At 40.7% G+C, this 288,358-nt stretch overlaps 1 protein-coding gene across 3 annotated transcripts; it reads right to left on the minus strand.

The window, feature by feature from the left end:
- Positions 1–33,887: 33,887 nt before the first annotated feature.
- On the minus strand, positions 33,888–178,622 carry LOC121524856 (netrin-G2). 3 transcript variants are annotated; one of them, XM_041810388.1, is made up of 8 exons: positions 178,363–178,622; positions 176,454–177,195; positions 148,441–149,084; positions 96,607–96,779; positions 88,787–88,816; positions 48,859–49,026; positions 40,701–40,835; positions 33,888–35,318 (listed from the first exon to the last, which is right to left on the minus strand). In XM_041810388.1, exons 2-8 carry the CDS (start codon positions 176,670–176,672, stop codon positions 35,095–35,097), a joined length of 1,593 nt encoding a protein of 530 aa, XP_041666322.1. In that variant the 5' UTR covers positions 176,673–177,195; positions 178,363–178,622; the 3' UTR covers positions 33,888–35,094. The 3 variants fall into 3 exon arrangements, with proteins under 3 accessions (XP_041666322.1, XP_041666321.1, XP_041666323.1); XM_041810387.1 differs by lacking the exon at positions 178,363–178,622 and adding an exon at positions 178,245–178,349; XM_041810389.1 differs by lacking the exons at positions 88,787–88,816; positions 178,363–178,622 and adding an exon at positions 178,245–178,349.
- Between the last annotated feature and the right edge of the window lie 109,736 nt (positions 178,623–288,358).

Genomic DNA, 288,358 nt, shown 5'->3' on the forward strand with positions numbered 1-288,358 from the left:
TTGAGCCCATCCTGTAGTAGGCGGCTGTGTCTCAGTTTGATCTGTCAGTTTCTTTGAAAAGGACGCCGAGACTGAGCCGTGCCGCCTTCTGAGCAAAAATTCAACATCTTCAGGTGACTTAAACTCCAGATATGTCACTGCTGGAGACGGTGTTTACACTGCGGAGTCATACATTTCTAAAACATCTCTGCTTCTTTGTTGATGAACCTCGCTTCCTTCCCTGGTGTCACTCGTATTCTTTTGTGTCTGATTAAAATAAAAAAGAAAAAAAAAAGATTATTTCCTGCTCCAATTTCTCTTGACCTCCATACTGCTGAGTGGTGCTTTTTCCCTCTGATCTCATTTTTAATCAGCGCAGTTGGACAGGCTGGAATCAGAGCAGTGGGTTTCTGAATTCCCTCCCGCTGCTTGAATTGAATAACTGTCATTGTGTTTACCAAACTCCTGTTTTCTCCCATGTATTTTGGCATACAAAGGACTGAATATTTGCTTCTACAGTAAAAAAAAAGACAACATCAGATGCTTCTTGTCCTCTTCTTCAAAGCAGTGTCTCTTCTTTCAGTCTGTCTTTGTGGCAGGTTATACTTCACACACACATTTGTTTTCAGACAAAGCCATCTGGAGGTGTGTGGACTCTGCTGTTTGCTATGACTGTGAGGAATGACGGTCAGCTCCCTGGTGTCCTTGATAGCCCAAAGTTTCTCTGTATGAATAAAAGTGTCCAACCTGCAGAAAGATGGGCCGGCGTCACCTGTGGTTTTGGCATATCATTGCCAAACACACACCAGGTGTATCATTGAGATTATGCAAAAATATGCACCCTTAACTCTCTACAAGAGGATGAAGATTTTTACATGTCATTTAGTGGATTTGCCTTGTTGTCACACTGTTGGTACAACAGCAAATCATATCTTACAGTACGGCTTAATGTCTAATTTTACACAAGCCTACCTCAGTGGAGGGTATGCAGCAGACCATGCCCCTTCAGTCAGACGTACAGGCAATATGGCTACCTGCAACACACAGAGCAATTGAAAAACGTGACTAAAAAAGGCAAATATCTGCATACATAAACAACTTAACTAAAGACACAACTGGACTGTGGATATTGTTGATTTAAAATCCACAGAGCAGAGGCTAAAGGTACTCATGAGCCCAGTTTGATCTGAATAAAATACATTTTTGAGTTATCACAAAGCTTTAGATCAGTTATTTCTCTGTATTTCACTAATCCGTTTCCTTCTCTTCATTTAGCTTTAAGTCTGCAAAAAGATCGATCTGTTTGTTAAATATGTAAACAAACTTCTTTTGCAAAAAAAAACCCTCTTTAATGTTAAAGTGAAAACTGATTTCTACAAAGTAATATCAATTAAATAAAAATATGTAATGCAAAATAAGTGACCGCATAAATACTCCACCCCATTCCAGCCAGCTGGTGCTAGTAGTCTCACAACTCGTGAAATGGAGATCACCTCAGTGCACTGAATGTGTCTCAAGTTATTGTAATATAAAGTCACCTGTGTCTGGAAAGTCCAGTCACTGGTTAATCAGTATTCATGGCTACCATTACACCATGAAGACAAAAGAGCACTCCAAGCAACTCAGAGAAAATGTTACTGCGAAGTATAAGTCAGGAGACTCTGCATGTCAGTGTTAATTTTGGCAGCTATTTTTAATTTAAGTCATCATCTTTTGATTAAATGTCTTTTAGTTTTAGTCGACGAAAACTCAAAAACATTTTAGTCCAGTTTCAGTCCATAAAAAGTCCTCTCATTTTAGTCTTTAGTTTTAGTCCAAGCATTTGTTTTCTTGCCTAAATCGGGTACCAAGTCATGGTAGTGTGTTCTCTGCACCCTAACAAACCTGGGGTCCCTGCTTTCTACTGCTTGGAGGCAGAAGAGCTAGAGATGGTTTACCCACAGTGGAGAAATAACACAGATTTTTAATGTCCGACGAAAACTAAATGACGCTTTCATCTAGTTTTAGTCATCTTGACGAAAACTTAGCTTACTTTTTGTCAGTTTTAGTCCTCACAGATCTATTTTTGGTTAGTTTTAGTCTAATTTTTGTCACAGAAGAAAAGACTGTTGACGAATCGTTTTAGTCATAGTTTTAGTCGATGAAATTAACACTGCTGCAGACAACAACTGCTGGCCGGGTTCTTCATCAGTCAAAGCTTTATAGGAGGGTGGCAAAGAGAAAGACACTGTTAAAGAAACAGATTCAATCTAGACTAGAGTTTACCAAAAGGCATGTGGGAGACTCCATTGTCAAGCGGAAGAAAGTTCTTTGGTCTCTGTGGCACGGCGGTGGCAGCATCATGCCGTTGGGATGCTTCTCGACAGCTGCCCTGAAAAGATTGTAAAGGTAGAGGGTAAAATGAATGCAGCAAATTATAAGATAATTCTGAAGGACCACTTTATTCAGTCTGTAAGAGAAATACGGCTTGGGCGAGTTATTTTCCAGCAAGACAATGACCTGAAGCACAGAAATGGTTTAAAGACAACAAGGTGAATGTTCTGGAGTGGCCGAGTCAAAGCCCAGACCTGCTTTAGCAGTTTTGCAAAGAAGAATGGAGTAAAATTGCAGAGTCCAGATGTGTAAGCCTGATAGAGACCTATCCACACAGAGTCAGAGCTGTGATTGCAGCCAAAGGTGACTCTACTAAATACTGACTTGAAGGTTTGCTTTTATGCTAAATTATATTGATAATGATTGATTTAAAAAATCAACAGCAGTATAAAATATCCAAGTATGCAGTCCCTTTTTTAATAGGTACTGCAAAATGTCCTTGAAGAACATGATGACGAATCAATTGCTGAAAAGCAAGTACTTTTACATCTGAATTCAAGCTGCTTACAGTGTGGGCTTTCTGCCACACTGTGGTTAAAATTGCAGAGACTCCACCTACTGTGATGTCACATGCACTACCTCTACACATACATTTAAATTATTCTGGTTAAAAAGAAATGTCCCAAACACTACGGCTGCTTTAAGGCAATTGAAAAACAGCCCTCCTGCTATTTCTTCTTCTATTACGGTAACATTTACAGAGTATATTATTTCCATGCATTTTACACATGCAAAAGTAATGCTTCATTATAACTAACACTTCATGAAAAATGCTTTATTATTTAATCTTGCAGTGAGGCTTTAAAAGCAGAATGAAATCTACAGGAGAGGATTATCTGCAGAGTACCTGCTCGCCCTAAGCCACTTGTTACTGAGAGGTGAACTATTTGATGTTTCAGCCCTGGAGGTGAATGAAGAGGGGCTTTGACAATATCTTAACTAGGAGTCTGAGCCCCCAGTCACCGAGGGCCCTCTGGCACAATAGAGCTGAAAATGTGCAGAGCAAGGTTCGGTTCACACAAACACACAGCAGGAAAGATGTACACACATCCACAAACAGAAGAGGAATGAAGGGGGGAGCTTAATCATATCTCATGACAAAAACAGCAGAAGTTAAATAAGTAGGTGGTCTGCTACTATCATCTTATTGTTTTATCAGGTATGTCATTTTCATTTCAATGTTCATTACATTTAAAGATGCATATTCCAATCTAAACTAACCATGTGTGTAAAATTTAAAGGTGCCTGTGTAGCTAAATATTTAGGACTTAAATACATTAAGGTCCTTAAATATTAAGTGGAGAAAAATATAAGAGGGAATCAGAACTAAAGAACTAAATTATAACTAAGTACTTCAGTAAAATATTTAGCTATTATACATGAGAAAACTTTGACTTTTAGATTTAGGTTGCCATAACCTACAGTTATTTTTTCATTATAAAACATGATTCACTCACCTGTCTTTAATATTCCTGCTGTAACACACCTGTTCTGGAAACAAGCAACAATTGTGTTTTTTTAAATTTTCTAACTTTGCATTGATAGCCTGCAGAGAGGAAAGCTATTCAAATCTTGCACGTTTTGTTACTTCACATGTGCTCTTCTTCACCGGTTTTAGAGAGTATGTAGAAACGAGTGAAACAGCGCCACTCTTGATTGTAATGGCCTCTTAATACCTCCCATTCTCAGTGGTCAAAAACGGTATTGCACCCTTACCACGTTGAGGCCGTGTTTTGGAGTTAACTGAGAACAACCGAGAGCAAATAATTAAAGTTTTATCACTAAAACTTCAAATTTAAAACAAACATACCAGGATGTGCTCCCAAAAGTCTAACTGTGTGATCCAGGTTCCCCAAAACCCTGAAAAAAATCGTTTAAAGTTAAATATTTTAAGGAAACATACCAGAGCTGGCCTGCTGAAGCTCCCATCAGCCCATCAGCGACAAAAGGAGGAGAGCATTTTTCATGACAGCTGGTGTTTGGGACGTTTTACAGTATGGATATGGAGGAAAGAAAGAAATGTCAACTTCAACTTCAGTTCAGGTAAGTCAGATACACTCTCTCTGTCTCTACCTGCTCTGAGATGATAATACGGCTGTTTAATGGTGTTCTTTTATAGAAAGGACATACGAACTGCTGTACCTTTATAAGCTTACTCAAAGAAGTCTCTGAATGTCCCTATATGAGATGTTTATGAACACATTTGACTGATGCTGAATGGGATTAATATTATTATCCTACCCTTTATATGTTTTATTCTTTTATTTTATTTCCCTAATATCCTCGGGTTCTTGTGTTGCTATGTTCTTGGATTTCTTTAGGTTCATGTGTTGATGTGTTCTTGCTCTTTTTTAGGTTCTTGTGTTGCTGTGTTCTTGGATTTCTTTGGGTTCTTGTGTTGCCATGTTCTTGCTCTTTTTTAGGTTCTTGTGTTGCTGTGTTCTTGCATTTCTTTGGGTTCTTGTGTTGATGTGTTCTTGCATTTCTTTGGGTTCATGTGTTGATGTGTTCTTGGATTTCTTTGGGTTCTTGTGTTGATGTGTTCTTGCTCTTTTTTAGGTTCTTGTGTTGCTGTGTTCTTGCTCTTTCTTAGGTTCTCGTGTTGCTGTGTTCTTGCTCTTTCTTAGGTTCTTGTGTTGCTGTGTTCTTGCTCTTTCTTAGGTTCTTGTGTTGCTGTGTTCTTGCATTTCTTTGGGTTCTTGTGTTGCTGTGTTCTTGCATTTCTTTAGGTTCTTGTGTTGCTGTGTTCTTGCATTTCTTTAGGTTCTTGTGTTGCTGTGTTCTTGCATTTCTTTGGGTTCTTGTGTTGCTGTGTTCTTGTTTTTTTAGGTTCTTTTGTTGCTGTGTTCTTGCATTTCTTTGGGTTCTTGTGTTGCTGTGTTCTTGCATTTCTTTAGGTTCTTGTGTTGCTGTGTTCTTGCATTTCTTTGGGTTCTTGTCTTGCTGTGTTCTTGTTTTTTTAGGTTCTTTTGTTGCTGTGTTCTTGCATTTCTTTAGGTTCATGTGTTGATGTGTTCTTGGATTTCTTTGGGTTCTTGTGTTGATGTGTTCTTGGATTTCTTTAGGTTCTTGTGTTGATGTGTTCTTGCTCTTTTTTAGGTTCTTGTGTTGCTGTGTTCTTGCTCTTTCTTAGGTTCTTGTGTTGCTGTGTTCTTGCTCTTTCTTAGGTTCTTGTGTTGCTGTGTTCTTGCTCTTTCTTAGGTTCTTGTGTTGCTGTGTTCTTGCTCTTTCTTAGGTTCTTGTGTTGCTGTGTTCTTGCTCTTTCTTAGGTTCTTGTGTTGCTGTGTTCTTGCATTTCTTTGGGTTCTTGTGTTGCTGTGTTCTTGCATTTCTTTAGGTTCTTGTGTTGCTGTGTTCTTGCATTTCTTTGGGTTCTTGTGTTGCTGTGTTCTTGCATTTCTTTGGGTTCTTGTGTTGCTGTGTTCTTGTTTTTTTAGGTTCTTGTGTTGCTGTGTTCTTGCATTTCTTTGGGTTCTTGTGTTGCTGTGTTCTTGCATTTATTTAGGTTCTTGTGTTGCTGTGTTCTTGCATTTCTTTGTGTTCTTGTGTTGCTGTGTTCTTGCATTTCTTTAGGTTCTTGTGTTGCTGTGTTCTTGCATTTCTTTGGGTTCTTGTGTTGCTGTGTTCTTGTTTTTTTAGGTTCTTGTGTTGCTGTGTTCTTGCATTTCTTTGGGTTCTTGTGTTGCTGTGTTCTTGCATTTCTTTAGGTTCATGTGTTGCTGTGTTCTTGTTTTTTTAGGTTCTTTTGTTACTGTGTTTTTGCATTTTCCTTAGGTTCTTGTGTTGCTGTGTTCTTGGATTTCTCTGGGTTCATGTGTTGCCATGTTCTTGCTCTTTTTAGGTTCTTGTGCTGCTGTGTTCTTGCATTTCTTTGGGTTCTTGTGTTGCTGTGTTCTTTTATTTAGGTTCTTGTGTTGCTGTGTTCTTGCTCTTTCTTAGGTTCTTGTGTTGCTGTGTTCTTGTTTTTTTAGGTTCTTGTGCTGCTGTGTTCTTGCATTTCTTTGGGTTCTTGTGATGCTGTGTTCTTGCTTTTTTAGTTTTTTTTTTGTTGCTGTGTTCTTGCATTTCTTTAGGTTCTTGTGTTGCTGTGTTGTTGCATTTCTTTGGGTTCTTGTGTTGCTGTGTTCTTGCATTTCTTTAGGTTCTGGTGTTGCTGTGTTGTTGCATTTCTTTGGGTTCTTGTGTTGCTGTGTTCTTGTTTTTTTAGGTTCTTTTGATACTGTGTTCTTGCATTTTCCTTAGGTTCATGTGTTGCCGAGTTCTTGTTTTTTTAGGTTCTTTTGTTACTGTGTTCTTGCATTTCTTTAGGTTCTGGTGTTGCTGTGTTCTTGTTTTTTTAGGTTCTTGTGTTGCTGTGTTCTTGGATTTCTCTGGGTTCATGTGTTGCCATGTTCTTGTTCTTTTTAGGTTCTTTTATTGCTGTGTTCTTGCATTTCTTTGGGTTCTTGTGTTGCTGTGTTCTTGTTTTTTTAGGTTCTTGTGTTGCTGTGTTCTTGCTCTTTCTTAGGTTCTTGTGTTGCTGTGTTCTTGTTTTTTAGGTTCTTGTGTTGCTGTGTTCTTGCATTTCTTTGGGTTCTTGTGATGCTGTGTTCTTGCTTTTTTAGTTTTTTTTTGTTGCTGTGTTCTTGCATTTCTTTAGGTTCTTGTGTTGCTGTGTTCTTGCATTTCCTTGGGTTCTTGTGTTGCTGTGTTCTTGCATTTCTTTAGGTTCATGTGTTGCTGTGTTCTTGTTTTTTTAGGCTCTTGTGTTACTGTGTTCTTGCATTTTCCTTAGGTTCTTGTGTTGCTGTGTCTTTGCATTTCTTTGGGTTCTTGTGCTGCTGTGTTCTTGCATGTCTTTGGGTTCTTGTGCTGCTAGGTCCCTGTTTGCTTTAGGTTCTTGTGTTGATTGTTTCTTTGGGTTCATGTGTTGCCATGTTCTTCTATTTTTGGGTTCCTGTGTTTCTTCTTGGCTGCTTCTCTTTAGGTTCTTGTGTTGCTGTGTTCTTGTTTTTTTAGGTTCTTGTGTTGCTGTGTTCTTGCTCTTTCTTAGGTTCTTGTGTTGCTGTGTTCTTGTTTTTTAGGTTCTTGTGTTGCTGTGTTCTTGCATTTCTTTGGGTTCTTGTGTTGCTGTGTTCTTGCATTTCTTTAGGTTCTTGTGTTGCTGTGTTCTTGCATTTCCTTGGGTTCTTGTGTTGCTGTGTTCTTGCATTTCTTTAGGTTCTTGTGTTGCTGTGTTCTTGTTTTTTTAGGCTCTTGTGTTACTGTGTTCTTGCATGTCTTTGGGTTCTTGTGCTGCTAGGTCCCTGTTTGCTTTAGGTTCTTGTGTTGATTGTTTCTTTGGGTTCATGTGTTGCCATGTTCTTCTATTTTTGGGTTCCTGTGTTTCTTCTTGGCTGCTTCTCTTTAGGTTCTTGTGTTGCTGTGTTCTTGTTTTTTTAGGTTCTTGTATTGCTGTGTTCTTGCTCTTTCTTAGGTTCTTGTGTTGCTGTGTTCTTGTTTTTTAGGTTCTTGTGTTACTGTGTTCTTGCATTTCTTTGGGTTCTTGTGTTGCTGTGTTCTTGCATTTCTTTGGGTTCTTGTGTTGCTGTGTTCTTGTTTTTTTAGGTTCTTTTGTTACTGTGTTCTTGCATTTCTTTGGGTTCTTGTGTTGCTGTGTTCTTGCATTTCTTTAGGTTCTTGTGTTGCTGTGTTCTTGCATTTCCTTGGGTTCTTGTGTTGCTGTGTTCTTGCATTTCTTTGGGTTCTTGTGCTGCTGTGTTCTTGCATTTTCCTTAGGTTCTTGTGTTGCTGTGTTCTTGCATTTCTTTGGGTTCTTGTGCTGCTGTGTTCTTGCATGTCTTTGGGTTCTTGTGCTGCTAGGTCCCTGTTTGCTTTAGGTTCTTGTGTTGATTGTTTCTTTGGGTTCATGTGTTGCCATGTTCTTCTATTTTTGGGTTCCTGTGTTTCTTCTTGGCTGCTTCTCTTTAGGTTCTTGTGTTGCTTTGTTTCTGCATGGCTTTGTATTCTTATGTTGCTGGGTTCTTCTGGTTTGTCTTTGGTCCTTGTGTTGCTTTGTTCATATGTTGCTCGGTTTCTCAGTGTCTGGGCTGATTCTGAGGGTCTGGGTTTTGTAGGGATATTTCTACTTCCACGCTTTGTCATCGTTGTTTTTTGGGTTCTTGCTGTTGTTGAGTTGTGAACTTTTGTTTTTTTTTTCTTAAAACTTATCAAACCTAACACCTGTGAAGCACAAGTATCTCAGAGTACTTGATGAAGTCCTTTCTAAGACTAAATCACTGGGTATGTCCGCTGTTGACATATTCTGTTGGCTCAGATCACTGAGGCTTGAATAATAACGTACATATTTTTGCAGATTGATAGCTTGTGGCTTGTATTTAGGAGATTATATGGTTGTTTGAGATCATTCCCCCTCCATGTTTGGTTTTGAAAATGTGCTAATGTGGTACACAAAGGCAAACACTATAAGCTCTGAGATATTAAAAGGCTCTGCAGTATGCTGTAGATATATTAAAGATGCCTTATATATGAAGAAACCCTTTAAATATGTGCATGCTTGGTGTTTGTAGTTTTATATCCAGCATCAGGGTGTCTAAAACATTATAGAAGAATGTACTCAAGACATCTGTTGAAGAATTAGATAAGCTCAGTAAACGACACATCATCCCACTAAGAATATGTAAGAGAAGAACAGCTGTTCCTAATCTGACATTTTCCATCTAAAAGCACTGAACCAGCCAATGGCTGTCGTTCTCTTTACTGCTACACTAATTGTCCTCTGCTGTCTTTTATCATCGTATGTGTCAGTTGGTGGTCTCTTATTTATCCCGACCCGAACCCAGAAGAGGCCATTAGACTCCTCTGGTGCTGCTCTGCTAATATAAGGCAGCGTTTAGACTGACTTCAGCCCCCTCATTCATTTGAAGGCCAGTACAGCATCACAGCAGGGGAGCCAACGCAGAGGAGTCTGGCAAAAAGAACTGGGTCATCCAGCAAAAAGTGTAAATCTGGCTTAACTTTGACTCAACTTTTTGCCAGACTCCAACATCATCTGGCAAAACTGTGCAGAATTTTGGCAAATCAAACAAGAGAAAGTACACATTTCTGGTTTTAGTTAGGTGTGGTTTACTGTTAGCCTTGTGGTTTATGCATGAAAAGACAAAAGAATAATAGACATGATAACTTGCATGAGCTGGAAGACTCATGCATATAACAGCTGCACATTAAACTGGACTTTTTTTTGTTTCATGATTTTAACCAGATGCAGCAAGCCCCATCCAAGGCAGTCTCCTTGTGCTGTATTACAGCATAACTTTCTACTTAAGGACCATCCAAAAGCTTCCATCTCTGCTTACAGAGTGGAAGTTTTAACTCCTCTGTGCCACAAAATGCAATAGCTGGAGGCGTCATGCTACTGTACTTAAGTTGCATCCTTGTGAAGGTAATATCTCAGAAAGGCTTGGAGATTTTCTACACAATCTCCACCGTGACTCCAGGACAAACTGGTCTGAGTTCTGTGGAAGTCACAGTAACCTCACATCTGTCCTCTTCTTTCATAAAGGCTAGAAGGAGTGTCTATCAGTCGCCTGTTTGTTCTGCTTTGAGGAGGATTTAACTGATCATTGCAGGCTCCTCAGAGAAACTCAGGGAAACTACACTATATTGCCAAAAGTATTCACTCACCCATCCAAATTATTGAAATCAGGTGTTCCAATCACTTCCATGTCCACAGGTGTATAAAATCAAGCACCTAGGCATGCAGACTGTTTCTAGAAACATTTGTGAAAGAATGGGTCGCTCTCAGGGGCTCAGTGAATTCCAGCGTGGTACTGTGATAGGATGCCACCTGTGCAACAAGTCCAGTGGTGAAATTTCCTGGCTCCTAAATATTCCACAGTCAACTGTCAGTGGTATTATAACAAAGTGGAAGCGACTGGGAACGACAGCAACTCAGCCACGAAGTGGTAGGCCACGTAAAATGACAGAGCGGGATCAGAGGATGCTGAGGGGCATAGCGCACAGAGGTCACCAACTTTGTGCAGAGTCAATGGCTACAGACCTCCAAACTTCATGTGGCCTTCAGATTAGCTCAAGAACAGTGGTAGAGAGCTTCATGGAATTGGTTTCCGTGGCCGAGCAGCTGCATCCAAGCCATACATCACCAAGTGCAATGCAAAGTGTTGGATGGAGTGGTGTAAACAAGCGGCAACCTCCAGTCCTGAAAAATGAAGCCAATGTGGAAGTGCTAAAAATTGCAATACCGCGAGTGTCCACTTGAGGCTGGCTGCAGGAACACTGGAAGTCTCGTCTGCACACATGTTAAACACTAGAAACACTAGAAATAAACTGGTTTACAGCCTGGTTCAAAAAGCCAAACATGTCTCATTAGCTAGTGTCTTATTATGCTCTCACTGTACGGGGGGAGGATTTTTTTGTACCACGATCGTTTGGATGATATTTAGGATAAACCTCACTTCATGCTGATTGGCATGTCTCATTTGAATGACACATAGCTCGGCAGGCAGAGGCTCCGTTTCTGTCAACTGGAATGCTAGCTAGCTAGCTGACAGGAAGTTGGGCTTGGTGGGCGGGCCGTTAGGTTGATCCAAAGTTGGATTGAGATCACGATTTCAATATGGACGCCTCTGCGGATTGGCTTCAAGAGCTGTTTGAGTCCGCCTATTGCAAGCAGACGAATGACGTAACATCGGGTTTGCCCAATTCTTTTTACAGTCTATGGGTGTAAAGCACGCCGCCACTGGACTCTAGAGCAGTGGTGACGCGTTCTCTGCAGTGACAAACCATGCTTCTCCATCTGGCAATCTGATGGACGAGTATGAGTTTGGCGGTTGCCAGGAGAACGGTACTTAACTGACTGCATTGTGGCAAGTGTAAAGTTTGGTGGAGGGGGGGATTATAGTGTGGGGTTGTTTTTCAGGAGCTGGGCTTGGCCCCTTAGTTCCAGTGAAAGGAACTCTGAATGCTTCAGCATACCAAGAGATTTTGGACAATTCCATGCTCCCAACTTTGTGAGAACAGTTTGGGGATGGCCCCTTCCTGTTCCAACATGACTGTACACCAGCGCACAAAGCAAGGTCCATAAAGACATGGATGAGAGAGTTTGGTGTGGATGAACTTGACTGGCCTGCACAGAGTCCTGACCTCAACCCCATAGAACACCTTTGGGATGAATTAGAGTGGAGACTGAGAGCCAGGCCTTCTCGTCCAACATCAGTGTGTGACCTTACAAATGCACTTGTAGAAGAATGGTGAAAAATTCCCACAAACGCACTCCTAAACCTTGTGGAAAGCCTTCCCAGAAGATTTGAAGCTGTTATAGCTGCAAAGGGTGGTCCGACGTCATATTAAACCCTATGGATTAAGAATGGGATGTCACTTAAGTTCATATGTGAGTCAAGGCAGGTGAGCGAATACTTTGGCAATATAGTGTATATCTGATACTGGTATTGGAACAAATCTAGTGCAGATGCATGTGGGCTTGGAAATGGCCTAAGTTACACAGAGCTGGTCCTAGGTGGGTGGATGCCCGTTATAAGCAGCACCTGGTCCCGGTGCTCATGAATGAACGGTCCGTGAACATCACTGACGTGGTGATTGTTTATTTTACAGTGTTACTGTCACAGCAGCTCAACATGATCGGGCATTATGTATCGCAGAAAGAAAAACTACTGCAGTGCCAGTTTTTTCTGGTGGATGCAGCAAATTTTTGAAGCCCAGATATAAATCAGTATCTAGTCTTTCCAGTGAGGCATTCTTAGGGTTGCATGCGTTGAAAACTGTTGTGTTCAGAGGGAAATAATAGGGCTTGAGAGGGAAGTTCAGACTGGACCAATTCCTGGAGACGTTAGTTATTCATGTTTGAGTCTCAAATTCAGAATTAAACTGAAAGGACAGTTGGATCCAGGCCCCCCAAGTCTAACGTCGAGAAGTTGCAGTGGTTCCGGAGCTTTTAGACGATTTGACAAGCACTAGATTGAAAGCACTGACGTCTATGCTCACATCTCCTTTCTGTAATTCTGACTCTCCTCTCATTCAATAAAAATTTAACCAGGCCAACTGTCTCCTCACTTCTGTCAAATCACTGACTTCCTGTCAAATGCCTGGAAGATTTACTTCGGTGTGTACTCTGCTGTAAACACCTAAGCCCAATCATTTCTGGAGTATGACAGGGATATTATCTTAATATTTGCTTATCACGTCTAGTAAGCTTTGTTTGCTCATATTTTCAAAACAGCTTCAGTGGCTGAGATCCAAAACAAGCTAAATTTGCCACCTGAAAGCATGCTGACATCTCTAAATGCAAAGCAGAATGAACCAAAACATCCAGATTTGTTTCTCACAGCACATAAACTCCATCTGTGACAGCAGTGTTCAAAAATTTCAAAAAATACATCTGCGATGTTATCAAAGAGTATCACAGAGAGAAACACATGATAATGGCTGCAGATGTTCCTGTAACCAGTCAGATTCAGGAGTCTGAAGCCACGGGCGCCTGGTCTCACATCTCCTTGCTGTCTGCAGGAGTGGCATAGAGGGCACACGTCCCGCCCGTCCCACATCTCCAGCTCTCACGGCTCTGAAGGCAGCCCCACCACCACGCTGAGCCTGACAGCTGAGCGGATCGACAAAGATTTCAATATTTTGCCTGAAGCACAGGCGTTTTGTGGGTTACAAGCTGCACAGCAGCAACCATTTTTCACAAATGTGTCAACATGTTTGAAAACGGCACAGTGATACCTCAGAGGTAAACGTGTTGGTAAAAAGACGATTTGAGAGACAGTGGGAAGACTGCCAAACTGAGGCCTATTGTGAGCACTCCAGAAGCTTTTTTTCACAGACAAACCGCCTCAAAACTTTGCAGAAACATCACTGTCACCTTCAAAGCCTCCAGTAACAAAGCAAAACTAGTCTTTTGGAGTAAGACATTTTGAAATTTATAACCAAAAGTCACTTTTTTAGATCTTCTTTAACCTCCTAAGACCCTGCATGCACAAATGAGGACATTACATTCTGTCTGTGCCACAACACTCCACAGTAATACTTTCTACTGTTAGAATTTCTGAAAAATTGTCTTGACTGTCCATTGAAGTATTAGTAATTCACTTATGGGTAGAATTTGCAATGATAATTTCAATGACTTCCATGGATAGATTTGGGATTATTTTGTGGAAATCTGTGTAGAATTTTTTTGTATGTTTTTTATATTATTTTGTATATTTCTGAGGGTTTGATTGGAAGTTTTATTGCAGTAAAAGTTTTGAAAATTTGCATGAAAATTTTGGATTTTTCGGGGGGGTTCATTTTTGTGTTGATTTGAGAAATATATTTGCATTTTGGGGAATAGTATTGTATTGTATTGTATTGAATAGTATTATTCGCTCACCTGCCTTGACTCACATATGAACTTAAGTGACATCCCATTCTTAATCCATAGGGTTTAATATGACGTCGGTCCACCCTTTGCAGCTATAACAGCTTCAAATCTTCTGGGAAGGCTTTCCACAAGGTTTAGGAGTGTGTTTATGGGAATTTTTGACCATTCTTCCAGAAGGACATTTGTGAGGTCACACACTGATGTTGGACGAGAAGGCCTGGCTCTCAGTCTCCACTCTAATTCATCCCAAAGGTGTTCTTTTGGGTTGAGGTCAGGACTCTGTGAAGGCCAGTCAAGTTCATCCACACCAAACTCTCTCATCCATGTCTTTATGGACCTTGCTTTGTGCACTGGTGCACAGTCATGTTGGAACAGGAAGGGGCCATCCCCAAACTGTTCCCACAAAGTTGGGAGCATGGAATTGTCCAAAATCTCTTGGTATGCTGAAGCATTCAGAGTTCCTTTCACTGGAACTAAGGGGCCAAGCCCAGCTCCCGAAAAACAACCCCACACTATAATCCCCCCTCCACCAAACTTTACACTTGGCACAATGCAGTCGGTTAAGTACCGTTCTCCTGGCAACCGCCAAACCCAGACTCGTCCATCAGATTGCCAGATGGAGAAGTGTGGTTTGTCACTGCAGAGAACGCATCTCCACTGCTCTAGAGTCCAGTGGTGGTGTGCTTTACACCACTGCATCCGACGCTTTGCATTGCACTTGGTGATGTATGGCTTGGATGCAGCTGCTCGGCCATGGAAACCCATTCCATGAAGCTCTCTACCACTGTTCTTGAGCTAATCTGAAGGCCACATGAAGTTTGGAGGTCTGTAGTAATTGACTCTGCACAAAGTTGGTGACCTCTGCTCACTATTCCCCTCAGCATCCTCTGACCCCGCTCCAACATTTTACATGGCCTACCACTTTGTGGCTGAGTTGCTGTCGTTCCCAGTCGCTTCCCCTTTGTTATAATACCACTGACAGTTGACTGTGGAATATTTAGGAGCCAGGAAATTTCACCACTGGACTTGTTGCACAGGTGGCATCCTATCACAGTACCACGCTGGAATTCACTGAGCTCCTGAGAGCGACCCATTCTTTACAAATGTTTGTAGAAACAGTCTGCATGCCTAGGTGCTTGATTTTATAAACCTGTGGACATGGAAGTGATTTGAATACCTGATTTCAATAATTTGGATGGGTGAGTGAATACTTTTGGCAATAAAGTGCAGGTATCCTTTGATATTTCTAGAATGTAATGGATTTTTGGAATTTGTTGGCATGTTTAGGGGAATTTTCCATCATTTTCATGAAACCTTGGGAATATATATTTTTTTTTTGGGGGGGGGGGGGGGGGGTTGGGTTTGGATTTTGGGTTTTTTTTTGTTTTTTTTTTTCAGGAATTATAAATGGAATTTTCTAATAAAAATTTAGGCTTTATAATAAAGTTTAGTTGAAACATTTGAGGAATACTTGAAGAAATTTGGGGTACTTTTTATGGCAAATTTTAAAAATATGATTAATAATTTTTCACACAAAGGTTGGTCATTTCTTTGGAGTTTTACTGAATTGTGTTGATATTGTTTTTGTCAAAAGTATTTACTGTTTAAGGACAAGGCTGTGCTTTCCAAACTTATCAGGTCTAAATCATCCCAAGTAAGGGGAAGAAACTAAAAATGCATTCCAGAAAAAAGCTCACTGTGTTGAGCTGCCCGTCCTCACTCAACACTTCACTATGTGTGCTTCAGGTGTTGGCACTAAAGGTGATAATAATCTGCACATCTGCTCTGTAAGCTCTTCTTAGTTCTGGCTACAGCATCAATAAGCATTTTAAATTTTGTGACTGAACTTCTGCCTCAAGCATCATGTTGGTGCATCTGTGATGCAGCAGCCTGAATGTTTTCATATTAAGAGGACACACAGAGTCTGCATGCAGAGGGATCAGCTCTCTGACTACTGGTGGTGACAGACTGACTTTGAGTGTAGTGGAAACTGCTCAGGAGAGCCACATCCATTTCCAGGAGGCGTGGTCACGGGTGGAGTCAGACAGCTCATTAACATTTAAAGACACAGGAACAGCTCAGTCTGAGCAGGGCTGAAACTGAGGGGTTTTTAGTCATGCAAAAAATCCAATACTGGAGTGTTTTTTTCAGCAACAAACCTCACAGGCGTATTTTGTGGACCTCTGAGACCAAAATAAACTTGTCTTAAAGGGTAAATTATGTCCCCTTTAAATATTTACTAATAATGGCTGACAAGTAAGTTTCTGTAAAAAACAGATCAAATGTTAATTCATTCTTAAACTATTTCAATTTTAATTGTTTTGGGTGGATTTAATGGATGCCAAAAGATCCTTTTAAAACCACAACATCTTCTTTTCCTCCTTTTCTGAATGTAATGCTCTGCTGGGGGCCGGACAGGAACCTTGGGGGGGCCTGATGGGGCCAGTTGATGATCAGTGACTTACACCAATGTGATATTTCAGTTTTTTATTTTTAATGAATCTGCAAAAATTTCTAAAATTCTGTTCTCACTTTGTCATGATGGGCTTCTGAGTGTAGATTAATGAGAATAAAAGTAATTTTTTTCTACTGTAGCAACAGGATGCAACAGAGGAAAAACAAAAAAAGTGAAGCGGGTCTGAATACTTTCCGAATGCTTTGTACTTGTTGGTTTGAAACACTATCTGAGGGTCCAAATCCATCATGCACAAATAATTTTTTATCCCTGATCTGCAGTGAGACCCCCTCTTTGAAGAACAGGCTGCAAATGTGGCCGACAAACGGCCCCAGCTGCAGCATCAGTGTTATCAGTAACACCAGAATACAATCAAAAATGAGCTGCAACATAATAAAAATTGTCTGAGGAGCAAATAGAAGTCCAGCCCAAAAAACAAATTGCTTATTTGCCTCTGACGCTAATTTATAGAAAAAGAACACAGACACCCAAAATTAATTCTTTCTAAGTTATTCAATGTTTGTTTGCACAATTTCATCAAAAATAATCGGCATTTAATAGAATAAACTGTCACACAAGTGACTGACTTTTCCCAATGTGATTAAAGCAAACATAATAACTGTTCTCCTAGATACACTCTATTCTTTTATAATAAATCAGTGCTAGTAGAACTGTGGCGGTAAAACAGGCCTTTATAAGACCGAGTGCTTAATAGAGGGAGCCTGACGGCGGTCCTGGTGGAGCCAAGGTCTTTAAAGGTCTTCATGTGCTCCTAAACAGAATCTGATAAAGAAATACTGACAAATAAAGAAGATGGATGGATGTTGGAGGAAAAAAACAGACAGACAGTGGCTTTTCAGTTTAATTTTCTAAACTTGCAGAGTACATTAGTTTTAAAACAGCTGCTTCTCAACGTCTGGTAGATATTCAGAATAACCAACCAAATCACACATTGAAGGAAAAATGCTTTCTGTCCCTAAAGAAGGCCCTTTCTTTGCCTCTATATTTATTTGAAGGCGGGTGTAATTTAATGGCGTAAAATTCAACAAAGGAGGCTTTAAATCAAGAAAATATCATTCAGCAAACAGACGAATCTTCCTCTAATTTTGCCAGACTGCATAACATCAAAAGCAAACCCACAATCATGATGGGTTAATTTGGCATATTTATTGTTTAACTTCACAATCAGAGTAAAAATTGAATCAGTTAAAATTGTGTTCTAGGGTTGGGTTAGAATAGCAGAGTTTGTGATCATTAGCAGGGGTTGGAGACTAGAGCCCGACCGATATGGGATTTTTGGGGCCGATGCCGATAATGGGGGCTAAAAAAAGCCGATTTCTGATATATCGGCCGATATATGAAATAAGAACATTGATATACACAGGATGTATACTGTACATGAACACAAATTCTCATATTTATATATTCTTTGTTTATTTCACAAAAATGCAACTTAGACGACATTAAAACGCTGTATAATAGTCTTATATTAGATAATGGTGGACATGTGAATGAACAGTTGCATTTATTATTGTTTATTCTTGACTCCTGTCTCTACTCCTCTAGGCAGTAGAGACACAACTGGTCAACTACAACTCCCACAATGCTTTGCATGTCAAACAAATATGGCCGCCCACTGAAGAAAGTCAAAGTACATGATCGAAAAAGGATTAAAAATGGATTAAAAGGTGCTTATTATCGGATGTAACGCTGTGGATTTAATCTCCGAAGACCCCGAAAAGTCACCCAAGTTCCGGGCTCGCTACAACGGTGTCCTTTAGAGCTAGGGAGACATCGATGGTGGCAAACGAACGGCAAAATGGTCAGGTTTCAGAGGAGAATAGAGTAAGTTTCTATGACTTACAGTTCAAAAGTTATCAGTGTTTTTATAAACTGTGTCACGTCTTTTTGTATCGGACAACACTGTCCTCAGAGACTCTGGAAAGTCAGCCAAGGTCTGGGCTCACTAGAAAATGTTCTGTAAGAGCTACAAATGCTTGGTAGACATGATTAGAAAGGCACAGCGGATCCGTGTCACGTGAGCTCTAAGGGTTAATATATCGGCTGCATATTGGCCGATGTTGATTAATCTGTGATACGCTATAATCGGCCTGATTAATCAGCCCACCGATCAATTGGTCGGGTTCTAGTGGCGACATTTCTTTTTCCTTTTAAAAATCAAAATAATTAAATATCATCATGATGCAGGAGAAAATGGGGGAACTCAAAGCTTCTGAGGAAAGTTATTGCCCTTTTCTCCTCCTATCGTGATGCTATCACATGGTATGAAATAAAACAACAATGACAGAAACATAGAATCTGTTAACCAGAGTTAACCAGAGAATGTATTTTTAGCTCGGAGATTTTTAATGTACAAATTAAAGACATGATCAGTGGTCAGGATTAAAAAAAAAAGGCATCTTCTGTGAAGACTACAAATCTCCAGAGCTCCCCAGGTAATAATAATTACACGTGAGCACATTTTGGAAGTGATCTGGATCATTTATTAGATTTTTTTATTTTAAAGTATTTTATTTTAATTCATTATCGTTTTTAACAAGGAGCTGCCTTGGTGCTGTGCCGATTCATTTCTTTTGAAAAGGGAACATTGCCTAAAAGCATTTAGCTGGCTAAAGGCAAATGACTTTTATTTTGAAGGAACACGACAGGAAAGAGTTTATCATAGTCTCCTTACCGCTCATCAGCTGTTTACAGCGCAAAAAAGCAGACAGTTTCGGTATTTTTTTAAGTGATAAAGACGGAACTGTGATGTTGATTCTTAAATTTGTGGGAGATTTTTGGAGTTACTGTTAAAACTGAGCCCGGGATGTGTCTCTTACAACGGGAACCGTCCCTCGGAGTTGGAGACATCTGGTCATCCTACTGTAAGCCAGTAGCTTTTAGCTCAGATGTAGCTGTAGGAAAACGGCAGTTTAATCAGACTTTGACCGCATTTCTTCATTAAAAGAAGAGCGAAGAGCCACTGTGAAAGCTTCTCTTAGCAAAAAAGATGCTTTTGCACGTCTCCTGATAGCCTTGGACATGGATTTTAGCCGCAAATAAGCTCTACTGTCTGATTGGCACACCATACATTTTACAGAACGTTCGTCCAATCACCAAGTCTGGCCTTTCCTAAACACTTTCTCTGGGCGGTTTACCAGATGAATGTGAAATATCTCCATGCAGTAGATACATAACAGTCTATCTGGAGTGTCGGTTTAACATTTAAGGAGAAAAAGAGGAAATCTGAGCATGAAAAGGCAGCTTTAATGGAAAGTTTAAAGAGAAATGGGAGCCCAGAGTCAATGAGTCACACTCCCAAAATGCTTAAACGCTCTCCTGAGTTTTGCAACAATAATGACTCCGTACTTAACCTGACCCGTTTTGCTCTTTTGTTTAGGGTCTGCCACCATGAATCAGCTCCTCTGCATCGTATGCTGCTGAGGCAGAGAGAACAAAGACAGAGAAATCACGAGTGGGCAGTAAAGAGAGCGGGAGCATGGACGGTAACTAAAATGTATTCCGAGTGATTCAGGATAATTCACTTGTTTATCAGCGGTGTACTGAACTACAAAGTCTCACAGCTCCAGCTGACATGCTCAATAAAACAGGCAATAATGTGAGTGAAACAGATGCCATAAAAACAGAATATTAGGATTTTATGGCTTCTGGCAGAACAGCTAGGGGGCAGATTTTGTCTGATAGAGAAGACCGGCCTGTTTGTGTTATATTTAGACATCATTGATCCGACATGCTAAGAGTCTGGACTGTAGATTCAGAGAGAAATCCACTTATATATTTATGGAGTCATTTAAGTTGGCGTTTATTAGTATTGCTTTTTTTCCCAGCTGACTGAGATTTCCTGCCGACCTAAGCTGAACTTATTTGTATTCACAACAAAGAAGATGTCTTACATTTTCCATGGATTTAAACTCGTTCTTCAGGGACGTTTGTGCTCAGGGCTTGTGTCCCAGCACTATTTTTTATGTCTGGCAACGCCTCTGGGTGTCTTTACAGATTTCTTTTGCTCAGCCTCGGGCTACACGCCTCAGGTAGACACCTCATCAGGATGAGTGACAGGAAGTTGACCAACTAACGGGGAGCAGAGCGGGACTGCACTCTGCTGACTCAAAGATGAATAATGTATATTTAATTTAATCACAATATGGATTCAATTTCCATTTGCAAATCACATTATTGTTAGTGTAAGTCCTTGGGAGGAGCACCTGCATCACATCTGTGCCTCTTCATGTGTAAAGAGAAAATGCAATGTGTGCACCGTGATGTCAAGCCTCCAAAGCCAACTGGTGCGTCAGGATGCTAGGTGGTGGCCTGATGATACTTAAATTATTCATGCATATTAATGCCGTTTTATGCAGTGATTTTCACAGGTACAGTCGTGCTGTGGCGACACTTTGGTGGTAACAGGTGGACTTTAAAATCTACTTTCAGCCACTGCGGTTGCACCAGCTTCACTTCTCTATTTCTCTGGATTTTTAAAAATTTTGGGCTGAAAATCAAACGAGCAGGAACGTAAAAGTGCATTTATTATGACTGTTTGGTATTTGTCCATCTGTTAGCTCTTCTGTCTGTCTCATTCCTGTGATCCTGTTACTTGAGTCTGGCACAAATATGTATATGAGTTCAAGCTAAGGTTAACAAATCAGCAATTCTTTGCATGAAAACTATATAAATATCATTATTTTACTGATCAGTAGTATTGAAAAAAGAAGCAAAGTAAACAAATAAACATTTCTATCTGTACAGGAGAGAATAAATCCATGAAAACTTGCATACAAAAACCCACACTGTCTACTAAACCATAGCCATATTTGTCCAGTTTAGACACAGTACAGATGATTGCTTGAATTTCAATAAGCTACTAGTAAAAATCAGAAGACTTCTATAAATATTTGAATACCACAGTAAAAAATCAGGAAATATTCAGACCCCCTTCACTTTTTTTCTTTTCTCCAATGTTTCATCCTGATCCTACAGTCAAAAAAATCCATTTTAATTCTCTTTAATCTACACTTAGCACTCCATCATGACAAAGTGAAAACAGTATTTTAAAAATTTTTGCAAATTTATAAAAAATAAAAAAATGAGATATCACATTGACATAAGTACTCAGATCCTGTGCAAAAACACTTTGCACCAATTATCTGGATCTTTGGAGTCCATCTGTGGTAAATTAAGCTGATTGGACAGGATTTAGAAACACACTTTTCTATAGAAGGCCTCATAGCTGACAGTGCAGATCAGAGCAAAAACCTAGACATGAGGTCAAAAGATCTGCCTGCAGGGATCAGAGACAGGAGGCACGGATTCTGGGAAGTCTACAAAAACATTTCTGCTGCTCTTAAGGTTCCCAAGAGCACAGTGGCCTCCAGAATTCTTACACGGAAGATGTTTGGCACGACCAGGACTCTTTCAAGAGCCAAACTGAGCAATTGGAGGAGAAGGGCCTTAACTCCAATTTCCACATACAGCGTCACCGCCGCGATCTGCCGGCGAATCATACTGTCAGAGCATTTCCACAGCCTGTGCTTCCGTCTGGCAGAGCACCACTCTGCTCTGCTTGGTTCGAGTTACGCCGCAAACCTGCGGTGCTTCTGTGCACGGTGTAGTCGTCGTATGTGGAAATTACAGGTTAGTAAGAGAGGGGAACAAGAACCTGATGGTCGCTCCGACTGAGCTCCAGAGATCCTGTGTGGAGATGGGACAAAGTTCTAGAGGGACAAGCATCACTGCAGCCCTCCACTGATCAGGGCTTTATGACAGGGCGGCTAGATGGAAGCCTCTCTTTGGTCCAAAACACGGGTATCAACCATGGCGAGGCGCCTCAGTCTATGTAATTAATCGTAAATGCTGTGAAGTATTCACTTATTTTATGAGACATCACTGCAAAAATGGGATATGACACTCATTTAAAAGACTTTTCTAAGACACGAAATAAAGATTAAATTTACATTTTTATGCTGGAGGAAATCTGCAGATCTCATACCAGTGGACCAGTTGTAATAAAAGTATGGTATCATCTTTCAGGCTGTTTGTAACTGTACCACAGGCCAGATGTGGCCCCTTAGGCCTTGAGTTTGTCACCTCTGGAATAAAAGGATTGGTCCTCTCTTTTGGTCTTAAGTGAGACTTTAAAGGTCACATATTTTACCCTTTTAAGATGCATTTGTATTGGTCTCAGAGGTCCCCAAAACATGCCTGTGAAGTTTTTTGCTGAAAAAACACTCCAGTATTGGATTATTGCATGTCTAAAAACTCGTCTGTTTCAGCCCTGCTCAGAATGAGCTGCTTCTGTGTCTGCACCTTTAAATGTTAATGAGCTGTCTGACTCCGCCCCTTTCAGGAAATGGACTCAGTGGATGTGGCTCTCCTGATTTAGCCAAGTGGAGGGTAAGGAGAGGAGGGCAGGACTTTCTTCCAAGAGGGGAGGGCCAACCGAGCCTTGGGGCGGGGTAAACTCCCCACATGACATCATGGGGGGAAAATCTGAGAGCAGCCTGTTTCAGCACACATTTTCTAAAAGGTGGAGAAATAGAGAGGAGGGAATAGATTTTTCTGATTCGGGGGGGGGGGTTGTGGATAAGCTACAGGCACATATTTTTGTTATAAAAGCCTGAAAAAGTATATTTTGCATAATATGTGACCTTTAAAGTGCAGTTTTCATGGGCCATGTGTGCCGTATCATGTCGTGACATGAAGTTCCCTGTTAGTCAATCATCAGCGCGATTAAAAAAGTTCATTTGAGCTCATTAAAACAAGCTGCTGGATGGCTTTGTCACTCATGCATTAGCTTAGGCTTGTTTTAAAATGCTTTTGTGGTTCTTGTTGCGAGGCCGCTCTCAGCAGTACCTGAAGGTGAGTCTGCCCTTAGGCACAGAAAGCATTTTAATGGTGCCATCACATTAACAGTCTGCTACAATATGATTAAAACATACAGGTCTAAAAAGAATCATGGGGCCTGCTTACTTGAAGAAGAACCGTGTGTAGTTACACAGTTTTAGATTCAGACACAAATGCACCACAGTTGTATGGACTGAATGAACCACGGAGTGGGGATTAAACAGCGTGACTCACACTCAATAAGCAGCTACCTGAGGCCTCATCAGCTATTCTTTATAAGCACAAGTCTTAAATAAAGTATGAAAGAGCTGCTTGTGAACTTATTGACTTTACAGCATCATTCAGAGTTTAGATCTTGTAAAGAGCCTGATTCATGTCCATCTCCCTACTGTCTGGAGTCTGCGTGTTCTCTTTCCAGGTACTCCGGCTTCCTCCCACCACCAAAGACATGCTTGGTATGTTAATTGGTGACCCTAATTGTCCGTATGTGTGAGTGTGTGTGCGCCTGGTTGTCAGCCCTGTGACGACCAGTCCAGGGTGTACCCTGCCTCTTGCCCTATGACAGCTGGGATAGTCTCCAATCCCCTAAACGGGATAAGCAGTGTAGAAGATGGATGGATGTATCTGTGCATATGCAGATCATTAAAAAGTTCATTTTCCCTGCGTGGTGGCTCTTGATCCACTGACCCCAGTCTCAGTCTACTCCTTGTGAAGCTCCTGTAAGTTCTTGAAGCTTTGTTTGAAACTCCTCTGAAGGCTGAGCTCATCTCTGTTGCTTGTGCTCCTTTTCCATGAGTCTGCTTTGACACAACGCAGACAAAGCCCCCACCCCCTAAAAACAACAAAAAATCAGTACAACCCTTAGTCTTAAATAGTCCTAAAGTTTAAACGCTCTGCAGATCTTCAGTTCTTATTGACCCAAAGCTGCTGGGAGTGAAAAGGAGAGAGCAGTAGTGGGCTGTTCATATTTCAAGGTTGGCAATAGCGTCGTTTTTAAGTCCTTTTGGTGTCTCATAAAGATGCAGTTCAGTTTATGTCTCTTACAGACAGACAGGCAGCGGAGGAGAGGAGGTGACTCTGTCTAGATTCATGAATACCAAAACGTTTCCAGGGTAATTGTGCAGCTTTGACATGCTGCAGAGGTCTGCCTGAAATTTTTGGTGATTAGAAACAAGAAATTCCCCAATATTGAGTTTCTAGGACTTCTATTTGTGTTGCCTCAGTGCAGGAGCAGGTATTAGAAAAGTGTGTTTTTAGTAGTATTGTATCAAAGACTAAGGTTCTGGTGTCCTGGCAGCCCTAAACTAGGTTGTGATTGATGCATGGATATTATTTTACAAACAGAGCATGATTTCAAAACCGAGATGTACAAGCTTTTTTCATCCAGATCCCCCAAAACACGATTTGCTCTGTCAGTCCTCCTCCCTGAGGGCTTCATCCAGCAGAGGTCTGCTGTACCTCTAACCCGTGTTTTTTTTTCTAAGGGATGATGAAACATGAGACGAGCCCCAGTGAAACAGCAGAGAAACTCATAACCCTTCATGTACAAGGAGTGGTTTGGCTGTACAAAGTGTGGCTGGCAGAAACTCTCTGGCACACATGGGGCTCGGCTCGCGTTTCCTTAAAACAAAGTAAGATTTCAAGGCAGTTAAGACGTGGAAGCCTCGAGGACCCGTGTGGAATCCACAGCAGAAAGTAATCCAAACAGGATGCAGTGGTACAGCTGGGAAAACAGCACCGAGATGACACGGACAAATAGAGACATTTTTTTCACCAAACTGTGAGTCACATCGAGGAGAAGACAAACTTGTTCAGCCGCTCCTCTCCCACGTCTGTGATCTCTTACACAGACACACAGAAGCGTTGGCAGGTGCTACTGTCTACCTTCAGAAGGCGCCGTATAAGATCCGTTTTTAAGTGTTACGTTCCTTGTGCATGGCTGCGGCAGTACTTTGTCCTGCTCTCCATTTTTAATGCTAATGTTCAGGTTGTCTCACGGCGAGCTCCAAAGACACCCACTCTATCCCTGTGCAGACATAGAAAAGATAAAACAGAAATTGAAAGTTGATTTAGCATCTTTTGCACTCATTATACCGGCTTCTCAGAGGTGGAATAAAACCAGAAGCTTTGTGTTGTTCAGAGTTTACTCTCATTCATTTTTCATGCGTCTCCGGGTTCATCTCACAGCAGCAAAGCACAGCGTTGCTCCATTTTAATTTAATTAGGTAGGCCAAGCTGAATATTCATTTATTATTGTAATAAACCCTAATGATAGAATTAGTCACAGTTTTGTCTTGGATGGAGACGTCATTTGGCAGTTCCAGTCTAATTAGTCAGGGTTGAAATCGGTAAAAAATGAACATGAGAGCGATTATTTCACTAAATGGATCAAGGACACTTTGTTGAATAGTAATAGACCTGAAGAGGGTTTCCACTGATAACCCAGCTGTACTCTAAAATATGAAGATAGTCAGAACTCTTCCTCACATTTATGGTTCACTGGTAACCCGTAGTAGCTTGGACTGAACTAGGGATGGGACTGTTGTATTCTATGACATTGGCGTCGTTATTTATACCCCTTATGATCACAGTAGCCATCAGTAACACTTTTCATACTTTTTATTCTTTTGTGAAAAGACGAGATAATAATATATACTGATGAAATAAATGACTGTTATAATCTAATTATTTACCGTAGAAAGTCTTGGCACCAGTTGTTTCAGTGATATATCAGAATTAAATCACAGCTTGTGTTAGAAAGTCTTATTTTCATCCTTAGTATCTATTTAATATTCTGGAAAAACAAACACATTTCTCTGCCAAAATTATATTATTGAAGTTTCTCAACAACATAAATCTTTTCTTCTTTACAAGTGTTTGGGTACATCCTGACCACGTTTTAATCTTTGCCTGATTTTCAATCAATCAGTTAGTCAATTAATCAATTAATCTTTGTATGTATGAATGGTGGCAATTGATAACCACAGCTATTTAAAACACTGCAAAGAGAGTGTCTAGAACATAAAAATAATAATCAAAAAATAAAAATGGAAATAATAATTAAAAAAAAATTATAATGAACATAAAAGATAATAATAATAATATTAAAATAATAATAACATGATGATATTAGTAATTACAGTAATAGTTTTAATTATAATGAACAAAATAGATTATTATTAAATGAAAATAAAAAAAATAATAATGATACTAAAATAAGAATAACACTTACGGTAGTAATGATCAAAATAATGACATTTACAGAAATAATAATAAAATAATGAACATAAAGAATTAAAATGAAAATAAAAAAATGGTATTAAAGTAATTATAACACCCATTAAAATAAATAGATAAATAAATAATAATGATAATAACATTTACAGTACTATTAATAATATAATAGACAAAAAAATAAAATGAAAATTTGTAAAAAAAAAAATTGTATCAAAGTAATTATAACACCTATAATAATGAAAGTAATAATAATGATGATGATGATGATGATGATAATGATAATGATAATAATAATAATAATAATAATAATAATAATAATAAAGTCCACCACTCCTCTTTAATGTCTCAGTTCACTTTAAAATCTCACAGCCAGCTCAGAGGACAAGTCAAAGTTCATCTGCTCCTTGTGATTTCAAACATTTACCTTTATTCTGAGCAGGTATGCATCTAAATCTTTAGTTTAACTAAAAACAGTAGAAATATCAAAAATGACATTAAACTGTTTAAAATGCAAAATAGTGGAATTTTAGACTGTGATCAAATTTAATGGCATTAACTACAGAAATCTGAAAATGTATTGTGATTAAATTAAAAATTGTAATTTTTGGACAGCCCTATTATAACTGTCATAACTGATAGTAATAGAAATAAAAATCCTGACCCCTGATGTTGAATTCATCATAACATTATTGTATGTTACCTTGTGTATGGAAGTAGCTTTTATTATTCTTATTTCAACTCTGATGCAAACATTTTATTTTTTGTTTATTTATTTTGAATAACTGGATTTGGAAGCTCTTACCGTGGCTGCTCTGAGGAGGAGGACGACTGTCCTGAAAAAGAGAGTCCATCCAGTCTAAAGACAATCCAGGGTTCTTCCTTTTGGTTCAGTCCCATGCTCGGTGTTGTTGTGCTTGGCTATAGCGCTGATGTTCCACCTCTTTACTGGGACACAGTTTTTTAACCAGTTTGATTTTTTAATGACATGACTCTGACATTATGGGACCCATGAAACCTAGCGCCTAAAATAAAAATAGGATGTTTGGAAAAGCTGTTAAAAACCTCCTTGCTCTGTTTGTCAGAGCTTGGGTAGTATCTTTGCCTACTGGCTAAAGTGCTATAGCAGTCCTATGGGCAATAAAAGCTAACCTACAGCTCTGTAGGTGTCAGTGTAGATGCACCTCAGCAGAACTGCAGGGTTTAGTTAACCTTTCAAGAAAGTGAAGTTTATATCGAAAAGTCTTCTTCTCAACACTTTGGTTACCAATAAAAACACAAAATGAAACAAAAACACAGCTTTATTTTTTCTTTTCTCTACTTTTAATGTTGTGTAGCTTTTCCAGCAACAGACGAGATAACTTCTCTTCAGGGATCCTTGTCCTGACCGGTGAATTAGCATGCTAACTGTAAGAATGCTTTAAAACAGTGTTACTCCACTCTGCTCAACCAAAGAGCCAAATTGTTGAAAAATACCTTTGCAAGAGCCACAATCTAAGTGGTGAAAAGTGGCAAAACGGCTTGAATAAGCAATAAAAATAAGTTAAAGTTGGCAAAAAATGGTCCAGAAGTGGCAAAAACGTGGCAAAAATCAGAGAAAAGTGACTAAAATGGGCATAAAGAAGTCAACAGTGGCAAAAAAAGGGCAAGACAAGGAAATAAGTGGCATTTAATGGCAAAGGGTAGCTTAAACAGGCAAAAAAAATGGTGACAAAGAAGCAAAAATTGGATGAAAGTGGTGAAAAGAATTGGCAAAAATGGGCAAAAAAATTGGAAATAAGCGGTATTTAATGGCATACGGTAGGTTAAATGGGCAAAAATGGTGTAAAAGTGGCAAAAAAATGGTGAAAAAGAAGCAAATAGAAGTTGCAAGTAGGGGAAAAGAATGGGGAACAAATGGTACTTCATGGCAAAAGGTAGCTTTAATGGGCAAAAAATGGGAAAAAAGAAGCAAAAGAAGTTGCAAAAATGGGCAAAAAAATAGGAAACAAGTGGTATTTAATGGCAAAAGGTAGCTTAAATGGCAAAAATGGGATGAAAGTGGCAAAAAATGGGGAAAAAGAAGCAAAAACTGATTAAAAGTGGCAAAAAGAATTGGCAAAAATGGGCAAAAAAATTGGAAATAAGTTGTATTTAATGGCAAAAGGTAGCTTAAATGGGCACAAATTGGATAAAAGTGGCAAAAAATGGGGAAAAAGAAGAAAAAGAAGTTGCAAAAATGGGCAAAAAATATGAACAAGTAATATTTAATAGCAAAAGATAGCTTAGATGGGCGAGAAGTGGCCAAAAATTGTGAAAAGGCAAAATGGGCTAAAAAAAAATTGGAAACAGGTGGTATTAAATGGCAAAAGGTAACATAAATGGGCAAAAATGAGATAAAAGTGGCAAAAATGTTGAAAAAGAAGCAAAAATTGGATAAAAGTGGCAAAAAGAATTGGCAAAAATGGGCTAAAAAAAATAGGAAACAAGTGGTATTTAATGTCAAAAGGTAGCTTAAATGGGTGGAAAGTGGCAGAAATTGGTGAAAAAGGGCAAAAATTGGATAAATGTATCAAAAATGGGATAAATGGGACAATTAAGTTTGATTAATTTCTGAGGTCAAAGTCTCTTTTTAAGGTTTTCTGGGGGAATAATATTTCAAATTAAGACATAAAAGAGCCTCAAATCATCACAAAAGAGCCACATGTGGCTCCAGAGCCACACGTTGAGTATCACTGCTTTAAGAAGGAATGCAGATCTGTAGGAACCACCTGGTTGGTCGAACGATGGGTCCAAAACTACTCCACTGACAACCATTAATAAGCTGTTAAAGTATAAGTTTGGTATCTAGTCCCATAATCGTAATTTTAGCTGGATTCTCCAGTATTTATTCTTGCAGACCAAACCTACTGCTGACTGGATCTTACTATTCTCTAAAAACACCAGAGACCGGCATCTTCTCTTCTAGCTTGTGGCAAAACCAGAACAAGCTCTCTCACTCAGCGTCATTATTTAAATCTCTCCATTTGTAGAAATGCTTCCTTTGCAAGAATCCATCAGCCCATCCATGTTCCTCTCTAGTATTTCATGCTAAGATCATGTTTCCAAACATCCCTGGTGTCATGTTAGTGCTGTATCTAGACACCACACATCTGTCACTCATTACTGTATACTGCAATGCATCCTCCTCTGGCTGCAAGCTCTACCTGCTCTTTGATCTACAGTCAAATGTGTTTCTTTACATCATTCCTCTCTTTTCTACATTCATAAATATTCCCTTCCTACTCTGTGTTCTTGACACCGTTCAGGCTCAGAGGGGATGAGCCCTACAGACAGAATCACTAATACAACCACCAACAGCTAAGAAATAGAGGAGTAATACCACAATCCCTGTCTTGTCATTCCTTAGTCTTACTTTTGTCTTTGATGTCTCCAGTTGTAATGCTCATGTCTCTTTATCCACTGTGTACCTGGGCTGACTCAGCGATGGAACATTTCTCCGTGAAATGATGTTTGGAGTTCTGCTGAGCAAAAATGAAACCTGAAGGGCAAGAGGCCTTTCAAAGACACGGGTGACTTCAAGGAGAGTCAAAGATTGCAAATATTGCCTCAGGGAGCCTTTCTCTTCAAGGTCATGGATTCTTTTTTGTTAGGGCTGAGAGATATCACAACAAATATGATCACAACGTTTTCTTCTCTTAGATAATCAATACTTGTTTGTCCTTGTCAGTGGTTTCTGCCTCTGTGCTTGGATGTTGACTGGTCTGATTTTATAGTTTTTTTATTTATGAAGTATTGCTAATGCAGCTAAATGCGTGAAGCACAGGAGTAATAAAAACTTTTCCTGCAGGGTCTGAGGTTATTCTCATGCATCTTCTTCTGTCTATCCTGGGTGGCAGCAGGCGAGACTTTTTTGTTTTAATCTTGATGATTACGGTTTACAGTTCACAAAAATCCACCTTCTCAAAATATTAGATCAGTCCAGAAATGTTGACCTTCTGGATAATTCTGCTCATTTATGCATTCAATAGGTTGGAGCTCCTTTGCACAAATTCCTGCATCTCTGCTGGTGTCATGAGGCGATCAGTCCGTGGCCCTGCTAGGCTGTTAGGAAGCCCAGTCTGGATTGTTGAGTCTGGTGTGTCTCATCTGCATCTTGACATTTCCCCAGAGATCCTCTATGACAAGGGTTCTCAACCTTTTCAGCCCGCAACCCCAAAAATAAAGGTGCCAGAGACCAGGTACCCCCACTATACCTGAGGTTGAACATCGACATACACTTTCAAGAATTTAACCTGAATAATAACCACTCTCATCAAAGGAACAAATATCTTTTTATTCATTTGTGTAGTGAAGAGTCCTCTTAAAAATATAAATCCCTTTTCTTAAAAACAGAATTGAAATGGGTTAATTATAGCAAAAAAGTGGCAAAAATTGGCATATAAAGTGGTTAAAGGGGATAAAAAGTGCCTGAAATGGCTTTAAAGTGGCAAAAACAAGCATATGAAGTGGTTAAAGGGTATAAAAAGTGGCTGAAATGGCTTTAAAGTGGCAAAAATAAGCATATGAAGTGGTTAAAGGGGATAAAAAGTGGCTGAAATGGCTTTAAAGTGGCAAAAACAAGCATATGAAGTGGTTAAAGGGGATAAAAAGTGGCTGAAATGGCTTTAAAGTGGCAAAAATAAGCATATGAAGTGGTTAAAGGGTATAAAAAGTGGCTGAAATGGCTTTAAAGTGGCAAAAACAGGCATATAAAGTGGTTAAAGGGGATAAAAAGTGGCTGAAATGGCTTTAAAGTGGCAAAAACAGGCATATAAAGTGGTTAAAGGGATAAAAAAGTGGCTGAAATGCTTTAAAGTGGCAAAAAAGATGGAAATTTTGTGAAATCGGATGACAAATCGATACAAACTGCCAAAAAAAGGGGCTGAAATCAGCTGAAATGGATTAAACTTACATATGGGCGTATCAAAAAGTGACATGTGGCATAAAAATGTGGTAAAGAGGGGTTAAAAGTGGCAATAATGGGTCAGCAGAGCCAACAACAGGTGGAAAGTGGCAAGATTCAGTTTAGTAGTGGCAAAACAGGAAGAAAAAAGTGGTGGAAAGGGTTTGAAATGGACCACAAAAATGGGTTTTGGATGGCAAAAATGTACTAAAATTGGCAGGAAAAGTGATTAAAAATTGGTTAAAATTAGCCAAAATTGGTGTAAAGTGACAACTGTAATTTGTGCACGTTTTTTTAAGGCATCTGGAGCCCCACTCTCAGTGTTTTGCGATCCATCTCCTTACGCCGTTTCTTTTTCCACACAAACAATGAACCAACGCCAATTTTAATCGGATCAGAGTCTGCTTGTTTGGTCTGCGAACCAGACTATCGGGGACATGACTAATCTGATGACTTCTGTGGTTCAAGAGCGGCTCGACACCAGGAACACAAGACTTGTAGTCCATTTCCTGGACCTGTCTGTGTGGGGGCTCTTGATCCACTGACTCCAGCTCCGCCCACACCTTGTGAAGCTCCTGTAAATTCTTGAATCTGCTTTGTTTGACAATCCTCTGAAGGCTGAGCTCATCTGCTTTTGCACCTTTCTTCAGTTCCTTCAGTAATCTTTCACTGAATCTGGTTTGATACAGCCCCTGAGAACAGCCTGGTCTTTCAGCAGTGACCTTCTGTGGCTTACCCTTCTTGTGAAAGGTGTCAGTTGTCCTCGGGACAAGTCAGGTCAGCAGTCTTCCCCATGATTGTGGTTGTGTGGACTGAACCAGAGTGAGAATTAAATATCAGGAAATCTTTGCAAATTGGACTTTTCCTTGATTTTCATCAGCTGCAAACTATAATCATCAAAAAAAAAGTCTTGAAATGTTTCACTTTGTATCAGGTGAATTGAGAATATTTGTAAAGGTTAATGCCTGACGAGGTGTCCAATTATCAGGGATTAATGGACATGGAGGCCTGAACTGTCCGACGGCTGCCTCTGCGAAGCCCATTAACCCCTGATAATTGGACACCTTGTCGGGCATTAACCCGCTTATACCATGGTCACTTGCCAACAAAAATAATCAATAAAACTGCTAATTTATAATTTCATATGTTTTGTGATTAAAAATAATAAGTTTTACTAAAACAACAACTTCTTTCCCCAAGCAACGCCTGAGGTCTTGACTAATTACTGGAATAGCCATTCCAATCCCATACTGTTCTTAGGGAATGTAAATGTTATTCAGTACTCCAGTAAATAGGACGGGCCACAGATACGAAGTCACAATGGAACAAAGAAATAATAATGAGTTTTTTTCTTTTGTTTATGTTATTTGAATCTTCTGACAATAGTTTATAGCAGTTAGAACAGGAGGGAAGTGAGTTTTAGCGACACTCACCTCTCGGAGTTAAGGTGAGCCTGGTAACAAGACGTACATCAGATATAGGAGATGAGACCGTCTTACGTTGCTGGTCTAAAACCTGGAGTCTGTCATTTGTTTATGTCAGTTAAGTGACAGCTGATGCCGGCCTGCAGTCTCCTTAAGAGGGTTACACACCGCCGCGCGGTAGCTACCCTGAAAACCACCCCCCTGCTGGAGGAGTCCCCTGAAATGCCAAGCGATTTTTAAAGTGCTGCTGCCGCCGCGGTACAAGGCGGCAGTGACGTACAGGTGCTTCGGTGAACGTCACAGCAGAGCCTGCCCGTAAGTCCATCACAACCCCCCCTCCCCAACAACACGTAGAGTACCTCACAGTCTCTGTATATTAACATGTATAACGTACTATTAAACAATGGGAAAAATACGGTTCCATCATCAAAATCATTCCCCCTAGAAAATACGTTTCAGTGGTTGGTTCCACAAATTTTCTTCTGGTTGTCTTTGTACGACGGTAGAGCTGTGTTGGAGAGCTCTCCTCTATTGTTTGCTTTGACCCATGAAGCCTGCCATTTCCGGGTTCTCTCCCTCCTTGGATGTGATTGGCTGCTGCCAGGAGGCTGCCGCCAGAAAGTTCAACACGCTGAACTCCGAGCGGCAGGACAAAATCTGTGCGCGTTCACGTGGGCGGCAACCGCTTCTGGGTCCTACCGTCGCGGTTAAAACCGCTTCCTGTCTGCGGCCCTTCCCTCACTAAAATGACTGGCGGTAGCGAGTTGCAGCGCGGCGGTGTGAAAAGGGCTTTAGGCTGGCAGGGCTGTACTCCCTGCTCCGAAAATATGACTGTCTCAGGTTGCTTTAGTTACTCCTAGTGGAGTAACGGCTAACAGCTTCTGTGCATTAATTTGGAACAGTGTAATGATTTTTTTGACTGGAACTACTTGTGAAGTTCGGTTTCCATATATCTAAAGTTAATGGACACCAATGGAATTTTCAGAGCCAATCAGGATCGAGTATTCACCAAGACCATGGTATAAGGAAAATTAACTTTCTGTAGTAAGTCAAAGGAAAAAAAAATGAACTTGTACATTCAGATTTTTGGAGTTGCATGTCTTATTGGGAGTGCAAAGTAAAATGTGTTTTTTAAATCCCAGTGATTCTGCAAGTGACATTCCCAGATATAAAAACCCTTTGCAACTTTAATCAGAATAAAATAATTTTATATTCTCTTGACATGAAAGCAGTGCTTTGTGATTGTCAGACAGACTGTAGAGATCAAACCGGAATCGTCCAAAACAAGGGCATAGATGGAATGAAGGACTTGGACTTTTCTCGCCTCGGCTTACTCTTTCTTTTCTCCAGCCCGCTGTAGAAAGAAGACTCGAACAGCATGAACATTTCAATGAAAAAAAGTACAAGCAAGAAGGCAAATAACAGTCATATTTACTGCAAGGTTTACACTCAGTGTAATAAAATGCTCATTTGGAATAGTTGTAAATGTCATTTTTTTTATAATTTATTGTAACTCCAAACAAAAATAATTTCTACAAAAAATATTCAAATAATGTCATATAATATTGATACGTGGATGATATCTTTTCTCTCTCTTTTAGACTTCTGATAAGTTAAATTCTGATAAATTCTGCTTCCTGAATACTGTGTGAAGATTAAATCTCGCTAAGTGTGGCAACAATCACTCATTCCTATTACAACCATAATAGTGACTAATTTTTTATAATCTGCAAACCCCCTGGATATTATAGAATAAGTATAATCTCTGCGACTGTTAGTGGGCACATTAGATACAATGACTGAAGATAGAATTAAAAAAAATGCAGCAGAAATAGAATAAATGTAAAATCAAGTCTCATCTTTGAGAGGAAATGAAACCTGGTTATTATACTATGTAGGCCTCAGCAGCAGGATCAGAAAGCTCGCCTCCCGACCCGTCCCCCGCGTCTTTAACCGTCCATACACGTGTCTGTTTTCAAAGGAGGCGAGATCCGTAACTTAACCAAGAAAAAGAAACGAAAAGAATAAAGGTCCTCGTGGTTAACAACAGCCATTCCCTTTGAAGTGAAACAGTGGTGATTTAAGTGTTTTCTTTATGCTTTTTGGTTTGATGCACATTGCTCCAGCTCAGGAATAAAGGGAACAGTGGTTGGTATGATTTTTTCCCTTTCACCTGCTTCTCTTTTTTCTCTGAGGTCGCTCCTTTTTTTGTTCAGTTTGTCCTTCTTGCACCTGAGCACACACTTGGTTTTGTAACAGTCCTGTGAGGTGTGTGTTTGTGTGTTTGGGGCTAGTTAGTGTGAGTGCATTTGCTTCTTCTTCTTTTTTTTGTTGTTAGCGTAGCGTGTGCTGCAGTGTCTGTTCGTCGGGTCCATGACTTGGGGCGGGTGACCCCATCCCGCTCACGTACACATACATAAACGCACGCTCCCTTGTCTGAGGGGGATTTGATTTTAGATTTTTTTGTGGCTCAGTGGGGCGTTAACGTGGCCAGCAGGTGGGCTAGCAGAGTGCAGAGCAGCAGGGTGGCCGTGGTAGGGTGCAGGGAAGAGGCGGCGTTGCAGTCCTTGCCCGCCTCGCAGCGGGGCTGTTGGCACAGTACCCCCTTGAACTCTGGAGGACAGATGCACTTCTGGTTCTGGTTGCACGTTCCTCCATTCTGGCACAGGAGCATCTCCTCATCGCAGACGTTAGCTGTGAGCGGAAAGAAGAGAAAAAACACGGCGTGAAGGAATCGCAGAGGTAAGGCGAACACGAGAGAGGAGTTGGGAATAAAGAGGGCACAGCAAAGCGACGGAGTGACAGGTGGTAAAAGGAGAGTGGGGGAGTAAAGTGCACAAAGACGACAGAAAAATGTTAGGAAAAAAGGAAGGCAGGTAGGGGGAGACAAGGAGGGGCAATGTAAGAGGCATGATGGGAGACAGGGATACACGGGGAGGGGAGGAATTCAGGGCAAAAAGAACAAAGTGAGAAAGAAATGCAGGAGGAAGGAAAGAGGCAAGATAAATTCTTCAGTCTTTGCCTCAGGGACAACAACAGGTAACACCTGCCTTTTTTGTTTTTTCAGCCCTTTTTTCACTGTTTTATAGAGGCTGCACTTTCTCAGGATCAAGTCAGAACAATCCTCTCAGACGCAGCACTAAATACGCTCTCTGTCATATTTGCTAAGTCATAATTAGAGGAGCAGATAACATAATTACTCTGCTGTTAAAGTCATTATAGAGCAAGTTACAATGCACGAGATACTTGACCTAAAAATCTACAAGGAGGCAAAAAAGGCAGCAGCCGTCTATGACAAGAAATAATTACACAAGCTAACATTTCATCACACTGAGGATAATTGCCTTTGCTGTATTTGGAGTAAGATGTCAAATTTTAAACAGACTGCGCTGCGATGTACGTAGTCCCATGTTGTGATAAATAAACCCCCTGGTTAAAAAGCAGGCACGCCTGAGGAGGCTGAGTGTGTGCGTGGGTATGGAGGGTCCATGTGAGGCTCCTGACTAGATGCTAGATGGTGGAGGAAGACTATTCCCTGTAATGGGGTTAAGCAGTGACAGGGTCATCAATTAAAAAGGCAGCAGTTGCTGCTAATGAGCTACATGATCTATCCCCATCAGGGTGAGGCACAAGCTAAGTGGCACAGGACACTTGCAAAGGTTCTAGTGGACTACAACATGTTGATTTTTGTTCTTTTTCGATAAAGTTACTAAAAAGACATCTATTTCACACAAAAAAATCAACATGTTTCAACATACAGTGCTTAACAAATTTATTAGACCACCCTAACCCTAACCAAAGTAAGGTTTATGCCACAGCTGCCCTAAATTAACAGCATTGGTAATTACCAAAATCATTTTTTATGTTTCTGCAATGGTTAATAAACCAATATGTAGAAGCTCTTTAACCCAAATGATATTTTTAATGCTAAAATGTAATTATTATTGTTATCCATGAATTTTCAAATGTATTGATTTACAAAAAAACTGAAAAAAATAGTAAAGCACATTAATATTTCTTGATTAATATGTCAAATTATAGTTATTTACTTGCATTCCTGAACAGAAAAATGAGTTTTAGTGCTTGAATGTTATGCTTGATTCATTTCTGACTTCTCAGAGAAGCCCAGTGAGCCAGCTCAAATTTGGGTGAATTCAGTTTGAAATCCCTCATTCCTTTTCAAAATGGTAAAACGTGGAGAGCTGACTGAAAATGAAAGTCCACATTAAAGCACTTCATGATGCTGGACGGTGTCTGAGACAAATATGACAGGTGGTCTAATAAAGTTGTTAAGCACTGTATGTGAGCTGCCTGGCCATTGAAAACATTTTTGTTTGAAATACAAAGTCTATGAAGATTCAGCTTTATGTATTCATTGTTCAATTTACCATGAAACAAATCTGTGTTTGCAAAAAAAAATAAAAATAATGCACACAAAAGCCCTGAAAGGACAGCATCCATTAGGGGTGCACGATAACTATCAGGCCGATAACAGGAAATTACTACGTCATTCCGATAAGTCCGATATCATGACGGCTAGCTCTGATAACATATATGTTTTTGTCAGCATGGCAGTGCTGACGTTTGTTTTCTTTCTCACGAGACTACACATTCCGAAACAGCAGGTGGCGCCGCAGTACACAACCTGCTGTTAAGCACCAGAGAAGAAGAGGAAGTAGCCCCTTTGTTAAAATGCTAACAACAAGGTGGTGTTATTCAGTATTTACGGGGAGGATAACACGACCGTGTGTGTAGAATTTGCCCTGCAAAGGTCGCAAAGAGTAGAAGGAAGTCCTCGACGGATCTTATAAGTCACTTAAGAGTCATCATGCTAATGATGTTAAAACGAAGTGAACTAGCCTCAGGCGCGGGCATTAGGACCGAGTCAACGGCTAATACCAGGCAGAGTGCTGATCCTGAGCAGGCATTGAAAACAGCAGAAAGTTTGCCAGAGCCAAAAGGCACAACATTATTATAACAAAATCAGTCTGACAGTCTCCTGATCCTTAGCTACTTTATAGACGTACACCTGCCTGCTCTGTTTGACGTGGTTTCATTCAGTCTGATCGACGTTAGGAACAGAAGTTTAGCCATAGACCACGGTGGACTTTACATTCTTAACCTATCTCTGATATGACTTATGTCAGTGCATATTGTTAGTCTTTATGTGAAACATCAGCTCACTTTAATTCTGCCTTAAGCAAAAAAAAAAAAAAAAAAAAAAATAGACCCCCCAAAAAATCTCCCATTTGTCAAGTATAACAGCCTGTTATCATTTGGTTTTATGGGGGAAAACCATCTGTCAGTTGTTTGTGTATGTTGTACTTGGTACACAAATGTTTAACTAAAAAAGTTACCTATATTAACAGTTATAAAGTCAGAATAGTTCTTTGTTTTTTTGAAAAACACAAGTGACATTAGTTAAAATTAGTTATGTCTTTGTTCACTACATATTAACCCCTTCTTACCCCCAGATATGCATAAACACATCAAATAAACTTCTTTTGTTAAATCAACAATTGAAAAAAATATATTGTTATTATCGGTTATCGGTATCAGTTCAAAAAAATACTTACCGTGCATCACTAGCATCCATACATTTTATGACTTTTTGATTGCTTTGCCAAACTCTGATTTGTGTATCTTGGAAAATCAAGATAAGTTCAGCTATTTTCTCAAGATCTTGAGAAAATATTTTAATGCCACTGAAACACCAGCTTCATATAACATTATCATGAAGGCCAGATCTTACTAAAACAACCAGAATTTACAAAATTTAAATACAAATATGTAATGAAAAATAAGTAACTGCATAATATATATTGATCTAATTCAACAGAGGCCTAATTGCTGATCATTAAGATTACATGAGTGCAGTGATTGTAGTATAAAGACAACTGTGTCTGGAAGGTCCAGTCACTTGTTAATCAGTATTCATGGCTACCATTACACCATGAAGACATAAGAACATTCCAAACAACTCAGAGAAAAGGTTATTGAAAAGTTTAAGTCAGGGGATGGATACAAAAATATTTCTAAGGCTCTGAACATCCCCCAGAGTTCAGTTAAATCTATCATGTGTAAATCTGTCTAGATCAGGCCGTCTTCAAAAACTGAGTGAGCGTGCAAGAAGGAGACTAGAGAGAGAGGCCACCAAGACACCTATGACTACTCTAAAGGAGTTCCAAGCTTCAGCAGCTGAGATGGGAAGAGACTCTGCAGACAACAACTGTTGGCTGGGTTCTTCACCAGTCAAAGCTCTATGGGGGAGTGGCAAAGAGAAAGACACGGTTGGAGAAAACTCAGATTCAATCTGGGCTAGAGTTCACCAAAAGGCATGTGGGAGACTCCATGGTTAAGTGGAAGAACGTTCTTTGGTCTGATGAGACCAGTGTTGGGGGTAACGCGTTACAAAGTAATCCGTTAGAGTACTAAGATGACTTTTTTGGAGTAACAAGCGATGTAATGTGTTAGTTGTACAATTCAAGTAATCCTGTTATTAGTTACATTTTCATAAAAGTAATCTGTTACTGAAAGAAAAATCCCAAATTTCCTCTCTCTTCCATAGCTTCAAAAAGAGAGAAAGAAAAAAGAAGCGCCTTAAAGAGTCTGCTCTGTTTGTCCTTCTCTCTTCCTGTAGTCATGTTGGCACGTAGTGCCCTACCAGCGGAAGGTAAACATTCTGTGCCATTACATGCACATTGTTAGCTTGTTGAGCCAGCAAGATTACAGACAGGACAGCAGGCCACAGTGGAATTATCCCCATTATGATGGATTTTTGGATGAAAGGGACAAGAACAGCATCATGGTGAAACATAAGTTTAAAAGCTCCATTTGCTTTCATTGAAACAGCTGTTCCAATTATGTGCTGTTATTACGCACAGCATTCAAGTGATTCTGTCTGCCTCTGCTCAGCTTGTTGTCAGATTGTGAGCATGTTAAAGAGCTGTGAAGGTTTTCCTGTCTGTTAGCGTTGTTCTCAGGCTGCAGAGATACAGATTATGGGCAGTAAATTAGGCTGTAAATTGGCATTAGAGTCAATCAAATGCAGACATGTGGTTGTTATCTGTCGTTGTTACAAGCGCCGAGCGGATCGAGTGGCTAAAGGGTTTTAATATTTAGTAACGCAAAAGTACTCTAACACGTTAGTTTTAGAAGTAGGTAACGCAGTAACGTAACAAATTACTTTTCTCAGTATGTAACGCAGTAATCTATCAAGTTAGTTTCAAAAGTAACGCTACCCAACACTGGATGAGACCAAAATGGAGCTTTTTATCACCATCAGATAAGATAAACACACCATCCCCCACTGTGATTCATGGTGGTAGCAGCATCATGCTGTGAGGATGCTTCTCACCAGCCCTAGAGGGCTTGTAAAAGCAGAGGGTAAAATGCGTGTGGCAAAATATAGGAGAATCTTATTCAGTCTGCAAGGGTACTACGCCTTGGGAGAAGATTTATTTTCCAGTAAGACAATGAGCAGAAGCATACAGAGAAAGCTACACAGAGATGGTTTTAAAGACATCAAGGTGAATGTCCTGGAGTGGCCGAGGCAACCCGAGAGTGCTTGAGCAGTTCTGTAAAGAAGAATAGAGGAAAATTGCAGTGTCCAGATGTGCAAAGCTGATTAAGACCTATCTACACAGACTCAGTGCTGTGAAGGTGACTCTACTAAATACTGACTTGAAGGGGGTGAATATTTATGCAGTCACTTATTTTACATTACATATTTTTTATTTAATTGACATTAATTTTTAGAAATCTGTGTTCACTTTGACATTAAAGAGGTTTTTTTGTCAAGAAATTCAAGTTATATTGACCATGATTGATTTATAACATTCCAGCAGGGAAAATCGATATCAGGATTTATTCCCTACATAACGTGGACTGAGCAGATACCAGTAAACAGTGTTTATCTGAGTTTAGTCAGTGTAAAGCTAGCTTTTATTGCACCAAACTGCTGATTCAAACAAGAGTTTTTATCAGGCAGAAGAAGTCTCCTGAATATTCAAGTGTTACTGTTTTAGGAGTTAGTGTGTCTTGTAATCAATGTTTAAAAATCTGTTCTCTACTCACTGTTACAGCCTTGTTTCCAGTGGTATCCTGGCAGACAGTCGTCACATTTGGCCCCTGTGGCGCCCTCTTTACATTGACAGAAGCCCGTGCCGTTACACCGATCGTGGACAGAACCCATCTGGTTGCAGTTGCACTCTGAAAGAAGCAAGAGATGGATGAAATAGGGATGGAGTCATTATGATGTTGAGGTGATTTAAGATAGAGTCAATCCTGTTTATTTGTCGTACTGAAACCACACGTTTGCTCTGGTGCTGAAGCCTCTAAGGACTCCAGGACTGTGCAGGCAGTTTCTTGAAAGGATGGAGATTTTTGGTGTTGCAGGGATGAATTATTGTTCTTTTTTAGGTGACATTTTTATTTTGGGCCTTTTGGCTCTTCATTCCATTCCCCTGACTCTCTTCCTCTCCTTTTTCCCAAATCCACTGTCCTGTCTCTCCAACAAAAACATGCTTTCTGTTCATGGCTCCCAAGGTAATTATTGACTAAAATGCATCAAAGCCTACCGTCAACCCCGCTTCTTCCACCGCTCTGTGAGTGACGTCATTCTGCTCACACGTCTGCACACTTCTTGAAACCTGTACCTAACCCGTTCCTTCATTTTCATCAACCCGAGTTTGTTTTTCCGCTCCAACAGAAACTGACAGGTGTCAGGAAGTATGACATATATTAGATGTTGTTTGGATAACTAAGCCTATCTTTAAAGGACTGAAGGCTGTTTTGATGGCAGTGTTCCTGCTTTCAAAGGCAGGTAGAAAAAGTGAAGGAACATGGTGGCGTCTTTGCAGTCGAGGGAGCCGCAGAAGTGTTTTTGTTGTGCTGCATAATTAAACAAATTGAAATGCGGTCTGTTAAATTCTTATGATTCACTTGGCCTTTGAAACACCACAAACATCCCGTCACAGAAGCCTGCTGCAGGCATGCTCACACAGACATTTGTACCAATAAATGTCTAACTTATTGTGGAGCTAAATGTCAAACAGTTTGAACAGATCATGGGTTCACCTCCGCTACAGAATCATGACACTGACCTTATTGAACCTTGTTATTCTCGCCTTAATGTTTCTCTTTTCTGCCAGCAAACATCACCACAAATATATTTATTTAACCTGATATCTAAATTCACTATATTGCTAAAAGTATTCGCTCACCTGCCTTGACTCGCATATGAACTTAAGTGATATCCCATTCTTAATCCATAGGGCTTAATACGACGTCGGTCCACCCTTTGCAGCTATAACAGCTTCAACTCTTCTGGGAAGGCTTTCCACAAGGTTTAGGAGTGTGTTTATGGGCCTACTTTCCATGCCCAAAACCAAACTCCGAACCTATGGAGACAGAGCCTTCAGTGCTGCAGCTCCCACCCTCTGGAACACTCTTCCTGCAGACATTCGTAGCGCTCCATCTCTGGACATTTTCAAAAAACATCTCAAGCACCACCTGTTCACCACAGCCTACAGTCTTCACTAAACCACCCCTTACACTCATCCTACCCCTCACATAGTTTGTCCATGTCTATGTGTTCCTGTAAAGCGTCCTTGGGTTTCTTGAAAGGCGCTATATAAATTCAAGATATTATTATTATTATTATAATGTTTGACCATTCTTCCAGAAGTGCATTTGTGAGGTCACACACTGATTTTGGACGAGAAGGCCTGGTTCTCTGTCTCTGCTTTAATTCACCTCAAACAGGTCAGGACTCTGTGCAGGCCAGTCAAGTTGATCCACACCAAACTCTCTCATCCATGTCTTTATGGACCTTGCTTTGTGCACTGGTGCACAATCATGTTGGAACAGGAAGGGGCCATCCCCAAACTATTCTCACAAAGTTGGGAGCATGGAATTGTCCAGCCCAGCTCCTGAAAAACAAGCCCACACCATAATCCCCCCTCCACCAAACTTTACACTTGGCACAATGCAGTCAGACAAGTACCGTTCTCCTGGCAGCTGCCAAACCCAGACTCGTCCATCAGATTGCCAGATGGAGAAGCGGGATTCGTCACTCCATAGAAGGCATCTCCACTGCTCTAGAGTCCAGTGGTGGTGTGCTTTACACCACTGCATCCGACGCTTTGCGTTGCACTTGGTGATGTAAGGCCTGGATGCAGCTGCTCGGCCATGGAAACCCTTCCATGAAGCTCTCTACCACTGTTCTTGAGCTAATCTGAAGGCCACATGAAGTTTGGAGTTCTGTAGCCATTGACTCTGCAGACAGTTGGCCACCTCTGCGCACTATGTGCCCCCTCCATCATTTTACGTGGCCTACCACTTGGTGGCTGAGTTGCTGTCGTTCCCAATTGCTTCCACTTTGTTATAATACCACTGAGAGTGACACTGGAATATTTAGGAGTGACGAAATTTCACCACTGGACTTGTTGCACAGGTGGCATCCTATCACAGTACCACACTGGAATTCACTGAGCTCCTGAGAGCGACCCATTCTTTCACAAATGTTTGTAGAAACAGTCTGCCTGCCTAGGTGCTTGATTTTATACACCTGTGGCCATGGAAGTGATTGGAACACCTGATTTCAATTATTTGGATGGGTGAGTGAATACTTTTGGCAATATAGTGTATGTACTAGGTTCCTAGGGATCAGCGCTAATGCTGACAGCTTTTTTATTCTAGTCTCAGTCTTTGAGATGTTTGAATGTGTAAATTTAAGATTTTAATGTTAACTACAGAAAAAAGAAGTTGTTATGGATTGAAAAGGAAATAAGGAGACAGCAGAAAAGGTCAAAGGTGGAGATGACTCCTACTTGTCCTCTGAGCTGTATTGAGTTTTTTACTTTACCCAACTGTGGCTGCAGGGAGACTCTGATGTAGGGCTGGACAATTAATCACAAATTAGATTAAATCGCAGTATGGCCTACTGCAATTTACAAATCACACAAGGTGCAATATTTCTTTAACTTGAAATGTGTCAACATAGAAGTATAATAAATCTAGTTTTTGCAGCGGCAGAGATTTTATGCACATTGTAAAACACTCAAGCGTCATATTTTTTAAAATGGTTTACAAAAATCCTCCTTTTCGTGTTTTATATATGTTTTCCTTTATCAAAATGAGTGACATAAAAATGATAGTGCCCTTCAATAAAGACAATGACATCAAATTTGCAATATGAGCAAGAATATTTATTTCATTCTATCTAAAATTGATGCTTAGTGTTAATTCACAAAATTCATACCCCAGGTTGCGATCAGCTAAGAGCCAGCTTCACCTCCTCCACCCCAGCTGCCTCCTTTACAGCTTAAAGCTTGTTGCACCCTCATGTTCAGATTCATACTACTATGGATTCATTGCCTCTGAATAGTTTTATTGTTTTCAATACACATTGTCATAAATGCATGTATAACTGTGGGGATTTCTGATCCCTGCAAAGTCAAAGCAGCTGCTTGATGAACCCAGGGAGCATCTTTGAGCAGAGCCAAATAAAACTGGAGATCAATTTTGCAATAAAATGGATAAATGTATGATGAGTGTTCCTGACAGAATGTAGGCTGTAATATGGAATGATTTATTGCTTGAATTTGTTGAAAATACATAAGATGAGGAACCTAAGAATAATTGCATATTAAATTGCAATTGCAATATTGGGTAAAAAAAAAAAAAAATCACAATTAGGTTATTTTTGCAAACCTTTCAGCCCTACTCTGATGTGTTAAAAGTGACAATAAATCATGTGATCAAACATGGTTAAAAAAAGAAAAAGTAATAATCGTGCACCTTATCTAATTAGGTGCTTTCTGTGCATCTACAGCAGACTACAACTTTTGTATTCAGAGCAGTGAACTGTCCCTTTAACCCAGGGGTGTCAAACTCAGTCACAGAAGGGGCCGGATTCTGAACTTGTAGCTAACTTGAGGGACTAAAAGGGTCAACATTTAACCATAAAATGTCAACCTTATTTTTACCAGAAATGAATTATGGGGGGAAAAAACTTGGCACTGATGATAAATGATTTTGCGATTACAAGGTGAACACGAAAAGTTAAATACTAAAAATCTGAGATAAAAAGTCAAACTTATACGTTTTAAAGGTAAAAACATGATATTAAAAGTCAAAATAATGTTTTTAAAAGGCCAAATATGAGATAGAACACTGAAACCATGAATTTTAAAGGCAACAACTGACATAAATTTTAAATCTTAATTTTTAACTGTCAAAATATGAGATAAACATTGAAATCATGAGTTTCAAATGTCAAAATGTTAAATAAAATTAAAAAATCCTGCGTTTTTAAGGTTAAAAAATGAGATAAAATTTAAAGTTAGAGGTTGATAAAGGTCGAAATGTGAAATAAAAGTGAAAATCATGATTTTAAAAGGTCAAAAAACTGAGAAAAAATTAAAAATCATGAGTTTTTATTGTAAAAAAAGTGTTAAAATTCAAAATTAGGAGTTTATAAAGATCAAAACGTGAGATAAAAGTGAAAATCATGATTTTAAAAGGTCAAAAAACTGAGATAAAATTAAAAATCGTGAGTTTTTAAGGTAAAAATGATATAAAATATAAAATTAGGGGTTAAAACATCAAAATGTGAGATAAAAGTCAAAACAATGACTTTAAAAGGTCAAAATAGGGTTTAAAATGTAAAATTATTAATTTTAAAGGTTAAAATATGAAACAAACATTAAAAATTATAACTTTAGTCATTATTGTGCGGTGCAAAATTGAAAATATAGAGAAAACATATTTCTTCCCCACTTCCTGACTTTTTATCAAATTATTCTGACTGTTTATTTATTTTACTTTTATGACTCAGCGAGGATGTTATAAATCATCCAGGTTTAGTCTACTTTTTATACAGGAGGAAATCTGCAGACCTCAAACTGGTGGGCCAGTTCTAATAAAACTATCACATGATCTGGTGGGCCGGGTAGAACTGCACTTGGGCCGGATTTGTGAGTTTGACACCGTTGCTTTAACCCAAACCTAATGAGCTCATTTATTTCAGAATTAACTATGAAATACTGATGAAATACAGCAAACAAAGAGGCCAAGATTACACAACCAGAGCAGTGTGGTTGTTATTGTGGGTCATGTGCATTAATTCTGACTCCTGCCTGGGAGCCAATGAGAGCGACGACCTACAGAGGATGTACATTTGTGCAGATGCTGTTTTTGTTGGGAGATGCTGGTGTGAACTGGTTTCTTTTGCAGAGCTCCATGTACCAGTTTGCTGGCAGAGAAGCCTCACTTGTGCTGACTCCAAGGCCTGGCCCTGTGTGCGCCCCAGCCATGGCGAGTTTCTACCCTCCAACCCCCTGCAGTCCGCCTACAGACAGATCCAAATCAACAGAGTGACCTCCTATTCGGATTTGCCCTTAAAAAGATGAAGTTTTAGAGAGTAAAGACTCGACATAAAACGATGTGTGACTTTCCAAAAGAAGCGAGTGTTTACCCACAGTGCATTCAGAAAACATTTCAGCTGCTGAGTGTTTGTTTTTGTTTTGGCTCTGAACTCCAGCACACTGGATTAGAAATGAGGTTTTTAAGTGTTGACTTTCAGCTCTGAGGGTGCTCCAGGGTGTTCCCATCAGTACAAGGCAAGCTGTGCAGGACTTTAAAACCTTTTCATACATAAAGTAGTACCCTCAGATTAAGGACAATGCAGTGGAAAAGCAATTGAATGCTCCTGACTGATCAAGTCAGTCAGCTGAGCATACTGTTGAGCTTGCCTAAGGCCAAAAAGTAGACAAAAGCCCTGGAACAGACGGAGATGAAGATGGCAGAGGTGAAGGCCTGGAGGAGCATCTGAAGAGGATTACCTGCTGATGTCTGAGGATCGTTAAATTTAGCCAGTGGCTGATTTCAAAGGATAAACAAGAATGCTTAATTTAAATAAACTTGTTTACACTAAGTGATTGACAAAATTTCTCACATTTAAACTTGGAACAGTTTTCTTTTTACAGTGGTTTTTATGTGCATCCAGTTGATCTGGAATAGGCTGGACTGAATGTGACAAGTGGGCTTTAAAAGCTGTTTTCAAACAGCTGACAGCTTGTTTGGAAACTTTGCAATTAAAATCAGCAAGAGTGAAAGGAAATAGGAAAAAGTAGTGCCTTTAGGACCAAAACAGTGTGCAGAACATAGGAATTGAGAGGCAAAAGACTGAAAATGCCGTGCTTTTCTTTTGCAGTCGTTTACTGAGTTTGAATCTGCGTTGCATATTAGATTTGCGTGGCTATTTTTTAAGCAGAACTTTGCCTTTTTGCAACACATTCTTGCAGCATTACCCTGATTCTGCCATTCAGTGTTATTTTCGTCGACTAAAACTATGACTAAAACTATTCGTCAACAGCCTTTTTTTCCATGACAAAAACTAGACTACACCTAAAAAAAATAGATGTGTAATGACTAAAACTGACAAAATGACTAAAAATGGACTAAAATATATTTTAGTTTTCATCGAACATTCAAAATCTGTGATATTTCTTCACTGTGGGTAAATATGTCAAAATGCAATGCATCTGTAGCTGTTCTGCCTCTCAGCTGTAGCAATCAGGGCACCCAGGTTTGGCAGAGTGCAGAGAACACATTACCATGTTCTGGTACCAAATTTAGGCAAGAAAATAAATGCTAAAGTAGAGACTAAAATGGACCTTTCATCAACTAAAACTAGACCAAAATGTTTTGAGTTTTCATCGACTAAAACTAGACTAAAACTAAAAGGGTAGAAATGACTAAAATTGGACTAAAACTAAAATGCATTTTATTTAAAGACTAAAACTAAAATTAAAAATAGCTGCCAAAATTAACGCTGGTTTCCAAACAGCTGACAGCTTGTTTGGAAACTTTGCAATTAAAATCAGCAAGAGTGAATGGAAATAGGAAAATATAGTGCCTTTAAAACCAAAACAGTGTGCAGAACATAGAAATTGAGAGGCAAAAGACTGAAAATGCTGTGCTTTTCTCTGGCTGAGTGGTTAGTGCAAAAAGGATCTTGGTTTGAATATAAGACAGAGGGTCGTTTGGTAATTGTTTGCATGTTCTCCCTGTGCATGTCTGGGTTTTCTCTGGGCTTCCTCCCACAGAACACGCTCGTTAGGCTGATTAATTGACTCTAAATTGCTCGCAGGTGTGAGTGTGCCTGCTTGTTTGTCTCCATTTTTGTGAATGACTAGTGATCTGTCTGGGGTGTGTCCACCTCTTGCCCGATGACAGCTCCAGCTTCTGGCAATGTCAAACAGGACTAGCGATATACAGGTGGATTATCGGTAGATGGATGTTTTTTTTATTTTCAGCCTGTTTTATTGAAGGAAATAGTTTGGGGAGTTACAGTTTGATTGCTCAGGTATGCCTTGAGCCTACTACTTGTGTGGTCCACCCAAGTATATTTGCTGACCTTTTTTTTTTTTAAACAACCCAAATACAATCGCCAGAGAGATATGTGCTATTATATCCCTTCTACAATCTCATCAGTTGAGGTGCAGTGTTTCATGTAAAAAACTAAACACCGACATCCGACCAGCCACCCAATCTCCCATCACTTATTATGTCTGTGCTCAGTGATACATGAATTTGATCATAAATCAATTTATTAAAATATATGTCATGTTATCGCTGTGCTTGTTAACCTGAAAACTTGCATATTTTTCATCTACTTGTATTTCCTTATGTGGCCGACCTGCCTGTATTAATATGGCGGCGACACTTCCAGTTTTAGAAGACGAGATATGGTGGTGATTTTCCGACTTCTGGTGTAAATGGAGGTCCTAGGCTCCATCAAGGTACTGTTGGAATTTTGGGGAAAGTTTGGTGAGCTTGGGGCGTATAAAAGCCCCGGAAATTAGTGATTCTTTTGACAGAAAAAAGGCAATTTCCTCTTTAGAGACTGAACTAAGACTGGGTTAAACTGGGTTACTTACACCCTGAAAATTCATGTTATGAAAGTGGTATCATGAATTGTCTCATACATTCCTTCTTAAAAATGTTTTAATGTTGTGTGCATTTGTTTAAAATTTCAGCTCTATACAGTCTGAATCATTCACTTGAAATAAGCCTGGATACTGTAGCAGTTTTAGATTTAAACCAGTGAAACTAAAAGCATCTTTTTCCCTGTTTTCCACCTCAACACAAACTCCACCTCCATCCTCTCACAGACACACCGTCTCCTCCATGCACTCTCTCTGTTTCCACCCTCCCGCAGACTGACCGATGCAGACGCTCTCATCATCCAGCTCGGCAGAGGCGTTGCGGAAGTATCCCAGCCTGCAGTGTTGGCAGTTCTGGCCCCTGGTGTTGTGCTTGCAGCTGACACACGTGACGATGTTCAGGTAGTCGATGTAGCTGCAGCGGTTGGAGTGGCCGTAGCACTCACAGTCTGAAAACAACAAAAAAAAGGACAGATTTAAGATTCTGGGAGAGGATTGTTACGGTTCAGATCGATCCTTAAAAGGAGGGGTAGGATTTGTTTAAGGGTTCTCCCTTGACTCCTCAACGACTGCAGGAAATGATGAACAACCCGGACTAAGAGACGCGTCTGAAAGTTTTAGTTTGGAACGTCAGCGCACAAATGAATGACTCTGATATTATTTTATGACTCGACTTTCTGACTCTATATTGCCTCAATAAAGACAAACCACTCCCTCTCCATTCCTACACTCGCAGGTTTGCTGAGTCTGCTTCGCTGGGCTGCACTGATTACTGATGGGAATTCCACTATCCTGTGTGCGTGCTTATTGGTGTGAATGTGTGCAGGGCGTGAGTACAAGCATGTTAATTGTGTCTGGGAATTTAACTGCATTAGCAGATGAGTAGATTATAAGCTACAGAATCATAACCGAGGGAGTTTGAGGTGAGTGATGCTCTGTAGCGGATGTTTTCAGGCTGCACCTGGTGCTGTGGAGTCACTGTGACCCTGCTTAACCCTCTCTTCTTGCTTATTTGTTCCTCATTTTCCACAGTCTTGTGCTCATAAAAACCTGCACAATCTGAGCTCTTAATTAAATTTTCTCTTTGTAATTCATGACTTATCTGGAAGGATTTGATTGCACGCTCGTACGCTTGACAAATTAAGCCCTCATCTGAATTTCACACATGCTGCAGAGAGCACCTTTCTTTTCTGACTTTCCCACAATGATAGAAATGTTAAAATGCTCCTGTATGATGTGCATTTTGCAGAGGGGTGTTGCTCCACTTTCTTGCGAAGTGTATCTCATCTGTGCCTGGTACCTAATTAAGGTTTTATTAAGCTTCAGAAGTTGGCTGCAGTGGTATGCTGCAAGGCATCACTGTCCTCTAAAGAGGCGTTTACCAGGCATGTTTATGCAAATACACATTTAAATGCACATTAAAAAGTCGGAGTTTAGCTGTTTAATCAGCCGTCACATTATTATTTTATTATTGTTTGGTTGATGATGCCAGCTGAAATATTAATGAGCAGGTTTAAAGGAAGCCAGCGCAAGGAGCACCATAAAGTGCCTCTCTCAGCACTGAGGGAAGTGTGCTAGCAGAGGGGGAAGAAGTGCCTAATTAAATATAAATGGCCAATTACTCCACCGACTAGAGAGGCAATGGGACATTGTTCCACAAATTAACGTTACGAGTCAAGATGCTGCTTTATTGGTGTTTATCAATTGTGAATTGTTAACGGTGAAAGAGAGGAAGTGCTTCAAAGTGTCTGAAGGTTGAAAGAAAAGTGGTGTATTCCGCTAACAAGCCCCCTCTTCGGATATCAGTAAACAACTATGTCAAGGTAGGTAACTGTTTGATGGTTTAATATGAATTTAAAGCAAAAACACTTACCTTGATCATGCACATAAAGAAACAAAACCACCAAGGAGGCACAGATGCATGGGGAAAGAATGAAAAAACATGCAATGAAAGGAATTTTTCCACAGGTTTCCACTCTACAAACAGCATCAGAATGACAAAAAGAGCTCAAAATCCACTGATCTGAAGCACAGAATCCAAGCGGATTTAGTTAAGCTCAAGTCTCCAGCTGGTATCTTCAGACCGCATGCTGCTCATGTTGGTCTCTTACCTTTGAAATCATCGTATATGATCCCAAACAACTGTCTGGCCTGAGGCACTCCTGAGGTCAAGTACTTCAGAAGCCCTTGGGGGATGAAGGAATCCTTGTTTAAGACTCGTCAACCACATCTTACAGTCTTCACAGAGCTATACCATCACACAGGTGGAGTCTATGGGTTACTCTCAGTACTACAGCAGGGTCGTATGAATCAGACAGAGAGGATTCCCGCTGGATTTCTACCTGACAGATGGGGGTTGCTTTGTTCTACAAAGCTGGCATAATCTTCACCTAGTGCAGCGTTTCTTGACTGGTTGGAGGGAATCCAAAAGTCACACTCAAGGTCTTACACAAGAATGTGCAGACTTGGAGTTCTATGCAGATGAGGAGGGAATTATCAGCCCTCCTATGAAAATATCTTTAAAGTATGTGCTGTTAAACAGAGCAAGGAATTTTTAACACAGCTTTTCCAAACATCCTAGTTTTATTTCGGATGCTTACATTATTTTACTCTGCACACAGAATGAGAATCAGCACCTCCAAATCTGAGGCCATGGTCCTCAGTCGGAAAAGAGTGGAATTCCCCTTTTCCAGGTTGGGAATGAGATCCTGTCCCAAACGAAAGAGTTCAAGTATCTTGGGGTTGAGATTGACACGTGGATGGGTGCGGCGTCGGCAGCAATGCGGTCTCTGCATCGGTCTTTCGCCTTTCGACTCAGCTCTTTCTTCACCACGACAGACCGTTGCAGTGATGCGGTCTCTGCATCGGTCTGTCGTGGTGAAGAAAGAGCTGAGTCGAAAGGTGAAGCTCTCCATTAACTGGTTGATCTACGTTCCTACCCTCACCTATGGTCACGAGCTGTGGGTTGTGACCGAAAGAACGAGATCGCGGATACAGGCGGCCAAAATGAGTTTCTTCCGCAGGGTGTCCGGGCTCTCCCTTAGAGATAGGGAGAGAAGCCCAGCCATCCGGGAGGGACTCGGAGTAGAGCCGCTGCGCCTCCGCGTCAAGAGGGCCAGATGAGGTGGCTCGGGCATCTGGTCTGGATGCCTCCTGGACGACCCCCTGGTGAGGTGGTCTGGGCAGGTCCAACCGAGAGGAGGCCCCAGGGAAGACCTAGGACACACTGAAGAGACTATGTCTCTCAGCTGGCCTGGGAATGCCTTGGGATCCCCCGGGAAGAGCTTGATGAAGTGGCTGGGGAGAGGGAAGTCTGGGCTTCCCTGCTTAGGCTGCTGCCGCCGCGTCCTGACTTTGGATAAGCAAAAGAAGATGAATGGATGGATAGATGGATGGATGGCACACAGAAAATTTCACAAAAACTACCAATGATGATCTCCCTGATTCTGATAGTCAGTCGTTTGTTTTAGTTTTAGTCTCAGACTCGTTTCCTGAGGAATCCCAGCCCATTCTTCTTCAGCTAATCCCTCAAGCTCCTCCAGATTTGATGGTCTTCTGGCATGGACCTTGGTCTTCAGTTCACCCCTCAATTTTAAATTCAAGTCAGGGCTTTGTGTGAGCCAGTCAGTAAAGTTCACGCTGGTCTTCTGGAGGTTGTTCTTCACCAGGAGCCATGGATGTTTCGGACAAGTGACGACCCATACTGGTGCTTGAGGTTTTCTTTCAGAATTTTCCCACATCCTTCTCTCTTGATAATTCCTTCCACATGTATGAGATTCCCGGTCCCAGATGCACTGACTCATCCCCACAACATAATACTCCCAATGCCGTTTCATTGTGGGGACGGTTATCTTTTTCTTTTTCTCCAAACATCACCAACGTCTCTATGGCCAAAGAGCTCTTGTTTGGTCTCATCTAAACAAAGGACATGCTTCCAGTATCAGAATCTTTCTCCAGGATGTTCTAAGGAGACATCGGTCTGGCTTGAAGGTGTTTGTTCTGCAGACTTTTTCGTGGTCCGTTCCTGTGCAGGGCTCTAGTGATGGTCTCCTTGAGATTACAGTTCCTGACTTGGCTAAGTCTTGGCAGTTTTTCTGGGGTCTTTAGACACATCTATCACTAGTTTTCTTTCCAGAGTCTTTGAAATCTTTCTCTCCCTACCTCTGCCAGGCTTATTCTGGACTGTGTGGCTCTCTTTGAATTTCTTGATGATCCTTTTCTCTCCAGTTCTTGACTCTTGGACTGTGGGATAATTTTGTAGATCCGTCTCCTGCTTTGTGAACATCAACAGAACAGTCAGTTCTAAAGGGGGCTTATAATTTAGACCCTGGTAGTTTTTGTGAAATAATTTTGTTAACAAAGTAATGTTAGCATTCAAAATAAAACTAGGATGTTTGGAAATGCTGTTGCTCTGTTTAATAGAGCTTGAGCGACACTTAAGAAAGTGCAGTTTTCATAGAGGGGCTAATAACTTCATCCTCATCTGTACATCTTGTTTGCTCAATACAAGATTATCTCTTAATATCTTGAATGGACTGAATAATTGTTTTTAAATACATTGTGGGGTTCAAGTCTGTTCCAGTTGAGAGAGGTGGAAGGTTTCTGATTCCAGCTTCTGTGCTCATGTTTACGTGTTCTTGCTCCCAAATGGCTTTTCCACTGACGTGTAAATGTGGATGCAAACATCAGCCAGTTAAATAATTGTAATAATGTGGAGCAGTTCTGATAAAACAGACACTTTTCTATAACTACATCTGAGCTAATCGCTTCAGCAGTAGCTGCCACTGTTTACACCAGCTTACAGTACAACTCAACCCACCCATAACTATTGCAAACTCGTGTGAAAAGCTTTCAGTGCTGATCTTTTCTTGTTGTTTGATAAAGAAATGTGGTCCAGTTCTCGTAAAACTGTCACTATATGAATTATCCAAACTGTGACACCTGGGGAAGCCATTGCAAACAGCTTCAAGTCCAACTAAACCCGCCCGTAGTGACCGCCTCATTCTCCTCCAGTGATGTCTATCGGTTTGATTAGTTTTTGGTTTGGCACAAACATTGTGGATTGGAGCTTGTTGAGATGGATTTACCTGATGACAGAGATGTAGGCTTGCAAATCCATCTGCTTTGCAAGGTTAAGTGCTTCAAGGACACATCAGTGCAGGATTGTTGTTGGCAGAGTTTGACAAACTTTTCCTGTCTCACAACTCCAGCCTCATCATTCTTCTTTCACTTTGCCATTCGGTGAGTTTGGACTAGAGTGTCTCTGATCTCACTGACCAGCTTTACTGACAGACACAAAACTGACATACCAGACTTCAAATCTTGTGTGAGGTGTCCAAGACGACCTTGATGATCATTTACTAGGACAAACTACATAAAATTGTAGAATTTTGGGGGGCTGATAGGACCTAGAACTTCCAAGAGGATCTGTTGCAGACCTCTACAATGGGGCAACCCCGTAACCTGACACTCCAGATGGATGTGTTTCACACATCCATCTGGTAAACCTTCCATAGCCACGGTTTTGGAAAGGGCAGAGCCTTTGAAAAAAACTTGGAGGATGATTGGATGAACGTTTTGTCTGTCACATCTTTACGGGCCAATCAGAGCAACAAAACACTCGACGTAGCCGCTACCAAGAGGCGCATAACGTAAACCATGGCGACTGTAGACATGTCAGTACACGACTTTTGGAAAGTAAACAACTTACTACTATTCTTTGTTTTCCTTTTAACAAAAATTTTTGTAAAGTTCTGGTGCTTTAGCAGCATCCTTGCTAATGTCTTCCGCCATAATTGCACCGGCCTCTTGTCGCTGCTTGCTTACATCACGACTCCATCATGCCTGGAAGTGAGAAGTGACCACATCACCCAAGCCAGAACAGAATGACATATATGTTTTACTCGCTGTCAGAGGTGACGGTAAGCGGCTATTTTCCACAGCAGCAGAATTTAATGAACAAAAATTGAAAATTACTGTGCGTGACAAATCTAAATTTAACACACCACAAAGAGGGTTATGTTAAGACACCCAAGGCGAAGGGGTAGGGGGATAAAATTGAAAATAACACACCATAAACTAAGGAATAATCCAAAGAGCGTTAGGGTTAGGTACCCTGAACACTTAAAGTTAGGGTTAGGCTAAGTGGAAGTGGGATAAAATTGCAATAACACACCACAACCTCAAAAAAACCCTAACAAGGATTAGTACATCACTTCTTGCCCCACAGTGGAGGTTGTCCCATAGCAGAGGTCTGAAACAGATAAGCCCAAAACGCCCCACCATAGAGGTCTGCAGCCAGATACCTCTCCAAACCCAGCAACGATTGGGCAACAACTGGGCTTAAAATGTGCAGTCTGACCTGGACATTAGCTCGACCAACTGTGTTCTGGGTACCACTGAGTCAAAGGAAATAGCATCAGAGGGGAAGTGGCTTTCATAAATCATGACAATTTACGAAGGGGAGATCAAACACTGAATTGGTTAATTCTACTAAAAACGTCCCTCCGAAAACTGAGAGTGGAAGAGAACTTTTTGTCACTCAGACACTCCAAATGGATTTAAATTACATTAATGGTCCCAATGTGCAACCAGTCAGGAATTACTGCTCTAATAGTACCACATGTTCAGACTCTACCTCTCTTGTTATCATCTTCCTCTTCTTCCTCTTCCTCTTCTTCTTCTTTTTTGTCTTTTATAATTGTCTTATTCACCTCATGGCCTCCGTCCAGGTCGAGCAAATTAACTCTATGATGATGGTGGTGATGATGGTGGAGGTGAACTAGAGAGAGGTAACAACCCACAAATCAGCCTGTATCGATGATTATCTCGGGCTGGTAAGATCTACTAACATGACAACACCTATGATTTAGGAGAATCCCTGCTATCATCAGCCTTGTTCATATGTGCATGTGCATCTTTATGCACAGAAATGCAAGAAAACTTTGTTAAGTTTACCTTGCCAGGCACGTTAAAACATTCTTTTGAAGAAAAAAAACTGTGTTGCTGTTTATCTCAAGAGCATTTTCAATGTCAAATTCATCTTCATGAAAAAAAAAAAAAACTATGGCGCTTTGCCTCAAAGCATATGTTGACTTACAGGCTCTATATTTGTTGTTTCCTTTTACTGTGAGCCAAATAAGAGTTTATCTCCATGTTTACCACCAAACATGTTATCTAACGTTGCTACTGTACATCTAAGAACTACTGCAAACAAACAATGGTACCTCTCTTCTCAGCATCTCCGTGCCCAGATGGGATTCTGTGACCAGGAATCCCAGGTCCATGCGCAAAATGATGATGGGCTGAAACACCACAGTCGTCACTGACATATCTGGTCCAGCAAAAATGAGCTAAATACTGAGAGATTTCCACAACTACATGATAAATACCTTTATGATCAGTTGTCATTTTGATGCCATGGCTCACAAGGATTTCCTTCTCGATATCATCTGAGACTGAAAAACCATCAAGCATCATTGTCATCATGGAGAAACTAAAAGGCCCCTTTCCTTGCTATTTGAACCATGAACATTTGTGTTTTCTATCTTGCCCCCCAAGCCTCTTCTTCCTGCAGCTGTCTCCAAAAGTACGCAGCTAAAGTTGGAACCAAATTAAGATTTTATAGCCCAAGTTTACCCACAGGCTATTGTGTAGCAGAGCAGATACAGAAACATGAATTCAGATACATTTCTCTTGTTTATGTGCCCCATTTTCTAGCTTGGAGTTGGCAGATTTAGCTTCTGAGGAAAGTTTATCTACTACAGCTACATCTGCAAAGGAGATACCTTTTCTCACATGCCCATGCACAGATGAGGTTGGTTTTTTGTGGCCATGAGTTCCAGTTACGTGTCCCTCAGGTGGTTCTGTGACTGAAACTAAAACATCAACGGCGTAAGAAGAAAACATTTAGTTATCATGTTCATGTTTTCAGGAGCGTCTTTTTCCAACTCAGGATGTTGTAAGTAGTAAAACTGGTCTACAGTTACGTGTAAACTGTAAAAAAGTACAATAAACTATAAAAATATCAGCACTTGTACCTAAAATAAGTACCTTTTACTTCAGGTTTGTGTTCTTTACGCTCAGATCTTCTGTGTTCCAGAGAGGTCGTTGTTGTTGTTGTTGTTGTTGTAAGGCTGGGAGTCTGCTGAACGCGTCCCTCAGATGTCATGGAAACTAACACACAATATATTTCATAGTAAGTAAAATGTCACTATTAGTGCCGTAGAAGGATTCGGCTAATTAGAGTATGTTGACTTAATTGACTGTGCTAACGTCACTACGCTAACTTGACTGTGCTAGCCTTGATTTGCTAACGTGTCAGTGCTAACTTGACTGCGCTTACGTGACGGTGCCAATATCACTGCGCTAACTTAACTGTGCTAATGTGTCTGCGCTATATGACTGTGCTAAATTGACCGCACTTATATTAAGGAGCTAAATTGACTGTGCTAACATCACTACGCTAACTTGACTGTGCTAATGTGACTGCACTAACGTAACTGTGCTAACCTGGCTTCGCAAATGTGTCTGTGTCAACTTGACTGTGCTAACATGTGGTAGTAAAGTAATTTTACTAATGCAGCTGTGCTAAATTGACTGTGCTAATGTCACTAGGCTAACTTACCTGACTGTGCTCATGTGACTATGCTAACTTGACTGTGCTAATGTGACAGTGCTAACTTGCTTTTGCTATTGTGACTGTGCTAATTGTGTTACTGTGACTGTGCTTACTTTACTGTGCTAATGTGACTGTGCTAACATAACTGTGCTAATGTGACTGTGCTAACTTGCTTTTGCTATTGTGACTGTGCTAATTGTGTTACTGTGACTGTGCTTACTTTACTGTGCTAATGTGACTGTGCTAACATAACTGTGCTAATGTGACTGTGCTAACTTGCCTATGCTAATGTGACTGCGCTAATGTAACTGTGCTAATGTGACTGTGCTAATGTGACTGTGATAACTTGACAGTGCTAATGTGACTGTGCTAATTGTGCTAATGTGACTGCGCTAACATGACTGTGCTAACTTGACAGTGCTAATGTGACTGGGCTAATGTAACTGTGCTAATGTGGCTGTGCTAATGTGACTGTGATAACTTGACTGCGCTAATGTAACTGTGCTTATGTGACAGTGCTAATGTGACTGTGCTAACTTGCCTATGCTAATGTGACTGCGCTAATGTAACTGGGCTAATGTGGCTGTGCTAATGTGACTGTGCTAATTGTGCTAATGTGACTGTGCTAACATAACTGTGCTAATGTGACTGTGCTAATGTGACTGTGCTAATGTGACTGTGCTAACATAATTGTGCTAATGTGACTGTGCTAATGTAACTGGGCTAATGTGGCTGTGCTAATGTGACTGTGCTAATGTGACTGTGCTAATTGTGCTAATGTGACTGCGCTAATGTAACTGGGCTAATGTGGCTGTGCTAATGTGACTGTGCTAATGTGACTGTGCTAATTGTGCTAATGTGACTGTGCTAACTTGACAGTGCTAATGAGGACACTAACATGAGGACGCTAACATGACTGCGCTAACATGACTTCAGCCTCCAGTGTAAATCATTGGGGTTGATTCGATGCATTGATCTACAGCTGATGTTATTTCTCAAAGTTGCAGCAGTGCCAGTGCAGCAGGAAGTTTATTAGAGTTTCCTGACTGCGAATGTATCACTACTCATCACAAAAAAAACATCAGTCAGCCCCTTATTAATATGGCCGATAGGAAATAACCCCAACTCAATTTATAGTCCAGTCATGAATAAAGAGAAATGAAAAAGTAAAGTCAAACTTCCTCTGGGTTTGTTGTTCTCAGCTCTTATGTCACACTGACAAGGCCAGGTTTACTATGTTTTTATTTAAATATGAACCCACTCCTCTATGACTGTTAGCTACTTTCCACAACATGAGGGAGGAGTGTCAGCGTCTGCCCACTCAGAGACGCTGTATGTTAATGCAGACTGATGTAGTTTCATCAAGAGTACAACTTCAGACTGACGACTGCTTTCATTGGTCAGAAAGAGCCCGATTAAAAATGCCCTTCTATTGTTCTTGCTCCCCGTGCATGTATGATTTTTTTCTGTGGCAATGGGTCTAAAATCTCAGATTTGAGGCTGAAAACTCCAAATTTAGATAAAAAGTAAAATAAAGGTGGATTTCTCTGGTTTTTAGCTGTTTTAGGGTTGCAGTACTGCATGACTACATTTAACAGAAACTACAATAAAAACATCTACCTTCTTCTTTAACTTTTGCCTCCTCCTTCTCTTCCTCTTTTTTCTCTTCCCCTCCTTCCTTCTTCTCCTCTTCCTCTTTCACCTCCCTCCTTTCCTCCTCGACTTTCTTCTCCTCCTTCGTCTCAGATGGAGTCGCTGTTTTGTGGCCAGGAGAGCCGTGCATGCGTCCCTCAGAGTTCTGGGAGACTGTCACCACAATCATCATCATATCAAGGACAGGACGCATTACTCAGGGTTCAATATTTCACAAACTTCTTATACGACTGTGAGAATCTAACTTTTAATCCCCACAGTCACTAGCTTTCATGAACTTTCCCTTTATCCTACCTGAACATCTTTCTCTGTCTGGGAGAAAAATGTGGCACAACTATCTATCTGGGGTGTAATACACCTCAACAGTATTGTATTTCTCGTGTTTCAGAGCAAATCAATCGCCTATTTCTCTCTAGAAAATGACTAAAAGAAAATCTAAGCATCATCATTTCAATCCAAAACTGCCGTGTGAACACAAGGACTCGGGGGAATCAAGATAAACAGCTGGTGGGACTAATTCTCCAGAGAAATGCCATTAAATCATCGCAGAGGAAGAGGGCGACACAAGATGATGTAATTAAATGAGAGCTGGTGAAACCAAAGAGAAAATCTGCATAAAACATGAAGACTTTAATGGAGAGACAAATTTAGACATACTTAAAAGACTGATTTGCAGTTTTAACACAATAAAAGTTGATGAACTACATTTTTACTGCCCCGCACGTCAACTACAATCTACCTCTGACTCTATAAACACATACCTGTCCTCTCTGGTTCCTTTGCTTTCACTTCTGCCTCCTTGTTCTCTCTCTCCGTCCCTGTCCCAGATGGGAAGTGACCACTAATGTCAATTTACATGCAGAATTATGTGGTTTATGATGATCATAGCCACTAAAATACAGAAGAGATACCTTTCGGTTCTTTTTTCTCCTCCTTTCTTTCCTCCCTATTCTCCGCTGAGGTTCTGTGGCCGGGAATCTCACGTACAGGCGGCTCAGACATGTCGGGGACTGACACCACAGTCAGGGTTATAAAGAGTGATACCAGCACGCATTTTAAATAATGAACACAGTTCTGACTCTAAGGTCTGGGATGTCTACGAACAAAGGCTTCTCTACTGAGCGACAGGTGAAAAAGGCCACAGCCGCTACTCTTCTACATGTGAGGATGTACCTTTAGGCTCCTCCTCCTTCTCCCTTTTCTGCACATGCTCAGATGAAGCTGCTGTTTTGTGGCTGTGAGTCACCGGCCCCTCAGAGGTCTGGGGAACTAAAACACCACAACAGTGAACTAAAATTACAGCAGGAAAGAGAATGGCTTAGTTGCCACTGAAAAAACAAACAAACAAACAAACAAACAAAAAAAAAACCCCATCTAGACCAGAGATGGGCAATAAAAGGAGGAATATCTAGCATTTCTAATAATTTATTAAATCAACATTTATGTTTTTAAACTCAACTGTGATGGAAATAGTTTACTGAATGAGAAAACACAGAATTAAATAAATTTCAAGCTCCTTTTTCAATGCAGTGAAGAAATTTCTTGCATATTTTTTTATAAGTGCATTTAGTTTTCATGCAAGATTTTATTACAGAAACAATCTCAGCCACTTAAATACACTGAAAAAAGGAAAAAAAAACAATAATAAAGATTGTTTTTTTTAAATTTGGATAAAAAAATGAAATAATATATTTTAAAGCAATTAAGAATAAATAATTAATTAAATATTTTAATAAAATCAAAACTAAATATTATGATTTCTTTGAAGATTTCTTGATGTTATTGAATAAGAAATATATTAATTATATACTTTTATCTTTATTTAATTTTTTAAAATTTATTTTAATTTAAAATCTATCTGTTTTATTTGATTTAATACATTTTAATTTTTAATTGGATTTGATTATAAATTAATTAGAAAATAAAATAAAAACCATAAAATGAAAAACAGATAAGAAATTCAAAAGTTAATAAATTTTAAATATGTTTAGATTTTAATTTGAATCAAAAACATAAAATAAAGCATATTTCAAACAAATTTAAAAATTAATTTTAATAAAGTAAATACAAATAAAATAAGAAATATATTGATTAAATACTTATTTATTTATCTGTTTTATTTTTATATATTAAATTTTAATTTGATTTGATTCAAAATGGATTTAAAAATAAAATATAAAACAAAATAAAAAAATATAAGAAATTTGGAATTTAATACATTTCAACTTTTTAATAAAATAAAACAACAACAAAATAAAGCATGTTCAAAACAAATTTAAAAATACATTTTAAAAAGTAAATACAAATAAAATGATAAGAAATACATTAATTAATTACTTTTATTTAATTCAATTTTTACATTTTTTATTTTTTTTTAATTTAAAATGTATTTGTTTTCTTTTATTAATTAAATTTTATTTTTAATTGGATTTGATTAAAAATGGATTTAAAATAAAATAAAAACAATGAAATAAAAACATATATATAAGAAATTCAGAAGCTTAATAAATTTTAACTTTTTACTTAACTAAAAAAACAATAAAGCATATAAAAAAAATAGTAATGTAAATACAAATAAAATAATAATAATAAAATAATACAGAATAAAATACATACGTATTTTCTTTGACTGGAATACATTTGAAAATAAAAAGTTTGTATCAGCCATACCAGTAGCTAAAGACCATATGATAAATGTTTCTGTTTTCATGCTTTAATGGCTGATTTTGACTGTTTTTGGAAGGTTTCTGATTTATCGGTATTTGAAATTGACTTCGGGCCACATTAAATGAGGTGGAGGGCCACATGTGGGCCTTGGGCCGCCAGTTGCCCAACCCTGATCTAGAATATGAAATCATCTTTCCATTTTACACAGTGTTCTAACTTTTTTGTAACGTCAGCTTCAGGAAGTAGCCACCAGTGTAGCCAGGGCCTTCAGTAAATCCAGGAGTTTCTCCCTGACTCCCTGTTCTGTGTTTGCAGTCAGGCTAGAAATGAGAATGGGGTTTGAGTTGAGAAACAGTGAATTGAATTTATAAACATCTAAATCTTCCTGGGATGAAAGAAGATGGATTCCTGGATTCCATCATGGCTACTTTGTTTCAGATCCTTTGCTCTTCACACAGTCTGTTTCTCTGAATACAGCCAAAGCCTGTTGAAACACCAGTTGGCAAAACTGCTTGGACAACAAAAGGACACGAGAAAGCTTCAAACGGCAGAAATGATGTCCTTCTCTTTTAGATTCTGTTTTCATACACACAATCTGTAGACAGAGGCTTCAGGAGGGCCAACATTTCACTGCCTGACAGAAAACTCCTACCCTTGTTCCACTCCAGCACAGTAGGTGATACAATAGAAGGCTCCAAAAACAAGAAGAAAAGGCAAAACAGCCTCTCTTTATCAGAGATTATGAAACAGCCAGCATAGTGATGGAGACACGTTTTTCACTCTTAGAATTCCTTTAAAAGGAACGGATCCACAAGATCTCAGTCCACTCCAAGTATAAAAACTATGACAAAGTTTCCACCGTTAAAGTTCACTCACAGAAAAGTTGAAGCATCTCCGTGTAAACTACAGCGTTATTCTACAAACATCTATGACTACGGGAGAAAAAGATACCTTTGATTTCAGCTCTTTCCTCCTCCTCCTCTTTCTTCTTATCTTCTTCTTTTTCCTCCTCCTCCTCCTTCTGCTTCTCTTTCCTCTCATCTTCATCCTCCTCCCTCTCCCCCATCTTGACAGCTTTCTCTTCCACCTTCTTCTCTTTTCCCTCCTCTTCCCTCTCATCCTTTTCCTCTTCCTCCTTCTCTTTCGCTTCCTCCTCCTCCCTCTCCCCCTCCTTGACAGTTTTCTCTTCCTCCTCCTTCTCTTTTCCCTTCTCTTCCCTCTTATCCTTTTCCTCTTCCTCCTTCCCTTTTGCTTCCTCCTCCTCCCTCTCCTCCTTCTTTTCCTCTTCCTCTTCCTTCTTCTCCTCCTTCTTTTCCTCTTCCTCCTCCTCCTCCTTCTCCCTTTCCTTGTCATTTCCCACTTCCTCTTTCTCCCTCTCCTCCTCCTTGTCGTCTCCCCCTATCTCCATCCTCTCCTCCTTTTTTTCTTCCTCCTCCTTTCTCTCATTTTCCTCTTCCTTAACCCTCTCCTCTGTGGCATTTTCCTCTTCCTCCTCCTCTCTTTTCTCCTCCTCCTCCTTCTCGTCATTACCCTCGTTCCCCTCCTTCTTCTCCTCCCTTTCCATCCATAGCTCAGGTAAGGGGTTGATGTCTCGCGTCCCATGCATTTGTCCCTCGAACATTCGGGGAACTGAAACAGGACAATTCTCGTTAATATTAAATGTAAAAATAAGACTCGCTGTAGTATGTATGTCAAGCCTGTAAGTGGCGCTGTAATGCTGACGGGGAAATGCACCAAAAGAGAGAAGATTACAGAGAACTGCCCAAAACTTTCTCCTAGTTGCCCTTCTGGTTGTTCTTTGCGGTGGGTTTAAGAACATCTGGTGTCTGCTGCAGATTTCGCTGTAAAAGTCATAATAAGCTCATTAGCTTCTGCAGCATGAACACAACCCTGTAATCCACCATTGTTGTTTTGGTTTGACACGCACATGCGGCGTAAGTAGGCTACGCTATGTATGACGTAATCATTTTAAGAACGATGCAGTTGGCTGTCCACACTAAGACAAAACGGTAAACGTTACAGATTTGTTCACTCTTGTTTCAAAAAGTTGCGTTTACGGCCTCCGTGTGAATGAAATGCAGATACGACAAAAACTTTAGCTTTTACTCCTGAATTCGTCTCCGTGTGGAAGGGGCCTAAGTGCAACTGTATTCAACGCAGAATCACGTTGTCCAAAACGGCATGGACAGGGCTCACTGCGATGTCACCATCTCTCTTCCCTGTAGCTGGATGTTCATTCTTGGGGCGTCCTAGCTAATTAGTGTGGGAAGAGCCATCAATGAGAGGAGGGCTGTACTGGACTATTCACAGTGGCCACTTTTGTCTTTCTTCCGTACTACTCCCAGTGAACCATAATGGCTGGACTTACTGCTTTAGCGGAGGTTACAGTTAAGATCACCAGTACGAGGACTAATATGGTACAACTGATGGAAAGACTCAATTTTTATATGAAATGCAGATTTTTAATGTGGTGTACAGTTAACAGAGCGCTGGTTAGCTATATGTTTGGATGATTTGTTGGTGTCATCAGTGGAGGCGAGGTATGTGGTAGCAGCTAATGTGCTAACAGGCTAACTCAAAGCTAACTTAAGGTGCTAATGTGAAGCTAAGCACTGCTGTCTATGTGTTAAATGCAGATGTATATTGTTCTATTGACTTCTATGGATAAAGGCTGGTCATGAGTATTGAGTATCTAACAGGCTGTAATAACAGGGTCAAAATAACTCACGTTTACAGTCGGCTCAGTTTCTACTGTCTTGGTCTTGGGTCAGATTCAGGAAGAAAAATGTGTGCCCAGTCCTGTCTGAGTGCAGACTTGCTGCTGTTATATTCCAATTATTGTTCTGAATGGCTGAAATTCTGATGGTCTGAATATTGACCTCTACTGGCTTTAAATATTGGCCTATATCAGTTGTAAATGTCGGCCTATATCGGCTGTAAATATTGTCCTATACTTGCCTATATCTGCCTTTAAATAATGGCCTTTATTTGCTAGGACTATTGGCAGATATGGGCTGTAAAGATTGGCCTATGTTGGCTTTAATATAATAGCCTATGTGGGCTTTAAATATTGGCCTATATTGGCTGTAAATATCAGCCTGTATCAGCTGTAAATATTGTCCTATATTTGCCTATATCTGCCTTTAAATAATGCCCTGTATTTGCTAGAAATATTGGCCAATATGGGCTGTAAATAATGGCCCATGTTGGCTTTAAATATAAGCCTACGTTGGCTGTAAATATTGGCCTATATCGGCCGTAAATATCGGCCTATGTTGGCTGTAAAAATTCTAACAGTCATTTCAGCTGGATATAAAAAAAGTCTATTGGGTCCTCTGGTCTGAATACTCAAGTAAATGTGAAACTTCAGTTTCATATTTTTAATACATTTGCAAAATTTTGTTTTCACTTTGTCATAATGGGGTAATGAGCGTAGATTAATCAGATTAAATTTTTTTTTTTGTTGTTTTTTTGTTTTTTTTTTACTGTCGCATTGGGCTGCAACATAAAATTGAAAAAAGTGAAGGAGGTTTCAATCATTTCTGAATGCACTGATTGGAGACTGAAACACCATTGCCAAAACTAAAACAAACAAAAACATAACTGTAACTGTTGTTTGAATTGTTTACTGCACACAAGGAAACTGTCATCTAGGTTTCTACTACGCTACTAACACTACATCTCTATGTTTAACCTGCTTCCTCCTTTCTTTGTTCCCCTTCCTCTGATGCCGTTGTTGTTCTGTGGCTGCGAGGTTGATCTACATCTCCCTCAGGCTTGTAGGAGACTGTCCATCCAACATTAGTGCACAAAGAAGACGGAAAAAGTTAGAAACAGGTCCCCCTTTACCAGCTTTTTGCCTCTTATGTAAATCTGCTGCTGTATTTCACCAGTACATCTAACCCAGTCAGCTCAGCCACTTCTGAAACTGTCCCGTCAGCCCCCTCTCCACCTCCTCCCTGTTCTCAGATAAGGTTTTGTGGCTGTGACTTTCATGTGGCTGTCCCTCCGACTCGTGGCCGACTGAAACACCACAACTGTCATTGATGTAAAAGCCAAAACATCTGCTGCTCTAAATTATACATGCTTTTTTTCTGTAAGCGCGGCACCCTGAAGAATTAATCCATCTAAAGTGATTTCTTTTTATTTCATGCCCTTCAGCTCCAGTCTCAGAAAGAAAATATGACACTCCTGTTGCTAAAATGATGATGGAGCTGTGTTGTTTGACTGACAGGCTTGTTTTCCTCAGTTTACCTCATTATCTAAGGTTTTTACTGCACTGAGCCCAACAGTATATAAATGTGCAAACAAACATGGCAGGTATTAAAGCAGGGGCTCCTTAACTTTGTCATGCCAAGGCGTCTCGTTGGGACCCCCCTTTTGGAAAATGTGTTAAATTCCGTACCATGTCCTGTCTTTGTGCATCAGCTTTATCGTTTTTGTCTCAGCATTAATCAACCGTAACAGTAAACATGATTTCTCTCTCATTATTCATGCATGACATTCAATAAATCTCTCCTCCATTAACTGTTAGCACAGCTGAGTCATGTTCAGTCCGGTCGTCTTTTCTTTTTAGAGGCTATTCCACTTTAAGAGGAGAAAGGCAGCTAGTTTTTAGTGGAACAACGACTCTCAGAAATGTCAGTGTCACTCTTACAGTAGCAGCTGTTGATTCTAAATAGCTGGAGTGGTAAGTCTTACTTATCTAATGGAAAGACAGTCATAGAAAAAGACAAAAAATGCAGCTGTCACAAGTAATATATTTGGTGATTTTTTTCACTTGTTCCATTTTAACTCCAATTTTCTGAGAACTCCCTGGCACCTTCTGGTGACCCCCAGCTTTTAAAGATAGAAGAGAAATAACCCATCCACCCATCCATCCATCCATGCATCCATCTATCCACCCATCCATCCATCCATGCATCCATCCATCCACCCATCCATCCACCCATCCATCCATCCATCCATCCATCCATGCATCCATCCACCCATCCATCCACCCATCCATCCATCCATCCATCCATCCATCCATCCATCCATCCATCCATCCATCCATCCATCCATCCATCCATCCATCCATCCATCCATCCATCCATCCACCCACCCATCCATCCATCCATCCATCCATCCATCCATCCATCCATGCATCCATCCATCCACCCATCCATCCACCCATCCATCCATCCATCCATCCATCCATCCATCCATGCATCCATGCATCCATCCATCCACCCATCCATCCACCCATCCATCCATCCATCCATGCATCCATGCATCCATCCATCCACCCATCCATCCACCCATCCATCCATCCATCCATCCATCCATCCATCCATCCATCCACCCATCCATCCACCCATCCATCTGACAGAACAATAAAGTACGACATGTAAAATAAAAAAAGTTAACTATTTGTATCAGCCATTGTGAACATTCTGCTGATGTTTACAACCCATATATTGGCTTTAAATACGGGCTAATATCATCTGAACCCATCATGCCAATAAAAACTGTTAATATGAGTGTATACCACCTGTAAATAGCGATCTACACTGGCCTATATCGACTGTAAATATTGGTCTATATAAGCTGTAAACAGCCTACGTCAGGTGAAAATATTGCCCTATATCTGATATGAATATTGCCCTACACTGGTTGTAACTACTGGTCTATATTGGTTGTAAATATTGGTCTATATTAACTGCAAATATTGGTCTATACTAACTGTAAATATGGGTCTATATTAACTGTAAATATTGGTCTATATTGGTTGTAAATATTGGTCTATATTAACTGTAAATATTGGTCTATATTGGATGTAAATATTGGTCTATATTAACTGTAAATATTGGCCTATGTTGGCTTTAAATATAAGCCTATATTAACTGCAAATATTGGTCTATATTGGTTTTATGTATTGGTCTATATTTACTGTAAATATTGGTCTATATTAACTGTAAATACTGGTCTATATTAACTGTAAATATTGGTCTATATTGGTTGTAAATATTGGACTATATTAACTGCAAATATTGGTCTATATTGGTTGTAAATATTGTTCCATATTAGCTGCAAATATTGATCTATATTGGTTGTAAATATTGGACTATATTAACTGTAAATATTTGTCTATATTGGTTGTAAGTATTGGTCTATATTAACTGTTAATATTTGTCTATATTGGTTGTAAGTATTGGTCTATATTAACTGTAAATATTGGTCTATATTGGTTGTAAATATTGGTCTATATTAACTGTAAATATTGGTCTATATTGGATGTAAATATTGGTCTATATTAACTGTAAATATTGGCCTATGTTGGCTTTAAATATAAGCCTATATTAACTGCAAATATTGGTCTATATTGGTTTTATGTATTGGTCTATATTTACTGTAAATATTGGTCTATATTAACTGTAAATACTGGTCTATATTAACTGTAAATATTGGTCTATATTGGTTGTAAATATTGGACTATATTAACTGCAAATATTGGTCTATATTGGTTGTAAATATTGTTCCATATTAGCTGCAAATATTGATCTATATTGGTTGTAAATATTGGACTATATTAACTGTAAATATTTGTCTATATTGGTTGTAAGTATTGGTCTATATTAACTGTTAATATTTGTCTATATTGGTTGTAAGTATTGGTCTATATTGGCTATAATATTGGCCTGAATTAGCAGTAAATTTCTCCCCCTTCAATGAATGTAAAGGGGCCTATATTGGGGAAAATATTGGCCTATATTGGGTTTGACTTTAAATGCTGGCCAGTACTGGTTGTAAATGTTTGTCTGTATTGGCTGTTAATATAGGCCTATATCAGTACAAATATTGGTTGATATTGGGTTTCAATAATGGCCTATATTTGCTAGAAATTTTGGCCAATATGGGCTGTAAATAATAGCCTATGTTGGCTGTAAATATTGGCCTATATCGGCCGTAAATCTCAGCCTATATTGGCCTATACTGATTTTAAATATTGGCCTGTATCTGCTGTAAATATTGGCTAATATTGGCCTATGCTGGGTTGAAATATTGGCCTATATCTGCTATAAATATTGGCCTACAGCCTATACTGGGATTAAATATTGGCCTGTATATGCTATAAATATTGGCTTACATTGGCCTATACTGGGATTAAATATTGGCCTATATTGGCTGTAAATATTGTCCTTTATTTGCCTACATCTGTCTTTAAATATTGGCCTATATTGGCAGTAAGTTTCATCCTATATTGGTTCTAAATATTGGCTTTTAGTGGCTTCAGCCATCACTGTGATGGCTGGAAAAATGGCTGCCTTGTAAATATGATAAATGGTACACCTTCTTTTGAAAATACCTGTTATTTCTGCTATTCTCTCTGTTTCCTCCTCCTCTTCCTCTCTTTCCTCCCAGCGCTGCCGGTTCAAAGTTTTGCCGCCATAATTCTCTGGTACGTATTCCTCGGGATTTTGGAAGACTGAAACACCAAAATCATCATGTGAGGTATCCCCCTTCCTCCCCCTCATCCTCACACACCTAACTAGTAAGAACTTTATAATTAGACTGATCCTGCAGCGGGTAAAGATTACTGATATCATCTGCCCTCGTCTCCCTCCCAGTCTTCCTCTGAGACCTTGTTTTCCTTCTTCTCTTTCTCTCTCCCTGTCAGATAGTGGATTGCCCCTGCAGGAGCCTCAGCCCTGGGCTTGGGAAAAAGCTGTGAAAGTCAGAGAGGCTTGAGAATCTCCTTCATCACTCCACTTTTAGCCTGGGTGTGAAAAAAAAGACATGCACTTCCTTTTATCTGAATGGCATGAAATTTTCTGACTGACACTTGTTCTAACTTGCCTTGTGTGTTTTTTCTTTGTGTAGCAGAAGATTTTTTTCTGCTCCTATTTTTGTTCCTGTATTTACCCAAAATATCCAATGCTATGCATTCTTTAGAATTACAGTAACAACATTTTCAGGGGTGTTTTCTGTATGTTTGGATTAAATCTGCTTTCCTGTGCAACATTTAGCATAGAACAGCTCGAATCAATAAAGGTACCAGAGAAAACTTAGCACACACAACCCCGCTTTCACTGCATTTTTAATTGCCTCTTGCTCAAAATTTCCCTTTATTTCTCTCTTTCTCTCTATGTTCCACTTTCCCAGAGGGCTCTATGCCATTCCCAGCATCCTTTGCTCCATGTTTTTAGGGCTAGAGTGAGCACAAATGAAAGAAGAGAGAGATGTGAAACTAGTTCAGATCATGGATTATCTGCCCTCCTCTTTCTCTTTCTTTTACCTTCCCATTCATCCCTACACAGATGCTATTCAATAAATCGAATCACCAAAGAGATGATGAAGAGTCAAAGCTTCCAATAACCAATCACACGAAGCGACCACAGCATGCACATCATTGAGGGACTAATGATCACCGGGTGTCAGCAGAGTGCAGGGCTGCACGCTTCCATCTGTATGTCCCCTTGAGGTGTTTTTGTGCAGGATGTACATCTCCAGTTGTTCTTTTTTTTCTACAGAGAGGGGCATCCTGCAAGCATCCTGCTCCCCTGTGGAGCGTCCCCCTTCAGGCAACCTCCCTCCCGCCCACTCACTCCCCCTTCATGCCTCCCCTCTCCCTCGGGCCCCGGTGAGACAGGGCGCCAGCAGCTGTTCTCACAGCAACCCGGACCATTTCACACAACTGGCGCCGAGCCATCCTTACAACTCATCAAAGTAACCCCTGTTTACTGAGATACTCATGTCCGACTCACGGCCCCTCTATACCTACTCCTGCACACATCTGTCACAGCTCCAAACACAGAGGATTGAAAAAACAAAAACAAACTCTCTAGTGGGAGTGCAGGAGTCTGAGTCACGCTTGTTTCAAAGGCTGATGTATCACAGCAGTGAGCATAAATGCATTTAATCTCAGTAACCCTTGCTGCCTTGAGGGCGGGAGCGATTTGAACACTTCTTGGTATTAATCTCCATCAGATCAGGTCCACACTGCCCTGACATCAGACACAGCGGCCGGACCAAAGGGGTTCTCGCTTTCTCTGTGCTTACTGGAAGGAGACAGGTCAGTTTTTGAGCCTACGCTGCACTCAGGCAGTCCTTAAACGAGTTTGTTTTTATGTGTGCTGACTTTAGCTACCCTAATATCAGGACTTTAAACCTTGTTAGGTGCCACTGCAATGAAAATACAAGTCCAAGGCACTTGATGTTTGGCACTTTGTTTTTAACCCTTAGAGCTCATGCGCAGGCACACCCCTTTGTAAATTGCTTGGTAACTTTTGAACTGTAGGTCGTAGACACTAACTTGTTATTTCCTGTGAAAGCTCTTTGTTGTGCCTTTCTAAATATGTGCTTTATGCATTTGTAGCTCTTATAGAACATTTTCTAGTGAGCCTGGAACTTGGCTAACTTTCTGGGGCCTCTGAGGACAGCGTTGTCGTATACAACAAGAAATGACACAGTTTAGAAAAACGTTAATAACTAATAACTAGTGCTGTCAAGCGATTAACATTTTTAATCAGATTAATCACAGGGTTGCTGTGGATTAATTTAGATAAATAATGATTAGATATACATTTTTAATCTATGTTAATCGTGTTTCATTTTGCATAAGCAAGCAGACTCAAGAAAGAAGGGAATATACACTGCCTGGCCAAAAAAAAAGTCGCCACCTAAAAAAGGTCACACACTCTAATATTGTGTTGGGCCGCCTTTAGCTTTGATTACAACACGCATTTGGTGTGGCATTGTTTGGATAAGCTTCTGCAATGTCACAAGATTTATTTCCATCCAGTGTTGCAATAATTTTAATGTTGATGATGGGAGAGTCTGACCACTGTGCAAAGCCTTCTCCAGCACATCCCAAAGATTCTCAATGGGGTTAAGGTCTGGCCTCTGTGGTGGCCAATCCATGTGTGAAAATGATGTCTCATGCTCCCTGAACCACTCTTTCACAATTTGAACCCGATGAATCCTGGCATTGTCATCTTGGAATATGCCCGTGCCATTAGGGAAGAAAAAATCCATTGTTTAGGAAATGAGAAGTTACTGATTGCATCAGCTGGGGTTAAATAACTTGTTGCCAGCTGAACGATAATCACCCATGCAGTAATTATCCAACAGGAGGCTCGTACCTATTTGCTTAGTTAAATCAAGGTGGCGACTTTTTTTTTGGCCAGGCTATTAGGGCTATTCAATTACAAATTCAACTGGGCCAAATTTTTAATAATGTAATAACTGACTGCCTGGGCCCACAGTAGGGAGGGGCCCTTGAGAAACCTGCAATTTAAGGTGTGTTTTTCTTTATCTATTTTTCTTAGTTATTAGTGTCATTATTGAATCAAAAGCGACTACATGAATCAGTCAACAGACTGAAATTGTATGAGAAAAATACAGTACTGGGGGGCCCCTGCTCCGCCCTTAAAAATATCCAAATGGTGTAGTACAGGGCTGAAAATGAATGCAAAGTAAAAATATTGCTCATATATGTGGGAATTGTGGTTTAAAAAAAAACATTAAAATTCATAGATATTTGTAAAAAGAGCACATTTGTTGCTTGGCTAGCCGGTTAAGCAGGGACCCTGTGTAATATTCTTTCTGGGGGCCCAAAGCCCCTAGCTACACTCCTGCTCCTGCACACTGTCTAAACTGCACAAATGTAGATAATGCTCCCTTTCTTTCTGCCTTTGCTCTCTTTCTTATTTTGAAAATAATCGAATGCTCTTTGCCTTCCTGCCTCTGACTTCCTGTCTGGGTCCTTTGGCTTGACACTTGCCAGACTCTGGCTTCAGACAAGAGACTCCTTGTGTATTTTTAGTGGTGCAGAGTAGAGGGACACGTCTGAGACACGTCTGAGACCTGCACTGGTGCATCAAGCTGACACACCAACATCGACCCAGGAAGGCGTAGCAGACGATATAGGTGCACACACGCAGTGGCATCAAATGCTGATACCAACAAAGGCCCAGACCACATTCCTCCCCCTGACATCCAGAGGGGAGTCGGGTATGTCAGCCAAAAAAACTCCTGCAGTCTGAGACCGTCCTCAGTATTAATTCTGCGTCTCTCGTTATCGAGTCTTAACGTCACTCTGATCCCGCTGCTGATGCTCCTCAATCCTTTCAGTGCCTTTGAATGATGCAAAGACAATGTCAACTGAACTCAGAGTCTTAAAAACCTTCCCCTGCCGCTCCTTTTTCTCCCCTCTCTTGCTCTCAAAGCTGCCTCTCTCTCACTTACACATTAACTAGATTGCACCGCCGCTACCTAAATCCAATAAGCTTCTATGACATATGATATCATGCTGAACAACATACAATCATGTTAGTGACTTTCACCTCCTGAAAATTGTCCATTTCCACATTGTTCCACAATGTAAAAACATCTAAATTGTTGTAGATGAAAATAATCGACTCGTTATAAATGAGGTTATTCTGTTTCCCTCTACTTTAAATCTGTCTAGAGCTGTGGATGGGCCTTACCTCCTCTCTGTCTTTCCCTGGACTCTGAGTCTTTTCTCTCAGTTTCAGACAGGCCGGTACGGTGCTGGACAGGAATCAGGGGATGGAGGATGGACTCTATTGTGATGGTGTGGGGATGATGATGAACAGAATGATGTGTGGGCTCCTCTGGGACCGGGAGAGACAGATGTGGAGGGTCGGGGATTGTTTCAGAAGGTGTGAACTCCTCTGGTGTCTCCAGCTTCTCTGATGGAAAGAACACTGAAGGGGGAGAACTTGTGCTATAAACAAATCTGATGGGAACCAAAGCCCCCAGTTAACAGGATTTAATGATAAAAATGCTCTCTGGTATCAATAGGTTAGTAGGATGAATCGGTAAACACGAGAAAACTGTTTTTCAGATAGCATAGAACAGACAATTTGATATTTGGTGAAACCAGAGTAGAAATGGCTCATAATAGTTACTTTATCTCCAAATGGATTTATTTTTCACAGCCTAATAAGACCGAGCAATTCATCAAATTTAGAATAAATCACAATATGACCTTAGAAGAGACGTTTCTGTAAACTGGGGTCTGTTTTCAGTTTGGTGCTTCTCTGCTGTTGGGGCCCAGGCCCTCTGGCTTTCACACACTCTTTTAAACAGAGAAAGATAAAACACCAGCAGCAAGGTGACCAGTTTAACACTGCAAGAATAAAAGTTCTTCAATGTCACAGGCTGGTTTAATAAAAAAGTAGAAATAAAATAAATAAAAACCAAATTATATCTCAGGGATGCAGGATATACCTGGCATGGTACTCATATAAGCATATGTTAACTAAACAAGACTAATGACTAATGACTGGTAACAGTAATTATCTTGATAAGATATGAACATAAACAATAGAAACATTCCTGCTGATTTTTACATATATCAGCTGTGAATACTGGCTATACTGGCTGTGAATTCTGGCCTATATCAGCTGTGAATACTGGCTATACTGGCTGTGAATACTGGCCTATATCAGCTGTGAATACTGGCTATACTGGCTGTGAATACTGGCCTATATCAGCTGTGAATACTGGCTATACTGGCTGTGAATACTGGCCTATATCAGCTGTGAATACTGGCTATACTGGCTGTGAATACTGGCCTATATCAGCTATTAATATCAGCATCTATTGGCTGTATATATTGACCCGTATGGGATGTTACCGTTAAACTAAATCAGTTTTGAATATTGGCCTATATCAATTTGAATACCAGCATCTTTTGGCTTTAAATATTTATCAATATAGGCTTTGAATATTGGCCTGTATTGACTGAAAATTTTTCCCCCTATCAGTTAATAAAAAAATGCCTGATACTGGCTTTAAATTTTGTCCTGCAGGCTGTAAATATTGACCTGTAGAGGCTGTGAATATTGACCTATATTGGCTGTAAATATTGGACTATAGAGGCTGTACATACTGGACTATAGAGGCTGTGAATATTGGCCTATAGAGGCTGTAAATATTGGCCTATAGAGGCTGTGAATATTGGCCTATAGAGGCTGTAAATATTGGCCTATAGAGGCTGTGAATATTGGCCTATAGAGGCTGTAAATATTGGCCTATAGAGGCTGTGAATATTGGCCTATAGAGGCTGTGAATATTGGCCTATAGAGGCTGTGAATATTGGCCTATAGAGGCTGTAAATATTGGCCTATAGAGGCTGTGAATATTGGCCTATAGAGGCTGTAAATATTGGCCTGTAGAGGCTGTAAATATTGGCCTATAGAGGCTGTAAATATTGGCCTATAGGGGTTGTAAATATTGGTCTATAGAGGCTGTAAATATTGTTCTATAGAGGCTGTAAATATTGACCTATATTGGCTGTAAATATTGGCCTATAGAGGCTGTGAATATTGGCCTATAGAGGCTGTGAATACTGGCCTATAGAGGCTGTGAATATTGGAGTATAGAGGCTGTAAATACTGGACTATAGAGGCTGTGAATATCAGCCTATAGAGGCTGTAAATATTGGAGTATAGAGGCTGTAAATACTGGACTATAGAGGCTGTGAATATCAGCCTATAGAGGCTGTAAATATTGGAGTATAGAGGCTGTAAATACTGGACTATAGAGGCTGTGAATATCAGCCTATAGAGGCTGTAAATACTGGACTGTATTGGCTGTAAATACTGGACTACATTGGATGTAAATATTGGCTTACATTGACTGTTAATATTAGCCGACTTGGTTGTAAATATTGGCCTATAGAGGCTGTAAATATTGGCCTGTAGAGGCTGTAAATATTGGTCTATAGAGGCTGTAAATATTGGCCTGTAGAGGCTGTGAATATTGGCCTGTAGAGGCTGTGAATATTGGCCTGTAGAGGCTGTAAATATTGGTCTATAGAGGCTGTAAATATTGGCCTGTAGAGGCTGTAAATATTGGCCTGTAGAGGCTGTAAATATTGGCCTATAGAGGCTGTGAATATTGGCCTATAGAGGCTGTAAATATTGGCCTGTAGAGGCTGTGAATATTGGCCTGTAGAGGCTGTAAATATTGGCCTGTAGAGGCTGTAAATATTGGCCTATAGAGGCTGTAAATATTGGCCTGTAGAGGCTGTGAATATTGGCCTATAGAGGCTGTAAATATTGGCCTGTAGAGGCTGTGAATATTGGCCTGTAGAGGCTGCGAATATTGGCCTATAGAGGCTGTAAATATTGGCCTATAGAGGCTGTAAATATTGGCCTGTAGAGGCTGTAAATATTGGTCTATAGAGGCTGTAAATATTGTTCTATAGAGGCTGTGAATATTGACCTATAGAGGCTGTAAATATTGGCCTATAGGGGTTGTAAATATTGGTCTATAGAGGCTGTAAATATTGTTCTATAGAGGCTGTGAATATTGGTCTATAGAGGCTGTAAATATTGGCCTATAGAGGCTGTAAATACTGGACTGTATTGGCTGTAAATACTGGACTACATTGGATGTAAATATTGGCCTATACTGGCTGTAAATATTTGTCTACATTGTAAATATTGGCCTTAATTGGATGTAAATATTGGCCCTCATTGGCTGTGAATATTGGCCTACATTGACTGTTAATATTAGCCGACTTGGTTGTAAATATTGGCCCCATAGAGGCTGTAAATACTGACTGTATTGGATGTAAATACTGGACTACATTGGCTGTAAATACTGGACTACATTGGCTGTAAGTATTGGCCTACATTGACTGTTAATATTAGCCTACTTGGTTGTAAATATTGGCCTGCATTGGCTGTGAATATTGACCTATATTGGCTGCAGATATTGCCCTATATTGTCTGTAAATATTGGCGGACACTGTCTGTAAATATTGGCCTTTATTGTGATGGAATTTTTAGTTGTAATCATCAGCCACACAATTAGTCAGTCTTTCTGATGACAGAGGTGCTTCAATAACCCCTTAACATCAAATTTTAAAGATGAAAACTTGAAAATGAATCTATTATGAATCAAACATATTTCGTAGAGCCCCATAGCACGCCAAACAAAGGGCTGATGGGTAACATATTGTCTGCCTGTGCGATGGAGAGCCTTCTAACTGCTGGGTTCTGCTGGTGGAGCTTCAGCGTCTGTTGCATCAGTAGCATGAGGAAAGGGGATGCAAATGCAGTGAGGAATGAGCGGGCTAAGACATTAGCATAGGAGATGCTGCCTCAGATTGTTTATCTAGAGAAAGCCTAGCTCACACAGACACACACATGAGCACACACAGTGATACACACAGGAGTGAGAACGCACAATGAAAAGTGTGATTTCACACTGCTGAGATCGGCTAAACTCCAAATCTGTTCCACAACCCTTTGAGTGCTGGACGGTTGTGTTTTTGTTTCTTTAAAAGCGAGACTGTTGGAGGTGTGACTATTGTTAATATGGTCCAAATGAAATCACAGGCTCTTTGTCAGAGTGGACGGCCCTGTTTTACACTTGCACTGTTGTGAACGGATGTGTGCATATGTGTTTGCTGACACTCAAATTTTGTCTGCTCAAGATCTGAGACACAAAAGGAAGCAGTGGAAGTCTCATTCACATCAGCACTAATTCAGTTGGACTGTATCTTTACAGCTCATTCAGAAAGTATGCAGACACCCTTCACTTTTTAAAGTTACGATGCCACAAAATAAATTATTATTAATTACACTTTACGCTCAGTTCCCCATCATGACAATGTGGAAACGGAATTCTAGAAATCTTTGCAAATTTATGAAACATAAAAAAACTGAAATATCACACTGGCATAAGTATTCAGAGCTGTTGCAACAAACTTGAGATTCTGCTGGGGTTCCCCCCATGTCTCTATATTGTACAGAATTTACTCCACATGTTGTTGCAAAATATTCACTAGAATTCAGGGAATTCAGTTTTGGATGCTCAAAATTTCCTAAGGGACCCCGAGACACCTCTCTTATTTATAGTACTTGTTATGATTAAGCTCTGTGCTGATGTGAAACACCAGTCCAGAACTCTAAACTCTGGGCTACCAAGTTGGCCATTCAGTCCTGTTATTTCCAGCTAAAATCCCCAGTTTAAAAGCAAGAGTTACACTCAAGCTGTTAAGAGCAAAAAATGCTCCATTGACACCCATTCAAACTTCCATTTAAGCATAAAACATGCATTCTATCATATCTGGGTGTCAGTCTGGGATTTTGCCTTTGAATTGATCATTTTTACTACTCTCCACTAGATGGCATCAGTTTGACCATATTTGGCATATGGAGAAAAAACCTGCTAAACTTGCAAAAATGAATAATGCATAAAAACCAATGTTGCTGCACATCATTGACATTTTCCAGGCCGTAATAATTCAACACAAAAAAAATTTACCTTGCATGTAGTATATTGAAAATAATTATTTTTTCTGTTTTTTTGTTTCAGTGAAAAACCAGGTGGCATCATGGCAAAAAACTGGCACTTAAAGGGTTAAAATCTTTAAAAATTAATAAATAGTTGAAATCAATAATAAGGTCAGTAGTGAGTGAAAAAATAAGCTAAATGAAAGTTGAATTAGATATTAATATATAATATTGTTTGTAATTAATGTCTGAAAAGCACTTTTTTGCACTTAGCAGCTTCAGAGTCGTCTGTGACATTGCCTAAAAATAATAATGCATAAAAATCAATACGGCTGCTAATCATTGACAAATCCCAGACTGTAACAATTCAACATAAGAAAATTAGTTTGTATGCGGTATATTGAAAAAAAATCATTGCTTTGTTTTTTCAGCAAAAAACACAGTGGCATAATGACAAAAACTGGCACTCAAAGGGTTAAAATCTTTAAAAAGTAATCAAGATTTGATATCAATAACAAGGTCAGTTATGGGTGGAGAAATAACCTTAATGAAAGTTGAATTAAATGTTTATGTGTAATATTTTTTACATTTACATATGTGAAGTGCATTTTCTGCTCTTAGCAGCTTCAGAGTCAGTATTTGTCATTGCACAAAAAATAATAATTCTTAAAAATCAATACTGCTGCTAATCATTGACAAATCCCAGTCTGTAATAATTCAACACAAGAAAATGACTTTGCATACTGTGTATTTAAAAAAATTAATTGCTTTGTTTTTTCAGCAAAGAAACACGGTTGCATCATGACAAAAACTGGAACTCAAAGGGTTAAAATCTTTGAAAAATAATCAATATTTGATATCAATAATTAGGTCAGATGTAGCTGAAAAAAACAGCTCAATGAAAGTAGAATAAACTTATTAATGCACATTTTTTTTTTATGGCTACTGAATGGAAAGAACATTTTTTGCTTTTAGCAGTTTGAGTGTGACTAATATTAAAACAATCCTTAAGAGTTAAACTAAAAATGGCTGTAACTACACATGAGCACGGTAGACATTTTCTTAGTGGTTTATATTGCCAAAACAAAGTGTTAGCAAAAGGACAAAAACCGCTAAGAGTTTAAGGAAAAGTACAATTACTATGTTAACTGTTGAAATAATAGTTTAAGGCCAGACAAACTGGTAAAGATATCTTTAATCCTTGATCCACCAGTGATTTCTGCAAACTCTTTAAACTCTTTCTGGCAAACTGCGTGTCATAAAACTCCTTCCACATCCACAGGACTGCATAAAAATGTCACTGAAATCCTCGTGTTCCCTGAAGGACGGTGAGTCGTCCACCTCTGGAGTAAAGTACATACTTTTATGAAAGTAGACAGTTGGAAAGCAGGCGTGGAGAAAGCGTCGGCCCAGCATGGGAAAAGGGGATCTGGCAGGCTTTAATTCTGGGCTAGCGGGGGATTTGGGGTCTGGGTTTTTACTTGTCTCGTAAGCTCTATATTATGTATAAAAGCAGGAAGTTTGCAGAACTTTTAACTATTCATGGCTGTTTTAGCATCATTACACTGCAGCCATGACTACGTTAACCATTCTAGCTAGTGCGTACCTTCATTTAGATCGAAATAAAACGGGTCTAGAGGGCTGAAAAGAGAGTTTCCAGCCTCTGAATCAGGCCTGCTGGAGGCGATGGACTCTGTGTGTGAGAGTGAGAGACAAAAAAAAGGGTGGAGGCAAGGTCTTAGAGTCATTTTCAGGCGCCATCACTTTCACCTACAATACATCAAGCGTCTAATCTGATCCGTTACATAATCTCATGACATGTGCCTGTCAGTGTGTGCAGATGAACGGTCCCAGGACACACACTCCAGCGCGTTTCTAGTGTGAGCCACACGTTTCGAGGTGTTCTTCCATTTGCATATAATGAGATCATTTGTCAGTGGCATTAATACAGCCTGAGAAATGATAACAATAACGTCTAATGCCACCTGTCAGTCTCAGCATTCCCTTCATTTATTACCACACAGTCGGACATTGATTTAGCTCCATTCTAATAAAGGCATTGAGATTCATGACCAGTTAAAATTTTACCAGCACTGCTAATGGTGAAGGCCTGATTTACAGCGTGGATGTTTTTAATATATTTCATGATTTTCCAGACATGATTCAGTCCACTTTGAATGGAAATACAGGGATTTCAATAGACAGAGGCACAGATGTGATTGCAGTTAATCTAATGTAGCACATCTGTGGTGTGTAGCTACCGTCGACTACATGTGTGCCCATATTCAGGGTCTCCTGCAGCTCTGGGACCTGCTTTTTGAACGCTGAGATAGAGTAGTGCCATTAGGGGTCATGGTGGCTGCCTGGTAGATGTATGACTAGGTTTTAGGATTTGGTTCACGCTGACCTCTTTCCTCTCCCCTTCCCCCTTTCTCCGCTTAACTCCCATCTGTCCAGGCGTCCAATCAACTGCAGCCTCGCTGGATCAGACTCTCTTGCCAATAGGTTGCTAATCCTCATCTGAGCATGCTCAGTGGTTTAAATTGGGGCAGAGACATGACAAAAGGGCACTACTGCTATGACAAGCTGTCTGAGCCGTAAGTCGTCCGTAGTGTTTGTGTGGATAAGTGTGCTTTAAATCTTAGCAGGGATCTGAGTGGAGAAATCCCACAATACACCAGGCTTGGATTAGCATTTTTAGATTCCTGGAAAAGTAATAAAGCAGCAAATATGATTTATATAACCCATGTTTCTGTGGGTGAAAAATTGACCAATAAAATCCCAGACTGCTTAAACACTTGTCTACAGAGATCATAGGCCAAGACGGCAATGGCTTTGCACACAATGCTGCACAGTGCAGATAAAAAGTATTCACTCCTTTGGATGTTTTACACTTTTATTGATCTTATAAACCAATCATGGCCATTATAATATAATGTTTTCGACAAAAAATCCCCCAAAAGTCAAGACAGATTTCTACAAAGTAATGCCAATTAAATAAAAATATGAATGTGCCTCAAATGATTGCAGAATAAAGACACCTGTATCTGGTAAATCCAGCCACTAGTTGATCAGTATTCCTGGCTACCATTGCACCATGAAGACAAAAGAACACTCCAAGTAACTCAGAGAAAAGGTTACATCCCCAGAGTTCAAGTCCATCATGTGTAAATTTGCCTAGATCAGGCCGTCCTCACAAACTGAGTGAGCACGCAAGAAGGAGACTAGTGAGAGAGGCCACCAAGACACCTATGACTACTCTGAAGGAGTAGGGAGATGGGAGAGACTCTGCAGACAACAACTGTTGGCCGGGTTCTTCACCAGTCAGAGCTTTATGGGAGAGTGGCAAAGAGAAAGCCACTGTTGGAGAAAACCCATTGAATCTGGAGTAGAGTTCACCAAAAGGCATGTGGGAGACTCCATGGTCAAGAGGACAACACTGCACCATCCCCACTGTGAAGCACGGTGGTGGCAGCATCATGCTGTGGGGATGCTTCTCAGCAGCCGGCCCTGGAAGGCTTGTAAAGGTAGAGGATAAAAATGAATGAAACAGGACATAGGAAAATCCTTGAGGACAATCCGATTCAGTCTGCAAGAGAACTATGACTTGGGAGATTTATTTTCCAGTAATACATTAAGCTGAAGCATACAGAGAAAGCTACACAGAAATGGTTTTAAGACAACAAGGGGAATGTTCTGGAGTGGACGAGTCAAAGCTCAGACCTCAATCCAGTAGAGAATTTGTGGCTGGACTTGAAAAGGGCTGATTCCTGTGCAAGCCTGAGCAGTTTTTGCAAAGAATAATGGAGGAAAAACTTCAGAGTCCAGATTTTTGAGCCTGATTGAGACCCATCCACACAGACTCAGTGTTGCAATTGCAGCCAAAGGTGACTCTACTAAATACTGACTTTAAGGGGGTGAATATTTATGCAGTCACTTATTTTACATTTCATATCCCTATTTAATTGACATTGCTTTGTAGAAATCTGTTTTCAGTTGGTCATCATGTCAAAAAAGCCACAGTTTATAAAATCAATATAAGGGTAAAACATCCAAGGGAGTGAATACGTTTTATCGGCACCATTTGTACCTTTCATTTTTAACGTGTCTTAATCTCATAGCATGTCAAACGTCATCCACATAGAGCAGTAGCACGTTTGCGTCTAGGTAGAGGGTATCAGTGTGAGTGTGTCCAAACAGTAGTAGTGACCGCTGGGTGAGGAGGGAACCTTAGCCCTCATATCCCTGGGAGAGAGAGGAGGAGCATGAAGATGATTTATGGCTTCCACAGAACTGCACCATATGCCCTGCATAACACCGCTCACACAGACGCCGATGCTCACACACACACACACACACACACCCACACACACACACAAGCTTCCACAGACAGAGATAACAAGGGTTTATTCACCTTAGGGTCAGGTAAGAGCCATGTACACTTCCCTAATCCTGAGATAAAAAAGGCAGAATAGGTGTTATCTTTGTCTCAGGTGTCCTGAAGTGCTGCTGTACATTCACATTAAAAGAGGTGAGTTTATGATTTTAATAAAGTTTAGTCTGTTAACTCATGATTTTATGGATTCAAGTGCAACACTAGCAGGGAATGGCAACACAAAGAGACTGGAAATCTTGAGCCTAACCCTTAGAGCTCACGTGGTACGTGAGCCGCAGGCACATCCCTTTGTAAATTGATGGGTAACTTTTGAACCGTAAGTTGTAGACACTAACTTGTTTTTTCCTGTGAAAGCTCTGTGCCGTGCCTTTCTAAATATGTCTTTTATGCATTTGTAGCTCTTAAAGAACATTTTCTAGTGAGCCTGGAGCTTGGCTGACTTCCTGGGGTCTCTGTCATATACAACAAGAAGTGACTCTGTTTAGAAAAATGTTAATAACTTTGAATCATAAGTTATAGTCATCACTTTTATTTTCCTCTGAAAGCTGACCATTTTGCCATTCGTTTGCTACCCTCAATGTCTCTGTAGCTCTTAAGGACGTCATTCTAGCGAGCCCGAAACTTCGATGACTTTCCGGAGTCTTTAAGGATTAAATAAACGGCGTTAATAATAATAAGACGATAAGCATCCTTTTGTCCATTTTTAATCCATTTTCGATCATTTACTTTGACTTTCTTCAGTGGGTAGCACCATATTTGTTTAGGGCAATCTTTACATGCAATGCATTGTGGGAGGGGCTGTCCTCCAATAGCAAGATTAAGATAAACCTCAAAATTAGAACGATGTTTGCCAAGTATAAATTAGTGCATTCTGTCTGAACTAGTTTATCTACACAGAATGAAGCCCATTCTGACCAGTTCCACTGGTTTGCCGGCTAACTTTTTGAAACCTTTTTGTATTTCTACGGCCCCGTCCACGCTGAAACGAATTCAGGAGTATACGCAGAAGTTTTTTGTCGTATCAGCGTTTCATCCACTAGGAAACAGCGTTTTCGGAGGCTGTAAACACTACTACAACAAACAACTGCAGGCTGAGACCCTGCAAAGTAAAATAATGTTAGCATCTAAATTTTCAGACAAAAACACGACAGTTTTTCAGAAATGTTAATCACTTTTTTTTCAGTGTTGAGGTGTGTAAATGAGCAGATTAGACAGGAATGACTGGTAGATGCTCTGGTTGCATGCTAAATCTAGTTTAATAATCTCGTTATGGCCCTGAATGTTGAACCTGGCTCTTCCTGTGATGTCGTGTCCTACACAGCGGACTTCAAACAGCTTACACAGGCCTGTGTTAAAGCTTCTGTCAGCCCCTCCTAAATCACAGCTAATCATTGACTTATTTGAGTTCCCTACTGATGTCAGCCAAACAACAAAAGTGCTGCGCTGTTCAACAAACGCTCTTAATGGATTTCCTTCAGACAAAAAGAAAAGGAAAAAAAGCCCGTCGACTTCACAGCGGAGCCGAAATCCCAGCTCCGCCCACGTCCTAAGTGCTTTTCTGGAGAACCATGAGAGGTCCTTCAAGATGGCAGGTTTAAATATAGCATAAGGGCGAGCCGGGGTTTTCAGGTCCACTTGACTGTACATTCAAGTGGCTGACAGACTCTGTTCAGGTCCGTCCTGGGTTGTTTAAAATCAGTCTGTCAGAACAAATCAAGTCTGGATGTCCATACAGCTTAACGCCATAACACTCAGCGCAGGACAACCCCCGGACGCCATTGACGTCAGAGAGTCGCACCGCCGGGGAAACAGCCAATGTACATCTCCCGTCTTCAGGCTGAATTATGTATGATATATACACAGACGCAAACACGCTGCTTTTCAGCATCCATAAGCATATCAACACGCACAAACACACACTCGCTCTCTCAGTCTCCACTCAGGGCTGGAGTTTATTCAGTTAGCTGTCGCCCTTGTCTGAAGAGGTTGAACAAAAGTTACTACACTACATCAAACAGGAAGACATTTCTCTACTCTAGACTCTGCAGACCGGACCAGTAAATCATAACATTTAGAGCTTTTATATTGTCTAATAAATACGGCTAAACCTGGTGAATGAGATGGACTTTTAATACCCAGTTTTTCATCTAAAAAATGGGATGCGTCCTGCATTCCAATTCAACCAGTATACCAGTATGAAATGCTGAGATATGCACCTATAATGACCCCAAGTTCAACCGCCAGCATCATCCTGTGCACACAACCTGACATGATTGTAAACTGGCTTCCCTTCATTGTGTATTGGAAGCAGCTGCTTCACAGCCCTCAGCGTGCTGAGATTTACCTGAGCGGTGAGGACTGGCGCCACTTTTTACCGCCTTTTCTCCTTTATTAGGTCATAATTAACCTCCTGAGACCTGAGCCTTTTTTGGAGTGCATTTTTTGGAAATTTTCTCTATTTTCCTTTCCAAAACCCCAAAAAATCCACAAATAAATTTTTTTTGAAGCATCTCATGAAAAGTACCCAAATATTTCTTTAGATAGTCCTCAAATCTTTCAGTGAAAATTTCTCATAAAGCCTAAAAATTCCATTAAAAATTTCCCCCAAAATTCCATGCAAATTCCTGAAAATTTTTGAGAAAATTCCCCAAATTTTGAAGTAAATTCCCCCTTAAATTTCTTGGAAAATACTAGAGATTTTCAAAAACATTCTCCAAAGTCCCATGAAAATGATGGAAACATTCCAATCCCCTAAAGTTTTCATAGAAACATCCTGAAAAATTCAAAGCACAATCCTGAACCCCTAATTCCCAATCCAACTTTCCAAAAAATTTCCTAATAATTTCCACATAAATATGCATAAAAATTGAAATAAATTCAAAGAAATAAAATCTTTCAAAATATACAAGTGTATCCTGTTAATTTCCATAAAAAAATCTTGATAACGTCCAAGCAAATTTCCTAAAATATTCAAACACCAAATTGTCCTAGCATTTTTAAGCAAATACCTTAAACTTGAAAGGACATTTTGAACAATTATGACATCAATTCTAATACTAAAAATGATTGCGATAATGTAGGAAAGCCAAAATGTAATGTCCTCATATGTGGATGCAGGATCTTAGGGGGTTAAAGAAAACATAGGCTATACTACATTCATTGCATTCAAAGCAATCAATGTCTTGCAGCTGCTTAGGCTAATCTTATGGGTCCTGCAGTTGTGCTGCATTTTGGTTCAGTTTTCTGACCAATTCTGTCAATTCAGGCTGCTACTGTGAGACGCCGCCTCTGTCAGGACGCAAAAAATTACAAATACAAGCTAAGACTTTAAGAATAACATCAGTTTAAACTTCTGGTTAGGGAAAGGGTTTGATACCTAATGGTCAAAGTTAAAAACCTGACCTGCAAAACCCAATAAAAAAATGTTTTTCTAAAGCCGGATGTAGTATGCTTACAGGAAAGGAACCTTGAAAACGTTCTACTGCAACTCATGTAGCTAAGGCTAAAGCTAATGAAGCTACATAGGTATTATAGCTGAAGCCAGTACACCTTTTTACAGTTTTGCAAATCTCACATTTCTCCATATTTTATTCAAGTAAAAAGCTACGTTGCTAACATTGCCAAAGCTGAAGAAGCAACATTAGCAACATTAGCTTATGCTACATTTGCTAACTTAGTAACATAGCTACATTACCTACATGGTTTTTCATGAAAGTGCACAGCTTTTTTCCCTTGTTAGGCCATAATCCTGCATTTAAAGACAATATTGGCTAAAGTGCATTCAAAACAATGAATGTCCTGCAGTAGCTCAGGATAATCTTATGGGTCCTGCAAAGTTCAGAACAAAATACATGAGAGACAGTACAAAACTGACACATGTCACACTACCTTTTCCCACAATTACTGGTACACTTTTGTCCATTTCCAGAAATTTTGCAAAATTACGTCAAAAGATGACTTCTGAGTTGTGCACTGAGGTTTTTTTAATAGTGAAACGAAACATTAAGGAGCAGCGGTGGACTTCTTTTCTTTCAGTCTTTCAGGAAGACGTGTGGCTTTACTGTAGTGTGTTTAGAGGGACAATAAATCATGCGATTAATCGCAATTCGAAAATATTAGTGCACTAATATTGGACCTTGATAAATTGCAATTATCTAGATCAGTGTTACTCAACGCTGCTCAACCAAAAAGCCAACTTGTTGAAAAATACCTTTGCAAGAGCCACAGTGGTGAAAAGTGTTGATAACAGCTTGAAGTAGCAATGAAAATAAGTTAAAGGTGGCAAAACTGGTCAAAAAGCAGCAAAAATGCATGAAAAGGGGCACAAAAAAGGGGGAGAAGAAGTGAAACTATGGTCAGAAAGTAGCAAAAATGGGTGGAAAGTGACAAAAAAAATTACAGGTGGCAAAATGGTGGCAAAAAAAATGGGTGACGAGTGAAGTAGTGAAGGGTGAAGGTAGTCAAGAGTAGCAAAAATGGGCAAAAAAAAGGAAAACAAGTGGTATGTGATGGCAAAAGGTAGTTTAAATGGGCAAAAAGTGGGAAAAAAAATAGTGAAAAAGAGCCAAAATCGGAAAAAAGTGCCTAAAAGAAGAGGCCAAAATTTTGGAAAAAAGGAAACAAGTAGTATTTAATGGCAAAAGGCAGCTTATTTGGACAAAAAGTGGCAAAAAATGGGGAAAAAGTGGTAAAATGAAGTTGAAAAACTAGGGAAAAAAGTGGTATTTAATGGCAAAAGGTAGCTTAAATGGGTAAAAAGTGGTAAAAAATTGTGAAAAAGGGCAAAATCAGAAAAAAGTGGCTAAAAGAAGAGGCATAAATTAAGGAAAAAATGAACAAGAAGTATTTAATGGCTTATTTGGACAAAAAGCGGCAACAAATGGTAAAAAAGGTGAAATATTGGGAAAAAGTGGCAAAAATGGGGAAAAAGTGGCAAAACTAAATCGGAAAATTAGGGAAAAAAGGGTATTTAATGGCAAAAGGTAGCTTACATGGGTGGAAAGTGACATAAAAGGGTAAAAATTGGATAAAAGTGGAAAAAAGAAGTTGGAAAAATAGGAAAAAAAGTGGTAATTAACGGCAAAAGGTAGCTTAAATGGGTGAAAAATGGCAAAAATGGTGGAAATAGCAAAAAAGGTTTTAAGGTTTTCTGGGGGTATAATATTTGAAATTAAGACATAAAAGAGCCACAAATAATCACAAAAGAGCCACATGTGGTTCACGCTGAGTATCACTGATCTAGATCAATCTTGACAGCACTAATAAAAATCGAACACTTCTGTGCTATTGACTGACAACCATGGCTGCTTTCACACTGCAGGCCAAAATGACCTGAAACTGATTAAAAAAATGAAGATCTGATCTTTTCATGAGTGTTTGAATGGCACAGTTCACACTGAAATCTGATCTGTTCACGGAGATTCACTCTACTGTTGGGCGTGAATCCAGTGAAGTGAATGGCGATGTCTGGTACAGGCTACAGTAACATGAAAAGACAAAAAGCATCAGATCTGAGCATTAAAAGCTTGCAGTGTGATCGCCGCCTCGGTGACGCTCTACCTCTAGCTATGACTAATCTACTTTTTTGTCCCGCACCTTCCTTAGAGGCTCCAAAGGGCTCCTGGGTAAAAGCCAGGAACCATTCAGTGTCTGAGGTGGTTGTGGCGCTCTCTGCTCCACCCTCCCCTTCCTCTTCACCTTCAGTGTCACCCTCTGCTTCACCTTCATCTTCACCCTCTGTGTCATCCTCAGCTTCTGAGACAGGGCATGAAGTACAGGACTTTAGTTCAACATAAACACGGGTAAGAATCACGCTAACATTCAATCCAGAAACCTAAGACTAAAGTGATTATCTGCCCATTTACACGGCTCATTCTTCCCCCCTATTATCTTTCCAAATAAGCTGACAATTGTTTCTAATTGTGAGAGGAGACAGACTTCTGCAGTGCAGTCCAATTGCTCAGTCTCTCCATGCAGCAGCCTTTTTACTGTCCGGCCATGTGGAGAAAAGCCCAGTGCTGTCAGGGTTGATGTTGCCACTTTGCCGATCGTTTCTGTCTAACAGCTCGGAGGCTGAGAGCCTCTCCACAGAGAGAATCCCTAATCAAATTCCCTTTTATTCCTGCCTCCCCGAGCTCCTCACCCAGAATCACACTGCATTACAACGCACTAACATATGCCAACATCCTCCTCTCTCCTCTCCAGCACCCATCCTTCCCAACCCCCTCTTAAACTCTTCAATCCATCACCAGCGCTGTCTTTAGTCTGAATAAGTGAAGCAGCAGAACTGTGGAAGAATTCCTCCTGTGCAGGTTAGTGTGATGTGCTGTGATGAAAGGACATGGCGACAGAGAGGCCTATTAATAATGAAGCACACAGGGCCCAAGCTGCTGCACTGACAGCAGAGATGCAGGCAAAAAGAGAAATGAGTGACTAGAGAGCCAGCGGAACATCACAGGGGAGAGAGAGGGGGGGAGAGTTTAAGAAGACGCACACAAGGGGAGGTGTGGGGTTGAAACTTAAATGTGAAAAACAATGAAACATAAAGAGAGAGACAGAGGGAGAGATGATACAGAAATAGCAGCTCTTCTGCTTTGCTTTGTGTTATTACTTACTGGAACCGGAGGGTGAACCAGCAATCGTACCTGCAAGAGAATAAGGAGAGGAAGAGGAGATGAGAACTTGTTTATTTATGCATACAAATTGCCTAAAGTCTTGACTCTGCCTCATTCATCAGGCTCGTGTGGCGGAGAGATTTTAGGAGCTATCCACCTCTCAGCATGTTAGGCTAATTTCTGGGTCTGCACTGCCTCCCCCGTCCTCTCCCTCTTTACTTTTCCCTGTGATTTCATGTCCCGGCTTTTTCTGACTTCCCCAATTGACTTTAGCAGGAATGATGATCATCAACTGGTGGCCCGGGGGCCATATCAGGCCCCCAGAAGCTTCCAGTCCGGCCCCCAGAAGATCATTAGATTCAGAAAAGGAGGAAAAGATGTTGTGGTTTTAAGAGTATCCTTTGGCTTTAAATGTCTGCAGCTGTTTAATCAATCCAACAAACAATTAATATTGAAATAACTTTAGAATGACTTAACATTTGATCTATTTTTGCTCAAATTTACTGTCATAATCAGTAGATGTTTAAAAAAGGGTTACGGTTGGCAGAAGTACTGCAAAAATGACCAGATAAAGTGGTGAAAAGAGGTTAGAGAGTAGCAAAAATGGCTGATCAGTGGTGAAATGGGTTTTGGAGTGGCAAAAAAAGGGACAAAAATGGGCAGAAAAAGTGTTGAAAAGAGGTTAAAATGTGTCCAAAAAAAGAAAAGAAAAGAAAAAAGGGGCAAAGAGTATCAAAAATTGGTCACAAATGACAAAAAATAGTGCAAAAAAGTAATGAAAAGAGGAGCAAGAAATAGGAGAAAAGTGGCAAAATGGATAAAAGCGTGGCACAAAGGGGATAAAAAGTGGTTTACATGGGTTAAAGAATGGCAAAAATGTGTTATAGAGGCAAAAGCGGCAAAAATTGGTTTTAAAGTTGCAAAAATTGTAACAAAAAGGGTTCAAAAGTGGCAAAATCTATAAAATTGGCAAAAAGGGGATAAAACATGCAAGAGGATTGGTTTTAAAGGGGGTTAAAATCTTGCAAAAAACTTGGTTAAAGAGGCAAAATGGGGTTAAAAGTGTCAAAAATGAGTTAATACTAGTACTGAATCACAAATGTGGAGGACCCATTTTCTGGGGTCCAGCCAGTTCTGTGTCAGGCTCCTCGGGGCCTGCTGCATTACAGATATAACAGGGATAGATCTCACTGGTAATTCCTAAAAATGTCCTGCATTTTGAAAGAAAATACCAATACTACTACAATAATACTTCAATCAAACCCTAAATATTTCCTTAATTTTTGTATATCTTAAAGTCCAGCCCCCGGAGTTTCTGCCGGGACTAAATCTGGCCCTTGTGCGAATGTTCTTGATGACCCTGATGTAAAGTTTATGTGTGTCCAGAATCCTTTTCTACTCGTGGATTGTTTCAGACACAATCATAACTTTTGAACCCTTCTGAGATGACAGTCAGACTCCAGGAGCATCTTGTGAATTTTAATGGACCACAACTGCTCTCTATCTGGCTCCCAGCAGATTCCAGTTAAAAATATGTCTGTAGATCTGTGTTTTAAAACTACGACAGTATCGAGACGTACCAAAATATCCACATTTCTGACAACCTTATCAAGGTTTCATGCAGGCGTTAGCATCCCATGTACAGATTTTAGTATTTAAATAACACAAGACTTTTTAATGTATAAAGCCCTGAAGTATGGAAGAGTGGCAAGCAGTGACTGGAGATGCCATTTTCCTATTGGGAGCTTTCACAATAAAAGCCCTCAAGAATAAGGATAACAGCCACGAGCTTTAATTGTGGAGGAACTGATGAGGAAGTAGCATGGTTGTTGTTAATTAGCATTAGCTTTGACAGCTACAGTGTTTACAGCTGCATGTTTGGCTTTGTTTAATCATGTTGGTAATGTAGCTATGTAGCTAAGTTAGCTTTAGCACCTGTAGGATAAGCTAATGTTGCTAACATAGCTGTGGCAATATGAGCAACGTGGCTATGTCACTTATATAAACATGGAGAAATATGAGATTTGCAAAACTGTAAAAGGTTAGCTTTAGCCTTAGCTACATTAGCTGCAGTAGAGCCAACAAAGACTTACATCAAGAGAGTCATGAGTTATAAGTGGCAGAAATAAGTGGTGAAAAGTGGTTAAATGGTGCACAGCAAATTAAGAAAGGAAAGAAAAAGTGGCAAAAATAGGTGGTAGAAATGGTGAAAGGCAGTTAAAAAGGGGCCAGAATGGGTTAAGGGTGGGCTTGGAGTGCCAAACAATTGATTAAAAGTGGTTAAAATGTGCAGTAAAGGGTGAAAAGAAGCTAAACGGTGGGAAAAATAGGGCATAAGTCAGGAAAAGTGGTTAAAGAGTGGCAAAAATTGGCAGAAAAGTCGTGAAAAGTGGCTGAACATTGGTTAAATTTGGTTAAGAATGGCCAAAAAAAAAAAAAAAAAACAGTTACGCAACAATTATCAGTTAAGAAAGGAAAAAGTGGCAGAAATGGGTGGTAGAAATGGTGAAAGGCAGTTAAAAAGTGGGAAAAAAGAGAGACTAAGTGGCAAAATTAGGTTCAAAGCTGCAGAGAAAGTGGTGAAAAGTGGTTAAAGAGCAGCAAAATTTGGTTAACAGTGGAAAAAAAAACAGATATGCAACAAATATGGGTGGTAGAAAGGAAAAAGTGGCAGAAATGGGTGGTAGCAATGGTGAAAGCCAGTTAAAAAGTGGGAAAAATAGAGTAAAAGTGGAAAAAGAAGGATTCTAAGTGGCAAAGGAAGTGGTGAAAAGTGGTTATAGAGTGGCAAACATTGGTTAAAAGTGGCCAATTAAAGGGATAAGCTGCAAATATGGGTTAAGAAAGAAAAAAAGTGGCCAAAATGGGTGGTAGAAATGGTGAAAGGCAGTTAAAAAGTGGCAAAAATTGGGTTAAGGTTAGGAAAAGTTGGCTTAAAGTGGCAAAATTTGGCTTGGAGTGTCAAACTATTGGCTGAAAGTGGCAAAAATAGGCAGTGTACGGGTGAAAGCAGTTAGAATAGGGTTCATGTGGAAAAGCAGGTTAAAAGTGGTGAAAGATGGTTGAAGATTGGCAAATGTGGCAAAAAAAACAGTCACGCAACAATATGGGTTGAGAAATGTTAAAAAGTGGCAAACATGGGTGGTAGAAATGGTGAAAGGCAGTTAAAAAGTGGCAAAATGGGTTAAGGGTGGGAAGTGTTGGCTTGGAGTGGCAGTTTGTTAAAACTTATGCAAAATAGGTTCAAAATGGTGAAAAGTGGTTAAAGAGAGGTAAAACTTGGTTAAAAGTGGCAAAAAGTGGATATGCAGCAAAAAATGGGTTAAGGGTGGGAAAATTTGGCTAAAAGTGGCAGAACATATTAAATGTAAACAAATGAGGAAAGAAATGTAGCAAATAGGCAGAAAAGGTGATTAAAAGCTGTTAGAAAGTGGCACGAATAAGTAATTTCAACAGATAATCCAACAATAGCCTTACACTTTCCAGCTCTAAAACGACATAACTGTTAGCCAGGATGCTAGCACCAGTGCTGCTGGTCCAGCACTCTTTTGTGTAGCATTTCAAGTGAGCAAGCTGCAAACATTTTAATTTTTAAAGTTCTGCTAATGGGATTCAGGACTTTAAAAGGGTGGTAATGGGCTCTGAAGGTGGTTGTCGCTGCCATTAGAAGTGGCTGGGAAACAAAAGCTTGATAAAAAGGGCTGAGCCATTCTCTGCAGAGCGTGTGCAGGTACAGGTGTGTGTGTTGGTCTCTCTCTGTGTTTGTGTGAAAGCAGAAAAGCAGGGAGGGGCTGCCCTAGATTATTATTTCATCAGAGCTAGCTACTGTAGCCGGCTACACTCTCCAAGAGGATTTCCCCCCCACGCACTCCCACGGTTTTTACAGCGCTCTGATCTGCTCTCTGCACCGAGGTGACGGCAACTCGCATGGCACAGTCTCTCCGTCATTTTCTCTACACTCGGTTCTTTCAACTCGCTCCATTGATCCTGGTTTTCATTGAAGACCTGGGAGCTGTGACAAAAAACCCTCTGCGTTCATCAATCAAGAATGCTGAGGAAAGTGATTTAAAATAACCGCCTACATATTCATTTTCAAAGGAGGGATGTCATAATTCATCATGTTTGATTAGAAACATTCAAATGACTCGGTTTGGGATCATTACAGCAGGCTCAAACAAGACGAGCAGAAAGAGTGTGATTGGCATAGAGGAATCTCTCTGTCTGTGTGGTGACCTTTTGGGTTTTTCTGTAAGGTTTTCCTCCTGATGAGACTTGCAACTGCATTAGCCATGCTAAACTACCAGCAGCCACAGCTTCACACAAGGTCACACAAAGTCAAGGGTGGCTAAAGGGGAGCTTCCTGGGGCCCAGCCAAACTGGGGGGCCAACAGCAGTCAAGAAAATCACGGTCAATTTTAAAGTTACGCTGTGATAACCATAACAACATTACAACATAACAAACTATCAACTTTATTATGTGGCACAGTACAGCCTGATTAAAATATGAACCCTTTTTCTTAAACCAAAATCCCCCTTTTTGTCGCTAAAGTTAACAACATGCATGGGCAAACTGGCTGAAGTATCTGGAGTGTGATGTCAAACTTCAGGGCTAAGCCACATGTCAGGATGACAGAGGATAAAGCAGAGGGAAATGAAATAAGTTTAAGGGAAAAATACTTGAAAAATTGGTAAAAAGGTGCAAAAATGGATAAAGAAAGGCAAAAAGAGGCAAAAACTTGATGGGAAAAAGTGGAAAGTGGTTAAAAACTGACAAAACGGGGTAAAAGTAAGAAAAAATGGGTAAACTAAGGCAAAACCAGGGCAAAAAATGGAAGCATGGTGAAAAGCGGTTAAAATGTGAAAAACATTGGGCAAAAATGTTTAAAAAAAATTGTTTTGGCAAAAGGTGAAAAGCTGGCAGACATTGGTCCAGAAGGGCATAAAGGGGCAAAAATTGGGTGGTAAAATTTGGAAAGTGGTTAAAAGTGGCTATAATGGGATAAAGATAGAAAAATAGGGTCAAGGAAGAAGAAAAAGTGGCAAAAAATCGAGGTGAAAATGGAAGAAAAGCTATTAAAATGTGACAAAAATGGGTCAAGAAACACAAAAAGGGGCAAAAGATGGGAGGGGAAATGGAGAAAGCGGTTAAATGTGACAAAAAATGGGTCAAAAAGCACAAAAAGGGGCAAAAATTGGTTGGGGAAATGTGGAAATCGGTCAGAAGTGGCTATAATGGGATAAAATAGGAACAATGGGTCAAGGAAGAAAAAAGGGGCAAAAAATGGGAGGGCAAATGGTGAAAAAGCAGTTAAAAAGTGGCAGACATTGGTCAAGAAAGGCAAAACAGGGCAAAAATTGGGTGGGGAAATGTGGAAATTGGTCAAAAATGGCTATACTAGGATAAAATAGGAACAATGAGTGAAAGAAGAAGAAAATGAGGCAAAAAATGGGAGGGAAAATGGTGAAAAGCTGTTAAAAAGTGGCAGACATTGGTCAAGAAAGGCAAAACGGGGCAAAAATTGGGTGAGGAAATGTGGAAATTGGTCAAAAATGGCTATACTAGGATAAAATAGGAACAATGAGAGAAAGAAGAAGAAAATGAGGCAAAAAATGGGAGGGAAAATGGTGAAAAGCTGTTAAAAAGTGGCAAAAATAGGTTAGAATAGGGAAAACATCGGCCAAGAAAGGCAAAAAGGGCAAAAAATGGATGGCAAAATCATGAAAAGTGGCCACAGTTGGTTTAAAGTGGAAAAATGTGGAAAAAACGAGCAGAAACAGCGCAGAAAAGAGGTTAAAGAATGGCACAAATAAGTAATTTTAACATCAGATCCAAGTAATAGCTCGACCAACTTTTCAGCTCCAAAAGGAACTAACTGTTAGCCAGGATGCTAGCACCAACTGATCCAACTCACATGCATTGATAAATCAGTAAATCACACTGGGGAGGGCTCGTTCACTGGGCTTGTCAGGGTGGGCAGACAGTTCTGTGGGTGGGCCTGCATAAAGTTAGAGGCCAAGAGACCCACAAGGCCTAGAAGGAAACCAGAACTGTGAGACAACCAGTATGCATACTGTAGTTTAAAGAAAACTCCTCAAAGCATTTCTAAGATATTGTTTCCAGGAATGGCCCTAACAAAGGACGCCTACAGCATGGGTGGTTATTTGGCTGGAAACACAGCTGCACACACTGTTCACTAACGTCCATGTGACTACACTCTTCATCAGTCACAGTTATGGTCCGCTGCTCCAGAAGGCAGATATTTTATTGTCTTCTACTCTAATGTATTATTTTAGACGTAAAATCAGGAGATGTTGCTGTTCATGTTCTTTGTTTAATGTTTAATTCACTACAGGCTGTGCCAACCATCACAGATAGTTCTAAATATCACTAGATAGAACAAACTGTCACGGCTGCCAGCTCTAAATAAATGAGGAAACCTAGAATAACACTTCTGGGACTTTTGGTAGACTTTTAATGCTGAGCCAAATAGTTACCAAAAACTTAAATACAAACTGAACCATGACCTAAAAATATGTAATGCAAAATAAGTGACTGCATACCCTACAGGTCAGTATTTAGTAGAGTCACCTTTGGCTGCAATCACAGCAGAGTGTGGATAGGTCTCAGTCAGGCTCAAACATCTGGACTCTGTAATTTTACTCCATTCTTCTTTGCAAAACTGCTCAAGCTCTGTCAGGTTACTCAGGTGTGACCAGCCCTTTTCAAGTCCAGCCACAAATACTCTACTGGATTGAGGTCTGAGTTTTGATTCGGCCAAACCAGAACATTCACCTTCCCTCCTTAAACAATTTTTGTGTAGCTTTCTTTGTATTCTTCAGCTCACTGCATTGCTGGAAATTCTCCCAAGCCATAGTTCTCTTGAAGACTGAATCAAATTGTCCTCCAGGATTTACCTATATTTTTCAGCTCTCATTTTACCCTACTGAGAAGCATCCCCACAGTATGATGCTGCAACCCCTGTGCTTTACAGTGGTGATATCAGTGTTTGGCATCTTGTCTGATGGCCACAAAGCATCATTTTGGTCTCATCAGACTAAAAAAACCTTTCTTTCACCTGACCATGGAGTCTCCCACATGCCTTTTGGACTTTATCCAAGACTTTATCCAATCAGACCTAATTTCGTCATGTAGAAAGTAGGGGCAAGTTAGGCATATGTCCAATCACAGCTACTTTGGCTGTGTGGAAAGGTGGGATGAGATATGGGGGAGATCCAATCACAACTGCCTTAGCTGAGTGGTGGCGGGGTAAGTTGGGGAGAGAGGCAATCAGTCGACTAAATTTACTGTAAATGTTGGGAAGTTTCGTCAACTAAAACTAGACTAAAACTAAAACAATTGAGACTAAATTAGGACTAAAACTAAAAGGTATTTTTGGCAAAAGACTATAACTGAAACTAAATTAAAAAGTGCTGTCAAAATTAACACTGCTTGGTGGCCTCTCTCACTAGTCTCCTTCTTGCACGCCCACTCACACTCACTTTTCTCTTAATTGCTTGGAGTGTTCTTTTGTCTCATGGTGTAATGGTAGCCAGGAATACTGATTAATCAGTGACTGGATTTTTTTTTGTCAACAAAGCCAAATTGTATAGACCATTTTTGATTGATGAAATTAGTAAAAGGGGAAAACATCCAAGGGGGTGAATACTTTTTATAGGCACTGTTTATTCTTCTGTTATTAATTAAGGGTAAAGTCTGCAGCAATGCTTTTATAAGTTGGCTGAGCTAGCAGCCACCCTACTGATTAACATGAAAGGGCTGAACATTACTGTGTCTGCGTGTCACATGGATGGGTACGTACAGGTGTTGGGGGTTCCGTTGGGTGTGGGCAGGTAGGAACCGGCCTTCCAGGACTTTGCTTTGAAGCCCTTCTTGCAGCGCTGGCAGTCCTGGCCGGTGGTGTTGTGTTCACACTGGCACTGGAGGTTCCCATCCTGCAGCAGGCACTGGGAGGCGTGGAGGTTACACTTACACCTTTAAAGCAAGAAACAGGGAACTCAGGTGAGACCAGATGGCATGAGGTGACTTTAATGCAGTTTTAATAATGGGAGAGACGGCGGAAGCAATGTATTGTCAGAAGATGGAACGACTCTTAGATAACAGGATTACAGCCCTGGGAAAAAGTGCATTTTTCTATACTGAACCAGGTCTTTAAAACACATTTTATACTTTAAACAGAAAATAAGGAGTCAGACTTAGAAAAAGCAGCTTTTCCCCTCTGTGTGAGGGGGGATGCGTGTTTCTGTTAGATGTGTGGTGTTATGGCTGCATAGAAAACATCCATATTATTTATTTTTGCTGTTTCAGTTGAACTGTGGTTGTTTTGTTGGCATCCTCACTTATCTTTTTTTTATCTCTGAATAACATCCATGGAGCGAACTTCTCAGGATGTTGAGGAAATGACTGAAATTAAGTAGTAATCACAGAAAACCAGCTGTTATCTTGAGATAAATAAGTCAGACTAAAACAACTCCAAGTCCACCTCCAGGACTGCATTACCAGTGAAAGTCATTTAGTTTTAAAGTCGAGTTAAACCCGTCTTTTATGGCTAATATTGACTTGTTGCTTCCGCAGCTTTCACCTATGCATGCAGCAGAAATGAGCTGTAGAAATAAGAGTTCCAACACTCTTAGAAGTATGCGATTAGACGTTGGTTTATCTAAAGGAGGATATCACAGTTACTATGTTAGGTTTTCCATGTGGAGTGCTATTCTCTACTTTTCTCTCAGAAAAAAAAAAAAAAAACCTGGCAGAGCAACGGCGCCGTTTTTATTTGATGTTTGCTCGCGCAGTTTGTACAGTTGCCAGTCCATCTGATTCTGTGTCATTTGATTTCACCAGCATTCAGGCATACAGTCGACATAGTCCCGGAGTGAAGTAATGAAAAATGAATTAAACTGCTTTCACAAAATGTACCCACAGTCAGACATCCAGGCTGGATGAATGCTGAGCTCAATAAATCATCAGTGTAACTCGTGTGTTTAATTGGCATCTTTGTATGTTTTTCTAACAAGGAGGCCAAAAATTCTGAGAACCCACCCTCTCACACTTAAAGAGCTGCTTTATCTTCATCTGTTTTTATAGTAAACCCAATGTTTTTTCCATTCTTATGAGTTCTCTGAGTCAGGGGCTTCCCTAACTTATCAGCAGTGCAAGAGACCAGGGACCCTAACGACCCTGGAGGTTAAAGAATGTAATGTACAATGGACGAGTCATTTTAAGGCTTTATTTACAGCAGTGTTACTCAACCCTGCTCATCCAAAGAGCCAAATTGTTGAAAAATACCTTTGCAAGAGCCACAATCTAAGTGGTGAAAAGTGGCAAAAACCCTAACCTTAACCCTAACTGCAGTCAAGATGGCTGACATGGGCAGCGCTATACATCCAATCCATGCCGGAAGTCCCAAGCGGAAGTTTCTTCTTCATGTTGGGCTCAGCTGCCAGTGTTTGTCTGACTTTGTCGCGCCTAACCCTTGGTGCTGGATCTCATATATATCACCTTCCCCACTGCCTTACCCTGAACCCAACCACTCGGGTTTTAATGCCTAAGCCTAATCTTAGCCGTACAGACTTCCGGTTGAGACTTCCGGTATGGATTGGATGTATGTCGGCCATCTTTTCTGCATCAAGGTCCTCTTGATAAAAATAGGGAAAAGGTGGAGAAAATGGTCAGAAAAAGTAAACAATTGGTGAAAAAGGGGTGAAAATTGGGAGAAAAAGTGGGAAATGGGTCAGAAAGTGGCAAAAATGGGTGAGAAGTGACAACAAATGAGTTACAGTTGGCAAAAAAGTGGTTCAAAAAATAAGTGAAAAGTGACTAAAGTGGGCAAAAAGCAGTAAACGGTGACAAAAACGGGCAAAGAAATAGGAAATCAGTGGTATTTAATGGCAAAAGGTAGCTTAAATAGGTCAAAAGTTGTAAAAATGATGACAAGGGACAAAAATGGGATAAAGGTGGCAAAAAGAAGAGGAAAAAATTGGTGAAAAATATAAAACAAGTGGTATTTATTGACAAAAGGTAACTTAAATGGGCAAAAAGTGGCAAAAAATTGTGAAAAGGGGTGAAAACTGGGAGAACAAGTGGAAAATGGGTCAGAAAGTGGTGAAAATGGGTGAGAAGTGATAACAAATGAGTTACAGGTGGCAAAAAGTAGTTCAAAAAATAAGAGAAAAGTGACTAAAGTGGGCAAAAGGCAGTCAAGAGTGGCAAAAACGGGCAAAGAAATAGGAAATAATTGGTATTCAATGGCAAAAGGTAGCTTAAGTAGGTGAAAAGTTGCAAAAATTGTGACAAGGGACAAAAATGGGATAAAGGTGGCAAAAATGAGGGGAAAGGGGCAAAAAGAAGTGGACAAAATTGGCAAAAATAGAAAACAAGAGGTAGCTTAAATGGGCAAAAAGTGGTGAAAAGGGGTGAAAAATGGGAGAAAAGGTGGAAAATGTGCTAAATTTTTGCATTTTTTGCAGCATCCTTCTATGTTATTGTAATTTTTGAGTTTTATTGTAAATTAAACCAAACTGTAGTTGGTTTTGCACAAGTCTTGTAATTCTTAGTGTCAGATTAGGAAAAATACAATGGATTAAAAAAAGGAATATCTAAAAAAAAATTGATTTTTGAAGGAACTTGGGCTGCCATACCAGAATTTAGCAAGTCCTAGGCATGCAATGATGGGAATTTGCCTGTTTTCAGTTGCCGGTTATTGCAGGAAAACTACAGCAGACTGTTTAAATTTTACTGGCAGCGTTTCAGTGCCAAAATGCTGCCAATCATCTTTGCGATTTAGACTGCAGAGGAGTGATTGCAGTGCTCAGTGATTTCATTTCTCTCCTGCACACCTGTCTTATAAAATAGATGTCGTCTCTTTTAATAGGGCCAGGATTGTTGGGAATCTGTGATGCAAGTATTTTTCAAAAATAGCTTCCTGCAAAATTCAAGCGTCTGCGTCTGAGTCAGATTGCAGAAATGTAGTGCGTGCCTGTGGGTGTGCAGAGGCCGACCCCAGCAGAGGTTAAAGCCCAGGTGGGCTGATTCAAAGACGGAAGTTTTGCCGGGAAGAAAATGAGGATCTTAAGGACATTCCGCAGTGACGACTTCAAATTACAGCCTTTTCCAGATGAGCGGCTGGACTCCAATCCAGTTTGTTCCACTGGAGTGAACAGCTATCCGTCTGCATCAAATATTCAAAGAATGGGCCCTGTATTCTGGTGAGATGACTACTTCAATCTTCCTTCCTCACACTAATCTGCACTTTCTCATCTTTTTTTTTTTCATTTCTCAGCATAACTTTAACGATGACAGAAACTTAGAAACACACGCTAAGCTTTAGAGGAAAAAACCTGGAGACAGTCGATCATGGTGAGTTGCGTCTCGCTGCATCACACTGTTGCCTTCAGTCCTATAAATTACCCACGATCCTCTGTGATCACCTGGACGAGCTGACAGGACGTGCCAGGGAGAATCCATCCACCGACAAGGCCTTGTTTCCTGCATGCTTTTCTGAAGGACACGAGCTGTCCACTTAGCGAGGACGGAAATTGAACATCTCTTTTTCTCATGGAGAAAATAGGGAGGGTGCGCGTGCGAGCGTGAGCGCGTTCGGGCTCCGTGTGATTGTGATGCATGCGTCTGAGAGCGGCGATGACAGACAACAGATCAGAGAAGCACAGCCACGGTGACTAATGCCCGCGCTGAGTGACTGACAGCGGCGAACGTATCACCGCTTCTCATCCCCTGCGTCGTCAGTGATAAATCTCATCCGCCCTGTCTTAAAAAGTGGAAGCGCCACTGAGTGCAGGATCTAAAAGTTGTAGTTTAAAATCAATACTGAGGAACAGAGTGATGTTCTAGGTATGCTGCCGTGCTCTGTGTGTCTTACGGGCCTAATGGCTGGAGCGCAGCAGAGGAAATGGCCTCTCTCTCTTGTCAATTATGGTGCAGTTGACGTACTCTGAGGTTAAAGCAGGAATGGATTCATGAATCCAGCTTGATGGAATATCACTGCTGCCTAAAAAAATCAACTCCTCCATCAATTCAGTCATTAAACAGGCTTTCAGGAAGTTCTGATTAAGGTCAAACTTATCATACTTTTTTGATGCCACGTGTTTTAAAATGATACAGACTGTTTTTGTTACTGATCGATGGTAACGCTAAGCTCCAAAACGTCATCTATTTTATAAGACAGGTGCTCAGGAGAGGTATGAATCCATCAAAAATGCTGGCAAACTTCTGCACACTGTCATAAAAAGCATCCATAAAAAACTGGCAACATTTTGTCAGGGATCTTTGACGTTTTATGGCTGAATTAAATTTCTGCTCTGGTATCAATAACAGGGCTTCACCCTCCAAGAGCTTTCTAGGCACGTCACGGCTTCAAACTACATCACAACAAAACATGCCAACGCCTGCTTAGGGGCGGCTTAGCTTTAACTCTGCACAAGCAGTCAGTTTGGAATGGGCTGGTTCCTGAGAAAGGGTCTCATACATGATATTGCCAAAAGTATTCACTCACCCATCCAAATAATGTAAATCAGGTGTTCAAATCACTTCCATGGTCACAGGTGTATAAAATCAAACACCTAGGCATGCAGACTGTTTCTACAAACATTTGTGAAAGAATGGCTCGCTCTCAGGAGCTCAGTGAATTCCAGCGTGGTACTGTGATAGGATGCCACCTGTGCCACAAGTCCAGTGGTGAAATTTCCTCGCTCTTAAATATTCCACAGTCAACTGTCAGCGGTATTATAACAAAGTGGAAGCCATTGGGAACAACAGCAACTCAGCCACCAAGTGGTAGGCCACGTAAAATGGTGGAGCGGGGTCAGCGGGGTCAGGGCTGAACGATTTTGGAAAGTAATCTAATTGCGATGTTTTTCCCCAATATTGCAATATATGTGATTATTCCTTAACTTTCTAATATTTTCCTAAACAAGGGCTGAAAAATTCCTTAAAAGTTTCTAATTCTGATGATTTTGAATCATCTTACATATTGGATACGAATTGTTGCATTTTGTCATTCTTGTATTTAATAAGAAAAAGTACAAAAATGAAGAAGGTTGGATCTTTAGTAGACTCTTCTCAAAAAACGGCAACTGAATGATTGCATGATACACCATGCATAACATCAAAACTAAAGCATAACAAAAGTTTAAACAAAAAAAGTTTAAAACTGGTATTTTGACTCAAATTTCAGGTCAAAGAAATATTGCACCTTTTGCGATTTGAAAATTGCAGCAAGCCATATTGCGATTTAATCTAATTTTCGATTAATTGCCCGGCCCTAGCGCAGAGATTGCCAACTTTGTGCAGAGTCAATCACTACAGACCTCCAAACTTCATGTGGCCTTCAGATTAGCTCAAGAACAGTGGTAGAGAGCTTCATGGATTCATGGGTTTCCATGACCGAGCAGCTGCATCCAAGCCATACATCACCAAGTGCAATGCAAAGTGTCGGATGCAGTGGTGTAAAGCACACCGTCACTGGACTCTAGAGCAGTGGAGACACGTTCTATGGAGTGACGAATTGCGTTTCTCCATCTGGCAATCTGATGGACGAGTCTGGGTTTGGCAGTTGCCAGGAGAACGGTACTTGTCTGACTGCATTGTGCCAAGTGTAAAGTTTGGTTGAGGGGGGATTATGGTGTGGGCTTGTTTTTCAGGAGCTGGGCTTGGCCCCTTAGTTCCAGTGAAAGGAACTCTGGATGCTTCAGCATACCAAGAGATTTTGGACAATTCCATGCTCCCAACTTTGTGGGAACAGTTTGGGGATGGCCCCTTCCTGTTCCAACATGACTGTGCACCAGTGCACAAAGCAAGGTCCATAAAGACATGGATGAGAGAGTTTGGTGTGGATGAACTTGACTGGCCTGCACAGAGTCCTGACCTCAACCCAATAAAACACCTTTGGGATTAGTTAGAGCGGAGACTGAGAGCCAGGCCTTCTCATCCAACATCAGTGTGTGACCTCACAACTGCGCTTCTGGAAGAATGGTGAAAAATTCCAACAAACACACTCCTAAACCTTGTGGAAAGCCTTCCCAGAAGAGTTGAAGCTGTTATAGCTGCAAAGGGTGGACCGACGTCGTATTAAACCCTATGGATTAAGAATGGGATGTCACTTAAGTTCATATGCCAGTCAAGGCAGGTGAGCGAATACTTTTGGCAATATAATGTATTAATGTCTTGTTTTCTTGGATAAAAAATATCTTTTAACATTGCAGCTTTTGGAAAATACCACCAAATCAGCCCCAGACTTCCAAAGGTCTGTGAAATCCAGGAGGGACTGATTAAAGTAAAATATTTAGTCTAAAAGTCTGGAAACTTTGCAAACCTGGCGCCCCCCTGACCTGCTTTCTGACTCACGCCACATTACAGACCAAGAAGACCAAGATTTCTTCCAACGTTGCACTCCTTCCGCATGAATGATGTGACACTCGGACTTTTCAAGTGGCGCCTCTCTTTAGCTCCCTCTCTCTGGGATGACAGCTTGCGCCGGGATTTCTCCCGATCTTTTCCTTCAGTCTCTCCGCGCACAAATAATACATAGGCCACAATCATATGTTAATGTGCAAGATGTCTGCCTTCACTGCAGAGTCATCAAAGCAGGAGTCGCTGCTGGGAGGAAGTTAAGATGGGACAGCTGGATCCATCACAAGCCTGTCTCTTTACTGAGAGATGAAATGAGAGAAGGTGAGCGGAGGGGAAAACAAAGAAGGGCAGCAGAAGAGAGAGAGGGAGAGAAAGTTTGGGAACTGAAGCAAATAAGTGATTCAAATGTATTCCAGTTTCCAATTTGAGCCACACACACAAGGTGGTGTTTTAATTAGCTGCTGTAGTTTTGGGTCAATAATTCTGTTTCGCAGACTGTTGAAGACTGACCTCCCAAGATAAAACAGAGTATCTGTTGGTTCAGCATATGGGCAGAAATGTTTACAACCATGCGACAAAGGATGCCATAGGACAGGAGTTATGACTCCCGTCCAGAGAGAGGAAGAGGAGGAATGTTTTCATCGAGCCAAAGTCTGCAGGAAAGGAGGTCAGCGTGGATCATAGGGCTGTTTGAGCATTCTGTTGGTCAATTTTCAGATCCTGATTATTAAACATGACTCTTTATTGACTTTCCACTAATCTTGCATGTATTGAGCGTTGGGTTTCAGCGGATTTCTTTGAACTTTTCTATGATTCAGCTCCAGAATAAAGAAAATATTCAAGTATTCTCACAATACAAATGGGTGAATATTTTAGGTAGGCAGGCCAAGAAGACATCAAACGTGAGATATCACTTAAACAAATAAGTGTCGAACCTTGAGGTACATTTAGGCTGAAATTTGAGGCTTTAGCAGTGTGTAGATGCCATGAGTAAGCCAACTGAGAGCACTTGTAAGTGGGAAAGAGCCCACTCATACGCTGGATGTCTTTGTATATTACCAGGGTCATGGGAAAAAAGTCTGTTGAAAAGATAAAATCAACACCTTTAAGCGGAGTAAGGCTTGGATCAGACCCGGCAGCATGGGCAGGCACTGGGGGTCCATGCCCACCCACGGAGTCAGCTGTGCCCGCCCTGGGACTTGAAGCTGTCCATATTTGGGTTTTGTTTTTTTTGTCAGAGTAACCATCTTCAATTATTCCTATCTTGATTTGTCGATCCTACAATTCAACCCATCCAACCATCCAACGAAGACAACGTGCTAGCCAATTACAAATAGAGGGGGGGCGGGTCACTGAGCCATACCGAGTCATACGTTCATGAGCGAACCGCATCAGGGTTCATTTGGAAGCGGACCAAGACCCCCTGTTTTCAAGCGGACCAGAGTCTGCTTGTTTGGTCTGCACCAGAGTTCGTTTTAGCTTTCACACCACTCCAAACGAACCGGACTGTCCGGGAAAATGGACCAGAGTTCATTTAAAGCGGACCAAACAGCTCTGGTGTGAATGCACCTTTAGTTTTCTCCAACAGTGTCTTTCTCTTTGCCACTCTCCCATAAAGCTCTGACTGGTGAAGAACCCGGCCAACAGTTGTTGTCTGCAGAGTCTCTCCCATCTCAGCAGCTTAAGGCTGGAACTCCATCAGAGTAGTCCTAGGTGTCTTGGTGGCCTCTCTCACTAGTCTCCTTCTTGCACGCTCACTCAGTTTGTGAGGACGGTCTGATCTAGGCAGATTTACACACTCCTTCCATTTCTCTATGATGGATTTAACTGAACTCTCTGTTCAGAGCCTTGGAATGTTTTTGTAACCCTCCCCTGACTTTAAAATGTGCTTTTCTCTGAGTTGCTTGGAGTGTTCTTTTGTATTCACAGTGTAATGGTAGCCAGGACTGGACCTTCCAGACACAGGTGTCTTTATACTGCAATCACTTGAGACACATTTACTGCACTCAGGTGATCCTCATTTCACTAAATGTGAGACTACTATGCCTGAAGCCTTCACATGACTGTACTAAACTTTGGGACGGACTGCTTTTAAATGGATTAAAAAAAACATAAGGAGACTTGTCCTGCAAATGACCACTAAGGGTGGGATGAGTGAGGATGTGAGGAGGTGCTGGATGGTAGAGAAATAAGAGAAATCTTTGTTTTGTTCCGAGAGACTGGTGCTAAAGTGCAACATCTGCTTTGAAATCATTCAAACTGAATTACACCTGCATTGACCACCACACGGAGCACACAGGACCTGATCAGCTTCTTTTACAGTTAAGTAAAGAGATCATTACATCATGCTTTTTCTTTTCAGAGTGCACTCAGTGATCCTGCCCCCCTCTGTCTGATGTCTTCCCCATCACATTAAACACATGCTCAGTCTCCTACATCACTTCAAAAGCATGCAGTCGTTGTTTCCTGTGTTATCCCTGTGCATTGTTGGACATCTAATCCCTAATGGGAAAGGCGGACTCCACCACTAACACTGAAAAGTTCTATATATAGAGGCACTTCACAGATCTAAAGAAGACAAAAAGAGGAAGAAGAGCAGATAATCAAATGCACACAACTGAAAGAGATGAGAACCGTACATTAGACGTTACTTTAGAGATACTCATAACCTCTCAGTATTATTATTATTTTTACTAAATCTGATGTAATACAATTTTTCTTGTGCACAGGTAAGGTAGATGTTTGATGTTCAGCAAGAACATCACTGTATTTACACTTCGGCTCAGCATATAAAGGCTGGAGTGTCCCAACTTTTTATTTTTCTATTGAGGACCAGATGCAAAAAATATAAAAATACTGAGTCCCTTTGGTGTACCTCACCTTTTACTAATTAAAGTTAGTGAAACTAAACCAATGTAGGTTAAGATATGCTTAGAAGTTGAATTTTTAATGACCAGGAAAGTAAAGGGACTGACCTAATCCAACAGAGGTGCCGCCAACTGGTGCTAGTAGTCTCACATTTAGTGTAATGGGGATCACCTGAGTGCAGTGAATGTGTCTCAAGTGATTGTAGTATAATGACATCTGTGTCAGCAAGGTCCAGTCACTGGTTCATCAGTCTTTGTGGCTACCATTACACCATGAAGACAAAAGGACACTCCAGGCAACTCAGAGAAAAGGTTATTGTAGTCAGGGGATGGAAACAAAAACATTTCCATCCCCCAGAGTTCAGTTAACTCTTAGAGCTCCAGCGGCACGGATCCACCGGCACAACCCTTTGTAAATTGTTTGGTAACGTTTGAACCGTAAGTCATAGGCACTAACTTGTTTTTTTTTCTTTGAAAGCTCTCTGTTGTGCCTTTCTAATCATACCTTCCACGCATTCGTAGCTCTTAGAGAACATTTCCGAGTGAGCCCAGGACTTGGCTGACTTCCTGGGGGTCGCTGGAGACAGGGTTGTCGCATACAACAAGAAGTAACAAAGCTTATAAAAATGTTAATAACCAGAACATTACGTCATAGACACTCTATTTTTCCTCTGAAAGTGGACTATTTTGCTGTTCATTTGCTATCATTGATGTCTCCATAGCCGTTAAGGACACTGTTCTAGTGAGCCCGGAAATTCTGTGACTTTTCAGGGTCTTTAAAGATTAAATCCACGGCGTTAGATCCGATAATAAGCATCGCGCCATATTTGTTGAGGGCAGTATTTACATGCAATGCATTGTGGGAGCGGTAGTCAACCAGTTGCTTCTGTACTGCTTAAAGGAATGGCACAAATGAATCTAACTGCAAAAAACGCGCTTGAACTTTTTTGTACATATGTAGATATTTTGAAGACTGCTAGTTACAGAATGTTTATTTTTTCAGTGTTTTTCTCCCCAAGAGACGGGAGAACAAGTCTGTGCAAAGAAAAGGCTAAGTCACTATTGTTTACTGTGTGTTATCACTAAGAATGTTTGAGTTTCAAGTTCTGATTTGTTTTTTTAATTTTGTCTTTAGAGTCCTATAACTTTTTCAGAATTCAAGTGACATTACTGTAGTAGACATATTCTTAAAGCTCAGGTTGTCCTGAAAAAAAAGTGTTTAGAGCTTGACTGTGCACGACAGGGTTGATGTTTTACAAGCTTTTTAAGAAAAAAAGTCCAGACGAGGCATGATGGTGAAAAAATAGCTCTAAGAGTTAAATCCATCATGTGAAAATCTGCCTGGATCAGTCCGCCCTCACAAACTGAGTGAGCGTGCAAGAAGGAGACTAGTGAGAGAGGACACCAAGACACCTAGGACTACTCTGAAGGAGTTCCAAGCTTCAAAGTTCTCTGGTCAGATGAGACCAAAATGGAGCTTTTTTGGCACCAGAAACACACCATCCCACACTGTGAAGCAGTGGTGGAAGCATCATGCTGTGGGGATGCTTCTCAGCAGCTGGCCCTTGAAGGCTTGTAGGTAAATCAGTCTGCAAGAAGAATGGAGTAAAATTGCAGGATCCAGATGTCTGAGCCTTTTTGAGACTTATCCACACAGACTTAGTGTTGTGATTGCAGCTTAAGGTGGATTTACTAAATACTGAATCAAAGGGGGTGAATATTTCTGCAGTCACTTGTTTTTTTCTTTGATTAAAAAGGCCAAATTTTGTTGATTTTGATTGATTTATGAAATCAGTGAAAAGGTAAAACATCCAAGTAGGTGAATATTTTTTATAGGCATGGACCAACTGATGCTGCACCCCCCCCTCCCTCCCAGCTCTTTAAATGGCATTCAAAAGGCATTTTAAGAAATTCCGGGGTCCGTGCAGCAACTGAAATCTTTAGGTTTAGTTACTCTTAAAGTTGAGTCGTTACCACTGGCCCTTGTGCATTAATAATTATCACAACTTTTTTGAACACTGAGCACGTACGAGCGCGTAGTAACCCTAATGACTCCTGCACCCGTAGACAAGCGCGGTTTCAGATCTGCTGCCCAGCCCGTTATTACTTTGTTTTCGGTCTCTTGAGTCTCACAGCGTGGCGCCGAATCACGTGCTGAATCATGTTGCTATTTGTGTCTCTTGTGATACTTACATCCTGTTTTTGTCTCATCATCTGCTTCCCTCACTTTGAAATGACTTGACCTTACTTCCACGCTTCTTTTTTAGTGTTAAAAAAAGAGCCGAAAGCCCCCTCTGCTGGTTATTGCAACATGTTTGTCAAATCGATTTAAAATGTTTGTATTTGTGCTGATTTTTAACAGCATTCTGAGGTTTGCAGCATCCCTGTTTTGCAAGATACAACAACTCTATTTTATAAGAAGTGGGATCATGCAGTATCACATATGTATGCCCCACATCTCTGCATGCTGTCACTGTTTTTGTATCTAAGCAGTGATCATTAGTAATCATCACATAGCTACAAAAGTGTCAGCCTGTGTGTTTCTGTGTCCGCTCTCCCTGCAGTCTGTCTCTGTGAAGTCATGTCGGCACAGTGTGTTTAATGATACGAGGACGGCCTGTTTTAGACGGCGGAGACGCAGCAATTAGGAGAATAAATAATAAGAAAGATAAACAAACATCAAGGGGGGAGTCATGTGGTGGCAGAGCCTGAGAAAGCAGCTGGAAGCAGCAGTTAATGGGGCTTTATCCGTCTCTTTACAGTAGTCGAAGCAGATTCCTCTATCCTTCTCCAGGGACGTGGCTATCACTGCCTCACTTTTATTTTCAGTTTTGCTCTCTCCTCCCACTGTCTCTTTTGCTCCTTTGCTACTCCCAACATGCAGCAATGTGGCCGTTCTGGTCTGCAAGCCTTTCTTTTAATTTATCCTTGATCCGTTTCTGTCTTTTTCCTCTGTCCGTGTAAGCGGGCTTTGGCTTTGTCGCTCCTGACCGTTGCACCATGTTCACTGAGGAGTGCATGGGTAAATTGGGTTGTGGACATGTGTTTGAGAGCAGTGGGTGAAGGAGAAAATAGAGGCTTTGGATGATACAGGATGCCGAGCAGTCAGTACGGCATGGAGCAGGGAAGCGGTGTCAGAAGCCCTGACAAACCCGTAGAAGGAGGGGCAGGAGGAGGGGCTGCCATCGATGCGCTCTAACCTGTGATGACAGACTGCACCAACCCAGCTGGAGATCCCCCTCCTCCTTCTCCTTCATCCCTCTGTGTTCGATCAGCCGTCACTGAGAAGGCCCGGCTCGCGCTGACTTCCTCCCCTGATACCACAAAGCACACAACCTGCTGGAGGAACAGCGGAGTGAGAGCCTAATGGGCGATGAGTGTCAGTGCTTTTATCAGAGAAAGAGACTGAGGACCTGAAGCAGAGCTGACTGATGGCATGGAGGGCCAAAGGATGGATGAAAAAGCAGAATAATGGACAGGAAATTACAATGTATTGAAATAAAATATAGGAAAGTGAGCAGCAGCTTTGGGAAGGGTAGAATATCAATATTTTGTACGCTGGATGAATCCACATCATGCATACAAAGGATATAAATTCCTTCCAAATTAAAAAAAAAAGAAAAACGTCAGGCATAATGATGGATCACACAGAATTTTAATAATCAGGAGATTTCCAAACCAGTCAATTCAGTCAAGAAGCAGGACTGCACACTTGGCAGAGATCTCTGCAACATCAGTGATCAAACTCGAAAATAAAGTGAGCGCTGTGCTGGGCTTTGCAGTGGAATGCATCAAATGGGGGAAATTTTAAGTAAGTAGAGGCCCAATGGCTTGTGCACGAGTAACTTTTGAGTCTGGAAGCCTCAGTCATCAGTTCAAAGGATGCACGTTACTGGATTCTGCTGATATCTGATATACTGATAAGTCCAAACTCATCGTAAAGAACACCAAGTGTGCTCCGTGCAAAGAAAGGCTGAGTCAAGCAGTGCTGAGAGGGGCGGGGAAGTAGACTGTCTGCCTGTCCAACCATTTTTTTTCCACTTATCTGCGGTGGGTCACAGTGGCAGGAGGCCAGGTAAGTCCACTGAGACATCCCTCTCTATAGAAACATCTTACATCTCTTCCTGGGGGATTCCAAGGCATTCAAAGGCCAGATGAGAAATATAATCCTTACAGCAAGTCGTAGGTCTACACCAGGGTCTCGATCCAGGACTCCAGCAAGTCCTGGGTCTACCCTGGGGTCTCCAGCCAGTTGGACCTACCTGGAAAATCTCAACAGGGAGGCCAGCAAGTCCACTTCTTCCTGGGTGATTCCAAGGCATTCCCTGGCCAGATAAGAGCTATCTAATTCTTCCAGCGAGTCCTGGGTCTACCCCGGGGTCTCCATCCAGTTGGACATGCCCAAAAGACCTCCACATGGAGGCAGCCAGGAGGTGCCCAGCTCTTCCTGGGGATTCCAAGGCACTCCTAGGCCAGATTGGAAATGTAATCCCTCCAGCAAGTCCTGGGTGTACCCAGGGTCTCCATCCAGTTGGACATGCCTGGAAGACTTCCACATGGAGGCAGCCAGCAGGTGCCCAGCTCATCCTGGTGGATTCCAAGGCACTCCCAAGCCAGATGAGATATATAATCACCCCCATGTTCTGGGACCACCCCACCGTCTCCATCCACTTGAACATGCCTGGAGGACCTCCACATCGAAGCAACCAGGAGGTCTCCTGCTCTTCCCAGGGGATTTCAAGGTGTTCCCAGGCCTGATGATACATAAAACCCCGTCAGCGAGTCCTGGGTCTACCCTGGGGTCCCCTTCCAGCTGGACATGCCCGAGAGACCTCCACAGTGAGGAAGCCAGGAGGCATCCTAATTAGATGCCTGAACTACCTAAAGCTGAACCCAGCCACCCTACGTGGAATCACATGATCACTTGAACTTGCGATCTCATTCTTTTGGTCATTACCCAGAGCTAAAAACTCCAGTAGAAGAGTGGGATAGAGTGAGCCTCCAGTAGTTGGAAGTCTCATTCTACTGCTAGGGACAACAGCAGAGAACAGTCTCACTAAGTACACAGTGTTTTATAAAGATCTGGGGGTTAAGCTTTCTCTTGAAAGTAGAAAGAGACTCTGCAGATTGAGTATAGGTTGGTAATTCATCCACCATCAGGGGACAACAGTGGGGAAGAGAGAGCCGGTGACATAGGGCACCGGTGTGACGGAAGTACCAGGCGCCTTTCGCTGGCTGAGCGAGGCAGGTGAGAAGGAGGGTGGACCTGGATGAGGGATTCCAGGTAAACTGGAGCAGTTTTAGTTACTGCTTTGTAGGCAATGAGTAGAGTTTTGAATTTGAAGTGAGATGAAGCCAATGTAAAGAGATGACACATGATGTCTTGGGTCGGTTTGCAGTCCAGGTCAGCTCCCTCTTCGCTGTGACGGTACGGTACCACATCTGCAACATCGCCGATGCTGCACCAATCCGCCTGTCAATCTCAGGGTCCATTGTACGCTCACTTGTGAGATACTTGAAATCTTTCACTTGGGCCAAAGACACCTGGAGGTGTTTTCCAATAGAGAACCATGGCATTGGACTGGGATGTGCAGACCCCACTGCAAACCATCCTCGGCTGTAGAAGCCAACAGCAGATGGTAAAAATCTGTTTTTACTTTCACATTCAAGGGGATCTTTTGCAATTTCTTTTTTGTCAAAAAAAGCCAAATGATATTGACCATGATTGATTTATGCCTTTTATAGGCACTGTGCATGTCATGAGTTACAGTTATAAACCAATGAGGGAGAATAAACTGATGTACTGGAGTAAGAGGACTGGTTTATTTTAAGTCCATACAAGATTAAATGAAAACAGCATGTCTTTGAAACATGTCTGGAGGTGATATTTAAGCATGCTCATGAGTTAGGGTCTGATTGGTCGAGGGCGGCCTGTAGATCTGACTGTGAATCCTGAGCAGAGTGGAGGGGCGACCGAGCGAGTCGAGTGGGAGTTGCGTGAAGCCTGGATCATTGATCAGCTGCACGCCTTATTGGTTTCCTCTGAAGTCTTTATCACCGCGTCCCCTCCCACTTCCTCCTCCCGCCTCGCCTCGTAAATTCAGCGCAGCTAATTGGACATGACTGCGTTTATGTTCCAGCTTCATAAATTTCTTTCTCTGAAGGGAGAGAGGATCGATTTTCCTGGAGTGCAGCCTCCCGTAGCAGCGTGAATCTGTTCAAACGTTCCCTCTCCTCTCCACCTCTCTTCACCTCACCCCTCCTTCTTCTCCAACATGCATCCTTTACTTAACAGATCTATTCTCAATAAATAGTTCTCTGGGCCCCTGGTGACATTTTTCATAAATCATCGCTCTAAAACTCACAATCTGTCAACGTCTAATGAGAGATGTTGACCACACATATTTTAGACCCACTTCCTGCCTCAATCATCATCTCTTTCTACTTTCAGTCGTCTCCCACATGACATCTAGGAGATAAAACATGAACATCTAACTCCATGTTTCTCGAAGGGGGCTACTAGCGGCACCATTTGGACCACCAGGGATACTTTGGAGAACTGCAGGGGGTCCTTTAGATGTTTTTTAAATATTAGTTTGAGAAATATCAGTCATGCATAATTCCAAAAATATGTTACTATGAGGACTTGATAAAAGGTTTGATGAACTACATTTAACATTCTGTATTCCTTTTTAAATGCAATCATTAACAGCTTTAAACAATCAGCTCTGATTAGGACTTCAAACACATGCATTTGTGCAGGATGGGCAGGATTGCACCGCTTATTAGCACATCTCAGTCGTCTTTTGTTGTATATAGAACTAAAGTCCATGTAGAGCAGCCAGCTCACAGTAAAGGCTGGAACCATACTGGACCAAGTCTGAGTGACGTCAGCCTTTTGGTCACTGAAAAGGACTTTGGAAGCAAATCTGCAGCCATTACCACATTTGAAAACTCCTATTCAAATAAACTGTGACAAAGACAGCAGTGGAGCGTAGGTGGGCCCGATGCTCCTAAGCAGGGAGTCACACCATGCTGGGTGGTAGTCGTATTAGCCATAACCCCCTGATTATGCCTCCTTCTTAAAACCAGAAACCACATTAGCAACACTGTCCCATGCTCAAGCATACCTGCCTCTGTATTCTGACCAGCACAGGTTGCAGTATGGGCATAGTTTGTTTAGAAATTCTGCCATGAAGAAGAAAGAACACAACCATGACGACCACTTGGGCTGACATTTGACATTTCACTGTGGGGACAATGGAGTCCATCCTGCAGGCTTCTATGGTTTTTATTGGTTTTAAGACACCAATGCTGACCGTCTCCCTACTTCTACACATGCCATGCAGTGTAGAGGATGAAACGTGTTTTCAAAGATGACATTTGATATTGCATTTACAGCTCTGCTGACTGAAGAGTGCTACGTTCTTGGCACGGTTGCACTCACATCTCCTGTGGACCGTGCCTGAGTCCACATGAATCAAGACCACTTCTACAGCAGACTCAGTTATGTTTGTGTTCACACTGACCATGGGTTCCAGGTTTCTGATGTGAAACCATCTTTTAAAGCTTCTTTAACTTCCTCAGATCCTCCGTGTGTTACATTTTGGCTTTTATACAACATAGTAATCATTTTTACTGTGAGATTTTTTCAGAATTGTCCAGAATGTCTGAATAATCAGCTTGATATGTAGGAAGAATTTGCTGTAACATTTTCTACAAATTGTTATTAGGATTATTACTGAATATGTTGGGATTAAAATGGGAATTGGATTGGAAATCTTCAAGTATTTTAATGGAAATTTTGAGGATTGTTTATCTATTTTTGAGAGTTTCATTGGAAGTTGTTGGAAAAAAATTGCTTTGAATTTTTTAAACATTTTTTCATGGAAATTTCGGAAATTTATTTGGATGTTTGGAGGACATATTTGAAATTTTCAGGCACTTAGGAAATTTACCATAATTTTGGGGAAGTTAGAATTTTTGGTGGGGTTTTCTTTGAAATTCTTTGGTATTTCTGTGGAAATTTATTGGATGTTTGGGAGAATTTTAAAATTTCAAGCACTTGGGAAATTTATCATAATTTTTTGGAATTTAAATTGGTTTTTCGGTGGGATTTCTTTTGAAATTCTTTTGTTTTTTTCATGGAAATTTGGGAAATGTATTTTTTATCTTTCTGGAATTGGACTTTGACCTGGGAATCTGGGTGAGGGGTTCTGAAATTAAGGAAAATTTTCATGGAAATTTCAGGGACTTTATTTGGATGCCTAGGGAAACTTTCTGTCATTTTTATGGATTTTGGGTGAATAAAATTGTAAATTATTAGGAGGACTTTGCAATCAATTTGGGGGAAAATTTGTATTGGATTGTTAAGGCTTTATAAAAAGAAGTTTCAGTGAAACATTTGGGGAATATCTGAATAAATTTTGGGGTATTTTTTCTGGGATGCTTTTAAAAAATGTTTGAGAATTTCACAAATATTTTCAAAGAATTTTTGAGGAGTTTGGAATGAAATACATCCAAGAAATCCAGAACTTTTAGTGGAAATTTTTTACATACTTTGGCTGACCTAGTTCTTGTGGTCCATCTGTAGACATAAGTTTCGGTTTTTCTAGTTCCTGTTCAAAAACAAGTTTTTAAAGTTATCAGGTCCCACTGATTCAGTATAAGTGGGTGGAATAAAAGTGCATTAGAAACAATAGCTCAGGTTTTTGGACTTTAAAGCTCCTGCAGAAACTCTCAGGTTGTGTTGACTTTGGTGCCCCCCGATGGCAAAGCAGCGTTATTCTTCTGCAGAGGTAAGTTGTTCTTTCTGACACAAACTCATCCTTTTTAATGTTACATGCCAAACAAGGAACTTCCTTTCAGCTGACACCTACCCTGCGGCAGCATAAAAATAACAGGATAGAAATGATCTTGTTGTTGCCCTGATAGTCTGGTTGGATTTTGTTGGTCGTATAGAAGCATCTGTTTACATTCCAGCCTGTTTTATAGCCCAGTCTTCTTCTTTATGGAGCTTTAAACTCTTTAAACAGCCTTTTTCCTCTGAAGATGTACAGTTCTGTGAGTGTTTGTGATCACAGTAAAGTGAAGCTCTGCTCTTTCTGGCTATAGACTGAAGAAGTATTTCAAATATGCTGCATAATTTAAAAGAAAACTTTGAGAATCACTGATGTAGGGAAGTTTGGGTCTATTCCTTCAGTGCAGACCGTTAGAGACGCTTCATCCTCACAGTAAAAATATTCAGCAGTGCGAGGTTGCTGTGTGAGAGAAATGTCCGGCAAAAAGACATCTTCAATTATTCAAAGCGCAGGAATGACCTTGATTGTCTTTGCAATCCACACCCGTGTGTGTGTTTGTTATCAGTGAGTGTGTGACCTCCCTGGTGTGTGTGTGGGATGATTCATTATATTAGCACAGCGAGTTAAAAGTGTGTTTCAGTGTGTAATTCTGCACTACATAAGAGGAGAGATGGAGCTGCAAAGAGAGAGAGAGAGAGGGAGAGGGAGAGATTGTGAGTGACTTGGCATCCAGTGAATTATTTACACAGGATACAGTAAATGGCTGTTGCGTGCATGCCATAGCCTGGGCTCAGGCTTGAGATCTCCTCTCTGATTGGTCGGTTTGAGCCGTGTCAGGAGCAGTCAGTCAGTCAGGCCCGCTCTGAGCTACCTGCTCTCTCAGATATGTACTGTATGCACAGGAGCAAATAACTAAATAATGGAGCCTGTATGGGCACATCCTGTTCTGCAGTCCAGACCTCAGAGGACTGAGCGGAGACTATGAGCGTGTGCATGAGGGAGAGAGAGAGGGAAATATTGGAGCAGTTCAGGTGTGGATTACATGCCAGCTGTGTAAAAATTGTTGTTTATGCTGGCCTTTCAAACTGCAGGAGTAATTAATATGCAGCTTCACAGGATTTTGTCACCCCGGCTGTTTCCACAGACTTTGTTTATGAGGACGAGACGCAAGCAGTAGATTTCTCTATCGTTAAACTGTGAGTGTTAGCCTGGTCTAAGAGCTAGCCCACTGATCCGGCTCCTCATCTTTCACTTAGAGAAGTTTTTATCCTGGAACAATACTTTCGACTTCCTGTAACTCTTATGAACCCTCAGGCATCACTTTCATTTACTACCCTTTAAAGCCATTAAGGACAAAAATGTCCACTTCCAAAACACTGCTATAAAAACTTCACAGATGAATATTTTTTCTTCTTTTCTTGCATAAATCCGTTAAACAACTTAAGCTGTGCTCAAAACTACCAAACATTCAATCATTTTGAGGATTTTAACCCTTTAAATGCCAGTTTGATAACTTAAAGTCAATGTTGTTTTTTATGAAAAAAGGGAAAAAATGTGATATCTTCCTTCAACCAAATGTTGGATGGCTGGGGCATTATTTCTACATCCAGCTTGGATATGTCAATAATTAGCCAAAATATTGACTTTGATGCATTTTTAGTTTTTGTGTAGCATCAGATTTAAAATTTACTACCCTTTTGAGTCATTAAGGACAAAAACATCCACTTCTAAAAATGGCGATAAGTGGTATACATAATTTTTTTTCTGCTTTTTTTTTTGGTCAAATCTTTTGATCAACTTCAGTTCTAACCAAAACAATCGATTTTTGAATAATTTTCAGGATTTTAACCCTTTAAATGCCAGTTTGATTACAGGATGGTCATATTTTTTCTAAAAAAACACACAAAACAGTCATTATTTTCCAGATAACTAATGTTGGGGGAGTGGGGGGTGTTTTTAAAATCAGTCTGGGGTATGCCGAAGATTTGCCAAAATATTGACTTTAATGCATTCTTAGTTTTTGTGTGGTATCAGATTTAAAATTTACTATCCTTTCGAGTAGCTGTTGGACAAAAGCGTCCCATTGACTCCCATTCAAACCACATTTTTTGATCTCAGAGCCATTGCATGATATAATCATGCATTCTGTAATGTTATGGTTTCATTTTTGAGAAAAATAGTCAAATTTGTCATTTTTACTGTTCATCACTAAAATCAGCTATTTTCCCATTACAGGTCAATGCATGAAAAGCCTGTCCTTTCATTAGTTTTTGTGCTTGTGTTATTGACCTTATAAGGCTATTTCAAGATAGTGTTTGTATGTGTGCATGATTGAAAATGATTGAATGTTTGGTAGTTTTGAGCACAGCTGAGGTTGTTTAAGAGGTTTATGCAAAAAAAAAAAAACAGAAAAATATTAATCTGTTAAGTTTTTATAGCAATTTTTTGGAAGTGGACATTTTTGTCCTCAATGACTTTAAAGGGTAGTGAATCTGTTTCACAGTGTTACCCCGACCTGTTACAACAATTGAAATTTGAACCAAAAAATTTGCCTAAAAGAAAATTCGTTGCAAAAAATTAGACCATATGCACTAACACAGCCAAAATGGTGAGCAGAGAAAGAGGAAAAATTTGGCCAAATGGACAAAAACGTCCCTAGTGATGCCTGAGGGTTAAAGCATCAGAGTGGTGTAAAATGTGTCCATGGTTAGATAACAATAAAAGCAAAACCTCAGGGTGATTTGGAGAGATTTAGGATACACAGTGGACGAGGAAACATGGGAGGATTCTGTCCAACATTGGTAAATTTACTGGAGAAGCCAGGGCCAAATTAATTCAATATGAAAACCTGAACTGAGATGATTTCACCCCTATAAGACTAAACACTGAGGGATATGTGTTGGAATTGAAAAACAGAACAAAGTGCTAATATCCAACCGCTTATTTCTGGGAATGCAGAATGCTCTTCCCATTACGGAATAGTGTTTTGGAACTCAAGAAGGACTGTCTAGAGCAGGGGTGTCAAACTCAAGTCCCAGGGGCCAAATCCGGCCCGCAAGATCATATCACATTTTAACTTTAAATCAGTGCATGCAGTCTACATCCTTTCTTAGGCCGGTTTAATTCCAGGATTACTGCTGTCACAGTCCGGTCTTTCTTTCTCCCTTAATAAATCTCCTTAGATGAGACTTGATTCATTGTTTGACTGGGAAAATTTCAGAATAAAGGTATTCTGTAGAAATGAGGTGAGTTTCTCCACAGAAATAACTAGAAAAGCACTCAGAGAGCACAGACCTCCACCATTAGCCCTATCTCCCAATAGTACAGAATCCTTTATAAACATTTCTGGATCCGCCCCCATGTGCCCCTCACCACGGCATTTGCCGAGTACTCCTTTCCCTGCAGGGTGGAAACATAGTGAGGCTAAACACTGGCTTCGCTACAGGTGGACTGTCATTGTGGAAGCATTGTCTGCCGGTGCCGACAGATGCACTGACCGTCTCACCCATGGTCTCACTGGACGACTGAAAGTCATGGTAGAGGGTGAATATTCCTCTATTCCTCCCAGCATTGGGAGTGTTCTCGCTACAATTCGCTGTCTTTCTCTCTGTTACGCTCCGACTCATCTCCTCGACCGGGCATGCGTCTTTCAAACTCTATAAACTCCAAAACTTTGAATAGAAACACACCCAAAAATGCTGCTGGGATTGAAGTTACTCATGTCCGCCATCTCCTGGTGTAAAGTGGTAACAGCACAGACCTCCGCTATTAGCCCTATCTCCCAATAGCAAAGAATCCTTAAAAAAATTTCTGGATCCAGATGGTGATCCGGATCAGACCCAAAATGTAACCAGTTCTTCCTTATGCCATTTCTGACATTTCCTGAAAATTCCATCAAAATCCGTCTATAACCTTTTGAGTTATGTTGCTAACAAACTAACAAACAAACAAACGGACCCGATCACATGACCTCCTTGGCGGAGGTAACAAATTGGTCTTTTACTTTGAAAAGCTCACACCTGCAGATGAAAATATTTTCAAGCCCCACTTGACAAAAAGCGCCCTGTACATCAATAAAGTTTGAGGCTAACAGTAGTTTTTTTTATATGCATGATGTACAGAGCATATGTTAAATGTATAGGCTGCCATTATTGTGCAGTGCACTCTGGGTAGTGATGTCAGATGGCTGTGTTGTTCTTCCTATGGAGCGAGTTTCATTTTAACCCTGAGAGTTAATCCTGAGACTCCTGAAGATGTGATGGTTCAGCCTAAACTAGACCCTGTCCCAGCCCACATACACAGAATCCCTGCTTCTCTCCACGTGAAACGCTACTGTCCCCTCAACACACGCTGAATATTATCACCCATGAATAGACGGAGCCTTAAAGCCACTGACCGCTGAGATAGCTGACCCTTATTAATTCATACACATCAGACACATTTTCCTAGCATTTGGAACTTGGTGGGTGGTATTTTAAGAAACTGTGCTGTAATATTCATGCAGCATGATGCAGCATGAATGATGCAGAACGGCTGACACACTTTTGACTGAAGCAGCCATGTCACTGTTTCCTAAATGGATAGTTTGGATTTTTTGGAGGTGAGGTTGAGGTTGTATGAGGAATATATCAGAGAGAAGGAGAAAGTCAGTAAAGGTCTGTGTGGAGGAAGCTATGTGCAACTGTGGATGGAGTTTGATGCACTTTTGGGTGTAAAAATCACTGACTGTGTTTAAATAAGGCTCATGCATCTTTATCTCCTTCTGTTGGACAAAACTGAATTAAAAAAACCTCTCATTAAGAGCACTGGGGAAGCTGTATCCGGTAACAAAGCTCTTAATCATGACATTAGATCCACTTATTTTGGCATTGGATAACTAATTCTCCGAAATTTCCTGCCATTTTTTTACCACCTCCGCCTATTTACGTTACTTTTTGCCATTAAATGCCAATTTTTGCTCATTTTTGCCCACTTCCCCCACCTTTTTGCTTCTTTTTGCCCATTTTAGTCACTTTTCACTCATTTTTTGTCGTTTCGCACCCATTTTTTTCCACTTTTCACCACTTAGATTCTGGGGTCTCTAAGATTTTAGAAATCTGTTTGTTTCTTCAGGCTTTTGCTGCCAGGAGCACGAACAGTACACTGGAGTCGGCCATCTTTGTTTTGGGCTTCCCATCTGGGCATAAGCCTACTTGCGCATGGATAGTTACTGCAGCCGCAGTGCGCATGTCCGTTTTCAGAAAGTGCTGTTTTCCCTGTTTACACGGAGACGGGGGCATTTTTAAAAACTTCCACTCTGTAGTCTGTTTCCAAAAATTTCTGTTGCCGTGTAAACGGACAGCCAAAACGCTACAAAACTTTTGCGTTTTCACTCGAAAAACATTGTCGTGTAAACGGGGCATTAGTAGGAACACAGATGTGCGGGTGAAAAAAGTTACAAAGGAAAAAGCTTCCCTACAGCTGAAAACATTCAGTGTTGCACAGGTTCACAACTTTTTCTCTCTGGTGTTTTTCATGAAGATTTTTCTCTGCAGACTCAGTCCACAGCTTCCTTCTTGTGCTAGTACGCCTCCTCCAAATGGGCGCTGCACTGGGCGCCATCTACTGCAGCGAATACATTCACTATCCATAATTACCTCACACGACCCCGCTCTGAAATCCTAACTATCCCTTTAAGGCCTCTCCTGTCCGGCCCGCTCGTCCCGAGATCACTGTGTAACTGTGGATATTAGAGTGTGACCTCCCTGCAGAGTCCTTACCGCTGCTCAGTGTGTTTTAATGAACACTACAGCCAAGAGAAACACCTGGGGAGAGAGGAAATTGGGTGTGAGCTGGTAGTGTGTGTATGTTCGGGGTGGCGGTGTTATTATACATCCTCGTCTTATTTAAGATCCGAACGAGGAAGAAGTAAAGGGATGAAAAAGTGATGAAGAGACAGAAACTCAGGCACGGCGAGGGGGTTTGGTGGGAGGTTCTTCCTGTTGTGCAGCCCCCCTGCGGAGGCTAGGGACCCCCTGGGGGCGGTGCGGATCTGTTATAGGGTCTTTATGTGTTTTCTATGTGTGTGTGTTAGATTGAGAACTTTAAACAGAATACATTTCTCCTCTCTGAGACAATCTGCCCGCCACATGAACTTTGGAGTCTCTTTCGAACCTCTAATGTGTGAAGGCATTTCACTTTCAACCAGCACTGCAGCACATTCACAAACCTCAACCCTCAGGCCTTCAACTTACACCAAATCCTGGTGAAAACACAACTGTTTTATTTTCCCTTGAATTCTAATGATAACCACAAACACAGAAAGTCTCCCCAAGCTGTGCCAGATGACTGTAAATGTGTGTGCGCTTTATTCCAGGGAGAGCATACAATGAGGATGCCTGTGAGGAGCTGGGATCAGCCGAAGGACAGGGGTTAATATAATTATCCCACTAAAACCTTGAGACTGAAGGAACATCATTAGTCATCGCGAGAGGAGAGCCGCCCTGAGCCGCGGGCCAAAGGAGAGGAGGAGACGAGGTGAGGGGAGAGGAGAAGGATAGCCTCAAACACACCAGCACAGTTAGCAAGACAATTAGTACAAGGACTAAAACTTGAGGCTCTTTGTTAAAACAGAGGAAAGGACAGTGTTTACCAGCTTTGCTTTGCTCATTCAGTAATTATATTTGAGCATAATAATCTCAATATAAATTAATTACTTCTGCTGGAATTGGATATGAACGTGTAATGATCCTCTGGTGGAGCGGTGGCGGCAGTGTTATTTAGCAATTAATGAAATGACCTCAGATTTAATATGTGCTTATTGGACTCTATATCTTCGTATGAACTCTGAATGTGCTCTGTGGCCTAAGATGAACTGATGGGTAATAAAGCTCACGTCTTCACTCTGATAAGAAGTTAAGGGAACTTTAGCTGCTGACAAAAACTTACTGATAACTGGGGCAGCGACTTATTTTAATGATTTATTAATCCTGTGTTAAGTTTCCCCTTAAAGATGTCAGTAAATTAAAACTTTACATGGCCTGAGCTGATGCCTATGGGGTAAAGAACCATATATGGTCACTTAGGTTGACTTCCTTTGTGACATACCAATCAACAGTGGCCCAGAGAATCTCAAACTTCCTGTTTCCCCCAGAACTCGTTAAATGCAGTTTTACATCTCTTTTGGCCACACATAAATGGCTCTAAATGTCATGAGTCGTATTTCTAACAATTACTGCAATTTCATATTTGGACATACACTATATTGCCAACAGTTTTCGCTCACCTGCCTTCACTCGCATATAAATTTAAGTAACATCCCATTCTTCGGTCCACCCTCTGCAGCAATAACAGCTTCAACTCTTCTGGGAAGGCTTCCTACAAGGTTTAGGAGTATGTTTGTGGGAATTTTTGACCATTCTTCCAGAAGCACATTTGTGAGGTCACACACTGATGTTGGACGAGAAGGCCTGGCTCTCAGTCTCCGCTCTAATTCCTCCCAAAGGTGTTCTATGGGGTTGAGGTCAGGACTCTGTGCAGGCCAGTCAAGTTCATCCACACCAAACTCTCTTGCTTTATGGACCTTGCTTTGTGCACTGGTGCACAGTCATGTTGGAACAGGAAGGGGCCATCCCCAAACTGTTCCCACTAAGTTTGGAGCGTGGAATTGTCCAAAATCTCTTGGTATGCTGAAGCATTCAGAGTTCCTTTCACTGGAACTAAGGGGCCAAGCCCAGCTCCTGAAAAACAAGCCCACACCATAATCCCCCCTCCACCAAACCTTGCACTTGGCACAATGCAGTCAGACAAGGCCCATGCATGCTTTTCTCATCAAAAAAAGACTTTGTATAAATTATTTGATAACTGCTTTATCATGGTTTTAGACAATATTTGCAAATCTAATTTTGGCAGCCTCAGAGCAGACAACGCCTCATGCCCGCCCTAAGATCCTTAGTGCCCCCCTGGGGGGTCCTGGTCTCCAGGTTGGAAACCAATAACCTAAAAAAATGTTCAGTCTAAATGACCATCATGGCCTCTTTCACAGCTGTAGAATTCTGTCAGTGTGAGTGGTACAACTGTTTTGGTGATAAGTTATTCTCTGGGACAGTTTTTTCCTGTGCATGTGTTAAAGGTGTTTCATCTACTTCGGATTTTCTACAGTCTAACATACACTATATGGACAAAAGTATTTGGTCACGCCAGCTAATTGTTGAATTCAGGTGTTTCAATCAGACCTGTATCACAGGTGTATACAATCATCACTGAGTCATGCAGTCTGCATCTGCAAACATCTGTGATCCTAAACGTGTCATTCTGAAGAGCTCAGAGACTTCAGCGGAGTACTGTGATGGATTCCACTTTTCCAGTAAGACAGTTTGTGAAATTTCATCCCTGCTGGATATTCTACAGTCAACTGTAAGGGATATTATTATAAAGTGGAAGAGTTCAGGAACAACAGCAACTCAGACATGAACAGGAGACCACATAAAATCACATGACTGCTAAGACACATGGTGCTAAAAAGTTGCCCACACCACTGATTCCACAGCTGAAGAGTTCTGAACTCCCACTGGCGTTGATGTAAGCACTAAAATTGTGCAGCTGGAGCTCCATGAGTGGTTCTCTGTGGCAACCTGCATGCAAGCCTCACACCAACAAGTCCAATGCCAAGTGTTCTGTGGAGTGATGAATCACGCTTCTCTGTCAGATGGGTGAGTCTGGGTTTGGAGGATGCTGGGAGGAAATTACCTGCCTGACTGCACTGTTCCAACTGTAAAGTTTGGTGGAGGAGGAATGATGGTATGGAGCTGTTTTTTAGGGTTTGGGCTCAGCACCTTATCTCCAGTGAAGACCAATCTTAATGCTTCAGCATACCAAGACTTTTAGGACAATGCTATGCTTCCAACTGTGTAGCAACAGTCTGGAGAATTCCCTTGTCTTTTCCAACATGACTGTACCCCAGAGCACAAAGGAGACATGGTTTGATGAGTCCAGTATGGAAGAAGGGAGAGCCCTGACCTCAACCCCACTGAGCACCTTTGAGATGAGTTGGAGCTGAGATAGCGAGCCAAGTCTTCTGGCCCAACATCAGTGTGTGGAAAGCCTTCCAAGAAGAGTGGAGCTGTAGCTGCAAAAGGGGGCCAACTCCATATCAAAGTATAAGCATTTGAAGACAGTATCATTACAGTCCATGCTGGTGTGATGGTCAGGTGGCTGAAGTGTTTCTGTCGTCCTGCATCTTTGCACTGCAAAGGTAAAAAGAGGCTGTTTTGTCACTGAAGCTTTATTCCCTTTCTTCACCTTCCTACAGCAGCTGTTTTAGGCATGAATCTGTGTTTTTGCCTTGGTGAGGCTCACTGAACAACAGTATTGACTGGAAACACCTTACAGGAGCGCTAAGTTGCCATTAAAGTGAAAAAATGTTTTAGCATGTAAGACAAAGAAAAACCAGCAAATCCGTACAGCTGGGATGACTAATTAAAGAAGTGTTTGGTAAAATGCACTCCCCCAAAAATTCCCAAAGACTTGGTGAGCTTTCAAAAACAGTAATCTGGTTATTGGCTGATGGTAGCAGCTCTTAATCAAACACAGAGTCATGGCAGCGATCCCAGTCTGTTCCTGGAGCTGGAGAACTGACACAGTGAAAATTAACTCTGATATTAAATATCAGATTGCTGCTTAATCAAGAAATATAAAGTAGAAAAGCTAAGCTAACATTGCCATAATTGTGTATTTGGACCATTTTAATTCCACCTAATATACACATAATAAATGAGTTATGATTTCAGATTGCTAATGTGCAGTTTAGGAGCTGCTTAGACTTTAAAGTGAACTCACACAGAGTCGTCATGTTGGCTGATCATGGTGTGAGCTTCATGTTTGATCCTGAGCTTGTACACTTTATTTCACTCCAAGGGCGCTCAGTCAGAACAGCTCTTGTGGATAAATTTTGTTTTGCATCTAAGTACACTATATTGCAAAAAGTATTCGCTCACCTGCCTTGACTGGCATATGAACTTAAGTGACATCCCATTCTTAATCCATAGGGTTTAATATGACGTCAGTCCACACAGCTTCAACTCTTCTGGGAAGGCTTTCCACAAGGTTTAGGAGTGTGTTTATGGGAATTTTTGACCATTCTCCCAGAAGGACATTTGTGAGGTTCCACACTGATGTTGGACGAGAAGGCCTGGCTCTCAGTCTCCACTCTAATTCATCCCAAAGGTATTCTACGGGGTTGAGGTCAGGACTCTGTGCAGAGTCAGACTAGTACCGTTGTCCTGGCAACTGCCAAACCCAGACTCGTCTGTCAGATTGCCAGATGGAGAAGCGTGATTCGTCACTCCAGAGAACACATCTCCACTGCTCTAGAGTCCAGTGGTGGCGTGCTTTGCACCACTGTATTCCATGCTTTGCATTGCACTTGGTGATGTATGGCTTGGATGCAGCTGCTCAGCCATGGAAACCCATTCCATGAAGCTCTCTACCACTGTTCTTGAGCTAATCTGAAGGCCACATGAAGTTTGGAGGTCTGTAGCCATTGACTAGTGACCTCTGCACACTATGCGCCTCAGCATCTGCTGACCCCGCTCCGTCATTTTACGTGGCCTACCACTTCATGGCTGACTTGCTGTCATTCCCAATCGCTTCCACTTTGTTATAATACCACTGACAGTTGACTGTGGAATATTTAGGAGCGAGGAAATTTCACCACTGGATTTGTTGCACAGGTGGCATCCTATCACAGTACCACGCTGGAATTCACTGAGCTCCTGAGAGCGAGCCATTCTTTCACAAATGTTTGTAGAAACAGTCTGCATGCCTAGGTGCTTGATTTTATACACCTGTGGACATGGAAGTGATTGGAACACCTGATTTCAATTATTTGGATGGGTGAGTGAATACTTTTGGCAATATAGTGTAGTTCCCAGTAAACGAGTGTGGTGAACATTCAGTGTGTAGTTGGGTGCACATAGACACATACTACATGCACACATGGACTGAGAGGTATAGAGGCTCATGGTCAGAGAGATTCAGGGTCTCACCCTCATACTTGTTTTAACTCTGCGTATACGTGCCTTATTAAAAATATCACCTAAGGGTGCATTTAACTCGTTCATCTCCTGACTCGTCTTTTTGTATAACTTCTGTGCATTATCCTAAAAACCACAACACTCTCATGGAGGCAAACATTCCAGTAAAAACAGTCTGTTTGCATAACTCCAAATCTATTAGAATTCACTTCCTACAGAGTTATTTCTCCTTTATGAATGGGATCTGTTGTGATTGTTAGATCCTCCTCTATCTGGATCCTCTCCAAAATATTAAGGCTTCTCTCTTGGCTCGTACTCAATCAGGTCAGCAGTTTTTCCAGCTAACAAGCTAACGCCACTAAAAACAACCTTTTTGATGGAGGTTGCAAAAAAGTCACGCCACAAGGTCCACTTCCTCACTCGTCTTAGAGCTTTTAACAACATAGTCTTCATCAGCAGATTGAGCTGAGCTTTAACAACAGCGCTAAGGGGAAACTGTTAAAGGGCTAATGCAAAGTTTATAAATCTGCTGTCCAACTCCAATCTCTGATGAAGAGGAAGGTCAAGAATGCTTCAGTGACTGGGCCTCCAGTTTTTAGACAGCCCTTGAGTCACTTTAATAACATGATATTCGTGGAGGCAACTGTGAGGAGTTTCTAGCTCATGATAAGATTATTACAGACGTCTCCTGCTCCTGTTTTGATGTGATCTTTTTGTATAAATGGTGGCATGTAAAGTGGAATAAGCAGTATAACAGGGAATCACCAGACTCTCTGTAATTACTCCTATCAGGTCAAGAATTGAAGATAAAATCACCGCATCGTACCTCCACTCTGTCTAAATCTGATCACTATATAAACTAGAAAAGCACTCAGAGAGCACAGACCTCTGCCATTAGTCCTCCCAATAGTACAGAATCCTTTAAAAAATTCCTGGATCCCCCACCATGGCATTCGCCGACTACTCCCTCTACTGGTGGGGTGGACATGTGGTGAGGCAAAGCATTGGCTTCGCTACGGGTGGACTGTCGTGGTGGAAACATTGCCTGCCGGTACCAACAGGCACACTGACAGTCTCACCCGTGGTCTCACCAGATGACTGGAAGTCATGGCAGAGGGTGAATATTCCTCTATTCCTCCCAGCATTGTGAGTATTCTGGCTACAATTCACTGTCTTTCTCTCTGTTACGCTCCGACTTGTCTCCTCGACCAGGCATGCGTCTTTCAAACTCTATAAACTCCAAAACTTTGAATAGAAACACACCCAAAAATGCTGCTGGGATTGAAGTTACTCATGTCCGCCATCTCCTGGTATAAAGTGGTAACAGCACAAGCCTCTGCCATTAGTCCTATCTCCCAATAGTAAAGAATCCTTAAAAAAATTCCTGGATCCAAACGGTGATCCGAATCACTCCCAGTTCTTGCTTATGCCATTTCTGACATTACCTGAAAATGTCATCAAAATCTATCCACAACTTTTGAGTTATGTTGCTAAAAACAAACAAACAAACAAACCCACCCGATCATATAACCTCCTTGGCGGAGGTAAGAATGGTGTAGAACAGTGTTTTTCAAAGTGTGAGGCGGGCCTCCCCTGGGGGGCGCCACAGAGCTTCAGGGGAGGCGCTGAACCATAAACCAGAAAAAAGGTGAATTGCTTTGCTAACCTCTGCTGTGCATGGAGCAAAATGGATAGACTTATAGTTACTATAGGGACTATGCTATAGAGCAGGGTTACTCAACCAAAAAGCCAAGTTTTTGAAAAATACCTTTACAAGAGCCACAATCTAAGAGATGAAAAGTGGCAAAAACAGCTTGAAGTAGCAATAAAAATAGGTTAAAAGGGGCAAAATGGTAACCTGACACGCCAGATTGATGTGTTTCACACATCCATCTGGGAAAGCTTCAATAGGAAACGTTTGAGAAAAGGCAGAGGCTTTGAAAAAAACTCGGAGTGTGATTGGATGAATGTTCTGTCTGTCACATCTCCACAGGCCAAACAGAGCAACAAAACACGTGACGTAGCCGCTATTGAGCGGCGCTTGGGCTGCTACCAAGGATTAACGTGAAACATGGCGACTATAGACATGTCAGTACTCGACTTTTGTTGTTTTTGAAAAGAAAACAACTCACTGCTGTTCTTTGTTCTTCTTTTCATAAAGACGTGTCATCAAGTTCTGATAAAACTGGTGCTTTAGCAGCATCCACGCAAAGCTCTTCCTCCATAACTGCACCAGCTCTTGCTGCTGCTTGTTTACGTCACGACACTGCCGTGCCTGAAAGTACTGCCCCTCATCACTGATTGGTCCTGTCGCTGGCTAACCGGGCCCAAACGGTTCAGACGGGAGCTTAACAAGATGGATTTGCCAGTGAAAAACAAGGAAACGGACGTATCCATCTGCTTTGCAAGGTTAGGAAAATGGTCAAAAAGCAGCAAAAAATGGGTGAAAAGGGGAAAAAAATGGGGAGGAAAAGTGGAAAAATGTTCAGAAAGTAGCAGAAATGGGTGAGAAGTGACAAAAAAAGTGGGTGGAAAGTGATTTAAATGGGCAAAAAGCAGTCAAGAGTGGCAAAAATGGGCAAAAAAGAGGAAACAAGTGGTATTTAATGGCAAAGGGTAGTTTAAATGGACATAAGTGGCAAAAAATGATTTAATAAGGGAAAAAATTTGGATAAAAGTGGCAAAAATTGGAAAAAAGGGCAAAAAAATGGGGAAAAAAGGAAACAAGTGGTATTAAATGGCAATGGGTAGCTTAAATGGACAAAAAGTAGCAAGAAATTTAAAAAAAAAAAAAAATGGGGCAAAATTGAGAAAAAGTGGCAAAAAGAAGTTGTAAAATGGCCAAAAAAAATAGAAAAAGGGGCATTTGATGGCATTATAACTGAATAAGAGGGAAAGGCAGATATTTAAGGACATTTGCAAACCAAAATATCCCAAATATATTCATGTTAAAGATGTTAAAGATTAGACATACATGTTTGAAATGTTGTTTAATTTTTTTTTTTTTTTTTAAATTTGAATCCTTTTTGTGGGTGGGGGTCCACTGAATGAATAACTTCTTCTCAGGGGAGGCTCACTCCTCCACACTTTGAAAACTCCTGGTGTAGAAGCATCTCTGCAAAGATCCAGAGAAACAGGAGGAACCTTGTTGCAAAGGGCCTGAATACTTCAGGGTCAATGTGATATTTCAGTTTTTTATTTTTAATACATTTGCAACATTTTTTAAAATTCTGTTTTCATTTTGTCACGATGCAGTACTGAGTGTAGATTAATGAGAATAAAACTATTTTTTTACTGCAGCATCAGGCTGCAACATAAAAATGAATAAAATGAGGGGGTCTGAATACTTTCTAACAGTCTGTGGTTACGACTCTGCAGAACGTTGGCGCTGCGTGATCGAGGATGGGACAACTCTGTGGTAAGAGAGGAAGTCTCCTCCATCAAACAAGTGTCTGATCTCAGTACGAGCCGATGCTGACGGCTCGTTTTCTCTCCTGTCCGGACTCTGATTGATGGCCTGGTTATCTGCATGCGAGTAATGACAGCCAAGTCAAGACGCTGGTGTGTTTTTGAACGCACCATGCCTGTAATAATGCTATGCTAATTAATGTGGCTGACTGAGAACAAACCATCATTCCAAGGACACCCTCCCTCCACCTCATGTTCTCCCACTTACAATTCCCAGCATGCTTTTCAGCTTTAAAGCACGCTCGCGGTATCAAGAGATTCCTCTCTCACCAGATGCTGGGTGAGGCGCAGAGCAGACGCTGCTGGGGACGATTCTTTTATTGTATTTGTGAATTTAACAGGATATTTATGGGATGAGTAAAAGAGGGGGGCGGAGGAAAAAAAGAGAAATCTGCTGAAGAGGGAGGGGATGAAAAAAGAAACAAAAGACGAGGGAATGAAAGAAAACAGGCAAAATCGCTGACTTTAACTTTCTACCCTTCTGAGGGGAAATAAACTGTGATTATCAAATCAGTTACAACCATCGTGTCATAAATCATCGCATATGAGAGGAACAATGACACCTTCCTCATTGCGGTCTCTCAGCTTTCTGCATGCCTTTCTTTTCTGGGGGAGTGCTCATGAATGATTTAAAAAGTGATCTGTTTCCGAGTCTCGGCTGCCTCGCAGGGAGAGATCTGGGAGAAGGGAGGAGCTAGAGCGGGGCTGGGAGGGTCCACGCATGAATGTTTCCTGTCAGCGGCGAGAATACACGAGCTACGGCTCCGACGCTCTCGTCACACATCGAGCCGGCATCGTATATTTCATTCATGAGGGGAAAAAGGTGGCATCACTCAAGAGCAAAGCGGATTTTTGATCATGAAAGCGGCAAAATAAGGAGAATGTGGCGTTGTTTCTGGCTCTGTGGTGGCCGTTTGAAGTGGAGAATAATATTTACAGAGCACCACACCTCACATCATTCATCACAAAATCACACACCCCAGCTAGTCCCATGAAACTAGGAGTTAATCCATCATCTGCCTCCCTCTTCTCTTTCTCCCCCTCTCCCCCCTGATCCTGGCTTATACCTCCCATCCTCTCACCTTCACTCCACAAAGGACACAAAAGAAAACTTTGTTCCAATTCTAAAAAATACCGGCAACAGTTTGCAAAGTCACCCCGTGTGGATGATGAAAGACAGAGAGAGACCCGGGGCTCAGAAAGGCAGAAACAATTGTTCTTTCTCTGTCCACAGTGGACAAAATAGACAAGGCTGGAGGTCAGACATCCTTCAATATCTGCACCATCATCCATATTCATGTTTCCAGAGCAGCAGCAAAGCTTTGTAACAGTCTGATTTAGCATCTGTAAGAGATTCTCTAATTAGTTCATCCTTCAGGAAGCGGTGTCCCTTTAAATGTGGACGTCAGGGTTACAGCAGGTTTGTGATTCTCAAGTTTTAATGAGGACATTGCCGCTCAGATTCTAACTGGTGGAGATTTCTGCATTAAAGATTTGCAAGGAAATGACTTCTGATAATTTCACTCTTCTTTGCAAGGTATTTAAAACTTTTATGGTTCATCATTAACGGCTTAATGATAGTCACAGTCATGCGTTACACTCATCTAAGATATTTAGACCTGCACCAAAGACTGTATAAAACATGGACGTAGTCTGGCCCTTTAGTTTCTTCAATGTAATTTTGAAGCCCAACAATGGGAGTATGGGAGTCACCATACTGGTAATACTGACTCTCTTTCACTCTTAAAGGGATACTTCAACATTTTGGCAAATTCGCCCATTGCCATAATCCCCTCAGTCTTAGTAATAGGTTCGTTACCTTTAGTTGTCCGTGCAAGCTATTTTTAGATTGGCGCTGTCAAGTTTGGAGCTGCTGTGCCAACTCAATGGAGTCTTACAATATTCTGGCTTTCCCTCATCAAACTCATCAAATACACAATCCAACAACTCCGAAACGCTCTCATGGACAAGTTGTGACCTGCACATTCACCACGCTATGAAATAATCATGGAACATTACGAGGCAGAGATGTTTTAAAGCTAAATGCAAAGCCGGAACTACACTCCAGACATGGCTGCTGCACCGTGTCACTCTGCCCAGTGGTTTACTCAAGAAATAGTTCCGAGTATTTGCTTCATGTGTCGTAATGTTACATAACTATATGTTATTATTTCATAGCGTGGTGAATGTGCAGGTCACAACTTGTCCATGAGAGCGTTTCGGAGTTGTTGGATTGTGTATTTGATGAGTTTGATGAGGGAAGGCCGGAATGCCATAAGACTCCATTGAGTTGGCACAGCAGCACTGATCTAAAAATAGCTTGCACCGACAACTAAAGGTAACGAACCTATTACTAAGACTATAGGAATTATGGCAATGGGCCAATTTGCCAAAATGTGAAAGTACCCCTTTAATCTCCAGAGACTCAAGCTTTTGTTTGTAATGCAATTCTAGTTTTTCTTGCTTATTTGGGATCAGTGCGACCTGATGAGTAACCTAAGCCCTGTCTTTGAACAGGAAGTAGTTTTTACCAGAAAATGATGTCCTTATATGAGGACAACAGGCTTCTCTTACTGTGCAACACACAAAATTTAATGCCTTTTTTTTTAAACATTTTGAATGTGTAGGGCCAGTTGGTAGAGGATATTCAGTCAGTAAAGCCTGGTATGAAGTAAATTTACACTAACGGTCCTGGAGGTCTTGGAAAATGTTTTCCAAATGTTTTAGTAAAACTCTTGAAAAAGCTTAAAGATAGTTTTCTGTGAATTCCATACACAACCCCCCACCCCCCAAAAAATTCACCAAACACAGAAATAAGTCCCTTAAAATTCCATGAAAATTTTTGAATGCATTTCTCTACCAAAATTTTCTAGTAAAATTCCCAAAACATAAAAAAAATCCAACTTCTCTTGAAAGTCTTTACCTGTAGTGTTAAGTTTCATTTCTCTTCTGAAATATGTCAAGCCACCACTGAAAACTCCACATTTTATGATGTGAGCTTTCACAATAAAAGCACTCAAACAGAATAACAACTACACTTTTATTGTGAAAATATTCCTGGAACCTTGGACACCTTGTTTGTGCCATTGTATTAGGAATTGCTGCAGTGCTGGGATAAAGTCAAACCAAGTCTATCTATTGCAGCACAGAAGCTGGGTTAGAGCTCCAGACATGCAGATAGAAACACTTTGCAAAGTGAGCACACTTGCTTCATGTTGCTGTTACTACAGATATCACACATTTTAACTGTTTACTGTAGTGCATGCTAACAACACTGACACAGGCAGGTGATGTATGGTTACCTATCTGGCTGTGCTTAAGCACCAGAGTGGAACACACTGATGAGGGAAGTCAAACTGTTGTCTGTCATATATCACTCGACAATGCTCATCGTGTTTACCCGCCACTGTTAGTGGTAGTTTGAGCCATCTGTGGCATCAGTCATGCCTCCTGTGTGCTCTACAACACAACACATGTTTAAACCAGTGATGACAGTGTTGTTGCAGAAATACTACCAGTGGACCACCGGTCCGGCACAGTTTCATGACCCTGCTTCTTCCTCTCAACCAGCCTTAGGTATGCTACTCAACTCAAGTCCATGCATGAACCCATAGACATGTTATTAAAAACACTGCTGCTAAAATACACCACATTTCCTGATATGGCTGCTTCATAATAAAAGCATTTCATTAACATATTAAAGGGGACTTTTGTTGTGAAGAGTTTGATGGAAATAAAATGAATTAACTGAGCTTGTGTAGCTACTATAAGCAGCAAATTGGTTGCCCACTCTCCACAGCTCCATTCCCTAATCATCCTGGACTCATGAGCTGAAACTTTTAATGGAGATACAAATCCACTCCAGCACATCGCCTTTGTTGAAACACTAGACAGATCAAAGAAACACTACAGGGTAGCAGCCGCTACTGTAACTTTCAGACATCCAACTTGGACCGGAGGGGAAACACGATCACATGACTGCTTAACTCTGACTCAAGGAGGAGGCGGTGTTGTTTGGTCAATGAGCGGATCTGTGTGAGACCGTGCCCCCAGGAGGACTTAAGTACATCCGAATGTAAAAGACAAATAAGAGCATAACTGAGCCTTAAGACCAAATCCTGGACTCACTCGAGGAACTGCAGTTTGGCTTCAACACCTGAGGTGACCTTTTGGCTCATCCAGAACAGACAGGAACAAAATCAGTGCAACAACCAGACCTCTATGTGAACTCCATCACCTTAAAACAACTCTGAGGACTCGGGTCAACAACAGGCTCTGCTGCTTATGTAGTGGCATGCCGGTTAACGTTAGACAATAAACTGATTTCCTGCCGGTCCAGCTGGAAGAACTGATTAATGCATTTAAAGGCTTATCGGACACCAAAACATGGCACAACAGTCTGTTTGAAAAGTTCCAAGAACTGTGTAAAACATGACCATTCAGATTCATCTCGGTCTCCTTTGAGGGTCCAAGACCTTACTGATAGATAACGTATGGATCAGGCTCCAGTAAAAAACAGTTGGTTTTGCTTTAATTTACTCACTGTACTTATTTTTTTTTTACTCATTTCCTTCTCTATTATTGTAAAACTCTACTAATCTGAGCTTTAAATGTGAATAATCACTGTAAATCTCATCCAGATGGGGCTTCCCATGTGCCAAGAACTTGTTTTGCGTGCGCTTTGATTTTCAGTTTAGTGTGGCGATGTGGCGTTTGGAATAAAACTGAATCCACCTCAACTAATTGGGATTAGCACATAGATTCCTAGTCATGATATCGACTCATTTTAGATAAAGCTATTATTGATTTATATCAGGTGTAAATATAAACATCTGTGAATGTAGATCTACATTTCCCCAGTACAGAAGCCCTGTTAATTTCTCAATACTACATTATCTTTGGATAAAAACACAAATTTTACGCTGATATTGAGTTATTTTCCCATGATCTTGAAGTGTAACTAAAGCCAACTCATTACTGTACCGCTGGAGGGCGGCGGGTCAGGGGTCACCTCCCTGACGGCCCCGTCTGGCCCCTCCACTCCTCATCCAATAAGCTAAGAAGTGATTACTAGTGCAATGCTTATAAGATTATATTGAAGGTAGTCACCATGTATCTGTTATTGTCCAATTACTGCCCTAACCTCAACTGTCTTCTTTACATGCCCCGTTATTTAAATGTCAATATGTTTTTTAACCATAGCGGTGCATTTGTAGCCACTGTATATTTCTGTAACTACAGCCCTGTGTAGGAGGCTTTCTTAATCCCACTCCTGCCCGTTCCTGCTGGATTTATGACCATTTCCGCCCACTCCCACAGCCTGTGCCATCCACTCCCACCTGCATCCCGCACAGATTCTTACAATAAATATCCAGAATAACAGGAATGGTAATATGAATGCGTTCACGTAAGCATCACCTTGAAAAAGTTTCCTACATAAAAGAAGAAAAACTAAGAAAACAACCCAAAAAAAAGCAGCTAGAATTGTTTCCTGATCGCTGAAAAGTTCATGCATCATAAAAACTGCAGCACACTTCCATCAGCTCTTAAAGACAGTAGTCTAATCTTTACTCTCTCTATGGTGTGCTTTTACTGCCATCATCTTTAGTTGCTTAATATAATAAGGCATGGAAAGGGGCGTGTTTCCCCAAATAACTGCATAATGGCTCAGCATCTCTGCGTGCCGGTGCATATTTGTAGAAATTGTCCTGCATCACAATAAGGGAAGCATTAAAGCTGTGCCTTTTGACTTATTTACAAAGTTTAAGCTCATGCATTTTAACGAGGAGCTTTAGCAAGGCATCATAACATTTGGCTGCATGAAGACAGACGTATATTTAAACATGTTCATGCAGCGCCGCCGACTACAACCGGCAAATAAAAGCAAATAAACTGTGATTTGTTACAGCACCATTTCACACAACTCCTGTGTTGTTTTGTTTAATATGAGCACAGAGAAGTGCTTTAAAGAGAGCTGACTAATCAAGGAATGTGGATCATCACATCCCAATGTGCCAAATACGTTTCCCTGTGGGTGTGTTTCAACAATGTCCTGTTGTTTTTCAGCTATTTATAAAGAGTTATAAAGATAAACCAGACTCATCAGCATGGCGTAGTTTCTGCCTTTTAGCGTGTGTTTTTGAGAGCAAAGACGGTGTCCACTTGAAAATTCCAAGCCTCCAGTTAGATCCATCATCAAAAACATGCCCTGAACTTGCAATTCTGACTCCAAAAGTCAGAGCACCCCAGTAACCCCAGTTATGAACTCATGGCAAATGGAGGCCATTAAACTTGGGTGCAACATCATTCTCAGCTCCAACATCCAAAATAAATGGTACGCAGCATGAGCGTACGTATTATACAGTGGAAGTGATGTAATGGGGGCAGGAAGGGGGCAAACTGAAGCAAAAGATTTATTTTGGGGCTTTTAGTGCCTTTAATGTTAAAGGGGGGCAGTGGGTAGAATAGGAAACAGGGATGAGAGAGTTCGGGAGAGACACAGGCCGGACTCGGACCCTGGTCGCCCATGCACATGAGCTACACCTCAAACCACTAGGCCATCATTGTCCTACAATTTTGGATTTATGAAAAATCTGCTTATATTTCTGATATTTTCATGGCACCAGTTTTGAAGCAGTACACCCAAGAAGTCTTCTGAGTGGCACCAAGGACAACTGGAGCAACGGTGTGGCCGTGCAAATCAACACAGACACACAGACAGACAGACATGCTGCAGATTACAGTAGTAAGATGTCCAAAATTTGAGACAGCCAGGTATTATAGCTACAGTCTGTTTGAATTATCTCCCAGAGGTTTGAACTGTCCTACTGCGGAGCTGTTTTGTTCAGAAAAGTCCAAGACACGCTTTTAGTACAGCTGTGCTGCTGTTTTAATACCTTCCTGTTTTGCAAAATGAAGTTTGTGCATCTCCTGCCTATAGTACGGTAGTTTGGCTCCATATCTGCAGTGATCGCTCTCAGAGCAGGCTGACCTTTCTGCAGTGACCTTCTGTGGCTTACCCTCCTTGTGAAGGTGTCAATGATTGTCCTGTGGACATTTGTCAAGTCAGCAGTCTTCGCCATGATTGTGGTTGTGTGTGCTAAACCAGACTGAGAGAATGAAGACTCTGGAATCATCAGGACTTTTCAACAATTTTCTAGTATTTTGACATAGTGGATTTTTGATGTAAGCTCTAATCATCAATATTAAAACAAAAAAAGTCTTGAAATGTTTCACTTTCTTACAGAAAATGTGAGAGTATGTGGAACTTTTTGAGGTAAATTACGGTTTAAAAAATGAACTTTTTCATGATATTCTATGTTTCCCAGATGCACCTGTATATATCGTGATCTCTAGAAAAGAGCCAGTCATTCAGCTTTTAAAATGCATGACTTTTGGTTATATCTGAGTGATCTTTGACCTTAAATGCACCATATTCTGCAGATTCATTGTTTCTAACACTGAATAAAAATTAAAAGGAGCTAAAATAAGACTTTATTTTGTATTCAGGTTTGATTATTACATGATGAGGTGCAGATATGACTCAGAATCCCTCCAGATTAACTCTATGGTTGCTCAATTTTTCCTGAATTTTGTTTTCATCTTTGCTTTATAAATCATCATTTCTTTTAGAATAAAATCAGAACTACAGATCCAGTTTCTTTGATGCTGAATCACAAAGTACATCTGCCTCTGCGGCCGTCGTGATTCAACCACAGAGAGACAAATAAAAACACCTACTGCGACATGAAAGTAGACATAAAAACTGCTTTAACTCGCCTTCTTTTACTCCCTGCAACATGTTATTAAACACCAGCTAGGTTTTCTGTGCCAGTCTGTTCCAGTGTGTGTGAGATGGAGAGCTTAAACCTCTCAGCACATTAGCTCTGTCAGCAGGGGGCCAGGATGGCACTGAGAGAAACACAGATGCACGGCGGATAAATGAGTCAGGCAGGCATGAAACAACACGACCATGTAAAAACACTCCCAATATCATTAACATTCATATGGCTCTGTTCTTATTTTTTTGGCAGGTGGGCTTTTAACTAATTTTCACTACTGGAAAATAATTAATCTTTGGAGTCAGAGCAGGCCTGAAGACAAGACCGGGCTGATCTAATGTGATGAGGAGTTCAAGAACAAAGAACTTAATCTCTAAATTGTTTTCTGCTCTTGGACTGGGGTTAAACTTACCATGACGCGGACATTTGTGGATTTCTGCGAACTGCTAATTAGCTTCTTTGTAAGCGTGCTAGCATCCTTAGCTAACATGTAAACATCATGACCATCACAGGTGTGTCCCACTCCACTATTGAGTTTCAGGGCTGCTCCATTATGGCGAAAATCAAAACCACCTTTACTTGGATTGATACTGAGGCCATGCATTACATGCTTTTGTCAAACTTAAACACTTATAACACTTTGACATTCAAAATATTCCTAAAAAAAAGCCCTAAATGAGGATAAAAAAGTGATAAATATGTGATATTTAGCAAGTATTACAAAAACTATGGACAAAACGTGCAACAATCATGCAGCACAACAAATTTAATCTCAATTATCTTGTTTTCATGATTCCAGGAAGTCAAAATCGTAATTGAAATCAATCTCTTAATCGCCCAGCATTATCAAGTCTGCCACAGAAAGATTAAGTATGTCCTTATATACAGCGCTTAACAAATTATTAGATCACCTGTCATAAAAACGAGAAAACATAAATATTTTAGAAATCTTTCAAAAACTTGTTTAAAACAAAAAATGTTATTTTCATTTATTTGGCAAATAACAAACTGAAACAACTAAACAGTCCTTTTTCACACATAATACCCAAAAACCTTCATATTTTGTATGGCCTCCTTTGGCCTTGGTAACAGCTGTCATTCTTGCTGCCATTGGTTTTATCTACTTTTCCACAGTCTCTTTTGTTATTGAGTTCCTCATAGTCTCTAGCTGTTCCCACAGACTTGCTTTAGATGAAACTTTGGTGCCATCAATCTTTGAATCTACTAAATCCCAAATTTGTTCAATAGGATTCAAATCTGGACTCTGACTTGGCCAGTCCATCAGTTCCAGTCCTCCAGATTCCTTTTTCTTGGTCAAATAGTCTCTGCTGTCACAGCTTTGAAGTCTGCTTGGGGTCATTGTCTTGTTGGTATATGAACCCACGACCAATCAGATTCAGTCCAGAAGGGATTCCATGATGCACTAAGACGGTGTGGTAGACGTTCTTGTTCATGATACCGTGGATTTTCACTCATTTGCCCACGCCGTATCCACAAATGGAACCCCATACCATAATGAAATCTCCAGCGTGTTTCACTGTGGGTGCAATGCATCTGGCATCAAACCGTTCTCCAGCTTCTCTGCTGACATAAACACGACGATGCCAACCCAAGAGTTCAAACTTGGACTGGTCCGTCCAGATTACCTTCTTCCAGTCATCAACAGTCCAGTGTTTGTGCTCCCTGGCAAATCTGAGGTGTTTCTGGATGTTTGCAGGCCTCAATAATGGCTTTTTAGCAGCTGTTCTTCCCTTTAAGCCTTGTTCCATCAGTCGTCTGCTTATGGTCATTCTGGAGACTTTCTCAGACTCTGATCTAGAAGCATTCATCTCTGCCTGAAGATCAGCAGTGGTCTTCCTTCTGTCTCTAGTGCTTCAGATCTTGAGGTGTCTGACACCTGCTTCAGTTAACTTTGGTTTCCTGCCTCTTCCTTGGCGCATTTTGTAAGTACCAGTCTCAGCAATTGACTCCAAAGCATACTTGACCACACTGTGAGAACACTTTATGCCTTTCCCTATTTGTCTCAGAGACCATCCAGTATCATGAAGTGCTTTAATGCGGACTCTTTCATTTTCAGTGAGCTCTCCTCGTTTTATCATTTTGAACAGGAATGAGGAATTTCAAACTGAATTCACCTTTTTATACCCAAATTTGAGCCGGCTCACTGGGCTTCTCTGAAAAGTCAGAAATGAATCAAGCATAACATTCAACCACTAAAACTCATTTTTCTGTTCAGGAGTGCAAGTAAATAACTATAATTTGACAAATTAATCAAGAAATATTAATGTGCTTTACTATTTTTTCAGTTTTTCTGTAAATCAGTAAATTTGAAAATTCATGGATAACAATAATAATTATATTTTAGCATTAAAAAAATATCATTTGGGTTAAAGAGCTTCTACATATTACAGATATGATTTTGATAATTAACCAATGCTGTTAATTTTGAGCAGCTGTGGCATAAACCTTACTTTGGGTGGTGGTCTAATGAATTTCTTAAGCACTGTATGTCTGTCCAATGAAATACCTGACTTTTCTTCTGCATGAAGACTTGCTTTGTATGTACAATTTCCTTCAATACAGCATGCTATTCAGTGTATGCTGATCCACAATCCTTTGCACATCCAAACACATGCTACAATACACAAACCCCCTTAGATGTTTTACCCTTTTATTGATTTTATAAAATTAATCCTGGCGAATATAATTTGACTTTGTTGACAAAATAAAATAAAAAACACCCTCTTTAATATTTTAAGAGGGATGAAAACAGATTTCCACAAAGTAATCCCTGATAAATAAGATGTAATGTAAAATAAGTGACTTCATGAATATATAGCCCCTTCAGATCAGTATTTAGAGTCAACTTTGGCTGCAAACCCACTAACAATCGACTAGTGACTCCTTTCCCATTGCCAGCAGACCTGGGTCTGATGGCCAGCAGACATCTGCGTGGCTGTTTTTTTTTTTTCATCCCACATTCACCTAAGTGTGAAGTTCCTGCTGGAGCCGATCGGAGGCAAACAGATAAAAACCCGTGTCCATTGCAGGGTCAGTCGACGCGGGTCTGAATGCCGATTAGAGCCTTTCCCTCTGCCAACAGGAGCAGATTGTTAGCGTGTTTAAACGGGTTTGTCGGCCAGTGGGAAAGGGGTATCAGGCAGATTTACACATGTGACATATTCCTTCCGTTTCTTGGTGATGGATTCAACTGAACACCGGGGGATGTTTGGTGCTTTGGAATTTTTTTGTTATCCATACCCTGACTTATACTTTTCAATAACATTTTCTCTGAGCTGCTCAGAGTGTTCATTGGTCTTTATGGTGTAATGGTAGCCTGGAATACTGAACAACCGGTGTGGTGTTCTGGGCAGTTCCCACTGGGAGGAGGCCCCAGGGAAGACCCAGGACACGCTGGAGAGACTATGTCGCTCGGCTGGCCTGGGAACGCCTTGGGATCCCCAGGAAGAGCTGGATGAAGTGGCCGAGGAGAGGGAAGTCTGGGCTTCCCTGCTTTGGCTGCTGCCCCCGTGACCCAACCTCGGATAAGCGGAAGAAGATGGATGGATGGATGGATGGATGGATGGATGGATGGATGGTTGGATGGATGGATGGATGGATGGATTGATGGACGGCTTTAACTGAACTCCAGGGATGTTCAGAGCCTTGAAAATGTTTTTGTTTCCATCCCCTGACTTTAGTAACCTTTTCCCTGAGTTGCTTGGACTGTTCTTTTGTCTACATGGTGTAATGGTAGCCAGGAATACTGATTAACCAGTGCCTGGACTTTCCAGACACAGGTGTCTTTAAACTACAATCACTTGAGACACATTCGCTGCACTCAGGTGATCCCCATTTCACTAACTGTGAGACTGCTAGTACCACTCTTTAGAAATCTGTTTTCACTTTCACATTAAAGAGGTTGTTAGTATTTTTTTTTTCATAAAAGCCAATTTTTATAAAAAAGGTGTGCTTTTGCTCCATTTGACACCCACCCTCCACCACGTTCAGAGATTAGTAATGACAATACAGAAGTAGAAAATCTTAATACTGATGATCTTGTTTGCTTTAGTTATTCATAAAGTAGCCTGAGATTTATCATGAGAGTATTCCATAACCAGAAAAACTCCTTACAGCAGCTTTAATGTACTTCATATGAAAATACCATTAACAGGATCCCCCTCAGTGCAATGGTGGTAAAAATAAATCGTGGTGTCTCTTCCAGCACTCGTCTCTGCTGACTGACAAAGGACAGTAATGGACACTCGGCCTGCATACTTTGCTTCTCTTGAATGCCCTTCTTCCCCCATCAGCCAATCAAATCAAATTGTGCGGCAGGGGGGTGAAGAGAGCGGCGATTACAAGCGAGGAAAGAAAAACGATGCCGGCTGCTCCTTCTTCTTCTTCTCCCCCCCTTCATCCTGCTCTAGCTCCTTCTCTCTGGCTTTGCCCTAATCCACTTAGTTGGCTCTTCCTGAGCTTACAGCCTTTCCTTTATTCCATTATAAAGACCCTGCGTACGACCTGCTGCTTATTTCATTAAAAAGGCCCAATCCATGACCCAACGTCTAATCCATAACGCAGACTACAGGGCTCACTTTAGTCTGTGCAACAGCCAAACGAGGCGGCTGACAGATGGGACGGAGGAAGCCGTCGTGGAGAGCTGGAGCTCCGATGAATGAGGGGGAATTTGAGAGCTCTGCTTATGAGTAAAGCTTCCCGGTGAATGTGATTTCACTGATGTAAATGATGATAGAGCTGAGGCTTTGCTACTCTATCTTTGATGGTTGGAGATGGCTTTCTCATGGCCCATCAGTGATATGGAAATGGCCACATCTGAGGGTCGGGTATAGCCCGTCAGATGAGCAGTAAGCCAGAGGGCTTTCTAAACCCTAAACACCTTGGCTTGGCGTTCAGACTGTAGTGAGAGCCATGGCTCATTACAGTTAACCTTGGGAAAACTTACAAAGTGAGCCATGCTGAATTGATAATGATATTCTATCGACTCTTTCCGATTTGACTTTCCCTCCCTTTCCTTTGACCTTCTCCCCTTTTTGCCACCTCGGAGCACCCTTTCGCTCCAACTCTAGCTGCCCTCCACCCTCCAAACTTGCTCGATGTCCAATTTTCTGGGCGTTTTCATCATGTCCACGAATCTAAATTTACAGTCACCAACCAAGCTCCCCTGCATTTGCACTTAATAGGCGCTCAGGTTACGTTTTTATTGATAAAGCAGCACTATTTTGCCCTGTGTACCTGGCTTCCCGCGTACCTGTGCCAGCTCTTTAGGGCTAGTCACTCTGACAATGCAGCGTCAGATAAATGAGACACATCTCCCACTGCTTGATGGGAAAAAAGAGCTTGTTTTGCTGTTTCTGCCCAGGGTCAACTGAGATCATGAAGAACAGTTAACTAATAATAATCACTTTAAACTGCTGGAGAAGCCTGGGGACACACAATACGGCCAGGAAGTGACTACAACCTCTCTGTCCATCGATAACGCCAGCGTATCTCATTACTGCTGCGACCTGTGCTGCACTGCCGCTCGCTCCTGATCATATAAAACCCATTTCAGTGCAACCGTCCCCTGCTGGAGCCCCAGCCAAGTGGAATATTCATTATTCAAATTTTAAGCATTGGGAATCCCAATATGTTACTAAGGCCAGATGAGATGAGATGAAATAGCTTAGCCTTTTGTCCGGGGGAACATTGACTAATCGTCTCGCTCCCCCAAAATCAATTTCCCAGCCGTAAGCATCACACACTCTTGATTGTACTGTACTGTTGAAGACCCCCCACCCACTATCACCTAATACTCCAGCTCGGCTGCCCAGAATAACTTATTGATTAGTGATTATGTTACGGGAGGTGTGGGAGGCCGGGGGGGCGGAAGACGGACTGGCCTCAGTCATCTCCACAGGGCTAAATTTGGGTCCTCTTGTTACCAGATCCAGCACATACTGGCACTATCGTGAGCTGTCGCCATGCAGAGCCAGCTTTCCTGCTCTCTGGAGAAGAGAAATCAAATACGGTGGTGTGGAAGTGCGAGAATTTTTAAGAGCATACAGAGCAGAGGTGGATCAACACCGAGGCCGCCTATAAGGGGGACAAAGGGGAGGGCTTTCTGGAGCTCAGTCGGTAAGGGGGGCCATGGAAGTCAGGAAAATCATGGTCCATTGTAAAGTTTAGCGGTGAGAACCATATTTTATTATTAACCTGAATAACAACCACTCATATCAAACCCATTTTCTTAAGCTGAAATTCCTCTATTTTTTTTCATGTTAACAAGGTGCACGGGCAATTTGACAGGATAACAGAGAATGAAGTAGAGGAACTGAAATAACTTAAAAAAAATAATGAAATAATTGGGGGAGATGCAACAGAGGCAAAAAAGGGTGGGAACATTGTTGAAACTGGTTACAAAGCTGCAAAATGGGATAAAGAGACAAAAATGGGCCAACAAAGGCAAAAAGGGGCAAAAATGGAGAGGAAAATGGTGAAAAACACTTAAAAAGTGGCAAAATGGGTTAAAAGGAGCAAAAATGTGTCAAGAAAGGCAGAAAGCAGCAAAAAAAATGGTTGGGAAAATGGTGACAAGTGGTAAAAATTGGGTTTAAAGATGTAGAATGCATCAAGAAAGGCAAAAAGAGGTAAAAATGTGTGGGAAAATGCTGGAAAGTGGTTCAAAAGTGGCATAAATTGGTTAATAGAGGCAAAAATAGGTCAAGATGGGCAAAACTGGGTGGGAAGATGGTGAAAAGTGGCTAAAGGTGGAAAAAATGGGTTTAAAGAGGCCAAAATTGGTCAAGTAATGCAAAAAGGGACAAACAAATGAGAGGGAAAATGGTGATAATTGGCAAAAATTAGTTGAAAAACCCAAAAATGGGTCAAGAAAGGTAAGAAGCAGCAAATAATGAATGGAGGAAATGCAAAACATGGGAGGTAAACTGGTGAAATGCAGTTAAAAAGTGGCAAAATGAGTTAAAAGAGGCAAAAACGTGTGGGAAAATGGTGGAAAGTGGCAAAAAAAAAATGGTTAAAAGAGGTAAGAATAGGTCAAAAAAGGCAAACATGGGTGGGAAAATGGTGGAAAGTGGTTAAAAAAAGTGGCACAAATTAGATTAAAAAATGTGGAAATTTTAAGTAATGCAAAAAGGGACAACAGATGGATGAAAAAATGGTGATAAGCAGCAAAACTTACTTTAAAAACCCCAAAATTGGTAAAGAAAGGCAAAACAGATAGGAAATTGGTGAAAAGTGGATTAGAAAGTGGGTAAAATGAGAAAAAGTTGGAAAAAACATGCCTAGAAAGGCATTAAGGTGCAAAAAAGTGGAGGAAAATGTTGAATAGTGGTTAGAAAAGAAGCAAAATGAGTTAGAAAAAGGTAAGAATGAGTGAAGAAAGTAAAAAACAAATGGGTAAGTGGTGAAAAGTGGTAAAAAGTAGAGTCAAAAATAGGTCAAGACAGGCATAAAGAGACAAAAATGGGTGGAAAAATGGTGATAAGTGGTTAAAAAGTGGGCAAAAAATGGGTTTAAAGAAGCAATAATAGTTCAGTTAAGGCAACAAGGGGGCAAAAAAATGGGAGGTAAAATGGTGACAAGCAGGTTAAAATGGGCAAAAGAGGGTGACAGGAAGCATAAATTAGTCAAGAAAGGCAAAACATGGGAGGTAAAATGGTGAAAAGCTGTTAAAAAGTAGCTAGAATGTGATAAAAGTGAAAAAATGTGGAAAACACTAGGAAAAATGGGCAGAAACAGTGATGAAAAGGTGTTTAAGAGTTGCATGGATAAGTAATTCCAACTTTAGAACCCATTACAGACTGACACACTTTTCAGCTCCAAAATGAAGTATCTGTTAGTCATGACGCTAGCACCAATGCTACTGATCCAACACAATCACAGCTGGGGAGGGCCAGGTCTCAGGGATTTTCAGGGGCCCAGACTATTCTGTGGGCGGGCCTGCGTACTGACACTGTGGAGAGCTGTCGCCAGCTTCCCTGCTCTCTGGATGAGAGAAATTAAAAAAGTGTTGTGGAAGTATAAGAACTCTTTAGAGCGTACAGTGCAGAGCGGTGTTGCAGGCGGATCAGCACAGCAGGGAATTGGAGACGGATGATAAATTTTTCGATGTGAATCATTCGTGGACTACTAAATAACAAAATAAGCACAAATATTTGAACACATGGATGGTTGATTATTAAATCTGCTGCTTGTGTCGGAGATTCAGGCATGCTGATGGACTGTTTCACCCTCAGGGGTATTGGGCTGCTCTCTCTCTCTGATTCTGTGCTGAGCCTGAAAAGTGGCTGTGATCAATACCTGCAGGCCCTTTCCACAGTGCCAGAGGGCTGTTTGTGAGTGTGTGTGTGCTTATGTGTGTGTGCTGTGTCAGCATCCACTCAGGACTTCATCAAACAACCCCCCCCCCCATACCTTGACTGCACACACAAGACGCCCACGTCAGACAACGCCCCTCGCACACAGTCGCTCATTTTCACTTTCCCCCTTCTGACACACCAATCCCATCACTCTCTCTCCCTCAGCACCCCCCCCCCCCATTCCACACCGTCCCAACAAGGATGTTAAATACCATTCAAATGTCAGCCTGCTGTATTGATTGGAATGATAATTCTGAAAGGTAGGAGAGATGGCTTGTTGATGCTAAGCAGGCGCGTGACGGCTCCGAGCATCCTTCACTGTCACAAAGTTGCCATGTAAGGGTTCCCGGCTCCCCCGGCAGCATGCGGATTGCGGTTTACGTTAGACCACCGAGGCTGTGTGTTTCTGTCATTAATCATTGTCCTCACAGGGCAGCGACAGGCGGACGGGGATTCATGTTGGGAGACAAAGGGTCATTTTAACGCCCCTCAGATCAGAGTGTGAGTGCACCCATGTCACATCAGAGGGTGTTTGTTTTTCACCACCAGGTCTCACTTTCTTTACTGAGCCGCATCATTTGAATTATTGGCCCAAAGTTGTTTATTCTGCTCGCGTTTCTGCTCTCACTGTGAAGTGTCTGGAGTCATACGACCAAAATATCAAACATGCCAGAAATCCTTCCAACCAGGCGAGAGCAGGTCGTCGGGTCGTAGTCGGGCTGTACACAGCACGACAAACGACCCCTGGTCTGGCTACAAGTTGCCTGACTTCAAAGTGAGTCGTGCAGGTCAAAATTCATGGCTGAATTGGAGGAAAATTGCACAGTGTACACAGGGGCCTCTTCTTTACACCATAGAACACTGATCATCAACTGGCGGCCCAGGGGCCACATCAGGTCCCCCAAAGCTTCCTGTCCGGCCCCCGAAAGATCATTAAGTTCAGAAAAGAAGATTTTAAGAGTATTCTTTTGCTTTAAATTTCTGCAGCTGTTAAATCCATCCCACAAACAATTAACACTGAAATAGTTTTAGAATGATTCAACATTTGATCAGTTTTTACAGAAATTCACTGTCAAAATTAGTTGATATCTGAAAAATGGGCAAAAGGTATCAAAAATTGGTTACAAATGACAAAAAATAGTGTAAGAAAGTGAAGAAAAGGGGTTAAAAAGTGGCAAAAATTGATAAAAGAGTGGCATAAAGGGGATAAAATGTACAGAAAAAGTGGTTTAAAGGGGGTTCAAATGTTTCAAAAATTGGGTTAAAGAGGCAAAAAAGCATCAACAATGGGTTAAAAGTGGGAAAAATGGTTTTAAAGTTGCAAAAATTGTTGAAGAAAATGTAATAAAAGGGGTTAAAAAGTGGCAAAAAATGGATAAAAGAGTGGCATAAAGGGTATAAAACATGCAGAAAAAACTGGTTTAAAAGGGGTTAAAACCTTTCAAATTTGGGTTAATGAGGCAAAAAGGGGCAAAAATGATCAACAATGGGTTAAAAGTGGGAAAACATGGTTTTAAAGTTTCAAAAATTGTGGAAAAAAATGGGGTTAAAAGGGGTTAAAAAAAAAAAAGTGGTAAAAAAAATAGAAGAAAAGTGGCAAAAATGGATAAAAGAGTGGCACAAAGGGGATTAAACATGCAGGAAAAGTGGTTTAAAAGGGTTAAAATCATGCAAAAATTGGGTTAAAGAGGCAAAAAGTATCAAAAAGGGGTTAAAAGTGTCAAAATTGGTTAATTTTGGTGCTAAATGACATTAGGGAGGGCCCATTCTCTTGGATTTTCAGGGTCCGGCCAATCCTGTCAGGCCTGTCTCCTTGTGTCCTGCTGCATTCTAGAGAATAGGGATAGATCTCACTGGTAATGACTAAAAATGTCCTGTAGGAAAATACAAATACTACTGCAATAATATTTCAATCAGACCAAAATGTTCATTTAATTTTTGTGTATTTGAAAGTCCGGCCCCCAGAGTTTCTGTTGAGACTAAATCTGGCCCCCGTGCAAATGTACTTGATGAACCCTGCCATAGAAGGTAATGGGAGAGGAGGCTTCAGGGCTTGGCCTGTTAAAATTTAGTATTAATTCAGCTCCTTCTCTACGTTCAACCAAAATGTAAAATTATCTGTTGAGTCACCTTTGTTGTCTTAGAAAAAAACAGCTAAGAGCCGAGCTCATTTATAGTCGTCGGCCCTGAAAGATCTTCTAAACGTACATCTTGTTGTTGACTTGAACAACATCTTAGTGTTTGTCAAAGTAAGCATTAATGCGCTAGCTACTGTAGTCATGCAGAGCGCTCGGGTTTCATCTGCTGATGTTAACAAATATCCTAATTCTGCTGTGGGGTGGCTCGAACTCTGTTTGACTCTAAAGAGATCTAAAGCTCTGAAAAGTGACACTTGGAAACTCTAAATAGCTACTTCCTGCTGAGCACAGTCCCTGTTTAAAGCCTTTAGCTTCTGTACCAAAATAAGCCTTAAATGAGGGGAATTTTACATTACTGAGGCTCAGGAGTTTTGTTGGTTTTTAACAGCGTCTTTGAATCGCGCATCAGATAGAAATCTGTAGGTTTATTGCATGTCAGACTGCGAGAGATTGGTCGAGTAGAGAGATCAGAGGCATGTCATCAGCTCACAGCATCCATCTGTGCTGCTTCTGTGTTTTAAACTGCAGCCAAACAGTCAAAGCTGCTTCAGCTCCGCAGAATTTTCTTCTTTGCTGGAGTTAGACTCAAATCTTCTTTCAAATGTCTTGCAGTTTCTGTGTGTTATATCCAAACAGCGAGCGTTTTTTCTAGTACTCTTACGGGTTGGTTTGTGGATGTTTGTTGTAGAGGCGTTAAAAAGAGAATCTGGTTTAAAACTTCTTAAACTGTGCTTCTGTTTATGAAAAAAGAATTCCCCTAAAGTGAGTTTTATTTGACTCCTTTGCCAGTCTTATGAGTAACGTAGAGAACTCTTGCACTCACCTGGCAGGTACCTCGATGTTGGAGATGGCATAGAAGTACTTGAGCAGGTTGTCTCTCTGGACGTAGGTGCCTCCGAGGGCGGGCCTGAGAAGCCTCAACCTAAGGTTGGTGAAGGTGAAGAAGTCCCTCAATCCCTTCATACTTTCCATGCGAGTGTACAAGTTGTCCATGTTCTGTAGCCGCTGTCCTGCAAACACAGCAAAGCGCGCCCGCACCTCGAACTTCACGTTCTTTTCATTCTTGGAGCCGACCCAACGCGAGTACTGCTCGGTGCAGATGACCCGCGTGATGTTAGCGGGCGAGAGGTCGCGCACACGCTTCGGAGGCAAGTTGAAGGCGTCTATGCAGTCGTCGGCATAGTACTGGTAGGGCTGCCAAGAGCGTCCGTGGTCCATGGACTTATCCATGATCATGATAGTGGGCCGGCCGTACTCAAACGTGATCTGGATGTCATCCGTGAGCTCCAGACTTTTGTTCCAGGACAAGGTGATGTTGGCCAGCAGGGGCTCCGGGTGGCGTCTCCATGTGACCGTCTGCCAGTAGGTGAGGAGGCCGTTTCGTTCACGGTCCTGCATCAGCTGAGGAGGGTGGGCCAAGTCTGGATTAGAGGCATCGCACTCGTCACTGCAGAGGTATGGGTTCTCCTGAAAGAGGGATAACAACGGCATACAAACACATCAGTCAGGGGTTCAGAGAGGGTGTCAGTGATTTCTGTTTTAAAACAACAATCAAATATCAAACAAACAGAGACAATTTAAAGCAATTTGACAAAAAATATGCAGTTTGGCATTAACAAGCAGAAGACCCTCTCTGCTTTTACCTTCTCTTGTTGGGAATCAGTAGCCTCAGAAAAGGATTATTGAAAATAATGGATAAGAAAATGTGATTGTGGTATAAAGAGACCTGTGTCTGGAAGGTCTCGTCACTGGTTATTCAGTATTCCTGGCTACCATTACACCACGAAGACAAAAGAACGCCCCAAGCAACTGAGTGAAAAGGTTATTGAAAAGTAAAAGTCAGAGAATGGAGTTCAGTTAAATCTATCATGAAGAAATAAAGGAACATGTCACATGTGTAAATCTGCCTAGATCAGGCTGTCCTCACAAACTGAGTGAGCGTGCAAGAAGGAGACTACGGAGAGAGACCACCAAGACCCCTATGACTACTCTGAAGGAGTTCCAAGCTTCAGCAGCTGAGATGGGAGAGACTCTGCAGACAACAACCGTTGGCTGGGTTCTTCACCAGTGAAAGCTTTATGAAAGAGTGGCAAAGAGAAAACTCAGATTCAATCTGGACTAGAGTTCTCCAAATGGCATGTGGGAGACTCCATGGTCAAGTGGGAGAAAGTTCTCTGGTCTGATGGCCAAAATAGTGCTTTTTGGCCATCAGACAAGATGCCAAACACTGCACATCCACACTCTGAAGCATGGTGGCAGCATCATGCTGTGGGGATGCTTCTCAGCAGCCTGCCCTGGAAGGCTTGTACAGGTAGAAAGCAAAATTAATGCGTAAAAATTAAGGAAAATCCTGGAGGATGATCTTATTTAGTCTGCAAGAGAAATACTGCTTGGGAAAAGATTTATTTTACCAGCAAGACAGTGAGCCGAAGCATACAGAGAAAGCCGGCAACAAGGTGGCCGAGTCAAAGCACAGACCTCAATCCAAAAGAGAATTTGTGGCTGTTCTTGACAGGGGCTGTTCACACCTGATCCTGGTGTAACCTGACAGAGCTTGAGCAGTTTTGCAAAGAAAATTGGAGTAAAATTGCAGCGTCCAGATGTGCAAGCCTGACTGAAGGGGGTGAATATTTATGGAGTCAATTATTTTTCATTACACATTTTTGTCAAATTGATGTTACTTTGTAGAAATCTGTTTTCAGTTTGACATTAAAGAGGTTTATTTGTATTTTTTTCTGGTAAAAAGCCAAATTATATTGACCATAACTAATTAATGAAATCAATAAAACATTCATTAGGCACTGCACAACATGAGCCAGATGCAATCAAAGCCAGATTTGTTCTTTGGTATTTTCTAGTCGAATTTGAAGATTTAGTAAAGACTCTAGAGTCTGTTTGGATCACTGATGGCTCTGTAGTCAGGGTAGATAAAATAAGGGTGCAGCATTAAAGGGGACAGCATAGGGCAGTAATTCCAGTGACTAATCAGCAACATCAGGCTAGTTTTTTCTCATAAAGCTATAGCAGACATTAAACTTTTATAACTTTTGGTTGATGGTGCAGAGCTGCAGTTTGGGTTTGTTTAGGAACGTCACCAAAACAACTTGGTTCGGGTTAGGTAAGAGATCTTGATTTGTCTGTTCACATGTTAGTTATGTAACTTTAGGGCTGAATCCCAGCTCTCCCCTTAACCCTCCATCTTAACCCTCAGTCTCAAAATGCACGTTCCCGTGAAGTGTGAGGGCTCTCCCGAGAGTTGAGGGGCGAGTTTGAGGGCTTTATCTCCCTCAGTTTTCAGATGTTCCTGGAGCTCCCTTGGTATTGAAGGTTATCACTCAAAGAAAGATAGCGGCGAATGCGGTGAAGAGTCACAAATGTAATTTTCTTTGTCAATAGAGAGATAAAAATTAAGAAAAACTACTCCAATAGCTTAGGTAATGTTATTTTATGGATTATTTGCCTTTTTGTAGCGTAATATTTACTTTAATCTTTACGATCATAAGCCGGTAACCGTGCCGTCGCTGACAAGCCTGCGAGTTACAACTGGTGTTTGGCGTTAGCTAATGGCCGTGTTATACGGTGACTTTCAGCTGAATATGCCTGTGGTTGTGGTGTTTATACATTTGGTTGAATATTAACATGTTCTTGTTTTTCCTCTTCCTCTGAATCAACACACTACGCAGTTTTGGCACTTTACTGCCCTCTACAGTCTGAAATTGTAACTGCTATTAAGGGGTGTCCCATTTCTAAGTCACCAGATGACCCTTCCACTTGGTTTTGAGGGGCGAGTTAAGACTGACGGTTGAGCTTGAGGGTAAGATTGAGGGTTAAGGGGAGAATTGGGATTCAGCCTAACATACACCATGTAACTACCCTACTGTATATGGCATGACTTTAGTTACATAACTAATGCACATTAAGGGAGACAACTTCATAGTGACGTATGGGAAATGATTCCTGGTTTCCTGTGTGAAAGTCCACTGACCTCTACAACAGGAGGATTTCATCTCTGCATTCTTTATCAACTGGATTTGATGTCAGATCACAACAACAAACTCCCGGACATAGTCTGGGAAGAGTTTAATCCTTAGAGGGTCACATTGTCATATCCTGACCTATGAATGGCCGAGCTGCTCTTAGAGATGAGAATGAATTGTCCCAGAACTCCACACAGCATTAGCTTGCACAAGGTTACCTGCTAGTGGGGATTTTAATAAAACCAATGTTAAATAAACATAAAAGAACTGATATAATCAATGTGTTCCACTCAGACACAGCCTCAGGCTCGGTTTAAAAAGCAACCCTAATGACCTTATTTTTCAGTTTATAATGTGCTTCAGTGTTGCATAGCTTCCTGAAAATTGCAATTAATCACATTTCTACTACACAGTGAACACAGGGCCTTTTGGGGACCCTGTGGCATTTGGTTAATCAGCCCCACAAGAACGACACCCCCTGTGGACAAAACAATCTTTGCTGATTTTCTTCATTCCATATTCAAGCACAGTTTTAAACTGAAACATTTCATCCTGCTTTCTTGTTTAGGTTTAGGTTTATTTATTTATTTAGCAAGGAGGGAACAAAGCCCAATGGGCTGTTACAAGACTTCCAACCCTTTCAATAATCACAAACAGTTCATATTTATTAGGCTAACAAACAAACTTTGAAAAAATAAGTAGATGAAGTACTAAAATGATCAATGTTAATGTAATCGCCGGAGGAAAAGTCATTAGGTGTAAGACCGCCTTAGGACGAGCCAAAAAAAGATGTTTGATTACTGAAACTGACTAAGAGTAGTTTAGTTCTTTGGACTTTTCATGGTCTAAGACTAGTCTATCGATCTATCAATCTGTCTATCTATCTATCTATTGATCTATCTATTGATCTATTGATCTATCGATCTATCTATCTATTGATCTATCTATCGATCTATTGATCTATCGATCTATCTATCTGTCTATCTATCTATTGAGCTATCTATTGATCTATTGATCTATTGATCTATCTATCGATCTATTGATCTATTGATCAATCTATCAATCTATCTATTGAGCTATCTATTGATCTATTGATCTATCGATCTATTGATCTATCAATCAATCAATCTATCTATCTATCTTTCTATCTATCTATTTATCTATCAATCTATCTATCTATCTATCTGTCTATCTATCTATCTATCTATCTATTGATCTATTGATCTATCTATCAATCAATCAATCTATCTATCTATCTATCTATCTATCTATCTATCTATCTATCTATCTATCTATCTATCTATCTATCTATCTATTGATCAATCTATCTATCCATCTATCAGTCTATCTATCGATCGATCGATCGATTTATCTATCAATCCATCTATAGACTGAGCCTTAAATCAAAAATAGCTGTCAGTGTTAACACTGCTGCAGGATGTGGTCAAACCTTTAACAGCAAAATCACACAATCATTGGTTGATTTCGACAACTCGGCCTGGGATGAATAATAATATAATAATAATAATGTTTATTTATGAAGTCAAAGTACCATCTTGAATGATCATCCCAGCCCGCCCTTGTTTCTTTTTATGTAATACTATATCAGTACAGATTAAAAAAGCATGACTAAACAAAAAAAAGAGTCTGTATTGTCTCCAGAAGAGCGGTTTATAAATGAGAAGTGCCTCCGACTCCCCTCTGAGGCCCTGAGAGAGACACAGCTCCAAAGTAAACTCGCCAAACAACACAACAGGAAGTGTGAAGGTCAAGAGGATCGTGCATCATCGCCGTCTTTGCATAGACAGCAGAGTGCTGCTGCACTTTTAACTCCTGAGAATTGATCCTCCTCTTCTAGCGATGCCAAGACTTTCAAAGCCGCGGCCCCTCTTTAGGACTCAGGAGTCAACGGGATTACTCCCCACCTCTCCTTATACCTGCAATAATAAACGCCTTTCACGCTTCTCCTCTTCCTTTTTAACCAAGAAAACAAATTAAGTCTGCTCGTTCTGAGTCCTTCATTTCCATGCTGGGGAAAAATGTCAGGTCCTGCCCTTCCATTGACCTAAATCCAGTTTGCACAGCCATCCTCCAAACTTCTGATAAGTTTCTCAGCCTCCCAGAATCCTTAATTCCTCATCCGTCCGCTCATCACATGGAGACATTTGCAGATATTTGAGCTAAATTGACGTAGCTTACTGTTATAATCTAGTTGTCTGACATCTACATCACCACAGAAGTTCAATATTTGCACAGAAATCCCAGAGATCCTCTCAGTCATCTCTCATGGTGCTTAATTTGCAAAATGCAGCTGTAGCAGTGTTTAGATTGTATCACAATCAGACGGCTCAGCGCGCCCCCAGGATGTACTAATTAGCCTGATAAGGGCTTATTATTATCTTCTCTGATATTGAGTCGTTCATTATATCAAAAAGGGCTGGTTATTTGTTTAATTTGTCCCAGTATTCACTTTTAATGCACTGCCACCAGCTCCTTCCTTTGTAGCGTTACTCCAAACCCCCCTCATGTCACTCCGGCTATGAATGCATTTTATTTAGGAGAAGAAGTAGCTGCTGACGCCTGTGAAGTTTCCACTCCACTGTGTTTTCTACACTTGTAGTAACTGATTACTTTTTATAGCCGTGTTAAATCCTTCTTTTATTTATTGGGAATCCAATAGTCTGTCTCAATTTTACTGCATTCAGCCTAACAAGCTCTTGATAGAGTGCAGAGCAAGTCTTAAAATATCCTGCCTTTTTTCTTCCACCTCCACCTCCTCTTCCTCTCCTCCTTCCTCCTCTTTTATTATTCCTTTGCCGGCAAAGTTATTTCTCCGTCTAATTGTGGCGTTTGAGGATGTGACCGGCGCGGCGTGGTGAGGTAATACAAAAGTGTAGACAACAGCAGTGACTGGAGACGAAAAGAAGCCGATTTCAGTGATTGCTTTCTGAATATTTTTAGATGTTTGAATAATATATGAACAAAGAACGAATGACAAGAAGCAGCGAGAAGCAAAGTAGGTGAAGTTAGGACGCCGATCCCATCCCGAGTGGCATCAAACATGTTTGCTTGAGCAAAGCTCTGAAACTTTAACATTCGACCTGCATGTGACAACAAGAATAACAGGAGCTTGTTTGTGATTCAAACAGTTTTTATTAATTTAGCATTTCTACTGTATGTTTCAGCATAAAACAGATGTTTTATGTGTCTGGCTTTCTAAAGAACTGAGCTTTTCTTCATCAAACTTTGAAGAATTACACTAGACTATGCTCCAAACTTAAGAAACTTCTTTGCTTTAAGTGAACGCTGACACATTTTTACTCGCGCTCTCACTAAGACAGATTTTTAGTAAACTCCAGGAGCTCGCCTCATGGATGTATAGCTGCTTGCATACGTTGGCAAAACTTCTAATGTTTTCAGAAGTTTCGGGGTGAGCCATGATCGCAGAAAACTTCACCAAGACTTTTTAGTCTCAGTAAAATCTCAGCTTTGAGACAGTGTGAGCGTGCAGCAGGATGCATTCAAGGAAATTCACCACAAGCGAGGAAGAGTGATGGCATCTGCGTCACATGACTGATGCAATCTTCAAAGCTGCTTCAAACTATTTTGTTCTCATATGTGCTCAAGTTTCACGTGGCTTTGATTGCTCGGCCTAGTGCACAGGTGTCAAATTCAAGGCCCGGGGGCCAAATCCAGCCCATGGTGCAGTTATACCCGGCCCACCGGATCATATCATATTTTTATTATAACGGGCCCACCAGTATGAGGTCTGCAGATTTCCTCCGGTATAAAAATGTGAACTTAACCTTGATGATTTACAATATCCCCGATGAGTCATAAAAATTATGAAAACTAAAGAGTAGAAATAATTTGATTAAAAGTTAGGAATGTGGAAAAGAAATTTGTTTTCATTTCATATTTTCAGTGTTGTATCTCACAGTTATTACTCAAAGTTATGGTTTTAACTTTTTGTCTACTATTTTGACCTTTTAGAACAACAGTTTTAAGTTTTGAGTAAAAGTTTGATCTTTAAAACTCAGAATTTTTTAGTTTATCTCACATTTTGACCATTAAAACTCGTGATTTTGGATTTTGCCTAATATTTTGACCTTTACATCTCACAATTTTGACTTTTTCTCTTGTATTTTGACCTTTCAGATCAACAATTTTAAATTTTGAGCAATATTTTGACTTTTAAAACTTTTTAAACTACTTTTATCTTACATTTTGACATCCTCAACTCCTAACTTTGACTTTTATATCTTAATTTGACCTTTAAAACTAATGATTAAGAATCGTATTATTGTTTTGACCTTGAAAACTCATGATTTGCAATTTTATCTCATTTTTTGACTTTTAAAACACACAATTTTGAACTTTCACCTTCAAAAATTATGATATCAACTTTCTATCTCATATATTTGCCTTTTAAATACATTATTTTGACTTTAAATGCCATGTTTTTACCTTTTGAACCAATAAGTTTTATTTTTTTATCTCAGATTTTGAGCCTTTAGACTTCTCATATTGACTTTTTAAATATCAAAATCATTCATAATCAGTGCTAAGCTTTTCCCCCATAATTCATTTCTGGTGAAAACAATGTTGATAGTTTATGGTTAATATTGACCCTGTTAGGCCCTCAGGTTAGACCCAAAGACAGAACCTCTGCTGTGATTGAGTTTGACACCCCTGGCCTGGTGGATTTACCCTCTACCACAGTGGTTCCAAAACTTTTCCATGGAAATATTCACAGCCCCCTCTCCATCCTACTTGCAAGTGGGGGGTTGGCTATAACATTAAACTGCAAAATTTTAAGCAATGACAACAACCATCTCCCAAAACAGTGTTTTAAGTTTTATAACACTATGCTCGGCCAGCCAAAAGCGTCTGGTATCAGGGCCCAACTCCCTTTGATCTGCAGAGTCCCTTCCTACTTTCAAGAGAAATCTAAAGAGCTCTTTGGAGAACACTATGCCGGGGCTAGACTCTTCTCCGCTGTTGTCCCTGCTGGTAGAACGAGTTTCCCTAATACAGTTGGCTTGCACCGTCTCACCCTACCTCCGGGGGTTTCGCGCCCAGCTCTTTGTAAGTGGGACATAAGGTGAGACCGTAGAGAGTGAAGACACTAGAGCCCGACCGATATGGGATTTTTGGGGCCGATACCGAAACCGATATTGGGGGCTAAAAAAAGCCAATGTCCGATGTATCGGCTGATATATGAAATAAGAACATTGATATATACTGTACATGAACACAAATTCTTGTATTTATATTATCTCTGTTTATTTCACAAAGATGCAACTTAGACGACGTTAAAACGCTGTATACTTGTCTTTTATTAGATAATGGTGGACATGGGAATTAACCGTTGCATTTATCATTGTTTATTCTCGACTCCTGCATCTCTACTCCTCCAAGCAGTAGAGATCGAAAATGGATTAAAAATGGATAAAAAGACGCTTCTTATCGGATGTAACGCTGTGGATTTAATCTCCAAAGACCCCAAAAAGTCACCAAAGTTCCAGCCTCGCTACAACGGCGTCCTTTAGAGCTACGCAGACATCGATGGTGGCAAACGAACGGCAAAAAAGGAATAATTTTCTATGACTTAGGGTTCAAAAGTAAGTAAGAAACAGAGGGGTTTTAGACATGCATTGGTATCAGCCCCGATAATTAGCCCTAATAACGGGATGTACCATCATTTCAAGCACAGATTCTCCTGACATTGTTTTGATATTTTCCGTAGTGCATGCATGAAAACTGCTTTAAGCTCAGAGTAAGGAGCCAATCAGAGAAAAGGATTTCCTCACTTGTTAAACTTCCTCTGATCTTTTCAGTGATGCTTTTGTGTGATTAAAGTCGTACAGCTGCTTTGTAGTAAATCCAAGCATCAACCTTTATTGCTGTTAAAAACGAGACACAAAGCAGTTTCTTAAATGTTCACTTGGGGCTGTCTCCAAAAACCCACCTATTCACAGTCATAGATCCCTGTTTATTCAGCAGAAATAAACAGGACTACAGCCAGGTTAAATCCCTGCTTTTTGAAGTTATTTTTTACTTTTTTTTGCTGTACTGTTATGAAATTCATTTATGCATAATAATGATCACAATACACATAAAACTGGAATTATTTCTCATGCCATCACAATCTTTAATTGCTGCATCTCTAATGTATACCTCCTACAGAGACCCCTGAAGCTGTGTTCAATTCAAAGAGAAGAAGAAAGCCTCAAAAATGTAATAAAAGCGTTTCTTCCTTTAGTAGTAGATTCTTATCTCCAGCTTTCATATCTATCAGTGTGATAACACGCTTGATTAATGTTCCCTCATTGATGAAGTGTGGAGATCTCTGTTCCAAATTTACAATAAACTCCAGGAAATCCAGGCGGGCCAAAATGCAGAGTCATGCTAACTCTGGTACTGTTAAAGCTGTGCATAATCACATGCACACAGTTGATTTGCCTTGATTAACTCCTACTGAACCATTTTTACACAAACACCTCCAGCCAACTGGTGCTAGTAGTCTCACTGTCAGTGAAACAGGGATCACCTGAGTGCAGTGAATGTGTCTCAGTGATTGTGGTATAAAGACAACTGTGTCCGGAAGGTTCATCAGTATCCCTGGCTACCATTACACCATGAAGACAAAAGAACACTCCAAGCAAAAACATTTCCAAGGTACTGAATTCACCCGAGTTCAGTTAAATCTATCATGAAGAAATGGAAGGAGTATGCCACATGTGTAAATCCGCCTAGATCAGGAGACTAGTGAGAGAGGACACCAAGACACCTATGACTACTCTGAAGGAGTTTCAAGCTTCAGCAGCTGAGATGGGAGAGACTCTACAGACAACAACTGTTGGCTGGGTTCTTCACCAGACAGAGCTTTATAGGAGAGTGGCAAAGAGAAAGACACTGTTGAAGAAACTCAGATTCAGTCTGGACTAGAGTTCACCAAAAGGCATGTGGGAGACTCCATGGTCATTTGGAAGAAAGTTTTTCGGATGGATGAGACCAAATGGAGCTTTTCGACCATCAGATGAGATGTACCACACACTGACATCACCACAAACCAAGGTTATAATAGTTTCAGATTTTTCATTAGTTTTTATCTTATTTAGTTTTTAATCTTTTGCTGTAGATTTTAGTTTAGTTTTTTTTTGTTTTAGTGTTGGTTTTAGGTTTTTTTAGAAATATGACTCACCTGTCAAGGGCCAGACCCAAAAGGGCTCTTTACTCCTCATTTTCTTATTCCATTTTTACATTTGTATACAACTCAAGACCTAAAATTTACCATTATGTGAAGTCTTCTGCAATCAAATCAGGCCACTTTACTCTCTCCGGGCCTGGGTGTTCATGTCCGACAGTCTGCTGCTGCCAAAGACTAAAACTATGGAGATTTTATCTCTGATTTTACTTCATTCTAGTTAGTTTTGTCAGCACAGAATTTAGTTTTAGTTATTTTTTGTTTTTCTCATAAAGCTCAGTTTTTATAACCTTGCAAAGCAGATGGATACGCCCATTTCCTTGTTTCTCACTGGCGAATCCATCTTGCAAAGCTCCCATCTGAACCGTTTGGGCCCGAGGGGCAGTACTTTCAGGTGCGGCAGAGTCGTGACATAAATAAGCTGCAGCAAGAGCTGGTGCAGTTATGGAGGAAGAGATTAGCATGGATGCTGCTAAAGCACCAGTTTTATCAGAACTTGATGACATTTCTTTGTTAAAAGAAGAACAAAGAACAGCAGTGAGATGTAGAGATGTGACAGACAAAACGTTCATCCAATCACACTGAGTTTTTTTCGAAGCCTCTGCCTTTTCTGTAACGTTTCCTATTGAAGCTTTCCCAGATGGATGTGTGAAACAAGTTAACTAAAATTACTTTTACCTTTTAATTTTAGTTATTTAGTTAGTTTTAGTGAACTAAAATAACCTTACTACAAACACACCATCCCCACTGTCAAGCATGGTGGTGGCAGCATCATGCCGTGGGGATGCTTCTAAGCAGCAGAGCCTGTAAGGCTTGCAAAGGTACAGTGCTTAAAAAATGTAATAGACCACCTGTCATATTTGTCTCAGAGACCATCCAGCATCATGAAGTGCTTTAATGTGGACTCTTTCATTTTCAGTGAGCTCTCCAAGTTTTACCATTTTGAACAGGAATGAGGAATTTGCTTTGGGGGGCCTGATTCGGCCCTCGGGCCGCCAGTTGATGATCAGTGGTTTATGCAGTCACTTTAAATTGTATTGACCCTGACTAATTCTGCTTCTCTTTAATATTTTGACTCCATGAATTAACGCTGACCATCCTCTCTGCGTCCACCTCTCATGTTCGTAAAAGCTGACTGCAATGATTTTTGGGTGCAGTATCACTTCAAACAGCAGTTTCTTCTGTATGATCTTATCTCAAACGTGAAAGCAATACAGCACAATATCGATGTGCTGCACGAGCGCGGATCGTGTGTCACCGCTCCTTCAGACCTTCACTTTGTTTTGCACTTGTTTTGCCAAGAAGCTGCTTCCGCCGACAGCTCTGCCTTTTGAATAGAGTCATTGGACTGTACCGGGGGAAAGTGAGCAGTCAGTCAAACCCGCTCGAGTGGTCTAATAACAAAGGCAAAAGTTACAATCCTGCGAGGCCGACATTATAAATCATCTGATTTATGGTGACAACGCAGAGTGGGGGAAAAAGTCCAAACATAAGCAAACACTGAGGCGCTGCTGAGGATCACAATGCGTGTGAAGACACAGTATCTGCACGGTAAAAAAATACAAACTGCAGATAATCCATCTCTTTCCTCGATGGAACAACACAGTAGCATTGTCCTCTATCTGATAACCCAATTATCTCCCTTGCACTGGCTCAGATAGAGATCACTGTCAGCACAAACACACTTAGGATGATAATCTACAATACTCATAAGCGACTGCAACCGGAAAGCATGATTAGAATTAGATCGAGGAGGTTGTAGTGAAAGTCAGAGGCTACTTTTAGTCTGCTTTTGTGCACTCCATTAGTGCCTTTTTCTGACCTTAGCACAGACACACGTTGGCACACACGGGACTGGATTAGTGCGCTGTTGTTCCGGGAATGACCCTCGACTTACAAATCCTATTGAAAATGATCACACTGTCACACTGTCCCAGATACAACACAGACGTCACACAGGTCTGCTCCTGAAGTGTGGAGGTGTGGAGGTAAAGGAGCTGGACTGGCGCTTCGTTATGTCTTGTTGTCTCTTTGTTTGGTCTCTCTGAGAAGCCGGTCAGGATTAACTACAGTAGAGGTGATTTTCACTGTAACATAGACGATTATTATCCCCCCTGCGAGGTTCTTAGGGGTTATGTTTAAGCCCTTTGTGTGCCCTGTCCTCCTTATCCCAGTCCTGCCTCCACTCCGCCCCGGCCCAGTGTATGTATATCCACACTGCTCACTACACACTTGCACAAACACACACAGATCCCGGCCAACTGCTGCAGCAGGTGGCTCGCACTGCTAAGCCCCTCCAGCAATTATCCGCGCTGGGATCCTGTCTCCACGACAACAGCCGCCATGATTCCCCCATGTGATGAGTGACTTCCTTGTTTTCAGAGGCGGGATAACAATGTGGCACTCGTGTCCAAGTGCTGAAGTTAGTCAGCTAGGGCCAATTGATCTATCACTGAGCCCCTCCCACAAACAGCATCAGCCAATCGAATTCCATGCAGCCCAATAACACACTCAGACATTCGTCTTGCTGACCTCTACAGAAAAGCATCAGAAATTTGTATTTTCCTGCAGTTTTATCGAAATTAATCTAATTATTAGAAAATTAATTAACACTAAATTAGAAAATAATTAGAAAAAATGGTCAAATGATGGCACAAACCACTGATGTGCTATGGCGTGTTTCAACTTTGTCATGCTCAAAACTCGTAGGATCAAGAACTGGAGTGAGAAAGAATTCAAAGAGAGCCACACAGACCAGAACAAGCCTGGCAGAGGTAGTGAGAGAAAGATTTCAAAGACTGTGGAAAGAAAACTACTGAGAGATGTGTCTAAAGACCCCAGATCAACTGCCAAGACACTAGAGAAGGACTCAGCCAAGTCATGAACTGTAGTCAAGAAGACCATCACTAGATTCCTGCACAGGAAGGGACCAAGAAACAGACACCTTCAATCAAGATTGAAGTCTGCTAGGGCCACCTGGAGAAAGACTGAGGTTGAGCTACCCCTTTGATGGACCTGATGACGCAGCATTTTGAGTTGATGACGTTAAATAGCTGTGCTTCAGAGGAAGCATTTTTTCCGCCCACCAGAAAAAGAAGAAGCATTGTTTGGTTTAGCTGTCAATGCTGTTGTCCAGAGGTAATTCAAAGTTAGGTGCAGCGGTTGCTACCAATACACATCAATCTACGAACCACTGTGTGAGCAGGACCATTCTGAGCACAGCTCAGCATAAATCAGTATGGCATGGTTCAGATCGGCACAGCCTAGAGTTAAAGTGGAAAAGCCCCGTAAGATGTAGCCATTAGAAAGATGGCACTTTTCAGCTAATATAAAGCTGTTTGTTGCTTATTCCTTTGAGATTTCTGATTTCTTTCTGCCACATACCCTCTATTAACAAAGCCACAAAGCTAATGTAAGCTACATCTACGTAGCTCGCATAGTTGCTTTTGCTATTAAGCTTTAGCTTCATTTGCTGAAGCTCACGTTGCTAAAACTAACTTAGCTACATTGGTCTATGTAGCAACATTAACTGCATAGCTAGTGTAACTATGTTTACTTTAGCTGTAGCTCACTTTGCTACACTGTATCAAAAAGTAATGTTAACTACATAGCTAGTGTAGTTATATTATATTTGAATAAAGCTAATTTAGTTATATTGGCTAACATAGTAACATTAACTACATAGCTAGTGTAGCTATGTTAACCTTAGCTTAAGCTAACTTATTGACATTTGTTTACATAGTAATGTGAACAGCATAGCTAGTAAAGCTATGTTAATTTAAGCTTTAGCTACATTGGCTAACATAGTAACGCTGACTTTCTATTAAGTGTAGCTATGTTAACTTTAGCTAATGCTACCTTAGAAACATTGGCCCACATAGTAATATTAACTGCATAGTTAGTGTTGCTATGTTAAACTTAGCTAAAGATAACGTAGCTGCATTGGCTAACATAGTAACATTAACTTTGTAGCTAGTGTAGCTATGTCTACTTTAGCTATAAATCACTCAGCTACATTCGATCAAAAAGTAATGTTAACTACATAGCTAGTATAGTTATATTATCTTTGAATTAAGCTAATTTAGTTACATTGGATAACATAGTAACATTAACTACATAGCAAGTGCAGCTATGTCAACTCTAGCTATAGCTCTCCTAGCTACATTGGCTAACATAATAATGTTAACTGCATACTTTAGCAAAAGTTAACTTAGCTACATTGGCTAACATAGTAACGTAACTATGTATTTAGTGTAGCTATGTTAACTTTAGCTAAGCTAACTGAGCTACATTGGCTGACATAATAACTGCATAACTGCATATGTTAGCTGCATAAATAGCATAGTTATGCTATCTTTAGTTACAGCTAAGTTAGCTTTAGCTAAAGTTTACTTAAACATAGTTACCTTAACGAAGTATTTAGTGTAGCTATTTTAACTTTAGCTAACGCTAACTGAGCTACATTGGCTAACATAATTTTGTTGGCTGCATAAACAGTATAGTTATGCTATCTTTAGTTACAGCTAAGTTAGCTTTAGCTAAAGTTTACTTAAACATAGTAATGTTAACTATGTATTTACTGTAGCTATGTTAACTTTAACTAAAGCTAACAAAAGTGAGATACTGTTTGTGTATCTACTTCTTAAATGGCTCTATGCATAATTTAGCCCTGATTAGACCTCTGAGCTTTTCTCTGTTTTATTAATAAATGTTTCTCAGTCTCTACTTTTAGTATTGTGGTTATTTCGTAAATGTCACTGCCAGACTTCATGAAAAAAGTCAAAATGAAAATAACAGGGGTTGAGTTGTTCCGGCAAATAAGGGAGAGAGAAACGGTCTGTGAGAGTGGGTGTCTGACGTCTCCGGTCTGCAGCCTGACTATTTTGTTGACCTGGACAGCGTGTTGAATCTTGACTCTCACCCCCTGAAAAAACTATCTTGACCTTTTTTAGCATTTCATTCAGAAAACCCTGCTGAAATTGTGCTTTTGTAACACTTTCTTCTCTCCTCTGTGACAGTTTCTGTCACCCACTAAACATCCTCCACCTGCCTCTCTGTTTTATTTCTCCTCCACTTCTAGAAGTTTCTAAGTTATATTGCTAGCAGGGGGAATAAAGGGAGGGACACACACTCAGAGAACACAATTTATTTTGTTTGGAAGAAACATCAAATGAAATGACCCTCCCATTAAAAAGGCCACCGAGGGGACAAGAAAGGGATATTGCTTTTTCACTTATGACGTTAATCTTTTATTTCATCCCAGGTTTTCCCATCATATGGAGGATTCTTGTTACCCCGAGTGAAGATTGTGTGTCTTTGTGTGTGTGTTTAAAGTGGAGCGCATGTAAGGAAGTCATATACCTGCTGTTTGCTTTAATTACCTGAAGCGGCGATTATTCGCCGGCTGTGAAATGTCTCGCCGAGGCACCAAAAAGCAGTCGGAGAAGTGTAAATGTGTCTTCGTTGTGTGTTTGCGTGGGTGGGTGTTGTTTATGTCTGAGTGTGTGCGTGAGAGCTAAAAGTAAATGTTGACTGTAGGCATGTGTGATTGGCTGGAGGAGGAGGAGAGAGGAAGACGAGGGACATAGAGGGGACAGCATGCTGGTCTGTCTAACTCACCGTGTGACCACGAGGAGTTAAAAGAGTTTCAAAATCAGGTAATAAATACGGCAGATACAGAGCAAATATCCGGGACAGTCACTGGGCTTTTTTTTAAGCAGTGATGAGGTGAATTCAGGTAAAAGCTATTATCTTTTATGGATGTCTGTTATTAAATCTAAACCAATCACAGAGGAGGAGATGTAGATAAAGAGGGGCAGACACGCTGGAAACATCGTTTTAAGCTTTTAGACAACATTGCATTAGCTATCTTTATAAAACCTGATATGTTGTTTATGTCTAAAAGGAAAAAGTCCACTGATGGCTTCACTGTGTTTGAGCACAGAACCAATCAATTCTTTCATCTTTCTATTTGAACCTTGCACTACGTTTCTCATGATGCAACAACACAGTCCATTTTTCGATTGCAGACTCAAGCCCAGTCCTAATGCACCCCTTGCTCCTACCATTTAGCCCTGCATCAACTTTTTGCATGTTCACATTTATGCACAAGGTGAGGTGTGAAGGCTACAAACAGAAGCAACCCAAAACTGTCTGCACTGAGGAGAGGCTTCCATCCAGCCACTCCTCCATAAAGCCCAGATCAGTGGAGGGCTTCAGTGATGGTTGTCCTTCTGGATCTTTGTCCCATCTCCACACAGGATCAGCTCAGTCAGAGTGACCATCAGGCTCTTGGTCACCTCTCCTACTAAGGCCCTTCTACCCCAATTGCTCAGTTTTGGATCGTCGTCTAGCTCTTGAAGTGTCCTGCTTGTGCCAAACTTCCATTTTAGAATTCTGGAGGCCACTGTGCTCTTTGGAGCCGTTTGTCCCCAGATCTGTGATTTTGCTCTGATATTACTGTCAGCTCTGAGGCCTTTTATACTTTTCCAAATCATGTCCAATCAGTGTAGCTGACCACATTTGAAACTAGAAAAGCACTCTGAGAGCGCAGACCTCCGCCATTAGCCCTATCTCCCAATAGTGAAGAATCATTTAAAAACATTCCTGGATTCGTCCCCATGTGTCCCCTGCAATGGCATTCGCCTATTACTCCCTCCTCGGTGGGATGGACGCACGGTGAGACAAAGGATTGGCTTTGCTACGGGTGAACTGTCATGGTGGAAGCATTGCCTGCCGGTGCCAACAGTTGCACTGACAGTCTCACCCATGGAGTGGAAGCCATGGCAGAGGGTGAATATTCCTCTATTCCTCCCAGCATTGTGAGTATTCTCGCTACAATTAGCTGTCTTTCTCTCTGTTACGCTCTGACTCATCACCTCGACCGGGCGTGCGTCTTCCAAACTCTATAAACTCCAAAACTTTAAATAGAAACACAAACAAATGCTGCTGGGATTGAAGTTACTCATGTCCATCTGGTGTAAAGTGGTAACAGCGCAAACATCAGCCATTAGCCCTATCTCCCAATAGTTCAGAATCCTTTAAAAAATTCCTGGATCCAGACAGTGATCTGGATCACTCCCAAAATCTAATCAGTTCTTCCTTATGCCATTTCTGACATTTCCTGAAAATTTCATCAAAATCCGTACACAGCTTTTTGAGTTATGTTGCTAAAAACCTAACAAACTAACTAACAAACCCTGCCGATCACATTACCTCCTTGGCGGAGGTAACAGCAGCAAGAGACACAACAGAGAGGGACATTTTAAGTTTAAGGAGTTAAATATTACTGTATTTATATATATTAACAGCTAAATTATTATACATGAACTATTTTAATTTACTCACATCTCTGAGATCTCAATTTGATGGTTAAGGGCGTAAAAACCTTTAAACTGTACCTTTACTGTTGGCATCTACAATAAAGAACAGCTGCTGTAGTGGATGCAGCATTATTATGACATGTTAATTACCCCAAATCAACATGATCGAGATATTTATCGAATCATGAGGCTGTGGGAAACACCCGGCCCTAGTCTACATCTATAATGTGTAAGGGTTTTTGCCCTCCAGGCCTCTGAAAGCTATGAATGCACACTCTGAAACGTCTCTGCTGCACATAATTCAACAGTATGTTTCATTTATATACCCAGACATGGCCTGCCTTACTCTGTCTGTAATTAGCTTTAACTTGTTACCTGTGTAGGTTGGTTAGGTAAGACTACAGGGTAAGCCAATCAGAGGTGTCATGGGGCGGGTCATACTGAGCCAGCCTCTGGGATATCTGGCGTTGCATTGGAGCTTGCTTTTCCTCTTCATAAGTCAAATAGTGGAAGTTGAACATCAATGTGCAAATACAAAAGGCCTTTTTCTTTCTGAAACACAAGCTGTTCATCCTATGCTGAATAAAAAATGAAGGTATAATTAAGAGTATACCGGTTCTGAAGGCAGCTCTACACCGCTGCAGCTTTCTCACAAAATGCTGCAGCACACCAGACCAGATGTCGCTGGTGAAGTTATTAGTTTCCTCTCCAACACATATTGCTAAAGGAATATTCTCTTTATTTGAACTTTTGTGTTATATTTATAGATTTTGGTCCTGTTTAAAAATACTTTTATTCACCACTTGCATTGTTTCGATCTTAAGGAAATATGGCTTCCAGGAAGAGCAATGTCAATCAGGGCGCTGAGTGTGTCTCACAGATTTCCAGAAAGTTTTAAATCAATACAAATCAAATCCAGCGCTCGTCTTTGAGTCTGACTGAAAGCAAACACAGAAAGTATCCCCACAGATATCCGCGCTGAGAATATTTCCATGAGTTCAAGTTTTTGGGGAAGTTGTTTGAGACTCCTTGCCTCAGTTTAGGATTATTCATTTTTTACAGTCCGAACTCTTACAGCAACCTTCATTGAACGATTGAGAGTCTCCTCCAGCTTTCCAAACATTTCAAATCAACAGAAATCATCTCTGGTACTTCTCCGCAGTATTTCCATGGGACTTCTTCCTGCCTGAATATTTGAGTTGGATTCTGTTGCGCTGAAATGTTTGGAAAGCTTTGAAGACAGTTGGAAAGCAAAGAGACTCCTCATCCTCGTCTCTGTCTCAAATCTCTCTGATGGAGTGAGAGAGGAGTTTTAACCCTGAACTGAATTCAGGAGGGACACAAATGTGATAATAGCGACCAGCTAAATTGGGGTCAAAATCAATCATCAAAAAGTAGCTTGATCGGAGATTGATTGCTTCTGTCTTTTCCCACAAAACCTTGGCAAACCCCCATACTATCTATTAAAGGTGATAAAAGTGTTCATTATTCCCTGTTTACATTTCTCTTTAGTATTGTTTAACTGGGAGTCAAGTTGATTAGAAAGAAATGGAGTTAATCTGAGATTGACTGTTTCTGTCTCCACCCACTAAACCCACATAAACCAGCATACCAGCTCTTAAAGTGACTTTAGAGTTATTTTTCCATTGTTGCATTGTTCTTAAATGTTTTTTTTTAATTGGGTGTCATAGTCATACAGAAGTTTAGTTAATCTAGGATCGATTGCTTTGGTCTGCACCCCAAAAAACCTTTTGTAAGCCTTTATGCAAGCTGAAAAACACCAAGAGTCTTTCCCTTTTTCCCCCTTTTCATTTATGTTATGAGAAAGGGCTTACTTAAGATCGACTGCTTTTGTCTGCACAGACAAAACCTCTACCACTTCCATGCAAGTTTTATCAATAGAGAAATGTTACAAAAGAGATAAATCTACCTTATTTATTCATTGTGTTATTCAAAATGTGAGTCAACCTGATTTATGACATGATAATGACTTGATCTGAGGTTGATTGCTTCTGTCTTCACCTACAAAACATTGGCAATCACCTGTACTATCTTTACAGGTGGCAAAAGTGTAAATTATGCCTTGTTCACGTGTTTCTTTAGTTTGATTTTACTGGGTGCAAAGTTATTTATAAGGAAATGGAGTTAATCTGAGATTGATTGCTTCTGTCTCCATATACAAACCCATAAAAACCAACATACTAGCTCTTCATGTGACGAACGGCTCATTTTCCATTGTTGCCTTGTTACCTCCACCAAGGAGGTTATGTGATCGGTGGGTTTGTCAGTTTGTGTGTTCGTTTGTTAGCAACATAACTCAAAAAGTCATGGACGGATTTTGATGAAATTTCAGGAAATGTCAGAAATGGCATAAGGAAGTACTGATAAGATTTTGGGAGTGATCCTGATCGCTGTCCAGAATCAGGAATTTTTTGAAGGATTCTTTACTATTGGGAAGTAGTGCTAATGGTCTATGCTCTCTGAGTGCTTTTCTAGTTCTTAATTGGTTTGTTTAACTGGATGTCAGTGATAAGGTACATAAGACATCTGGGATTGATTGCTTTTGTCTCCACCCACAAAGCTTGTATAAACTTTCCTACAAGTTTAATACCAATAAAAGTGTTCATTATTAGTATTATTATTGTTATTATTTCCCACTTTTCAGGGTTTATCCATGATGAGAAAGGGCTAACTTATGATCGATTACTTTTATCTGCACAGACAAATCCTCTTGAACCTTCATAAAAGTTTTATGAAAGTTGTAATGCTATAAAAGTGATTATTCTGCCTTTATTCAAAATGGGAGACGACTTGATCCATGACATGATAATGGCTTGAGCTGTGGTCGATTGCTTCTAGGGCTGAAGGATTTTGGAAAATAATCTAATTGCGTTTTTTTCCCCCCAGTATTGCAGTGGTGATTTGATATGTGATAATTCCTTAACTTCCTTTTATTTCTAAACAAGGGCTGAACAATTCTTTAAAAGTGTATAATCCTTATGATTTTGACTCGTATTGCAAACTGGATATGAATTGTTGCATTGAAGGGTTTTTGTCATTCTTATATTTGATAAGAAAAAAAGTACAAAAATGAAGAAGACAGGATTTTTTCTAGACTATTCTAAAATAAATGGCACCTGAATGATTGCATGATATGTCATCTCTGCTGCAAAAACAAGCTTAAAACAGGTGTTTTGGCACAAATTTTCAGTCAAAGAAATATTACACCTTATGCGATCTGAAAATTGCCGCAGGCCATATTGGCAAAGTCTAGTATTAACTTTAAAGGTGGCAAAGTGTAAATTATTCCTTAACAAGGTTTCAAGTTAATTATAAGGAGTTAATCTGAGATTGATTGTTTCTGCCTCCACCCACAAAACCTACACAAACCTGCATACTGGCTCTTAAGAAGGGACACAAATGTGATCATATCCACCAGGGCAACAGGATCCCTTTTTAATCTGCTGTCCAGCCAAAGTTTCAAAGACAGCTTCCGCTCTGCATATGGCCTCTCCTCTGCTAACAGGCGCGAGTCCTGAGATCCTGATTGGTGAGACGCGGCGGTTCGTTAAGTTCACCTTAGGCTGTCTAAGCCCCCGCAGCCAATCCCTCTTAGTATCACCTCTGCGAGGGATAAATCTCACTTATAACTACCCTAGCGTTCTGCCAACACATCTAAACACACTCTGATCACTTTCAACTGTGTCCTGTTGGGGAAGCAAGCCATGCCATTACATCACCGCACCCTCCCCCACTTTTCAGTTCAGTCACTCTTCCTCTCTCTTCGTTAATTATGCCCTGCGCTGTCAAACCTGCTCCTGCTGCGTCCAAATTCACCTCCAAGCGTGTATTATTAGAACGCCGGCCACCTGGGCTGGCTTGCCACCCCAGGGAAGTGCATCAGGGATGGCCCACTGCTGGATGTAGGTGGCCCTTTTGCACGGCCTCGATGCCCCACTGCTGCGCGGGGCACGCCGGCCGAGGCCCTGGCAGCTCTACACTGAGTAGGGAGGCTGAAGCATGGCCATAGGCCCAGTCTGGGAAGCACTGATCCACGCTACCAGCTGCCATCTTCCTCCCCTTCCTGCATGCTCCCCTTCCGCTGCTGCGCGGCTTCTCTCTCTTCTCATGTCTATTTTTAGAGCTGGCTGATTTCTACCTTCTAAAACGGGCAAATGTGTTTCTGAAACAGAAAGGTGTCGTATTGTTTTTGTTTTTCTTAGACATACGACCGTGCATGCTCGGCCGGCTTGTGCACACTGTACATTCCTGCATTTGCATGCGCCCGCTCTCTGTTCCCGGCCTCAAGGGAGACTTAGTGATTGAAGGTTTCGGTTCAAAAACCAAAAAGCGAAATAACAAACAACGGGCGCGATGAGACCTCTTTTTCTTTTTTTTTTTAGTGCTGCGTTTTTTTATATCGACACTGTGTGTACTACTGTGGAACTGTGGTGTGATTTCATCTTTCTGCTTAGCTAAGCTTGGATCTTCCTCACCTCTCCCTCATCATTAGCTCTTCCCCCCCTCTCTGCAACGCGCCACCTCGCCCTCCCTCTCAAACCTCCTTACTCCATCATCCTCAACCGCGAGCGAACGCTCTAGAGTAGCTATCATACGGGAGGAAAACTACAAAGAAACTAGTGAAGCTCCCAACGCAGTGCTAGTGACAGTAGCATCTTTGTCAAAGTGCTGGAAGCCCGTCATGTCGATGGAAGCCAACATGCTGGCCTGTTTGGATGAGGAGAAAGGATGCTGCATTCCCAGAAAACAAGAGAGATAAATAGAGTGGAAAAAAACACATCCCTGTGGAGATAGAGGCACCAAAAACTACAGTAAAGCAAAGCAAGCAAGGAAAGCTACAGTACATCAAAAAAAGAACCCAAAAAGTGAATTCATAGTTTTATGAAAGCGTGGCAGCACTCTTAGGGTGAAGGGAATGGGGGGAAATTATTTGCATCTTCCGCAGTATGTCTCAAGTCTTATTAAGGATGAGCAGCTCTCTGCACTGGGTGATGCAGCCTCCTTTTTTTTTCCTCCTCCCGGTGCCCTGACTTTCCCTCAACTTGTGGGATTGCTGAATGAGTGAATGTAAATGTACACCAATTAGATAAGAAACTGGCTTTCCTGTAAAGCTGCCAAATCCGGAGGGACCTGGAGGAAGAGGGAAAAAAATGCCTGAAAATAAATGATCTGTATACCAATAACCCTCAGCTAATAGGGAGTTTGTGGGTGAAAAGAAAGAATGGGAGTAATGGGCTTGAGTCCCCTTGAAGCTGAGTGATCTGGAACTCCAAGTGTAGGGCTCTCTCTTAGATAAATGCATGCATATGGTTTAAAGCACCAGAAATAGACAAAAACCATTCAGAGAGTTATTAAATTACAGTATAAAAACATCTCTGGCCTCTCATTAGGGCCTGAGCACCGACCTTGTTGGTAAGGACACTATTGCATCTGTAGGTGTTATTTTTTCTGTTGGAAGAGCCGCTGATTTGGCGGCTCAGAAATGTACCCAAATTTACAGAAAATGTTCCCCAAGAGCAAATTTAGGTGTTTTGGTGGTATCATGAATCCGTCAAGCAGTGAGACAGGAGGCTGGGAAGGAGCTATGTGTATGAAAACTGGTACACATATGTATCATGATTAGATGAAAAGTAAAGTCTTTGGCACCATCTTCCAAAATGAACAGGAAGTGAACTGCAGACAGCTAAGTGTCAATTTCGGCATTTCTGGGCGATTGCCAATTTTCATATTTTAACGAACTACGCCTAGGGCTTTTAGCTGATTGACTCCAGAATTTTTTTGCTCATACTCGACAATCTGGAGATCTAAAGGTGTGCGAACTGTGAGTTCTCACCATAGGACCAGGCTGTGACTGGAACCCAAACCTCAACTACATTTTTTTTTACATTTTTTGCCATGAAATTACTCCAATAATGCCATATAACTTTTTAATGATTAAGTCAATCATCATCAAACTTGACAAGGATGATCACACATTGATCCTGAATACATTCATACATCCATATCATTACTTTTTTACAGTGCCCCCTTCTGGTAATCAAACATTTCCACCTCTGATTTCTTTAATTTTCCTTGTAAATATTCAGCTCCTGCAAACCCTTCAGCGGAGGCTTATGATTTTTGGTGTGCATATGGGTCATCATCAGACCTACAAAAAAGCCTCATGGACCCATGCCCAAATCCCAACAGGAAGTCCACCAACTTCATCTCAATTTCACATTAAGGCAATAGACTTTAACCTATTACAACTTTAGTATACAACATTCTGTGATCTTCTGCTCTTTCTTGCAAGACAACAGTATCACACTAAACACGCTCACATGCAAGCATCCCATCATCGCACCCCTTACTGGCAACAGGAGGTGACACAAATGGGGAATATCTACATTCCTCTTATTGTGCTGAAGCTATTGAGCTCTGATTTTGAAAGACAGTACTCAATAATTGGCCACAACACAGACAGGTTACATATGCTGGGGTGCGAGGGCCCTTCAGTGCTGCTTGCAGCCCTAGCTATGTATGAATTTGACTCCATCATCCCTTATCCCTTAAGTAAACTTTCATCTCCCAGCTCTCTCACCCTCTAAATCCCTAGATCTTGCACACCATGGGGGTGCCTCGTTCATTCCCAGCAGCTGCAGATGACCTGAGAAGAACCGCAACTTTCCACTAAAAAGACCCCGTCTGACTTAAAAGTGCTGACTAAGACCGGACTCCTTCCTGTCCCGCCCTCTCCAAACCTCACTTTCTTTCTTCCTTTCTTTCTCCTTCTGCACTCTGGATCCTTTGGATGGAGCGACGCTGGCCAACCCTTGTAAGGAAGCCCATTAAGAAGCCCATCAATATTTCATCATTGCTCACTCAGAAACATAGTTATAGAAGTTTCCAGGCCGGGGCCATTAGGGGGCAGACGTCAATACGTTATGGCAGCAAGCATCTCTCTTCACTTCACCCTCCCTTCGCCGTGTCCGTCTCCCATCTCAAGAGAAGACATCGGAGAGGCTTTCTGAAGACGACGGCGGTTTCCGCTACCTCTGCATTAAACAAATCATTAACCATTAGGTACCCGAGGAGGTCCATATCCTCTCCTGCTCCCCTGCTCCCTGTCAAACGACCCTATTTGCTGTTAAGTGAGAGGAAGGGGGGGGTGACACATCTTCGGTCACACAGAAACAAACTAATTAACAGAAGGACATGATGTAGACCGCCTGCCTCTGCAAACACTCGGTGTGAGGTTTTGACTCATGGTTGTTGAGACAGGTCTGACACCTCCAGCCGGCCAAACTAAGCGAGCGGACACTCGATCATCAAGAGGACGAACTTGCTGTCTCACAGTGAGTCAAATCTTATGAGTCAAACATAAAAAACTTTCCAGTGAAGAGGCGAAGGAGGAAGCTTAATTGCGTCCCTCGTAGGATTACAATGATTTTATAACCCTTGTTTCAAATTATTACACTTACATTAGCCGGGATGGGAACAAGCCTGCAGGCCAAAGCGTTGTTAAATATTGCTGTGGAAGACATTTTAACGAGTTCTTCCCCCCTCAGCTCACCCTTCAGTGTCCTTGGAAGTAAAAAAAAAAGGTCCTGCTATGCATTTTACCAGAGGAAATCAAACCAGATCCCGCGCTGCCAAGTCCATACTAATGTAAACAACACCTCCAGAGCTCTCAGAGGGAGGTCGAGCTTTGCCAAGTCATCGCACTTATGTCATCCCTTTTAGATCCCTATAGCTTTAATAGTGTGAATCCTGCTCTGACTTTAGTTCGACCTTTTTTACTCAGTCTATCTGAAGCTTAATTGCATGTTTGGCGAGTAAAAAGCTAAATTCACCGGTCTGTTTTGACCTTAAAAGATCATAGAAATATGGATGAGGATCTAAACTTAAAGCCGTTACAACATGTGTGAACATCAGTGCTTTTTAAAACAGATAAACCGCAAGACAAGTGTGCATTTTTCATTCTGGATTGCTTAATTTTGCTCTCTAAACATTATATCACCTGCAGATCAGTTATTCTGGGATCTGTAAAGCAGCCTAAAGATAATAGTTTGGGATCTACTGTTTCTGTCTGTGCCGTCTACACAGCTTTAAAAAGGTGCTTATTTTACATCAGTGCGGTTCTTTATTGTTAAATGGGAGTCAAGCTGATTCTTGATCAGAAAAGTGGCTTAATCTGATTTGACTGCTCCTGTCTTCACCTACAAAACCTTGAAAAACCCCCATACTATCTTTAAGTGTGGCAAAAGTGTCCTTGTTTAAATTTTTCTTTAGTTTTATTTAACTGGATGTGAAATTGATCACACAGGAATGGAGTTAATCTGAGATTGATTGCTTCTGTCTTCACCCACAAAGCCAAAATAAACCCGCATAGCAGCTCTAACTTAATTTTCCATTGTTGCATTGTTCTTAATTGGTTAATTTAATTGGGAGTCATAGTCGAAAGGAAGTTCAGTCTGGGATTGATTGCTTCTGTCTCCACCAAAAAAAAAAAAAGTATGAAAACATTCCTACAAGCTTAATAACACCAAAGGCGTTCCTTTTTTCCTTTTATCCCTCCTTTCATTAATCTGTGATGAAAAACAGTTTACCTCAGATCGACTGCTTTTGTCTGCACAGACAAAACCACTTGAACTTCAATGCAAGTTTTAACAAAGTTAAAATGCAGACAAGTTGATCTGGGACATGATAATGGATTGATCTGAGATTGATTGCTTCTGTCTTCTGTGGCTAAATAGTTAATCTTCCATTGTCCAGTTGTTCTTAATTGGTTTATTTAATTGGATGTCATAGTCAGAGGGAAGTTGAGTCAGTCTGGGATTGATTGCTTTAGTCTCCATCCAAATAACTTGTGTTAACCTTCCTACAATTTTAAAACACCAAAAGTGTTTCCTTTAATTTAGATTTCCATCTTTTTATTGGGGAGTTTATCCATTATAAAGAATGGCTTAATTAAGATCGACTGCTTTTGTCTGCACAGACGAAACCACTGAAAATTCCATACAAATTAAATAAAGTTAAAATGCTACAACAGTGCTTATTCTACCACATTTATATTTATGATTTAGAGACGACTTGATCTGTGATATGCCAGTGGCTCTATCTGAGATCGTTTGCTTCTGTCCTCACCCACTTAACCTACAAAAGCCAACATACAAGTTCTTAATGTGAGGAAAAAGTTAATTTTCCATTGTTGCCTTGTTCTTAATTGGTTTATTTAATTGGATGACATAGTTAGAAGGGAGTTCAGTCAGTCTGAGATTGATTGCTTCGGTCTCCAGCCAAAAAAAAAACTTTGGTAAACCCTCCTGACAGTGTCACAATTTTTTTTTTTTTTTTTAATTTCTCCTTTTAATTTAGGCATTTATCCATGATAAGAAATGGCTCAATCAAGATCGACTGCTTTTGTCTGGAAAGACGAAACCCCTACACAAATTTCAGCAAGGCTAAAATGCTACAAGAGTGTTTATTCTACCCTATTTATGTGCTGTGCTATTTAAAATGGGAAACGACTTGATCTGTGACATGCCAATGGCTCTATCTGAGGTCGATTGCTTCTGTCTTACTATCTTTACAGGTGGCAAAAGTGTAAATTATTCTTGTTTATATTTTTCTGTTTTATTTACACCAGTGTGGAGTTGATCATTAGAGAACTGAGTTAATCCGAGATCGATTGCTTCTGTCTCCACCCACTTAACCTACAAAAACCAACATATAAGTTCTTAATGTGAGGAAATAGTTAATTTTCCATTGTTGTGTTGTTCTTAATTGATTTGTTTAATTGGATGACATAGTTAGAAGGAAGTTGCATCAGCATGGGCTTGATTGCTTTGGTCTCCACCCAAAAAAACCTGGGTAAACCCTCCTGACATTTAAACTAAAATTTAGCCGTTTATCCATGATAAGAAATGGCTCAATCAAGATCGACTGCTTTTGTCTGCAATGATAAAACCCCTGGAACATCCACACAAATTTTAACAAGGCTTAAATGCTACAAAAGTGTTTATTCTACCGTATTTATGTGCTGTGCTATTTAAAATAGGAAACAACTTGATCTGTAACGTGATCTGAGGTCGATTGCTCCTGTCTTCACCCACAAAATCGCAGTAGTTGGTTGCTGGTAACTGCTTGCTGCTAAAACGTCCTCTGGTTATTTTAAAAGCTAACACGTCACCATCTGAGTTAGAGAGTGACTTTTATACTTCTTCAAACATTTTTAAAGTTTGTCTTTACTCAGCCTGCGTCCATGCATTCTAAAGTTAGAAATAGAAGTTTAAAAGGTGCCAAACGAGACCGGACATGGACTCACCAGCGTGCAGAACCTCTCAGGCGGGTTCCCACATGTGATCCCAGGCGGATCCACCTTGATCCGCATATAGTCTTTCATGGACATGGCTTTGGGCTGGCACGCGTAATGCTCCCACATCGAGCCCTCATCCGTGCTCACCAGGGACTTGCACAGTTCGTACTGGCCCAGCGTGGAGGCCAAGCAGTGCAGCAGCAGCAGAAACACGGCCTGGAGGAGCATGGCAGGCTGGTGGTGGTGGAGGAGGGGGGTTGGTGGGGTGTTTGGATCGGGGATCGGAGCTCAACGGAGAAGTGAAGCGCATGGAGCGGTGATCATGAGGAAACGGTGGGCATCCTCACCGCCATACTGCTGCATATAACCGGCACAGTTCTCCTCCAGGGTTGTGGATGACAGGGAGGGACGCTATCGACAACTTTCCTCTCAGTGTCTCTTCACAAATATCGACGGGCCCCGCAGCGCCGAGAGTGGGACACTTTCTTGTTTTGACGGCTGACTTCCTGAGGAGGATGAGCGATGGATGGGTAGACGGATAATGTTACAGAGATGGATCTGTGCATACACTTTAACCATAGTGTTGCTGGGAGTTGGGCGGGTGGCGTTAACGCGCATCCATGCTCATAGAGGCTGTGCGCCCTGCGGGGAAACGGTGCAGCCGGCTGGGGAGGATGAAGAAAAAGGAGGCTGCTGCGTCTTCAGGTACATCCATTGGACGTTCTGCGCCGGCCGTGCTCCTCTGATTGTCCTAGGGTTGAAATGAGGACAAAAGTGGAGTTAGTGCCACATGCTTAATCTCAGAGTAAACGAATACTGGATGTGCTGCATGAGCTCAGTTTGAGATGAAATCCATCCAGCTTGCTGTTGCTCTTTTGCATGAATAAAAGTTTAATGCAAGTCTTTGAAATATACATGTGGATGAGAGGGGTGCGTTCTTATTTTGTAGGATAATTAACTCCCCAATTATTCCGTGGTAATTGGCGGTAATTTAGCTTGGAGAGTGGTGAAAACATCCCATTCGTCTTAAGACTATATGAGGGGAGTGTTTGGCACAGAGAGCTGTCAAGTTTTGGTGGAAATTTGCAGCTTTATTTGTCATAAAGTTGCGCGTAAAAACGCACTAAAAGAGGAGATAACCTTGTGCGTAAAAACACGTGCTCTTGCCGGGTGCGTGCAGGAGTTGTAATCGCTTTTATGGCTTCAAATGCAGGAGCTTTAGATGTGTTTTTATAAGTGCACTGCAAGAAAAGCAACCTTAGACACATATGTAAAAGCAGTGAGTGGATATTTACTCCGGATGTGTGCGTAAAAGGAGATAATTTGCGCAAAAAGTAACTTATTTCCATTATTTCCCTTAAAAATGCCTCACGTGCTTGGAGGGCTATCAAGTATAGACTTAGTAGATATTTCCAGCATGCTGTCAGTGATTGCACATCTAACTTTAAACACAACAGTTTGCATGTATTTAACCATAATTCCATTTAAAAGTGAATCCATGATAAATGCATCCACACTGACACTTTTTGCAGTGTGCCCTCATTGATCATAATCCGGCAGTCATCCCGCACTGACAGAAGCCAGGTCCTTTGCACAGCCTGTCCCAACACAACAACCCTGCAGACTTAGTTCAGCTGTCAAGTGAAGTCGCCAAAGCGATTTCTCGGCAGCTGACAGCGTCGTAGGGGTGTGTCATCTCCAACAGTATGCACCCAAAAGGCGCAGAATCTGTCCTAATGTGCGTCTCTTGTATGTTTATGAATAAGTGCTCGTGTCTAGAATGGTGTAAATAAAGCTCACCGCTCTGCTTATCCCGCACAGGTCCGGATAAATGTGCACAACTCGCACCAGCTCCTCGGTGCAGACTTCAAACAGCAAAAACGCACCGTGTTGAGGCTGGATCAGATAAAGCACTTACTTCTAACGTGCATCCGAGAGACAGGTCAGCACTTTGTGTGCTCGGATCCCCCTCCTCCTCCTCCTCCTCTTCCTCCGATCGTCCACTGTAGCACTCGCTCCCCGCCGCGGTCCTCACTGTATACTCCGCGTTATCCTCCGGCCGGGCTCCTCGCTGTTTGTGTTTTTGTCTTCTTCTTCTTCTGCCGGATACTTTTTTTTTTTTATATCACCGCGGACGGCTGCGCACGCGAGATCCGTGTCCTAGATCTGGGAAACGACTGGGGGAAAAAGAGGAGTGAAATCCAGCGTCAAGGAGTATCAAAAGTATAAAATATTGACTTTGAGGAAAGGCTTGTGCCCGCCCTTCTTCCCCCCCTCTCCTCCGCCTCCTCCTCTTCCCACTTTACAAGCTCGGGTTTACCCGGGATGCTCAAGGGCAGAGAGAAAGAGAGAGAAAAAGAGGCTTTATGGAAAATATCACCCTCCCTCCTCTCTCTCTCTCTCTCTGGCTCCCTCCCTCTCTCCCTCCCTCCCTCTCTCTCTCTCTCTCTCTCTCTCCCTCTCTCTCTCCCTCTCTCTCTCTCTCTCTCTCGGTTAATGCCCAGGCTAAATCCTTTTACCATCACTTTCAATCACTATCTGAGCTTTTATCTGCTCCGGCCCTGCCGTCTGAACCGGGGCGGTGAAACTTCCCCTCTCCAGCTCCGGCTCCAAACTCTCTCCTCTGGGGTCCAGGCTGCACCCTGTCCGCTCTGAAGCTGCAGGATGGGGGGAAAGGGACACAAGTGTTACTGTTCCAACTGTACCACGGTCATTCATCTGTCCACTGATGTCACATAGATGGATAAATAAATAAATAAATACAATCAATCAATCAATCAATACATAGATAAATAAATAGATATAAAAATAAATATCTACATCAGTCAATCAATCAATAAATATATGAATAAATATATAAATGAATAAATACATAAATAAATACATAAATAAATACATAAATAAATACAACAATCAATCAATCAATCAATCAATCAATATATAAATAAATAAATACATAAATACATAAATACATACATAAATGACCGGCTGTGGGGTCCGTGACCACCACGTTAAAGCCGTTAACTTCTACATGATCTTTATTTCAAGCTCCTGTGAGAAACTTTGAGTTTGTGTTGACTTTGGTTCCCGTTGGTACGGTGGCCCTGAAGGTCAGCTGCAAAAACATTTCACTGAATGCCAACTAATTCATGAACACAAAAATATTTTATGAAACACAGAATATTATCCAAAACTCAAAAACATTTAATAAAATGTTGAATATTTTTTGTGAATCAAAAACATTTTGAGTAATGTGAAAATGTTTAATGAAACACAGAAACGTGGAAACGCACAAAAATCTAAAACTCAGAAATATTTCATTATATATGAAAGTCAAATCCCAAAATCTTTAATAAAACACGATTCATGAAATGTAACAAAGACTTTGTGAAACTGACGTTTTATAAAGATGCAAAACCACAAAATGAAACACAGAAACATTTTGTCAAATGCAAAAACATTTTATGAAAATGGAAAACAGAGAAACAAAAAAATATTTTTGCCACACTAGAATATAAAGTGAAATGTCAAAGTATTTAATGAAAGACAAAAAACAATCCAAGACAGGAAGCAATATCTTGTGAAACACAAAAACATTCAATAAAATACAAAAACATTTTATGAAATAAAAAAATATGTAATGAAAATGTTTAATGAAATCTAGAAATAATTGATGAAATACTAAAATTATCTAATGAAACACTGAAACATTTAATGAAACACAAAAATTAATGAAACAAAAAATGTAATGACACACAAAAAATGTTGAATGAAACACACACAAAAATAACACTCAAATGTCTGAGTAAAAATATTTAATGAAACACTAACATTTTTAATGGAAAACAAAAACATTTACTGAAACACAAAAATGTTTAATAAACACTCAAATGTTTGATTAAACAAAAATATTTAATGAACCCCAGAAACATTTATTTATACACACACACATTTAATGAAACACAAAATAATTAACACTTAAATGTTTGATTAAAAATATTCACTGAAACACAGAAACATTTATGATACCAAAAAAAAATTATTGAAACACTTTTAAACATTGTATAGAACACATAAAAGCTATAAAGACACAAAAATGTCTCATGAAACAAAAACATTCAATAAAACACAAAAATGTTAAACACTAAAATGTTTGATTAAATAAAAAATTAATGCAACACAAACACAAAAAATTAATTAACACTTAAATGTTGATTAAAAATATTAAATGAAACACAGAAACATTTATGAAACACAAAAAATGTTTAATGAAACACTAAAATTTTTAATGGAACACAAAAAATTATGAAACAAAAAGTCAACTAAGAGTTAATTATTTGATGAAGAATATTCATTGAAACACAAAAACATTTATTGATACACAAAATTACACAAAATTTATAGTACACATACAAGCTATAAAAACACAAACATGTCTCATGAAACACAAAAACATTCAATAAAACAAAAAATGTTAAATTAACACTAAAATGTTTTATTAGACAAAAATATGTAATAAACCCAAGAAACATTTATTGATACACAAACACATTTAATGAAACACACAAAAAAAATAATACTTAAATGTTGATTAGAAATATTCAGTGGAATACAAAAACATTTATGATACACAAAAATATTTATGGAAACACTTTAAAAACATTTTTAGAGAACACATAAAAGCAATAAAAAAAAACAAAATGTGTCATGAAACACAAAAACATTTATTGATACACAAAATCATTCAATGAAACACTTTAAAATCATTTTTATAGAACACAAAAAAAGCTACAAAAACACAAAAATGTTCAATGAAACCCCAAAAATAATAATAAACCACAAATATTTAATGACATACAAAATATCTGATAAAGCATAAAAACATCTACTGAAACACAAAATATATTGTATTACGCCAAAACATTTAGTAAACCATCAAAGTCTTATATTAAAAAAACAAAAACAAAACCAAAACCAAAAATAATCCAGGCAACAACAGTTCTGAAACACAAAATATTCAATGAAACACAAAAACACAAAAGCATTAAATGATGTGTAAAACATTTTAAAACTGATGGTAAAAAGTGACTGAAATGTTTCCCAAAGTGGTTTATTTCTCTAAAAATGTTATGTTGATTGAAATGTGTTTAGAGTTTAACAATATGTTTTTGGGTTTGGTAAAATGTTTTTGCAGTTGACCTTCAGGGCCACCATACCCTGAGAACGTTAGGTCTTATCTCTCTGTTGGGTTTGTCCTGTATTCGTGTGGGAAGTGTTCCTGAGTAAAACTCATCCCGCTCTGTTTTAAGAGTCAAACTGCTGTGATCTTTACAGAGTTTCAACAGCCAGCTTCACCCGTCATCTACCCCAGCAGCTGTTAAAGGCTTTAAAAACGACCTCATAGAAATGACCAGTCCTGCTGCTGAAGTCCTAAAGAAGCGTCAGTATTGATTTTTATGTTTCATGACAATTGAAAACTCCTCAGAGGAGTTTTAGAGCTTTAAAGGTTTTTGATTCATCCTGTAGGAGATGCTCTGACTGGGTTAATATACACTGCCTTGCATTGTTGATTATCTACAATAGAATAAGTCTGTCCAATTTTGGACATGACAAACTAGATTCTTTTAATGAATACCAGCATCGAAAAATACAGAAACTTTAAAAAAAATCTATTTCATAAAACAGCTGCTTAGGAGATGAATGAATCCACTGACTTCCTGTCACTCTCTTGAATAGTCTGAGGGAGTTTTTCCTGCAATTTTTCTTGAATAGAAACATTGGGCACTAAAAACTTCTATTCTATTCTATATTTATTGACATGATATCAAAACAGGTATTAATACCTTTTAATTTTTTACAAGTTTTGTATTTAAGTTGAAATTCTGGTGCCATGATAACCTTACCTTTAAAGCTCCTGAGAGAAACCTTTGGTTTATGCCTGTCAAGGTCGTTATAGTTCACTAAAACTAACTGAATAACTAAAACTAAAATTCAAAAATCAATTTAGTTAGCTGAAAGTAAATAAAAACTAAGCTTCACACAAAAAACAAACAAAAAAACTAGCTAAAACTGTATAGTGCGCTTACAAAACTAACTAAAATAAAATAAAAACGGAGACTCAATAACCTTAGTTTTAGTCTTTGACACAACCAGACTGACTGGCACCAACACCCAAGTCTGGGCAGAGTGAAATAGCCTGATCTGATTGGTTAAGACTTCACACAGTGGTAGTTTTATTCAAACATCATCATTAAGTAAATAAATGATGAGTAAAGAGTAGCCTGTTTGAATATGTTTTTAAAAATGTATGACGCTCACTCATCCCCGACATCTATCCATAAAAAACTAACACTAACAATAAAACTAATAAAAACTAAACTAAAAAGAAGCATTTTTGCTAAATAAAAAATAAATTAAACAACAAACCAGCGGTCAAAACTAATAAAAACTAAATCAAACACATCAAGTGAAAACGAAATAAAAATAAAAACTAATGAAAAATTTAAAACTACTATAACCTTGATGCCTGTTTTTGATTTTGTTGATTTTGTCTTAATACCCTTTACCATTGCATCTTATAAATGTCAAATATATTCTTCATGGAGATCTTTGCTGTGGAAAATGTAACAAACAAATGCAGATTTCTGCAGGGAGCTGTCAGTCACTTTACTTGACACCTTTTCCACACGGCAGCATCTCCAGGCTTTAAAATTAACAGTAGGCCTATAAGAATAGCCACTCTGGTTTGCTTCCACGGCTCATTGAGGAGCATTAGAATCTATTTAACTCTCTGGTATCCTACACACTAGTGCCTCATTTTCCTCCTAGTGTGGGGTTATTACTGTAAATAAAAGTTATATTAGTTTATTTTTGTTTAATTTTTTCCTTGTTTCAACTTGTGCCATTAACAAAAATACCAAATACTCAATAATTGTCATATCTTTTAACCCTTTAACTGCCATGTTTGTAAACAAACAACATTTTTTGATGAAAAAAAAACACAAATTGATTTTTTTCAAGATACTACACTGAAAGTGAATAACTTATCTATGGATGATTGCAGCCTGGGATATGTCATTGATTAGTATCAACACTGGTTAAAATGCATTATTTGTTTTTTTTGTGAGGTCAATTATTCTAAAATACTCACGTTTTTCACCCTTCTGCACAAAAAATGCACACCTTTAAATCCTGTTATAAATGTCATACATTTCGAAATTGTTTTACTATTATTGAATTATATTTTTCTTATTTAAGGTCAGCCCTAACCATAAATTTCAAATAATCATTCATTTTAATTTTTTTTAACCCTTTAAATGCCATGTTTCATTGATGATGTCACTGCATTTTTAGATGCAAAATACACTAAAAATGTTTTTTTTGCACGTTACTACATGAAAATTAGATAACTTATGTTTTGATTATTGCACAGACACACAGACTCACACACTGATTTGCACTTAAACAAAACCTCAGAGTTAGTGAGAAGGGGAGCAAAGGGCAGTATAACACTGAAATCTGGTGGAAAAAACATGTATTACCTGCCCTCGCCCATATATGGTAAAAGTGACATCACAGGGTAAATAAATGGTCCAGGTGCAAATGTAAAACCCCAACTCTCAAATGAAGCCCAGAAACCAGAAAATGCATGATTCATGCCTTAATGGTGTATGGATCAAAAGAAGTGGTTTGAATGGGTTTCAATGCGCATTTTTTGCACACCAGGGACATTAACGCTATAAAAGAGGTTTACTTTATTTATGTTGGGCTGATTGTTGTGGCTGGGACAGAATTTTTAAAATTGTGCAAAAATGAACAAAACATACAATACATGATAATATTAATTGTGAAAGAGGACAAAGTTTTTTAAAAATATCAACTAAGAGTGCATTTTTGGCACAGGGGTACCAGAGGGTTAAGTCTCACAGTAGCTTTAACTTAATAAGAGATTTTCTTGTACCTACTTTTACATCATTTTAGTACGAGTTTTAAACCAACAACAACAAAAAGTTAACAGATGCCTGCTCTCTGGACTGCTTTTGTTTGTGTACCAGAGCTCAAAAGAGTTCACCTGAATCCAGGTAGTCACACAGGCTGGGGGAGGCGTGGGGGTGGGGTGCATACCTCTGTAAGATGCTGTTTATAACACAAAAGGTGGAGTTTTAACTCAAATAGGTCACATTACATTTCCATGTCTGCAGCTGCAGCATGCTGCAGAGCTGTCCATGGTGCTGAAATGAGGCAGCCCAGTAAACCTGCTGGTAGGAGTTCAAAACTCATCATAAAACTGACTGGCATTAATGCAGATGCCTCTTCAGGATGTACAAGAATTCTGATAATTGCTCCAGATTGCTGGTTCAGTGTCAAAGTCATCAACAGCACAGAGACATCAAGTACTTTGGTTTACATTTTCCTCTGAAAAGATCCACTTTTAGTGGCTACTTAACATAAGCAGAGGAAGATTTTTCATTTGAAAACACATAAACAGGACAAGATAATCACAGACATAAAGTACCGTTTTTCCACAGGTGTCTCCATATTGGACATAAACAGAGACAGAAGCCCTGACTTCCTTTCCAGAAAACGCCAAATTACAAACATTAATCTACAAGACATTTTGTCATCCTCCCTTATGTAGGAATTTCTAGCAAGTTATGAAACTATGCATGCTACAGGGAGACTCAGTTCCATAACTTTTTCTACCTGCAGACATCACATCATGAATATTTATCAAACAACCTGGTTATAAGCCAGTTATCCAACACAGAATATACTCTACACCAGTGGTTTTCAAACTTTTTCGCACAAGGCACATGTAGGGTTAAGCCAAAATCTCAAGGCACACCATATTTAAATCCATACAAAATAGACTTTTTAAATAATGTTACGGTCAAGGTGGCCTATAAGGAGAGATAAATTGGAGAGCTTTCTGGGGTCCAGCCAACTGGGGGATCACGAAGATGGCAAAAGTGGGCAAAAATGGGTTAAAAGTGATGAAAAACCAGGGCATAATTGTGCAAAAAGTGGCAAAAACAAACTCGGAAATTGGCAAAAATTGGTAAGATAGTGGCTAATCAATGGGTTGAAATTGGCAAAAACTTGTTGAACATGTCAGAATAGAGGCTAAAATGGTTTACAAGTGGCCTCAAAGAGTCAAATGTTGTAAAAAGATTGTAGAAATGGATTGAAAGTAATAAAAAAGGGTGAAATTGGCAAAAAAGTGGCATAAATGGGTTGAAAGTGTCAAAAGGGGGCAAAATAGATTACAAGTGGCAGGAAAATAGGGTTAAAGTTGCTAAAAGGTGGAAAAAAAACGGGGGGGGGGGAGTTAAAAGTGATGGAAAAAATGGCAAAAAATAGCCAAACACCTGCAAAATTGGGTGAAAGGCGGCAAAAAGGTAGCAAGACTGGAATACATGTGGCAAAAAGTTCCAAAAAAGTGGCAAAAATTGGTCAAAAGTAGTATTAAGAAGTGGCAAAAATGCTTAAAAAGCAGCAAAATGGTTTAAGTTGTCAAAAGAAGTGGCATGAATTAATACTTTCAACACCAATTTAACCCAATAATTTTAACCCAGTGCTTTTCAGCTCCCAATGACGTAACTGCTAGCGCCAGTGCTACTGATCCAACACACATGCACTGACATCATCAACAAATCACAACCGGGGAGGTCACATTCTCTGGGGTTTTTCAGGGGTCCAGCCAGATCTGTGGGCTGGCCTGGTTACAGTACTTGCCATAAACTCGTAGTAATAACGTATGGTACAAATTCCCATGGCACACCTAGATTTGCCTTAAGGCACACTAGTGTGCCTTGCCACACCATTTGAGAACCACTGCTCTACACATCTCTACAGGCTGTTGTCATTGCATTTGTGCATTACCTACATGTGATTCACACGATAGTTTACATTTTTTAATATCAGTTTAAACTTGTCAACTACAGAGCTACAAAACTTGAAATGTAGCTCAAGTTCCTCCCATTTCTCTGATCTTTGCTGAGATGTTTCTACACCTTGATTGGAGTCCACCTGTGGTAAATAACACTGATTTGACCTGATAAAGAAAGGCACACACCTGTCTATAGAAGGCCTCAGCTGACAATGATATCAGAGCAAAAACCAAGCCATGAGGTCAAAAGGAACTTCCTGCAGAGCTCAGAGACAGGATTGTGGACAGGCACAGATCTGGGGAAGGCTACAAAAACCTTTCTGCTGCACTGAAGTTTTTCAAGAGCACAGTGACCTCCACAATTCTTAAATGGAAGACATTTGGCACAACCAAGACTCTTCCAAGAGCTGATGGCCCAGGCAAACTGAACAATCAGGGGAGAATGGTCTCAGTAAGAGAGGTGACCAAGAACCAGATGGTCACTCTGACTGAGCTCCAGAGATCCTGTGTGGAGATGGGACAAAGTTCTAGGAAAGACAACCATCACTGCAGCCCTCCACTGGTCTGGGCTTTATGGCAGAGTGGCTAGACAGAACTCCACAGAGGGGCCAAGCTAGCCTCAATACACTGGTTACATCAATTCCCAGTCTTGGCGCTGGTTGGTGCATGTCTTCCCCCGACTCTCTCTTCCCATGTTTCCAGTCTTTTTTTCAGCTACCCTTTCTGATTAAAGTCTGAAAAGCCCCAAAAGCACCCAGTGTACGTCACTGCCTAGACTGCCAGTAATGGTCGCCTATGCACGAGTTTGAGTTTGTCACCTCCGCCAAGGAGGTTATGTGATCCGCACGGTTTGTTAGTTAGTTTGATTGTTAGCAGCATAACTTAAAAGTCATGGACGGATTTTCATGAAATTTCCAGGAAATCTCAGAAATGGCATAAGGAAGAACTGATTAGATTTTGGGAGTGATCCAGATCACCGTCTGGATCCAGGAATTTTTTAAAGGATTCTGTACTATTGGGAGATAGGGCTAATGGTGGAGGTATGCGCTCTCTGAGTGCTTTTCTAGTTCAATATATGTTTAAAAGATTGTGCCATTAATACAATAAAGTCAACATGCCTTATCATGTGGGTTTCCTTAAAACAAAACAAAACAAAACAAAAAAACCCAGTAAATACAGGCAGGCAGAGACCACTTTGTCCAAAGAGGGCGCCATAATCACCAGTAGTAAAACTTACATTAAGGAAGCATTAAAGGAAAGATTAATGGGATTATTTCCAGATTTATTTATTTTTAGCTCAAAGAGCCATTCCTGAGTTGTAGGATGGGAGGTATAGTTTCCAGGACTGTTGGGGCTTTACAAATATAGCACACAAATTTCCTGGCCTCTGCTGCTTCACTTTTGACCTTTTTCTAAGAAGACTAACCTAACACCCTTGTTTGCACTCACCTCCTGTGGTTTAACTTCTCACTTCGCTGCAGCGATGTTGAAATGTGCTCCCACATGTGTCAGTGCACGGTGACGTCACTAATAAAACAAGCCTAAAGCCTTCAGAGGGAGTCTGCCATACCATCAGAGGATTCAATCGCTGCTCTGATTCTTTCGGGTAAATTGATGCATGACTTGACCTCCTCACCCTTTTTAGGCATTCAGATTAAAAAGCAACAGTAAACCTCTCAGCACTTAAGTCCTGTGATAGCGCTGGTTCATATACATACATGCTTAGTAAAAAGCCTCCAGTGAATAATTTAACCAATCTTTTTTCTTACCCTGACCATGTTATGGAACAGCCCTCTGCTAAAAATGGAGTTTATAAATATGTGAGGGGCTTATAGAAGTCTGGTTAGGAGCTTTTTACGGAAGAATAACGGATTTATAATGATACTTGCAATATTTTTTATTCATTTGCTACCATTAAACTTCCCTGGAGAACTGTAATCCAGGCACGAGTGCTTTTTAAGAATGTGAAATCTTGAATATCAACATTTCCCCAAAATAGTTAAGCCTTAAAGAAGGATTACCTGCAATGAACTGGCAACTGCTGAAACAAGTGAGAGTAGATAGGCAGCCGCACTTTACCAATGCTGAAAGTTTAATAATGACGTTTTGACCCAGTTTCCTTCCTCAGGTGACGATATCTTATAAGACCATCAACATAAAAACAGATTCTGGGCAACACAGTGTTGCAGTGATTGTTGACATGGATAGAAACATGGTAACTATGAATTTTTATTTTGCCTTTTCCCCATGTTTGATTTGCAGTGATATACATTTTTTGCACCTTGGGATGTTTGGCATGTTCAACGACACACACCACCGTAGTGCTACTAAATATATTAATGCAAATCTGCAGGTTTGATCCACATTTTTCAAAATCTATCATCAAATGCACAGTATGTAAAATTCTGCCACCAGGGGGCTCTCAATTAAATTAATAGCACAATATGATGAGTACAGACCAGCACTGCTCAGCTCCACCCAACTCTGCTGTTTCCGTCTTGTGTTGAATGGAGGACCCTGCTCATTAAAGACAGCACCTCATGAAACAGAAAGCAAACTTTTTTTTTCATTCAAAAAATTTTTAACATGATGAGGGACTAATGCAATTAAAAGTACACTTCCGTGTCTGCGCTGGAAGCAGTCCCAGAATGTTAAAAACATCTGAGCCATGATACTTACCAAATTTCTCCCCTCTACATTCAGGAGTGAGACGGTACAAAAATGGCTCAGATCAGAGGACTCCTTCTCCTTAGGAGTCAGGATTCCCTGTGCTCCATGATGCTAAAAAAGTTTCCCCTCCACATTCTGGGGTAAAATGGCATGAAACTGGCCCAGATCAGAGGACTCCTTCTCCATAAGCGGGGTACACACATAAGGATTTTCTAAATCTTAAGAGATTTTTTATCTAAGATAAAAAAAAAATCAGGCATTGAACAGTTTTGATTGTACTGTGTGTGGTGTGCTCCATTAATCTCAACACAGCACACCACACACATCATGATTCTGTCCCACCACCGATCTAGAATCTCATCCTCCAAGCCAGAAATCTCGCGTGATCACACGTGATCTAACAAAAACAAAGAAGAAGAAACATAGCAACAACTGGAAAACGCAACACGCAACATGAAAGAGGACATACGAGAAGAGAGAATGATGGCGTTCTTCTGACTATTTTCAATGGAAAAATCCAGAAGTTGAAAAAAAGAAAAGACTGTGGAGAAAATCCTGGAGACAGCACAGACACGGACTTTATAGTCTACTGGGCGAGCTAGAGGTGAGTTGTTGTCAAATTAAGCTAATGGCTGGTGTTATTAGCCTAGTGACACTAAAGCCTAAATGTAACTTTGCTAAACAAACTTTAAGATGCTTCAGCAGGTCAGCCATGCTTGTTTTTATTTATGCCTGCTTCCTTGTTCCTCAGTCAGCTCTCTTCTTGTTTGGCTACATTCCGTTCCACATCACAATTCACGGAGTCACGACTCAGGAGTTGTCGGTGTTCCCCACACACGAAGATTTTTGGTCATAAATAATATTTATAATCGTGGGCCCTGACCGTTTCCGGAGCCGATTATCGGGACAAATTCACTCTTAACGCACCTCAGACCACAGGATAATCTTATAGGATAATTTTATAAGACATAAGATAATCAAGCGTTTGCTGTCCTTGGTCGGGAAGGGGGGAAATCGGGACAAAAACAGCCCGATTATCTTTATGTGTGTACCCCGCTTTAGGAATCAGGATTCCCACTGCTCCATGATACTAAAGAAAATGTTCCCCTCCACATTCAGGAGTGAGATGGCCCGAAACTGGCCTAGATCAGAGGACTCCTTCTCCTCAAGAATCAGGATTCCCACACCAGGCTTTTGGGATAGATTGTGTCTCCAAAACTAACCTTACTAACCACCACAGAAACATAAGGTGTGCTGTTATATTACCTGTAGGGGACTCTGTTTGGCCTTGGGGCAGAAGAAGAAGGTCTCATTACAGTCTGCACTTCCATCCACCTTGTTGGTTCAACATCGACATTAAACTATCACTCCAGCTTGTCTGGAGAAAAGCCTAATTTCTTATTCTTCCGTGAATCTGGGTGAGTCTTCTTTGAGCTGCCATCCCTTTTCCTGAATTGATCCCTATAAAATGCTGTCCTCACCCACTCCTTCTTCTTCTTCTTCCTCCTTAGATGTTCAGCCCGTCTATGGTTCTACCTCAGGCTGCAATCACAGCACTGAGTCTGCATGGGTAGGTCTCAATCAATGTGGACTTTGCAATTTAACTCCATTCTTCTTTGCAAAACTACTCAAGCTCTGTCAGTTTGCATGGGGATCAGGCATGAACAGCCTTTTACAAGTCCAGGCACAAATTTCCTATTGGATTGAGGCCGGGGCTTTGACCAGGCATTCCAGAACATTCCCCTTATGTCTTGAAACCGTTTCTGCACAGCTTTCTCTGTATGCTTCGGGTCATTGTCTTACTGGAAAATAAATCTTCACCCAAGCCGTAGTTCTCTTGCAGACTGAATAAGATTGTCTTTCAGGATTTTCCTATATTTTGCTGCACTCATTTTATCTTCTACCTTTACAGGCCTTCCATGGCCGGCTGCTGAGAAGCATCCCCACAGCATGATGCTGCTACCACCATGCTCCACAGTGGGGATGGTGTGGGCGCCTTGTCTGATGGCCAAAAAGCTCCCTTTTGGTCTCATTAGACCAACGAACTTTCTTCCTCTTCCTCTTCCTCCACACTCATTTTTACCTTTACCTCTATCTTTACAAACCTTCCAGGACAGGCTGCCAAGAAACATCCCCGCAGCATGATGCTGCTACCACCATGCTTCACAGTGGGGATGGTGTGTTTGTGGTGATGTGCAGGGTTTAGCGTCTTGTCTAATGGCCAGAAAGCAGCATTTTGGTCTCACCAGACCAAAGTACTTTCTTCCACATGTCTTTTGGTGGACTCCAGTCCAGATTTGAGTTTTCTTCAACTGCGTCTTTCTCTTTCTCACTCTCCCATAAAGCTTTGACTGGTGCAGAACCCGATCAACAGTTTATGTCTGCAGTCAGAAACTGAAAATTAGAGAGCAGCTGGTAGTCCTCTTCCCATGTGTTGGCGGGGCTTAGAATGGAGGTAGGGGTTGAACTGAAAATGCATGTATGAAATATGTTTGAGGATCTGAATGACACGCAAAGAAGGAATCCCTGTAGCATCAGTGCGACCTTACAGCTGAGAACAACAAACCTAAAATGATCAGACTTCACTCTCTTTTTCCAAAGTCATTACCTAAAGTCAGAATATATTTGATACCTGCTATTTTGATGGCTAAAAGATGATGCCGTTGACAGGAGATCCATTATTAGACTTTAGAGTCACTGTGGTAATTAATGGATGCTAACTAGTCATCTGAACCTTTCATTTTGGCAGATTTTATGAAACAAAAGACCTGCCGCAGCATCCTTAAGACTTCAGAGGGTCCTTGCACCTAATTTTGGAAACCACTGTAGTAACTAACACCATTGTTCTGCCAAGACTGAGCAGATGTGTGTAATGATTGCATAGTGAGCCAGGATGCTGTAATTCACACTCCTGAGGTGAGTGACGACCATTTGGGCTTACATAATCACATCACACCTCTGGGCACATTTTAAGATGAAAGTGACAAAGAAAAACAACAACGGTGAGAGGAAAGAAATGCTGAACATCTGTATGAAACACTCAGTAGACCCAAGACAGAATCGATGCTTTGTCCTTGCAGGGCCTTCCCTCGCTCTCTTTTTTTATACAGCTGAGGACAGAGCCTTCTTTTCTCAGCACTGTGAGCAGGATCAGACTGAAAGACAAATTTACCCCTCAGGGATCAATACAACATCACAAATATGGCGGCCATAACAGGCTGCTGTTATAGAATAACACAGGCCTTTAATCGACACTTCACCTGGGCGAGAGGGGGAAAGAGCAGGGATGGATGAATCTGTCCAACTGCTGCTGAGTCCAAAATGAAACACAGACTTTGAGCTTTTTGTGGAGTAAAAACATAGAGTAAGACTAAGAGAGGTTTCAGATGTGAGCCTTTAAAATCTTGAGTCACAGATGGCCGAATGGTTTGGTCATGGCCCATGTCCGTGGGCAGCCCAAGTTAAAGTCTGTCCTATGGCTCCATGTCTCTTTCTTAACCTCGTATCCCCGTTTCTGGCTCTTTCCACAGCCCTCTTCAAATAAAAGTATAAAAAGTTTTAAAAAATATTTTTATAAATAATAAATGAAAAGATAGAAAGTCATAACTATGAGATAAAAAGTTAAAATTATGAGATTAAAGTCATGGTTTGAAATGAAAAATCTAAGTATGGGATTAAAATTCAAAAGTAGGAGATAAACGCCATAATTGTGAAACAAAAGTTGAAGTTGTGATTTTTTTCCCAATAATTCCGACTTTTCATCAAATGATTTAGACTTATTTTTTTAATTATGCCATTTCATATCAAAATTCCCAGGACAGTCTGGCTGCAAACAGCAGATCTCAGACTACCAGGACAGAATTCTACATGCTAAAACGTTCCAAATAAAACTGTCTGGTCTCTGAGTTAGTGTCACTGTAAGGGTCAAGGTGGCGGTTCTGATACCAAAGTTTAAAAGTCAAAAACCTGATTATAAAACGCTAAATCAAGATCAGAAAACAGTCAAAAGCTTGTCTTCCAAGAAAACACTCTAGTGCAGCTAACATAGCTACATTAGCTATATAAGCTACGTAGCTTAAAACTGTACACCTTTTGAAATGCTGCAAATCCTATAAACTAATTGTATTAATGTACAAAGCTGTGTAGCTAACCTTGCTAAAGCTTACAAGACAATGTGACTTAAGCTAGCTTATGCTATGTTTTCTAAAGCTAACTTAGCTACATTAGCTATGTAGCTACTTTACCCATGTAGCTTACCTAGCTGTGTTAGCATGAGCTACGTTTTCTAAATCTCACATTACTAATGTGAGCTTATACAGCGTTATTGGCCTGTGTAGTAAACTTAACTACATAGCTAGCATAGCTATGATTGCTTTAGCTAAAGCTAATGAAGCAAAGTGAGCCACTGTTCACATAACTGCTTCTAAAACTGGTCTATACATAATTTAGTCCTGGATTAGACCTCTGACTTTTTCTGTTTTCTTTATGAGATGTTGTTTAGTCTGTAATATTTCCAGAGTGGTTATTTCGTGAATGTTAGTACCAGATGTATGAATGAAGTTGATTTAAAAGAAACCTTCTAAAACAGGAATACACTGTAGTGCAAAACTGATACACTTAGGTCCTGACAGATGCGGAGTCCCACAGTAGCCTAGTGGTCTGCAAGAGGAAGTGTCTGAGGTCTGAGGTCTGCAGCCAGACGCCTCTTCAAAATCAGGACTTTATATTTTATGATTATGACTGAGGGCCTTTGCACACTGAGACTGTTTTAATCATGCATTAAAATAATCAATCTGATGCTTTTCTACCTGTGTTTGCACACTGACACCGAAACTTTATTTCTTTCAGAACAGGTTCGATTCAATGCAAATTTTCGCTTCAGCCATTTCTATGGAGGATTCATGATTCTTAACAGCACCTGCTCACTCCTTCTTTCTCGCTCGCTCTGTCTCCTTCTCTCACACTGAAACCTCACTTTAAACTCTGTAGTTTGACCGTGTGTTACGTGGAAATCAGCCATGGAGGTATAAAATCACATAATATAACATGTTTGCTCTCACAAACTTTGCTCTCCATCTCCCTAACTTGGATTTACTGTGGAGTAATGACATCCTCTAAAAGAATCGTCAAACTCTGGTTTGTTGTTCTCAGCTTTTTGTTTACAGCACTTGTTCCTAATATAAGGATTGTTTATGTGTCTCTCTGTCTCTTAAAAGGAACATATTTTACCCTTTTAAGAAAAGTTTATATTGCTCTCAGAGGTCCCCAAAACATGCCTGTGACATTTGTTGCTGATAAAACTCTCCAGTATTGGATTTTTGCATGTTGGTTAGTAATAACCCATGACCATGCTGACCACGCCCCTATCAGGAAATGGATGCGGCTTAATGGATGTGGCTCTTCTGATAGGATCAGGAGAGGTGGGTGGAACTTTCTTCCAACTGAACCTGGGGGCAGGGCATACTCACCACATGATGTCATAGGGGGAAAATCTGAGAATAGCTTGTTTCAGCACACATTTTCTTAAAAGCGGAGGGAGGGCGGGGGGATTTTTCTGGTACTTGATGGGATTGTGGACAGGCCAGATGCACATATTTTTGTTAGTAAAGCCCAAAAACGAGATTTTTGCATAATATGTCCCCTTTAATATGATTCATACATGTGTTTTTCAGTGAACCCCTACCTCTCTAACTGCTAACCCTTCTCTGTTTCTTTACTTTCTTGTTTTACTCAAATACAACTCTAATTGTTCTGACTTTTTCAGGTGAGTTTCCACCCTCTGTAAAGGACTGATCACTGATTCAGTGATGGTCACTGAGTGTCAGTCGGGCTTGAAACATGCCTTAGTATGATTAAGCTCCAACATTATTTTCACAAATGGATCAGGATTACATGTGTAGGCAGGCAGTGAAGCTGATTGCATTTTGATGATGTGCTGCTCTGATTCCAACAGAAATCAGGATCATGTTTAGCCAACTTCACATTTTTTACTGTGTGTGATTTTACACTTTAGTGAATTCTCCTGAATGTGCATCAGTAACCTGATAGAAATGTCAGCCCTCAACATGATGGATGAGTGATGGTGTATTCTGGAATTCAATTATGTCTAACTAAATAAGAGCATCAATAACAATAGGACAGGCTGTCCTGGCTCATAGACCTGTTCGCTTCAGCGGCAGAGAGACTTCACCATGCTTCTCAAACTTTAGCATCCTTTTGATTTGATTTGGACATGGCGAGTCTTACGTAATGTCTGTGATTTATTTAACAGTTTGTATAGAAATCTGTGAACATGTGAATCATTCGGCTCCCTGCAGTGAGCACACTGAATCTGAAAAGTTGTGTCAGTATGTGGTTAAAAAAAAAGCAGATGACAAGATGCTCAGGCTGTGTCTTGTTCTTGTTTCTCCCCCTCCTCCTCTCCATCTTTCTTTATGCTCTCCCCTCTCTTTCACTCTCTCTCTGTTTGTATTTTGGCAGAGGATTGAACTGTCAGAGTAGCCTAGCTGGCAGACCTTGATAAAAAAATATACCCTTCATCGTGGCAGCCTGCAGAGTTTGGACAAGGTTCAAGATGGACTTCATCCCACCCTCTCCCCCTCTCTCTCCCTCTCTTGCTCGCTCACGCTCTCTCTTTGCAGGAACGATGACGTAAAAGCCAACCTGTGCGGGAGTCACGCTCTCACATAAATCAGTTTAGAACTTTATGCGGCGCCCCACACAAGTTGTGCATGATCAGAAATAATTTATCTATCCATCGAGAGAAGCTTTGAACAGATGGCCGGCCTGTAATCCCTCATCCACATGGCGTACAGTAACATACCATTTTATGGCTGTCCACACAGCCTGATGTCCTTAAAAGATCTTTTCTGAAGCCATGAGCCCACATTGTCTTAAATCCATAAGAAACTATATTGTCTTAAAGGAATGCTTCGCCTATTTCATACACTAGAATGTCTTTACAGTGTTTAAGGAGTAATTGTGCATGAATGAAAAGTTTGATAAGACCTTTATTGCTCTGGGATTGCAGGATTTCTGTATTCTGACCTGTGTGATATAGTTACTTAATCACCAGTGCCAAATATCAATATTCTATTTCAAGAACATTGGGCTCTAAACAGATTTTCCTACCAGTTTGACTCACTGTGTTACTAATTCATGACTCCCTCGGGTTGCACTTGTGACATGGATGAGGGTGACGTAAACGGAAGTTAATCAGCAAAAGAAAAGTGACAGTAGGACAGAGAAAAATTAGGATTACAGCTTGATAATGTCAGACAGAAGTGAATAAATAAGGCATGATATTAGGCTGACACCAAATTAAAGTGAGTATTTACATGCATCCTGCATTTTGAGGTTTTTAGATTGTTTTGTTTTCTTCATTAATCATGTTTTAATTTATCACTTGTAGTGCTGTCAAACGATTAAAAATTTTAATCAGATTAATCACAGGGTTGCTGTGGATTAATTTCGATTAATCATGATTAAATATCATTCATTTTTGATCTATATTAATCGCGTTTCATTTTGCATAAGCAAGCAGACTCAAGAAAGAAGGGACTATATGTCAGGGCTGTTTGATTACAAATTCAACCGGTCCAACTGGGTGAAAAGAAAACTCCTTCCTGCAGAATGTGCATAATATTTATGTCAGTCCACTGTTATATCTTGGGTTTTTTCTGCTCAAATTTCCCATCTAGAGGGCCAATGTGCTGTTCAGCGTCTTCCATATCGAGTTGGTTGGTCACTACCGGATCAACGGCCCATTTGTGCACGCCCGGCAGCGTGCTCAACGGTAATTGTACTTGGACAAACTGCCCGAAATGTGTTGCCAGAGACGTTGCAGGGATTTTGAGTCATTCTGCGCTGTAGATGGGTTAGTTGCGTTAATTCGCGTCAATTTTGACAGCCCAATCACTTTAGGATTGTTTTGCAGCATATAAATTAAAGTAATGTTAGATTAAACCGACTGCAAAAATTAGGGCAGATATCAATGTTTGAAATAATTTAGCTGATGGAAAATACCAATTCTGATGTTTTTTTTGTTCCTTGTTACATTCTTTGGTGTTATACAGTTCCTATAAAAAGTATTCATCCCTTCGAATGTTTTTCCCTTTAATTAATTTCAAAAATCTATTTTGGTCATTTGGCTTTTTATTTTGACCAAAAAGACCTAAAAACAATCTAATGCCAAAATGAAAACAGATTTCTACAAAGTGATGTCAATTAAGGCTTTATGAGCCTTCCAGGGCCAGCTGCCTAGAAGCATCCCCATAGCATGATGCTGCCACCACTGTTCTTCACAGTGGGGATGTTGTATTTGTAAAGATGTGCTGTTTTCAGTGTCTGATAGACAAAAAGGCCCAATTTGGTCTCATCAGTGTGAGGGAATTCAGCCTGATCACTCACAGTGTGAGTCAATCAGTGCTGTACCAGGTGTGGGTGAGCTGATTGGCCCTGATGAGGGCCAGGTGTGGCCAGCTGATATAGACACCTAGGCTGCTGCACTCTGTGCTGACTCATTATCTCACCTTCAGAGATATTGAGAGCATCTCTCTGGGTTTTCTTGTGTGTGTGTGTTTTCTTGAAAGAGTTTGAAAAGAAACATATCTGAAAGGTTCTATAAAGATCCTAAGTTTATCAGTCACTTGAAGACCATTGTGTCAGGGCTAAGGATTTTAACTCAGCCATTTTTGGTTTCCCTTTTCTAATTGGGCTAGTGGTCTTTAAGTGTCCTTTTTAAGTGTTCTCAGACTCCCAAGTTGTTTCTATTTGTTGCCTGCTGCTTGGCAGCAGTGGTTTAGTTTCTTCATTATCTTTCATACGGGAGCTTTTGGGTTATTACTAACTAACATATAGTTTTTGTTTTCTTTCCCCTCTCCCTATTGATTGTTTACGATTCTTGTGGTTATCCTTTTTGAATAACTTTTTGAAACCCATTGTCTGCATTTGTGTCCCACTGCCCCGCCTTTCTGACAATCAGACCAAAGAACTTTCTTCCACTTGACCATGGGGTCTCCCACATGCCTTTTGGTGAACTTTTGAGTTTTCTTCAACAGTGGCTTTCTCTTTGCCCCTCTCCCATAAAGCTTGGAACTCCTTCAGAGTAGTCACAGGTGTCTTGGTGTCCTCTCTCACTAGTCTCCTTCTTGCACGCTCACTCAGTTTGTGAGGGCGGTCTGATCTAGGCAGATTTACACGTGACATATTCCTTCAGTTTCTTAATGATGGATTTGAATGAACTCTGGGGGATGTTCAGAGCCTTGGAAATGTTTTCATATCCATCCCCTGACATAAACTTTTCAGTAAATATTTCTCTGAGTTGCTTGGGGTGTTCTTTTGTCTTCATGGTGTAATGGTAGCCAGGAATAATGATGAACCAGTGACTGGACCTTCCAGACACAGGTGTCTTCATGCTACAATAACTGAGACACATTCACTGCACTCAGGTGATCCCCATTTCACTTATTGTGAGACAACTAGTACCAATTAGCTGGACCTCTGTTGAATTAGGTCACTCAATTTAAAGTGGATGAATATTTGCAGTCACTTATTTTATATTGCATGTTTTGTTTATCTGACATTACTTTTTTGCCAAAAAAAGTCAAATTATATTGGCCATGATTGATTTATAAAATCAGTAAAAGAGTAAAACATCCAAGGGGGTGAAGACTTTTATTTATCTGGCTGCAATCTAGAGAAAAAAAAGTTTGGATTTGTTTCGTTTCCAACACTTCACGCCTTTTCTTTGCTTTTTTTGGTCAATAATCCTCATATGTCTCCCTCCAGACTGCACAACACCTGTCACTATGATCATAGATGTTCTCTAAACTACCAGATGGGTCCTCCACAAAATGAATAGAGACACACAAACACATGTGCACATGACCACACAAAACGCGCGCACACACAGAAACCGTGGTCTCCTAGCAACTCCTAGTTAGTGGTCCTACCTCGGGAGCGATGCTCTTTTCACTTACATCAGGTGTTTGCCCACCAGGGAGACCAGAAATAACCTTGAAGTGACCCTGAGGCGCACACACTTTTCACCTCTTACCCATAAACCACAGCTCACCCTTTCACCTGGCCGACCCCCTCCCCCACCAAAAAAAAACAAAAAAAAGATCAGTTTTTCTTCTGTTATTTCCCCCCACATTTTTATTTTATTTTCCACACCTTGTAAACCTTCAAAATAAGAGTCACAGTTGACCTCTGCAGTCCTGAGAATCTGATTGGTGCCAAGAATTTGGTGGTAATAGATCCAAAAATAACACCTGAGGGCTTCTACATCACACATTAGTTGTTTTATACGGGGGATGACAAGCTGTGGACTCAGTGTGTGTCCTGTGCCACACTGGGTCCGCAGCAGAGGCACTAATCTACTGAGAGTGAATGAGCTCACATAGAGGCGCTGGGCCTTATGCACCAGTATCTTCCTTTTCATAATTAACTCTTAAGAAGATTTCTGTGTGGGATCAATTACATGTTCTAAAGCTGCTGATTTGTTTGTCTTGTTTGTGTTGATGAATGTCTTGAGCTTGTAAGCTGGAAGCATGTGCACATTTCCCCTAATTAGCATAGAGAAACACCCCTTTTATGCCCATATAAGGCATGCTACTGCAGGGCAGTGTGCAAGCACAGAAGAGTGAGAAGAGAAGAAGCGAGATATCAGTATCATCCAAATTAAAATAAGTTCTTAAAAAAACACACTTTTTGATACTGATAGTTCTGAAGCTGCTCCAAATGTCACTAAAAGAGGAAAATATGATTCTATTTTTAGCACCAGTAGTAGATAATAAAAACATCCTACGAACATATTTACTGGATGAAAAAAAATTATTCTCATTAATCTACACCCAGCACCTCATCATGACGAAAGTCGATGAAAGTTTTATACATTTTTGCCAAAAAAAGTATTATGTTAGCAAAGATGCTAACAACAACACAGAATCAAGCTATAAAAGGTAATGTTGCTAATGTTAGCAAAGATGCTAACAATAACACAGAATCAAGCCATAAAAGATAATGTTGCTAATGTTAGCAAAGATGCTAACAATAACACAGAATCAAGCCATGATAGCTAACGTTGCTAATGTTAGCAAAGATGCTAACAATAACACGGGATCAAGCCATAATAGGTAATGTTGCTAATGTTAGCAAAGATGCTAACAATAACACAGAATCAAGCCATGATAGCTTATGTTGCTAATGTTAGCAAAGACGCTAACAACAACACAGAATCAAGCCATGATAGCTGATGTTGCTAATGTTAGCAAAGACGCTAACAATAACACGTGATCAAGCCATGATAGCTAATGTTGCTAATGTTAGCAAAGACGCTAACAACAACACAGAATCAAGCCATGATAGCTAATGTTGCTAATGTTAACAAAGATGCTAACAATAACACGGGATCAAGCCATGATAGCTAATGTTGCTAATGTTAGCAAAGATGCTAACAACAACACAGAATCAAGCCATGATAGCTAATGTTGCTAATGTTAGCAAAGATGCTAATAATAACACGTGATCAAGCCATGATAGCTAATAATGCTAATGTTAGCAAAGACGCTAACAACAGAACAGAATCAAGCCATGATAGCTAATGTTACTAATGTTAGCAAAGATGCTAACAATAACATGTGATCAAGCCATGATAGCTGATGTTGCTAATGTTAGCAAAGACGCTAACAATAACACGTGATCAAGCCATGATAGCTAATGTTGCTAATGTTAACAAAGATTCTAACAACATAACGTGGTCAAGTTCTGGTAAAACTGACGCTATACTAGAGCTAAATCCAAGCTTATCACTGCACTGAGGCAGCCATTGCAAATTACTTCCAGGTCAGCTAATCTCCGCCCATAGCTGCCATCTTGTTCTTCTCAAATGCCGCTGATTGGTCGGAACAGCGTTTAGCTCAGCACAAACCTTGTGGACTGAAGCTTTTCAAGATGGATCTGCCTGATAACAGAAATAGTCTGTTAAATCCACCTGCTTTGCAAGGCTACCATTTTTCTGATCTTTACTGAGATGCTTCTGCACCTTGTTTAGAGTCCGACTGCGGTAAATTAAACTGATTGGAGATGACAGCGGACAATGCATATCAGAGAAAAAGCCAAGCCGTGAGGTCAAAGGAGCTGCCTGCAGAGCTCAGAGACAGGATTGTTGACAGGCACAGATCTGAGGAAAGCTATAAAAACATTCTGCTGCACTGAAGTTTCCCAAGAGCTCTCAACAGTGGCCTCCAGATTTCTCAAATGGAAGAGGTTTGGCAGAACTAAGACCCTTCTGAGAGCTGAAGGCCGGGGCAAACTGAGCAATCATGGGACAAAGTTCAAGACTGACAACCATCACTGCAGCCCATCTCCACACAGGATCTCTGGAGCTCAGTCAGAAGCTGGGTTTCCATGATTGCATATACAATAATGCAGTATGTAAAACCAGGGATTCCGGAACAATAATATGTAGAAGAACAGAGAAGAAAAAGGAAATCAAAAGGTTGTCAAGAGATCTACCTCCCAACCCCCACCCCAAAACTCGACCCCTGACCACCCTTCACTCTCAGTTATATCATAATGCCTAGTTACTGTATTTTCCACATTTATTACTGCTTGAGGGCAAGGTATGAGATTAGAGGATTCCAGACCTTATTGAACTGTGGGACTTTATCCTTCAAGGTGTATCTTATCCTGTCCAAGTGGAGCGTGTTAGTCAAGTCATCTAGCCACATCTTCGGAGTAGGAGCCATCGCACTCTTCCACATCATGAATATTTGTTTCTTCGCTATTATAAGGCAGTAAGAGAGGAAGCACTGCTGTGCACTGCTTAGTTTCTTAGATAACTCAGACTGGCCCAGAATGATAAGAAAAGGCTCTGGCTCTGTGTTAACCTTCATAATCTTAGATATAATACAGAAAACATCCATCCAGAAGCACTGAATCTTGGAACAGAGTACAAGGCTATGGAGATGATTTTTTATCACAGGTAGGAGATGTTTTTGGATATATGGAATGTAGCTTCTCCTTGGAGTAGTGCAGCCTATGGATAATTTTGAACTGGATAAGGCGATGTCTTGCATTTTGTGAACAGGTGTGCATAGCCTCTAAACTTTCCTCCCATAAATTTGCAGGGATTGTAGTCCCGAGTTCCTCCTCCCACTTGGCCTTAAATCCATCAGCAGTAGGAGAACTGATTATAAGTATATTATTATAAATTTGGGACAGCAACTTCATTTCATTTGGTAAAAATTTAAGACAATCATCTGTTATTGAAGGTGTTTCATTCTCAAAGTCCTTAGCGTTTCCTTATGTAATCCCTAAGCTGTAAATACCAAAAATCCTGTTTTGACTTTGTCATGATGGGATACTGAGTGTAGGTACATGAGAATAAAGATTAATTTTTTCGACTGTAGCATCAGTAAAGAAGTGAAGGAGGCCTGAATACTTCCTGAATGCACTGTAACTGTGTTTGTTAGTGCAGAGCTGTGTCAGGTTCATGAGTGAGGTGTGCTACATTTGTGCATGTGTGCCGGTGCAGTATGTGTGCTGTGGCCTCTTTTTCAGCATGTCGTCGGCGTGTCGCTACGACTGAACCTCCTCTGTGCCCCCCCCCCCCCCGTGATCCAGTGATCGATGCAAAACCACTGGAGGTGCCTTTCACACACAGCCGCTGCGCTCCTCACTGTAAAGTGTGTGCTGCCACACTGAAGGTTACGGTAACAAACGCAGCCTCACACTTACCTCCTTACTCAACGGATCAATCAGTCATTCACTCCCTCACCCCTCCTCACTCCTGCTCTTTCATCTGTCATGCCATCAACAGGAAAGTTGCACCCACCACCCTGAGAACTTCAGCTGAGTCTAATTGACCTTACTGATGCAAACAAACACTCACTTACTCATTCATGTGCTGAGTGAATGAGTGAGCTCATTGTTCACTGACTCAGCTGCTTCACTCAGCCTCATAAAAGTCAGTGGATCAGAGATATAAGGTCAGCTCTGCATGTGAGAAAGGGCGGACCGCTGTGATGTCACATTTACTGATATGCACTGGAGGTTAAGAACCTGAAAGTCCCTATCAGCTGACCTGAGAGGATGATCAGGCTCATTAGGGGGTCCATGAGTCATTTATTAAGGGTCAGGTCATGTAGAGCTTCAATAGTTAACACAATATTTTAGGCAGACATGGAGATGAACAGGGAGCCAGTGCAGAGGCAAGGATCAGAGTTCTGTGATCATGTTTTCTTAAACCAGCGATGAGTTTAGTTGCAGAGATTTCATCCCTGTGGAGTTTCTGGTATTTTACTAACTGCTGTTTAATTCATGAGTCAAAATCAGGTATGCATGACATCCATTTTCCCTATCTCCAACTCTTTTCCACATAATATAGTCTATATTTGTCCAACCTTGCAGTGGGGTGTGTTGGAGTTTACCACCTGCATGGTTTCAGTCTAAAGGAAGACAAAACTTTATATTTTACACAGACAGAAACAAGAAATACAGTACCCAGTCATGCTGCATTTCAGAAATACTCTGTCGATATGAAGTGACAGAAATCAAGCACTTTTTGTGAGGCGTCATGCATTCAGTCTTTAAGTCTGTTCTTACTATACATGAGTGTGTTCCTTCATCTTGAATCGACATATCAGTGCTTATGTATGTTTATGTCTTTGTACGGTGCAGGCCAGAGTAGGCAAGGCCCCTTAAAAACCCAGAGGTTGGGCCTTCAGTTGTGATTTATTGATGATATCACTGCATGTGTGTTGGATCAGTAGCATTGGTGCTAGCGCCCTGGCTAACAGTTATTTCATGTTGGAGCTGAAAAGTGTGTCAGACTGCTAGAGGGTTTAATGTTGAAATTATATATTCACGCTATTTTTAACCCACCTTATCCGCCCATATTTGCCACTTTTTTTCTTAGACAATTTCAAACCTTTTTTGCTGTTTTTCACTAATTGTGGCCATTTCTTTTTGCCACATAGAACCAACTTTTGCCACTTTTACTTTTTTGCCAAATTTTTGTCCTTTTTCACCAAACTCTGCAACTTGATTTGCCACTTCAATTTGATTTGATTTATTTCATTCCTACACCAAAGAAACTGAAGGAACCCACCAAAACAGCCACAGAACTCTTTAATGAGGTTTTATTTTGCGATTGTAACCCCTTCTTGTTGCTTTTGCTCATTGTTGCTCCTTTTCACCTATTTTTACCACTTCTTTTTTTTTTGCCACGTTTTGCCTATTTGTGCCAGTTCTTTTTCCCACATTATCAGTTTTGGACTATTTTTGCCCGGTGTTGTTTCTTCCTTCTTGCCAGTTTTACTTATTTTTCCAGTCTAACCCATTTTGTGGGGTCCTTTTGCCATTTTAACCCATTTTGCCCCTTTCACACATTTGTGTCATTTCATTTTACCATTTCAAACAATTTTTCCCATTTTTTCCCCATTTTTGACAACTTCTTTTTGCCACTTGAACCCATTTATGCCACTTTTTGCACATTATGGGTCTTCTTTTTGCCCTTCTAACCCATTTTGCCACTTTTTGCCACTTTTTTCCTATTTGTGCCTGTTCCTATTGCCACGTTAATCGGTTTTGGCAGTTTTGTCACTTCATTCTTGACAGTTTTACCTAGTTTTTCACTCTCACCCATTTTTGTGGGTTTCTTTTGCTATTTTAACCCATTTTGCCTCTTTTGACCCATTTGTACCAGTTCTTTTTTCCACATTAATCAGTTTAGGCCACTTTTGCCCGTTTTTGACACTTTTTTGCACACTTATGGGTCTTCTTTTTGCCATTTTAACCCATTTTGCCAGGTTTCACACATTTGTGCCAGTTCTTTTTTCTATTTTAATTACTTTTGCCCTTTTTTGACTTCTTTTTTGCAATTTTTACTACTTTTTTTGCAATTTCCCCAATTTTTACTACTTTTTTTTGCAACTTGAACCCATTTTTGTCACTCTTTTGCACATTTATGGGTCTCCTCTTTGACATTTTAACACATTTTGCCACTTTTCACACATTTGTGCCAGTTCTTTTTGCCTCTTTAGCCCATTTTGTGACTTCTTTCTACCAGTTTACCCCATGTTGTAATTTTTTTCCTATTTGTGCTGCTTAATTTGCCACTCTAACCCATTCATGCCACTTTTTGCCCATTTTTGTGACTTCTTTCTACCACTTTAACTGGTTTTGGCCACTCCCGCCTATTTTTTGTCTCTTTTTCAGAGTTTTTCATTTCTTTTCCATCTAAGTTTTCTCAGTTTCCCTTTCGGAGTCACGAGGTAGCTGCCTTCCAAGCTGTTATTGGGCGAGAGATGGGGTAAACCTAGGACTGGTAGACTATAAATTCCTAAACTGTCAAGAGGAGGGGTGAAAAAATATCTGATGAAACCAAAATGTAATCTCAAAATCTCTTTAAGATCCTTTTTGGTATTTAGTAAACGCTGTAAAACCTAAAATGCTGTTTGCATGTGTATGGAAGGTCAAAATGCACAGAAAAACCTTTGTTTTAGAAAATACCTGCCCACGCATAGACAAGGTCTGAGTGAGAATCCAAATGTAGGTGCTTAGAGCCTGTCTGTTAGAGCAGCGTCCCAAACCTTTAGTCATGACCGGTTTCATAAAAGTCAGCGTTATCATGGACCGCCACCTGTGTCTTAGATAATAACACACCTGCCTCCCATGTCCGTCACAGAGGACCAGACTTAAAGCCTTGTGGAGGCCTTTTTGCTCAGATTGCCCTCTGGTGATCTTTGAATACGGTCTCCATCTTTAGGTTATATATTATAAATTCTGTCTGAACTGTGCAGCCTTCTACAGATAGGAAATAGACGTCAGAGAGGTTTCTGAGGAGGATTTCAGACGAGAGCAGATACAGAAACCCTGATTTAACACCTTGAACTTTTCCTGACCCAGCTCTGTAATGCAGATGTTTGATGATTTATGTTAACAGACATCACATCAGGGTGGAATTAAATAGTTTTTATTCAGCATGAATGTAATTGCGTTGAAAAAATAGATCTCTCAAAGTTCTTGTAACTAAAGATGAAGAGATCATTTCCCATGTGCTAGCATAGCCACTTACACGCCACCTCAGATTTATAACTCAGGGCTCAGCAGCAAATTAAAGTCAGAACAAGAGGAGGATAAAAGATTTACAGTCTATTCAGGAGAATGGTGGGCTAACAGTCGTTCAGCCTACTCACACCATTATATCCTTCATTAAATGAGCTGTAGAGGAGAGAATGAGATTTATCCCGCCGCTCTCGGGGCAAACAGGGCACCGTCTCCTCTTCAGACCGACGCTCCGTGTTGACATTGGTGGGGGATAAATCCAGCTCGATCAATAGCAGCTTTTCGTCTCATTGATCCGCTCAGACAACCTCGCCCTCGTCCCACCCTGAGGTTCTTCCGCCAGGCTGACCCCTCTCCGTCACCTGTGGACTGTGTTCATTCATCTATCTACATATAGAGCCTATCCGTTTCACCGGGCCAGGACTGTGACATTGTGCAGCGAGAGCTGCTGCCAGAGGACTTATGATGTCATGTTTAAAAAAAGAGAGGGTGTAACGACAGATTACCACCTTTATATCGTTTTTATGCATCTTAAAAAGGCTGTCAAATGATTAAACTTTATAACAGGGGTAATCACCCAGAATCAGAAGGTCATCATAATTAATTGTAGCTGTAATCATGTTTAAAATTAGATTATTTTGTGTTTGAAACACATTTTTAGGTCCATATCTAGAATTTGAAGCAATTTCTACTTGTGCCTTTATTTGGGATCATATCAGTGCAGACAAATGTCATCTTAACTTTAAGGTTTAATGATTCAATTGGTGCTACAGGCAGCTCTAACAGCTTGAACATATTCAGGAGCGCATGTACAAAATGACACACTGACGTCCAAAGATCCCCCGTTAATACGAAAACATTTTCACTTTTCAGGAGTTCCAGTTAGATTTTTTTCTGATGGCCCCTCTGACTGAGCTCCAGAGATCCAGTGTGGCCTCTTTTGGTCTCTTCCTGTTGATCATCCTAATATTTAAATTATTATTTCATTTTTTTCTAATTAATATTTTTTATCATTTTCATTATTTACATCTATAATTACTCACAGATATGCAATTATTTGTTTAATTCATATATTTATTTAGATATTTATTTGCAAAATATCAACTTTAGATTTCAGTTTTAATTCTAGCACAACGCATTAACAATGTGAGGATTTCAACTAATTAACTCTTTGAGTGTCAGCCCTTTTATAAAATGGAAAGTGGCTTGTGCCAGCGTTTTTGGCCATTTTGAGTCATCTTTCAAGACCCACAGAATATTTTGTACTATGACTCTGAAAACACAGAATAGCTCAAATGAAAGAACAAACTCTATTTCATCATGGAAAAAAACGTTTGTTTGCACCTTGTTCCGTTTTTATTTGATTTATTTGAAGTTGAATAGAGTCTAGTTTCACCAAAAGACCACTTTTTTTTTCTAGAAAGCTGAGAAAAATGCATTTTTGTGAAAGAGAGTCTGTCAAGCAGAACAGTGATTTGAATGTTATAATTTTGACCTCAATGACATAAAGACACCTGAAAATTGTATTACAAATGTTATTTTATTGTAAAATAAATACAAAATACAGCACAATACAACTGGACGGCTGCCACGGGACTCCCCTAGACGACCACAACCTCTCCTGTTTGCGTGTCCCCTGGCACTGCCAGTAAATTATAGAAGTAATTTAATATATATGTTATAGATATTATTCATATAATGCATAATCTATAATAAAGATTTTTTTTGTTCTTACCTCTTTTTCTGCCAACAGATGGTGTTGTAGAACTGCATAGGGCTTGCTCTTCTCTCAAGTCTGCTTCTGAAATCACGAGTGAACACGAATGATGGTTTTATTCAATAAATTTGGCTGAATAATCAGTGGGTTCCTAAAGTTAACTTACCTCCATCGCTCTGGGACAGAGAACAAAACTGGCTCCACCCACTCGCCAGCCATTCCTCAGAGTCTGGGCCAGAAAAGTCCATCTCTGAGTGGCGTTCCTGTATGTATCAAGCTGGCAAACAGATGGCTTTTTCTCCGACGCATGGGGGAGACCTCGCGGCATTCTTTAGCCTCTTGGCCAGCCGAGGCAGATGAATGAAAGCCCTGATGCCTGGACTCGCTGTCTGTTTTAGTGAGTTGCCGATTTCTCACGCAAAAGTTGAACGTTTCTTCCAGCATCCGAAACTGGCCACCTGACTCCCTCAGCTTTTTGGGGAACATTTTGTGCCGATACTGAATATTTTAGAACTTTTAGCTTTGATTACCTCCATCCCGGCGACTCCACTTCCTGCTCTCATCTCAGTAGCTTTGATCTACCGTCTCTTCCGTGTTCCAACTACATATCCCAGAAGCCCCAAAATTACTCACAGGGACCGTGAGAGCGCCCCCGTGTGCCAGCCGTGGAAAAACACTTTGGCGTTTATATACGTCAATAGCAATCAATGAGTTAAAGTTACTTAAATGAATAAATTTAATCTAATCTAATATTATATATGAATATTATCATTACTTCTTTACATTTAGTCAAAATTAATTCAGCATAAATGTGACCTGACTTTAACAAAGTTATCAGTACATTAGCTGAATGATTCTTAAAGAGGTATGCAAGATTCTCACTTTTCCAAACAGGCTATACACACTAAACTCAGAATTTTACATTTATAACTTCATTTATAAAAAAATCAGCAGATCTGGGAACAAACCAACAATATAAAATATTAGGAAGAAATAAAATAAACACACAGATGACATCTGTGGTCCGTCTCCTTACCTGCTCTGTTTGTGCTCAAACTCACTGAAAGAAATTCACCTGTTTATAAATCAAGCAGCACCTATAGCTCAGCTGACTCACAGGAACTGACATTTTACTTCGCTCTGCCTTCCTTCAAAATAAAATAACCTAAACAGGTATGTACGAAAACTCTTAAATTCTATCTACTGCTTAAAGAATCTTAAATGAACCAGCTAACTATATCTAACCACATTTATCTTTTTTCTTAAATATGCTTATTAAAAGAACATTAAGATTCTGACCAAACAAATCTGCATTGTAGTCTGGATTCTGTGTTCTGTTTTATAAATGAGACCCCCGATCTTAAACAATTTAAAGCTCTTTTCTTAATGGAGCCACCAAGCCAAAACTCAAAACAAACAAGAAACCAAACAGATCCTTCAAAATAAAGTCAAAATGTTACTTTCATCCTCACCGTTGAATTTTGCAAACCCTCCTCTCATTAGAAAGACCATATTTCTAAGTTTGCTCAATCAAACAACATTATTAATCCTTCTGGGGCTTTGGCTTGGAGCTGCCTGATCATTAAAATATATAAGACAGCAACATACACAAAAACAACTCAGAGCTGGAGTATAGATTTAGATCATGAAGCATGAAAATAGACTGATTGATAAATCATAGTAGGAGATAAAGAATCCATCTGTCAGTGCTCATCTGTCAGTAGATGAAAAAGAACGTTTGGCGGTTGCTATCACTATCATGTTTAGACTTCACTTGATTAAACTAGCCCTGTTTTGTCGCATTCATTTTACCCTCTACCTTTACAAGCCTTCCAAGGTCAGCTGCTGAGAAGCATCCCAACAGCATGATGCTGCCACCATCGTGCTTTGTGATGATGTGCAGTGTTTGGCATCTTGTCTACTAGCAAAAAAGCTCCATTTTGGTCTCATCAGACCAAAGAACTTTCTTCCGCTTGACCAGATTAATGCCCCATCCACATGGACACAAATTCAGGCGTATACGCAAAGGTTTTTTGTTGTATCGGCATTTCATCCACATGGAAACTGCGTTTTGGGTGACTGTAAACAATACTTTTTCAAAATGGGCCCCATAAATCCATAATGATTACCGTTTCGTCTCCGTGTGGACGGCTATCCGCATCTTTCTTGAAACAATTACGTCACACACAGCGTAGCTCCCTTAAGGCGCCTGTGTGGGTCCGGTCGAAACAACAATGGCAGACTACACGGTTGTGTTCGTGCTGAAGAAGCTACTGAGCGTGTTATGGCTTTTACAGCAAAATCTGATGCTCCTTTTAACCTGACACGCCAGATGGATTTGTTTTACACATCCACCTGGGAAAGCTTCAATAGGAAACGTTTGAGAGAAGGCAGAGGATTTGAAAAAAACTCGGAGTGTGATTGGATGAACGTTCTGTCTGTCACATCTCTACGGGCCAATAAGAGCAACAAAACACGTGACGTAGCCGCTATCAAGGTGTGCTACTGAGGAATAACGTGAAACATGGCGACTATAGACATGTAAGTACTCGACTTTTGTCGTTTTTGAAAAAACAGCTCACTGCTGTTCTTTGTTCTTCTTTTAACGGAGAAATGTTGTGAAGTTTTGATAAACTTGGCGCTTTAGCAGCATCCACGCTAAACTCTTCCTCCATAACTGCACCAGCTCTTGCTGCTGCTTGTTTTCGTCACGACTCTTCTGTGCCTGAAAGTACTGCCCCTCGTTGCTGATTGATCCTGTCACTTATGAACCAGGCCCAAACAGTTCAGATGGGAGCTTTGCGAGATGGATTCGCCAGTGAAAAACAAGGAAATGGGCGTATCCATCTGCTTTGCAAGGTTGATGCTCCTTTACCACCACCACGAAACGCACACACCTGTTCTTAAATCCAACGCGGAGAACAACCAGAAGGGCAACTCTCTTTTGGTGCATTTCCATGGCAGCAATACAGCGCAGCACACAGGCTTGGCATATGAGCTACAGCATTTTCAGTCGTTTTAAGTTGTTCCATGCTTACGCGGATATTTCCTGGAACGATCCTGTCTTTATGGAAAACTTTTCCAAAACAAAACGGCAATATATTGTTTTCATCTCTGTGTGGACAGGGCCTTAGTCAGAGTTTTCTTCGACAGTGTCTTTCTCTTTGCCACTCTCCCATAAAGCTCTGACTGGTGAAGAACCCAGCCAACAGTTGTTGTCTGCAGAGTCTCTCCCATCTCAGCTGCTGAAGCTTGGAACTCCCTCTGAGTAGTCATCAATAACCTTTTCTTTGGGCTAATTGGAATGTTCCTTTGTCTTCATGGTGCAATGGTAGCAAGGAATAGTGATTAACCAACGACACAGGTGTCTTTATACTAGAATCACTTGAGACTTAGCATAGCATTAACTTGCTTGCCCTGATGTACTCCTTCCCAGCTCTTAAACCCTAACAGACGTATTTTTCCCCTCTGTCTGGGTCCGACTGTTAAATTATGTAAGGGTTTTTCTACCAGAGGGCTCAACAGAACGTTTGATTTCTTCTGTTTTGAAGCCACCCCACTTCATCTTTTGCTGTTGACAATGTTAAACTCTTACAGCAGCCATAAGTTTTTGTCACTTAGTTGAAAAATATTTGTTCTTTTGGAGTTTTCCCTCAACAACTGACAACTTCAGAAAATGTATACACTGAATTTGAGACTGCGTGACAACTCAAATATTTAACAGAACTACCACAAACCCTCCTCTGTGTCTAAAAGTCTGAGTGTCAGTATAATATAACCAACATGAGTAAATGATGTGTCCAGGTGACATTTCTTTCATTATTCAGTGTCACAGACGAACATCATTGGGAATATTTTATGATTGAAAGCCAGGAGGCTACACCGGAGGAAGGCCGCTCTGACCTCTTGCTGCAGCGGTGTTTTGTTTCCGTCTCACAACCAATGGTGGTCTTTGTTTATTTCTGTCCTTCCTCGGGGGTAAATAAGACCCCGCTCTGGCAGAGAGGAGCCTGGGTAATGAGGCTTGTGTCTTTGGAAGCTTTACATCCAACAGGTCAGGGTTCAACCTCTGGGATAGAGGGGAAATGGATACGAGGCTGGAGGGATCTATTTATATTCTATTACTTTATATTATATTTCTCTGTGTGAGTCTGTGTTTGTGTGTTATGTCCTGTAACAGTATCACTGCAAGTCATTATCATCTCAGATGCACAGAACAGTTCACAGTAAAACAAAAACACATGCTAAAAAGAAGACTTCTGACATGCTGTTTATGCAAGCCCAGATAAACAGCTGTTTTGTGTAATCCTTACACACCTCATCGTGTAACGAATATGATTTGAATCCAGTACCTCAGACTGCACATGGACATGGTCGAAGATGCCTTCATCTGGATTGGACTAGTTTTGTAGATCCACCTAGTCAACTGACATGAAAAATGCGAGGCTTTTATTCTGTCCATCGAGAGCTGTTCTGACCCTCAAAATACACATACTCCGCCTGCACTGCAGTCAAGGTGCAAGACATTTTGCTGTCACCTACTGCAGGTGACTGGGAGCACTGTGCAGTTAAAGAAAAAGGGGTTGATTTCTTAATCATTTTGACATTATTTCATTTTTTTGTTTGTTTCCATCATGGGTGATTTTGTTAGGAACTTAAAAGGTTCATGTTTGCTACAAAGGATGTGTGGTTTTATCTTAAATTCTGCGGTTTCCCACCTAAAAATTTGAAGAGGGGGTATAGTACTTTTCCAATTTTTAAAACATAAATATAAAGTCACAATGTTGGGTGTCCATACTTCACGTATGCAATTTTTCAAACTGCAAGATAAACGTATGTGGCAGTAATCTTGGAATTAGAGTATAAACTGATGAAAACGGTTTGTTGGGAATATCTCCGGAAATCTCTCCGAGATCTTCACGAGACGAGATTTCGATGGAGTGAACTAATGAGGTCATTGCAATAGGATCTCCTGACTGGTTTGTCCGTGCTGCCAGCAAAGCGGAACAGACCGCCCCCACAAGGCCTTTTTTGCCATTTAGTAACACAGTAATTAAACACTGGTGTTAAAGAGACAGCAGCGAAAATGAAGCGTTTCAGACGGAGGTTAAAATAAGGGTTTTTCAGGACGCCAGTGTGAGAAACATGAGGATTTTTTCTGAGCTTTAAACCATGTGAAGCTACTACGTGGGTATCAGATAGATGGTGTAAAGCCTTGAAAAAAAGGCATAATACCTCCACTTTAACACGTCTACATCAATAGCGCCATCATAGCTCTGTGACCCACTGTCTGCTTGTGGCCTGTAGCTTATGCCACAGAGTGAGATTTATCATTGGTACAGTGATGATTTACTTTGGGGAGTTTATGCATTGTGTTGTATTTTGAAGTTGACTGGATGCTTTGCACATTTTGCTTGCTAGCTGGATCGATTTGCTTGACGTGGAGTGACACGTTTTGGAAGTGGGTGATACTGAAAAAAGCTCTGACACATATGTTGAGTGGAGCGGAACACGTGAAGTGGAATTACAAATACAGACAAGAAAGTGAGCGATTCGCTCTGCAGTGCGGAGCACGTGGACATTGAAGGGTGAATGATGAGAAGCGTGGCTCTCTTTGGAGCTCTGGCTTTTTTGCTCAGCCCAGTTATATAACAGCCCTACTAAGGGTCAAGCTCTGGGGTCATTTATTAACCCTCTGAGAACGACATTGTCGTAAACCACAATAAGATTCTCAGGTTACAAAAGGATGAATAACTTTTGAACCACAAATTGTAGCCACTTCATTCTGCCGTTCTAATGACACTATCCATGCCTTTGTAGCCCATATGGAGTCTTCTTAGTGAGCCTGGGACTTGGGTGATTTCCAGGGCATTTAAAGGTTAAATCTTCATCAGTATGTCTGATATTGGACATGTTTTTAGCCATTTTTTGATAATTTCTGCAGCTAGCTGCTAATGCTAGCCCCTACATTGATTTGTCAGATGGGCTGTAATAACCAATGGCAAGCTTTTTTTTTTCTCGTCATGTCATGCAGAGACAGCCTGAATGGCTCAGAATGGAGAGAGAGAGAGACAGAGAGCCTGTGATGTGGCCCTCTGTGTCCCTGCAGACAGGAAAAGCTTCTTCACCACTATTTCTGCCATTTTTTGCCACTTTCAACCTTTTTGTTTTATTTTTTTAACCAATGACAACCCTTTATTCCGCTTTTTACATTTTTTTTTTAATCCTGGGCTTTTCATGCCTTCATTCTATAGAGGAGGACAGTGGATAGAGCCAGAAACTGGGAAAGAGAGCGGGGAGAGACATGGGGCAAAGCGCCACAGGACTGACCCGAACCCGGGCCACCCACGCACATGGGTAGCGCCCCAGACCACCAGGCCATCTATGCGTCCCTTTACCATTTTTTTCTTTTTCTTTTTTTTTTTTTACCAATTAGGGGGCTGGCTGCCTTTTTCTGTTGTTGTTTTTAGCCCTATGCTATTTCTAACCATTTGGTCTCTCCTGAACTTTTTGTCTAAAAAGCTAGTGAAACATCAACCCTGTGGTGCACAATCTCTAAACATCCTCTTCTTCAGGACAACCTAGGCTTCATGAATATGTGTGCTGCATTAATGTCACTTGAGTTTTAAAAATATAAAGACAAAAGAAAAAACTATATGGAAATAGAAACTAAGGTTTTTGTGTGAAACACAGCAAACACTGTCTAAGATTCTTTTTGCACAAACTGTTTCTCCCATCTGTGACAAAAAGTCTTCAAAATATCCACATATTTACAAAAAAGTCCATGCACTTCTTTGTGTTAGCTTTATTTGTGCCATTATTCAAATCACCTCCTGTCTGCAGAGATACAGAGGGCCACATGACAGCCTTTCTTTCTCTCCATTTCTGCTATTCAGGCGGTCTCTGTCATGATCTGCTTAGCCAGGCATGTACAGTATGGCAAGTATTACGGGACAACAGTGGTTGTCACAGCCCATGTGACAAAATGATATGGTGGCTAATGCTACGCTAGTGGAAGAAACTACTGAAAACTGATTGAAATTGTTTAGAAAAAGAGTCATTCAGTATCTGAGTTTTGGTGTGGATTTAATCTTCCAGTGCCCCGAAAAGCGACCAAGTTCCCAGCTGTCGAGGAAAGGTACCATAAGTGCTACGAAGGCATGGATAGTGTCATTAGCACGGCACAATGGCTTCAAGAAGGGAATAAGTGGCTATGATTCATGGTTCAAAAGTTATTTAACTTTTTTTTTTTTTTTTTTTTTAACTGTGTCTCTTTTTGTCGTATAAGCGGTAAACAATAGCGGTCTCAGAGGATTAAAACAACAACATGAGTAGCGGTTAAAGGAAACTGGCTCCCAAACTGGAGCAGGCTAACATCGCTACTTTTCATCTTGAATCATCTTGTTGTCGTTTTAATCTAACCAGTCCCTGAATGGTTTCATTGCTATGGTGGTGTCCTTTAACATCAAATTAATGACAGCATGAGGAGAAAAGCTGTTAAAAAGGCAAGTCTCTTAGCTGGTGGTTGATTTGCCCCATTCATTCATGTCACCAGCAGCACACAGCAAGCAAAGATACCGAGCCAAGGAGAGTCAGGGATGATGTATGGGCTGTTGTTTGCATAACCGGCCAGTAAGTGATTTCCAATATTAGGTCGTCACTGAATATGTATTAATGCACAGCACAGACATGCATACTGAACAGCAGTGATTTGGTTTCTGAATGCATCGTTAATGCAAGCAGATTCTGAGAGAAAACATGCAAACAAACTTAAAATATTTATGTAAAAAAGAGTAAATGTCCAAAACTCAAAGTTTAGTGTACAGCGTGTTCTTTGAAGCGTAGAGCCACAGACACTAAATTTAGCACAAAAATTAAGGAAATTTGTGTTTGTTGGATCATTTTATTTTTGTAACAATGCTTCTTGGCAATAAATCTTACAGCATTGGAAAGTCTGTTTATTTCCCTTTTAAATGGTGCCACATTTGTAAGGAACATGCATTTGTGGGATGAGCAGCAGAGCTGAGTATGTGATTTGCACCCATGAAACATTGCCAAACATTTTTTGCCAATGCCAAACAGCTGATTCTGCCACTGACTCTTGTTTGGTGTTTGGTGGATTGGATGATTGAAGTTTAAAGAAACAAGACATATTGGCAATTTAAAAATGTATTCATTTAATAAACAGGAGTCTCAGTAGCTTGTGGAAGAACCATACACACACACACACACACAGCACAAACACCAGCTTGAAGTTGCCCTATCACACGGGCCCTATCCAGATCAGTCAAACGTGGCATGGCGATTCTTGGAGCAGACACCTACTGACCACTGGAGCAGGGCCGATGCTCACAGGTGCTGCTAATCAGGTGCCAATTAGGCACATTTATAAGGAACATGCATTTTTGGGATGAGCAGCAGAGCTGAGTATGTGGGTTGCGCCCATGAAAAATGTGCTGAATCTGCTCTGCCAATGCCAAACAGCTTATTTTGCTGTTACTATTGACTCTTGTTTTGAGCTTCTGGTAAACCCAGGTGCTGCTAATCAAGTCCAACCCCCATACTCAGCTCTGCTGCTCATCCCACAAATGTATGTTCCTTACAAATGTGGCACCATTTAAAAGGGAAATAAACAGGCTTTCCAATGCTGTAAGATTTATTGCCAAGAAGCATTGTTACAACAAAGAAATAATGTACCAAACAGAAATTTCCTTTCTTTTTGTGCTAAGTTTATACAAGGAGATGATAACATTTTCTTACATTAATTATGGATTAACAGTTTAACTTTAACTCTAAAAAGGTGCTTAAATTTTAAATGAATATTTTTCTGACAGAACATCCCTAAACCTGACTTCAAAACGAGCAAAACTAAAAAGAGTAACAAAAAGAAAAGGTGCCATAATTCCCTTATCAGAACAAGATGTAAACAACTTCATCTGCTGTTCCCCTCTTGTCTGACTTTTCTGTTTCATTTGCTCTAAAACTTTATAGTCTGATGATGTCTCCTTATTGGCTGCATTCTCCCCTCAGTACATCGAGACCTTATGATGGACACAGAAACTGACTGATGTCAGGCCGAATAGAACCACATACAAGGTCGATTTGATTAATTTTTGTGTCTCACTTTCTCCGTTTGTACCATTAATAACACACATATGCACTCTATCAACAGCAATCCGCCCCAGCAGGCCCCTTTGCTCTTTGGGTTTTTGAATGACAGCCCAAAGAATCGCCGATTAATCTTTTATTGCTTTGAAGAGTTTATAAAAAAAGATCACAGATGGCAACAGGAGCAGCTGTTATTAAATTATGGCCCAATGCAGCTGGGAGTGCATGAAATATTGACAGGGCAATAAAAGCTTGTTGATTTGTTTTCTGCATGTGTTTTTATATCAGCATCTATCTAGTCTCACACTGAAGGGATTGAAGTTTCACTTAACAGAATATACTTTATAATTAGTCAGTGAGTCCTTTAGCTGTCACAGTACCACACTGGAATTCACTGAGCTCCTGAGAGTGACCCATTCTTTCACAACTGTTTGTAGAAACAGTCTGCATGCCTAGATGCTTGATTTTATACACCTGTGGACATGGAAGTGATTGGAACACCTGATTTCAGTGATTTGGATGGGTGAGTGAATACTTTTGGCAATATTGTGTATGAACCAGTCCAGTCCATGTTTACAACCACATGTGTCTTTAAAAATTCTTGGTGATTTCTGACCCCAGAATTAGGATCAGGTTGTGATAATCAAGGGAGGCAGCATAGTAGAGTGATGAAGTACAGGGACTTTCAGCACCATGGAAGCTCCCTGTAGACCCGACATCACTATAGCTATATTTCTCCAGCTCGGTATAAATCCAGTCCCTGTGGAATGACATATATTTAGTGGGGATACTGAGCATCCAAACTATTGGTATTCATGTCGGCCATTTTGTTTATTATTCTTCCGGCTGTCTCCTCCATCATACTTTGTCATATCGACACCATTTAAACTTTAAAAATAAAATTAGTTTCTACGTCATTCGACTGCTATGACTTTTCTCATTTCTAACTTTTAGAATTTTTAAAATATGGCTATTTTCATGCTACTTTCAGCTATTTCCATGCTTTTTCAGCCATTGAATGCAATTTTCAGCTACTTTTAGGCCAAATTCTGCTATTTTATGCTATTTTTAGCTATCTTAATGCTACTTTCAGCTATTTTAATGCTACTTTCAGCTATTTTAAGGCTACTTTTAGCTATTTTTTATTTTTTTGAGCTATTAAATGGCATTTTCAGCTACTTTTATGCTATTTTATGCTATTTTCAGCTATTTTTGTGCTTTTGCTATTTTCAGCAGTTCTTCCACAATTCAGCTCTCAGCATACCCACGCAATTTCAGCTGAAATTGCAATTTTGATCTAGCAATCTAATGTGCTGATTACACAGGGTAGGTTGCATGCCTCTACCCAGACTCTGAGTTCTGGGTCTTAAGTTTTTCTTTTTCTGTCATTGCTGTTGGCTTAGATCTCGGTGCAAAGCCTCATGACTTGTGGCAATACATGCACCAAATGCTCCCAGCTGCCAAACTTTAATGGGTGTGTTTGCACAGTCTGTTGATTAATGCAAATTCTTCGATGAATCACACAAAACATGGCAGATAGCGGGGACTCATTCTGGTGCTATTAGTGGTTGCAGTGCTTTCTTTGTGGATCAGGCCCGAGTTGTCCTGTTAAATGTTTTTTTTCTTCACTTCCCAGCCCCTTCATGCAGTGTTTGTGCCTTTTTTGTTCTCCTTGCTTCAGAAACCTTAAAACATCCTGTGAACAAACAGCAGCAGCTGTTTATCACGACCCAGTGCCACCAATAACGGTGTTTAAAGGAACCTCTGCTAATTACCATCAGATGGAGCCGCCTGCAGCAGCCCAGCACTGCTGCGCTTCAGTGTATGACTCCAGTATGGACCAAAGGTTTCACTGTAACTAAAGCATCTCCTTCTTTCTGATATCCCCCCTATTAGACCCAGACAAAGAACATTGATTCTCATGCAATTATTTTTTCTGCTCCACCACAACTGGATGATTTCATCCGATGCTTTAAAGTCTGTCTACTTTGGTCTGTGTGTTAGTGTTACCTTTTTATGTGCATGAACAAGCTTGTGTTTGTTTACTCCCCTTACACAGGTGTATTCCTGTTTTGCACCTTTCTTCTCAGTTTCCAGAAGTACACTCTGTTCTTTTGTATATGCACGTGTACTTTTTAATCAGGGTATCGGAGTATTTTCCCACACCGTGCTTGGTTAGGGGTTAAGGGCCGGGGCTGGTGGGTGTTAGTATGGGAATGTAGCAGGCAGTGGGTGGAGGTCTGGCCAGAGATTAGCCCTCCTCTGTCTGAGTGATCCCAGGACTGCAGTAAAGGCAGGGCCAGCCTCTCCTCTGCAGCTCGGCACGTAGCCGTTAATGTAAACACGATCAATATGTTTGTTGTGAGACCTGCACGACTAAGAGGAGAGCGAACCACCAAGGAACGAGGTCGGGATCAAGCCTCATTCTCACTGTCTTTGTATAATCTACATGTCCTTCCTCATTTGACTGTAGCTTCTCTACTTTATTGTACACTTTGGATGTTTAAATTATTCTATTTGAACACCTTTAAGAGCCTGTCTGGTGCTGAGTAGGATTCAGAGAAGCTGAATTTTGAAGCACTGCAGAAGAACATGAAGTCCAGGTCTGCTATCGGCCTCCATGAGCTGCTTCAAGAAAACTTAAGCGTTATTAAAGTTTGAAAAACGACTTTTAAAAACCTCTCCAGAGCTATAAACTCAGTAGTCTATTGCAGTGGTTTTCAAACTTTTTGCCCAAGACACACCAAAGGTTAAGCCAAAATTTAAAGGCTCACCACATTCATATTGACACAAAATAGACTCTTTAAAGCAGTGATACTCAACATTAAGCTCTTTTGTGATTATTTGTGGCTCTTTTATGTCTTAATTTTAAATATTATTCCCCAAAAAACCTTAAAAAGGGAAACTTTTTGGCCCTTTTCACCCATTTAAGCTATATTTAGCTATTAAATACCATTTTTCCCTATATTTGCCCATTTATGCCACTTATTTTGGCCACTTTTATTCTATTTTTGCCCTTTTTCAATTTTTTTTGGCCGCTTTGCACCCATTTAAGCTATATTTTGCCATTAAATACCACTTGTTTTCTATTTTTTTTCCCATTTTTGCCACTTTTAGGCCATTTTAGCCCCTTTTCCCCATTTTTTGCCCATTTTAGTCACCTTTCACTCATTTTTTTGCCTCCTGGAACTAATATTTTTTCACTTCTCACCCATTTTTGCTATTTTCTGACCCCTTTTAAACTTTATCTCCCCATTTTTGCCCCTCTTCATCCATTTCTGCTGCTTTTTAACCATTTTTCCCACCTTCAACTTATTTTTATTGCTACTTCAAGCCGTTTTTTTGCCACTTTTCACCCATTTAAGCTACCTTTAGCCAATAAATTCCACTTTTTTCCTATTTTTTTTTTGCCATTATTGATACTTATTTTACCACTTTCAGCCCATTTTGCCACTTTTAGCTACTCTGAACTGTTTTTTTGCCCATTTCAGTCACTTTTCACTCATTTTTTTGCCCCTTTGGACCATTTTTTGCCACCTTTAACTCATTTATTGTCACGTCTCACCCATTTTTGCTACTTTCTGACCCTTTTTCAACTTTATCTCCCCATTTTTGCTACTTTCTGACCCTTTTTCAACTCTTTCTCCTCATTTTTGCTACTTTTCATCCATTTTTGCTGCTTTTTAACCATTTTTGCCATCCTTAACCTATTTTTATTGATACTTCAAGCTGTTTTTGCCACTTTTCACCACTTAGATTGCGGCTCTTGCAAAGGTATTTTTTAACAGCTTGGCTCTTTGTTTGAGCAGGGTTGAGTAACACTGCTTTAAACAATGTTACAGTCAAGGTGGCCCAGAGGGTAAAAAGGGGAGAGCTTTCTGGAGTCCAGCTTACCGGGGGATCATGGATTTCAGCAAAACCGTGATCCATTGTTAAAATGAACTGTGATAACCAATTTATTTAACCCAAATAATAAAGACTCATGTATTTATGTTTTGGTAAGATATAGATAGAAAATAAGATAGATACTGTGACAGCTGTAATTTAGAAGAATTGGGCAAACACTGGCCAAACACAGGCAAAGAGTGGCAAAAATTGGTTAATTTTTCTAATGTGGCAAATTTTGGAAAAAATGGGCAAAAAGTGTCTAAAAGGTGGCAAAAATTGGTTAAAAGTGCTGAAAAAATGTGGCAAAGAATGGCAAGAAAGTGGTTGAACAAAGGCGAAAATAGGTGAAATTGGAACAATGTTGTAATAATGGGTTCAAAGTTGCAAAAAGTTGGTAAAAAGGGATTAAAAGTGATGAAAAAATTGCAAAAAAATGGCCCAACTATAGCAAAATTGGCAAAAAAAAAAAAAAAAAGGCCAGACAATGGGTTAAAAGTGGCAAAAAAAGTGAAAATGTCAAAAAGGTGGGAACAATAGTTGTCCAGTAGCAAAATAGTAAAAATGGGTTAAAAGTGATGAAGAATATGGCAAAATAGGGGAAAAAAGTGGCCAAAAAGAGCATATTATTGGTGAAATATGGCATAATGTAGCAAAAATGGGTTAAAAGTAGCAAAAAAGTGGTAAAAAAAATATGAGAAAAAGTTGCAAACAATTGGTAAAAAGAGGTTAAAAATGATGAAAACTTTGGCAAAAATTGCAGCTGATCCAACACACATGTACTGATATCCATAAATCCCATCTGTGGAGGGCCCCACTTTCTGTTTTTCTTGTTCAGGGGCCCAGCCAGATCTGTGTGCTGGCCTGGTTACAGTACCTGCCATAGAGTTGTAGTAATAACGTATGGTTGTACAAATTCCCAAGGCACACTTAGACTTGCCACCATTTGAGAACCACTGGTCTAATGTATGAAACTAGTGCTGCTGATGCAGATTTGATTATTAGCCATTAAAGATAGACTCGTCAAAAACAATCCCCTTAATGTCAAAGAAAACAACCACCATGGCCTCTGAATTTGGACTGTCTTTGTGGTTTTCCTCATCCTCGGTGAGGATGGTGTTTTCCAATGAATTGACTTCCATTTTCTCTTTGGATTGTTTTGGAAATGTTTGGGTTTCCTTCTCTTTGTTTCAAAATGCCTCCACAAATTTACAAGAAGTTTTCCTTTTGATCAGGAGTCAGAAGTTTTTAAACGATTTTGCAACACTTATGTTCAAGTCTTCATGCAAAATTAGCTGAACTGTCTCTTTATCAATGGAGACCATTTCTGCTATCATTCATATACTGATCCATCCATCCATCCATCCATCCATCCATGGGTTCTGGGTCTGCCTCGGGGTCTCCTTCAAGTTGGATGTGCCTGAAAGACCTCCACAGGAAGGTGCCCAGGAACCATCCTGATCAGACGCCTGAACCACCTCAACTGGCTCCGTTCGATGAAATTGAGCAGCGGCTCTACTTCGGGATCCTTCCAGATGTCCGAGCTTCTCACCCTATCTCCCACAGCCAGTGCGTTGAGGACCACAGCCTGAGTATGTGGGTGCCTGCTCTACCAACTGAGCCAAACAGGTATCCATAAGCCTCTAGTTTTAACCCTTAGCCAGGCATACAATGTGCAATATTTTTAAAAATTCAGGCATGAGTTTTCAGATGCCTGACTCGAAGTCGAGCTGACTTTCAGCGTCCGTGTGATCATGCATCATCTGTCGTGCAATGTTAATTGGGACAGGAAGGCCAACCATGGCCGACCTCAGCAGACCAGCTGCTCCAGACTGGTCGCACGTACGACTGCACAAACAACAGTGGGAGCAGAACAACAAGCAGATTCTCCAGCTTTGGGGCATTTTTTCCTTTGTCAATTGTCGGTCAGCATCTTAAATCACCATGACAAGTAAGAATACCTTTCTGTTGCCTCCTCCCCCATAAAAAAGGAAATAAACAAACAGGAAAGCCTCTCTGCAGACCTCCAGCTTACATGGATGACGGTGCTGTTTGACGTGTGAGACCAGTTTTTGTCTGGTTATGAAACCAACTGGAAATAATTTTAATGTCTCTTTATGAGCCACAAAAACAAACAAGACCATCAGACTAACGACTGACTCATCTTATAGAGTTGATTTAAATGTCTGAAACCACGGCTGTGGGCCAGAAAACCTATAGCACGCCTCCAAAACAGCCTTTTATTTTCCCTTTCCTTCATTCTTAATGGCAAAGATTCTTCATTAGAAATTCATTTTAATGGACAAATAAAGCAGGCTAAGATTTGCCTTACTAAGACAAGTAAAAAGAAATAACCACTTTCTCCACAGGGGCGCCAAATCCGACATACGGCAGGAAGTTCATCTCGGCAGCTTTAATTAGACACAAATTTCCCTGTGAAACACAGATGTGCAGGATAAATATGCCACTTCCTGCTGCTCTCTATTGTGTCTTTCTGTTTACAGCCGTGCCTATTGTATCTCCACACCTACATAAAAGTGAGCCATTGTTAATACTATTAGTCACAGCTGTGCTGTTGTGACGGTTCATTGTGAGAAATGAACTGTTATCCTGCAGAATAACCCTAAAAATAAAGATCAATGACTGCATCTCTGGAAGTGTTAAAGAAAGAGGGATGACTTATTTACTACCACCAACACTGATGAGATCTTCTGTTTACTCGTCAAATAAAATAAAATAGACATTTTCCTCTTTATTTGGATTTATCCAAGGATACAGAAAGAAGGAAAACTCTCACATTTATTGGTTCTTTCATCATATTTCAATGCATTTTTTTGTAGGTTATTTCACAACTAGATCTGTAGTTGTGGGTCACATTAGTAAACTGTTGGGCCACCTTTTCTCTCACTGACCCTGGCAGGGAGTTTTTGGCAAAAAACAAAAAATGCACCCAGTCAACTCATACTTTGGGTGGAGTCTAAAAAAGGTTTTTAAATCCTCTGGGGCCATGTCTTTAGTGGAGCTAGTAAAGGTATGAATCTTTAAGTATTTTCCCTGTATGACATCATGTAGGGAGTTAGCTCCACCCCCATGTTCAGTTGGCACTCCACACTAAGAGTAAAGTTCTGTCCTCTGCCACTGCCAAGGCCTGTGTCATTATATAACTTTTATAGTTCTCTGGTTTTTTTTTTTGTTTTTGTTTTTGTTTTTTTTGTCATGACTAAATGTATAAGACATGTCAGAATTTGTATATCGTTCCAATAAAGAAAAAAAAAAGCCACATCCGTTTCCTGAGGGGGCGGAGTCAGGCAGCTCATCAATATTCAAAGCCACAGACACAGACACAGTTCGTTCTGAGCAGGGCTGAAACAGAGGGGTTTATAGACATGTAAAGACCTTTAAACTTTTATTTTGGGCAAAACAGGACGGGCTGAGCAACTGAGGGCTCTACTGACAGTGCAGGCAGTATGTAAGTAGGAAAGACACAGCAATGAATAAATTATTGATATTAAGAGCCAGCGCTGCTAATGCTAACAGTTCTGTTAATGCTAATGAGCCATACACCTCCTGCAGCATCTGTGATGGAAACAGCAAATGGAAGAAAACACTTGCAGCATGTAATAAAGTACATTTAGATATTTGTGTTTAATGTTTTGTGTTACTGCCACTATAATTTTGGCGTAACCTTTAAGCATATTTCACCGCATTTTATTCAATGTCTTCCTTTTGAAATTCAAACCACTGCCAGATGACAGATTCAGGGCAGTTTTTCGGAACCAAAACATCCACATCCAACTACTGTCTTGACTACTGGTCTAAGAGTTTTCTGGATGGAGGGGGAGCGTGCTGCTTGCCATGAGAGAGGCTTAAGGAGACTGTGGGAGAAGTGAAACACCACAGGGAATTGCACGATGTTGGCTTACAACCTCTTTGTAATTTATACTCAATGGAAGAAAACACTTGCGGCAGGTCTGCGGTTGAAAATACACACAAGATGTAATAAAGTATGTGTAGAAAAATTGATTCTTTGACATTTTGAATTGATTCAGAATAATAGACATTAATATATGCGATTCTGACGTAAATCAGTCTTTTACAACCAATTCAGTGCTGTTTTCTGCTGAACCAAATTGTCTGTATCCATCTCAAACTACCGTCTCGACTACCTACCTCAACAGTTTGCTGAATGGTGAGGGAGTGTGCTGCTTGCCATGAGTGAGGCATCAGGAGACTGTGGGAGAAGCCAAACTCCACGGAGAATAGCATGATGACGGCTTACAACTTCCATGTAATTTATGCTCAGTGTTCCTGATATAGTCATTTTATACATCTCACGTGGAAAAAGCCAAGATATATCTAGTACAATTAATATATCGCCCACCCCTACTGTGCAGCCTATCTATACTAGACATTTTCTGATTGCATAGGAAAGAGAAAAAAAGCTAGTGGTCATCCAAGATAAAGGTCAGGCTTATTAGTAAGGATTTATAATGTTTGAAAAAGAAATATTTAAACACTATCAATGAACATATAATCCAAAAACAAAATGTTTAATTTTTAAAAAAAGATTCATACAAATCAGTATCACTGAAAGAACAAAGATGTATGAATGACTTAAGTGTTAATGCTTATTTAAAGAGTACCTAATGCATAACAGTGTAGTTATAAATGTGTCTTGGTTTACTATACGGTATGTCCCTTTATTGTTAGAGCATGTACCATCCACTGAGTAGCCTTGTTTGCAAAGGCACTTACACCAGCCATTATCAGCTGATACCATCAAATTTAGTCTCAGAGGATTAAATCTATTACACAAATGAAATGATTAATTATAATTATTGTGAGAGATAACTAACATAAAGCCGTTCTCTCATAAAATGCTTTGCAAACAACAAATATAGCACCCTATTTTAGGTTGTCTTCTGTTTATCTGAAATGTTCCAAGTCTCTCATGATGCTCCTACTGAGTAAATGGCACAGTTAACCAGACAAACAAGTCAAAATACCTCTGGACTGCAGTCAGATCTCCCCCTCACAGTGTAAATAAAGTTTCACACCACCACCTGTGAGCGCAAGTGTGAGAAAGAAGAGACATATTGTCCACAGGTGGAGCTGCTTATCCGTGTTCATTCTCGTGGCGTCTTGTGGGACTCCAACAATAGAAGCTCGGAGGAACCTGACGGAGCTGTGGCACCGTCCGATCTTTGTTCTGTGACTCTCGGGCCCGGGAACATTTGTTCTCCTTCATCCCTCGATATGTGTGGGATGAACAGATCCTTCCCAGGAGAGCCTGAAAACATTTGTTTGCTTCAACTCTCTCCCTCGATCTGCTCCATCCTCCTTGCCATCCTTTCCTCTTCTCCTGCCAACATTCTTATTATTCTTCATCTTCTTAATCTCTTCAATCTTTTGCCTATTTCTATTTAGTTTGATTTAGCTTTTCCCCCCATCTTTTCCACCTCCTTTTATTACAGTGTGCCTGTAATCATAAGAGTGGAGTTTGTGCAAAAACACACCCACACTTGCAAAATAACAAGCTTTGAAATTCTCATGAGGGGATGCTTTTATAAAGGAGTGTTGAAGTTAGTATTTTTATACACCTGCCCTTCTACATTAGCCACAGGAAGTTTAGAAGCACAACATGGATATTTTTTTAACTAGAAACAAAAGAAAGTTGTATGTAGGATGTTGGGGGTTACACTCATTTATAACTGATAAGTAACTACATTACGCATGGTGTTAATCTGCAAAGATGAATCAAGGCTGGTGACGCTGTCTGCTAACTTTAGCCACATTCTACTCGACACTTTTTTACTCTTTTGCCGTTTTTTCGAGGAACTAAAATTTTCCACCAAAAACTCTGATGCATGCCCGCTCAATAGAAAGGGCAATTTTCTGACTAATTCTTGGTAACTACAGCATTCATGTTGAACAAGGGGAAACCACCACATCTCCGGCCATGGACTACAGATGGACAGACTGAAGTTCTGTGTGACAGTGAAAATGCAGAGGTGACATCTCCTCGGACTTAGCCACAGTGACAGTTTTGCCAGAACTAGACAGCGTGTCTTTATTGAAATATATTGAATATTGAATTTCGTGACAGCAAAGATGTTTTCGCTGTTCTCCTGGTCTGCATTGGCATGGGTTTTTGATTGATTGGCTCAGTAGAGTCACATGTTGCTAGCGTTAAGACGAGAGAAGCAGCACAGGTCAAGTAAATCCTTGTAAATGTGAAAGAGCCGCCCAAGCTGAGATAGGAGTAGTCTTCACACAGGTACTCATGGGTTCAGATAGACTGGCACTTTTGGTCCAGATCAGGACTGCTAATCCATGTCCTCTGCGGTGTTTATTTCGTCGACTAAAACTAGGACTAAAAATGTTTGTTGACAGCCTTTTTTTTCCATGACAGAAACTAGATTAAAACTAACAAAAATATACCTGTGATGATTAAAACTGACAAAAACTAAGTTTAGGTTTTGTCAAGAAAACTAGACTAAAATGTAATGTAGTTTTAGTCGGACATTCAAAAACCGTGACATTTCTCCACTGTGGGTAAATCTGTCAAAAAAAACAATATATCTGTATCTCTTCTGCCTCTCAGCTGTAGAAAGCAGAGACCCCAGGTTTGGCAGAGTTCAGAGAACACACTACCATGATTTGGTACCAAATTTGGGCAAAAAATAAATGCTTGGACTAAAAGTAAAGACTAAAATGTGAGGACTTTTTATGGACTAAAACTAGACTAAAATGTTTTGCGTTTTCGTTGACTGAAACTAGATTAAAACAGGGGCACGCCGGTAGTCGAGTGGCCAAGGCACGCACCATGTAAGAGGTGGCCCGGGTTCAATTCCAGCCTGTGGCACCATTTCCCACATGTCTCTCCCTGCTCTCTTCCCTGTTTCTGAGTCTATCCATTGTCCTCTATCTAATAAAGGCCCAAAAATAAATCTATGAAAAAACTAGACTAAAACTAAAAAGAAAAGAAATGACTAAAATGCGACTAAAACTAAAATGCATTTCAGTTTAAGACTAAAACTAAAACTGAAATTAAAATTAGCTGCCAAAATTAACACTGCTCCTCAGTACAGATATTTAATTTCATTATTATGTTTTATCAGTTTTATTTGCAGGAAATATTATCTGCAGTTCCCACATGCAACAGCTGCGCTCTGCTCCGAGACAAGAGCCCAGAGAGCAGCAAGTAAACACAGGAATACGAGCAGGAGCAGGATTGAGGTTGATTTGTCATGCATTCCAACATGATTCAGTGATTTTATTGCTTTGGCCATTGTTTGCTTAAAAGATGTGCTGTTTTATGTAAAATTCTGGTGTTAACTCATCAGTGGCACCGTTGTAGCTCTGTGACCCACTGACATCCTGATGACCTTTTGCTCTTGCTGCAGGATGGGACGTTAAGTTGATAAACTGATGATTTATGATTGGGGGTCCATGCATTGTGTTGTTTTTTGAAAGTACCAGATATTTTTTTTTGACTTCCTGCTCGGAGTTTTCTGATCGACAGGAATTGGCAGTGGCCAACAATGAAAAAAGACATGCAGCGTATCTGCAATGAAGCAGAGCGGAGTTCCACTTCAGGGACACTTCTGTGGCAGTGGAACTTGCAGCTGTTGTGTGTGAAAATTGTAAGTTAGAGGATTTATTTGTGTTGCTTTTTATTTTGCATCTTTTAAATCCTTTTTTCACTCTTTTTTCATGTTTAATAAGCCTCAGGCTCTACCAGCTATCACATGGAGCTCTCAATATGACGAGAAGGATCAAACTGTAAGCTACACCACTGTCAGCTTTAGAGTAAGAGACCTAGAATCAGTCCTATAGATTCAGGACTTTATCTTCCTTTTTTTTATTACCAATGAACTGAGCTAGTGCTGAACCGTGGCCCCAAAACCCAGGATACAAAACCGTGACCTACCGTTACACCTCTACCACTGACACAATGATCCCGTGACAGTTTTCTCAGCATTCTCTCCATTATAAACTAGACGTTTAAATACAATTTAAATGCATGCTAAGCCAAATATAGAAACAGAAGCCAGGGAACATCCTTAGTTTACACATGCACGTACATTTTATTTAGTTCCACTTCCTCTTTATCCAGGTTGAAAGTCTTAAATCTGTTCCCATTGCAGCCTACAACAGAAACACTTGAAACACACACTCCCTCTCTCACACACACTCCCCCCTGACTAAGCCAGTGACACTCCTCTGTGGATGTGACTTCTCTCTAGAGTCACTAGATCACTGTCGGATTAGCCCCCGATTTCCCTGCAGGCAGTTGGGGTGCCCTAAGTGTGTCTGTATTTTTCATTGTGTGTATCCCTGCCTGTGTAATGGCGGGGAACACGCTGATTAACAGTGAATGTGTGCTTGCTCCCGGCGCTGGCACAGTCATAGGGAAGTGCTGAGCCGTGTAAGCACCTGCTTTACCCCCCACGCCCCTGACCCTGTGAGACGACAGAATAAAGACATCAAGCTCACCCCCTCCTCATCCACCCTCGTCGTCTCTTCCCTCTCCTCCACAAACATGTACTCACACAATACGTCTGGAATAATATGTGCCGAGGCCAAACAAGTAAACCAAACTGTTTTTGCACCACCTTTCACACGCTGGCTGCCCGAGTCGTCCTGGAACAGATCTGCTGTTCCACCGTTTCTCAGATCCATGGCCCAAACCCGGTCCTTGGTCCCAACCAACAAATTCCACATCACAGAGTCAAAATCTTTGGCTTATCTTGTAGAATCTGGCAGAACGATTTAAGACGCGAGCTTTGAATCAAACAAAACAGGCTGGGAGGAAAAACACAGATCTCCTGCAGGGAAGCCTCATACCAAGAAAAGAGAGGCAGGAAGTAGAGGAGCATGTATTCAGTGTCAGTGCTGGGGCTCAGCAGCAGCTTGCTTTTATTTAAAGGGACTCACAAACTGTTAAAGGCTGGTTTTCATCATATTTGTTGTTTGTTTATTTATTTCATAACATATGGGCATGTTAGCTGAAAGGGTGGCACTCTGTTTTACCTTCTGTAGCTCTACTATGAGTTTAAATGTGGAATATCTACTCTGTCTATAAAAAGTATTCACCCCATTGGATTTTTTAACCTTTTATTAGTTTTATAAATCAAACACAGTCAGTATAATTTGGCTTTTTTGACCAAAAAAAATGGCAAAAACGCCCTCTTTAATGTCAAAGTGGAAACAGAAGTCTCACAGTTTGTGAAATGAGGATTGCCTGAGTGCAGTGAATGTGTCACAGTGATTGAAGTAAAACGATGCCAGTCACTAGTTCATCAGTGTTCCTGGCTACCATTACACCATGAAGACAAAAGAACACTCCAAGCAACTCAGAGAAAATATTATTGAAAAGTGTCACTTTGTCATGATGGGGTGCTAAGTGTAGATTAATGAGACTGCAAATTTGACTAGATGGGACACTGATACGAGGCTAAATACTAACCTGACGTACAGATGGGTTTGTTTGACACATCCATCTGGTAAACCTTCAATACCAAGCATTTGGGAAAGGACAGAGGATTTGAAAAAAACTTGGAGTGTGATTGGATGAACTTTCTGTCACATCTTTACGGGCCAATCAGAGCAACAAAACACGTGATGTAGCTGCAAAGAAGGTGCGCGTGCACAGCTACCGAGGAATAACGCTTAACATGATGACTATAGACATGTAAGTACTTGACTTTTGTGTTTTTGAAAAGAAAACAACTCACTGCTGTTCTTTGCTCTGCTTTTAACAAAGAAATGTCATCAAGTTCTGATAAAACTGGCGCTTTGGCAGCATCCACGCTAATCTCTTTCGCCATAATTGCACCGGCCTCTTGTTGCTGCTTGCTTACGTCACGACTCTGCCACGCCTGAAAGTACTGCCCCTCGTCACTGATTGGTCCTGTCACTTTCTAACCGGGCCCAAACGGTTCAGACGGGAGCTTTGCAAGTTGGATTCGCCAGTGAGAAACACGGAAACAGGTGTATCCATCTGCTTTGCAAGGTTACTTTAGGCTTTGTTTGTTGTGAAATAGCGGCTGGCTAACATATTCTACGTGCATTACTGCCCCCTGGGTTGGGTTGTGGATACTAAAGAGTCGCTGGTTTCTTCTGCCGTCTCATGATGACATAGCTGTCTAATTACTGCATAGCCAAACTGACGTACGAAGGTTCAGGACAAAAACCCTTACCATAATGAGACTGCAGGGTGGATCTCAGATTGAAATCTTTTCAGCTTTTTCTTATTCTTCTATTTCAGACTTGAACTGAATTCCATCACTACTTTGTGAAACTTGAATTGACTTAAAATGAGTTCTTCCTCTGTCCAGTCAGTCTGCTTTGCTGTTACTTCAAAGGCCTTCTTACCCTTAATGTGTTCTTTTGTCCTGCAAGGCCACCGAGGCCAGGGTAGCATCTGGTGTCTCGTCTGCAAAAATTAGATGGGCTCGTGAAGGATTTTTGCTTTACCTGCATCTAAAATTGCACCACTTCAGGGAGACGAAGTATTTGAAGCAAAGTCTTGAATAAATGTTTCATTTGAATTGTTCTGTTCGGTATAATAACAGTTTATAAGGATTTAAATAGTTCTGTGATGCTGGAAGGTTATTTTATCTTTGCTAGGATATAGAGTACTGAAATATCTGACTTGTTTATGGAACAGCAACGTTAACACCTGTTCAAGTGAGCATGCAGAGAGTGATACTGCACACCAGTGACACCAGAGGACAAACTGTCATACAGTGTGATGTAACTGATGCAAGTTTAGAACTTTCTCCATCTACACATCAACACTGTAATCACTTTTATTTATTTATATTTTTTTACAGAGAATTTCAAGTCCACACACAAATTCTCTATTGGACTGAGGTCTGGGCTTTGACTCAGCCACTCCAGAACATTCACCTTGTTTTTTTTAAACCATTTCTGTGTAGCTTTCTCCGTATGCTTCAGTTTATTGTCTGAGAGGAAAGTAATTCTTCTACCAAGCTGTATTTCTCTTGCAAACTGAATAAGATTGTGCTCCAGGATTGTCCTCTATTTTGCCAAATTAATTTTATCTTCTACCTTAACAAGCCTTTCAGGGCTGCCTGCTGAGAATCATCCCCACGGTATGATGCTGCCACTACTGTGATTCACAGTGAGGATGGTGTGTTTGGCGTCTTGTCTGATGGTCGAAAAGCTCCATTTTGTTCTCATCAGACCAAAGAACTTTCTCCCACTTGACCATGGAGTCTCCCACATGCCTTTTGGTGAACTCTAGTCCAGACTGAATCTGAGTTTTCTCCAACAGTGTCTTTCTCTTTGCCACTCTCCCATAAAGCTTTGACTGGTGAAGAACCCGGCCAACAGTTGTTGTCTGCAGAGTCTCTCCCATCTCAGCTGCTGAAGCTTGGAACTCCTTCAGAGTAGTCATAGGTGTCTTGGTGTCCTCTCTCACTAGTCTCCTTCTTGCACGCTCACTCAGTTTGTGAGGACGGTCTGATCTAGGCAGATTTACATATGTGACATATTCCTTCATTTCTTCATGATGGATTTAACTGGGGATGTTTAATGACTTTAGAAATGTTTTTGTATCCTTCCCCTGACTTATACTTTCAAGTAACCCCTTTTCTGAGTTGCTTGGAGTGTTCTTTTGTCTTCACAGTGTAAAGGTAGCCATGAATACTGATGAACCAGTGACTGGACCTTCCAGACACAGGGGATGGTCACTTTAAAGACCCTGTAAAGTGAAAATAAATCTGTATTTAGGTTTGTCATATGAAAAGTCACTATGTTGTGAACCCCTAAATCAAATTTCTGTTAGATAAAACATCTCCAAGTTTCCGAAATTAAGCTTCAAAATCATGAAAAATGAGGCAGCAAAATCTGCTCCAGGATGGTGTGGGCGTGTCTGTTGAATGAGCTAAAGGCACGCCCACTCAGGAGAAATACAATCCTCTCAAACTTAAAAAATGTTACAGTCTGAATTGAAGAAAGCACTCAGGCTACATTCATTCCCTTGACCTGTTGTTGTCCTTAGTAGAGGAGACAAAGTCCGTTTTCTGGCTCAAATCTCTGTTATGATACTTTCAATGATCCAAAGTGCACTGTGGCTGATAGATTTGCTAAATTGACCTCACAATGAAAAGAAAAACAGCATTTAACGGCGTGTTAACTTTCAATAAAGGCAGTGACATCAGCTAACAACAGACTGGACTGAGATGAACTGCTCTGTAACTTATATTGTAGTGTTAAAGGGGTGGGGGTCATTCTCGACTGTGGGCTCGTGACATCATGAGTCCAGATATTGGCCCCGCCCACATTAAACCAAGCCAGGAAAGAGGTGAAAAATGTTGTCACGGTCTAAATCCAGAATTCAGTCACATGTAGATCTCAGTGTTTTCACATGTTTACAACAAACATATTCTAACATATCCAGTGTGTTAAGACACAAATTATTTCACCTTACAGGGTCTTTAAAGTGGATGAATATTTATGCAATCACTTATTTTACCATATATATTTTTATTTAATTGATAATACCTTTTAGAAATCTGTTTCTCTTTGACATTAAAGGTGTTTTTTAGTGTTTTTTTTTCTTGCAAAAAAGCCAAATTATATTGACCATGATTGATTTATAAAATCAATATTAGGGTAAAACATCCAGGGGGGTGACTGCTTTTTCTCGTCACTGTACTAATAATGGGCCTTAATCTATTGCAGTGGATGCCGAATTGTCCTATCGGCCTCCTTTTCGTCCACCTGTGTTTATTTTTGGTGCCCAGATGTGACCGCTCAGACAGCCCTGGTGAACTGCCGGTTCCGTGACATGCTGAGCAGAGCTCTGCGCGGAAGCGCTGACACCGCCAGGGTCTGACGGTGATACCGGGACGCTGGAGGTCTCTCAAGTGTCGCCGACAGCTATGGCCACAAAATTTGATATAGCTGCAGTGGTGAGAATAAAAAAAGGAAAACACAAACGGCAACCTTTAATTATGCTGGCCGGGCTGCTTCCCAGAGAGTGAAGTGTGGAGGTCACTGCGCAGTGAGACTTTTTATTTATCAAGTTAGTTTCATGAGGAACCTGAAGCTCGGGTTTTGATCCACCTCCTCCTGTGTGCATCTGGGCTCTTTAATCAAACCTAAGATCCTTCTTCACCTCAGATCTTTCTTCGTGACATTCTTCAAGGGTTAATTTGCCAACAGCCATCAGCAGACGTGTCAGTCTGTAGTCAAATGATCTCCCTCGCAGTGAAAAACAGCTCTTAAAATTCACTCCGTCTCCGCTGTCAATCAGCGAGGGCTGCATCAGATCAGAGTTTTGCCTGAGCCGAATCTGAACTTGGTGGAGATCAGTGGTGTCAGAGAATTCCCCCGGCCTCCCTCCATCCCCAGAAGGTCACTTTGCCGCAGGCTCTCTTCTCCTTTCTTTGGCTCTGAGAGTTGTGGGAAAAGCTAATGTGGCCGACTAATGAGAGCGAGTGAAAAAGACTGGGGGAGAGGGCGAGGAGAAACAGCAGCCGGCAGATTAGCTCCAAATTTTTGATTTAGAATGTTAATCCGTTGTTAAAAGTTGAACTCTGTGTTCGTGGCGCAGCACCAACAAGCTTTCTGCGTCGCTAAGCAGCACATGTTTTTTCCCTGCTCGTTTTCGGTGGACCGGCTTCCTCCTGAAAGCTGATCAAAAGCTGTTTAGTCGTCTGCGTGTAGCAACACCACCATGCCTTTTTACTTTTTGTTTCTGCACACGCATTTCTCTCTGACACCAGCGGCTTTAATCATCAGTGGAGCGAGGCCACGGGCAGAAGTCAGTGATGACCCACCCACGCTTATTCAGTGTGTTTCTCTTTATGCATCGTCCCCCCTCTCTTGTTGCTGCAGTCCTGCTCCTCTGCTAATGACCCAGCAAAGCACCTTAATGACAAGGAACACACACCCTGCTGTTCTGTGAGCCACGACTAATAAGTCGGTCAGTCAAACACAGAAAGTGTTGCAACCTTGCCAAAAAGGAACAAAAAAAGAAATCAATGATGAGATTTCACAGCTCCCATCAGTCAGATCTGTTTGGGTCTTTGATGGGCAGGAGGAGGAGGTGGGGGGAGGGTGGTGTAGCACTTCAAGTAAGACGAGAGTGAATAGTAAAATCAGAATTTGTTTATCTTTTCTGCTAATTCCTCATTAAAACCAGTCCGAGGCAGCAGGAGCCCTTTGATAAGAGGCAGCGCCGTGTTTGCTTTACTTTCTCTAAGCGCCGTCAGCTGCTAGGCCCTCTGTGTGAGTTGGCTGCACACACTGAGACACTGTTGATTTACCTTATTTATAAATGCATCATTTTCATACCTCTTTCATTATTTGTTTTCTCAGTTTTAATCTGTTGAATCGGAGGTGGACAGCAGCGCTCCGATCCCGTCTCAAGCGAAAGTGTTGGTTATTAAACAGCACCCTTTTTTCTGCTTCCATCTCTTACATGAAACAGCCAGTAATTGCTCTGATGCTTGGCATGTGCATGTGTGCGCGTAGGATGAGATGTGCGTGTGCGCAGCCCACACTTTCAGCTCCACATGTGTGTAACAAGGGCTGTTTTGTGTTTAAAGACGAGGCCGTGTTTCACGGGTCGTTTCCCTCCGATACCGCCGGGCCCCGCTGCCCCCAGACTGCGTCAATCCAAAGTCGGGTTTGACTCCAGCTCATTTTTCAATCCTGCCTCATGTCCAGGTTTTAATAAAGCCGGTGGAAGGGTTGGGAGAATTAAAGGGGGAAATATGGGGCGGAGAGGGAGGGGGGGTACGGGGGTGTGAAAGGCACTAATTCCAGCGTGGCTTGGTGCTGGTTTGGGATCTCATTAGTGCCGTGTTGTACTGTCACACATACGCGTTCGCTTGCTCAATCATAGCTGGCAAAGACCTGTTTAAATCCAAAATGAGTTTCTAGCTGCAAAGTCTGATTTATAGTTGGGGTGCGACCTCGGAAATACCACAGGGCTCCGTCTCAGTGCCCCCATTTTTTATGTTTGTTTTTGTGCTTCTCCTTTCACTTTCTCTCACTTTCCTTAAACAAATCCTTCCTTTTTTCTTTTTTTTTCGCTTTTTCTTCACTGATATGATCTGGAAGGAACATCTCAAATCTATCTTCCAAGTGTGAAGGAGTCGTTCATCCAAATACCAGAAAAACATTTAAAAATAAATGAATGTATTTTCTCACTTGCTTACATAATCTCTGTCAATGGTTCCCAGGTTGAGAGTAAGACGGGGTTGCCAGGTCCATGTGACAAATAAGAACAATGGCTGATCAAAACCATCCCATAATTAACTCAGCAGATAATAAAGCCAGCACAAAAACAACCTCTACAGCACCGTAGATACTGCCTTTAAAGTACAATAGTGTTGCAATCATTTTAAAGGGGCTCCATGCAAGATTTAGAAAAATATCTGTGTAGTGACACCGCCGGCCATTAGGCAAACTACAGCAACATTGTGTTGCTCGTCCACGACGGTGTGCTCCCTGCTCATGAACAAGCCTCCAATTCATCAGCTGATTAACACGGAGACCAAGGTGATTTACCGGCATCATGTATACAGATGAGGTAAGTGAAGTAACACTTAAAAGTGCCACGAACTAAACATGAAAATGAATAAAGCATATTTGAACCTCTAGTGCGGTACAAAATTAAATATTGGTTCATATGAGGCGATTAGAAAAGGACGATATTTTCGCGACCATTTCTATGAATGAACAACTTCGCTACTTAGTAGAGCATTGACCAATTTTATTGTCTTTTTAACGTGTGTGATGTGTATTGAATGGGACACGTTTTAGAGCAGAAGCAACAGGCTAACATTGCTTAGCTCTGATAACGGTGCCTCGACCGCGGATATCAGCTAGCTGACATTATGTGTTTAAGATATTTTACGAACTAAGTATCAAAAAAAAAAAAAACTCAGTAAGTTGAGTCCAGTGCCAGGAAGTAAGAAAAAGATGCAGTATTATCCGGACAACACTAAATGAGCAACGTGACATTCGCGTTGTTTGGATAGCATCTTCATAAGCAAGCTAACGTAATGTAGCATGGTTTATACAACATAAAATACTACATTGTATATTATGGTCCGAAGTGATGCCTTACCTTTTCAACAGAAAGACGGCCATCTCTGGATCGGTATTTATTCCGAGCGCCAAGCAAAGCTCCCTCCATTTCTCAAATGCTCCACCGATATTTATCCTTGATTTCCCCCTGCATCGGCCACACTCTCTTTTAGCTTGACAGGCTTCAGCAGATAAAACTATCTTAGGTTTTTTTTTATGTTTTCGCTGAGTTTGTATGGGTGTTTGGGCTGAGCTAGCCGGTCGTTTACTCGCTGAAGCAGCCTTCTCCATTCAACACACCATTGTCAGGTATAAACAGAGCAAGAGGGTGCATGCATTACGTAGTACCCGACGTCACTTCCGTCGAGATTTCGCGGAAAATTCGGCCCAAATTCTTCACAGAGAAATGACTTCCCAGGCTTTTACAGGCAAACAAGGAAGACATAAAGAGCCTCGTTCTTTACATCGGGATAAAGTGCGCACCATTATATACTCAAAAGTGGGAAGTTTTAAAGCAAAAATCTTACATAGAGCCCCTTTAAATGTTTTATAATAAGGGCATTACATGTGATTAACTAAGATCTATAACTGGTGCAAAAACCCACCTGAGCTTAGCCCATCTGCAAAATGTGGTGTCAAACATTTACCTTTTTACTCCTCCTTTATTTCCTTTCTTAAACACTCATACATTTTACCATTTAATTCCAAAATGGAGATACAGTTTTACACTTGGAGGAAAAGGCCCTGCATAAAGATGCTCCCTGGGTTAGTCAAGCAGCATAATCTGACTTTTCAGGGAGTGTGTAGCTAGAAACCCCCACATGGATGGACACTTTTATGACAAAATGTATTGAATACAATAAAATTTGTTCAAAAGCATCAATCCATAGTAGCATGAATTTCAAAATGAGGGTACAACAAGCGTTATGCTATAAAGGAGGAGGCTGGGGTGGAGGAGGTTAAGCTTTGCCAGCAGTATGAGCGCAGTGCATCAACATTAATGCAAGCAGGGATTGATGAGAAGTACGTCAGATTTAAATGGACTGCTGTGTTGATAGAAAGAGCTGTGATTGGCTGTTGGAGCTGGGAGGCGATAATTGGGATCATCTGGCTGTCAGCTGATCATACCTGCACAAATGCCAAGCTTTGCAGTTATGATAATGTCATCATTTTCAATCTACATATAAAAGCTGATCTGTATCCAAACAGGAAGTCAGTAACATAAGTTTAACCCTTCAAGCCCCTAGCTATTTTAACACGTTTTTCTCTTCTGGGCTTTTTGTCCTTAAAAACCTTGTAAAATATCAACCCTGTGGTGCAAAGTCAAGTTCTAAACATCCTTTTTTTCAGGACAACCGGGGCTTTAAGAATATGTGTGCTGCAGTAAAGTCACTTTAATGTCTAAAAAAGTTATGGGACCATAAAGACCAAAGAAAAACTTTATGGAAAGTAAAACTTTTAATTTTTTGATTTTAATGTGTGACATACAGTAAACGATAATTATTAGGACATTTTGTGCAGCTTGACAAAGCGTGACGTGATGCAGAGCAGCCTGTCACAAAGCATTGTGGGATACAATATGGTGTTTAGCATACAAAGCTTGCAGCAGAAACAATTGAGAATGGATAAAAAGGCGTTCCATATCAGCGTTACTGGTGTAGATTTAATCTAGAAAGAAACAGAAAAGTCACACAAGTTTCAGGCTCACTAGAAAAGCCTGTGCTGCAGATTCAGAGGCATGGATAGCGTCATTGGAATGGCACGAGGGCTAGCTTCAAGAGGAAACAAGGCAATGGGCTACGATTTATGGCTCGAAATGTATTTAACTTTGAATAACCTGTCTCTTCTTGTCATATACAACAATGAGAACACAGAAAAACTTAAATCAGCCCAGAAACATATAATAAATTGGAAATAGTGGAATTTTAAAATGTGATAAAAATGATGCAATCAACATGATTAATTACAGAAATTTTAAGAGCAACCCTGATTAAAAATTTTGATCGTTTGACATCCCTAAGTGTGATATTTACAAAATACACCAAACACTGCTCTAAACAGTTCTAGGAACACTGAAGGAACACTGAAGGAACACCACTTCTCTCAGTAGATAGATATTTTTGGTTTCCATTGACCTAAAAATATACGATATGCACCAGTAAAGATTTACTCACTCATCCACCCTGATCCCACGAGTCTTTGAATGTGTAGCACGATCCACTAAAGCAGTGGTTTTCAATGTTGGGGTCGGGGGTCACGAGGTACTGAGAAGGGGTCTCAAGATGTCCTAAAAAAAACTAAGAACTTTTTTAAATAACACTGTACCCACTCTACACCATGGTTGCCAAACTTTATCCAATTTGTGTCACTTTTCCACCATTTTTGCCCATTTTAACACATTTTTGCCACTTAAAAACTATCTTTATCCATTTTAAACCCTTCCCACCACTTTTTTCTGCCTGATTTTGCCACTTCTAAACCAATTCTTGCCACTTTTCATCTACTGTTGCCTCTATTTACCATTTTTTTTCTCTAATAACCACTTTTTTACCATTTTTACACCCATTTTTGACCATTTCAACCACGTCACTATATGATAAGCTCATTTTTGCCAGTTTAACCCATTTCTGCTAATTTTCTGTCTTAGTTAACCCTTTTTCCCCCCAGTTTATGTCAATTTTTCATCCCCTTTCATCAAAATCCTCACCCATTTTTGCCAATTTAAAGCCATTCAAGCCACTTTTTTAATCCCATATTACCACAATCTTTGTTTGTTGCCACTTCTGACCCATTTCTGCTACTTTTAATATCCAATTTCACCACCTTTTCTGCCATTTTTTGCCATTATTACTCTATTTTAGCCCTTTTAACCAATTTTAATCCTGGTTTTAACAAAAGGGTTTTACTGTTTTAAGAAAACTATTCACTCAACAAATGAATAAAAAAAAGATGTTTGTTTATTGATAAAAGAGGTTGTTATTTAGGTGAAATATATGGATATGGATACCACAGCTTAACTTTACAATGAACCATGCTGTTGCTGACCTCCATGGTCCCCTGGTCTGGCTAGGCCCCAGAAAGCTACCCCTTTTATCCCTTTATGGACAGCCTTGTCTCCACATGACTACTCTTGATTGTGCGTGGCTGTGTTCAACAACCTTCAGGTACAGCGGGGGTCCCCGGTTTCTGGCACCTTTATTTTTGGGGTCACGGGCTGAAAAGGTTGAAAACCACTGCACTAAATTACAGTTAACCTGTTGCTTCTCTTTCAGTCCTTGTGTTTTCCTCTTCCTCCCTGCTGTTTTTACTTAACATGCATTTAATTCATTAATTTTGCTTGCAAACTTTTAACGTGAGTGGGCGCTGGCAGTAAACACTGTGTGCAGCCTTGCTGTGTGCATGCAGGCGGAGCCGTGTCTGTCTGTGTGAGCCGGCACGGCCAGACTGTGTTTGTGTGTGTGTTTGGTTGTAGGACACATTTAATGTCTACCTGCTCCTCCGCTTGTTGATTGAGTCTGATTAGAGCAGAAACATAGTAGTTTATTTATGATACTCTATGCTATTTCACTGTAAACCTGCAGACAAAAATAATCTACCCACATTAGAGTCACGTTTCTATGACCAGGCCCAACTGAAACAGGAGAAAATGAGGCTGAACCACCTAAGGATTCACTCTTACATTACCCAATAAAAGTTCAACACTATGCAAAGAGATGAGGAGCAGCAGTAGCGCCATTATGCTCCTTAAAATGGAAAAGACCTCCATCGCAGCCAATCACATTAGAGCACAAGCAAGACTAACCAGTCAGCAGCAGGCAATGACACACCTAGTTAAGCACATACACAGAAGGTGCGACCACAGTCATAACAGAATAAAGAATCCTGGTTCCATGGGAAAGCTGTAGACCTGGGAACCCTAGACTAAGGATGAGCACCGCCATATCTCGTCTTCAAATACCAGAGGTCACTTGAACTGAACGTCTTCGTTGTTTCCTTCTAGCATCACCGCCATATTAATATTGGCAAGTTCGTCACATAAGGAAATACAAGGAGATGAAAAATATGTGACTTTTCAGACTAAAAATCACAGCGATTACATAACATTCATTTTACTAAATCAATTTATGATCCACATTCAAGTATCACTTTGCACAGACATAATATGTGACAGTAATATTATATATATTACAGACATAATATACACCATGTTGCCAGAGGCAAGTCCACTACGTCATTCAGCACAGTAGACAAGGATTGTGCATGTTTTCGGAATAAAAAGCTTAAACAAACAATGTTGAGAACCACTGATCTAGACGACGTCCCTGCTTCTTTCAGCGAGATAATGCCAGGCCAGATTGTGCGTGCGTTACAACAGCATGGCTTCACAGTAAAAGTGTGCAGGTACTAGACTAGCCTGGATGCAGTTCAGAACTGTCTCTCACTGAAAATGTGTGGCACATTATGAGGCGCAAAATACAGAAACCCAGCACTGATGAGCGACTAAGCAATAATGGGGAAGAAATCCACGTTAGAAACTTTAACTTTGATGTGTTTTTAGTCTCCAGACAATCACAGAGAGTAGAAGAAAGGTGATAAAACACAGTGGGAAGCACACTTCTGTCCCAACATTTTTGGAATGTGCATCCCAAGTGTACCAGTTTGCACACTAAATATCTTGTCATTGTGCTGAATTTAGTTGTATGTCAGCTGTGAAAGGATCTGCAAATCACTGTAATCTGTCTTTATTCGCATTATACACAACGTCCCAACTTTTTTAGATTTGTGATTGTGCATTTACCTCAGTTTCATTTGGTTGGCAGCAGATACTTCAGACAGAATTTTCCAAAAGTGATAAGTTAGAAAACATAAGTGTATTTATGGAGCGAGCCCTCATCCTCGGCTCTGCTCGATATTAAATCAGTTGTACAGCAGCAGTAATATGTTTCTTGTTTGTTTTCCCAGCATGTCATTTTAAATATGTAGGAATCCCGTATAAAAGAAAACAAAAACAAACACAGAAAAGGCTTATGTAACAGACGCAGCGTCTTTAAAGGAGAAATATACTGTAGACATTCCTCTGCAAGCTTGTCAGATTGATATTAATAAGATGAGCTGGGTTATTCCTCTTTGCTGCGAACATGATCTGCAGCTCAAACCATGAAAAAGCCTCTCATTTGGCCCTCTCTCTCTCTCCACTGTACCACTGTGTACCTACAGTATCTCATTTCCCCATGCACTGCTCCCTCCGATCCACACTCCGGTGAAGGGGCCTGACTCTCCTCTAAATCCGCCCGGGTTTGATCATTAGGACGTACAGGAGGAATCAATCCGGTGAGCGAATTCACATCACATACACCTCCAGCTCTCATCAAATGACCTTGACTGCTGCCGCCGCCGGCATCGCTTGCTTTCAGATGAGAGGCTAAGTATGATAGCAAGACGTGTGATGTGCAGATGAAGTATAGCTCTGCACATTAGCGCCTTCCAAGAGGTAAATTCGAGCGGGCTAATGAATGTGCCATGCTGACTAATTTAAAGTTCAGCTCCCACGTAAAGGTAATGAGGGCCGCTGCACACTTAGAGCAGCGTTCAGCTACAGGCCAGAGTCGCTGATTTGAGCTCCGACATCTGCAGTGTGAGAGGGTGGTGCAGGTTGTCTCAGAGCTGTTAGTTAACCGCGCTCGGCCCTCATTCTGATTATCTCATCAGCTGATCTCCTGTGTCAGCTCCTGGAGTGGAGGCCTGGGAGCTGACAGGACAAAGACCTCATTCAAAGACTTGTTAAATTATGAAGCAACACCTTATTTGTACCATGGATGGTATGAATAAAACTCAGCCACCCTGACATCTTTCATTGATTTGTTTGTTACTTCCTCTAGTGCTGGGAGATAACTAAGGAGGTTGGCAAATCCCAACTTGTCAAAGCTAAACATTGTACCCATGGCTTATTCATTAGCTGATAAGCTCAGCACCAGGATATGACTGGGGTTGTTGATTTAGCAGACTAAAGATGCAGAAAGAGAAAAAGTGCTCTCTTGGGCACAAAAACAGGGTGATTTGTTATTTCAGGGTGCCCTTAATGGACAAAATAGGACACAGTGCCATCTAAGGGTGGGCAAATCATAAAAGTGCCCTCTGAAGTGCTCTTCTAGTGGTCAAAATGCGACACTTCATTTAAATGTTAACCTTCCAGGAAACAAGACATGGTTGAATGCCGTCTAGGCTGCCTTCTAGTGGGTAAAACTTGATCAAATGGGTGCTCTTCCAGTGGTTAAACATGGTAAAATTCCCTCTAGGGTGCCACCTTGGGGTCAAAACATGACTGACTGCCCATCTGGAGTGCTCTCTAGTGGACAAGACTTGACCAAGAGCCCTTCCAATGGGTAAAACATAGTAAAGTGCCCTCAAGGGTGCCCTTCCAGCTGTCAAACATTGTTAATTACCCTATTGGGTGCACGTTCAGTGGGTAAAACATAGCAAAACATCCTCTTAGGTGACTTCTGGTTGATAAACCATGGTTAATGCTCTCCAGTGTACAAAACATAGTTATTTGCCCTCAATGGCGCCTCTTAGTGGACATAACTTTATAATGTGCTGTCTAGGATGCCCTTCCAATGGATACAACCTGATTAAATGCCCTCATTGGTGCCTACTTGTGGTCAAACATGGGAAATTGCCCTCTGGGTTGCCCTCTAGTGGACAAAACTTAATAATGTACCATCTTGGTTGCCCTTCTTGTAGTCCAAATACAACACTGTGACCTTAGGGTGTCCTTAAGGGGCCAAACATGATAAAGTGCCCTTCCAGTGAGCAAGACATGGTTAAACACTGTCTAGGGCCCCTTGACCAAGTGGCCTATTTGGTGCCTTCTTGTGGACAAAACATGGAAAAATACCTCACTGGTTGCTCCTCCAGGTAATTCTCCCTAACTGCAGGCTCACAGGCAGCAGTTTCAGGACCGTAGAAATAGGACCCATGCTTTGTCACTACAGCGCCACCAGTGAAGTGGAGGAGCATTGCAATTACACAAGTTAGAGCAGGTTCAACTGGACCGCAGAACCATGCCCTGTACCCCACTTACCCCTGGTTCTGTTGTAAATGTTCTGGTTGTTCACTTGTTTTCGGGTTGTAGTTAGTGGCAAATAAAGAAACATTTGGAAAAAGAGTTTGTGAATTAAATGGATGATCAAAGACCATGTATAAAACAGTAAAAAAACAAACAAACAAAAAAAAAACACCAATCATAAAAAAGTACTTCAAATTAACTTTAAATCTCTGCCTATCAAAGTCATGTTAACTCAAGCAACTTAATTGCAATGTTCATTGACTTCGCTGGGTGGCGCTGTTGTGACAAAGCATGGGTCCTAGTTCTACGGTCCTGAATCTGTGGCCCTGAAACTGCTGCCTGCGAGCCTGCAGATAGGGATTATTGCTTCGAGCGGTAAAATATGTTTAACTGCCCTTTAGGGTGACCTCTAGTGGACAAAACTTGATAATGTGCCCTCTTTAGTGCACGTGCAATGGTTAAACTATGGCACTGCAATCAAAAGGTGCTTTTCCAGAGAACAACATGAAAAAGTGCACTCATGGGTGCTTTTCCAGTCATCACAACATGATTATATATCCTCTTGGGTGCCCTCCAGTGGACACAATAATGTGCCCTCTTAGGTGCCCCTCCAGTAAAAAAAAAAAATACTGGAAAAGTGGCCCGTGCACTTCCTGTAAACAAAATGTGGTAAAATGCCCTCCTGGGGATCTTCTTGTGGAAGAAACTGTGGTTAATTGCCCTCTAGGAAGCCCTCTAGTGGACAAAACTTTAACATTATGCTCCCTTGGAGGCCCTCCCAGTGGGTTAAACATGGTAAAATTCCTCCTATGGTGCCCTTACAGCGAAGAAAACATTTAAAAGTACAAGTAAAATATTGGGCTTATGATAGAAAGTTTTTTTTTCTTTTTTTTTGGGGGGGGGGGTAGATTCAAGTCAATGCAAATCAGATCTTTGATGATAATATCCTTGCTCCTTTTTCATAATAGCTAAATTTTATGTTTCAAAATTTAAGGTTGCATTGCTGTAATTTAGCTATTGTTGAACAAGAGAAACCAAAAACAGATTTTAAAAAGGGAGCATTACGATATGTTGTGTCCATCTCTCTGTCAGTTTTTATTTGTGGTGTAAGAAACTTTCATTTTTAGCATTTATGAGTAAAGAAAAAAAGCTGAAAGTGTGTTTTGGCAAGGCTGTAATGTTTCATTCTGGCCTAGATGGATCTTGACTCACTTTTGGGGCAGACCTCAAGTGGCCACTCCAGGAACTGCAGCTTTCAGCTCTTTTGCTCTGGCTTCATTTTTCAGCCTTGCCCTCTGATGCTCATGTGCTGTCACCTTTCTGAATGCACACATAGACACTAAAAGCTGCTGCTACAGTGCAATAATGCAGGTTTGTGCTCCTGCCAGCTCGGCAGCTTCGCTAGCATCTTTGCCTTCCATACCAAACTCAACCCCCCTCTGTCCACACACATCCCGGTTATAAAACGGGTGTCACCTGCTGTGACTGAGGTATTTTTGTGGGTGACGATGTAATGTCTTCAGCCAGCAGTTCTGAGAATGCAGGTGGTTCGGAGGTAGAGATGAATGTTCCTCAGACTGGGGCAAATGTCGCCGTTACACAACTGAAGAGTAATAACGGTGATGAGGGCCAACTCGGTATTTTTTTTCCTCCCTCCTCTGCTGCTCTGTGCAGGAGCCTGGGCAGAGTTTCAAAGCCTCCTCTTTTCTCACTCTGACTCAGTTGGAAGGAAAAAGAAGAAAACAGTGTCCTTCTCCTGCATTTAAGCAGGAAATTCATCATTCTGGTTGCTGTTTGAGGACAAAAAGATTTCAGAAGTGGCTCAGTATTGTCACTTGAGCTCTGCATGTCAGGGTCATCCTTCCTCGACATTCACAGATTCACACGAGCTCACGCTGTTGTTGACATTCCCTCGACTCTTCCCTGCCTCGTATGCATCAGTGCATGTGACACTGGATTCTGAGCGCATCCATGCATGTGCTCCTCCTATGTATTCACCTTGTAATTTATTTATCTGCATATTTTGTTTTTTTTTTTTGAGTATATGATCCTTGGTGCTTAAGCTGGAAACATGCAAGCTGCAGCAAGATGTCGGCTTCGTTTTAACTAGGCTCATTAGCTGCAGAAGGCGGCACCGGTTAATTAAAATAATTCCCTGTTATCGCGGCTGCTTTGGTCAGCCAAACGATACCGGGGGACTGGTATGCAGCACAGACTGCTCTCGCTCGGTGAAACGGCGCTCCTCGACCACTGCTAGCACCTAATTAGCGCTGGAGGAGGAATATTTTACCGCGAATTAACATGCCTCGCTTCGGCCTGTGCTCTAATTGACGAGCCTCATCTGAGAGCCGGTGGAAGACTGCGGCTGCACGGCGGCTCAACTCGAGCGAAGGAGAGAGAAACACGCATAGAATTTTTAACCGTTTCATAATTAGTGAGTATCAAAAAGCTGCTTGTTTAGTGGCGAGCTTAAGTTCATCTTTATGGGTGTTGCACACTCACTGAGAGATGGGCCTCCCTCTGTTCTCCCATGACCTCCGCAGCACCCTTTGAAGCATGAAAGCAGGAAGGGGGTGTTACTCAGGTTAGAGGGCAACATGGTAAATATCCCATAATCCATGTTGGGATCAAAACTCAAAGGTCCAGCCTAATGAAAGCCTGTGGACGAGCCGTAATCCTGAGTAATAGGAAGGGATCCCACAAACACTCGGCTCATCAAGTCACTCTGTTGAATCACATTAAAACACAAACAACCTTCAAAATACATATTTAAAACCCTGGGGTGAGCTTAAGCACACAGCTATGAAAGAAACTTTAAGCACAGTAATATTTGATCGGGTTTTCTTGCTGGGCAGTGAGATAGTTGCTGCTGCAAACTGTCGTCCCAGGAGGCATGTTCACATGTTTTCAAGTTTATCTGAGATTAACTCACCAGCATGTTTGTGCACTGATCCTCCAAACTTAGAGCGTTTTTGTGTTAGCATCCCACTAAGGCAGCTCAGGACCAGGTCACACAGACAAGGTCACTAAATGATGATCTCCAGAAGAGCTGAGGAATTCATGTCATCTTCAGCACTTTAAAAAATTAGAACCTCAAATTTTTTTTTCTCGCACCTTTAACACCGGACTCACTCCAGGAGTAACCTGACACGCCAGATGGATGTGTTTCACACATCCATCTGGGAAAGCCTCAATAGGAAACGTTTGGGAAAAGGCAGAGGCTTTGAAAAAAAACTCGGAGTGAGATTGGGTGAGCATTCTGTCGGTCACATCTCTACGGGCCAATTAGAGCAACAAAACACGTGACTTTGTTGCTATTGAGCTGCACATGCGCAGCTACCGAGGAATAACGTGAAACATGGCTTATTTGTGACAACTTGTGGCTCTTTTTAGTCTTAGTGGGCTTTAAATGTCAAATTTAAATGTAAACCTTTAATTTTTTGTCTGTGGATTTCCATCGCATGTGTGCAAGACGGTGTTAAATTTGAACGTTATTTTTAATCTTAGTTTCAGTCTTAGTCTTTAGATTAAATGTCTTTTAGTTTTAGTCACATTTTAGTCATTTCTACTCTTTATAGCAGGCCTATTCAATTAGCGGCATGCAGCCAACAACCGAATTCTGGATCACTGAATAGAGCCAAAATTCCATGCACTATTAGTCCAAACATTTGTTGTCTTGCCTGAATCTGGTACCAAGTCATGGTAGTGTGTTTTATGCACCCTGCCAAACCGGGGTCCCTGCTTTCTACAGCTGAGTGGCAGAATAGCTCCAGATGTGTTTTATTTTGACAGATTTACTCACAGTGGAGAAATGTCATAACCTTGCAAAGCAGATGGATTTGCCCATTTCCTTATTTCTAGAAAGTCACTGCTAGAAAGTAGCAGGACCAGTCAGCAACGAGGGGCAGTACTGTCAGGCACGGCGGAGCCTTGATGTAAGCAAGCAGCAACAAGAGATCGATGCAATTATGGTGGAAGAGATTAGCGTGGATGCTGCTAAAGCACCAGTTTTATCAGAACTTGACAACAATTCTTCAAAAGGAAGAAAGAAAAGCATTGAGCTTTTTTCTTTTCAAAAACGACAAAAGTCTTGTACTGACATGTCCACAGTCTCCATGGTTCACGTTATGCAGCTCTAAGGAGTTTACTTCACAGTGGTGGCGCACACCTACGACCTCACCTGTTCTGTTGCTCTGATTGGCCCGCAAAGATGTGGCAGACTTCACATTCATACAATAGCCCTTAAAGTTTTTTTAAAGGCTCTGCTCTTTCCCAAACCCTGTCTATGAGTGGTTTACCAGATGGATGTGTGAAACCAATCCATCTGGCATGTCAGGTTAGAAATAGCGTGGATTTTGAATGTCCAAAGAAAACTAAATTACGTTTTAGTCTGGCTTTAGTCATCTTGACATAAACTAAACTTTTGTCAGTTTTGGTCATCAGAGACCAATTTTGGATAGTCCTATTCTAGTCTTCCTCATGGAAAAAAGGCTGTTGACAAACATTTTTAGTCATAGTTTTAGGCCGGCCACACACTACAGGATTTTAAGCCTGATTTTGGCCGAGATGTGACTTACCCAATGATTGTGGGGGCGTATTCCGACTGGAGCCTCCTCGCAAACGATTATTTGTCTGAGTAGTCTGCATGTGTGAGGTGTCAACATGATTCATTTACTGCTCCAAATTGCGTCGTGGCCTCCCGGACCCTGAATCGTAAATATCAAACATGTTTGATGTTTATGATTCTAGGTTGTGGTGCAGCTGACCGAGTACCAACAACAACCAATGAGATCGAGCACACCGGGTAGTGTCACCAGACGAATCACATGTACCTTCGCTCACAACCATTATACCAGAAAGGATGACAAATTAACCCCAAAAGGTAAAATAGTCCGCTGTTGACATAATATTCCTGCGTGAACTCGCAGTTCTCCCATAATCTCTTACTGCTGATCAGGGCTGCGCACCGTGGTGCAGTGCTTTAGACTCGCTTCCAGTGGGCAAGGTCCCTCGCCTTTGGTCGGACCAAACCCCCGGCACTTCAGTGCACGGCGCAGTCGTCCTATGTGGAAATTGTGGGGAAGATGGACGGATGGGTGTCTTTTATATGGATGTTTTTCTAGTAAAAACCTCAAAGATGCCTGCACAGAAAAGGTGCAGAGATCAGAAACCAGGAAGTTAGTATTTTTCATGTATATAGGGAAATAAATACCCAGGTTTTTTTCTGTGCACATTTAAACACAGTATCCCAAACATGATCAAAACGGGGACATGTAAACACACTGACTGACAAAAACCCTGGTGGCAGAAATGTGAGTGAATAAAAGGATCTGATGAAGTTCGTTGTGTATCTACGATTACCTCTGTGACTCATACTTTACTCCTACAGCAGAAAGATGTCTCTCTTCTCTCCGTTTGCATTTCGTCTCTCTCCCTGTAACAGCATTGTCACATTTAACATATTGGTTGTGAGCAGAGTGGGTGGGAGTGCGGGGATCTTCTTAAGAATGTTTTTTTTGTTTTGTTTTTTATCCATCTATTTGTATGTGGATGTTTGTTCTCAGCATGCTAATCTAGCAGTCAACAGTGGTAAAGCCTGAGTAGTGTTTCTTCACACACCCGGGAATCTTTTGATCAGACCAGCGCTGCCTGCTGAGTCCCTTCACAGCCCTGCCGAGGCTCGTTTGCAGCTGCACACACACACGCTCGGCATGCACGGGCTGCTGCTGGAATTGTCACTTAGACACACACACACTAGGGATCATACTGTACGCTGTCACACACACTTCACACACCTGTGCATTAACGTCCTCACACGGGAGCATAAAAACTATCTCTGTCCGGGTTGTGATAATGAAAGCAGAAGCATGAAGGAACACGCTGCCTACACACTGCATCCATTCATAGAGGCTTGAAAAAGAAACATACTACGATTCAACTTTAGCACGCACTCTGCGGGGTTCACACACACGCAGAGCAACACACACGCATGCATTGGAGCCCACTCACTGACACATGAAAGCAGACACAGAGACGAGCAGCCTCGGCGGGCCTCAGGGAGCTCTAATGGCCTTGTAGAGTGCAGTCAGGGAGAGTGAGGGTGAAGAGCAGAGCAAGGTGAAGGCGCGCAGCTCCACTTCTCCTTAACCCTTTATGGGCACTCATTGAGATACTTGGAACTCAAAATTTAAACACGAGAGCCTCCCCTGGGGGGGCGCAAGACTTTTGGGAAGGTGCAGAACCCTAAACCAGTAAAACAGGTGATTCTCTTTGCTAACTTCTGCTGTGTGGGGGACAAAATGGACAGATTTATAGTTACTATAGAGACAACGCTGTAGAGGAGAGTTACTCAACCCTGATCAAACAAAGAGCCAAATTGTTGAAAAATAAATTTGCAAATGCCACAATCTAAGTGGTGAAAAGTGGCGATTAAAAAAGGTTAAATATGGCAAAAATTGTCAAAAAGCAGCAAAAACTGGGAGAAAAGTTGCAAAAATGTGTGGGAAGTTACGACTTAATGAGTTAAAAGTGGCAAAAACATTGCAAACTAGAAAAGCACTCAGAGAGCTCAGACCTCCGCCGTTAGCCCTATCTCCCAACAGTGAAGAATCCTTTAAAGAATTCCTGGATCCAGACGGTGATCCGGATCACTCTCAAAATCTAATTCACCGATTACTCCCTCCCCATTGGGGTGGAGACACGGTGAGGATTGGCATTAGCTTCGCTACGTGTGGACTGTCATTGCGGAAGCACCCATGGTCACACTGGACGACTGAAAGTCATGGCAGAGGGTGAATATTCCTCTATTCCTCCCAGCATTGTGAGTATTCTTGCTACAATTGCTTTTTCTCTGTTACACTCTGACTCGTCTCCTCAACCAGGCGTGCGTCTTTCAAACTCTATATACTCCAAAACTTTGAATAGAAACACACCTAAAAATGCTGCTGGGATTGAAGTTACTCATGTCCGCCATCTCCTGGTGTAAAATGGTAACAGCGCAGACCTCTGCCATTAGCCCTATCTCCCAATAGTAAAGAAGCCTTTAAAAGATTCATGGATCCAGATGGTGATCCAGATCACTCCCAAAATCTAATCTGTTCTCACTTATGCCATATCTGACATTTCCTGAAAATTTCATCAAAATCTGTCCATGACTATTCGAGTTATGCTGCTAACAAACAAACAAACAAACAAACATACCCGATCACATTACCTCCTTGGCGGAGGTAAAAATAAGGAAAAAGTGGTTAAAATGGGCAAATATCAGTAAAAAGGTGGGGAAAAATGGCATTTAATTGTAAAAAGCAGCTTAAATGGGCCAGGAGTGACAAAAAGGGGCAAAAAATGGCAATAAAAGTGTCAAAAAGGTGAGAAAAGTGACAGAAAGAAGTGGCCAAAATGGGCTAAGAGCAGCAAACACTAGGAAAAAAAAGTGGCAATAAAGGGCAGAAAGCGGCAAATTGGATGAGAAGTGGCAAAAAAATGAGTTACAGGTGGAGAAAAATTGAGAAAAATGAGTGAAAAGTGACTAAAATTGGCAAAAAAAGGTGGAAAAAATGGGCAATGCATGAATGAGTTGCAAAATGGAAAATTTGTGGCATTTAATTGCAAAAGGCAGCTTGAATGGGCCAGGAGTGACAAAAAGGGGCAAAAAATGGCAAAAAGCTGGATAAAAATGTCAAAAATGGGCTAAAAGCAGAAAAAATGGAATTAAAGTAGCAAAACAAAATGCAAATAAGAGCAATGGAAATATACAGACAGAAATAGAGGATGACTATTAAAAACTATTTTATAAGTGCTGGAAACAAACTGATCAATGTGACCTGCAATGAATAATTTCTGAGGTAAAATTTTCCATGATAAGGTTTTCTGGGGGAATAATATTTCAAATTAAGACATAAAAGAGCCACAAATCATCACAAATGAGCCACATGTGTCACTGCTGTAGAGTCAGCTGTTATTGAGACAAAGTACTGAGTCTAGGGACCAAACCAGGGGATTTTTTGACAGGAAGTAGAAGAATTTTGGTCACTGAACGCCGTAAACACAAAGACAGCCTCTGCAAGTTCGATATTTTGCACCAACAACAATCAAAGTCAGGCAAGGCTGAAGATCTGCAGTTATGCAATCCTGCATCACCAGCAAAGATGCAAACTCACACTCCCCACTGAATTAGAGCATAAAAATCTGGTAGTAGTGGAAATTTCATGACTGAAACTTAATAACTGGCAGGAAAAGATGGATGTTTAAAGAGACCAAATGATCAAAATATAAAAATGAGACAAAATGTTTGAAAATGTAGTTGTTGCACTTTTGTAGTCTTTTTTTTTTTAGCGGTGGGGGTCCAAAGAAAAAATATTTTCTCTCCCAGTCTTTGAATCTCCTGCTCCAGAGCATTATTGGCAGACATAACTGATTATTTTTTACATCTGTTACTTGATTTTTTTTTTTTTTTTTTTTTGTTATTATGTTGGGCATATATGTTTAAAAAATGACAAATCAACAGTGTGCATGTAAAAACATGTTAATCAAGTCAACTGAGCATTTACTTGCCCAGATAAAAGTTTATTTAAATGAAAATTCATATTTTATGCAGGAATTATTCCTGAGGTATACCATGGCTATGGACAGTATTCATCCCCTTGGATGTTTTAACCTTTTGCTGATATTATAAATCAATCATGCTCAATAAATATTGGCTTTTCAATGATATAAAAATATGTAATGTAAAATAAGTGACTGCATAAATATTTACCCCCTTCCAGTCAGTATCTAGTAGAGTCCCATTTGGCTGCAGGCGCAGCACTGAGTCTGTGTGGATAGATCTCCTTTAAAAATCTGGACTCTGCAATTTTATTCCATTCTTCTTTGCTAAACTGCTCAAGCTCTGTCAGATTACACAGGGAACAGCCCTGTTCATGTCCAGCCACACAGAGCACAGCACAGAGGAAGTCCGCTGAAGTTACCATACGTGGTTCCTTGCCCTATAAAGGGTTAAACCAGTGATACTCAACGTGTGGCTCTGGAGCTTTGGCTCTTTTGTGATGATTTGTGGCTCTTTTATGTCTTAATTTTAAACATTATTCACCCAGAAAACCTTAAAAAAGGGAAACTTCTTTGCCCTTTTTCACAATTTTTTTCCACTTTTCATCCATTTAAAGGCGGGCTCAGACTACAAGAATTCAGCCAGATTTAAGCCCAACTGCGACGTCGCAGCTCGTCGTAAAAACCTCGGGCCCGATTTTGAGAGTCGGGAACGACAAACCGTCTTGTAGTGTGACATAATTAATGATGCGTCCAAGACTCCTAACGATTCCTCACAACCACGATTCAACAAGACTAGCATGTCAGAATTTTTTGTACAGTTTGACACCCTGACCTGATGACAACGACGTGAATCCTGACGTCTAACAACAGGAGAACATTTGCTCTTTATCTTTGCATCATCATTTCCAAGATTTACCACTTTTATCCCCTTTTATTTCCTAAAACTATGTGAATTTTGTTTGGAGAGCCAGTCCATATTGTCCTCCTCTTGATACATCCATACTTATTATCCATAATCCAATCCATCATTGCTTCTTATTGTCCTTTTTTGAGCAAAAGACTGCGACAATCACACGGAGCGCTCCTGTTGTAGAGTGATTGACACTCTTTGGCCCGCCCCCCAACAATCTGTGAACTCGCACTCAGTTGCGGAGACGGTGGTGACGTCAGCATACGCTGAGTGGTCTGGATCACTCTTGCAGTGTGGCCAGGCTGTCGGCCAAGATGGGACAAGATTTTGGCCACGTAGTCTGACATGGTGCCGTCGTGAACGACCAAAAAAATCTTGTAGTCTGAGCCGGCCTTAAGCTACATTTTGCCATTAAATATCACTTTTTCCCCTACTTTTTCCACTTTTTGCCACTTTTCTTGCAACTTTTTACCCATTTTTTTAAACACTTTTATCCCATTTTTGCCCTTTGTCACATTTTTTTCTCCCCATTTTTGACAGCTTAATTGACCTTTTCTCATTAAATACCACTTTTTTCCTAGTTTTGTCCATTTTATCCACTTCTTTTTGCCACTTTTATCCCATTTTTGACCATTTAAGCTAACTTTTGCCATTAAATACCACTTTTTTCCTAGTTTTTAACCATTTTATCCACTTCTTTTTGACACTTTTATCCCATTTTTACCCTTTTTCACAATTTTTTTCATCACCGTTCACCCATTTAAGCTACTTTTTGCCATTAAATACCACTTGTTTCCTATTTTTTGCCTATTTGTGCCACTATTGACTGCTTTTTGCCCATTTTAGTCACTTTTCACTCTTTTTTTTGCCACATTTTTGGCACTTTTGGACCATTTTTTGCTACCCGTAACTCATTCTTTGTCACTTCTCACTCATTTTTGCTGCTTTCTGAACCTTTTCCCCACGTTTTCGCCCATTTTTGTTGCTTTTTGACCATTTTTGCCACATTTAACTTATTGCTACTCCAAGCTGCTTTTGCCCCTTTTCACCTCTTAGATTGTGGCTCTTGCAAAGGTATTTTTCAACAATTTGGCTCTTTGGTTGAGTAGGGTTGAGTAACACTGGGTTAAACACACACTAACACACATAATTGCATGTTAACATCAGTGTGTGCTTTAGACACACTGTGGAAGCAGCACAGTGAAAAGTACAACCGCAGAGAAAGCACACAACTAACAAACATGCCACTACAAGCAGAATTCAACACACACTCACACTGCAGTGCTACAGTCAAGCGGCCCTGTCCTGATGAAGCTGCTGTTTCTAAAAGGAGCAGAACATGAATTATGCAGGTTCGTCTTCACATGAGGGGGTTTTTCTCCTTCTCCGCCGCATTCCTCCAAGCCAGCTGTTTTCTTTTTCTCCTCCAGTTTTCTCTCTTTCACTCTTAAACTCGTCCTCTCATCCCAAACACTTCTATCTTTTTCACTTTAAATCAAGCCCCCCCTCCCAAATACCGACAGCCCCTGCTCTCCTCTCCTCTCCCCTGGGGGTTCTCCTTTTCTGCTCTCTGCTGCACCCACCAACCCTTTTTTGTCTCTTTATCATCGTCTTGATATTACACACACACTTTCTCTCTGCATTCCTGCTCACTCATCCCCACGGATGGGAGTGCTGAGCAGAGGAAGGGAAGAGGGCCAGTGCTGCTCTGGTCGTATCGGATTCTCATAAGTGTGTGAAAGAGGAGACGCAGGAAGTCTTACAGTTTGTCATCTGCCCCTGTGGCTCCAGTTTCCCTTTTAAAGAGGCCTGTGACAAATGTCCAGAAATCCACAACCGGCACCGTGTTCAATGTTTGTTTGTTTGTGAAACAGGGGGTGTGGATTTGTATCAGTGTAGAGGTTGAGAGAGTGAGAGAAATTAGATTTTTACACCAACACCTGCCTTAGCTAACAGCGATGGGACGTATGTACATGTATGGGCCAGCTAACACCTTCAACTCCAATAGAAAAAGTGTCCCAGCTATTCTGGATGACCTAGAGCAGCAGGGTCCAAACTTTTTCACTAAAGGACACATACAAAGAAAACAGTATTCCTGTCCACTATTACACCATGAAGACAAAAGAACACTCAGAGAAAAGGTTATTGAAAAGTATAAGTCAAAAACATTTCCAAGGCACCGAACATCCCCCAGACTTCAGTTAAATCCATCTTTAAGAAATTAAGGAATATGGCACATGTGTAAATCTGCCAAGATCAGGCCATCAAAAAACTGAGTGTGCAAGAAGGAGACTAGTGAGAGAGACCAAGACACCTATGACTACTCTGAAGGAGTTCCAAGCTTCAGCAGCTGAGATGGGAGAGACTCTGCAGACAACAACTGTTGGCCGGGTTCTTCACCAGTCAGAGCTTTATGGGAGAGTGGTAAAGAGAAAACTCAGATTCAATCTGGACTAGAGTTCACCAAAAGGTATGTGGGAGACTCCATGGTCAAGTGGACAACACTGCACATCACCATAAACACACCATCCCCACTGTGAAACATGGTGGTAGCAGCATCATGCTGTGGGGATGCTTCTCAGCAGCCAGCTGTTTGAGGTGTTCCAGATGTCTAGGCCTGATTGAGACCAATCCACACAGACTCAGTGCTGTGATTGCAGCCAAAGGTGACTCTTGTTATGGCAATTTTTCTATGCTGCTGATGAGAAATGAAATAGAGACGTCTGACGGCCGACAAAAGGGTTTTATTCCTAGGAAGGTCAATCACACACACACAAGCATTCAGTATGCTAAAAGACCCAGAACATGGGGAGACTGAAACATTTATGCTTGAGGAAATGCCACCCTAAGGTATGCTTGACACCCCTCTGTCTGGGAAGAATCCACACCAGCACAGGGCTTTGTTTCCAGGTGGTCTGGACATCACAATTAAAAATAAAATGGACCTTTTGATTCAGTCATGGGCTCCAGGTTTAACACCTATTCAGGAACTAGCTACCCTTGTTGCTTCGTGTCTACATATGCAGTAAAGGTGACACCTTCCTAGCCCTATTGTTTTCCCATGTCTGTGAGAGGGTAGGCCATAGAAAAGAGAACACTCTACTAAATACTGACTTAAAGGGGGTGAATATTTATGCAGTCACTTATTTTACGTTACATATATTTATTTAATTGACATTACTTTGCAAAAAATGTTTTCACTTTGAAATTGAGGTTTTTGAAAAAGAAAATTAGGAAAACAAAGTTAAATGACCATGACTGATTTATAAAATCAACAAAAGGGTAAAACATCCAAGGTGGGATGCTTATTGAATATGCATAAAGGCAAATAGCCACTCATTCTCAAGGATTCTGGGCCGATCAGACAGATTTCAGCCAGATCTATAGCTGGATTGTCCTCTGGTCAGGATTAGAAGGACGATGACGTCTAATCATCACAAAACAAGAGCAAAGCTACACAAATCTGTCAAACTCTAGGAGAGTGATGGTGCCCAAGGATGATTATCATGATCTGCTCTGTAAATCAGGCCTAGAGAAGAACAGAGAGTGAAATCTGTCATGCTCAATCTTTTCTTTAGTTGTGTTTACCTCTGTTTTTTTTTTTTTTTTGTGACTGTGCCTCCTGTTTTCTCTTTGCTTCCCTCCTGTTACTCTTCCACCTGAGTTTCTGTTAGCCGGCATTCGCCAGTCATTGGCCGGTAAAAAGGGCGGAAGTCCAGTAGATAAAAATATAACCGGTCAAAATGTCCAACAGAAAACATGCAAATGACCAGATAAGTAAATACTGAATACTTGCATATTATATTTTGTGTAACCTAAAAGATATGTTGCAAGAATGTGTTAATATAAACTAAAAGTTGCCAAGACTTACTACATCTACTGTCCTGCAGTAGTGGGGTTGTTTATCTCCTCAGACGGCAAGCACATGGCTAATTTTGTATGCACAATGACATCAAAGCAAATTTATCTCTCTGCGCATGCTCAGTATTGCTGGGGACTATGCAGGGAAAGTGGGAAGGCTTAATATCATCAGCAGTATGGAGGGATTTTATGTCATCGCTGCGAGTAATGGAGAGGCTGAAACAAAGGGAACTGTATAGCTGAGCATCGTAAACACCGATGCAGCATCAGAGAGAGAGAGGCCTACGCCGAGCAGAGTTGTAGTGGACTTCGATAAACTACCTATGACCAGATAAAGTTGGATTGTAGTCAACACAAAATCACATCGTGCAGAACTCGTGCAGCATGGACCGCTTGGAGCTGATAACGAAGGCTCTGTCTCTCTTCCTGGCTAATTAGCAGAAGTAGTCTTGGATAAGCTGTTAATGAGAGGAGGACTGGACCAGACTATCTGCTGTGGAGCTTTTGTCTTTTCGGGACTAGTCCAAATAAACCAGGATGGTTGGATTTCCAGCTTTAGCAGAGGTTACAGTGATATGGTCATGAGGACTGATATTAGCAGCTGATGGTAAGACTCATTTTTCATTTGAAATGTAGAGTTCTAACACAGTGTCCAGTTGAGAGAGCACTTTTGTTATGTGTTTGGATGCTTCGTTGTTGCCGGTGGAGGATGGTATTTGGCTGTTGTAAGCTGCAAAGTTATGATAGCGGACAAAGTGCTAACAGGCTAATGGTGCTGATGTGAAGCCAACTGTTGTTGTTGATGAGTTTAACGTGGGCATATATTGTGTAACTGACTGCGTGTTTAAGGAAAAGCGCGTAGCTTTCATTTTGATACTTTAAACCATTTACACAAAAATAAGGGAGATTTATGTGTTTTGCTGCTGTTAATGCAGCAAAATACTGTCAAAGCAAATGTCCGGTAGTTTTTCTAAATGGCCAGAATTCTTGAGGACTGCCGGTCATTTTGACCGTGGACAAAAAAGTCCAGCGGAAACACTGTCTTCCACATGTTGTTTTTTTACTCATTCCCCAAGTCTCCGGTTGAAGTTTGTCGATTTTCAGTCCTTGTTTTTTTTCTCAGTGTTCCCCTGTTTGGGTTCCTAGTTACCTTTTCCATTTTTTTTGCTCTGCCATGTAATTTTTTTATTTCCTTGTGGTTTTTCCTTCCACCTTGATTGTACTTATTAAGCTCACCTGTGTCTCTTTTGTCACACCTGAGTCTGACCCCACCCTCTGTGTTTAGTTTTTGAGGTTCTCTGAGGTCGTTTCCGAATTCCCCTACTATACTAGCAGCGCGTACTGATTTTCCCAAAATGTAGTATGCAGTATGGAGTATGCAGTGCAATGCCAAAGTTGCAGTAGGCCAAAAATACCCAGATGACATACTGATTCAGGAAAATTTCACAGTATGCATCGAACCAGTCTGCTTTGCCTACTGTTACTCACAATGCAAAGCCCTGAGTCAGAGTTCATAATGGCGACAAAACTTTCACCGGAGCGGTGTAGGTTTTAAGCTTTATAACATGTACTATAGCAAAATAAATTGTAATAAGGTCACTGTTGTTTTTGTTTTGCCGTTACGGCTCCTAACGGCCAGAAACGTGCTGTCAAGTGTGTCCTTTCACTGCACTATACACGCTAAGCTAAAATTGGGGTGTAACGGTATTTGTATTTGGCCCGTACTGTCAGGGTGCACGGTTCGGTGCACGCATTAATACGCCGAAAACGTCTGAGTATTAAAAAAAAGTTGATTTCTCACTTCAATCCAGGTGGCAGCAATGAGCCTAAAAGCTGCCAGCATTACAGAAGAAGGAGCAGTTACAAAAACAAACGAAGAAGAGTGATGGCGTGTGTGGAGTTAGAAGAGCCGCCGGCTTCATTTTAATGACCCGTATAGCAATGGTGCTCTGGCTTTGTGAATCATATTAACTTTACCTTCAACTATCAGCCTAGGAGGAGTGAGAGAGGGACTCCGCTGTGTCATAGGTCAGATTTCACACGGCTTTAACCTCTTTATCCTCCAAGATGGGCTGTGGAAAGTTCTTCCAAACTTTGAAGTAGGTCCCATTGGTTAAAAAAGTAGTCCAGTGCTGAAGTACGTGTTGAAATCAGCACAAAAGACTCTAATTTGCATACTTCACAAGCTAACTTGCAGTTGTGTGATGATACGTTCAAGTTAGCTGGGAAATTTTAGAGTTTAAAGAATGGGTATAAATATGTTAATATATCAATGAAAATAACCTAGTTATTCAAAAATGTATTTATTTATTAATATTTTTAATCATTGAAGAACTTTTGGAGGGATGTTGTGGCATTATTTATCATTTAAATGTAATTTATTCAGCCTATTTATTTTAATACAATTCAATTTAAAAACCGAAATTAAATGTTATTTATCCGCTTCAATCACTGTACCAAAAATGTACCAAACCGTGACTTCAAAACCGAGTTATTTACCGAACCGAAATTATTCTGTACCGTTACACCCTAAAGCTAAAAACAATGGCTATAAAAATCGCAAAAAAATCAAATAAAAACATTTGCCAGATTTTTGTGTACATAAATGGATGGAAAACACTGTAGCGTCATTTAATACTGACCAGGGTATGACGTACTTCTGTATACCGGAAACCAGCTAAACCGGGCCAAGCATACTACACATTAACGTCCGACTGGCAGTCATACTGCATACTACTGTCGAATGCAGTACGCAGTGCGCAACACATACTGCATACTGCGTTTTGCAGGAGTATGCAGTAGACCAATTCAGAAACAGCCCCAGTCTTTTTCCAGTTTATTGAATGTCTCCTGCCTCTCATGATTCATGCCCTGAGTTTTTGGACTTTTGTCTTTGGACCAAGTTTTTCATGCAAGGAGTTAAGTTGTGAGTCTTTGCAGTGCCTAAGATTGGGTCCTCTTTTGTTTCACTATTTGCTTTAGGTGACACAAATTAGTACAAAACTCTATCCTGTGAGGGCCCTGCCCCATGAACAATTTGGTCAAAACGTTTAACTTACTTGGTAACAACATGAAAAAAATTTTAAAATGCCTCCATTAATTTTTTGGGATGCAGCACCTTAAAAAAGATCCCAGCAGCTGCAGGCATGCAGGGCCAATAAGGTCACCTATCTGCACAGCAGTGTGAGAAGTCACCAGCGGGCCAATCACCGCGGCTGTTTTCATCTCTCCCTCAAAGCAGCTGCTTTGTCCTTGTGGGATCGATCCACTGTGGCATTGTCGGGTCGGTTCTGCTGTGCCCCTGTCAGCAGGGAATCCAGGCGTTCCTAACAGGAGCACGTCACATGGTCCCCTGACTGGACATCTCCCTATCCATGTGGTCTGGATCCACCAGGCTCCAGAGCATATGTGTTCTGGATCCCTGAGCAGTGTGTGTTCACACACATGAAGTTTGTGACCTTGTTTGTACCTCTGGGATGAGAGAAGGCCCTCGCTCCAGGAAGCTTCTATGTCACTGTTAGAAACACGTAGTTTAACTGAATCTGTACATCAAGACCAACATTTAAAGTGTTTCTGCTTGATTCCAGGTATTCTCCCTAAGATTAGTCCTCTACTAGGCTTCCTGTTTTCATTGACTTTCACCGGTTGTATATTAATATGAACAACACCTCTTCATCTCCTTTAGTTGTACAAAACTGAGGCCAAAAATCCCCCATGATGAGTCCTGACAAATTGTGCTGGTGACTAGTTGGGAGCGTAAAAGTCTCCAACGTTCCACTGATTCCAGCGCTGACAACTGCAGCAGGAGCTTCATGACTGGGTCTCCATCACCGAGCAGCTGCATGAAAGCCTCACATCACCGATGCATAAATGCTCTGCAGAATGAATGGACACACATTCCTACAGAAACCCTCCAAAATAATGTGGAAAGCCTTCCAAGAAGAGTGAAGGCTGTTATAGCGGTAAAGGGGGGGCAACTGTAACTTAAATTTATGTATTTGATTGCCGTGTCCTTACAGTCCCTGTTGGTGTGATGATCAAACAGCCAAATACTCACCAAACATTTTGTGACTTTTACAGCTGTTATCTGACTTTGTCAGTCAAACTTATGAAAGCTCATTTCTGCCACTAAAAAAAGAAAAAATGTAAAAGGCATTCTAAAAAAAAAAAAAGAATCCTAAGTAAAAACTATAAATTACGTGGGAAAAAAGTCAAAATTATGAGATAAAAAGTTATTATGATGAGATTAAAATTCATTATTTAATAGATAAAAAGTCTCAATAATGAGATAAAAGTTAAAATTCTGAGATAAAAAGTTCTAATTACGAGATTAAAATTTTGATTATGAGATGAAAAATCTGAATAATAAGATAAAGTCAGAATTATGAGATAAAAAGTCATAATTATAAGATAAAAACATGAACTAATGAGGTATAATGTTATAATTATGAGATTAAAAGTCATAATTAGAAGATTAAAAAGTCTGAATAAGATAAAGTCATAATTATGAGATAAAAAGACAATTTTTGAGATAAAACTCTCAACTATGAGATTAAAATTTGAAATTATGAGATTAAAAGTCATAATTATGACATAAAATGTTGAAATTATGAGATAAAAACCTGAATTTATGAGATAAAAAGTTATAAATATGAGATTAAAAGTCAAAAATATAAGATAAATAGTCTGAAAGTTGAAAAAAGTCATAATTATAAGATAAATAGCTATAATTTTGAGATTAAAAATTGAAATTATGAGATAAAAATCCTAACAATGTGATAAAAGCCTTAATTATGAGATTAAAAGTTTAAATTGTGAGATTCAAAGTCAAAATTATGAAATAAAATGTTATAATTATGAAATTAAAAATTTAAATTATGGGATTAAAAGCCAAAATTATGGGATAAAAAGTCATTATTATAAAATTAAAATATATAGTTATGCGATTAAAAGTAATGATTATAAGATAAAAAAAGAGAAATTCTTAAATAAGAAGCTGAATTTACGAGAAAGTTTAAATAAAGAGATTAAAACTTGAAATTATGAGAGAAGAAGCTGAAATTATGAGATAAAAGTCAGAATTAAGAGATAAAATGTTGAAACTGTGAGATTCAGAACTGAAATTATGAGATAAAATGCTGAAATTATGTGATAAAAATCATAACTATTAGATAACTTTTTTATCTCAGAATTTTGATTTAGGATTTTTTTGTCCTTTTTTTGTCAGAACTTCCTAACTTTAACATTTTTCTTTTTTAATAATCAGAAATGGGCTTACATACAAACTTGATTTGTCTTTCCAATAAAAATCTTAAATCTGAATCATCTTCTCTTCAGTTCTGGTTAAAAATTCGAAGTTCCTTTGAAGATAGCTCACAAGAACACCCAAAGACCACCTCTGAGAGATGGTTTTCAGCGTGTCCTGCCATGCCGTTTCTCCTGCATTTCGTTCGGTGACATAGCTAAAAAAGGAAAGTGCAGATATTCCTACAACATAATACAAGACAAGGCAACAGCTTTGGATTGGGGGGGGGGGGGGGGGCAGCTGGGCCACCTAGGAGTGTTGTTTTTACAGCAAACACACATAAAGATGTTTTTCAGGGAGTGTCAGAAGGACTTACTTTCACTCTGCCAGCAGGGAGGGAGGTTGAGAGAAGAAGAGAGATGAAAGACCACTGAGTGATGGTGAAGATCTCTGCATTGTTAACCTTAAGGCACCCTGTTCTCCTCTGCTGGAATACAGACGTGCTGCCTCCCACTCATTTGTATTACTTCAGCTGTCCTCATGTTGGCCCAAAGCACTCCAACATTAGGGAGCCAAACTGTGGTTAGGATAAAACAAAGGTTTCTTTTTTCTGACATTGTCTTGTTCGGCTTCGTTACCACAAATCTACAGCTTGTTGCGCAATGGGCCGTCATTTTTCCAGCTCTTGTTCGGACATCTTTTTGTGTTTAATCGTGAGAGATTGAAAGGATTAAACTGGAGATTACGTATGGCGGGATTACACTGACCCCGTTATCTGGTGGCCTCTGGGACGGGATGAGCGGAGGGGAGAGAGGCACGGCGAGGGAGGCGGAGGAGGGAGAGAACCATGGGACCTGTCGAAGTAGATGAGGGTGGATAAATGACGAGAGAAAGAGAAGTGGAAGGAAAGAGGAGAAGGGGAGTTGGGAAGGGATTTGGGAGATAATTGTGTGGGATCAGAGATGTGTGAGGAATAAAAAAGATGGTTGGGTAACAGAATAAAAGATTCCTCAGGGTGGAGGCGAGGCATGAAAAGAAGGAAAGAGGTAGGAGAAAAGAACAGAAAGACTTTTAAAAAGGTGTGGCACACACAGAAGGTTAGAGACGTTATGGTTCTGTGTTCTTCTGACCATTAAATGAGGTTACACTAAGCTACATAGGCTAGCAGCAGTCAGATGACTGTGCAGGTTTTTAATAAAAACCCCAGGGTGTCCAATTTATTAGGAACACCTTATAGCTTAAACTGTAACTGCTGACATGAACCTGCCATCATTTCATGCATGCTTGACTCTTTCTTTTACCAAAGTTAAAAAATAGTACACGAGAAACCAATTAGACTGTATTTATGCCACCTCTACATATTTTAAATGGCTAGCTTAACCTCCTGAGACCTGAGCTGGGAAACTTGATCATAAAACCTCGACATTCTGATAAAAATGTAACCAAAAATTCCATGTTCAGTGAATCCCTCAAGTACCAATTTATGGCAAATTCCCCTCAACGTATATTTTTTTATTTCCCAAGAAATTATAAGTTTATTCCCAAAATTCCATGAAAATTTCCCCAACATCCAAATTCCATACAATTTTATAAAATTCTTGAAAATTTCCAAACTCATCCAAACACTTAAAAATGTCCTTAAATTTTCTTGAGACTTCTTAAAAATATTCAAGGGTACCCTTTAAATTCTCGGATCAAATAATAATAATAATATAATAATAATAATAATAATAATAATAAGGCTAAATTGTTCATAATTCCTTGTTTATACCTAAAGTCAAATCGAATTCCCAAATGTCCATGAAAATACCTGAAAATTATTCCAAAGAGCTTAACAATTTCCCAAATTCCATACAGCATAAACATTTAAATAAAATTTACCCTAAAATTCCATGTTCAGTATATTTCTAAAATAGCAAATACTAGCAATTTCCCCTAGAAGTTTTTTTTAATATATATATATATATATATAATCAATACATTACCAAAAATTCCATTAAAAATTACAGAAAAATTCCCCAACATCCAAACAATTTACAGGACTTTCTATAGTCCAAAACATTTACCAAAGCATTTGTCCTAGAACTACTTTGAAAGTTCTTAAAATTTTCAAGGAAACCCAACAAAATTCTCTTGCTAATAAAAAAAAATTACACATAAAGTTTCATACCATGTAAATACTTGAACATTTTAAAGCAAATTTGCTCCAGAAAGTCAAAGTAAATTCCCAAATATCCATAAAAATGCCTGAATATTTTTTAAGAAAATTGTTGAAAAAGAATTCTTCTTGAAAGAAATCCCAGCAAATTACCCAAAATTTCCAAACAAAGCAAGAGAACCTGGATGCACCAGAGGACCTCCACTTCACACTGGAAGTCGGAAAAGCACCACCATATCTCGTCTTCTAATACCGGAAGTCACTTGAACTGAACGTCTTCTTCCTTGTTTTCACCGTGTGTCACCGCCATATTAATAGAGGAAAGTCCGCCACGTAAGGAAATACAAGTAGATGAAAATCACTCGAGTTTTTGTGTTTACAAGCAAAACGATAACATTACATTTATTTCAATGAATCGATTTAAGATCCAAATTCACGTATCACTGAGCACAGACATAATTATGTGACGGGAGATTGGCTGGCTGACCGGACGTCGACGTCGCTGCCATGTTGCCAGAAGGAGTCGTTACATCATTCAATACAATCAACAAGGATTGTAGTTTTGGAATAAAAAGCTCAAACAACGAGATTACATGGATTTTAATTTATCATGTATAATAATAACCTGACATCTGGAAAACCTTCAATACACAGCGTTTGGGAAAGGGCAGAGCCTTTGTAAAAAACTCGAAAGGTGATTGGATGAAAATTCTGTCTGTCACATCTCTACGGGCCAATCAGAAACAAAACATGTGACGTTGTTGCTGCTACTAAGGTGATGAGCTACAGAGGAATAAACTTCATATAGAACTGCATAACGCCAACCATGCCGACTATAGACATGTCAGTAGATGACTTTTGTCGGTTTTGTCGTTTCTCTTATTTTCTCAGTTAAATGAAAAGATGTACTCCATGATTTAAAATAAAATAATTTTATATATAATATAGCTTCATATATATATATATATATATATATATATATATAATCTGATCGCAAAATCCTCAATTTTCTCTGATAAAAACACAGCTTTGTTTTCCTCTTCATAACCTATAATATTTCAGATATCAACCATAATCCAGTGCGATGTTAAGCCTTCTTTAGCCATTCTTTCTTCATTTCGTGAGTAGTGATTTACCATGTTTATCTTTCTTTAATATTCTTTCTTTAATGTTCCTGTCTACCGTTTATCTTCGTAAAGCTGTGTCGGTTTTAGATTCATATTTGAAGCCATGAAGACATTGGGAATCAAAATTTGCACCCCAGTTGGTTAACTTGTGCGTGGCCCCGTCACACACGTTGGAAAAACGCATTCACACTCCTACGTTCTCGCGTTAGCAGCAGCACATGTGCACACAAACACGTACGCCCATACAGAGTGGCTTATTACAAAACCCACATCCCATATTGAGGGATTTATTCATCAGATTCTGTGTCATCTCTGCTTATCCCATGTTTCATTCATTTAGAACTGCCAGTTTTGGTTTTACTGGAAGTCAGAACAGATTTATCAGAGCCACGGAGGAGCATCATTATGATTTGTCTGTACAGAGAGAGGGGGCAACATGAGTGTATGGAGAGGCACAGCAGGACTGTGGATGAACGGTGGATGAAGACAGTGGTGACCGGAGCTGGTCATCAGGTGGGTTTAACCCTGCATAAAGCCCTTCTCCATTCAGTGATGTGACCGAAAATATAGCCTACTGTAGCTGGGACTAAATCAAATACAGAATAAGACATTAATCTGGCTAATTCTTGAATTTATCAACACCTAATGTAATAAGATATTTTGGGTTTAATTTACATTATGAGGGGTGTTGATTGTAACCTTGCAAAGCAGATGGCTTCACCCATTTCCTTGTTTCTCACTGGCGAAATCCATCTTGCAAAGCTTCCATCTGAACAGACTGGGCCCTGTAAGAGAGTAACAGGTCCTATCAGCATCTTTGGAGTTGTGACGTAAGCAAGCAGCGAGAAAAGGCCGGTGCAATTATGGCAGAAGAGATTGGCATGAATGCTGCTAAAGTGTCAGTTTTATCAGAACTTGAAGACATTTCTTCATCAAAGGGAGAACAAAGAACAGCACTGAATTGTTTTCTTCACCAAAACGACAAAAGGTTTGCGTTATACAGTTCGCTATGGAGTTTACTCCTCGGTAGCGGCTATGACGTCGCTTGTTTTGTTGCTCTGATTGGCCCGTAAAGATGTGACAGAACATTCATCCAATCACCCTCTGAGGTTGTTTTTCAAAGACTCTGCCCTTTCCCAAACACCGTCCAAAGGCCCATTTATACTCCCTTTATGTACGAAAATGTATACGTCCTTTTCAAATGATGTTACCATCACTGCTCACATACTTCCATGCGTCCTTTACATTGGCATGGATGTTAACCAATACATCCGCTGGGGGGCAGCCCAGAGTCAAACGTTTATGACAACAACAAACTCAAAAACAAACATGGCGACTGTGGAGGAGGTATTGATAATGTACCTCTTGCATAAAAGACAAAAATAGAGGCAGTGTTTCTAACCAACTCGCACAACTTTAACTCAAAAAGTTCCGCCATTGTTATTCCTTCTCCATGTCTCACTAGAGCTATGTATCGGGTAGTGACAGCAACACTGTCCCCACGGTTTCCGGTGGTACTTCTCCGTTTGGCCCGTATCCATAAGCTTTATGGAAATGTGCAGAAATACGGACGAAATGAACACGGAGCACGGACAGAAGGCTCCACCCAGATCCGGATCTGTATTTAACGTTGAGCATAAATGGGCCTTATGGGAGGTTATGATGATTGTGCAGCTTCATATTTGAATTGTTTGGTTGCTTTCTTTTGTAACAACTCTACACGTCACCACAAACACACCATGCCCACTTTGAAGCACGGTGGTCGCAGCATCATTCTGTAGGGATGCTTCTCAGCAGCCTGCCTTGGAAGGCTTGTAAATGTAGGTAAAATTATTGTGCCCGATAGGAAATAGGAACATTTAATCAGTCGAAAGACAACCTCAGCTTGGGAGAAGATTTGTTTCCCAGAGTCAGAGTACCTTGATGCAGACAAGATGGACAACATACATCCAATCCATACCGGAAGTCTGTACGGCTAAGGTTAGGCTTAGGCATTTAAACCCAAGTTGTTAGGTTCAGGGTAAGGCAGTGGGGAAGGTGATATATTTGAGATCCAGCACCAAGGGTTAGGCTTAGGCGTGAAAAAGACTGACAAACACTGGCAGCTGAGTCCAACACAAAGAAGAAAATTCCACTTGGGACTTCAAGCATAGATTGGATGTATAGCGACGCCCATGTCGGCCATCTTGACTGCAGTTGTGTCCCTCTCAAAATCGCAGCAGGCAAAAGAGAGGTGCAGGTTGTCTGTTGTCCATGTGGTAATGTGTTTTGCAGTTGTGTGCCCACTGTAAGTGAATATTTTGACATTCAAAACATTAATTACTGCTGATGTACTACCAGACCTCCACATTTCTCCATCAGTCACATTTCCAAGGCGCTAGAACTGAATATAGACCTCCAGTTTGTAGCTTTATTTGCTAACTTTTGCATCATGCCACATATTGATTGTATAATTAGAGCTAGAGCAGCAACCTCAGTGCACCGACCTAATTGCAGTTCTAAAGTTGAAGGATTATTACTCTGTTCAATCTTTTGTTTGACTTTTGAGTGCCTCATCATACACAAAAAGTCATAAAATTTTGCAGCTGTATCAGGTCTTGCAAAACGCAAAACTTGCAATATATGATGGCTTTCAAGTATTCACATTCCAGATTCCCTCAATAGGGAAGATAGATAAAGATAAAGCCCCCTCCTTTATCTTTGTCCTACAATTATGAAATTTGGTGAGTAAATTCAGCTTGGGGAGAACTACAAGTAAGCCTCATGGAGCAACATCCTAACTCCAACAGGAAGTCCTCCATTTTGGCTAAATTAGTCAACATTGAGGTATTTTTGTCAGTTTCCAGGGGTCCTTTCAGGATTAACTCATCCAAGGGAATTCATCTTATTCAGCTCAAATTTGGGCTACTCATAGTAGAGACCTTAAAGATGAAAAGTTATTCTGCTTGTGTACAAAACTCAAAGGGCGTGGCCATGGCAAACCCTCAAATTTACACACAGGAAGTTGTTTGTAACTCAGCTGTACATGGTTCAATCTGTCTGAAACTTACCATACATGTAGAGGGTTCAGACCTGATTACATTCAGATGGTAATATTTTGTACATACTATAGCGCCCCCTAGCGGTGACAGGAAATAACTTGGTTTACAGTACAAGTGATTGTTTGAAGTTTGTCGTCAAAGGACATGGCCTTGCTGGGGGGACAAAAAAAAAGGTTGTCCATTTGTCTTGCCACCAAAATTTGAAGCATCATATCTCTGCATGCATCATTTTAAAGTGTTCATTTTTCTATTGAATGTGGTGAATTAAAACACTGGTCATGTTTTTGCTGTAGCAGAAAAAATTGGATGCATAAAGCCAGAAAATGAAGGATCTAGTAGTTAATACATTGTGAATCCAGCATACAGAGCGACGGCTATTGAGGCAGACTGATGGGCACTTCTTCTGCACCCACACCCTGTCCTCCTTGTTTACTCCGGAGGCTCTCTTTTGCATTGGCTACAATACCTTGATGTCACCCATCGATTGTCAGCAGTTAGAGAGACGTGCGCAATGCCCTGATTAGCATACAATTAGGATTGACCCGCTGCCCCTGGGACCGGACGGAGCGCGGGATGGATGGAGGGCTTTAGAGGGAGAGTGGGATGGAGGGAGGAAAGGAGCGGCCTGACACAGTGGCTTCTGTTTCTGCTGACACGTGCAGGACAGTGGTGGGGTCTCGGAGGGCACCCTGGGCCAAGGTGTGCCAAACCTGTATTGACATCTGGGATGGGTGTCTCGGCCGCACTGACGGACGCCACTATGAGGGCTTAATGGCCGCCCCAGCCAGGGAAAAGATGTATTAATGTGTGTGTGTGGGTCTGTGTGTGAAGAAGAGTGACTGCATGTTAGGAAAGTTGGAAAGACTTAGAAGGACTTTTCTAAGAATTATACAGCTCATGTTGCCCTATTTAGAAAAAATTGGTTCTAGGGCTGCAACGCCATGATCCTCTTTATATGATAATCCATTGTAGGACTGCATGCTATGATAAAAAGCAATATAGTTATCCCTTTAGTAGATATCACAATGATTCCTGCACAGTGGGTGTAATCGTTTTAAACCTTAAAAATCAGGATGATGTGATTGTGGAGTCTGTGACAAACTAAAAGCACAAATCAAAGGACATACACTGCATCACTGTAGATAATGCAATACTGCTTTCTAAATATACTCTAACATTTTTGGCAGCACCCAATCCTCTAGTTTTCAAAAGGTTTTGCAATTGGCCCTCTTGAGATTTAAGTAATTTTATTGGTAGATTTTGTAGCCACACAGTTGTTTCTTTTTTTTTTTTTTTTTTTTTTTTTTTGTAACACCTATAAAGCCGCAAAAATACCAGTGCAAGTCCCATCTTTTGGTTACAGATGAACAACTTTGCCATGCTGAAGTACCAGAAATAAGTGGTGAAAGAGTAGCAACAATTGGCCTAAGGTAATGGCTAAAAGTGGTAAAAATCATGAAAGGGGTTAAAGAAGTAGCAAAAATGGGTCATGAGTGACAAAAATGGGAGGAAAGTGGCAAAAAATAGGCAGCTGTAAGAGGGGAAAAGTGGTGACAGAGTGGCAAAAATTGGTTCAAAGTGGCAAAAAAAAAGGGATTAGCAGTACATGTGGGTTAAAAGGGGCAAAAATTGCAGATATATATGATAAAAGTGTCTAAATTGGTCCAAAGTGATAATAAATTGGCTTAAAGCAGTTAAAAAAAAAATATATATATATATATATAAAGTGGCAGGTGTAAGTGTGGAAAAGTGGTGACAGAGTGGTTAGAATTTGAAAAAGAGACAAAAAAGTGATAAGCAGTAAATATGGGTTAAAAAATAAAAGAAAAGTTGCAGTAATGGGCAGTAAAAAAGATGAAAAGTGATTAAAAAGTAGCAAAAATGGGTCATGAGTGACAAAAATGGGAGGAAAGTGGCAAAAATGGGCAGCTGTAAGTGAGGAAAAGTGGCAAAAAAGGATAAGCAGTACATGTGGGTTAACAGGGGCAAAAATACCAGATATAAGTGGTGAAAGAGTGGCTAAATTGGTCCAAAGTAATAATAAATTGACTTAAAGTGGTTAAAAAAATAAAAATAAAAATAAAAAGTGGCAAAAATGGGCAGATGTAAGTGTGGAAAAGTGGTGGCAGCATGGCAAAAATCTGTAAAAAGAGGCAAAAAAAAGGGATTAGCAGTAAATATGGGTTAAAAAAAGAAAAGCTGCAGTAATGGGCAGTTAAAATGGTGAAAAGTGATTAAAAAGTAGCAAAAATCTGAGAAAAGTGGCAAGGAAATGCTCTCTGTGGCAACAATTGGAGGTAGAAATGGTAAAGAGCAGTTAGAAAGTGACAAAATTGGTCAAAATTGGCAGAAATAAGTGGTGTAAGAGTGGTAAGAAATTGGTCTAAGGTAGCAAAAATGGCTAAAAGTGGTAAAAGTGATGAAAAGCATTTAAAGAAGTAACAAAAATGGGAGGAAAGTCGCAAAAATGGGCAGCTGTAAGTGGGGTAAAGTGGCAAAAATTAGTTAAAAGTGCCAAAGAAGGGATAAGCAGAACATGTGGGTTAAAAGGGGCAAAATGGCGTATAAAAGTGGTGAAAGAATGGCTGAATTGGTCCAAAGTGGCAAAAACATGGCTTAAAGTGGTAAAAATGATAAAAGGCAAAGAAAAGTTGTAATAATAGACATTAAAAAAGGTGAAAAGTGATTGAAAAGTAGCAAAAATTGGTAGAAAGTGGCAAGGAAATGCTTGCAGTGGCAAAGTTTTGCTAAAAGGGACAGAAATTGGGTGTAGAAATGGTAAAGAGCAGTTAGAAAGTGACAAAATGGTTTAAAATTGGGTAAAAATGGGTAGCAAAAGTAGTGAAAAGGATTGAAAGTAGCACATTTTTGCTACAAGGGTCAAAAAGGGTTTAACGAGGAGACAAATGTGCCAAAATGGGCGGAAACTGATGAAAAGCGGTTAAAAATGGCGTTAATAAATGCAATAAAAGTTTGACACTCTCTGTAAGTCTAGGACTTTTAATGTCCCTATTTTAATCAAAAAACTGAACCTGTACCAAACCATGACCCCAAAACCAAGGTACGAACCGAACCATGGCCCCTGTGCACCGTTACACCCCTAACACATCCACGTGCACACACACACACACACACACACACACAAACGAAAGGTCAGCCACACACCGACAGATTTGTTAAAGAAAGTGAATGATAGGCTTTTATTCTATTTCACTGTTCAGTTGGTGAGTCAGCTCAGTGGCCATGCTTAACACAAGTATTGTTATCCTCTTAACACCGTCATGTTAACATTCCCAGTGTGAGCTCTCATTGTAATAGTGCTGATGCGAGCATTCAGCTGCCTCAAAGAGCTGCGAGCACAGGTGCAGACACTTCATCATGCTGAAGAACCCTCACATTATCTAAAACAGATACTTGAAATTGAATTCTTGAGGAGTCCGATGATGGAAACCTGATTTTACAGTGCAGGGATTGTTTCTTTTTTTAAGGAGGCTTTCTGATCTTTTTCTATAATAGGAAAGCTGAAGACTGACGTCAACGTGGGGAGGGGGAAGTGGGGGTTCACTAAATAGTTGATAATTAGCCAGGGCAACAAGGGCTGCAGCCTCTGCCGACTGAGCCGAACCAGCGCCCTGTTTAAGTGTTTCCTTCAACAGCACGGAGAAAGCCCGAGTAAATGATGTGAACTTCTGAACTGTGTTTAATGGTTGCTGGTGAATCGCTGCGCTGCAGATCTAAAGCTTTGATGTGCATGATTTTTTATAAAATGTTCCACTGACATAAAACATAGCTTTTGAAAAACTGACCTCACATGTCAGAGATTTAAAGATGTGACCTTTGCATTATCTCCTCTGGTTTGATCCGTCATCTCACTTTTTCCATTCTTCTCTCCTCTCCAGACACACCCCACAGACCCCGGCCCGGCTCCTTCTGCAGCGGCAGCACTGAAGCCTTAATCAGAGGTGAGTATCAATACTATCGAACCCACAGATCCCTCTGCGTCCCGTGGCGTTTGTTCTGATGCATTGATGCGCTATTGACGGAAACAGGACGGTCCAAACGGTGACAAATTAAAATGTCAGCTGTGGCAAAGGTGAGCCTCAACTCCCCCTCCCCTTGCCTCGGCGCGTCCTTAAGGTGGGGTGACAGGCCATCAGCACAACGATTCCTGATAAAATGCTGACACCTCACTCGGTCACACACATACACGCACCAACAAGGGCACCGGTGACAAGGGGAGATGCATATTGAAAGGAAGGAGCACAAGCAGGCTGATAAACTGTGCCATAATGGTTTAATAATAGCATTTCTGTTGGAAATTTTGGAGTTAAAGAATTAGCTTTATGACAGAAAATAACAGATCATTTACCCTGCTGCTTCTTTACATCTCAGTAAAAGATGATTACAGACTACTGATGAATGCAAATTACATAAATGAGCATTTTCTGAGAATTACACAAATTATAATGCTGGTGCACAGTCGTGTCATTAAGCATGAGTAGGCTTGATGCACGGTTTCATGCAGCGTGTTCGGAGGAGGGAGATGAAATGAAGACAGAGTGACGGAGGACGCCAGTGCTAGGCATGCTGTCAACATTTAAATATCATCAGGGCCTGTGTGTGCACACTCCAGCCCATCTGCCCACGCACACACACCAAGAGTATATGATAACTGCAAAAAATTAAATAAAAAAATCCGTGATCAAGCTTTGTAAGAGGCGCCTCGCCTCTTTCTTCTGGCTCTCTTCTGACTTCCCTGACAGTTGATCTGGATGTAATTGTGCCTACTTATAAATGTTCTCCTCGCACATTAATCCGTCAATGTCACCGGCCCTGATGTTCCAGCTGTTCTTCTTTTGTCGTAATGGCGCCGCGTTGTTGATAAGCACAACTCTGACAGCAACTGTCCAACCGGCCCGGGACGGCTCGGCCTCCAGAGAACCCTCATCAGCCAAGAGGGGTCAAGGACTGCCTCTGATTGACAGCTCTGTTTAAGTTAGATCTACATGAAGTCTTTGTGTTTACATGACATGCATCCCAACTTCCAGGGACTAACAAGAGCCTGGGCAGGACGGGTGTCTTCTATCTCAGGCCAGAAGACTCCTCTGCTGTTGTAAGTAATGGATGCAGGGAGTGCTACTGTCCGTATCAGGTTTGTTTTATTCATGCTCTCTGTTGCAATATTAAGCCTGCTATCGAGCCATCCTTGACTGACCCGTGTTACCTCTGGAGCATGAACTCTTCGGCCTGATCCTATGTAGCTTCATCAACATGAGCTGTGCTCTAATTTATGCATCAGTGTGTGATTTCACAGAGCAACTATTAGCATAGCATCTGCCATCATGTTCATATACATGTTGGGTGAAACGCTTTCAAAAGGGGATGAATCTCCATAATCCTGCCTGTAACATAATACAAAATATCTATTTTTTAAAAATGGCATGGTAATATGATGCTCATGCATTTAAAAATAAAATACAGCTCAGTAAAAGGCAAACAGGTCAGCCACTCCTGCACCCCTGACTCGCTCTCTGATGGACAAACGGCTCCGTTTGTCGTGTCCTCTGCTAAAAGTCGCCGTCATTGAAAGTTTCAACAACATAAATCAATGAAATAAATAGCTTGCCTTCAACTTGCTGTGTGCACATTTAAGTGTGTGCAACACTGCAATACTTTGTGTGTGCAAAAGGCCATAAACTTTCAAGACCAGCTTCTTTTCAACTTCAATCTCAGCAGGTGTAATATCCTGCAGGTGGAGTGCAGCTGCTGACATGCACCAGGATGGGCATCTTATAAGCATTCTGGTTTGGCCCAGTAGATCCTAACTGTGCTGTCCAACCTCACTTGTTTTGATGGGAGGTCCAGCTCTTCTTAGAGATCTGGATTATTTGGCTTTGCTCATTATAAAGAACCAGTCCTTTAGCTCCCTTACAGCTCTTCATTTGATACAATTTTTGCCTTTTTTGTGTTTAATTTATTTCTCAAGGATCAGTGTGCAATGACTAAGCATTCATACACATGCAATGAAAAAATGGTGGCACCAGAGGTGTCTTGGTGGACTCCCTCACTCATCGCCTTCTTGCACGCTCACTCAGTTTGTGAGGATGGCCCGATCTTGGTAGATTTACACATGCAAATATTCCTTCTATTCTTCATGATGGATTTAACTGAACTCTGGGGAATGTTCAGAGCATTTTTTGCATCAATCCCCTGACTTCTGCTTTTCAATAACCTTTTCTCTGAGCCGATTGGAGCGTTCTTTTTCTTCATGGTGTAATGGTAGCCGGGAATACAGATTAACCAGTGACTGGCCCTTCCAGACACAGGTGTCTTTATACTACAATCACTTGAGACACATTCACTGCACTCAGGTGATCCCCATTTCACTAATTGTGAGACTACTAGCATCAATTTTAAGGGGCTTTTTCAGGGGTTGACCAGTTTATAGTAGTAATCTAGGGTGATTTCTTTTCATTTTGTTATTGGGTGTGGCTTAAGGGCTAAATTGTGCTCCCACAATACTTAAAAATGTCAGCTCTCACAGCAGGTTGTTATTCTCTGAATATGGTAGATAGGGACTCATCTATGTGGCTATTAAATAAAATCTATAAAAACTCTTAAGCATCACCGTCAGACATCACTGCAACAGGTCCTTTTTTTCTGGCTCTGCCACAACCCCGATATGTAACATGCCCCAACATGCATGAAGGTGCAAGGGCCCATTAAGTGGTGCTTGCAGCCTTCTTTAAATTGATCTTTTTAGATGCTTAAACTGTTAAAAAATAGCTAAATACCACAAGCTAACGCTGCATGATAAACATTCCAGTATAAGATGTGCAAGGGCTTCATCATGAAGCAACCAGGAAACAGTAGCAGCACTTTGAAGTTGCCACCATGAAGCTACAGTTATATAATAAAGTAGCAAAGATGCAATAGTAGCATGGTGAAGTCACAAAGAGGCAATGGTTGTATCATAATGTGACCAAGATATAATAACAGCATTATGAAGATACAGGAAGATAGTAGTTATATAATGTGGTCATGATACAGAAGCAGCATTATGAAGATACAGAGAGGCAATATCCAGTGTATTATAACGTGACTACGATACAATGGCAGCACTATGAAGTAATCAAGGGGCAGTAGTTCTATTGATAATCACTTGATTAAGATACAACAGCAGTATTATGAAGTAATGGAGAGGCAGAAGTTTAAAAATCAAGTAAACAAGATAAAACAGCAGTTTTATGAAGTAGCCAGGATGCAGATGTTATATAACAGCTGCATTCTAAAAATGTTAAGATGTATAAGCATCATAATAAAATAACCAGGGTACAAGAGCTACATTTTGGAGTGACCAAGACACTAACACAGGTTCATTGCTGTATAAAAAAAATCACTAGTACCCATATCCAAAGTTGTAGATGCTAAATGGAACCAAGAGAGGTGTTTGGCTGACTATGACACGCTGCATCTGCCAGAGTGGAAGGGAGGTAATTTGACCAAACAGCATTTTAGAAGGTTTTTTAAAATTCAGCTTTAATCATAAAGTCTGGCAGTTAAATTCATGAAAAAAATCAAACTGCAAACATTACAGACTGAGAAACATTTCAAAAATAAAACAGAAGGAACAAAAGGAAGGATTAAATGTTGGCTCACTTTAGCCACGTTAGCGTTATCTATAGCTAATGTAGCTTTGCTAGATATGTAGTTAACATTACTTTGTAACCTAATGTGTCTATGTTGGCTTTAGTTAAAGCTAGCAAAGCTAAAGTGAGCCACCTTTCACATAGCTACTTCTAAAACGGATCGAGCTTTAGCTCACAGAGTATAATCCAACATAGCTAATGTAACTTTGTTAGCTTCATATTAAGCTATGTAGCTAAGGAAGTATCATTAGCTTTAGCGTTAGCTGCATTCAAATGTTCTCATGGAGTACAAGTTTTCTCCAGTAACTAGACTGTTTACTCAGCTTTATTAAAGGTTTGCAGGTCAAGTTTTTGACTTTTAACGTCCGTATCCTGACCTGAAGTTTAATCCGATTTTATTTTACGGCATTTGTTTCCACCCGGACAGATGCGACATCTCACTGTGGTGGTCTGCAAGGAGAGGGGGCATCTGAGATCTGCTGTCTGCCGTCTTGAATGCCACAGGTCTATTCAAGAACTTCAAAAACCAAAAAAAGTAAAGTGGTAAATGAGAGCCGGTTCCTGTCATTCACATAAAAGAGCTGGCTCTTAAAACAGGCTTGTTTGCAAACAACACATGACTGCCGCTCTCTTTACCTGTTAGAGTTAAGCTGTAATTTCAATCTTAGCAATACCCCATAAAGTTTGCCCATTAAAAGCGCTGTCTGTCACACAGGAAGTGAATTAAATCAGTATTCCTATGAGCCTAATTGTTTTTCTGTCCATTTTTATTCCAGAATAGTTTTCACTATCCATACTAGTATTAAAAATATGATTTTATTTTTAGTAGTTAAACTCCTCTAATAGATTCAGAGATATTCTTTGTGAAGGCTGCCGGCAGATCCATTCTTCAGACGGATGCCACAGCTGTTGGCCGCTTCTTCTAATGTCCCTGGTCTTTGCTCAGGTTCTCCTTTTTCCTCCTCCAGCTGACTAAAAACCAAAAACACCAAATGTATTGATAGGTTTCCATGGTCTGTAGTTTAACAGAAGCCTAATGTCTGTGTAACTGTCAGTGATTTCATGGTTTCATACTGCTGACAAGCGTGTTCGTCTTATTTTTGGCAGTTTGTGCTGTTCTGTCTCTCTGGGAATCATTTCAATTCTCATAGGGATGTGATACGTTTTTTTCAGCCTGTGTGATGTTTTTAAGACAGCACAGAAATGACAACCTGACATTTTTTTTATGATAAAAATGAAGGGGTAATGTGTTGATGAATTGGAGTTTTTGAAGAAATTTTCTCACTATTTAAACGTAGCCTCAAAAACAGCACAGATGTGTTTTTCTTTGCTAGGCTCAGAGAGTGGATTCATGGATTTTAAAAAAGTAAACTGCAACCTTTAACAGATTTTTTTAAAACCTGCTGTGGAGAAAGAAACGTGTAACATCTCATTGTTAATATAAAACCATGTGATCTTGTTAACGTCCTTTAAACCCTGGAGCCCACATTAAGTCCTCGGGTTAAGGTTAGGTGTTCAGTCTAGAGCCCTGAAGGGGGGTTAGGTTTAGGCATAAGTCACTGAGCGGTTAGAGTTAGGGCAGGGTAGTTGGGTAGGGCATACCTTAGAGCCCACACTAAGTCCTATGGTTAGGGTTATTACATAATGCGACGTTATTACATAATGTGGCGCTACAGGCCATGTTAGCTAAAGCAAGCCACCTTTCATGTAACTACTTCCAAAACGGGTCTATACACAATTTAATCCCAATTTGACCTCTGACCCTTTTTTTCTGTTTTATTTATGAAATGTTTGGTCTATAGTGCATAAAATCCAGTTATTTCACGAATGTAACTGCCTGACTTTGATTGCGAATAAAGTTGACATTTTTTTTCTAATCTAAAAGGAGAAATAGATTGTACCGACAAATTACGGCAGTTCCTTTCAGAGATATTTGGTGTGCAGCCGGATTTTTAAACATAGCCTAAATGTCTACTCCGATTCAAGGATGATTTGATTAGGTTTTGGAGGTCAAAGGTCAAGGCCATTGAGCTTATCATTGACTCCTTGCTATCACAGAAACCATCTTAGCCCCTGATCCTGCCCCACGTCTCTTCTTTCACTGTCTGGTATTTTAACAGAGGTTTCTAACCACCAGGCAGTAGTGCTTCAACAAGACTGCACATTTTAAACCACCACTGATGTCTTTTCTTAAGTCCAACTCAATATTTTTGTCTGCTGGTAAGTCTGTAAACATCCACCAATGCAGAGAAAAGAAAGTCTATGCCAGGATAGTTTTAAGGACTGTCAGTAAAATTGACTTTCTCCTCCTTGAGGCTAAATCTTTGTTGGCTGATGGGATCCTCATGAAGAATTAAAAGTGCTGTTCAAAATGTCAAACTGACAAAATAAACCAAGTTGGGTGAAGTTACGCACCAGTCTGACTGGTGAAACAATAACGCCACGATATTGTTGCATAATTAAAGAGATTTCCATGTTTCTGTGTGGATAATGATTATCAGTAAACGTTTGATATAAACACTGGAACACGTCAGGGTGGCTGCTATATGGTGGGTCCACTACAGAGAGGAACATCGGCACTAAATAATGAAGGCCTGAAAGGCGAGCTACATAGATTTACACTAACGTTCACACTAAATAATTTGTGATTTTCAGCGCTTAGTTGGAGACCAGCTCCTTCATGTCACAACAAAGCATACTCTCAGCTTTGTTACAGACTCATCCCTCCCTTCCTTCCCTTCATCTCCATCATTTCTCATTTATTACCATCTTCTCTCACTTTCCTCTCTGACTCGTCTTCATTATCCCTCTCCCCTCCTCCGTCCCCCTCTTTCTCTCTCATCAGCATCTTTTCACCTGCGTTTTCCTCGTTGGTGGTGGAGCCACGGCCCCGGACCTCGTGGTTCGCGAGGTTCCAGATGGTCCGGCTGGCAGAGGGTTCAGATCTGACCCCCGGGGGCGGCTGATCCTGTCCTACCTGAAACCTCCAGGGGGTCCGTTAAGGGAACACGAATCTCAAGAAGATGAGAGGCAGAGGACGGGGGAAAGGGACGGGGAGGAAAAATTACATAACAAGCAAACCTGTCATTGACTACATCTCATCCTCAAATAGTTTCCTTCAAAGCGCCTCCACTTCCGAGTTGTTTGAAGCACGAGCACACGCGCTCTGCGATCACTCAAGTGCTGTGTAACTAAAAAAAACTGACTGCAACAGTAGAGCGAGGGAGGAAAAACAGACAGATCATATTACAGAGAGAGAGTATTGAAGACAATGAGGGGGAGCGAATGGTTAGGAAGACTCAGCGAGGCATGGATGACAGCTTGTGACGCCACATTAGTCATCGTGCAAAGAAGACAGAGGTGTCTGTGCGGCCTCTTTAGCACCGGCTCCTCTAATGGCTGGCCGATAGAGCTTCCCGTGTGTGTTTAGACAGCGGCTGCAGCAGTGTTGATGGAAACACACGTGGGGGTGAGGAAAGGGGGAGGGAAGAGGGGGGGAGGCAGGGCAGTGCTAATTGGGACAGAAGATCAGGGTCAGGAAGGAAAGGAGTGCGAAGGGAAAGAGGAGTGGAGGAGAGACGGGGAGTCCTCCAGCCCTCCGGTGGCTCGCTCTGTTTAATGATGCGTCTCTCCTCGTAATTAGCAGACGGTAATTAACGCTCGGATCACCTGGGTCTCTGCGGGTCACATTCCCCTCCCTCCACTCCTCTCCACTCTACAAACAAGCACCAGTCGCCTCCCTGCAGACCTCCCAGCAGCCCCTGCGGCTCAAACACAGCTATTAAAAGCATCCCCCACATATGGGGCGCACATTGTATGGATTTATCTATGGCTCTGTCTGAACCAGCTTGTGTTTATTTTCCTGTTTGTCGCTGCATGTGTGCATTTTTAGGGACTTTCTACAGGAGGCAGCCTGTGTTTTGTACACACGGTCTGTCAGGCTGTGTTAGAGCGGGCCTCACCTCCAGGCGGGGTTTAAATATTAAGACTGGAGCGGTGGCTCAGCATGCATATTTTAACGCCGGCCTTGTGTGGACGCAGGAAGTGGCACATTTGTGGTCGCTGGATGCATGCAAAAACTTCACAACTCACTTATCGTGACCTGGAGTTTGATTGGACGCAGTTATCAGACTTTAATAAGAGACACACCCCTTTTAGAAGCACAAAAATGTTTAAAGAAATACACACAGATGGTGGTGGAGACTCAGTATGCTTTTGCTGGCGTGCTCCGTACAGTTTATAAAAAATGCACTTGGTTTGACTTTTCTTTCCAGTTACAATCCCATCATGCTTTGTGCTTAATAATACAGGGGTCCAGTGAAAGACGTCGACTGAAGACGACCTTAGTGGAGAACCATCACAGGGTCAGGAGAGGGTGTGACTAAAGCTGTTTTCACACTTTTCCTGAAAATTTCGGAGAGGTTTTTGCTGGAACTGTCCTCAGCTCCCCTTTTACAGTCGTACTTCACGGCTGGAGATGTTCACAGTCAAGAGGTGGGCATTAATTGACAAAGAACAATGCGGAGGCAAAAATAAGTGCATAAATATTCACAGCAGTCCAACTCCATTCTTATTCGCTTCAACTTATTGTCTTGCTGGAAAATTAATCTCCCAAGCCGTAGTTCTTGCAGACTGAATAAAGGCCCATTTATGCTCAACATTAAATACAGATACGGATACAGACGTAGCCTTCTATCCGTGCTCCGCGTTCAAGTCGTCCGTACTTCTGCACGTTTTCATAAAGCTTACAGATACGGGCCAAGCAGTACCACCGGAAACCGTGGGGGCAGTGTTGCTGTCACTATCTGATACGTAGCTTTAGTGAGACACAAAGAAGAAATAACAATGGTGGAACTTTTTGAGTTAAAGTTGTGTGAGTTGGTTAGAAATGCTGCCTCCGTTTTTGTCTTTTATGCAAGAGGTACATTATCAATACCTCCTCCACAGTCGCCATGTTTGTTTTTGAGTTTGTTGTTGTTATAAACTTTTGACTCTGAGCTGCCCCCCCCCCATGGTTAACATCCATGCCAACGTAAAGGACGCATGGAAGTATGTGAGCAGTGATGGTAACATCGTTTGAAAAGGACGTATACATTTACATGTAAATTTACATGTAGTATGTAAAGGGAGTATAAAAGATTGTCCTTCCAGGGCCGGCTGCTGAGAAGTATCCCCACAGCATGATGCTGCCACCACCGTGCTTCACAGTAGGGATGGTCTTGTCGATAAGCAAAAAGCTTGATTTTGGTCTCATCAGACCAGAGAACTTTCTTCCACTTGATCATAGAGCAGGGTCATCAAGTACATTCGCACAAGGGCCAGATTTAGTCTCGACAGAAACTTTGGGGGCCGGACTTTCAAATACACAAAAATTAAATAAATATTTAAGTCTGTTTGAAATATTATTGTAGAAGTATTTGTACTTCCTTTTTTTTTTTTTTTAGGCATTACCGGTGAGATCTATCCCTGTTATCTATAATGCAGCAGGCCACAAGGAGACAGGTCTGGGCCCCTGAAAATAAGAGAATGGGCCCTCCACAATTTTGATTTAGCAACAGTATTAACCCATTTTTAAATGTTTAACTCCTGTTTGATACTTTTTGCCACTTCAAACCATTTGTTGCAAGATTTTAACCCCTTCTGACCCACTTTTCCTGTATGTTTTATCCCCTTTGTGCCACCTTTTTCCATTTTGCCACTTTTCCTCTATTTTTGCCACTGTCTAACCACTTTTCATTACATTTTTTTACTTTTTTGTCAAAGTTTTGCCACTTTTAACCAATTTTTCATACTTCTTGCAAAAACACATTTTTTGCCATTCTTGACCCATTTAAACCACTTTTCCTGCATGCTTTGTCCCCTTTGTGCCACTTTTTTTTTATCCCTTTTTGCCACTTTTTTTCTATTTTTGCCAATTTTTAACCCCCTTTTATCACTTTTTTTGCACTTTTTTTGTCATTTGTAATGAATTTTTGATACTTTTTTCTCTTTGTTTCATTTTTTCCACATTTTAACCTCTTTTCACAACTTTTTCTGCCAATTTTTGTCCCTTTGTGCCACTCCACAACCCATTTTGTCACTTACCACCCATTTTTGCTACTCTTTAACCCCTTTTCACCACTTTATCTTGCCATTTTTTCAGCACTTCTGCCATCCTACACCCTTTTTTTAAAATCTCCACTAATTATGAAATTAATTTTCTGTAAAACAGATCAAATGTTGAGTCATTCTAAAACTATTTTAATAGTAATTGTTTGGGGGTGGTTTAACATCTGCATATATTTAAAGTCAAAAGATGCTCTAAAAACCACAACATCATCTTTCCCTCCTTTTCTGAATTTAATGATTTTTTGGGGGCCGGACAGGAAGCTTTGGGGGGCCTGATGTGGCCCCTGGGTCCCAGTGGATTATCAGTGTCATAGAGTCTCCCCAAATCCCTTCTATGAACTCTAGTCCAGATTGAATCTGAGTTTTCTCTTTTCCACTCTCCCATAGAGCTTTGGCTGTTGTCTGCAGAGTCTCTCCCATCTCAGCTGCTGAAGCTTGGATCTCCTTCAGAGTAGTCATAGGTGTCTTGGTGTCCTCTCTCACTAGTCTCCTTCTTGCACGCTCACTCAGTTTACGAGGACGGTCTGATCTAGGCGGATTACCCATGTGACATAGTCCTTCATTTCTTCATGTTGGATTTACTTGAACTCTTGGGGATGTACAGCAACTTGAAAAAAAATTCTATCCATCCCCTGACTTCTCCTTTCAGTAACCTTTTCTCTGAGTTGCTTGGAGTGTTCTTTTTTCCTTAAGGTGTAATGGTAGCCATGGATACTGATAAACCTTGACACTGATGAGATTTTCATATATTTTGCTGCTTTCATATTATTCTCTACCTTTACGTTCCTTTCGAGGCAGGCTGCTGAGAAGCATGCCCACAGCATGATGCTGCACCACCCTGCTATGGCGTGTTTGTGGTGATGCAAAGTGTCTGATGTCCTCAAAACATAGCCTAATTTTTGCCAAAGAAGCCAATGATTAATTTATAAAATTAATAAAAGGGTAAAGCATGGACAGGTGTTACAGGAGGTTACAAAGGCAGCAGTGAAGCTCACATTTTTTTTATTATTTTGGGATTCAAATATCTCCCTAATAGTGAGTTAGGAATCATAAGTTATTCGACCAGACCCCAGACCTTTGCTCCTCCTATTTCCACACTTTTGTTCCCCTCTGAATGGGACATGTTGATTTTTTTGCCCCCTGAGGGTTTAGCGACGGCCCGTGGGATGTTCACTTTCTTATTAATTGAATTTTAAAGTGACCTTGTGGTGATATTGATCTTTATTTGATGGAACACGCCCACACACAGAGAGGAAGACTGCACACACATCCGTCCATCCGTCCGTCCGTTCTGCGGTATGCATCCTTCAAAAGCTCAAGGTTAGCGTAGCAGCAGCAGCGGCAGCAGCTAAGTAAGCAGCGAGGGCAGAGAGTGCTTGCCGGTGTGGAATATTCGTCAGAGTTGTGCGATGATGGCTGAAAGTTTGGGATTTGTGCTGAGACGTGCAATAAAGAGAGGGAGAGACAAGACGAGAAGGAGAAGGGGAAGGGAGAGTGAGTGAGTGAGTGAGAGAGGGAGCAGGGAGTGAAAAGGAAAAAGAGGAAGAGGAGTGTTATTGTGTGAAATAAAGCGGAGCTACAGCCAGGTGTGAGGAGAGAAATTCCTCTGACCTATTTTTTGAAAGAGTTTGGGAGCTGCATCCCCACTAGCAGCTCCCTCTCCTGGCTCAAACGAAGAAACACATCCATCTATTAAGTGTTTTCATTCCTCATTAGCTGCAATAAACGTCAGCTTTTAACAAATTGCCTGCGTCTGAACACGCTCATCCATCACTTCAGCCTGTTAACAACAGCTGTCACGGTGAATTCTGCTCGTTTGGCACAGAAACAGACCAAAGCTGGTGTTGAGTGTGATTGGAGGAAATGGTTCTGGATATATCTTAAATTTTCTTATTTGCAAAAGGAAAAGAAATCATTATTGCATCTCAAACAGCTTCATTTCATGGAGTTAGCGTGTTGCATGTGGCTGCGTCACACCCACAGAGTGTGAGAACCATCGGCCAGCGTGTGTGTCCGTGTGTGGGTGTGCGCTCTGCTCGGCTATATGGGAGTGTGAGGGTGTGAAAGAAGAAACTGTGGAAAGTATGTCGGCACAGATTCACTGCATTCCTTATACTTCACCGTCTGTCCAATCAGATCCTTAGCCTGTTTTTGTAATCAGACGGAAAATATGTCAGAATTTCAGACTGGGGGAAAAGAAGAAACGCAAAGACCTGAAACATAAAGATTTATCACGGGGAATTTTCAATCGGAAATGTCCGCATTAGTTCAAAAAGGACAGCAATAACAGAGGTTATAGACAGGGGCGTAGCTAGAGATTATGGACCCCTAGAAAGAACATTACACAGAGCCCCTTAACCAGCTAGCCATGCAACAAATGCTGCATCCTTTTTACAAATATCTCTGCATTTTTATGTCTTTTTGAACCATAATTTCCCCATTTATGAGCATTATTTTTACGCTGTACTACCATTTGGACATTTTTAAGGGAGCCCCCCCCCCATTGCAGGCTTCTCAAAGGTCCTTCCCTACTGTGGGCCCGGGTAATCAGTACCCTTTCCTCCCTGGGCTACACCCATGTTACAGATCATTTTTGGCTGAGTACTTGCATTACTTCAAATATTTCTGTTTTTAATCTGGCATATTCATAGCTGGTCTTTCTCATTTCATATTTTGGTATCCTTCCTTCCTCCGTTCGTGTCGTTTCCTCGCGTCTTAGCTCCACCCAGCAAGGAATTGAAAGAGAGATGCGAGGAAGAGACAGGAGGAGAGAGGAGGCACAACTTAGTGAATGAGAAATCCTTCACCTCACAGCGTCAGTCTGAGCGACGTCAGGTACTGATGATGGGATGATCAGCTGATTCACCCTCATAGCCCAAACATTAGCAGACCTGTACTTAAAATCATTTCAAAAACCTTTGTGATGACTCACCGTAAAAATGGTTAAAAAAAAAAAAGGAAAAAAAATGCAATAAAATGTATTAAGAAAAGCATTCTTTATATTACATATCTGATTATCAGTAGGATATTTTTCTGATCAATAATCCACCACAGAGCTCTGTGAGTTTGTTTATTTTTTCAGGTAAATAAGAACAATAAACAAACTTCTGCCTTAGTGAGGCCAAAATTCTGTATTATATATTCCTGTATAAAGTTAAAACATAAACATATTTCTTATTTAATCTATCTTTGTTTAAGGATTTATTTTTTTATTAAAAAGTGCTGTAAGAATAGAAACAGTCATGAACTGTGCAGAGATGCCGCGCCTCATAACCAATCATGTTGCACCTTTGATAAAAAGACTTCTGTGGAGGATACACCAGTGCTTCCTCACTCAACGCTCCTCCAGGAGCCGTTTCCTTCCTCGATCCTTGCCTCCTCCAGGTGCATTTAAGGAATTGGAAGATCCTTCATCATGGCGGAGGGAGAACGATTTCTGGGTCAGTCGAGGAGAGAGGAGGCGAGGATGGACAAAACTTTGTAGTGAGAAGCACCGATTGTATTTTCTGGCAGATCCATTTCCTGGTTGAAACCAGACTCAGAAATTGGGGAGAAATTCCTGATATTCCATGTGTTCGTTTTTGACCAAAAATGGAAATTGAATTCTGTTATTTTGTTTTCTTCATTTAATGAAATAAAAGGAAATTATGTGACCATTAGGAAAGGTGAACATTTCAAAATAAAAGCCTCCATGTCAAACAAGAGCCATCCATTGTTTTTTACAGTATGATAATAGTATTTTTGCCACTCTGAGATACACTATATTGCCAAAAGTATTCACTCACCTGCCTTGACTCACATATGAACTTAAGTGACATCCCATTCTTAATCCACAGGGTTTGATATGACGTCGGTCCACCCTTTGCAGCTATAGCAGCTTCAACTCTTCTGGGAAGGCTTTCCACAAGGTTTAGGAGTATGTTTATGGGAATTTTTGACCATTCTTCTTCCAGAGGCACATTTGTAAGGTCACACACTGATGTTGGACGAGAAGGCCTGGCTCTCAGTCTCCGCTCTAATTCATCCCAAAGGTGTTCTATGGGGTTAAGGTCAGGACTCTGTGAAGGTCAGTCAAGTTCATGTCATCCATGTCTTTATGGACCTTGCTTTGTGCACTGGTGCACAGTCATGTTGGAACAGGAAGGGGCCATCCCCAAACTGTTCACACAAAGTTGGGAGCATGGAATTGTCCTAAATCTCTTGGTATGCTGAAGCATTCAGAGTTCCTTTCACTGGAACTAAGGGGCCAAGCCCACACCATAATCCCCCCTCCACCAAACTTTATGCTTGGCACAGTGCAGTCAGACAAGTACCATTCTCCTAACAACCGCCAAACTAAGACTCGTCCATGAGATTGCCAGATGGAGAAGTGTGATTCGTCACTCCAGGGAACGCGAGGTAACCTGGCTTATTTCTTACCTCTGAAACTAGTGATTTTTTTCAGTTTTTCCTTGTCGAACGCCTTTCGTCCTTCTCTTTTGCATAGCCTTTTTCACTTCCTGACCCCCTAAGGACATTTGCACATCAACAAAATCAGCATTTTCAAAAGTTTCCACTCTGTAACCTGTGCATTGCATTTTCAAGAACCCAAAATACTGTTGACATGTAAAAGAACATGTCAATGTTCTTTTACATGTGCATTTTGTGCATTTTGGTGCATTGAAACAAATGCACCAAAAGTGACCTTTTTCAGGTGAAACTGTTGCATAAACATGGCCTCAAGTTTGCATATAAAGCTCCAGCTAAATTTTGACAAGTCTTACTTTGAGGTTCTGTTCCAATCAGAAGTCAGCACGTAGCACAGCTGTGTGAGAAGTAGAAGTATCATTATTATAGAAGTTTGACTGGTTATAAAGGCTGTAAGTCATTATTCTTGAATTATTATAAGATGATCAGTTTTAGGAGGATTTTTAACCTCATACTTTTGGAGACAGTTATAAAAGACAGTCAAGTCTTTCTCTCTTGTGAGCATCTTCCTCGGTGCAGTGAAGTTTTGTGCTGACACTCATTATGTGCTATTACTCAGGCCAGACATGCTAGCAGGGTTAAACAGTGAATCACACATCCCAGCTCTCTCTTCCTGGTGACATTAACGGAGACAGAAGGATGTAAAAGAGCCCCCAATCATTTCTGGCGTTTATCACGGACATTGACGCTGATTGTCTGCTTAACTGCTACACACAGGGGTTAATGGCGATTGATTGGACGCCGTTAATCACCGCGGTTTGTGATTACCTGGCAGGACGGTATCGATCGCTCATTGATCAGCACATCTCGGCCACTTCTCCCCTCTGTGTCTGTGAGCTCACTGTCATTTAGCGCTCGGCTGGTGCAATATTGTTGTTATGACACCCCAGGCGTCGGTGCTGCTCAATGACTCCCTGGTGGCAAATGTCTGCTGCGTTACACGAGCACCGGCCGGTCTGCAGACGTGGCAAAAGTACACACATTCATTATTCAAGTAAAGGAACAGAAGAGAAGAGTACAGATTTAGCTTCTTCACTGAAGGGGGAAAAAAGGGCAGAATCTGACATGCACTCAGAGTACGATATGAAAAAGTTACACTCTGCCCGGATGTTCGAATCAGTTGGAGGGGAAATGTCTGGAAGCTTCAGAATGTGTGAACATCTGTAGACTTTATTTTACTCTGTTTTTCTGAGATTATTTTTCTGACTAATTTGAGATAACTCTGTAAATGGTGAAGATAATGACAGCTAAAATCAGCTTGATTTATCACACACTGATGGATTATGGCTGCTGACAGCGGCGGTAAATTACAGAGT

The sequence above is a fragment of the Cheilinus undulatus genome, linkage group 17 (assembly GCF_018320785.1).
Source record: "Cheilinus undulatus linkage group 17, ASM1832078v1, whole genome shotgun sequence".
Classification (NCBI taxonomy): Eukaryota; Metazoa; Chordata; class Actinopteri; order Labriformes; family Labridae; genus Cheilinus; species Cheilinus undulatus.

Bases quoted from the DNA above. Each gene is read 5' to 3' on its own strand.
- LOC121524856 (XM_041810388.1), bottom strand. From the start codon at position 176,672: ATGCTCCTCCAGGCCGTGTTTCTGCTGCTGCTGCACTGCTTGGCCTCC. The intron at 88,817-96,606 runs GTACGTACCCAT...ATTCTCTTGCAG, and splicing joins CAACGGAACCCCCAACACCT to GTACGATTGCTGGTTCACCC. The intron at 49,027-88,786 runs GTAAGTAATAAC...TGTTGTTTTCAG, and splicing joins TGGTTCACCCTCCGGTTCCA to ACTGTGAGTGCTACGGCCAC.